Source organism: Ceratotherium simum, chromosome 1 (genome assembly GCF_057802395.1).
Source record: "Ceratotherium simum simum isolate JZ-2026a chromosome 1, ASM5780239v1, whole genome shotgun sequence".
Taxonomy (NCBI): Eukaryota; Metazoa; Chordata; class Mammalia; order Perissodactyla; family Rhinocerotidae; genus Ceratotherium; species Ceratotherium simum.
In genome coordinates, this window is record NC_141900.1 from 75,932,392 (window position 1) to 76,155,190 (window position 222,799).

The window sequence follows — 222,799 nt, forward strand, 5'->3', positions numbered from 1 at the left end:
GGAGCGGTGGGGGTGCGGAGGGGGTGGAGAAAGCCGCTAGAGCAAATTTAGGGCCGGACCAGGCAGCGCCGGCTTTTAACCTGGGCAGTGGGGGCGGGGGAAGGAGCAAGAGGAAACGGGAGGTGTGTGGGGTAGGGTGGGTTGGGGAGTTGGAAGCAAATGACATCACAGCAGGTCAAAGAAAAAGGGGCGAGCAGCAGGCACCGAGGAGAGTAGGGCGTTTGGCATTAGGAGCGCAAGCCCAGCCTGCCCCGGAGGGATCCCGGCGCCCCCAGAGACCATGCAGAGGTCGCCTCTGGAAAAGGCCAGCGTCATCTCCAAACTTTTTTTCAGGTGAGAGGGTGTCCAGCCGAGCTTCGGAAGGACACGTGCCCGTGAAAGAGGAGGGCGTGTATAGGCTGGGTTTTGGGGAAAGAGGAATAGTTTTTAAAAAGATGCGCTATCATTCGTTGTTGTGGAAGAGAACGTGGATTTTGTGGAATAAAATAGAAAACATTAAGAAGAGATAAAAGAATAAACTGAAGCCCATTGTTTGGGTAGAGAGCCTTAGCTTAATATTGAAGTCTTAACTACTTGCAATTGAAAGTCAGGCTCTCAAGACCCAAGTGTGCTACTGTGCATTGTCGTCTTAGATTTTTCTAAGAAATTTATGAATTATAAACTTGTTAATAGCAAATACTTAAGTTTGGTTACTTGTTTTCCCCCTTCCTGCCTTGGAAACTCAGATGTCTTCTTGGCACACAGACAACAATGCCATGCCTGCCTGTAGTAGGTGCTCAGGAAACACTTGTTGACTGAATTTTGAACTTTTTTAGGGGAGAGGGGTGAAGCGAGTAATATGTGCTTAAGTAAAGTTTTTATTGTTATGATACTCAGTAAATCGAACAAGCATTTGCCGCAATTCCATTATTCTTCCTTTTAAGAATGAAAGCAAATGTTTTGAAATATCTATCTTAAAAAAAAGACAATTTACGAGCTATAAATTTTAAAAGAGGGGTCAGAATTATCATGGAAATGTGAAGCCATGGGAATAGACTCAAGTTATATCCAATTGACATTTAATAAATTGTACTCATCCTATTTTGCATGCGATGAGCCATAAAAGCTTGCAAACTTCATCTAATGAGATTTTTAAAAATAGAGTCTAAGTTCAGAGTCTTAGGCAAAGTGTAATTAGATGTAGCATTTCGTATTTGAAGTCTTCTTTGGATACTGTATCTGCTTTGTTCCTGTTAAACTTGTATGAATGAATGAATAGGTATAGGTCTCCCATGGGATATTGCTTGACTCATAATTATCCAATGAATCAGCATACTTAGGTATCAGAAAAGCCAAATATATTATAAATATGCCCATATGTGTGTGTTGAGAAGGTACTCGGCTTTCACATCTTTCTATGTTTTATTCCCTGCATGAGCAATAAGCCTGGGACTTAGGTGCTAAGGAGAGGCCATTGACTGTTGAAGGAGAGCTCCTCCCTGTGGATGAGAGAGAAGGACTTTACTCTTTGGAATTAATCTTTTGTGTTGATGTTTTCAGCACCTTTTGTTACTCCATCTATAAAAATTGGATTATCTCTTGATCTATTTTCCTACTACTTACCAAATCAGAATGCTAACTGGCATAAATTGTAGACTTTTTAGTAGAGCACTTTGAGGAACCTAAATGCCAGTCAGTGTAAAAATGCAGTTTTCAGAAGAATGAATATCCCATGGCTACTTCTAAGTACTAAGTACTAAGGAACTTTCAATGAGCTCATTGTTGATTTAAATTAGATCATTGTTGATCTATTAAAGTTTTTTTTTAAACAGATCCCCTTATAAATTTTAGTATAGTTTAAAAAATGCTCTCAGGTTGATTTGTAAAAAAAAAAAAAAAAAAAAAAAGTATTGTAGTGGCTACTAGATTTGTTAAGAGCATACTCATTCCTCTTCTCCAAACTATTTCGTAACAAGTTGCTCTAAGAATAGGTATATTTAAAAAAGTTAAGTTCCTACTATTTATAGGAACTGACAATGACCTAAAGTATCAGTGATTATAAACTTCCTTCTGGGTTGCAATTCTGAAAGGATAAGAAATTTATTTTCTGGGTTGAATTAGACAGTACTGCTTAGGGATCAAGGGTGTTAGATTTTGGATTTGGATTCTTTTGATTCAAATCCCAGATCTGCTACTTAGTAGCTGTGTGACCTGAGGCAAGTCCCTTAACATTTCTGTGTTTGTGTGACTTGACCTTTAAAACTTGGAGACTAATAGGATCTATGTCATAGGGGTTAATCTGTTGAGAATAATGCATGTAAAGTGTTTGGCCCAGTAAATGTTGGCTGTTATTATTATTATTATTATTAATGACCATACTTTTACATTCTTTACAATACCACATACCTTGTTTATATAAGATAATCAGTTCATCTTTGTTGAATATAATTCGTGACTTTCAGTCTGTATATGCAATGAATGGGCCTGGTTGAGAATTTAGTTTAGGTAAAATCTCATCTAACATGGCCTTACTAGATATATAGGAAAAAAGTCGTATGCTTATATCATGTGTTGTTAAATGCCTTAGAATTTAACATTCTGAATATGATCCCTTCAGTCTCAGAGTCATAAAAAAATAAAGCTATTATGGTCTGGGTTATGGATTATATTAAATATCTCTTTCATTATATAGGTTTTGTTATTGGAAAAGTTAATAAAATTTGGGAAAAATTTAAGTACTTTCTTAATTTTGCATGAGTTTCACATCAAGTACAAAATCTGAAGTGTCATAATGCTTATATATGTATTTTAATAAACATAATCTAAAAAAGAATTTTAACACAAAATTTAAAATAGTTTATGAATATCATAGAAAACAAGTAGATTAACTTAAAGCTTTTATGAAATAGGAAGATGTTTTTGAACTAGAGGTGATATATTTGCATAGAATTTATGATTCATATACAGTGACAGTGATTTATAAATGTTTACCAACAGAGATGATGTTTTTCATTTTTGAGCAATTTTCCAAGTTTACATTTTCTTTTCTTTTTTTTTTTTTGGTGAGGAAGATTGTCCCTGAGCTAACATCTGTGCCCATCTTCCTCTAATTTGTATGTGGGACACTGCCACAGCACGGCTTGATGAGCGATGTAAGTCCATGCCCGGGATCTGAACCTGTGAACCCCGGGCTGCCAAAGTGGAGTGCACAAACTTAACCACTATGCACCCAGGCCAGCCCCCCAAAGTTTACATTTTCTGATAACTTTTAAGATAGTTATTCAGTTTGTTTTCTCTCTTTTCTCTCATGCCCTGAATTTTCCATATTCTGTTTAGTTAGATTGTGTATCAAACCATGCATCACATGACACAGCTTGAATTTTGGTCATGGTATCCATAACAGAAGTCTAGATCTATACTTGAGAAATTGTCAGAGCCCCACAGAATCCAAGGGTACAGTGCCACAGATCTCTTATAAGACTGGATATAGGAGCTCTCAACCAATCTACAGATAAGTCCCAAGTAAGACCAAAGAGTAAATAATGTTAGGATCTGAGATGGAAATTCAGCAAAGAATTGCATATTGTAAGTCTCAGGTTAATAATAAGATAATTTAACATACTTTTGTAATTATTAAAAACAAAGTAATGAGAGATTTTTAAATAAATTTGCCAGATTTTATATATCAGAATGGGTGTGGTGGATCAAAATAGCTACCAATGAAAACCAAACTCTTATTCTAAACATTCTGCCTTTGATCAAAATATTTTTGAATTCTTGTTATGGAATTATCTTTAAAAACAGTATATAAATTTCTTCTCATAAATATATAGTAGCTTCAGTACTTTATAGCCATTATTTTATAGTTATAGCTTGCTTTAGATTAAAGGTCATATTACCCAGACTGATCAGTTGGACTTGCTTCTAAATGAGTTTTGACTATATCTCAAAATCAAATCCACCCTGAAAGCGTAAAGATTTTTCATCATAATTTACTTTGTTAACAGCCAAATACTACTTAAGATTTAGGTATTATCATTCAAAAAAATGTATTGCAAACTTTAAAGTTTATTGCACATTAAACTTTATTGCACATTTCCTAAGGAAGAGAAACATAAGTGCTTTGAGTAACAGAAGCATGATTACAATAAGTATATAATGAAAGACCTGTAAAGGTGACAATTTTGGAGAGGGCCACGCTTATTTGGTTGTATAAATTATGGCATATTGTAAAAAAATCCATCAAAATGATTTTATATTTACATTTTATTTACATGTTTGCAAAGCATGAGGAAATCTAAAATTATGGCAGAGTCATAAATAGTCTTGCAGTTCGTTGGAGATGTTCATAGAAATGTTGCCAAGGGAGACCAGTTGACTATTCAAACAAGGGTCTAGTCCCGTCTTGATCAATACCCATGCATTATCTCAGATTTGTCTCTCAGACAAGGCTTAGACTATCCAAAGCAAAAGAAATAGATGCATAAAACAAATGGTGAATATGAGATGCACATTTCATACTGAGATGTACAGCTGCCGAGGGTTCCTGAATACCATGAGTCCATTTAGTCAGTCAATGGGCAGATGAGGACAGTGAGGACAGCTCAGGATTTCCATGCTCTCTCTTGGCTTTGTCTCCTGTAGGAATTGGAGGAGGCCTCTTTTGGGACAGGGACCCATCTCTTGGACAGTGTTGCCTGAATACCGACAAATGTTGACTCCCTACACCAGTCCCTTAATATTCCTTTCTATCCATCTGCCTTTTGCTGATCATGTTTTGTTATGATACTGTTCAGATTTTTCAACTTGGGATATGTGTCAATTTTGATTGGTTTAACTTTCAGAGTTCTAGAAGTACCTCCTTTGCACAATATGACTCAAATTGTAATTATAACTATTTTAATATATAAAATATATGTATATATAATTAAGTTTATTTTAGTTAATTTTGCAAGTTTAAAAAATTCCTCCTTGGGGGGCCAGCCAGGTGGCATAGTGGTTAAGTTCGCACGCTCTGCTTTGGTGGCCCAGGGTTCACAGGTTTGGATCCCAGGTGCGGACCTAGGCACTGCTCATCAAGCCATGCTGTGGAGGCATCCCACAGAGAAAAGAGGGGAAGATAGGCACAGATTTTAGGTCAGGGCCAATCTTCCTCAGCAAAAAGAGGACAATTGGCAACAGATGTTAGCTCAGGGCCAGTCTTCCTCACACATACACAAAAATTTCTCCTTGGATTTGAAGTGTATTCCAATAGTTTTTATATACTAGTTCAAATTATTATCACTTGAATCTCTAGGAGTATTCTTATATACTTATAACACATAGCATATGGTATAGCTTTAATATGCTATTCCTTGCTAAGGAGAGAAGTGGAATCTATTTTTCTTAATTGCTTCATCAATATTTTATGTTTGATATGAAAATCAAAATATCCCTCAGAGCCAACTGATACACTAGGGAAATCATGGTTTTCCATTTATGTTTTGTGGGCGGAAGTAAGACTTAGTATTATAATATTCAATGCATAAATGTTGAAACTTGTTTAAAAGGCCCCTAAATGAGCACCGTTATAAAATGTATTATTGTTAGTGTTTCACGGGAGCGTGTAATTTCAGTGTGATAGAGCTACAGTATAAGCATAGGATTGCAAAACCATCTGGGGAGGGTGTTAACCATTTAGCATGCAGCTGTATGTTGTTTGTCAAAACTTTAAAAACATGTCTGACTCAGCAGCAATTTTGGCAGTTTTGATTCCACTGATTCCTGACACATCTGTGTAGGACACTTCCCCGGAGCAAAATCCCTGCCGTGCAATGAGGTCAAGAGGACAACAGATCGTGATAGAGATCTGGTTGTTTGGGGACCCTGACTGAAGGTTTAATTTGTAAATATGTTAAGTGCATTATCCCAGAGCAGATCATTACTATTTCAGGTGCATCTCTTCAGTTCCTAAGAATTTACTTTATGGTTGTTTGAGAATGAAATTAGCATTACAAAGTGGCTTTACTATTGAGCTTTGTGTCAGCAAAGAGCTTAGGCTTCTTTGAGCAAGAAACCTGTAAAAATTCAGATTGCTTGTGCAGAGAATGAATATATTCTTATGGAGCTCGGATCTGATTTTCACAGCTGTATGCAAGTCACAAGGCTTTTCAAGTTGGCTATTCTCTGTGCTGCTCCATTAGCTTATTACTGTCTTTTAACATCGACTATTGCGAATTGTAAGGCCCTGGATGTCAGGGCCTTTAGTTTTATGACTTGTTTAGTATAGTATTCAGACCATTTCAAGACTCCTGCACATAATGGTTTAATAAATATTTCTTCGTGATGATGATGATTCCATGGCAGTCAACCCTAGAGACTTATGGATATTGTAGATTGATGACATTCAACAGTCCTGTAATGCAGCATCGTCCTAATAAAAAGGGGTCAAAGCAAGCAGGACTACAGACAGATTTTTAATACTTAGAACAATTATTCCATCAGAGTTTTCGTGTGTCCCTTAATGGCCAGGCCATAGCCTTTGAGGGAAAGCCTGCTTGCTAATTCCTTCCTCACGGAGTAAACAAATGATTTGAAGATTTCTGCTAAGTCCTTATCGTTAGGATTCTCACCAGTGGAACTGGGCTTTACTCTGATGTAATCAGAGAATTCTTGCATAGGTTGCTTCGAGGAGCTGAGTCAGAGCAGTACTTCCTTTGTAGGTCATAATTCAGAGCAGCTTGGAGGATGTCCTAACTCATTTATTCACCACCGTCTGTATTCCATGGAAGGTGTTAAGAAGATTGAGGTGGACAAGAAAGAAATTGTTGCTGCCTTCATGGAATGAATTCTTTGAAACCCAGAGTCTCGAGGGTTTATAGAAACACTCCACGGGGCGTCGAATCCAATCTAAGGCTGGTTAAGGAAGGCTTGCTAGAGGGGTGACTCTTGAGTTGACACCTAAAGGAGAATATCCAGACAAACAGGGTGGGGATGAGTTAGGAAAAATTTAAACACAGGAGCGGCACACTGTTTGTAAGGACTGGTAGCAAGAGTGAGCATGGCACCTTCAAAGAATTCAGAGAAGTTCCCTGTGACTGGAGCATAAGATGTGTGACAGAGATTTGTGGGAGATGGGTCTGAAACTCTAGCAAAGGCCAGATTGTAAGGGGCTTGGTGAGCTTTGTTTGGGCTTTATCGTATTGGAAGCCATGGATTTCAAGCAGGGGAGTGACATGACCAGTTCAAAGCTGTTGCAGTTTCACAAAAGAAATGATGAACTGAGTGGCAGTAGTGATAGAGTGAAAGAGATGGATTTGAAACATTTAGGAGGTAAAATCAGCAGGTTTGGTAACTGAGTAGATGTGGAAGGTGAAGGAGAGAGAAGCATCAAGGACAGTGTCTAGATTTGCTGACTTGGGTAACAGGGTGGATGACAGTGAAGCTTGCCGAGTGAGGAGATTCAACTGGAGAAGAAGGCTTGGGGTGGGGGTGGAGGCCTATGCAGACCCTTTGCTTCCCTTTAAAATAAAAAAGAAAATCATTCATATGGCTCAAGGCCAGGTAATATGGTTACTTGAAAATATATTAAAGTGATTTAGAGCTTTAGGTAAGAGATATCAAGATGTCTGAGGTGATAGTCAGAATTATGAATACTTCTCTCACACTGTGCAGTCACGTCCAGGGTGGTATCTAGGAAGAATTTCAAGTGCCCACTTGTTTGGCTTCATTGTGGTACAGTCACCTGAGATTCTGTCAGGAACAAGCAGCTATATTCTAGGGACAGCACTGGTTAAATTCTACTTAGAACCCTCCCACTACCCTCTTCCCCAAACCCATCAACTGGTCTGAAGTGCCCCCACCCCACTATAACTTCACTCCTTTAAATAGTGGTTTTTACACATCTGATTTTTATGATCATAGACATTCAAGGAGGTATGAAAACCTGCTGGGGCTTCAGGTTTTGTCTGCAGTGATTGAGTAGATAAGAACACAGCTCCTTAGTATCATGAAATATTTTTGTGTGTGTTAAAAAAGGATTCTCATTATTCTTGAAAGGATTCTCATTATTCTTGAAAAGATTATGTATCATTGTTTTATGTTAAAACAGAGAGCTTTCCTTCTTAGTACCACCTGCCGAGGTGCAGCCACCTTCTACCCAACTTCACACCCACCTAGTGAAGTTCTTAGCTTCAAAACGGGACCCAAGAGTTTCATCTGGTACCAGTCAGACCAATAAGTGAAAATTAAACTTAATAGGCAGAATCCTAGAGACACTGGCCGCTGTGTTTATGGGCGATTCAAGGGCCAGACCTTGGAGCCCAGTATTGGTTATGGGAGCAACAAGGAAACAAAGCCCTGGGATTAGCTTCTAAAGCCTGGGATCTGCTGGCTGGGATTAGCAATCCTAGTTCTAGACGCAGCATATTGGAGAAACTATATAGGAAGCTCTCTTTGAACATTTTATTTATTTTAAATGTTTCTATGAACTTCAGAAAATAAAGCAACTACAACAAAGCTTTACTTTTTCAACCAAAATCCATTGCTATACTTTAGGTCAGGGGTTGGCAAACTTTTTCTGTAAAGGGCCAGGTAGTAGATATTTTCCACATTGTGGGCCATGTGGTCTCTGTCATTGTCCGAAAGCAGCCATAGACAATATGCAAACAAATGGGCATGGCTGTGTTCCAATAAAACTTTATTTATGGGCACTGAAATTTGAATTTCATATAATTTTCACGTCACAAAATAGTCTTCTTTTTTAAATATTTTATTGCAATAAGCTTGAAAATATACAGCTTTAAAATTACTTAGTTTAAAATAAAGATCTAGAAAAAAATTTCAAGGCTCCTATGTAATTAACATTATTGTATTTAGTAATTGAGTAATTTTAAAAGGCAGTGAAACACTTAGACATGCAAAATGGACATTTCAGAAGAAGTGGAAAATAGTAGCTTAACAGATATTAGATAATTTCTCAGAATACTTTTGTCTTATAGGAATTTATTGACTATTTCTTCTTTACTTCTTTTTTGCATATGCATCTTTTGATGCGTCCTTCGGGGCAGAGGCTCTATCTTATCCATCTTTTGGTATCCAGCACCTGTCTGACTCCTGGGTGCATAGTAGGCCCTTCAAATATGCTTGATGACTTGAATAAAACTTGACTATTTCAGTTTATGGCTATGCTTTTAAAATTTAATTTTTGATGGCAATGTAAACATTTACTTATAAATAAGGAATTTTAAAAACTTTCCATTTGGTGTTCTGAAGATAAACTGTCTAATTTTGAATAAAAATATTAGTTGTTTTACCAAATCCATGTGTTCCAAAGTATAACATAAAATAGGAAAATCTGTTTCTTTTGCTTTCTTGTATAGTTCATGGAACTTTCTAGGAAAATTCCAGCTTAAGTTAGTACACTATTATTTGTCTTCAGAAGATCAATGATAGCCAACTTTACAATAGATAGCCTTTTCCCCCTGAAATATATTTCTCTTCAATCTCATGTGAGTATTCAGGGTACCTGACAGTTTAATTTTAAACCAGATTATCAAAATGATTATTCCCAAATTTTCTTTGTAAACATATGTACCACAATTTAGTCTTTCAAAAAAAAGGACCTTTAATTCATTTTAGTCTTGGACCTCTGAATACATTTTTTTCAACAAAATAATAAGAAGGCTGACCAAATACTTATTACCAAAAGAACTTCTACCGTTCAGCTCAAAGATAGGGTTGGCTTCTAAAAACTCATATTAGCCTCTTTTCTACCCGTTTTTACTTGATACCTATTAAGGTTACTCTCTTCTATCCATAAAAGTCAATGTATAGCTTGTATATATGCACTGTGAACAGAAGTGCACAAAGCAAATAAATCCTTCATGGATTAATTTGACTGTGTAGTGAACTTGGACCAGCATCATTAACACAGTTAGACATTAGGTATTTACCTAAATCAGTTAATTCAGAGCATAAAATATATAATTACAACGAGATCCAAAATTTTATTCACTATAAGAGTTTATAAAACTGATGAAATTAAAGCTTAACAGTAGCCATTCCAGTAACATCAGAGCTAAGTTTTTATGCATTGTAATCTTATTAGCTGGAAAGACAATCACTATAAAATGAACTCATTAATGTAAAAGTAGTAATTTTGAAATACAAATGTAATTTTTATTCATTCATTCATGCACACATGCATGTGTTTATTCAGCATAAATATTGAGTCCCTGATATGTCCCAGGGATATAGTAGTTTGAAGACTTGGAACACATATCAAAACTTATTATACATTCTAATTATTCTTCTTTTACGTAATATTTTTAGTGATACAATTTTTCTCTTTGGAGCACAAAGGCCATCATAAACTTCTATAGATTTTTCTCTTACTCTGTTTAATGAAGGGGACCTAAATTTTTTATTGATTTACAAAATTGACTGAATAAAGGTCATCTCACATAATAAAATAAACTTTTCTAAAGTCAACAATATAATTCCTTGACAGCAAAAATTGCTTGATGTATTTTTAAAAAGTTTAAAAATACTTCCCATTAAATGTAAGCATAAGATCATTACATTTAGAAATGTATATTGGATTTAGTCCTTGAAGACAGCCTTTGGATCCACTGAGGTGTTAACTTGGGAACTTGGCAGCCTTTTTGAACTCATACAAGGTTTTGTCAATTCGATTGTTTCTGCTGCTGCCAAAGATAGCAACACAACTCTTGTCTCTCCTGAGTTATATTCAGTCACTCCAGCCACTGTTACTGCAGAGTAGAGTCAGATTCTGGGATTAGTAGACATGTATAAATTATTATTAAAAAAATAAATTATTATTAAAAAAATAATGAGCCACCAAATCTGCTGTTAATGAAAATTTGATCAAAGTTTAGTTACTCTATTGAAAGGGAAATCTAGCTAGAAACAGGGTAGAGAAATTCATTAGGTAAACACTTATGCTCTTAAAATTAGGAGCTCTTACTTCATAATTAACAGTATTTTCTATAGCTTTAGAGAAGTGCTTCTCAAATTGTGGTCTACCAACAACCTTCTGTAAATATACTTCTATCTATCTTAATTATTAAATTAAAATGATTTATATATTTTAAACATGTAAATATATATTTAATATACTTTTTAAATATATATATTACCTGCTCTAAATATATATATATATATATATATATATATATCACATTAAATACTCAGATTCCTAGATCCTGCTCCATACCTACTAAATCAGAATCTCTGGGAGAGGGCAACTACAATCTTTTTTTTTTTTTTTTTTTACATTCCAAGTGATTCTTCTTGCTTACTTAAATCTGAGAACCGTTAGGTCAATCTCCAGAAAATGGGTTTAAATGGCCCAATTAGTGCTTATTAACCTTAATAAAAGATTGGAAGACTACAGATTTGAGGACAGAAAACAAGATTTTACTACATAATCTAAAATGTGGAATATGGAGGTGATCCCATCTTCTCCCAGCTCTATTAATCTTCTGTCTTCTAACATCCTTTCTTTTCAACCTTAAGCTCCAAGGAAGGGAATTTTGAAAGTTCACCATTTTTCAGTAAATTAACAATAGTTATAAAGGTATAGTTCAACTTGCCACAGAATTCAAAATTTCCTAAGTAGTTCTTGAAATCTGCAGTTTTGTCTTCCACCACCACCTAACATTTACTAAGCACTTTCCATGTACCAGGAATTATACATATTATCTCAGTGAATTATTCAAACAATTTTGGATAGATTCTGCATGTAAGAAATTTGTGGTTTAGAAAGTTTAAAGACTTTATACAAAGTCACCTAGCTAATTACTGTGAAGTCAAGATGTGAACTTTGATCTAAATCCAGAACGCCACTCTTAACTAGTACATCATACTATCCAAAAACCTAGAATGGAATTGGTGAATTATGTTATTTCACTTAATTTTGTATATAGATTTTCTTAATTTTCTTCTCTCTGAAATTTATTATTTTTTGATACACACATTATAAATAATGTTATTTAAATAAGGCATTAGACTCAGTTCTTCTTGGAAGTGCCAGAAACACCCTCCCGTTGTTGTTTTGCATAGGTCCATGTGACAAGCTACGTCGTGGGGAGGGATGAAGTGGAGAGGATGGAGAGAGGGGAGGGGCATTGTCTTAGGTTAATGAGGTCTTTAAAATTCTAAATGTCTAGTTGAAGAGTGAAAGATGTGGTCAGCCAGAGCAGGCCAGTAGCCAAACATTGTCACATAGAAACAGCTCAGTCACACAAAACTTGACTCAGACTGCACTTCTTATCCTGATTTGTTCTATCCAGGTACTGGTCATCACCCTTCACTTCTTACATTTTCCAAATCCAGCTTCTTGTCATTTTCCACCTCCTGAAACCTACTGAGCCAGGCTTTCTGTTGACTTTTTGCATGCTCTCTTCTTATCTTACTGACTTCACACCCTCAGCTGCGTTCCAGGTCCAATCACTTCTGTGTTTCTCTTACCACTGCCCACCCTCTTTGGTGTCCCACCCTCTTTGGTGTCCCACTGTGATCACCAGTCCCTAGATGTTCATCATGTGTGTCATCTGTTTCTCTATGTTTACTCTTATTCTGTTTCTTGGGGCTGAAGGAAGAGGCAGTCACCTGGCAGATGGTTCTTCGACTTGATGTTTAACACTTCGTATATATGTATATATATCTTGGATCTTCCTAGTGCATTGATTTTTACAAATTTTTAAAAACAATACTTTTATCAGTGAATCCCAATTTCCCAATGAAATCTACCATGGAACTGCAATATATACAAATAAAAGTGATAATAAAAGACAATAACTCTTCCATAAATACAAAGGTACAGTTAACCTGCTGCCCCAAAATAAGGGCTGAAATGATTATATAACATTTATGTGCAATTTTCTTGGCCCTACCTTCTTGCAGTCTTCACAATGTTAGGTTTCTGAAATGGAGATGCCTCTTATAATTGATGTCAAAAGAAACTTGTCAGTCATCAGGCCCAGGAATAAACTGTAATATGGGAAATTAATGATACATAGGAGGTATGTATTCCTGTGACCTCAGTTGAGTTTGCATTCGTTGCACCCCACAAGGTTGACTTTTAACTTAAATTTAGTTTCTTGCTTGAAATTTCTTGAGGAAGATTACTCTGTGATCTAGTTTTGAAAGAAACAGTTAATATCTAGTCTGGTTTGTCTGGCATACCAAGCACTGTAATTAAAGTAGAAGTTGACCAAGCTCAGCACTTCACTATGCTTTGAAATTATACTGCATGTCCTACAGGTGAAGGTGTTATGAATGCATCTTGTCACTGTAACCTTATTCCTAGCTGCGATTGATATTCATATCACTCAATAGCTAAGAGTGATTCAGGAGAATATTTTTGATCTGAATGTGAAGAAGGCTTAGAAGAAAATTTTAATTATGATACTGAAGAAGAAAGTGGTAGATAATGGTGTGAATAAGAATATAATATTGAACATTTCTTTAAAAAACTGTGTCTATTTAATGCAGCATTTCTTTTCGGAAAGACTGTTATTAAATTGATGGTGTCTTATAATCGATGTCACCTTATTGTTGAGTAAGCATGGTAAAGTATTGTAAAACCATGATAATATCGTAGGTGGCTTGTTATTTCCTGGGAATTACACAACTCTGTTATGCTGGGATGATACTTTGTCCGAGCAGGTATGCCAGAGAAATGGTGGGCTGTTAACTGAGCTTGGTTCACATGTGTCTGTAGTGATGTACCCACTTGTGCAGTATGGAAATAACCAATGGCAGATTGTAATATGTTTATGTGCAAAAAGATGTCAGGGGAAGCTTTCTCACATAGTGGACACTAAATGAATTAGCCTGGCAATCCAGGATAATATTTGGATGAATCCAGTGTGCTAAAATTTTCATATAACACGTTTGAGAATGTGTGATGTTTTTTATTCCTATTTTTAAAGTAGTAAAACATCCTTAAAAATATTGACATTTCAAATCAAAAATTGATGAACTCCCTGAATTATCTCTGGGGAACAGTAGGTGTTGGGGCCCAAAGTTTCAAAACTGTTGAACTAGTTTTTCCCGCATGTTGCTTGTTCTTCAACTTCCCTTGAGTTCCTTATTTCGCCCATTCTACACTCTTAGAAAATGATCTCACATTCTAAATCTTTGTCTCTATCCTTATTGTCAACTCTTAGGTAGCAATATATAGTGGAGGAAGGATGTACTTTGGAATCAGAGTCATAAGTACCTCTATGACTTATTAACAGTATGATCTTGGGCAATTTACTTAACCTCTGATGATGATGTTATGCTGATCAGTACAATGAGTTATCCTCATCTTAACACGGGTCAGCATTATGATGATATCTAACATTCATTGAGTGCTTAATCTGTTAATTATTTAGGGTTCTTCAGAGAAACAGAACCAATAGGAGATCTATATCTATGTCTATCTCTCTATCTCTATGTCTGTGTCTATGGGTTTATTATAAGGAATTGGTTCATGTGATTATGAAGGCTGGCAAGTCCAAAATCCACAGGGTAAGCTGGCAGACTGGAGACTCAAGAGAGCCAATGTTCCAGTTTGATTCTGAAGGCAGTCTACTGGAGAATTCTCTCTTGCTTGGGGAGGCCAGCCTTTTGGTTCTGTTCAGGTCTTCAACTGATTGTATAAGGTCCACCCACATCTGCTGTAGAGCAATCTGCTATAACCAAAGCTCACCAATTTAAATGTAAATCTCATCCAAAAACACCCTCTAAGATAACACGTAAAATTAACCATTATACTCTATATAGGCACTTTGCAAGCATTAAGTGACAGCAAACAATGTCAGACAGAGTAGCTCTTTAATAAATGGTAAACACTATCATCAGCATGATTATTATAATTAATGCTTTTTCATCTTTACCCCCAGGGTCCAAGAAAGTGCATCTCCTCTCTAAATTTAAGCCTCCCCTTCTGTGGACTCGATCCAGTGCCTTCTCTGAATTATGGAGATCACATTATCACAAATGCCTCTGCCCAATTCCACATGCAGCCTTTGCTTTGCCATAGGTTTTCATCTCCAACTTTTAAACTTAAATACTCAGAGTATCACCTTTGTTCATTTGCCGCTCTCTGTGCATTGTCCTAACATGGAATTTCCCTGTTGCTTAGGGCCAGTCTATTAGTTTGCTGGAGCAGCTATGACAAAGTACCAAAAACTGAGTGGCTTAAACAACAGAAATTTATTGTCTCACAGTTCTGAAGCCTAGAAATCCAAGATCAACATGTTGGCCAGTTTGGTTTCTTCTGAGGCTGTGAGGGAGAATCTTTTCCATGCCTCTTCCCCAGCTTCCGGTGATTTGCTGGCACTCTTTGGCATCCTTTGACTTGCAGAGGCCTGACCTTGATCTCTACCTTCATCTTCATATGGCATTCTTCCTGTTTCTGTGCCTATATTTCTTTCTTTTTTTTTATAAGGACACCAGTCCTATTGGGCTAGAGCCCACTCTAGTGAACTCATTTTAACTTGATCACCTCTGTAAAGATCCTATCACAAATAAGGTCACATTCTGAGGTAGTGGGAGTTAGGATTCAAACATATCTTCTTTTGGGAGACTACAATTCAACTCTTAATAGTAACAGTGTTCAGGAGCAGAGTGAGTTATAGAAGAAATTTGAAACTGTAAAGTATAATACATGTAAGAGATTACACTAATTTATGAAACCTTTTAAAAGCTATGTACTTCATCTATAGTGTACATAAATAACATGGAGACAATGCAGAGGATGTCAAGTGATATGATAGGGGAATTGTCAAGGAGGATCAAAATAAAAGGGACCTTTTATTTTGCTCTTGAGTAGACTGAAGAATGACTTTCCATTTATGAAATTTTGGTACATCTCCACTAAGAGTAAATAAAACAAAGGTCAGACAGTGGGAAGAATGTTTTGGTAATGAAGGGTGTTAAATATGAAAACATTTTATTGAGGAGAATTTAATAATCTTGGCTGGAAGTTTTAGAATTATCGACTTTAGGTTATGACTCAGAAAAGGAGCAGAAATGTTGTTAAAGAATGGTCTCTGAACAAGTGTAGACACTCTCGCATTTGCATTGCATTTACCATAGACTTGAAAAAATGTTTTGATTTTGTTTTTAGCTTTTAATACATTTGACCGGGACTACTAGCTGAACAACACCTATTTGCAATCATATCAGTGTCCTCACATGGGCTATAAACATACCGTGTTTGAGTAATTAATTAGTTAACACATTAATTTGTTAAGTTTTTATAGTATCCCAGGCTCTGGACAAGACAATGGAGACGTAAAGATTTATATTACACCTACATTGTCCTCAAGGAGTTAGTCTTATGAGGGAAATAAACCAGCAAACAATGGATAATGTGATAATATTAATTTAACAATTTTAAAAATAATTGAGTGACAATTATGTGCCATGCTCTATGGTAGGTGCAGGGGATACAGCAGTGAAAAAAAAAGATCCATAAGATGTTTGCTGCGGTGGAACTTGCAGTCTCGTGTGCTTGGAGACATGGGGGATTGGCAGACAAATAAACAGACAATACATGGTCATGGCTCTGGTGAAAGAAGCGCAGGAGAGAATGGAGTACACGGGAGGGAAATTAAACCTAGAATGCAGAGAGGCTCACACATACATAATTTATATGAAACTCTTTCAGTGCATTTGACGTTTCCTGGAATTAGAGGTCAGGTTTTATTTCAAGGAAGTTATTAATTTTTCTTCAGTGTGACCTGGCACTTAGTTGATATTGATACAAAACAAAAAAATGCAGTGCCAGGTGATAGGAATAGGAGAATCCTTTTAAAAATTAAGAGCCACCTTATTAGCAATGGTTTCATCCAGTGGGAGCTCCTGCAGAGTTCAAAAGGAAGACAATCTGGCTCGATGTTGCCTTTAAAGTTCATTTTCCTAAAGTGCATATGGAAGCAAGAGATCATGACATTTTCAGGTCACAATAATTCTTAAATGCCCATAAAAATGATTTTCACTAAACTATCACGATTTGTCTTATGATTTCTGTTTTTAATGACCTGATTGCAAAGATGACTATTTTGAACTCAAATTGCTTATTAGGATCAGTTAATGATTCAATCATCCATTATTGTGTGTTTTGCTATTGGGGGGAAAAAGCAACTTAGGGTATTTTGTGGAACTTTATTTACCTATATGTTGCTTATATGAAAAAAAAATGTGAAGATTAAGTGAAGGGGATTTAAAGTAAGGCTCTTGCAGTAGTCTTATTTCCTTGGTAGATGTTGAACCAATGGCTGTCTCCATTCTCTGCCTTGTCATGCTCCTTTTTTTTTCTGGGATTCCCAGTGGGTGTGAATGAGAGTTCAGTCACTCTGGCTCTCCTCCCCTGTGTCTCTCAGGAGATTTACTGTCAGTGTCCCTCCCAGTAATATCAAGGCATCAAGGAAATGAAAAATAGCACTAGTATTGCTCTATAACCTCAGGAACAGGATCTGAAACTTAAATCCTGAGTCATACAAGATATCTACATACACCCTCCCTCACCAAAGGGGGCAGAGATAAAGAAGATGCTAAATTTATATTTAAATGCTGTAGTTTGTGATTTATTTTCTAGAGGGCGGAATAATAACAATGGAAGATAAAAAAAAAAGGTTGAAATGCCACCAATAACCAAATTCCATACATAGTTTGAAGATGGGAAACCATCTGCAGTTGAGAAGTCTCAATCCAATGCCTTGCTGCTCTTTGAATCCTTCTGAGAAATAATCATGAGTAACAGTAGAGTAACAATGTAACAGAGCAGATAGGGTAAACAAATTATAGCGAAGAGAAGGATAAGATAAACTACAAAAATTCTAGAGTTTGACTGATCATTTATCTAGTTAGATGATTCGAAGCAGAACCCTTGAGACCAACTTCATCACCACTGGATTTAAAAGAATCTTCAACTTTGTTTCCTGGTGCATCATGTTAGAGAGTTACTCTTGGAGTATTAGTTTTTATTCATCTTCATCTTAAAACATTTCCAAGGTCGCCTCCAACCTCCATTTTACCATTCCATCTATCAAGCAAAATAAACGAATAAGTAAACATCCTCAAATAAACTGTGTTGGGTGAAATTACACTGCTTTTTTTTTTTTAATTTTTGGAAAGGTTGCTTCGAGGCAGTAACTGGTAAGCAGGTGTCAGAGAGGATTTAATAAGTAGTGATATTTTTAAGCAAGTAGTGATATGTGAAGTACGCATAGTGAGAGTCATTACGTCATTTGGATGTTGAAGGTCATGAGAATCTAGCATGTGCTTTGCCTATGGTGGCTCATACCAAGCAGGTCCCTGACTCCGCAGCCCAGAGCTTCTCAGAGGATTTCTGTTCCCAAGAGAGGAGCGTCTTCTCCACACTGCGAGAACCACTTTAGCGGAGAAAAATCAAATAGCTTTGATTCCAGATGTTGAGTTAATTCCAGAATGAAAACCACAGCTCAGAAAGAACATGGGCGTTTCATTTATGAATGATGGAGAAGCCCATTAGAGAATGTTTACTTTGGGTCCTAGTGATGGTGTCTGAACAAATGAGGTGAACAAAGAGCTTCAATAAGGGATTCGGAATTCTAGAAAAAGGGAGAGAATGTCAAATAAATGGGATAATTATGGAAACAAATACCAGCAAAGTTAAATCAATATGTCATGTGGGAGTTATCCTTGTATCACTCATGTGACATATGTTTTGTTCCTACTTTAGAGAGAAGAGGCACAACTTGTTTTCCTTCTTTCCCTCTCAACTCCTACTGGGCATACTTGAAATTGCCTCTCTGCTCTGTTCTCGAGAATGCGATTGTCTAAAATAACAGTAATTGTTGTGAGGTTCTGACAGTCACACAAGTTTCTCTCTGTGAGCTTTTACAAATGCCAGCCAGTAACCCTGTGGCATTTCTGCCGTAAGATCTGAAGGCCAATCCATTTCCCCTTTTCCTTATTTTCTTGGTCTCAAATATATTTCTTATTGCCAATGGAAATAAAAATCAGAAATTAGAGAGCAGTGATATCACTTGTCTATCTTTGTTAGTAAAGAGCTCCTAAAACTCATATAGGATGCAGCAATTTTATGGGGCAGTTAATCATCCCATCTTTCTAGCCAATTTGTTCCAGCTACAGTCAGTTTAGTGGGTTTTATTAGTGGCCTCATGCCCAGATAGAATGAAAATTGAACTAAAACCATGGAGCCACACTCCAAGGCTCCTTTTCTAAAGTACGTGGGCCCTTGCTATAAATCACAATGCTTTGTTTCTTCTCTGTTACCTTTCAGGATGGGTGGGAGGTTTTTGTATGTTACTCGTTGTTTCTCAATTGCTTGAGTCTATGAAATCCAAGTCACGTGAATGGATTAGGTATAGCTGTTAGAAGTGGTCTTTCCATGCCAATGGTACGCATTCCTCAGGTTCTTTACAATACTATTGCCGTTATTGCTTTTTCTGTATTCATAGTAGTTCCAGCAATTAAGTGCCTTGCTTCTGGGGACCAGAAAATAAACAATTTACATGACTCATGTTGCATGTCACCGATCCTTAGATCCTCTCATGGGCTATAGACAGAGTCTTAATCACTTGCGGTAGCCACCAGGCGCTAACATATTTGAAAGGACTTAGAGTGTCCAAGTCACTGTAATGAGAATTTGTATTTCACCAGTTTTGGGGGTGAAAAATATAACATTTGGGAAAACTTTCCAAAATTGACACTGATGGTTGATTTCTGTATACTGTTTGTCTTAATACTAGCTTTATTGAGATATAATTCACATACCAATTTTCGCATTTAAAGTATACAATTCAATGGTTTTTGAAGACGTGTAGCTATCACTACAATTTTAGAACACTTTCATCACCTCCAGAAGAAGCTCCAGACCCATAAGTAGTCATTCCCCATTCCTTCCCCGTCCCCTGCCCTAGGCAACTACTCATCTACCTTCTGTCTCTATAGATTTGCCTATTCTGGACATTTCATCTCAGTGGAGCAATGTGGTCTTTTGTGACTGACTTCCTTCATTTAGTGTAATGTTTTCAGTTTTCATCCATGTTGTAGCATGTATCAGTACATCATTCTTTTTTGTTGCTGAATAATACTCTGTAGAAATATAAATTTATTCATTCAGCAGTTAGTAGATATTTGGGTTGTTTTTCCTGTTTTGCTTATTATAAAAACGCTACTATGAACATTTGTGTACAGATTTTTGTGTGGACATACATTTTCACTTCTCTTGGGCATACACCAGGGAGTGGAATTGCTGAGTCATATGGTAACTTTATGTTGAATATTTTGAGGATCTTTCTGACTGTTTTCCAAAGCAGCTGCATCATTTTACATCCCCATCAGCAGGGCAGGAGAGTTCCAATTTCTCCACATCTTTGTCAATGCTTATTATTACCTGTCTTTTGATTATAGCCATCCTAGTGAGTGTGAAATGGTATCTCACTGTGGGTTTGATTTGCATTTCCCTAGTGGCTATAGATGTTGAGCATCCTTGCACGTGCTTTTGGGTGTTTGTATATGTTCTTTGGAGAAATGTCTATTCAGATCCTTTGCCCATTTCTAAATTGGGTTGTCTCTTTATTATTGAGTTATAAAAGTCCCTTATATAGTCTAGATACAAGTTCCTTATCAGATACATGATTTGCAAAAATTTTCTCCCATTCTTTGGGTTATTTTTCCACTTTCTTGATGGTGTTCTTTGAAGCATAAAAGTTTTTAATTTTGATGATGTCCAATTTATTTTTTCTATTGTTGCTTGTGCTTTTGGTGTTATATCTAAGTGTATGGTGCTTTTTAAAAAAATTAGTCCTAATATGGAAAATTTGATACAAATTTAGGCTCTGGTATCACAGTCCTATTTTTAAATTCTAACTCTGCCCTCGACAAATTATTTAAGCTCTCTCAGCCCCAGTTACTCATTGCAAGATGGAGATAATAGTAGGACTTATCTCTTGAATTGTTGTGGGGTCAGATGAAATAATGTCTGTGAAATACTTAGAATTTTTCAGGGCTGTGGCAATGCTCTATTAATGTTAGCTGTTACTATTTTTATAATCCCAATAATAATAAAGTCTAGCACTCTGAAAATTAAACTGAAACCAAGTAGTTTATGTGAAGAAGTATGTAATAATGTACAGTTGTAATCTTTTATAGCCAACACTGAATTTGGCCCCATGAAAATCAGGTCAAGTTGTCATGGTAGTTATTATTTCCAGGAGTTGCTGCATCTGAAAGATCTTAAGAAGAGCCTTTTTACAGGTCACGTGACTGGGAATTGCTAGAGACAGGGTTAAAACCTAGAGTTGTGTTTTCTTCTTAAAATCACTAATTCAGTTTTTTCAGTAATAGATTTGTAGTAGGAGTCAGATGACTGGAGTTTTGTAGTCTTCATAATGAAGTATTACCTCAGCCAGCCATATAAGGAAAGGAAAAAAGCGACTTTATGGGAAATTAATATTGATAGCGAGCATTGTGTGAGAATCATGGAGGTAGAACATATTTGACTAGACAGCTTATGTTCATAGATAGCCATAGCAAGTAATGACTTATAATTATACATACTTTCTTCTTTAATTAAAAAGAACTTCCTTCTTATTTCCAAAGTGATACATGCTCATGGTTAAACATTAATATAGATAAGCAAAAAAGAAAATATCTTTCCAGACATTTTCTTGATAAGCTTACATTCCTGATATGTTTATATGTAGAAGCATCTCATAAAATGGGCAGGTAGATTTTCTATTTAATGTTTGGATTCATTAGGCGTGAAGTTAAATTAATTTACATTAGGATACCTGTATGGTTCTAAATTCTGGCCCACCAGAATGGGTTTGTGGTCTTTTGTTGAGCAGCAAGTAATTATCTTTCCAGATCTTCTGAAATTCATTGACTGCATTTACTTTACTGTTTACTTATCTTGAGAAAGAAAAAGAACTTCTACAGTTCTCTTGGTAAAATTAGAGCCTGATGAGTAATTAACTCTCAAACACAAAAATGGCTGATCTCTAGTAAACAAGGACTTCCTAAAGGTGATCGAGCTGAGTAAAGTGGTTATTGCTTCTAAAGTCACCATTTTATGGATAAGCAGCAAACACTGTTTAAATACCTTGTGTTATCAGAGGACAGGGACTCTCCGACCTGACCCTCACCCCAGGGGTGCATTCTTGAAGCCTACAAGTTTTACACAGGGCTTTTGAGTGCTAGATACCACTACCTTTTCAAGTTTTATTTTCACTAAAATTCATTGAGAAAAATACATCTGACTAGAAGATAACATCGAATCTGAGTTGATGAAACAACTGTGACATTTGAAGTGTTATTTATATATGTTTTTAATTTTTTTTATTGAGGTAATGTTGGTTTGTAACATTATATAAATTGTAGGTGTACATCATTGTATTTTAATTTCTGTGTAGACTACATCATGTTCACCACCCAAAGACTACTTACCATCTGTCACCATACACATGTGCCCTTTTACCCCATTCACCCTCCCTCCATCCCCCTTCCCCTCTGGTAACCAACAATCTGTTTTTATCTGTGTTTTTTTTTTTTTAAAGATTTTATTTATTTATTTATTTTCCCCCCAAAGCCCCAGTAGATAGTTGTATGTCACAGCTGCACATCCTTCTAGTTGCTGTATGTGGGACGCGGCCTCAGCATGGCCGGAGACGTGGGATCCGAACCCGGGTCGCCAGCAGCGGAGCGCGCACACTTAACCGCTAAGCCACGGGACCGGCCCCTTATCTGTGTGTTTGTTTGTTGTAGTTGTTTTTACTTTCCACATATGAGTGAAATCATATGGTATTTGACTTTCTCCATCTGACTTATTTCACTTAGCATAATGTCCTCAAGGTCCATCCACGTTGTTGCAAATGGCAAGATTTTGTCTTTATTTTATGGCTGAGTAGTATTCCATTGTATATGTATACCACATCTTCTTTATCCTGCCTATCTGTTGATGGGCGCTTTGATTGTTTCCAAGTCTTGGCTATTGTGAATAATGTTGCAATGAACATAGAAGTTCATATATCTTTTCAAATTAGTGTTTTTGTGTTCTTTGGATGAATACCCAGGAGTGGAATAGCTGGATCATATGGTAGTTCTATTCTTAATTTTTTGAGGAATCTCCATACTGTTTTCCATAGTGGCTGCACCAGTTTACGTTCCCACCAGCAGTATATGAGGGGTCCCTTTTCTTCACATCCTTTCCAACACTTGTTATTTCTTGTCTTTTTAATAATAGCTATTCTGACAGATGTGAGGTGATATCTCATTGTAGTTTTGATTTGCACTTCCCTAATAATTAGTGATGTTGAACATCTTTTCATGTGCCTGTAGCCATCTGTATGTCTTCTTTGGAAAAATGTCTGTTCAGATCGTCTGCCCATTTGTTAATTGGGTTGTTTTGTTTTTTTTTGTTGAGTTGTATGAGTTCTTTATATATTTTGGATATTAACCCCTTATCAAATATATGAATTGCAAACATCTTCTTCCAGTTGTTAGGTTGTCTTTTTGTTTTGTTGATGATTTCCTTTGCTGTGCAGAAGCTTTTTAGTTTGTTGTAGCCCCATCTGTTTATTTTTTCTTTTGTTTCTCTTGCCTGGAGAGGCATGATATTCAAAAAGATACTGCTAAGACTGATGTTGAAGAGCATTCTGCCTAAGTTTTCTTCTAGGAGTTTTATGGTTTCAGGTCATACATTCAAGTCATTAATCCATTTTGAGTTAATTTTTGTGTATGGTGTAAGATAATGATATACTTTCATTTTTTTTTGCATGTGGCTGTCCAGTTTTCCCAACACCATTTATTGAAGAAACTTTCCTTTCTCCATTGTGTGTTCTTGACTCCTTTGTTGAAAATTAGCTGTTCATAGATGTGTGGGTTTATTTCTGGGCTCTCAATTCTGTTCCATGGATCTGTGTGTCTGTTTTTCTGCCAGAAACATGCAGTTTTTATTACAACAGCTTTGTAGTATATTTTGAAATCAGAGAGTGTGATATTTCCAGCTTTCTTCTTTTTTATCAAGATTGCTTTGGCTATTTGTGGTCTTTTGTTGTTCCCTATAAGTTTTAGAATTCTTTGTTCTATTTCTGTGAAAAGTGTCATTGGGACTTTGATAGGGATTGCATTGAATCTGTAGATTGCTTTAGGAAGTATGGACATTTTAACTACGTTAAATATTCCAATTCATGAGCACAGACTATCTTTCCATTTCTTTGTGTCTTCTTTGATTTCTTTCAACAATGTTTTATAGTTTTCAGTGTACACGCCTTCCACCTTTTTGATTAAATTTATTCCTATGTATTTTATTCTTTTTGTTGAATTGTAAATGGGATTGTATTCTTAATTTCTCTTTCTACTATTTCAGTGTTAGTGTATAGAAATGCAACTGATTTTTGTATGTTGATTTTGTACCCTGCAAGTTTACTGTATTCATTTATAATTTCTAATAATTTTTTGGTGGATTCTTTAGGATTTTCTATATATAAAATCATGTCATCTGCAAATAGTGACAGTTTTACTTCCTCCTTTCCAATTTAGATCCCTTTTATTTCTTTTTCTTGCCTAATTGCTCTGGCAAGGACTTCAAATACTATGTTAAATAAGAATGGTGAAAGGGGGCATCCTTCTCTTGTCCTGTTCTTAGAGGGATAGCTTTCAGTTTTTCACCATTGAGTATGATGTTAGGTGTGGTTTTGTCATATATGGCCTTTATTATCTTGAGATACTTTCCTTCTGTACCCATTTTTTTCAGAGTTTTTATCATAAATGGATGCTGTATCTTGTCAAATGCTTTCTCTGCATCTATTGAGATAATCATGTGATTTTTATTCTTCATTTTGTTAATGTGGGTGTATCATGTTGATTAATTTGTGGGTATTGAACCATCCCTACATGCCTGGAATAAATCCCACTTGATCATGGTGTATGATCCTTTTAATGTATTGTTGTATTTGATTTGCTAATATTTTGTTGAGGATTTTTGCATCTAAATTTATCAGTTATATTGGCCTGTAATTTTCTTTTTTTGTGTTGTCCTTGTCTGGTTTTATTTGAAGATATTGTTGGCCTCATACAATGAGTTAGGAAGCATCCCCTCCTTTTCAGTTTTTTGGAAGACTTTGAGAAGGATAGGTCTTAAGTCTTCTTTGAATGTTTGGCAGAATTCACCAGGGAAACTGTATGGTCCTGGACTTTTGTTTTTTTATTCCTCATGTGATCTCCTTACTCGTGATTGGTCTATTCAAATTCTCTAACTCTTCTTAATTCAGCTTTGGAAGGTTGTATAATTCTAAGAATTTATCCATTTCTTCTAGATTATCCAATTTGTTGGTGGATAGCTTTTTGTTGTATTCACTTATAATCCTTTGTATTTCTGTGGTATCTGTTGTAATTTCTCCTTTTTCATTTTTGATTTTATTTGAAGCTTTTCTGTCTTTTTCTTGGTGAGTTGAGCTAAAAGTTTGTCAATTTTTTAAATATTTCCAAAGAATCAGTTCTTATTTTCATTGATCCTTTGTATTGTCTTTTTAGTCTCTATTTCCTTTATTTCTGCTTTGATTTTTATTATTTCCTTATTTATTTGCAATTTTAGTTGGTTTTTGAGGTAGGCCTGTATTGCTATAAACGTCCCTCTTAATAAAGTTTTTGCTGTGTCTTAGAGGTTTTGGTATGTCATATTTTCATTTTCATTTGTTTCTAGGTAGTTTTTGATTTCTTCGTTGACCCAGGAGTTGTTCAGTAGCATTTTGTTTAATTGCCATATTTTTGTGACTTTTCCAGTTTTCTTCTTATAGTTGATTTCTAGTTTCATACTGTTTTGGTCAGAAAAGATGCTTCATATTATTTCAGTCTTCTTAAATTTATTGAGACTTGTTTTATGGGTTAATATGTGATCTATCCCAGAGAATGTTCTTTGTACATTTGAAAAGAATGTGTATTCTGCAGTTTTTGGATGGAATGTTCTGTATATATCTATCAAGTCCATCTGGTCTAATGTATCATTTAAGGCCAATGTTTGCTTATTGAATCTTCTGTCTGGATGATCTATCCATTGATGTAATTAGAGTGTTAAAGTCCCCTACTATTATTGTGTTACTGTCAGTTTATCCTTTTATGTCTGTTAATATTTGCTTTATGTATTTAGGTGCTCCTTATAGAAGTGAGATGACTTTTGGTCTCAAATAATCTTTCCCATCATAACATTTTTCAAAAAAACTAAAGCAAAGCGGAAGAGTTATGCTGCAGGAAATTGAGATTTATTATCACAGTGTGTTCAAATGGTTGCCCCTCTGTCCTCTGCCTGAATTTCAGCATATTCTTTATTCAGGACTATCCTGATTATTTGGGCTTTTTCAAACTCATGGTAAATATACTAGATGATAAGAAAACCTCTAGTTTATTTAAATTTGTCTACACAAAGTAGTTTAGAGTAGTTTCTACTTAGTTCCTCAAGTGTTGATTATTTCATGCAAAAATGAAAAAAGTTATTAGTCTGTGAGTGTATCAATTTTTCAGTATTTAGGAGAAGTGTCGTGCAACCAGTCATTTAAATTTGCCATTTTATTTCATTTTATTTTATTTTGCTAGTTAAATAAAAAGTAATGTTATATACTGTGGAAACATGATTGTTTTATCCAACCAAAATCATTTTGAACTAAAAAGATCTGATACCTGACCTTCATCTCAAATTCTAGCAGATGAAATTGTCAGATGTCTCTGTTGTATTAATAAAGTCAAATGTCAAATGGAAAAATGATTATAAGCTTTAATTATGTGGTTTTGGAGGATGGGTTTCATGAAAATCAAGGCTTTCTTAGTGGCTATAATTGGAAAATTCTTTTCATTATAAGGAATTACAAATCCTTGTAAACTTGGAAGTTTTGTCCTACGAAATGAAACTAATTAGTTTCACTAATTAGTTTATTAGTTAAGTGAACAGAACAGTGTTTCTTGGGTACCAGACTTTTTTTCAAAGTTAGTTTAAAAATTCTAAGTTATAAAGTAATGTATACCTTAGGGATATCTGTCTGCTACCCCATAATTAATGATTAGCTAGTTTCTGTTAGAAATAGCCAGAACTTTGGAAACTGTCACAATTTCTAAGTAGACCAATTTTAAGTCCATTCTCAGTATGTAGTGACTGCTTATGAATGGAGGAGAAGGATAAGATCAATTAGAGGTGAGAGGAAGAGATGGTGGGGGCAAATGGGAGGAGGAGGAGGAATAGGGTTTATTGCTTTTGGTTATTCCAGTAGTACCTCCTTTGCTTCATGAAATACTTGGGGGATCATTGATTTCTAGTGGAAGAAATACTGAATTAAGAATCCTGGCCGGGGATTCCTAAATTCTATCCAAGTATGTTTAACCCACTCATGATTATTTAAAAGGAGTGGTGGCTGGAGTTTTTACAGTAATTAATATTTCATAAAGTATCTAAGTGTAGATATATGGGGAGTTTTTAGTTTGTTTGTTTTGTTTTCATTTTTGTATTTCTAAAACTGGCTTGACATAGGCATGGAGAGCTTCTTGATGGGACAGAAATTTCATTCAGTTTTATTGGTTTAACCTCACAGAATAAACTCTTTCTCTAAGATAACTGTGGTAATTACCAGGCAGCCTAAGCTTAATTGATTTTAGTTCTCATAATTTACCTTAAGCCAAGTCTCTATTTCAGGATACAAATATAGGTTTACTATGGTGAACCTGTCAGGGAATACTAAATTATATTAATAATTATAAATGGCTAACTTGAGTCTTAATACTGCTGAATATGTTTTGTTTGGTGATGCTGGGCTATGGAACTCTTCATAATCAGAACTATAGTCCTGGTGTAACATACATATGAAAATGGACACGGGTAACACAGGAAACTTTTTATAAAAACAGCCCACAAATTGTGTGACTTTAAAATGAGCTGGAAACTCATTTATGGGAATGGTCATCAGATCTTAGATATGAACTAAAAGATGTATGTTTATATATTTTTTAAAAGAGATATAAAGATTTATTTTTTAATTTCCTGCAAATGTATTTTTGATATTGTATTTATAGATAGTGAAATTCTATTTATTTGTAAAATTAGCGTCATATTTTAATAATTTTAAACCTACTGACAATGCAAGATTTATTAGTAGATGGGGTATATTTTCTTTTTTACTAAATCTTCTATAGGCCCCTTCCTTTGTGTCCTCAATGCCATTACCTTGTTTCAAGTCTTTCAACCGTGTGGCAGTCAGTGATCTGCTGCAGTGGGCCCCTTCTGGCTGAGCTGATTGTTAAATTTTCAGGAAATTTGTGAGCTGGTTGTTAGGCACAACTAGTATTAAAAATTAAATTATTTAAACTTACAGTTAAATAAATTATGTTAAAACAAAGGTAATAAAAACTGAAGTTATCACCTCATTACTTTACATTTTACTATTATCTATGCTATTGAGGTTATTTATGTTCATTTTATCTGAATGGTAAACATACTCTATTATGATATGCAACTGTATATTTCTTCCCAACTCTCTGTTCAATGGCTTCACATCTGGTAGCTTGAAATTGGTCATGGTGGGAGTACTTAAACCACAGAAATTGACAAATGCCATAAGTCATTTTTGTTTTTTGTGGGTTTTTTTTTGCTGGAGAAGGGACGGTTAAAGATTTACCAGCACACCACACCACTGCCTGCAGTCTGCCAACTTTTGGTCTCCCTGCTTCTAAGCTCTCCTCCTAGCTGTCTGTCTAGAACAACCCACCATGCTTAGTTTTCCTAAATAGGGAAAGCTGAGCACGGTAAAGGAAGGAATGAAGTCAGAAGACTCTGGCAAAAATCTATAGTTTTTGCCTTTAGTAACAGACAAGTTTAGCATCTCTGAGCCTCCATTTCTTTATCCTTAAAATAGGGCAATGATCCTTTTTTGTTCTACCTACCTAAAAAGATTTTCAAATTAAAATCACAATGTGCTAATGTTTGTGGAAGCTCTTTGGACAGTGCTATATATACTTTTATTTTTTTAGTAGCAAACACTTAATTCACCTTTTTGCTTCTTGGTTCAAGTTTACAAAGGCTCATAACCAACAGGATGGAGTTTATATCCTAAAATGCTGTCCCTGATTTTTCACAGCCTCCTATGTTGCCACCTATGTTTCTAACTGCATTTCCAGTGCTTATGTTGGATACTGGGATGGCACCAGGTGGGTGTGACATCACTTTCTTAGATGATGCCCATTGCAGATGCTGCATGATCGTGGCAATTCTTTAACTGCTGTGCTCAGACTGTCTCCGAGTATTTTCACTCTTATTCCCCAGGAAAAATTACCAATGGATCAGACTGGGCAATAAAGATGAAACCTGACTATCACCCTTTGTTGTGGTTTGAAGGCTCTTGTTAAGAGGCAAATATTGCAAGTTAATGGAAAAAAGTGACATATTAAACCAGTGTCACTCGATATCTTAGCAAGAAATGATTGATGAAATCACTTAGCCTTCGAGCTGGTCCCTAATTCAGTTAAGTTTTAAGGAAAGACAAGTTTTAGAGATATCAGGAACATAGGGCAGGGCTGACTGAAGAAGCTGGAGACCAAGAAAGTGTAAAGAAGAATCTGGACCCTTTTGAATTTTGGTGACTAATGTGCATTTTGACACATTAGTGAAGTCTCAATGACATCAAATTTGATATATTTGAAAAAAAGAAAGATGCTAAGGGAAAAAACATATGTTTGGGGATCACTAATTCCAAGTTCAATTCCATTTTTCAATAAATAAATGAAATTTCACCCAAGAAAGATCTGATTTGCTCAAATTTATTTAGAATTTTCTCTTTGTACATGATTTCGTTGTTTGTTTTGTAATTCTTCCCCTCCCCCTCTTTCCCTCCTTCCTTTTTCTTCTGCTTTGTCTTCTTTTTAGATTTTCTTATCTCTGTGAAGATTATTCTGCCTTATCCAAAATAGTTAGAAACAATGTACTTCAAAATAACTGGAGTATCCTGCCTGATTATTTACCACACCAGCTTCCCTAGCTTCCGTCATAAATTGTTATTTATTAGATGTGTAGAGAGTAGATGTGCGTAACTGCTGTCGAGTGAGGAGACAAAACATAAGAAAGTTATGATCCTCACCCTCAAGTAATGATTCAGAGGTGATAATTAAGTCAACAAATTGATACAAACTACTCATTAACCCTCCAGCTACAGTCAGTTCATTCAACAAATAGCTCATTGCTGAGTACCGTGTGTTACAGTAACAAAATTACATAAGGGGGTTGATTGAGAATCTATCTTCCTATCACTCACATATCATTTTATATTTGAAGTGGTAGAGACTGGACTTCAGCAATTTGCTATAAACTCCTAGTATCTGGTTATTTTGGGGCAGTTTTTTTTTTTTTTAAGAATGCTTTTAATATAGAAGGTTTAGCAGTTTTTTTCCTCTGGGAAAGATTCTACCATCATTGCCAATCCTTTTTGACAAAGCTACATCATATTAGTTCAGAGGTGTTGGTCTTTTTTACAGATGTGTCCTGTAAGATATGAAGCCCTGGTATTTATATAAGTTGACTTATTTTATTCTCATATTTATGCACCCACCATTTTCCACATGCCAGAAGATTTGAAAAGGTATCAGATTCCAAATCTATATTGGAGACCAAATCAAGTTAATATTTATATCTGTCCCTCCTCTATTTGTTTTAGCTGGACCAGACCAATTTTGAGGAAAGGGTACAGACAGCGCCTGGAATTGTCAGACATATACCAAATCCCTTCTGCTGATTCTGCTGACAATCTATCTGAAAAATTGGAAAGGTATGTTCATGCACATTGTTTATTAGTTGAAGAGAGAAATTAATATTATTAATTATTTAGAGAATATAGAACTGACATATTGGAGGGCTTAATTCTTAAAATGGCATATTTAAAATAGGAACATCTTATGTTCTTGCTGAAATCTTAACCAATTAAGAATTAAACAATGAAAGGATAAAAGAAATATAACCATTTTCCTGAGCAATGACTTTTTTTTTCAAAAATACATATTTGACTTCTAAGAAGTTACCTGTCTTTAAAGAACATTAAGTGGATTTTGTGAAGATGGAAATAACAACTTTATAAAGCAAATTGTGTGTATTTGCCTCCAAAATCTTAATATGTGAATACAAATGTACATACTTGGAAATCTTAAGGTAATGGCTATTGGATATCAAAGAAATGTAAAAATTTTGTATTTTTGAGTGCATATTGAATGCCAGGTATAGTATCTCCTCTCAGCCACTCTGGGAGGAAAGCGTCATTATCTCCATCTTGCAGAAGAACAAACAGGCTCAGAGCGATGCCGTAATTTGCCAGCTAATCACTGATGGAGCCCATGATTCTAAACCAGGTCTGCACTCTTGGCCTCCCCAGGAGCAGTGTTACTCATTGTAAAGAAATACTCAGAGTTCCCTTTTCTAAGAGTATTGATTAGAACCTTTTTGATTGCCAGTGACAGAAACCCAGCTAACTAGCTTAAGTAAATAGAAAGAGGGAATTTATTGGCTCATGTAGTCTACCTGTGTGAAGGCCTAGGTAGAGAACTAGCCTTAGGGACTCAATGGGACCAGTAACTCAAATGCCACCTGGTGGCATTTGCCTTGTGCTGCTTTTACTCTCCCAGACCAGCTGCCTCTGTGCAGTGGGTCCTCAGAAGTCTTTGCTCGTATCTTTACAGACCACAGAAGAAAAAGCCTTTTCTCCTTGGCCAAATGTGAAAAACCTGAGACTCTTGAGTCACGTGTGCTTTCCATAGACCAACACAGTTTATGAATAAGCTAGACCAGGTCTTGCACCAGCAGCACAAGGTCTGATACCTGATGAAAGGGAGAGGGAAGAGGGAGTTAGCAAAAAAGAAAAAAAGTAGCTACTAAATTATTGCATCAAAATAAAAAGTTGAATAGACTTGCAATTTGTTGACCTTATTTTCATTAAACTCAGTTCTTTTTTTTGGACATTTTCAAGGCAAAGTAAGGTATTCAACATTATTTTCCTTGATTTTATTCAGAGAATTAGGCTAGTGGGAGTAGTAGATTCACATTTCCAAGATCAAGGACCGACTCCTATTACTGAGCACTGAGTGTGTGTAAGTGCCAAGAAGACAAGGGTATTTTCTTTTTTGTTTTGTTTGGTTGGTCTATTTGTGATGTATTCCCCAAGTGCCTAGAATAGGGTCTGGCATATAGTAGGTGCTCAATAAATACTTGTTGAATGACTGCATGATGATTGAATGTGAAATGGCTCGCTTTATGTAAAAACCTGTAACATTGCTGCAGAGATAAACTATATAAACATAATACATTGTAGGTATATTAGCAACTTCAAAATAATGTAGTAGATGTTGAATATCTAAGTTCTGAATAGATGCTGAGGGAAAGATTAATTAGAGTAGGGCTAGGTTAATCAAAAACTGTGTACTCCAGGTGTATTTTTTTTTTTTGTGGCCAAATAAAGGACATATACCTGAATTTGTAGGATTATCTGGCCTAATATTTTTTTCTCCTCTGTTTTCATTGTGTCCCCCATATCAATTCAGTTTAAAAAATATACCTATTTTGTTTCAATTCAACAACTCTGTGCCACCCTAAGTTCATAAATTCTATCTTTGTTTTTATTTTTGTATCTCTTTTTCACCCTGTTATTTATTTCTTTTTTAATAAAATTGTTATTTAGAATTTATTGAAACGTTTTTGAGGCATGAAATACCATTTATAGTACTTTATACCTCTACACCCTTGGGAAGTGACCCTGGCCTTACATTTCATAACTGCCTTGTGGCAAAGGCCCTTAGGTGGTTCCCATGTGGTTGAGGTACATTGGCCTGTCTGGCTCAGTTTGTGGCCCTGGGGTTGAACCCTCTCATGACTCCTGTGTGCAAACCACACATTCATTTCATGATTGTAGCTAGGCTACAATCTTGCTAAGTATAAAGCTTCTTCCCTTGTGATTCAACTCTTGGTGTTTGGAATGCTCATTGGGTCTGTTGTGGTGCTACTGGAACTATACTGCCTACTCTCGCTGGTAACTCCTCTCAGGCTACAAATTGTTCAAGTATCACTCATTAGAAAAAAATTCCCCACCTTGCCTTCCCCTCAGGTCACTACCCCATTGTTTTTTTTTTTCCTTTCATAGCTAACATTTCTCTGCTCTCCTGGTCTCTCCACTTTTTCACCTTTCCTTCACATCTCAGCTCCCTGAAACATCTACCATGTCTACCATGTTGCTAAATGACATTGACCAGGGTCACCAGAGGTCTCTTAATGTCAAATATAATGACATCTTCCTACATGACTTCAGTGTTGATCACTTCTTCCCACCTTGAAGCCATTTCTTTGGTATGTGTACCATCTTTCTTTCCTGGCTTTCTCATCTGACTTATTCTTTTGAAAGAGAGGCAGAATCTGCCTCCATATTTAGCTTCTTACCCAATTGTGAGTCACTGAATGATATGGATGGGAGGTAAGTCCCATGTGTCTGAGTGAAAGAGTAGGAAAGAATGTGGAAGGTAGATAGATAGGATAGGGTAATTAGGTATTATAGATAGTGAGCTTCTCAGGGAAGCCAATATCCATGCACAGAGAGTGCCAAGCTTTCTCTCAAATCTCAATTGTGTGTTCTTCCTTTGGAGTAACTTAGAACCACCTCTCATAATGGTAGATGGGCAGTCATGGGAATAGCTGTTGGTGAAATGCAAAGCCTTTATCTAGTTCTTGCCTGTGAAACTTTTCATCTCTGTACAGTTTAAAAATGAAGATGAGGGTAACATTTAGAGTTATATTTTATCCACTTGGGAAGAGAAAGAGGGCTTTTATTGACAGAAAGCAGTGGCAAAACTTAAATATAATCAGCTGATGAACCTATAGTACTTAAAAGAAAACAAAATATTAGCTTGATACCAACCATTTTTTGACTCTTTAATTTCTGTTCCTACCAGAAAATATAGAATTTGATTCTGTTCTAATTTTCCAAAGACTTTTACTGTAATAAATGACTTTAGTAGTTGAAAATGAAGTTTGATCATATTTGTTTCATACCCTTATATTTAAAAATGATGTCTAAATAACAAGTTTTTCTAATGTTAAATCACAGAAAAGTTGACCTGACTTTTTACGTTGTTTTTGGTTTGACAGTTAAATTTTGTAAAATCTACTCCAATCTAAACAAGTAAAGATCAAGAAGTGAAGGGAAAAAAATTAAATATTTGTTTATTTTTCACCTTGTTTCAAGGACAGCAATGTGTATTCATAAGAGACATACTTTATTTGTCCATGTCTTGCATTGCTTTTAAGAAGCCCAGAACCCTTCTTTAAAACATATAATGTGGCCTTTTCATGAAGTCAACTCCCTGAAAATTGATATATGGTGGAGCATCGAATTCTGCCAAATAGCTGGCTAAGGGTTGATGTTGGAAGGTCTCCACAAGGTTTCGTCTCTTTAGTCACTTGGGTTAATCTCCTTGGATGTACTTGTGTGAATAAAACTATGTTAAGGGAAATAGAACAACTCAAATATTTGCACATGCAACTTATTGGTCCCACTTTTTTATTCTTTTGCAGAGAATGGGACAGAGAGCTGGCGTCAAAGAAAAATCCCAAACTCATTAATGCCCTTCGGCGATGCTTTTTCTGGAGATTTATGTTCTATGGAATCATATTATATTTAGGGGTAAGGATCTTATTTGTCAATTCATTATGGATAAAATAATTATGTTCATTTTTACGATTACAGAAGGACTAGGGTAAGCTGGTGTGCAGATAAAAGGACTAATCAACTCCAAATACAAAGAAACCACTAAAACTCTAGTAAAAATGCTTTGGAACTAAGATGTCCTGGAACACAAGTGGCAATTTACAATTTAAAATGGGTTCAGTAAAATAAATTTCTTTTAAAAAATTTATTTTCTGTTATGATCCCAAATCACATTATCTTACTAGTACATGAAGTTGCTGGTGCCTTTACTTTCCTGTATTCAACCTGAGAACATCAGGAGACAATGTCAGTAGAGAATTAGATCAAATTCATCCAATTACATATATAGGTTTGTAATCTTTTGAAATCATATCCACAAGCTAAATTGTTTCAAGAAAAAAATAGCAAAATTTTAAAATTTGGGAGCGAAGTACTCTTGCAGTATGTTTTCCCAGTCTCCTACATCTTGGTCAGTGTGAGGAGAGCACTATGCCTGAAAACCCCAGGCTTTGTGGTGTTTAAGTGCAGTCTGAGATAGTCCCAGCTGCTGTCAAATGTGACTCTGATTTATTATTTTTTTACGTCACCAGAGCATCAGTTTGAATCCTTGGTTGTAACCTATAAAAGGTGATGGCAAGTTGAAAACTTATTTAGTCTTCAAGTAAGGGCTGTGCACAGTATTTGCTTTGGGATGTTAAGTACCATCTGGATGCACTAGTGTTGTGTTCATATTGGTCTTCATGCCTTTGAGAGTTAGCAGTGCCGTGGTGTCTCCCAAAGAGATGCTATACAAGTTGCATTGTTTTAAGAATTTGTAGTTCATACACACCAAGAAAAATACATTAAAAAACTTATCTTGAGCCAACCCTGATGGCCTAATGGTTAAAGTTTGGCGCTATCACCCCTTCGGTGGCCTGGGATTGGTTCCCAGTTGCAGAACCACACCATTCGTCTGTCAGTTGCCCTGCTGTAGCAGCAGCTCACAAAGAACTAGAAGGACTTACAACTATGATATACAACCATGCACTGAGGCTTTGGGAAGGTAAAAAAAAAGAGGAAGATTGGCAACAGATGTTAGCTCAGGGTGAGTCTTTCCTTAAAAAAAAAGTTATCTCTACAAAACTGACCATGTTTAGGTCCAAAATGTTCTTGATAACCTCCTGGAGAAACTCTTCTGGCTTTTGAAATCTATCTATCTATCTATCTATCTATCTATCTATCTATCTATCTATCTATCTATCTATCTATCATCTTTCTATCTTTCTATTCCTATTGAAATTTGCAACAGTTTGGGGGTGAAAATATTTTGTTCAGGAATATGAATAAGGTAGCTGAAGAATTAATTATCTTTCAAGATGTCTTTGAGGTGATTTTTCTCAATGGGAGCACTCAGAGCTTTGGGAAACAATTTTATCCATAGCCTTTGGCTCTATTTGACTTAGTTTTTAAAAATATGTTTTGCCAGTTGCTTTAATGACTACATTCTATACATTTGAATCAGTGCATAGAAGTACAATTCACTCTGTTCATATAAGAGTGTAACATTATCAAGAAGTTATTGTTGGATTGAAGTGAATGATTCTTCAAACAATCCTTATATCATGATGAAGATTGTGGTGAAACTCAAAATTTTCACTAGTCCTGATCTCCATCACACACGTCCATTGATTAACATGAGCACTACTGAGTAGAAGCTGGAAGAGAAGCCTAATGATCAAGCCCCTTTTATGCTCTGCCTGGCTTGTGAAATCTTTTGTCCACAAGTATAGAAGTTTCATGTGTATAAAAGTGCTCATGTAAACATGAAAGTTAGGTGATACATGAACATATTTATCAAATTTATCTTTTGATCTATGTGCACAGACCAAAAAATAAACATGATATAGTTTAATATTTATTGAGTTTATACTTATTGTACCTAATCTGTTCCAGGTTCAGCATTAAGCCATTTATGCAGATTATTTTATTTAATTCTCCTAGTAACTCCATGGGGCAGTTGTTATTATCTCTAATATACAGAAAAGGAAATTGAGATGCAAGGAAATTAAAGAATTTTCCCAAAGTCACACATCTCGTAAATTTGAGTGATAGCCAGGTCTCTTTAGCCCCAAAGCCTATGGCCCTTCATTATATTAAATTATAATTGTTATATAATTATATGTATAATGATTGTATTTAGATACCCAACGGAATGGTGACTCTAGTAACCAGTCTTGGGTCTGTTGAGTTTCTTTGCATCTTTTCAGGAGACACACATTAACAGAAGATTGAGGATTTTTCCAGGGTCACCTCAGGGAAATCTAAAGAAAGTTCACAGCAGGAAGCAGGATAAGGGAATCAACTAGAATCTTCTCACTTACTTGTACTCCGGAAGGAGCTGTGTGAAATCTACCCAAGAGCCAGTAGTGCTAAGTGTCAAACGTAAAACAAAATTAATGGGTAGAAGAATGGAGTGGGTGTGGGAAAGGACTAAGTTATCTTTAAACTTCTCAAGCTTAAAAATATCCCAACAAAAGAAATCTTAAAGCCTTTCATGGTGTATTAATTACCCATGTGTGGGAGTGAGGGGAGAGGTACTCTTGAGCTAACCTGAGCCCTGGGCTATAGGTCTGGAACCGGCAGCGTGTTTGAAGGGCAAAGTTTATTTCCACCAGCTCAACTTCTACGAATAACCAACAGAATATTGGTGAGGAAACAAATGGATGGGAAAAGCATCTGAAATGTATATTGTGAGAAAGTTCCATTTACATTGGCAATGACACAGTGTGGTGAGGCAGTAGGTTTCCCACCCTTGTCACAGAGGAAAGGCCTCACCTGTAAATTTTAAAGAATTTAGATAACCATTGTGGTCATTAAGATGAGTGCAGCTTTTCAGGGCATCTGATCTCTTGACTTGATTTTTGTCGCTTATAGAAGAAAAGAAGTGGAGAAAATTTAGTCATTATAATTAAGACCTCTATCTTTTTAAACAACTATACTAATGCCTTAGTATTTTTGATATTCTTTCTGGGCATTCCTTCTTTCCTCTGTGTGTGTCATCTTGGTAATTTTTAAAGTCCATTAAATGATTAAGGATTCTTGAAGTTGCTATAACACTACTCTCGGTAAAAGGTGGACATACTTAGTCTTTCTAAATGAGGATAATTGTGGTATAAAGAATATTTGGTTGGTTTCAGGACTGATAGAAAAAATACTATAAAATTTTCTTTTGCCAGTGAAAGGTTAAGAAAAAAGGAAATGCCACCCTGAAGGAGCTTGTCTCTGCAATACTGATGTAATTTTAAATCATATTAGCTATGGCCTCTATTAACTATGTACTTGTTTTTTCTCCATCTGACTTAGCAGCCAGATACAATATTGTCTTTAACATTTAAGACTCCCAGCATAGAAAAGAAACTGGCTGTTGAAAAACTGACTGTGCGAGTCAATTAAGGATAGTCAGAGGGAAGCCAAGTGGAGGAGCTCTGTAAGCGGATTACTGAGAGAATATGGTTATCACAAAACATTTATTATGATAAGAAGTTCATAAGTGTTCACTCAAAAATATTCTTGATTCCTAAGCAGCTCTGGACATATTTCCATCATCAAATTGGGGTACGTTTCAGAGCATCTTGGGTCAAATTGCTTTTATTATTAAACCCCAAGAAGTTTAAGTGCAAAAGAAGTCCTGGTACTCATGTTGCTAGAGTTCTCAAGTCCCACAGTCTACGTTGCAAAGGAAGATCTTTGTCCCTTATGTTTTGATGAAGACATTGGGTAGGCATTTGGTGAATTCAAGCGTACTGCTAAAGAAGGGAGAGTGCTTTCTTTTGGGAATTCTGCACACATAGACTCTGGTTTAGGCACTTTGACTTATTTATGTCCCTTTCACCTAAGGACAAGCTACTTCTAGCAAATCTTCTTCTAGATGTCTGTTGTGTAGGATTCCTTTCTTAGCTTCCTCTCCTGTCCCCCGATATCCTGAATATTTCTACCCCCTACTAGAACCCCCATCTTTAACACACATGCTGTACTTCCTTATGTTGCCTACAGCATTCTGCCTCTTCCCCCAGTTCCTGTGACAAGAAGATTTGGAAATTCATGGGGTTTGGATTTCTTTGAAAGATAAGGAATTTTTACTTCAATCTTTAGAGTAACCAGTAGCCCCACTCCAGATAATGTGAGTTAATTGGTCTGGGTTGGGCCCTGGGATAATAAATAGTGTTCTTGAAAAGTTCCCCGGGTGCTGTGATTCAGGTAGACAAGCACCAACATTATCACTGAATACATCTGACTTTTGCTGGAATCTGAAATGAGAGGATCGGGGGATGGTACGCAGAGAGAGAACTCTTTAGTTTGATTTTTTTCTTAATGATAAAACTGAGAAATTTTAAATGATAAAAATGAATATTAACTCTTTTATGACAGAACGGCAATATTTCTCAAACTTTTATATGTATACCAACCTTCCCCTCCTCCCTATTGACTAGATAAAATGCAGAATCTGATTCAGAAGGTTTCCAGTGGGACCCTGAGATTCTGCATTTCTAAAAGCTCACAGGTGAAGATGCAGTTTGCCTTATAACACCGTGTTTTGAGTAACAAGGCCTTACAGGGTCATGGAAGAAGAGAAAGCTTAGTTAGAAGGAGTAGTTGTGAAAAAATAAGTAGGCAGACTTCATGGCCAAGGGGCCCCTGAGTAAGTAACAGCAATCCCATTGAGACTCAAAAGTGGCTAAGGGTTTATCAGAAAGTCCCAACGTTAACTATTAACTTTCTGTGTCTTCCTCCAGCACTCCCTCTCAAGACTCCACTGGAGAGTAGTATATGACAGGGTGCATGGAGAGGGCAAAGGTTCGCTGAGACTCTGTCTTCCAAGACTGCAGCAGTGGGGGGTGTTACATCTCTTCCTGTAGAAACATTGCTATACAGGTTGGTTAGGTTTTTACGGTACTATTTGAACAGAAAGGTGCTCCAAGAGCATTTAGCGTTATATGTGCTTTTGAAGGCTAACCTAGGAATCCAACACCACATTCAGAAGAACGTTGTGTCCAAGGCAAAATGCATCTGCTGTTCTTACATGTGAAATTTTAGAACAATATCAATTTGGAAATTAGGAATTGTGTGTGATCATATACCGACAACTTAAAGTGGATATGAGGAGGCCCAGTTCTTTCATTCCTGGTAGGAACATGGTGCATCTTTAGTTCTTATAGCTAACCAGTATCCAACAGTGACTAATGAATGTGAGTGGTGAAATAAAGTAAAACATATATGATGCACTCAAGTTCGTATTTTTTCCAAAGGTGGAACATTTTTTTCTTAACTCTCCTGTGGTATGATCATGCCCTGATGCCACAGTCTGTTTTATGATCTTTGGGCAAATCAAACAACTTGTCTGGACCTCGGTTTCCTTAAGTATACAATGAAAGGGGCTACAGTGAAGTGTACAGTCTCTATGATCCCTTCTACCTTCTAAATTATGTGTCTATGATATGGACCCTAGAGAAATGGTATTTATGTTAAATTACAGTGATATTAACTTATAACTTGATATGCTAGGTTGATGTTGAACTAATCACAATGCTTGAATTCACGATCAACTGAGAGAGAACCAGGTCATGTTATAACATTTTATTTCGATTTAGGGTTATGAATGAGGGGGGCTTTGGAGTCCAACTGTCTGGGAAAAAATTTCCAGTTTACTGTTTACTAGCTGTGTGACACTGGGCAAGTTATTCAAACTCTCTTTGTCTCAGTTTCTTTAATTGTAAAGTGGAGATAATAATAGCACATTTCATAGCGTTATTGTGAGAATTAAATGAGTTAAGCACATAAAATAGGTCCTGGTACATAGCAAGTGCTTCAGAAATGTTAGCTATTACTATATCTTTAAATAGAATCTCTACCTACTTGCACTAATACTCTATATTATTTGCATTTGTATATTTCTCTATATATGCTATATACAAGTCTTAAAATACCAATTTGATTTTTTATAGAACACAGGAAAATATTTTGCTGATTTTTAAATATGATATCTAGATTCTAAGCATTACTTCAGAAATTAAAATTAATATTTTAACTCATCTTCCATTATTGCATTTTCTGGATTAAATCTACTATTGCTGCTATATCAGCAAATCCAGGAACTTTTTCTTGTAAAACATGAAGTACATAGCTTAGATTTCTAGCGAAGGCATTGTTGGTAATAGTTAATGAATCAATAAACACTAAAAGGAAAATACCAAAAGCAAAACATTTTGAATTAGACATGAAATCTAAAAACATAATTCAAAAGTAGACAGATATTATAATAACATTTTTGAGATTCTATTCTTGGTGTGCTGTATATACATTTTTGTGAAAACTACAAACAGTTTTGGCAATGAATAGGGTTTATTTTCTATGCTGACTATGGGAAATTCTTCCTCTGGCAATTAGTATAAAGCGAAAAATTACCATCAGACTCTAGTGTATCAAGATAGACAGAAATTTGACACTCCTGTTTACTCTGTCAAAAACAGAATCTTAAGCCGTTGCTTTGGTATATAACTCAATACTCTTTGCATCTTATGATAAATTCTGTGTGTGTTTTTACTTTCTTCCATTTTTTTGTATGTGTGTTTTTATCATTTATTAATTCTCATGTTATATGCAATTTTATATTCAAAATTTTATTCTTTTAAGTATTTTTTATAATTATTATTTAAAAATATTTATTTAAGGGCTGGCCCCGTAACTTAGCGGTTAGGTGCGTGCGCTCCGCTACTGGCGGCCCGGGTTCGGATCCCGGGCGCTCACCGACGCACCGCTTCTCCGGCCACGCTGAGGCCACGTCCCACATACAGCATCTAGAAGGATGTGCAACTATGATATACCACTATCTACTACTTTGGGGAAAAAAAGGAGGAGGAATGGCAATACATGTTAGCTCAGAGCCAGTCTTCTTCGGCAAAAAGAGGAGGATTGGCATGGATGTTAGCTCAGGGCTGATATTCCTGACAAAAAAAAAAAAAAAATTTAAGACAATATGTGGACAGTGTGGTGCTAAACACTGATGATGCTTATATAAAGAGACAAAGGTGGGTGGAGAAGGAGACTTATAAACTTACAATTTAAAAAATAAAGAAAATAATCAGATCATTACTGAAAAATTTGATGTTTATCCCTCCAGTTTTTTTCCCATGGGAATATATACTTAATGAACAGGTTGGGTCATTACTTTACATAATGTATTATAAATCTCTGCTTCTCCTCTTAAAGTATTGTGAATGGCTTTTCATTTCATTAGCTGTTTTTCTGCCTAATCATTTTCATGTTTAATGAATCATGTGGCTGTACCATTATTTTATCAGTTCCTCGTCATTGAATATTTAGATTGCCTCCAATTTTTCACTGTTGTAAACAGTTCTTCAATGCCTATCCCTTTAAAAGCTAAATTTTAGCAGATTTTCAAATTGCCTTCCAGAAAAGATGTACTAATTTACTTTCTTGATACTAAAGTATGAAAATTCAGTCCTCAATAACAATGGGTATTATCATTTAAGAAATGTTTCCAAATTGCTAAGTGAAAAAGAGTATATTATCATTTTTACTTGTATATCATCATTGCTTTTGGTTCCTAGTGAGTTTAAATCGTTTTTATTTGTGAATTCTACATTTGTATTTCTTTTTTTGGGTGTGAATTGCCTTTTCATGTTGTCTATTTTTATTTTGGTGTATTTGACTTTTTCTTATTGGTATATGAGAGACCGTTTTCCCCAGCCTGTCATTTGTTTCTAGTGAGTTTTTGTTTATTTTTTATTTATTTAATATTCAGAAGTTTTAATTTTTAAAAATTTCCTGCCAAATCTATGCACCTTTTTCTTTGTTTTCTGCTTTTGACATCATTTTTAAAAACCCTCCCTATCCAAATATTGTATAAGCACATATCTATGTTTTTATTCCATCTTTTACATGTAAGTATCTAATCCACTTGGAATATATTTTGTTGTATGTATGAGATAGAGATCTAATTTAAAAAATGAGTATCCAGTTTCTCCATCATTTATTGCATAATCTATACTGTCTCCACTGACTTAAAATGCCATATTTTATTATATATTGTTATGACATGTACTTGGACCTTTTCCTGGCCTTTGCAGATAAATCAGTCTATTTCTTTGTCATACCACATATTATTATAGCTGTATAATATGATTTAACATCCAGTAATGTAAACCCTCTGACATATTATTCTTATTCTTCAAATGTTTTTGATTAGTCTCTCGTTTTTTTCCAGATGAAATTTAGAATCATTTTACCATTGATTCAACAAATATTTGCTGAGTGGATATTCTGGGTTAGGTATCGTGTGTGGTGTTGGGATTGTCGCAAAAACTAACACAGGAAGTCCTTGCTCTAATGGCCCTAGAAGTTCACTTCCAAAAAATCCATGTGGAATTCTTATGAAAATTTCATTGATCTTGTAAAATAACTTGGAGGAGAATGTAATCTTTACAATATTCAGTTTTTCTTTTTAGAAAGTTAAGTCTCTCCATTTATTTAAGACTTTAAAAATGTTTTAGCAAAGTAAGTAAAGAAAATGTTTTGTAAAATATATTTTAATATATATATGTTAATTATTGGTATTTACAATATATCTTTTGTTGTATTGTTACTATAAATGGGATACTTATATAATTGGTTATTATGCTTGGTGTATGGGAATCTGTTTTCTTAGTATAATTATTTTTTAAACCTCTACCTCTTAAACTCTTGTCTCACTTAAATTTATTATATAGACAGTCATATTCTATGCTGATACTGATATTTTCGCTTCTCCTTGCCGATATTCATAGTTGTTTTTCTTGTTGCGTTGTATTAGCTAAAAGTTCCAGAAAAATGTTAAATTGTACTAATAGCCTGTATTCCTATTGTTTGTGTTTTTCTGACTCGAAAGGTAATGTTTCTAGAGTTTTATTAATTATGGTGCTGATTGTTGTTTTGGGGGAGAATTTTTTTTCTCAGGTTAATGAAATATCTTTGTATTTGAGTTTATTTAGAACATTTATCAGAAGCAGATATTAAAGTTTTATCATATTCCTTCACAGTTGTTATTGAGATAATCATAGGTTCTTCTGCCGTCTATTGGTATTCTGTTATTAATTTTTCAATATTGAGAAATCTTAAATTGTCAATACTTCTCAAATAATCTCCTATTATTCCTGAGATAAAGACATATAAAATATATTAAAATGACTTGAGATGATGATGATGATGATGTTAATTTTATGGACTACATACAATAGGAAAAAAATATAACCTTAGAAGTTCTTCAACTAATCATCTACTTGTATTAGAAGCAATTATGCTTTGGGTTTGGAATTGTAATTTTTAAAGTAAAGTTATCTTGGGATAATTCACTTAATGTAATTGCAAGCCTGAACCAAGTTTTCTATTTTCATCTGAACTTTCTTTCATAGTCTGAATATCCAGTAGACTTCCCTGTCTCTAGAAACATCTGGCCCTGTCCTAGGTAGAACAGAATGGCTAAAGGATTTAGACTTATCCACAGTGACTTTGAGCTCTGGTCTGGAGGATCTGCTGAGAGACCAGATATATCTCCCAGGAGGTATTTTCAGGCTTCCTAATTTTTCTCTGGGGGCCTGATCTAAATTGAGACTCAAGATTATTCCCACCAAGAATGCAGTCACTTGCGCTGTTCTCTAACCTGACACCCTCTGCCAAGATAGTCTTTTGAACTCACACTGTTCAGACCTGCATCCCTCTGAATAGAAAATACCCATAGCAGTGGCAGGAATGGGCCAGGAAAATTGCCCAAGGAGTCCTCAGCCTCTGCCATGGTACTCCCCAGACTCAGATCATATAATCAGAGATATTAGCACTGGAGGCGACCTTCAAGATCAGCTTGCTCCACTACTTAGTTTATCAGTGAGGAAACTGTCCAGAGAAGGGAAGTAACTAAGATGGCACAGAGAATGTAGGTAACATGCTGGGATATGAACTTGGGTTTCATGACTTTGAATTCAGTCTTCATTTCACTGTCATGCTGGCTTAAAAATTAGTATCAGGCTTCTTCTATTGTCTAAGTGAACCAATAAGTGAATTCCATCTTGATTTGTGTCTGATAAAAAGTAATAAAATATTTTATCAAATTCTCAAATAAATTTACATTCCTCTTCATTGCATTCAAGCCTCAGTCTGCTTGCACTATTTTATGTGGTGGCAAATTGGGAAATTTCTTGTGTCTCCGAAAATAATCTGAGCAACAGGGTACACACAGCTTTCACATACCAAGAATAAAGGACTATGTTTCTCCCAGTCATTACAGGAATGATTTTTGTAAAGGACTCCACTTGATAGATTAAGCTAGGTATCAGTTACCATTGTTGTCCCTTCCAAATAAAAAAATCAGGTGATATCTGTAAATGGTTCCATTGTAAATATTAGAGAACATGCCGCTTAATACAGAGGAGGGAAAACTATAGAAGAAGGGGTTTGAAGTGCTGATTTTGTCTTTGAATGTTAACAGTTCCATGTTGTGGTGAGGTTTATGTTGGTTTGCTGTTGGCAGATGGTCCTATTATTGGAATTTTCTCTACCAAAAAGAAACTGCATTGTTTTCTATGAACATGTCCCCTCCCAGAGGAATACACTAGTGTCTTTGTGGAATAGCCGTTGTTGTTCAGAGGATGAGTATGTTCTCTTTTGGTTGAGGCAAGATGACAACTAAGTAGTTCAGTAATGACATTATGTAGAATAGATGTCTGAATCAGATTAACACATATTTTATTTATTTTGTTATAAATTGCAGCTGAATAGGAATTCAGCAAATGGTTCAATTGTGATAGAGATGACAGGTTATGAAAAAATATAATGGAAATACAATGGCAGGGAGTTCAGTTCAAATTATGCAATAGGAAAAAAAACTTACATAAGCCTATACATTTCTTACTCTAAATATTCTGTGTACAACTCAATTGCTAAAATATTTCCCCTTTTTCCTCAGAATGCTGTTTTCAGCATTTGGTAGATAGGAGTTACTCCTTAAAAGTATGTAATGTGGTGTTTATCTGTGGTTCTATATTCTTGGATATGTTATCTATTAGGAGAATATACATGGGTTCCGGAAAAGGGAGAAAGGTGTTTATTTACTAATCATGATACAAGCAATTGAATTCATGAGCAGCAGTCATAGTTCCTACTCTTCCAGTTCTTGTCTTACAATGAACAAGAAATGCTGTTTTATCTGGTATGCATGGTAAACATCACAGCCCCTTGTCCTCTGCTTCGTGGCCACACACAGAATTCTTCCAACAAGGGTGGCATATACAAATCCAACACCCTTGACTGCAACTCGAGAGAGCATTTTAGCCAAGTGCAAACCCACTATTAATGGAAAAGTAAATCAAAGTAGATGTGGTATTGGCATTTGTATATGAAGAACAACATAATGTAGAAAAATTCTAAGATAAAATATTGATCTAAAAATAATTTTGAACATGAAATATTGCCACTGCAAGCACACTATGAAAATTTATATTTGTAATGCAGATATATTTATACATATAATTTCAAGTCCAAGATTTATCTTAACTGCACATTTTCCTAGTTTAAGGAGTTATTTTGAAGTAAAATTATCTACTCTAGAAAAAGTCTGACATGGATCCATGGAACTTAATAAAAACAGCCAGGGCAGCACTTGCACAGACTGTAATAGTCTAAGAATGGAAACAACCCAACTGTCCCAACATAGGACAATGGGGCAAATAACCTGATTTAGTCACAGGATGTCATGTTGAACGGCACTTAGAATAAATGAGGTAGATATACAAGTATCAATGGAGAAAAATGTCAAAAACAGAATGTTAAGTAAAAAAAAGTTGCAAAAAGCACAGTATGATGCCATTTATGTAAAGTTTAAAACCTCAAAAATGATTATATATATATATTCTAAAGATGGATACCTGTGTAATAAAAGTACAAAGCATATATCAAATGATACACACCAACAAGCTGTAATGTCTGCACTTATTTGTTTTTTAAAAAACAAGTGCTCTTCAGCAGATGTGGCAAACTATTAACATGTTATATCTGGGTAGGAGGCTAGGAGTTTTCAGCACCTGTCTGCTATAATTCAAACATATTTAAAATATGGCTGAGATGAGAGAACTCTAATATTCCATATTTGTGATTAGTTTGGAAACTTTTGTAAGGTTTGAATCTTTTCTTACATTCAGAGCTTTGGTCTACGCAGTTAATTTAAGATAAAGTACTGAGTATAAAGTATAGAATGAGCAGCTACACAAATCCAATGGTCAATCAATGATCGCTTTATACAGGTTAGGATTCCTTGTGGGGATGAAGTTGGTATAGAAAAACATTTTCATCTATTGAGAATGAGAGGGCCGGTGGTATTGGGCACTCAGGTTTAGAAAAGACATTGTAGAAAATGGAGAAAAAACAAATTAAGGGCTAAGGGACAGTATACTGAACAATACTGGGGAGGTAGTCTGGCTTGAAAATATACATTTGAAATGGAATCAATTATCATAACATCATTTCCCTATAAGGGTTGGTCTCAGATCCCCATTTCACCAGGCCATCATAAAATAAAATGGGGGATTATGTGTCTTTCCCTTTTGAAGGCAATTTAGCCAGAGGGGTTAGAGTTAGACCTCCTAGGTTCAAATCCTTGGGTTCAAATCTATTCCTATATATAATCGTCCCTTAGTATCCATGAGAGGTTGGTTCCAGAACCCTCCCATACCAAAATCTGCGGATGCTCAAGTCCCTTATATAAAATGGCATAGTATTTGCATATAACCTATGCACATCCTCCTGTGTACTTTAAATCATATCTAGGTTATGTATAATATCTAATACAATGTAAATGCTATGTAAATAGTTGTTATACTGTATTGTTTAGGGAATAATGGCAAGAAAAAAAATTCTGTACTTGTTCAGTACAGAAGCACCTATCGTAGGCCTTTCGATCTGCAGTTGGTTGAATCCGTGGATGCAGAACCCGTGGATAAGGGAAGCCGATTGTATTCAGGAGAAGTGGTAATGCATTTGATGGACAATTTGATTTAGTCGTTGATTGAGGATCTGATGAAGTAGATTTGGAAAACACAACTTTGGTCCTCCCTTATTAACTCATAGGTCTTTGAAGAGTTGATGAATCATTGGAAATTGACCTGAGGTTGAAGTCTGCTGGCACACTCCTTCCCTGAAGTCCATACCTATGCCAGACTGAAGGACATGGCATCAGAAATGGCTGGCTTTAAATAACACCAGTGCCTGCATGCTCCTCTCTCCTGTTGCCAGCTCCCCTTTGTGTGGTTCCCTTGAGAAACTATGTGCATTCTGGAAATAATGCCATTGCTCAATATGCTTTTAAAAAGTTCTATTTTGAAATCACATCAGGTCACTTGGGCTCTTTGGCCTCAGTTTCTTCATCTGGAAAGTGAAAATATTAATGCCTACTCTGACTCGTAAAGTTGTCATGAAAATCAAATGAATAATATTTTATAAACTGTTAAGTGCTGTGTAGATGTTGCTAATCAACACACCACTTCAGAAACTACACCTGTACTTTAGGGCCACTATTCACTTTTTAGTAAAAAATACCTTATACATGTAAACTTGTCTCCAAATGACTTTTGCTATAACCAAAAATCAAATCTTAATTCAAAGAATAAAGATATTAAAAATAACATCAAGAATTTCATGTATGGTGTGGCCCTCTGTGTAAGCCCATGTTAAGTCCTCTAAGAATGAAACTTCTTGCTTTGAAATTGTGAGCGCATTTTAGGAAAGGGAAATAAAATTTCATCTCTCTGTTTTTCCTCTTCTGCAGGAAGTCACCAAAGCAGTCCAGCCTCTCTTACTGGGAAGAATCATAGCTTCCTATGATCCAGATAACAAGGCGGAACGCTCCATTGCGATTTACCTAGGCATAGGCTTATGTCTTCTCTTTATCGTGAGGACGCTGCTTCTGCATCCAGCCATTTTTGGCCTTCATCACATTGGAATGCAGATGAGAATAGCTATGTTTAGTTTGATTTATAAGAAGGTAATACTTGCACAGTCTCCATACTACATGCGGTGGCATCATGTTTTAAATGCCATGCTGGTACAAGTAAAGGATAAATGCTGAAATCAGTTTCGTATGCCTGTGAAATACATGGCAGCAGTAATTAATGTTTCTAATTTTCCTTGGTAATTCAATTTACTACAACTAATAATTATTAAGCACCTTCTATAAGTTGCCTATATTATAGATTTCATTTTTGTTTTTTTCACTAGTCATGTCATCATTTTTTGGACTCTGTGGTTCCCCATTAAATGTTTCTTACTGTCTGCATAGAAGTAATTGACAAAATATCATTTTATGGTAAAATGCCATGTATCTTTATGTTGAATAACAAGAGCAGAGTATACAATTGTTAATGATAATCCAAGCAATGAAAGTTTCCATTTTAACTAGTTGTGACACAGTGATGGAATCCACTGCCTTATTTTGAGTTAGATTTTTGTCATCCCATGAATCCTGCAAATTTAAAATTTTTGGAACAGCACATGCGTGGCAACCAGAAGAACCTTCTCTGCTTTTCTGTGTGCATTGTCCAGATGTTGCTGAAGCATGATTTAGGTGAATTCAGATGAAAATTTGCCTACCTTACAAATACAATTTAAGGTCATTTCAATGACAAGTGCTGTCACCAACCTGATGCAAGACCATATGTGACTGCTTGGATCTACCAAGTCATTATAGAAAGGTGTTTGAGTTGAATCATTTGGATATTGCTTTATCCTTCCCTTTTTTGTTCCCCCAATGTTAAAACTTTATATACTTGGCTTATAAGGGACATGGATCTGAAATTCCGTCTAGCAAATAACCCATAACACTTCCGTAATACACATGCAAGGTCAATTGTGTTGTAAAACCTTGATAGCCACACTTTATTGTTCAAAAAAACCTTTTATGGCTGGGTCTACAGTTTAATCAAATCATCTCAGCTGCAATCTCATCAGTTCACAAGTACCAGGAAAGCATGGATGATAAATCCATAACAATTTTATTTTGCTCCAGAAATCTCACATAAGTGAAGAAATTATTAGGTATTATTTGGAAGGTAGAATCTACACAGCATGCATATCAAAGAAAGTTGAATCCAGTTGCAAAATATTTATAAAAAGTGCTTATTATCATAATGATACCTAATAGCAAAGGATGCATGACGAAATTCTGAGTGATGTAGGTATACTCTCTCATTTGGTCCTCCCCCAAACTCTATATGGTAGGAACTATTATCCCTACTTTATCGATAAAATATTTTTAGAAGCTAAGACCTAAAAAGTATAGAACATTGTGCAAAAGCTTCTTTAAAATTTCTGAAATGGGTAAAGTCACAATCCTTGAAGTGGAGAGTCTTCCAACTATTAGGGAAAATAAAATAAGTAATGAAATAACGTAGCAAGGCCAACTATGTTACACAGGAGGAAAGAGGCATGAAGGCCTCTGGGCCAAAGGAGGGGGGAGATCAAAGAAGGAGCAGGTTAGTTTGTAAATAAGTCAGTATATAACATTTACTACAAATACAGCAATACATGTGCTTTCAGACCTGGAAGGCATTAATGAAAAGGTAGAAGGGGTATCTGTCCTTTCTCAGCGGTGAATATCTGTGTTCTTACCCCGTTCACTTTACCCCTCCAGGCACACTTATTGGCCAGCGTTGGATTGGCATCATCACCAAATAATGCAATTGCATCTCTACATAGCTCTGGTTTGGTCCCGAAAGCAAGCTTAAAATAAACTGGTGACATATCTGACCAGTTTCATCCATGTGGCAGGCAACCACTAATTCTTTCTACAATATTCCAAATTTTGTAATAGAGCACCGTGTTGCTGTGTTCCAAAATCTGCAACAGTGATACATTCACATTATGTATATAATGTGATTAAATAATGAATCTAAGTGCAAACTAAATTGAGCTTTGCCTTTGAATTTCAAGAAGATAGAGATAACTAAAATGAACAAATATTCACTGAGTGCTTACTGTGCACACAGCTCTGTGTTAAGCTCTGTGGAGAACTCAAGTCACCTGAGATGGAGTCTGTTACTAAGTCATGTGTAATCCAACTAGATGGGATTTTCCCTCTCATATTGCTCTAATAATATTTTAGAATTAACTGCCTTGCTTCCTTCTTCATTTGTACTTATCTAAACGCTATTCATTATTCCACACTCATCTTAAATTCTACCTCCTCAATAAAATATTTCCAGATTTTTCTAACCAGATATGTGAACTTTCTCTTAATCACTCTATTATATTCTATTCCCTTTAACTAACTTATCATATCATATTCAGTTATAAATGTACTAGGTGGCCTTGAGGCAAGAATTATGTTTTAGTAAATCTTAATAATAATCCCTGGAGCCTTGAATACAGTGATTTGCATCTACGAAGTGCTTAGTACATATGTGAGGGATTCAGTTGAAACAAATATTATTTGGGTGCTCTCAAGTTGAAGCCATCTAATGGCAAATCAATTCATATTAAATTTTACAGGCAAAGTATGACTTATCTTTCATAATCATAATTTATCTACTTAACAATTCTATTTTGTGCATACGGATATATTTTTCTTTGTAAAATTTAAGGATTTTGTATTGTTAATATAATCTTTCACAAAATTATTAATGATTTAATTATTCATAATATACTTCTATTGACTTAAATAGTAATTTTATTCAATAGAGTTACTATCAGACTGCATAAAAAATTTAAGGCTAAGGTTTTAATTTCAAATTTCACTGCCTTTGTTTCCATCTTTTATAAAAACGAAGCAAAAGCAAAAAAACCCCACAAAACTTCCACACTATGTAAATGGATATTTAAGTACAATATCATTCACATTTTGTAAGAGAAAAAGTAGTTATTACTCTCTAGATTCTGGAAAATAAAATAACTAGAGGCATGCCAGTATAATATTTGTTGTGAAGAGAAATATTTATAAATCTGAGAAGATACCAAGCTAGATGAACATAAAATAATTTTCATTACCTTTACTTAATTACATGCATAGTAACCTAATTCCTCAGCTGTATTATAATGTTACTCATAAGTATATTTGTCTTCTGTTTGTTGACATCATCTAACTTCCCATTTTCCTTTTAGACTTTAAAGCTGTCAAGCCGTGTTCTAGATAAAATAAGTATTGGACAACTTGTTAGTCTCCTTTCCAACAACCTGAACAAATTTGATGAGGTATGTACCTACTGATTTAATCTTTTATGCATTATTGTTTTAAATCGTACAACCCTGAAGGTTTTCCTGGATCAGATAACAGTAATTAGTAGTTAAGTCATATGCATCCCTATCTTCCCTATTTCTGAAAATTGAGAAAGCTAAGTTGTGTACCAGAGTGCCATTCTGGGGTCTCATGGAACCACCCAACTCAAAGGTACCTCAGCTTGCTGTGTGTTTAATGAGTTTTTTCAAAATTCAATCCTTATCAGATCTTGTTTCCTTTTAATACTTTAAATCTGTTATTTATTTTGGCTGAACATGATACTCTGAGCAATTCTTGTTCAGTGCTGTCTTGTGTCATAAATAAATGCAAGGTCCTTGAGGACAGAGAATGTGTTTTATTTATCTTTGCATCTCCAGTATTTAACACAGTATTGAACTTTTAGCAGGTGCTAAATAAATTACTGTTGAATTGAGCATGCATTTATTCTGAGTATATTGTCAGATGATAGAGCTGTGCAGTTGTGTAGATTGAGCTTCTGGAGAGTGTTGTTCTCTCATGTGCTATACCATGGCTCTTGCTTTATCCAAATACAAGTATTTAAAATAAATTCTTGACATGATACTTAAGATATCCAATGTCAATTGCACTGAAAAAAACACACTTAAAAATGCAGTGACTTGAAATTTGTTCCTTGGGAAATCCTAACCTAGGTGTAGAATGTTTAAGCATGTTGCTCGTGCTCCAAGTAACGAATACCTAGATTTTAGTGTGTTCAGAACCATGGAGTGTTTGATTGTATAAGCTCACTTAGCTCTATTTCTTTTATCTGTGCTTGTTTTATTGTTTGCTTTTTGGGGTAGAGGATAAAATGTCACTAGTTTTCGCTGTGATTTTATTTTCCAGGGACTTGCACTGGCACATTTCGTGTGGATTGCTCCTTTACAAGTGACGCTCCTGATGGGGCTCCTCTGGGAGTTGTTACAGGCCTCTGCCTTCTGTGGACTTGCTTTCCTCATAATCCTCGCCCTTTATCAAGCTGGGTTAGGGAGAATGATGATGAAGTACAGGTAACAACATAGCTTGAAAAGGTTTTAAATTAGGTTTTCAAAAAGCCCACTCTAGTAAAACCAGGACTGCTCTATGCACTGAACCATGATCTACATACTGGGTGTCACTAAAAATGAATTATTTTAATGGTGTCAATAACACGTTCTGTATAAATGGGACATTTTTTTGCTTGTCAGTCTATAAAATTTCTTTATAAATATGTTACCATCCAGTTCACTTTTGTAGATCATTAGATTTAGGTACAATACATAAAACATTTATGTGAATGGGAGAGAATGCATAAATTGTGGATAGAATTTATAGGCTTTTCCTACTCACATTCATCACATGAGAGCCTTAGTTACTTTTTTTTTGTGAGGAATATCAGCCCTGAGCTAACATCCGATGCCAATCCTCCTCTTTTTGCTGAGGAAGATTGGCCCTGGGCTAACATCTATGCCCATCTTCCTCTACTTTATATGGGACGCCACCACAGCATGGCTTGATGAGCCATGTGTAGGTCCGTGCCCGGGATCTGAACCTGCGAACCCCAGGCCACTGAAGTGGAGTGTGCGAACTTCACCACTATGCCACCGGGCTGGCCCCCTTAGTTACTTTTTATTACCGAATGAATCAGTGATACCAGTCACTGCTTATAAAAAAGGACTTTTAGAGTTTGTTGGCTAGAGTGTGATAGAAAGTGTACATTTTGGAGTCAGATAGCTCTTGGCTTGAATCCCAGAGTGCTTGCTTACTAGTAATGTGACCTGAGTCATGCTCCTTCATTCCACGGGGTCTCTGGTTCTTTCATCTTTAACATGAAGGTGACCATCTCTCCTAGGCTGTCATAACAATTAGGGGTAATGTATGTAATGCGTCTAATATAGCGTCTGGCACGTTGGAGACATTTACTAGATGGTAGTTATTGTTTTTGTTACTATCTATTTGATAATAAAATAAATGTCCAACTGTTTAATAAAAGAAATATGGCTTTTCTTAAAAGCTTGAGCAGTTCTTAGTAGATAATTTCACTTGTTTTTACTAAGTATTTGATTGATGGATGGATTGATTTACAGAGATCAGAGAGCTGGAAAGATCAATGAAAGACTCGTGATCACCTCAGAAATGATTGAAAATATCCAGTCTGTTAAGGCATACTGCTGGGAGGAAGCAATGGAAAAAATGATTGAAAACCTAAGACAGTAAGTCATTCTGATAATTGCAATATTGTCAGCTGGTTAATGTTTAATATTTTAAAAATGGGTATGTCACAGTGGACTTCCAACTCATATTTGAAGTTTCTGACAATCAAACAATTGTATTAAGTTTCTGACAATCAGACAATTGTATGAAGTTATATCAATATTCGTGCGTTAGTGGCATAAAGTCATTTTCATGGGCTGTAGTTTTTACATGGTTGATCAAGTGTGTTATTTTGCACTACGAGGATATTTATACCTTATGAAAGAATTGGCTATGTGTGTTTATAGCTGCTCAATATAGTTATTTGACTAAAATAATGATCATGATGCTGGAGGCTGATCGAAACCTTGAATGGAACTGCTAGAGTAATAAGTAGACAGTTCTGAACCAAATAAATGATTCTCGATTATTGCATTTTCCTTAATTTATGTGTTATGGCCCATGAAAAATGGGGAAAAAAAAACACCTCTATTTGGTTAAAATATGTTTGTTTTTCCTAACTTAAGAATAATAATGCAGGGTAATATCTATAAATTGTGTTTCTATAAACCCTTCACTTCAAGTAATAAAGCCACCACCTGAGATAGAATCAGTACTTGGGACCTATCTCCAGTCTTATTTCACTGCAGATAACCTTTGTTTCACTGATTAGTGAAGATTATATCCAGAAAAACAGTACAGCACAGACTGAGATATGATTACTGAGATAATTTTGGGCAAAATATAAACTAGGGCATTTCTGTGGCCACGAGACCATTTTTCTTTAGTCACATTCCACATTCTACAAACAGCAATCAACAAAAGGTTCTAGGAGACTCAGTGGGGATAGATATTCTGTTAAAGGACAAATAATTTCAGGACGTATAGCACATGAGAGTTTCACAGGGAAAAATATACTGAAAAGAAAAGTACCCTTTGGGATGGTGTGAATATGGGTTATCAGGGATTCAGGCTGCTGAGTCCAGTAGACAATGGTAAGCAAGCTGCAGGTGTGTGATTGGAATAACAAAAGAAATGCTGAAATGTTAAGTCCTTTGCCATGTAAATAGAAAGAGTAAAAGAGTATTTATTGCCCAAACATTACTGGTCACCTGTTTTTATTATGCCTTTCAAGATAAATCCAGGAAAGGAATTATATTTTCTTTCCAGAAACATCCTTAAAGATTGTGGGGAATTGTTTAGTTGGTAGAAGTTGTTTTTCTCCTTAACAAGTGAGTTCTCCGTCACACTTGTCCCCTAGGTCACTCTTACACCTATAAGCATAGGCATAGCAAGAATGATGAGGAGGTTATCAGAGAATCCAGTTTTCTCAGGCCTCAAGATAAACTCCTGGTTAGGTCATTCTAGGTGCTGACTTTTCTTGACTTGGGTTTTTATTTTCCCTCTTCCTCAAAAGATGAAATCTATCCTTCCTACTGTGTATTTCTGTTTTACCAATTCTAGTAGCAAATGTTTGGTTGTAACTTGTATAATCCAGTTCCTTAATCTGACATGAAATTGTTACCTGAAAAGGCTGAAAATGCTGGCATAAGTATGGGAAAGCAAGAATTGCTTTTACTCAGAAGAGCAAATATAATGTTCTGGAAGAAACTGGCAGGATGTGCTTCAAAGGGGTGATTACCTCGGCCAGGGCCACTGCTGAACTGGGGAGAAGGCTGTGCAAAGCTCCCTGAAAATCTACTCCTTTATTGCTCTTTGGTAATAAAGTCACTTTCAGATTTTTTTTATAAGGAACTGATAAAATATTTTTATGAGTCATAAAGTGTTAGTGATTTTCTTATGACGAGTACTGCTTTCTGGGTGAGTCTTATAGACGTTCTTGAATCCATTATTCTTTTGTTGTAGTACCACTTCTTCCATTTTCCCCAACGGTTTCTAATACATTTCAACAGTAATTTTGACCAATTTGTTCACATTTTTGTAAACAGTGTTTTCTAGCATTTTATTAATATCCTAGCCAATAGTATTCTTTTTTCTGTTGAAGATTAAGAACACAAGGTAGAATCTAAGTGCCAGGCCCTCTGCTGTGCTGTCATTTATCTTGGCAACAACTCCAGAAGGGAGATGTTATGTTTCCCTTCTCCAGATGTGGATTCTATAGGATCAGAGGGAATAGCAGCTTGCTTCAGGTGGCAGAGCCAGGAGTCAAACTCCGGTGAGATTCCAAAATCTTAATCTGCCTTCAATGCCAAATAACTGAAATAGGTAAGCATTAGACCGCATTAGACTGAATCATGATCTAGGCTGGGCACATTGAATTTCATTTTCTTCATCAGAGTGCTCAGGATTACATTTTTTTTCAGACTTAAAAAATATATATTTCCTCTGAATTCTACCATTTGAGAATGAGAACTTTTCTGAGTTCTACAAGCATGTGGAACTAGCACCCCAACGCCAGGTACAGCTATTGCTCCCTCCCACCAGAGCCCTCTGTTTGTATCATTGCTCCTCTTCCCCTTATGAGAGCTGAATAGAAGGATCACAAGTGACTCTAATTTTTATGGTCCTGGAAGAGGGGGATGGAGGTTGAAGGCAGCATTGTCCTCTGTTCTCACCAGCCACTGCACGCCCCGTTTTCTGCCTGTTGGAGCATTTAAATCTCTTCTATATGTGTTTAAAAAATTGCTCACATTTGCAGTTTGGACTAGAAGATCAGAAGTATAAAATGATTGCAAATAATTATACTAAGATGAGAGAGACAGAGAGGATGCAGTTAGCTACTGTCTCATGATTTTTCAAGAACCACCTGTAACAGAATCACTTGGGTTCTTTTTTGTTTATTTTATTTTTATTTGTTGGCATTGCTACTGATGTAATTTTGGGGGTGGGGGGGGAGATTCGCGCTAAGCTAACATCTGTTGTCAATCTTCCTCTTTTTTATTTTTTTCTTCCTTTCCCCCCGCAAAGCCCCAGTACATAGTTGTGTATAGTTGTAAGTTCTTCTGGTTCTGTGTGAGCTGCCACCACAGCATGGCTACTGACAGATGAGTGGTGTGGTTCTGCACCTGGGAACCAAACATGGGCCGCCAAAGCAGAGTGCGTTGAACTTGAACTGCTAGGCCATCAGGGCTGGCTCAGGTTCTTTTTTAAAAACACAGATTCTAGAAGCCTGCTGCAGACTCACTCAATCAGTATCTCTGAGTGGTGGGCCTTGGACTCTGCATTTTAACAAGTCTCTCAGGTGATTTTTACCCATGCTAAGGTTTGAGAACCACTCCTCTGTGGCTTATATGTTATTTTCAGTGTTCTCCAAACACAAGCTAGAATTTCTAAAATGTTAAGAATCTCGTAGGGAATCACAGAATTGTCTTTTTCCTTTATAAATCTTGCAACATTGTCCTCATTTCCACACTTAATTACTTAAAACACCAACCAAACAACAAACAAAAAATTATCAAAGTCTCACTAATCTTACAAATTAAGGGTGAAGTGAATAAATATATAAAAATAATATAATAATAATAATGGTAATAATAATTGAGATTATTAATTATAATTTAAAAAGAATATTTACAAGTATTATGTACAAGATACTGGTACTTTAATTTTTCTCTCTCTTTCAGATAAGGTAACTGAGGCCCGGAGAGGTTAGATAACTTTCCCAAGATCACACCGCTCATATAGGGTGAAGCCAGGATCAGCACACAGGCAGAAAGCCTTGAGACCCTCTGTTCAGATTTTATATTTCAAGATGCCTGATATTTGAAAAGTAAATAAGTATCCAAAATCTTATTTATTTTTTTATAGAACTGAACTGAAACTGACCCGGAAGGCAGCCTATGTGAGATACTTCAATAGTTCAGCCTTCTTCTTTTCAGGATTCTTTGTGGTGTTTTTATCTGTGCTTCCCTATGCACTGATCAAGGGAATCATCCTGCGAAAAATATTCACAACCATCTCCTTCTGCATCGTCCTGCGCATGGCAGTCACTCGGCAATTCCCCTGGGCTGTACAGACATGGTATGACTCTCTTGGAGCAATAAACAAAATACAGGTAATGTACTATAACTGGGCATATTATATAATGATTTTAGAACATTTTAGAACTTTCCTAGTGGGCAGACTCTCTAGAGGTGAATTCATGCGTAGGATTTCCTCTCTTGATGTCTGTATATGGTCTAATGAGCCCTTGTAATGAAAGCCTAGTGAAATAAAATGAAGGCCTGTGAGATTCTCTCAATATTTTCAAAGAAATTGAAAATATTGTTTCTGTGTTTTGGAGAATATTATTTAAGTAATCAATCAGTAGGTCGGTTCTAATGAACTTGGTAAATGTGCAAAAAGATGGTGGCAGATTCACCAGGAAGTTATAAAACTTTCCAGCTAACACTAGGAACGTTCACCTTTACTTTTCCAAGCATTTCCCTGGACAGTATGATGGATGAGAATGGCATTTTATGCTACATCAGTTACCTTAAAATCCCAGCAATGCTGATGTAGCTGGTAGCTTTGAAGAGAAATTCTAAAGATCTCAGGTGATGAGACTCAATTTATACAAAGCTAATTGAATCACCACCATGAACTTGTGTGTGGTTATAATTTTTATAATAAACATGCAGATCAAAATGTACTTTAGAACACTGTTAAAAATTATTAAGAAATAATTTCTAGGGGCCGGCCCCGTGGCACAATGGTTAAGTTCGCACGTTCTGCTTTGGCAGCCGGGGTTTGCTGGTTTGGATCCTGGGCATGGACTTATTCACCATTCATCAAGCCACGCTGAGGCGGCGTCCCGCATAGAGCAACTAGAAGGATGTACAACTATGACATACAACTGTGTACTGGGGCTTTGAGGAGGGGAAAAAAAAAGGGAAAAAGGAGGAAGATTGGCAACAGATGTTAGCTCAGGGTGAATCTTCCTAAAAAAAAAAAGAATTTCTAATGTAATTCATAAAATCCAAATACAAGATACAGAACTATTAAAGCATAAGATAGATGTAATAATGCATTAATGCTATTCTGGTTCTACAATATGTTTTTGCCTTCTTTTATAAACAGGATTTCTTACAAAAACAAGAGTATAAGACATTGGAATACAACTTAACAACTACAGAAGTAATGATGGAGAATGTAACAGCCTTCTGGGAGGAGGTCAGAATTTTTGTAAAAAATTGTTTGCTCTAAATTCTTAAGCATTTTCTCCTTTGTTAATCTGGTTTTCATCCTAATGGGCAATAAAGTTAGAATGATGATAGAACTAGTAGAACTGGGAGAGGAACCACTCTACCTATTTTACAGATTAGGAAGGAGAGGCCCAGGAATATTAAATAAAGTTTCACATAACATTAGGAAGTAATACAACTCTTATAGGTTTTGGAGCCAGATAGAGCTCTCCGTGTAACCTAGATCAGGTTGTTTTGTGCAGTCTTTGGTTCTCGATCTGTACAATGGGAATATTAATATTTACCTTGCAAATTTGGTGTGACTGAGATAACTTATGTCAAGTGTTCAGCCGAGTACCATGCACATAATAGTTCCTCGATAAATACTGCCTTCTCTGATCTCAAGTTCCAGTCAACATAAAGATGTATGAGAGATATACCGATGTATTGTTTTCTATTTTTACTTATTTTCATTCATTATTAAAAATTCTCTCATATTTATCAGTCAGAAAAAATATTATCAATGATTTTCAGCCTCTTAAGAAGCAATCTTTGATTATTGAGAGCACCTGTTGAGTTCTTATTTCCTTATGACTTGTATCTGTTGAGTAAATGTAGGAGTTACGAAACCAATGTTCTCTTTCTACACATTTCACAATATCTTAAATTGGTTTTTATTTATGTAAGTAACTTGACTACCAGGGCTTCACTTTACTTCATTTTTAAAGATATGAGTAAGAGAATAATTCTTTATCTGCCTAACAAAATTGTTTGTGGAAAAGTGTGTGGATCAGACTGATTTTATTTTGTTTTTAGGAATTGCAAATGCCCTTCTAGGAATGAAGGAAAAATAAGAAGTTTGACTTTTTCACTACTACTTTCAGACAATTGTTTTCCTCCCCTGGTGCAAAAATCCTCTATTTCACTCTCCTTCCAGCTAATAAAATAGATAGCATGTTTGACCCCTTTGTATAGATTGTCTCATTTAATTCTCATAACCTTCCTATAACCTAAGTAATAATATTTCCATTTTACTGATAAGGAAATGGAGGCTTAGAAAGGTTAAGAGACCTGGCTCAGTTTACACAGTTGGCAAGGGCTGAAGCTGGATTTTGGACCCAAATGTCACAATCTACAACCCTTTCACTGCATATTGCCTCCTGTCTTGCTGTATCCTCATCCTCCAGCCTTTGACTGTCACCTGTCAAACTCGGACACTCCTTGATGGTGTTTGCTCGGAATAGTGGTGCTTGTTAAACATCTGCCATCATGTCTGAGACTTCAGCATCCATATGAACAGTCCTTCCAAGACTGTTCTTCGAAGTTATATTTTACAGCGACTTCTTCAGAAGCTTCCTCTCACGGTCATACCCTGAGCTTTGTGAGCACCTAGACTTACTCCACTTTGGAAATATCACACTCTGAAATCTCGTTCTCAGCCCGGAATTTCCTAACCCTTCAGCTCTCTCGTCTCTTAATTGCTATCTCCATCACCTTTATTGCCTTTCAATTTCATCAAGATTTCTAGTCTCTTGAATTCTCCCTTTTGGACCCCTTCTGGTTACCCTCCGCTTATTCCAAGACCAATCATTTCAGTTCTTCTCCTAGCAGTACTCGCAATTCCATTTCCCTTGTACTAAATCCCTTGCTGCAAAACATCCACTTTATCAGCTTTGGCTGAGGAGGTGCTATCTGGGAAAATCATACACTCTAGTCAATTGTAAGTTTTATAGCTAGTGTTTCAACCTCAATTGGGCCTGTAAATCCTCTTGGGAAATCTTTTCCTTTGTCTTTAGTTAATTTCCTTTACCATTTCCCTAAAAGCTATTCCAGATTTTTACCACTTTCCTGAAACCCCCAACCTCTCCCTGGATCTGCTTGCTACCATCAGCTCACCCCTAAATGGCCTGGCCTTCTACAATACATAGAGAAAATAGAAGCCAGCATCATGTATGAATGCTTTCAACTTCTCTCTTCACTCTTGGAATTATCTTTTCATCTTTCCTTCTTGTCAACGAGAAAGATGTATGCTTCTTCCTGCCCTTAATTAAACTGTTAATGTCTTACTTTGTTTTCTCAGAATAGGGGGCCAGCATTTTTTCTCTATCTAGAAGCTTCAACATCCCTTTCAACTGACTTCTTCTCACATTTAAATATTTTCAAGTTAAAAAATCTTCTTCCCTGACTTGTGCCCACCCATCCCCCCCCCCACCCATCCTTCAAGCCTCATCACTGTCCTTCCCTTTGCTGTCAAATGTGTTCTCACTTCACCTTTCATGGATGTCTCTCCAATGCAATCTGGATTCTGCCCTCACCAATACATTAAAACTCTTCTTCTTGAATTTATCACTTAACCTAGTTTTAGTGAACCACTCTTTTCATATTATTTTATCCTCAGATCATGACTTCTAAGTCTCCTCTGCCTGCCACTTCAATGGTGATGGGCCACTGGGTCCCCAGATAGGTCTCCCTCTAGCATTTCATGCTCTCTGTTTTTGACCTCACCCAGACTCAACTGACGTCACTGTGCTGATGACTCTCAAATGCAGATCTCTGGCCCCGCTTTCTTTCCTGAACTCCGTACGTGTATTCCAAATTTCCTGCATGCTCCTCAAGCACTTCATGTTCATCGCTTCCCAAGCTTCATCAACTTGCTCCTTCCAGTGCATTCTTCAGTGTATATCTTATTTGATGTCCAGCCAGTTACCTAAGAGGCAAGTCCTTGATGACTTATGTATGACTCCTCCCTCACTCCAAACATGTCAGTAGGTAAAATTTATATTTATGTAGTAGGGAGCTGAGACTTAGAGAGTTTGAGTAACTAGAACAGGCTTATGCAATTAGTTAAGGCAGAGTTAAAAGGTCAGCCTACGTTTCTCTGATTCCAAAGCCCTTTTCCACTCACGATACTGCCTCTTATTAACAAAAAAAGGGTGACTACTACTTTACTGTATACAAAGTTATTTCATATAGCTTACACCATTTAATACACCCAACAGCTCAGGAGACTGAAGCTCAGGATGTTATAATGACTTGTCAATTCATTGTCCAACTAGTTGAGAAGATGAGACAAAGACTGAAATAAAGACAAAGGATATCATAACCATTCCACTCACAACTACAGGGGACTCATAAACATGGAAAATGTTCACCCTTACTAGGTAGCAAGTAAATAAAAATAACATCAATAGTGAGATTCCATTTTCACCTATAAAACTGTAACGAAAGAGACAAAACAAAATAAATCCCAAACCAACAAGCAACAGGGTTGATAAGAGTTCCTGAAAACCAGGTCTCTCAGACATTAATGGAGGAAAATTTGAAACTACTTTTCAAAAGACTTGGAATTTTACATACCTTTTGCTCTGGAAATTCTATTTGTGGGAATTTATACTAAAAAAAAAAAAAGATTTACTCTAAGATTACAGAATTATTGATTAAATTAAAAAAGGGAAACCATAAATGTTGAAAATAGAGAACAGTTTGTAGTTCATCTATGCTCTTGGATACTATCTTGCAATTAAAAATTATATTAAAAAGATTGTTTAATGGTATGTGAAAATATTTATGATTGAATATATGTCAGAAAAAGCAGATCACAAAACTTATATATGATTTTTCCTTAATATTTCAAAAATCATGTACATGATTTTACATATTTATAAATATTTATATTTATATATGTAAAAGAGTGGAGAGATATCATTGAAATAGTAAACATAGTTTCTTTTCAGTGGTAGGACTACTGGTGATATCTGTTTTTTTCTTTCTGCTTTCCTATGTTTTCCAAATTTTCGAAGTGTTTTACTTCTGTAATCAGACATAAAGGCTTTTAGTAAAAACAACCTCCCGTTAGTCCAAGTACTTATTGGATAAAAGTCCAACTTTAAGCATGGCACACAAGTCCCTTAACAGCTTGCACTGCCCACCTTACCAAGGGCACCCTTTATCATCTTGCCATATACATCTGACCCAGCCACTTACTATTCCTGAGACATATTTTGTTATTTTAAGCCTAAATCATTGTGCATGCGGATCCATCTTTCTGATACACCTACCATTTCCCGGTCTTGTGAAATCCCACTTACATCTTTCATAGCCCAGCATGTATGTTGTTTATTTGGTCAAGATCCAGGATGAGTCGGTTGCTCTCTCTAATGTACTCCCACAGGACTTAGTGTAATTTTTAGTTATAGCACTAAGCACATTGCAATATTAATACCTATTTGTATGTTGTTCTCCTATGTAGGATTTTTGAAGTGGTCTTTAATATAGAAGACCACTTGCTCGATAAATATCTATTAGATAAATAAATGAATAAAGGAATAATAAATGCCTTTGTCTCATTTTTTAAGACTTTTCATTGCCTGCTTCTAAAAGTTTTGCTTTTAGATGTCTGATGACTGAGGAGGACATTAGCTATCCATGTCGTAAGAATTCAAAGCAGTGGTCTTCAAGCTTAATTGCTATGTATGCCTTAAAAGAATTTTGAAAAGCTATATACCTCTAACACATTTTTAAGTTGACATAAATTTTTCAACATAGGTTTAAGTGGTGGCAAAAGATGTAATTCCTGTTTACTGTGTATTGTCTGTGTATCTGAAATGGATTTTTGTCAAAACCTGGGAGCTGCAGTTTCAATGCTTTCAATTTTACGGAAAGTAAATGAATTTATGAAGTCAGTTCTCATTGTCAAGCCAATCAGCTAAATAAGACTTGCTTTATGTCAGAAAAGAATAACTTTACTTTAAAATACAGATAATCACTTGCATTAATTAATTTATTAAATTATTAAAAATTAAATAATTAAGCAAATAATTAGTTAATTAAAATGCCATACCCCTCAACTCATTGCTGAAATCTGACTCTGAGATAGATAAGACACATAGACCGCCTTCGGTGTGAAACCTGGGTGAAATAAGATGTTACCTCCGTCAGTATTTCTGGCTTTGCAATTGTGGGATCCTCTTCTAGGAGAAAACCATCACTTATGGTCCACTTGTTTGTGTCCTAGAACTTTTCACACTCTGTAAAGTGCAACGTAGTGAAACTTAGGACTGGTGAGAAGGCTGCTGCTTCTGTATAAAGTGAGGGGAGGACAATTGCGTGAGGGGACATGGGAAAGAAGAAATGACAAACAGCAGGCAAATTCTCAGGCAGATTAATTTTAGAGAGAAGTACATTTGGATGTTGAAGATATGAGACTAGATTCCCTTGAAACTTTGTGCAACGGCTTCCTCCTAAGCAGTCTTTAGGGCTGTTTACTTTGGTTTAAAGACCGCTACCCTAAAGCTTCCCATGGGAAAACAGAGAAGCAGGGAACTTTCAAAAGAGAATTTTTTTCTTCCCAGCTACTCTTGTATAAGTAGAATTCATTCCAATCATCTGGCACTCGCACCACATTTATATGTAATTATAACTACGTAAAGAAATTCTTCCAGCTTCTCAGAGGAAGATACTACCAGCATGATAGAGTAGAAGTCAGATCTGGGTTGTAATTCCACTCTGGCCTACTAGTTATGTGACTTTAGTCATTAACCTCCGTGAGTCACAGTCTACAGCTTTGAAAGAGAGGGATTATGAAATCTGTCTTGTATATTATTATTATGCTGAAGATTAAATAATGTTTATGTACCCAGCCTATAGGAGAAGGTGTATATATGTGTATATATAGACATATATACATATATAGATAGATATAGATATATGGCTTTATATATATATAAAATCTTTAATTTAGATTAAATTCATGGTGAGCAACAATCTGAGAAATTCAGATTATGTTTTCATTAAAAGCTATAATTTTCAAATGTTTTGGATCATGTGCTGTAGAAATCATGTGCTATATAATTATGTGCTACAAAGTATGGATCATGTGCCATGTGCTTTTCAAACTAATCATACATAAAACAAATATCTGTTGAAAACATCTGAAAAACTTACCTTTTTATTTTCTATGTTTTTTTTAACAGGGATTTGGGGAATTATTTCAGAAAGCAAAACAAAACCATGACAATAGAAAAATTTCCAATGGTGATAACAGCCTCTTCTTCAGTAACTTCTCACTTCTTGGCACTCCTGTCCTGAAAGACATCAATTTCAAGATAGAAAGAGGACAGTTGTTGGCGGTTGCTGGATCTACCGGAGCAGGCAAGGTAGTCTCTTTTATTCTTTGTCGTTAAGAGCTTAATTTGGCATGCATTTCTCCTTTCTTTTTCTAGTTTGTCTGTCGTGTAAGAAGATATTTTGGAGAAATTCTTACCTTGGTATTAGGAGAATGCTTGGATATAATATCCCTTATAATATAAATTATTCCACTGATAATACCCTCTGGCCATTTTTCTTTTCATATTATTTTCAGTGACTTTTTCTTCTACATCTTTGTATTTTGCGCAGCACTCGGCACAGTATCTTGCACATGGTGAGCATTCACTAACTTTATTGAACAAAGAAATCATTCATTTTTACCAGTCTGTGGCACAGGCATTTTTTCACAGCTGGTCCAGGAAAACTGTGGCTTAGAGTTTACTTCAGTGACCAAATAAGCAAAAGGTCCCCATTTTGTTGATGTTAGAATTGTGGAGAATAGATTCAGACTTGCTTATGATTTATTATGAGGAAAAAATATTAAGTGAGATAGTTTTTTGAAGGAAATAGATAGGAATTTTTGAAGGAAATACATAGGAATTAATTTATTCAGTGCTCGTCAGCCTCCCGGAGCCCCCACCCCACCCCAATTTATTATAAACCAGGAATGTTTGGAGATACATCTGATAAAAATTCATGGGTTGGAAAGTGAAAACAGCTCAAGGGTCAAACTTTGTTGTCAGGAAAAGAGAAGACTTTATAGTGATCTTCAAGGATATGAGGTGTCCATCAGATAATGTTAAAATTCTTGTTTTCTTTATCTAGGAAGTAAATATAAAGGGCATGAAAGAATCAAACCAGAGATAAGAAAGGGCCTCCTGGCTTTGGAATGAGTTACTAAGGCAACAGGCATTTGCTTTGGAAGTCTATAAAAAAAGAAGTCCTTGTTCTCACTTGACTGTAATTTTAGCTGTGGTACTTTCTAGAAATATAAGAAAAGGTTTAGTATCTTCTTAAAACCTTTCAAAATACTCTATAGAATTAAACTCAAGGATGAAAGAAAAGAAAGAGAGGAAAGAAGGGAGGAAGGAAGAAAGGAGAAGGAAGCAAGGAAGTAAGGAAGGAAAGAAGGATGGATGGATAGAAGGAAGAACAGAAGGAAGGAGAAATTAGTGGTGCTGTAAGAAAAAATGTAAATAAAAATAGAAATTAAGAAACACTCCTGAAAGGCAATTATTTATTAATATCTAATATAGGAAGAGCCATATTTTGAAGAATTTAGTCTGAGACATGGGAAATAAAATGCCACAGAAAATTTCTAGTCATTGAGTTTGATGTCCACAGTGCTAGTAATACAATTTGTTTATTTCTCTCTTCAGTTATTTTTCCTACATGTGAAACAGGCCTTTTAAATAACGTAGCTGTAGTGCATTTTCTTCTTAGAAAAACATGTTCCTCATTTTTTCTTTCTATTTCTTGGATAATATTACTAGCAATTTTCACTATGAAAAGAAAATGATACCATAGGAGGAGTTGTTAATAAACAAGTTACAGGTGATCTAAACAAGAATGTTTGCTTGCGAGAGGATGATACTTATGTTTCATAGAATTTTTGAAATCTATTTATGTGTTTAAAATTACTTCTATGAAAGGTGTACAAAAATAGCTTTGGAATTACAAATTACAAGACTTACCAGCCATTGAATTTCAGGCAATTCTATTAAGAATTGATGAGCAAATAATTGCTAGCTGAAGTTGCAATTGCGTCTTCCGGGAAGTAGCTATGAAGACAGAGTCAGATGAAGGGAGTGGCTTCTTAGGAATAATTAAACCCTCCTGAGAAATAGGGTTTGGCAACTCAATCTAGGAGGACACCTTTTCATAGTATTAGGAATGGAGCATCTTTTAGGATCTTACTGGACAACAGATCTAGCTAAAATATAAAATTGAATAATTGAATATTATCATTTTGAGTTAAATCCCACCCTACTCGATTTGGTAACTTGTATATCAAAAGCCTTAAAAATAACCAAATAATTCTTCTGCTTGTATGACTTAACCTAGTATGTTGGCAGAGATTTTATATGAAGATATTCACCACAATGTTGTTTCAATAGCCAGAAATTAGGGGGACCCCTAAATGTCTCATAATAGGGGATTGATTAGGTAAATTTTGGTGTAGTTATATAATGGCCTGTTATTCAGTCAGTAAAACATACTTTAAAAAATGACTCTGAAGGGTATGTATGATATAATGTTAAATGAAGATTTTTTTTTTTTGTTCTAATCTACGTTGTGTCTTGCACTCATGAAATTTCCTTAAATTATTTTAATTAAGCAATATTGGTATAAGAGTCTGCGCCACTGGGTGCCTTGACTGAAGGCTGGCTTGTGGTATCGCCCCCAGGGTGTGGGGATTTTCAGTCTGTCTGTTGTCCCCACCACAACTGAAGCAGTTCTGTGGCCGTGCTGACAACCCCTGATTCCACATAGTCTCTGTCATCGTCCTGGCCTCACTCTTGTGCTGTTTTAGCTTGGTCCTATGATAACTGAGCGTCAGATGTGTAGAATAAGCTATTAGCTCCCGCTTTTGCTTGCTTTTTAAATAAAATACGAATGCAAAGTTTTATCAATGTTTTGGTATGTTTATATATATAGCTATTACATTCAATGATGTTTTCATTTAACTTGTATCTCTCAAAATACCAATATATATTGGGGCCGGCCCGGTGGCACAAGTGGTTAAGTGTGTGTGCTCCACTCCAGCGGTGTGGGGTTTGCCGGTTCGGATCCCGGGTGCGCACCAATGCACCGCTTGTGAGGCCATGCTGTGGCGGCATCCCATATAAAGTGGAGGAAGATGGGCATGGATGTTAGCCCAGAGCCAGTCTTCCTGCCAAAAAGAGGAAGATTGGCAGATGTTAGCTCAGGGCCGATCTTCTTTACAAAAAAAAAAAAAAAACCAGTATGTATATGTATTTATATATATATAAAATCAGATCCGTTCCATTGTTTGGGTTTATAAAGCTGTTATATATGAAAATATCACTTCTGGTTTTAATTTTTATATGAAAGGATTTTACACAGAAAAAAAGATATTTCAGATATTTTCCCCATACAATAAGACATAAAATTTAATGAAATATGTATCACAAAAATATCTGTTACTTGAACCTCTTTTCTTCTTAATTTATTTTAGGTAATATTATTTATTAAAATTTAATTAAAAATTAAAAATTTTAGAAAATTAAAATATATAAAAAGTTGAAAAATTTACCCCTCACTTCTGTCTCTTTTCTGCTTATTTTCGGCTTTCTACCATTTCCTCCCCCGACCCAGGCAGCTACTGTTGTTAATTTTTTGAATAAATATATTATTATATATAATATTCCATTGTGTGGATGGATGCTCTCTAATGTCATGAGTCACCTATTGACTGACATTTGAGTTGTTTCCAGTATTTTGCTAACACAGAGGATGATGCTATGAATAATTTGCACACATGCCATTTAGCATGTCTGCAAGTATATCAGTAGGATAGCTTCCTAGGAATGGTAAAGCATTTGTGTGTGTGTCAAACTTCCCTCCCTGGTTGCATCAATGTGTGCTTTTGTCATACTGTTCTATATAAGAGTGCAGATTTCGCCACAGCATCACCAACAGATGATATTATCTAATTTTTGAATTTTTTCCTGTCTCAGTGGGGGAGGTGGTGTGTCAGTGTATTTTTAATTTGCATTTCTCTTATTATGAATAAAGTACAGTATCTTTTCATATGTTTAAAGGACACTCCATTTTTGGTGAAATATCTGTTCATATACTTTGTGTACATTTTTCCAGTGGGTTGTTTGTATTTTTCCTTTTGATTTTAGGATCACTTTATTTAGAGCAAAATTATTCCTTTGTGTGATATAGTTTGCAAATATTTACTTCAATTTGACATTTTTTCCTTTTGTTTTCCGTTCAAAAGTTTTGTTTTTTTTTTTTAAATGTAGTTTATTTTATCCTTTATGGCTTCTGGATTTTGAGTCATAGAAAGGCTTTCTTACTCCTTAGTTGTTTTGTTTTGTTTTTTATCTTTAGGCATCTTCCAGTGTTTTCTTTAAGTATTTTATAGTCTTATTTTGGTACTTACTCTTTGACCTATTTGGAATTCACCATGCATATGGTGTGAGATGTGGTCACAATTTTTTTATTTCTCCTTCAGATGGCTGTCCAGTTGTCCAACACCATTTATTGAATATTCCATCTTTACTCACTGATTTTAGATGCCACCTTTATCAAATACTAATTTCTTTATGCATTTGGATCTATTTTTGTAGGTTTTTAAAAAAATTTTTTGGTGAGGCATATTGGTCCTAAGCTAACATCTGTCACCAATCTTCTTCTTTTTGTTTGAGGAAGATTGTCCCTGAGCTAACATCTGTGCCAGTCTTCCTCTATTTTGTATGTGGGATGCTGCCACAGCATGGCTTGATGAGTGGTGTGTAGGTCCACGCCTGGGATCCAAACCCATGAACCTTGGGCTGCCGAAGCACCCGAACTTAGTAAGTGCACGAACTTAACCACTACACCACTAGGCCAGCCTCTATTTTTGTAGTTTTAATTCTGTTCCCTTGGTTTTTCTTTTTATTTATGTGCCAGTAATTCACTTTTTAATGTTATTGAGCCCTTATAATTTAATATAATATCTCATAATATCATTAATTATTGTAGCATTTAACAAATTTATTGAGCGGCAACTTTGTGCTAGGCACTATTCTAGGCCCTGAGGATATAGTAGTGAACAAAAGCCACGACATATCCTCATCCCCATTCCAAGGAGCCCACATTCTAGTGGGAGATGAAAAAAAAACTGTATATATAGGATATGATATATGGTGAAACCTATGAAGATAAAGCAGAGAAGGAAGATTGGTGACAGGGGTACAATTTTAAATAGGGGGCATAGGGAAGGCCTCATTGAAAGGTAACATTTAAGCAAAAACTTGAAGGAGGTGAGGGATTAGGTCATGTGGATATCTGGGGAAGAGTCTTCCAGGTAGAGGGTGGGGCAAAGCCTTGAAATGGGACTGTACCTATCTAGTTCAAAGAACAGGAAGGAGATGAATGGGGTTGGCACAGAGTGAGCCATTGAGGGTAGAGCTGTCAAAGAAGTAATGGGGGGCCCAGACCATTACTTGGAGTCTTGTAAAAGAGCCTCAAGTGCCTTACAAAGGGCTTTGTAAAGAGTTATGCTTTTATTTCTGGGGAGTTTAGAGGCCACTGGAGAGTTTTAAGCAGAAAAATAACATAATCTGACTTACATTTTGACAGGGCCACTTGGAGAATAGATTGTAGGGAGACAAGGGCAGAAGCAAAGAGATGAGTTAGGAGGCTGTTGTGCTAATCCAGGCAAGACATGACGTTGGCTGAATCCAGGTAGTAATGGAAGCAGTAGTCAGATCCAGAACATGTTTCCAAAGTACAACAGAATTATATTGAACATGGCATATGAGAAAAATGGAGGAGTCAGGGATGAGTCCAAGGTTTTTGGACTGAGTAACTGGAAGGATGAAGGTACCGTTTACTGAGAAGACTATGGGATAAACAGGTTTTGGGTAGAGCTTGATTTTGGAATGTTAAGTGTAAAATGCCTATTAGACAACCAAGTAGAGATGTTAGTTGAGTATGCAAGTCTGGTTTCAAGGGAACGGGGCTGGCATTGAAGAGACATGGGGCTAGATGAGATTCCAAAGGAGAGAGTGTTGATAAGAAGAGAAAGGGGCCAAGGTGTGAGTCCAGGGACATTCCAAGTTTTAGAGGTTGGGGAGATGTTTTTGTTCTAGTGGTTATGTTTATAATAATAACTTTACGTTAAATCTTTGGTCTTCTATTTCTTTAGTTCGCTAATATGAGCTCTGATAAAATCGATGTTTTTTCTTCCTCTGCTGCCTCCTTTTCTTCTACTCAATTTTAGTCTGTAGTATTATCTTTTTTAATGTTTTATCTTTGTGTGGTTAAATATGCTTTTGCGTCTGTTACTTGATTTGCTACCTTCAAATGACAGCCTTTGACTTCCAGCTTTTCTTGATAAGGCAATCAGCAAATTTCCTCTACATCTCATTTTCTTTTTTTCGTTTGTTTTTTTACTTAGAACTTTTCTTATTGTCAGGGCATATACCATATTTAAATTCTGTTCTTCAACTCTAAATCCCATGTTAGTTTAAATTTTAGTTCACAGTATATAAAGTCTTTGCTCACTGATAGTCCTTTTGGTGAAGTTTCTTCGGTCACCTCTTAGATGATTTTATACTAGTTTCTTCAAGAAGGGCTCATGGAAACCATATTACCAGATTATACCTCTTTTTAACTAATCTCTCCTTTATAAGATGAAGATAATATTGAATCTACCTTGTAGGGTTATTGTGAGGATTAAGTAAATGAATACAGTTAAATCACATAGAACAACACCCAGCATAGAGTGAGCACTCAACAAATGTTAGCTGTTACTAATCTTTCCTGGCCTCCTCCAGACCCATCCCAACAATGTGAATTAGGTGCTCCGTTTCTGTGAACCTCTATCATAGCACTTACACACTCTGTTGTAATTGTCTCTTTTATTCCCCTTTGTATCTTTTGTGCATAGCAGCATACCCAGAACAAGAACTGCTTAACAAATTTTGAATCAAATGAATTAATATAGAATCTTTTGAAATCAGAATAGATACCTCTGCTTAGGATGACAGTTGGAGGCAAGTGCATCCTGAGAGTGAATTGATCAGATAATTTAACTTAATAACAATGGTTTCATTTCCAGACTTCACTTCTGATGATGATTATGGGAGAACTGGAGGCTTCAGAGGGTAAAATTAAGCACAGTGGAAGAATTTCATTCTGCTCTCAGTTTTCCTGGATCATGCCTGGCACCATTAAAGAAAATATCATCTTTGGTGTTTCCTATGATGAGTATAGGTATAGGAGTGTCATCAAAGCATGCCAACTAGAAGAGGTAAGTAATGATGTGAAAAATTTCTGATTATGCATATGAAGCCTTCAAACTACCTAACTTATATATTTAGCTCCGTATTCAATCAGTCAGTCTACATTTATTAATCAAGTTTGCACTGTGGGTAAACGACTGTGAGTAAATCAATTAATAAAAAATATATGATCCCTACTTTAAGAAGCTCGCAAAAACAAAAACAAAGGTACAATTTATTTTTAAAATGATGGGCTGGTTTTGTTACAATAAAAACTCTTGATGAAATGATGAGAATTTTGTTCACTCATTAGTGAGACACATGTCCTCAATGGACACTCATATGGCATACATTTTTAAAAAAATACTTCAAAATTACATAGAGGATTTTAATAATTTTAATAACACCATAGCCTAATGGAAACAAGCATTGACCTACCAGTGGAGACTCAGAGATAAAATTGTGATTAGATCTTATCCTTTGGCCTTGAACTTATAGCTATATAACCTCTGTATATAAGTGACTGTAATTCTCTGAAACAGAGGCAAAATGAAGATAATGCTATTGACTCGTTTCATAACAATATTAGGGAATGGGCTAATTGTCTGGAAATACACAAAGTATTCCTAGTGAAGCTAGTATGTGGATCTTGTGCTATTCAGTACATAAATTGTATGATGGAGGGTTCAATAATTATTGATGTAAATGTTGGGGCGGGGAATATGTTATTATGAGATGTATCAGCAGTATTGCCTGAACAGTGATCTTGATTCAAAATCACTATCTTTGATAGATGGCATTTGACACAAGTGGATCCCTTTAAATCACCTTTTATGAAAAAAATTGCAGTGGGTGTAAAATGAAGCTTAAAATAAAGTACATGTAAAATAGAAAAAGGCTGATTATGGATTAGATAGAAACTGCAATTCTTACAAAAGAGGGCTACGTGTTTGTACAAATGGGTATCTATGTAAATATTGACTCATGCAACAGTAGGTTTTTAAATCTCTATTCTCTTATTTTCCGTAAACCTTGAAAGCATAGAGAAAATAAAAGCTATCCTGAAAAAGTATTGGATTTACCTTGAAGAAGATATTTTTCATTCTTCAAAAGCCCTTCTTTCAGGAATACTACTTCACAACTTGGAGGTTGGAACACTCAGTAGGTTTGTTATAAAAAAATCTGAATGTTTCTGGAGAACACACATATTTGTCTATGGGGGGACTAGGATGCAGGAGTGGTAGTGCCTTGCAAGATAAATCATGAGCTTTATTTATTTATTAATGGAAAGGTGTCGGAAGGTTTCTGGTAGGCTTTATTTTTTGCTTTGAATATACCTTTTCCCGTAGAAATACTTTTATAAATGGTTGTTTGATTCCCCCAATAAACCTATAAAAATATATAACCCAAATATAGAATAACTATATTGCTAGTAATAAATTCAGAGCTATGGGCTCCTCACTCAAGGAGTGAGCATTTACTAACTTCTGAATGCTGTACTAGGTCCTGGAATGGATCTAGTTGGATAAGACATAGTCCATTTCATAGTATAGTGACCTGTGTTTTAATGAATGGTTGTATGGTATGTGAATTATATCTCAATAAAGCTATCAAAATAATGAAGGAAAGACAAAGAAGATATGATTCCTTTTTTCTGATTCCATGGCCAGCCTTAAAATTATTTTTAAAATGTATAATTCAGTGTTTTCTAGAATATTCGCAGGGTTATACAGCCATCACCACATTTTAAGCTCCTCTAAAAGGAACCCTGTTAGCAATCAATTTCCATTCTCTTATACCTAACTCCCCTACCCAGCCCTAAGCAACCTTGTGTCTCTAAAATTTTCCTAGTCTAGATATTTCACATAAGTGGAATCATACAATATACGGTCTTTTGTGCCTAAATAAACTTTGAAACTAGAAGAAGGTAAGGAGTCTTCATTTTGAAAACATTTATTGAGACTTGCTGTATTTTATGAAAATATGAATAGAACAAGATTCATATACTTCAGAGGTTCATGGACCAGTAGGAGAAAGAAACATATCAATAAAGAATGTAATGGTTTCTCTAACAGAAAAACAAAGAGGCATTTCTATAGGAGTGAAAGGAGGAAGCAAGAGAATCGATCTGGGTCTGCCTAATGTAAGGAATAACCTCCAGAGGAGGCATAAGGCTAATGTCCGACAATGGAAAGATTGACTGTGAAATTCCAACAGTGTCGGAAGTGAAACTTATGGTCTCAGAGGAATTTTATGATTAAGAACATTAGAGCTGCCAATAAAGTAGAGAGAAGGTTAGATGTGAAGAAGTGGGAAACTGATGAGTAACTGGTCACTGCATTGTCAAAAAAATTAAATGAGATAAATATAAGGTGCCTACCGTAGCATCTGGTGCAAATTAGCCATTCAGTAAAGATTAGCTCCTTTCTACTTCCTTTTGAGGTGGGGGATACTGCTAGAGAGCATGACATACGATAAATGTGTCTGAGATTCCATTCTTGTTAGTGAGTGATTACTATGGAAACGAGATGGAGGTTGGTGTAATTAAGGAGGAGAATCATGAAGCCAAAGAATCATAAAAAATCATCAATATGAATTTTGATGTTGATAAAAGTAGTTATAAGAGAAAATTATAAAAGTGGTCATCCATAAATATGATAGTTGGTCTGTGTGACCCAATCAAGTTGAAGTATTCTGTGGAAGAAAACAGATGATTTAAGATCCTAAAGATTTGGAGTATAGGCACATTGGTTCTATGCTTCAGAAATGGCAATGGGTTTGGGAGGTGACTCCAATTTCTATGCCCCTTTCAGACCCCAAAACATTACTTATGTGATTACCTTATGCCAGACACTGTGCACTGTGGTGGGAGCAGGGTGGGTACAAAATTAAAACTTTATTATCCCTTCCTTCAAAGAACTTATAGGCTGGTTGGGGGAAAAAAGTATAAAGAGACCATTTCAATATCATACAGCAAGTGTTGAGATAGAGGTTCTCAAAGCACCACAGAAGCCCAGTTGAGGGCTTTTAGCCTGCCTGGACAGTTCAGGGAGGCTTTCTCTAAAAACAGACACCATGAAGCATGAGTAAAAATGGAAAAAGTATTCTGGACAGAGGAAACTGTAAGAGCAGAAAATGGGACATGAAACCATGTTAGTGCAGGGAACCACAAGGATCTTGATTGAACCTGAGTGTAATTAGGGGACAGTGAGTGGGGAGTAATGAGGCCATGTCTTGCGAGCCTCATGTACCAGTCTCAGGAATTTGGTCTTGGAGAGCTTTAATCAGGGGAATGATGTAATCAGCTTTGCATTTTAGATATATCACTTTGGCTGTGATATGAGGAGCAGAATTAAGGTGGACACGATTCAAGTCTTTGTGGGATAACAAAAAGAACATAGATTTTGAAATCTAGCAGAGTTGGGTTACTAAAGAAATTTACTTAACCTTGCTGTATACCGAGTTTTATCCTCTGCAATATGGGGATAAGATTACCTGTTTTTCAGAGTTTTGTGGATTCATTTGGCACACAGAAAGTACTTGATAAATAAAACAGCTATTATTATTATTATTATTATTATTATTATTATTGGGTGGAGTAGTTGCTATTCTGACTAGAAGGCGGGAGACTAATAGGAAGCTATTTCAATAATCCAGATAACGTTTGTGATGGACAATAAGAGACAAAAGTTAAGCAGAGGAATTGTGAGAAGATAAGGAATGTCATGTTTATATCCTATTTGCATCCATAGGAAAGGGCTTTAGGAAAAATGGGCCTTGAGGAAAGAGTGAATTTTTTTCTTCAAGAAATTAGAAGAGAAGAGAAATTGGTTTAGGATTAAAGATTCCTTGCACTACAGGAATTGGAAAGAGGAACAGACAGAAATGCTGTGGGTTTAGGAAGGAAAGACGTGGAGGTAAATTACATAGAACTGACACATCTGATCAAGGCAGAGGGATCACAGGTCTTGCCAAGAAAGTACCAGTAGAGGACACCACCAGGTGGGCTTTAATAAATAATTGTTAATAATGATGATGACCTCTGATTTTTTTTTTTTTTTGAGGAAGATTAGCCCTGAGCTAACATCTGTTGCCAATCCTCCTCTTTTTGCTGAGGAAGATTGGCCCTGGGCTAACCCATCTTCCCCTACTTTATATGGGAGGCCACCACAGCATGGCTTGATAAGTGGTGCGTACGTCCGCACCTGGGATCTGAACCCGCGAATCCCGGGCCGCCAAAGCGGTGCGCATGAACTTAACCGCTATGCCACCGGGCCAGCCTACTCCATTTTGTTTTTTTTTTAATGTACAATTCTCTCTTCTTTCTCTTTGCCTTAAAATGTCAAATAAAACACTTAGCTTTTTATTTCTAACAATCACTGAGTACTTGCTCCTTTCCATCCTGCTGACCTTTGCAACTGATTTAGGCCTTCCTAGTTCCTTATGATAGGCAAAAACATCCAGCATTTCCTAGATTCCTGGTACTTTAAACTGGCAAATGTAGTGAGTACAATGAGTACATTAGCATATGCTTTGCTCTTCTCTTTGCTGAACGATTCCTATATGTTGTTATCTATTCAACTACATGGTAAATTCCTTGAGAACAGCAATTTTAAAAAGCTTATTTTGGTATACTCCACCTAGCACATTGATAGGCAGAGGGTAAATTCTTATTGGATGACTGTTTCAGAAAGGGAGGAGGGTGAAAGGGATAATTAGGCACATATGTGTGGTGATGGGTTGTAATTAGTATTTGGGTGGTGAACATGAGAACATGATGTAATCCATGCAGGAATAGAAGTATAGTGATGTACACCTGAAATTTATACAATGTTATAAACCAATGTTACCACAATAAACCAAAAAGAAAAAAAAAAGAAATATTTTGAAGTAGGCATGTCAGTTGCAATACTTTTGCTCAGAAAATATTCTTCTCTGAGCCTCACAGTCTCATAGTTTGAGGAGACAATTACATGACAGCACATTATTGTTGGAAGTAACGAGTAAAAGTAATTCAAAGTGCTAGACTGTCTTGACAGTCAAAATGAAAAGTTGCCCCTATTTTCAGTGACTTCAGAGTTTCCAATTTTTTGTCGGTGTTGTTAAACAAGTGTTTGCACCTTTGAAAAAGACCAGTGAGAACTTTCCAAAATGAAGATTTTATTTTTTAAGTGCAGAGGAGTTTGGAGCCTAGGTACACAAAATACCTACAGAATCTTTGAGGGTTAAGCAGCTGATACCAGGAAAGAATCTCGCAATATATTCTCTGTGTGGCTCCTATCACCAAATACAAACATTCATGATTCAATATGTTTTCATTTTGACTGCCAAAGTCGATCTGTTTCTTACTGTACTACATCTAGACTTGGAACTGGAGGTGAGAAGGGAGTATTTTCTTCCTCATTTTTGTGTTTTTGTTCAGCTCTAATATCTACAAAGCACTTGCGTATGTAATGGTGCTTGGTGTCAAGAGAGTAGGCAGGTAGGTGTAAATTTGCTTGGATAGGAAAAAGCATGCACAACATATTTCACATAGTTTTCTGATTTCAATTTGTGTTTGAAAACTATTCACTCAGTGCGATAGTTGAAAGACTTTATCAGCGAGAAGGGCACGGAGAGTGTTTTATGCTGATAGAATCCTTGTAATTTGCAGACACGAGTGAGGAAACCATATTCAGATTCTTCACCATCAGGCTTCCTCTTTTAGAAACATCTCCATGTCTTGCTTTATATATCCTACTTTGGATCTAGATTATAATAGAATGGATTCCTAGGCAAATTGATAGTTTTTTTTTTTTTTTCTTTTTTTTTGTGAGGAGGATCAGCCCTGAGCTAATATCCATGCTCATCCTCCTCTTTTTGCTGAGGAAGACCAGCTCTGAGCTAACATCTATTGCCAATCCTCCCCTTTCCCCCACCCCACCGCCCAAAGCCCCAGTTGATAGTTGTACGTCATAGTTGCACGTCCTTCTAGTTGCTGTATGTGGGACACGGCCTCAGCATGGCTGGAGAAGTGGTGCCTCGGTGCGCGCCAGGGATCCGAACCTGGGCCGCCAGTAGCGGAGCATGCACACTTAACCTCTAAGCCACGGGGCCAGCCCAATAGTTATTTTTTAAATACCATTTTGTATCCTTGTGCCCATTAACTTATCCTCCCACTTTTTTCTTTCCATATACCCAAACTACCCTTAGAGTCCTGCTAAATATTTGTAACTTTTATAACCAGCACTGGAGACTTTGCTAGCTTAAAAAGAGGAATCTACGTAATTGGGCCCTTGTTAACTTACTTAGCCCTTAAAGAGATTATAATTATATTTCACTATTGAAAGAGTGACAGACTTCACTGTTCTCTTGCCTTTTTTAATTTCCAGAATATCACTTCTTTTGCACTTCACCAATACCTTATCCTACCACACAGCCCCACAGCTGACAGCGAGAGAATTCTAGGCAGACCAGTGTTTAGATAACGAGTAATTGGACTGTCTTTGTTCACTGACTCACTCTCTTGTAGAAGTACCTGGATTTGGAGAAATAATTGTGAGAGATGGGGTTGGGGATGTGAGAAGAGGTCAGGGGCTTAGGATATGGATTGGTTTCCACTAAGTTGTTGTGATCTTTTTGCAATCACGAAATAGTCTTAAGTATTTGTCATTACAACCATTACATATGCATCGCAATAAAAATATTTACTGTGTAAGTTGAAGAAGTAAAATCTGTTTGTTTTCTATTCCACCACTGCTTGGTAGTTTTCATATTTAAGTCACTAGAAAAAAAAAAAATTGAGAGGGAAGTTGGCAAGAAGTTACTAGAAGAAAAAAAAAAAACTTGGGAGGGAAATTGGCAAGAAGTATGAAAAACTTAGGAGGGAAGTAAGCAAAGAAATGAATTTACGTCTATTCTGGAAAATAAATTCCATCATGCAGATACCACAAGACTAATTAAATTTGAATTTGGCCTCTGGATCTCCATGGTTAGCCAAAACTAACCTGCATTGAACAGAAGCTTAACTTTTGGATGGTCAGTCCACCATTGTAGGAGAATTCAGGAATGTTCACTTGGGAGATCTGTAAATGAAAAGGTGTGGTAGGAATTAACATTTGCATCCAATAGTAGCCAAGACATAATGGACATCTAAAACAGATATTTGAAACGCATTGAACTATGTCCCCTAAACCAGAATAAACTGCACTGAGTGACTGTACTTTGAACCACCTGTAATTTTTTACTGATAGGTAATTAAGTTGGAAAGCACGGCCATTTATTTACTGTAATATGAAGCAAGTACATTTATTTCATAAAACCATTGAACAAGAACCAAACAGGAATCCTGTAGTGTTTCCTGAACTAAACCGTTATTTCACTTCATTTGAGCCCTGGAACTTAAAAATAAATACTAGCTAACATCTATTGAGAGAGCACGTCAGCCTTGCTGTGCTAAGTACATTGGTCCATTGAATTCTCACTTTCTGGTTATCTGGTAACAACTTTGCCTAGAGTTTGCAGTCAAAATGAAAATGTGCTGAATTCGAAAAGTGTGAACTAGGTTTTAGGAATTAAAAGATTACAATTCTGGAGCTAATTATTAGTTTAACAAATGAGAGTTCCTACGTTTCTAAAACCAAAATAGCCCTAGACTGCCCCTCTTAGTAAGATTTGGGCAAGTCAACAGAATGGTTGTATAAAACTTTAGTTATAAGTGTCTGAGACCAAGCTATCTCTTGAATACATAATGAAATTAAGATGTTTAAGCCAGGCCTTCATATTAAAAAAATAAAAAATCATGGTTTTCCAAAGGTAAAATCCATGCTTTATCATTATGTATATGCCTGATATTTCATCTCTCTTGAAGAACTAGGATTCTGGACCCTGCACTGATGGAGTTTTCCATTTTGTAGCAGTGGCTAATTAAATGAGATCAAGAGGATTTTACACTTAATTTGAATAGAATCTTAGAACTTAGTAATGTTCATAAAGACCTTTCTAGAAAGGGAAACTTGGTTTTTCTAAAAATTCTAGGTATAAGTGTTTGGTAGACAAAACAGCCCTTGAAATGGCAATTTTATTACCATTAATATCTTTCACAGCCAAATCTAAAATACCTAATTTTCACTTAGAAGGTTTAGTTACCTTTGATTGAAATTTAATAAATTAAAAAATTGATTTCAACGAATATTTGTTGAATTCCTACTATGGACTCAGTATTATGTTAGGCACTCTGGATCTCTGGGCGCTGCTTGCAAGTATAACAAGGATCCCTGTCTGCAATGAATTTTTGACTTACAGATATTTTTGGGGAAAAGATACACAGACATACACACCTATTGATTTAGTAAATATTTGTATTTATTAAACAGTGTAAACATTGAACTAGAGACTGCACCAAACTCTGGGAATTATTGATGAACAAGACACAATCCCTGTCCTCAAGGATTCATGTCTGTCTCATTATAGTGGAGATGAACAAGTAAAAACCAGTGCAATTTTGACAAGTTCTATGATATTGGTTAACATAGAGTCCTTATATGAATACAGAGATGCAGCACTTAATCTGGTCTTAGAAGGTTAGGTGAGATATCCCTAGAGGAAGTGACATCTAAGATGAGAGATGATGGATGTGTAGGAGTGATTTGAGTGAAGAAGAAAAGAGAGAACACTTCAGAAAGAGAAAAGAATGTATAAGGCCTAGAGCCAAGGGAGAACACTGTACGTTTGAGAAGCTATAGTCAGTTCCACATGGCTGTGGAGTAGAATGAAATGGGCCTGGAGCCAAGAGAGAGCACTGCACTTTTGGGGGAGTTCTAGGGAGTGCAGCAAGGCTTGGGTCTGGAAAGGAAGGAGTATATGGTGGAGCTGAACTAGGAGAGGACAGTCAGATCATGGTTTCTGTCTCCCCACTTGCCCACAATGAAAAAAATAGCCAAAAGAGGCAGAAAGACAAAATCCTCCACTTCACTTTCATATTTCACATAACTGGTGAAATCCAGTTCTCACATAGCACTCTAGCTGCAGAGAAGTCTGGGAAATGTGGTGCTTAGTGGGAGCACAGGCAAGTTCCCTGGGAGGAGAGCAAATGGGTCCACACTATCCTCCACAGTTGCTTTTCCTTATTGGGGGAAGTGCCATAATAAAAACAATATTTTAGGAAGATTCATCTAGTGTAATATGCAAACTCAAGGGGGATAATGGAGATGTTGTGGTTAGAAGTTTATGAAATATTGTTATTTACATTTTAAACCATAAGACGTGAAAGTTTAAGAGACTTGTTGAAGATCACATGGCTCATAACTGATGAGAACAGCAAGAGAATGCAAATCTTCTACTTGTTATCTTTTTTGCTGTACTCTATTAGGGTTGTTGCCTATTAGAAAAGAAACTCTATCTTAGACTCTAGTGATTTATCCACTGAACATGCTCTTTAAGTTATAGCTTCAGGCTAGTTAATCTCACTATGATTGTGAACAGTATTATTAACCTGTCAAGATTATAACTCTACCGTTTGTAAAGGAGAAGATTATGATAACAAAGACTTGTGAACTAATAGCATTGAGAATCCCATGACATAGTTTTGAAAAGTACTTGCAGGATATTTATTTTCCTGTAGATGATATGTCAAGCTACCATAATCCTAAATAAGTGTATCTTGAGAAAACCACCTATACTAACATACTTGAAATTTAAATAAGTCAGGAAATTTCTTCCCAGATCTGCTCCCAAATTATCTTCTGCTTTTCCTCTCACCTTGGGGCAGAATATTTTCTTCATGCCTCCTAACCTCAAATTTCAAATAAGAAAGTACAAGTAGGCAAGTGGTCAGCACAGGGGAGGAGGCCTGCTCAGGGCAAGTTGAGCAGTTAGTGTTCCCAAGTCTACTCTTGAGAGAATAAGGCTTATGGTAGGATCACTTCAGAGATAATGGATGAGTGAATATTGAAGCCCAACTGCTAAGGAGCTACAAAACAGGAGTCTTAGCTACTAGAGACCTGAGAGACATGTTTGTTGCTCCAGAGCGGGATCAACTGCAAGATAATGTAGTAATGTGCCAAAGAAGTACTGAGAGAGGAGTGCTTTCTCACAGATTGGACTTGTCCCAGCATCTTGGGTGGGTAAACCTAGAAGAGATAGTTAAGGAATTAGTAACTTCCTAGATGCCAATTCTTAGACCAGCTGAATTGAAATCATCTAGAAAGCTTTTAAAAACTAGATTTTTAAGGGTCATTTCAGAGATTCTGAAATCTGGAGTCCAGAAATCTGTAGTTAAATGAGTCTAATGTAGAGCCAGAATAAGATAAATAAGATTCTTTATTTGTTCCAAGTATCTTTTCTAACTTTACTTCCTTGGGAACACTTACCCAATGACACCTTAAATCACAGCATTTTACAGCTCTTCTTTAAAAATGCTTAAGTTATTAGTTTTCAAATACAAATACAGACCTACACACATACAGAAATAAACACAAAAGAGGCATAGAGATATCAACAGAATTACATATATACTCACAAGTTCCTATATAAAATCATACATGTGTGTATACATACATATATGTGTACATCTGAATATTAAATAAGTTTGATATTGGTGACAAAAAAGACTGTAACATCCATTATAATAGTGCTTTTTGTACTTTTGTTGTCTCCAATAAAAATTATATTGGAATTTGAGTTTATTGCTATAAATTTGGTCAGTACCAAAGCTCAGTGAGGGAAGAGCTTTTATTTTTCAAGTTGACAAAAGATTCTTACTTCTTATGCTTTCTAGCGAGGATCAATCTTTACCCAATATTTCTATGTACAGCTGTTTGTAATCAAGTCTGACTCAAGTCAACAAATTATCTTCCCTAAAAAACAGAACTCCAATTTTTAATTTATGAATTCATTCATGTATATTTCCTGCTATAGGAGTTAACTTCTGTTGATATACATCGTACAGAGCTACACAGCACTCTGAAGATAACACGTCCACATTTACAACAGCTATGTGCAGAAATTGTTAATTCATTCTTTCTCTCTTTCCAGTACTCTCTTGGCTTTCTTACATTATCTTCTTCTCTTCTTCTTACCTCTTCTCTCTGTTCCCACAACACTTCTTTTCTCCTCCCTCCTTCGTGCTCATTTTCCTTGTGCATAAAGCACGATACAAGTATTGAGTAATTATTAAACATTAATAGCAATAGCACTCACGGTCCAATGATTCACTGTTAAAGACTGCATTATTGAATGGCATTGCCTCTAAAGTTCATGTTCCCTCAACCCAAGCTTCTCACCCTCCTCCCTTACCACAGGCAGCTATATTGTCAAGGTTGTTCTAAAGAGTGATTAGGCAGCCATAAAACAGGGTTTATGGTATTGTCCTATCTACGAAGTCATAGGAAGCTCAAATGTACTCAACAAATATTGAAAAATTACACAGGATCATTAAATGTAAGACTCCACCCTGTCTTTAAAGTTCTGTCTCTCTCTCTCAATGTAATAACACCTTATACTATTCCTCTGTTATATGTTCAAGTCGAAGTTAATGAGCTTTATATTAGCAATCCCTCTTTAACAACTTCTGGCTTGTCTGGCTCAGTTGAATAATATTAGGGTGATGACGTTTAGGTGCATTTTTACAAAGTAAAATGGTAAACATTTGTGTGAAATGTGCATATATCACATTGGGTATATTACACACTTCTTAATAATAAAATAAGTTAATCTTTATTGCATACTTATTATAACATTACTTTGATCCTCTCTAGTATTCTTTATCTAAGTATGCTTGCCTTACAATCTCAAATAGACTAAATGTATTATATGCACAGAATCCTTTGAAGTTATTTGCCTTTCTGACCAGCATGTTATAAAGGAAGTTAGCCAAAAGAACAAGTATCTATTTGACTAGACATAACAATCATAGGTTAAAATGCAGATTCCTGGGCTCTGCCCTAATTCTTCTAAGAATAGGTACAGCATTTTTTAGCAAGTTCCTCAGGTGATTCTGAAATATTTGGTCCAGGCACCACACTATGAGAACCAATGATTCAGATGTTTGATTTTATCTGTAGATAAACTATGCTGAGAAAATTATTAAAAATTGAAATGGTTGTGTAGGATGGCTTCAAAGAAAGGTTTTTTCAAGGTGTCCTTCAACAAGAAAATTAATCAATCACAATTTTTATTTTTATTTTTATGAGGAAGATTGGCCCTAAGCTAACATCTGTTGCCAATCTTCCTATTTTGCTTGAGGAAGATTGTCCCTGAGCTAACGTCTGTGCCAATCTTCCTCTACTTTGTATATGGGACGCTGCCACAGCATAGCTTGATGAGCGGTGTGTAGGTCTGTGCCTGGGATCTGAATCCACAAACTTAACTACTACGCCACCGGGATGGCCCCTTGATCACAATTTTTAAAGGTTTATATTTGATTTATTTTAAGACTTGGGTTTTTAAAAAAAACTCAGTAGTTCATTTTTATATAAGAAATCAAATCATGCCCAGCATCTTAATTCCAGTGAATGATTTTCTCCAACAATTTTTGTGAATAGCTCCAAGGGCACTCAAGAGAAGTTGCAGTGCAAGAAAAAAGGGATTTGTCTCTGTGAGCAAGGCTTCTTTAAACAGCACGTGCTCTCATGCTGCTTTTTAAACTCATGATAGCACCAAGTGGTATAATTTTTTTTAGATTATAATTTTCACAGAAGGGAAAATCTGCTGTGAAGGCTGAAAACCAACACCCTTAAGATAAATATATTACTAGATTTGAGTGCCCTTAGTAATCAACAAAGATAAATGTTTAACAGTGCATATGAAACAAAGTGTTTTATGTTAAATCAAATAGAAAAAGCCAAACACTAATAAAAAAATCCGTAAATGAGCAATAAACTAGGTAATCAGAACAAGTACTCACATTTAACAGCAGGATATTGGTATTACTAATGTATTTGATCTTAAAATAATGGGCTTATTCACAGTTCTCTTCCACCTACCTCATTATTTTGTTTCATTTCAATCTCGACAGCTTCCTATTAATTACGATCTCTGAGATACTTGTTAAATTATCCAAATTCACACATGTCTCTTCATAAATGATTTCAGTCCAGAAAAGGGAGCCAAATACATTGACTTAGAACATCGAATCTATTCAGATGCAGGAATCTTTTATTTTCATGCTTTTTAAATGTCATCTGTATCACTAGCGTCTATTCTAGATAGAAAACATTCATGTGACAACATCCCTGTTTTCTTAACTGCATTGTTAGAGCCCTAGACAAATTCTAAGTAGAATTTTCACCAAATCCTTCTCACCATCGTTCTTCCATAAACCCAAAGCTTCCGGCAATCACTATTATGAATGTGGTATGTACTTTTCCAATCCAGTTAAGTGAATTTATACCCATATATACATATATGTCTCTATAAACAATATTTAATAGTTTTGTTTGTGTGGCTTCGAAACTTACATAAATGATATGATTTGTATACATCATTGTTCAACTTGCTTTCTTTGCTCCTATTATCTTTTTGAGGTCTAGCTATGCTACTTATATGTGGAAGTTTTTTTCATTCTTAACTGCTGTATTGTACTCATATGTCACACTTGATTTACTCATTCTGCTATTGATGAATATTTAGATTGTTTCAAGATTTTACTCAGCACTGCACTGAAAATCTTTGAATATTTCTCTTTGCACATACGCATGAGTTTCGCTGGCGTAGATATTTAGCAGATGAATTGTGGTATCATGGTATACACTGCACGTTTCCGATTTCACTAGATCCTGCCAAATTACACTTTAAAGTAGCCGTACCAGTTTACACTACCACCAGCCATTTATGAGAGTTTCCATTGACTCACATCTTTGAAAGCTCTTGTTATTGACAGACTTTAATTTTTGCCATTTTAATTTATAAAAAGTCATATCTCTTTATTGTCCTAATTTGCAATTTCCTGATTGCTTGTGAGATTATACATATTTGCATGTTTGTTAGCCATTCTGACTTCATATCCTTTGCCAATTTTTTTTGGTAAAATATTGTAGTGGCTATGAGATGTGCCTTACAGACCACTGTTGTAGGGGGCGTAATTGAATGGGGACCAAGTTGCTATGTGTAATAGTTGGGGTGATGTGAGGAAAAGGATACTTTTAAATCTTGGTGTTGGAAATATAACTTTTTAAAAGCTGTTTTGTAAAGAATTCTGTCAATATATTTTAAAAATAAAGAAAACACATGCATTTGACCTAGCTATCCCATTTGTGAGAATATATCTCATAGAAGTAAAATCACAAAAGCCTAATGGTTTATGTACAATGATATTATCAGTCGACTTTTTTTTTTTGGTAGCAAATGCCAAGGAAGATCACATAGCCTCTGATGGAGCTGTATGTGAAATACAAAGATCTTACACTTCCAGTCCAGTCTAGTCCAGACTGCAAATAAATGTGAGCAAATGAATTCAAGCACAGAATTGCTGACAGCAGCTTGCATCAATCTACTTTTTTATTATAGTATTCTGATGTTGATTATCAAGAAGGTTCCTGTGGTGTTGATTACTAAAATATTTATGTGTCTAATTAGATGTTTTCCATTCAGTAGTATGTTAGTCAATTAGCAGAAAGTGTGGGGATTTAAAAATAGTCTTCTTGTTTGTTTTTACTGCTGAAATATACTCTAGTGGAAATTTCAAATTAAATACTACATAGTTATCCCCAAAACAAGAAAAAGTGTCTCAGAAAAAAAGAAGGTTAAGAACTGGCATCCCCCCCTACTTGATTCTTTTATAATGAGAAGATAATAAGATCAATAAAAGCATTAACATTTGGCATGGCTAAAATGTCAAATAAAATTAACCAGCCATTTCTGGAGTGGTGGTATTTGAAGATGGGGAAGAAACTCTAGATCTTGCCTGGGAATATTGTATTACCCTTAAGAACCTTGACTTTTAGTTTTAAAGCACATGACCACATAAATAGCAATTTCAACAGAAATACATCTGGTAAGGACATGCAAACTCAAGACTTGAATGCAGGGCTTCTGATTAAGTCCAGTGCTTTTTCAATACTTTATCCCTTGTACATTTCTTACAATCATATGCTAATAAAAACTCTGTGATCAGGCCTTCATAAGCATCTGCTTTTCCTCTAACAGGAGAGTGGGGCATAGTATCACAATAGGTAAGCATTCTACTCAAGGCCAAATGGGAATGAATGCCATAGACAGATCGTTGGTAAATATCTCATTATATAATTGCCAGTCGCCAATGTTTGAGTGTACATTATGGACCAACCTCTTTATATTAAGTTACTTCAAATTTTTATAACTGTTAAAGAAAGGTACTATTATCCCTGTTTTAAAGATGGAGAATTAAAGCCCAGAAGAGACTTGTCCAAAGCTACTTATCCAATTGGTAGTGGAGACAGGGCTAGAAAGCAGATTGTTGTCCTCTCTGGCCGATGTTGGCACTCATGTTTTCTATTTTGTTTAAGTTTTATTTTAGAATTAAAAATATTCCACTTGGATGGTCACATTTTGTTTCATTGTTTTTATATTTATTGAATAGCTTTGTAAATGTCATTTCCTTAATTCTCATACTTGGCACCCTTTATGAAAGATGAACTATGGTTCCACCCATGTTATGATTAGGGAAATTGAGTCGTAGAGCTGTTACATAGCTGAGATTTCACAATAAGCTTTCAGACCAAGGTTCAAATCTTGTGCCTCTTGCCATCCAGTTCAGTATTCCAGCTTTGTTACTTGCTGAGCAACCACTGCAAGCACAGTTTCCATGACATCCAACAGCTCTCAACATGGGCACCACAAACATAATTCAGATTCCAGCTCATCAGTGGCTCACAAGCAAGGACACTTGGATGCAGTTCTTCGTGGCATTTTCTCAGGGAGCACCCAACCTGGAGGTTCTCTTCTCTCTTCCTGGAGGGAAGTTTTCACACTGAGAAATCCTATTCCCTCTAACCTGGGCTAAAGACGACCTGTCCCTCACTAGGCATCATCATCCCAGGGAGGCCTGGGGCCCTCCGGAGATGCAGCCGTGGCTGACTGACAGAGGGTGCTGAAAAGACCAGGCACTGGGGCAGAGTACATTGTCATAGGAGCTCAAAGCTAATACTGTTTTGAAAATAAAAAGGAAACAGAGTAGCTTGTGGTTATAATGGAAACAGATGGAGTAACACGAAACTGGTACCAAGAAACCATCTAGCAATTCCTTCCTTGAATCTCTCATTTTCTCCTTTCCCTGGACCAGTTTCAGGTTAGGATCTGAGGAGTGCTAAGACTAAAGGTAGTGCTATTTCTGGTTCTTTCTGGAGGAATTTGCTGGTGTTCCATTTGATCTCAACATGTCAAGCCTGAGTTCACCTGAGGATCTTCTGATTTCTTTCTCTAATATTTTGTTTTACCCTATTCACATGAGAAAAGAGGAAGAGGATTTTTATTTCCTCCTCCCTCCTTCTATTTTCTTGGCTTGTTTAAAGTATAAATATTACAGGCTCCTATGAGATAAATTTGGCTGAAACAGCCTCTTATTTATTCTGTCTTAAGAAAAGAATATTAATGTAATAAAATTGCATTTGTACTCTGGACATTTAAATTCATTAGGGGTATTTACTAAAGTGTAGACGAGAGTTCATTTTCTTCTATTGTTTCTTATCTGCCCCTTCGCTTTTCTTGTCTCTTTTATTCTGCCAATGTCTTGTTTTTTTTCCTACAAATATCTACTTCTCCTTCTGACATTCATTCCTTTCCCCATTTTCTTTCATTCTCTATGCTGTACACCTTTCTTCACTTCCATTTCTTATACGTACCCCTTTCTTTATAGCTTAATGTTTGATTACTCTCCCTTTCTCCATTTTCCCTTCCTTTCTTCCTTCATTCCACAAGTCTTTGTTAAATTCTTGCACTGGGCTAGGATTCTGCACCCTCTAAATCCATAATCCATTCCCTAAGTGTAACTGTGTCATAATTGTACTATAAAGATAGCTACTGATATTTCTAAATTTAAAAATATTTAAAAATTTTAACTCATTTAACTAGCATGATATTGAATTCAAATTTGAAAAAAAACAAAAGGAAAATTCTAATACTTCCAGCAACCTCTGGTTTTTAAGATTGTGTTCGAAAATTTGCCTCCTTTACAAAAGCCTGCACTCAATATATTCATATAAGGCAAATTATTCTTTTTTTTCTCTAAAACGTTTAATTTTTTAAAAGAGAATGAGAGGTTGGGAAGGAAAATATGGTGCAGAAGAGAAGAACTACACATGTGAGCCGTCGTGCTAATTACTTGAAACAAGTGCATAGGATGTGCTGTATAAAATAGTTCAGTAAAGGCTTAAAGACCGAGATTTTCCTGGAAGTGCTTCTTTAGCAAGGCTGAAGATTTCAGACTCTGGGATGTGGAATTTAGTTGTAGTCCTTGTTATTTGAATGGAATCCTATGTATGTGGCCTAGTCCATGACTTGAACAAAAGAATTTTAGTCCAGTAGGAAGAAATGAAGCACCTGGTTTCACATGTCTCATAACCGTGGAAGGTCCTCCTCATCTGCGGTACAGGTGGTCACTGGATCTCAGTGACCTTTCTGTGTTATATTCCTCCAATGCCTGAGTAGCCAGCTCTACTGGGTCCTGCTGCATCTCCTCCAACATGTCAGCATTTTTGATCACAGGGCTTTGGTCACCTAAGGTCTGGAGTGTTGTGATAGCAACAGTTTCTCGGGGCAGTGGTTAGCATGGTTCCAGTTTACAGGAGCTGCCAAATAGTTCTTAATATAAATAATCACTTACCTGCTTTGTGAGTTGAGAGTTTTGTGTATGAAGTTCTATTTAACTTTCATATGAGAAATAACAGAAAAAAATGAATAGCAAAAGTAACCATTTTGACAATTTAAATATAGATAATGTTGGTGGTAGATCAAGGAGAGATGGTGGATTGCCTCTGGAGTGTGAAAGAAAAAAAAAGATAGTATGGAATAGTATTTTTAGTAGAGGGGGACAGAAGACAGTGGTAACAAAAGAAAAGAGCAGATGTACGAGAATGCGAAGAGAAAAGTTCAACTTTTTTTGAACTAAACAGAAAGTACTATTTATTTAACTCTTCTCATTTTGTAAGTCTCAGGCCAAATCCCGTCTCTTACAGAAAGCCTTCTAGTATTTTCTGTCTGTTGTATGGACACTTCTATTATCCATGTTTGCCAATTAATCTATTATTAAATGTATTATTTGCCAAATAATTGTGTACTGTTTTATAACCTATATTAAAATGGTTAATTAAATCTTCTGGGTGTTATTTAGCATTCTCCAAGGTTATGGCTTATCCTCCAAGTTAGACTTATAATGACTGGGAATCAAGGACTATATCTTATAAATTCTAATCTTCTTTTACAATGCCTAGCATGGTTGTTGCCACAGAGAAGTTCATTAACTGGAGGAAAGATGACAGGACACGTGTGTCAGGGAGGTGACGGGAGAGGGAGAGTGAAGGGAGAGAGAACATAGGACTGAGGTGCAAGGATGGATGAGGAGGAAGGCTGTGTTGGTTGGGTGGGGGGGTGGGGGGGTGAGAGAAGTATGGAAAGGAGTTGCCTTGTACTCATGGTGCCCACTGAATATTTTTAGATCCTGCAGAGGGATGCGAATGGTATTCTTTTAGTTTCTTTGTTTAGGAGGTTTATTCATTTTTGGAGATTTTCTTTTAAAGGAGTGAATTTAACTTGGAAGGAAGTGCACCTTAGCGTGTTAGTAGCACTTGGGTTTGGCCTATGGATGATATACACACATATTTACATACCTATAAATATACTTTGCTTTTTGATGTTTTCCAATTCTTATTTAATGATCATAAATGACATTTTAAAAATTAAGGGAAAATTTATTTATGAAATTTAAACAACGGTTTGACCAATTTAAGTGGATTTGAAATAACTGAGATACAGTGTTCGAAATTTCTGCTGTGGTTAAAACAATAGTCTGATATATGATTGCATTTGGAGGAAAATGTACCTTTCAAATTCAGATCCAACATACTGACAAGTCCTCTCTAATTTTCTGTTTTTGGTAACAGGACATCTCCAAGTTTCCTGAGAAAGACAATATAGTTCTTGGAGAAGGTGGAATCACACTGAGTGGAGGTCAGCGAGCAAGGATTTCTTTAGCAAGGTGAATAACTGATTATTGGTTCAACGAGCATATTTTTTAGTAAAATAAGGGCCGGCCCCGTGGCTTAGCGGTTAAGTGCGTGCGCTCCGCTACTGGCGGCCTGGGTTCGGATCCCAGGCGCGCACCAACGCACGGCTTCTCTGGGCATGCTGAGGCCGCGTCCCACATACAGCAACTAGAAGGATGTGTAACTATGACATACAACTATCTACTGGGGCTTTGGGCGGGGGGCGAAGGAGGAGGATTGGCAATAGATGTTAGCTCAGAGCCAGTCTTCCTCAGCAAAAAGAGGAAGATTAGCACGGATGTTAGCTCAGGGCTGATCTTCCTCACAAAAAAAAAAAAAAAAAGTAAAATAAAATGGGTATACATTTTTATTGTGAATTCTTCATCCTTCAGTTGTTTGGAATTCTTATGAATATGATACAGAGACTGAGACTATAAGAAGCAAAATGCAATATCAATTATACAGCCACAATGGACAGCACAGTGCTGCTCTCCATTTGTTGGTAGCAGTCAACACTGAGAAACATTTAAAAAAAAAGATTTCCGATAAGTGCTGCAATTTAGATGCTGTCTCTGACATTTTACAGGATTGAAACAGTCTGTTTTCTTCTTTGTTTACCCACCAAGATGCAAGATCTTTGAAGGCAGGGACTGTATAATTTTTACCATCTTATTCCCAGCTCATAGCATGGTGATTGGCTCTAAGTAGATACTATTGTTAAAAGGTTTTCTTTCTTTTCTTTTTTTTTTTAAGGTAATATTTTAAATTGTATGGTATGGTGTGATTCAGTTTGTAACTTTTCTAGTTTATGCCACTTACAATTAGCAAAACCACTTCAGTGGTTCTTGGAGTGTTGTGAAAAGCCATAAAAATCATCTGTGACTTATCTTTTTGTTCCTCATTTGAAATTATCTACACTAGATGACATAGGAAATATTGAAGAAATCTAATTGAATTTCCATTTTCCTTTTAGAGCAGTATACAAAGATGCTGATTTGTACCTATTAGACTCTCCTTTTGGATACCTAGATGTTTTAACAGAAAAAGAAATATTTGAAAGGTATGTTCTTTGAATAACTTATAATGCTCATGCTAAGAGATAAGAAAGAATGACTATACCATCATAGACTACGTATTACCCCTTGAGAAATATGTCCACTATTGTGACTCTGTGTGACATAGCACTTAAATCTGATCTTCCCTTCAAGGTCAAGATTCAAGATCACTTCCATTAAAACCTTTTCTGACTACTTCCTGCGAAACCAATTTCTTCCATTCCTACAGTTATAACAGTCACTATCTACGTAGTTTTTACAGTATTATTGCCTTGTGACTTATCTTATATTGTTTTATTGGTTATTATACTCAAAATTTTTATTTGCTTTTTTTTGTCTTAGTATTTTATTCCATCTCCTCCTTAGATAGTAAACTTCTTAAGGAACTAAACAAGCTGAATGTTTTAATGTAAGTGAATGCTCCCACTATTCATCTATCTCAATGCCTCCTTCAGAACCTCTTCCTCAGTCACACAGAACTCAGGATTTACATTTTGTTGGAGCTCCCGTTAGGGCTCAATGTATGTGAAGTTCCTAAGAGGAACAATTAGTTATAGGACTTCATTTCAAAGTGTCAAAGTGATTTCATGGACTATCAAGTAGTTTGTTAGGAGAATTGTCATGATGCTCTTCTAGAAGTAAACATTTTAAGCAATAAAGATGTAGACATGTTGTGTATATAAAATGGCTGTTTTATTCCTAGAATCACTTTTCCCAGAATTTAGTTAAATTTAATACCTAAGATGCTATTTTTACATCTTGTGATTGTGATAAGTAACTTCTTACCGAGATAAACTTTGCTAGCTATGTTAGTATGTTAGAGTACAATTTAAAATGATTTCCCTTTCTATACAGTATATAATGGTTTAATGCCTAAAAGAAATTGATTTCTCTTAGGTGATTCTAGTCAAGATATACTTCTAAACTTTTAATTTTATTAGAGGAGGGTCAAATTTATTATCCAATTCTCAGGCTTGTTGTTTTTTAACAAATTAGATTAGAATTAATATAAGCTCTTGAGAACTAAATTGGTGGTCAGCTCAAAATGTGAAAGGAAATGAATAGGAAATTTATAGAATGAGAGAGCTCTGACATTTTAGAAGACACATAGAAATATAGACCACCAGAAATCTTAAGGGTCATCTAACAATTCCTTCATTTTCTAGATGAATAAAACAAGACCCAGGGGGTAACCAATTTGCTCATCAAACATTTATTTAATATCAGATAATTAATTTCTTTCTAAGTTTGTTAACGCTCAACTTTACAATGTAGCATACTATAATAATTCAATAATACAATATTTTATGCTATGATAATTCAAGAGGCACCAAATTCCTTACTGAGTATTTACTTTTAGAATTAAGTATATGAATAGCATTGTATGATAGAGGTTTTATATGAGAATACATTAATAAAATGTTAAAATGCAATACATATACTATTGTAATAAAGTGTTTACAAATTTGATCTTATTTATATCTTTTTTTATTCTTAAAGCTGTGTCTGTAAATTGATGGCCAACAAAACTAGGATTTTGGTCACTTCTAAAATGGAACATTTAAAGAAAGCTGACAAGATATTAATTTTACATGAAGGTAGCAGCTATTTTTATGGGACATTTTCTGAATTACAAAATCTACGGCCTGACTTCAGCTCAAAGCTCATGGGGTATGATTCTTTCGACCAGTTTAATGCGGAAAGAAGAAATTCAATCCTAACTGAGACTTTGCGGCGTTTCTCATTAGAAGGAGATGCTGCCGTCTCCTGGAACGAAACAAAAAAACAATCTTTTAAACAGACTGGAGAGTTTGGTGAAAACAGAAAGAACTCTATTCTCAATTCAATCAACTCTATAAGAAAATTTTCAATTGTACAAAAGACTTCATTACAAATGAATGGCATTGAAGAAGATTCTGATGAGCCTTTAGAGAGAAGGCTGTCCTTAGTTCCAGATTCCGAGCAGGGAGAGGCCATCCTGCCTCGAAGCAACGTGATCAACACTGGCCCCACATTTCAGAGACGAAGGAGGCAGTCTGTTCTGAACCTGATGACGCACTCTTCAGGGAACCAAGGTCAAAGCACGCACCGAAAAACAGCAGCATCCACACGAAAGATGTCATTTGCACCTCAGGCGAACTTAACTGAAATGGATATATATTCAAGACGATTATCTCAAGACAGTGGCTTGGAAATAAGTGAAGAAATTAGTGAAGAAGATTTAAAGGTGTGTATAAATTATTAGTGATTTTTTTCCCGTAGAGTGCAACGCAATATATAGTATGTAACAAAACTTCCTCAAATTATGGGTTTAGGATGAGGTTTATCTTAAAGGCTACTGTTGGGTGGGTCTTTCCTAGGTCTTGTGATAATCATTATAAATTAGAAAAAGTATAAATTATTATAAATCTGCTTTATTACCAACTTAAAACCTCTGTGGGAAGAGGTGGAGTATAAATAAATATATAAACAAATAGTAGCTTCAGTTATTTAGGGACCAAGAAATATTTCTGTAGAGAGGTAGCCTATATAAAGTATATAAGCATCTAGTCTCTAGCCAGGATTAATTTACATTCTGGTTTATACATTAGTCTCACCTGAATTTGGTTACTGTGGGCTTTTTTATCTTTTAAATTTGCTTTATACATTGGATTTCTGGACAAGTTTCTTTAAAGAAGGTATAGTGAAACTCAACATATACTAGCACCAACCGTCAGGTAGAAAGTCTTTTACATTATTTTAAAGAATAAAATGCTTTTGTTCTTAAAATAGGAAAGAATATAAAAGAGGAGGGGTTTTGTTTGTTTGCTACTAGAAAAATGCCTTGAGTGCCTTGGATGAAACAGGCAGGGTTGTAATAAATTGATCTGTTTAATAGCACAGATCAGTTAAGAGTAGTGTGAACTTTGGCAAGTCACAAGTCATTCAACATCTCTGGACAAAAATTTCCTCCTTGGTAAAACGAGGGAACAGAATAGATGATTAAAATATATACTTTCAGTGTTTCTATAATTTTAAAAAGGTTTTGTAAAGGATAATTTATCTATATGGTTTTAATAGCAATCTGAATAAATATCTCAAATCTGAACCTATAAATTTAGTTGAAAAGAATGATCTCTTTGACTGATAATAGTTACTATTTGTTGATTGCTTCTAGTGCCAGGCAGCATAGACTTATTCCCACCACTGTCCCAGAAGTTACCTATCATTATCCTCATTTACAGATAAGGAAACTAAAGTTGAGAGAACTTCAGCTGCCCAGATTCAAGCAGCTCTTAGGAAGTCAATGGTGGAGTCCAGAATCAAACCCAGTTTTACCTGCCTTCAAAAATCTTTATATCTAACCAGTGTGCTATATTCTGCTTTTGTAGAACCCTGTCTTTGAGGTTCTAGTGCTTCTTCTATGAATTTTGTTGACTTCGTGAGAAACAAAACTATCTTTTCCCTTTGGAATATCTGGAATTGCTCTTTTTCAAATTTTGGAAATGTGTCTATTAAAGGACAAATCAAGACTTCTAGGGGAATATACTGAGGATTAGAATTATGGAACTTAAGTCACAGCTGGAAAGAGAGATAATCTGAGCTACTAAGGAATATGCACACGTCAGTCGGACTTCAGGTCTATTGGAAGACCTCTGTAGCTAGCGAAATTCCAAACTCTACTTGTACAGGGAGCCCTGAAGAAATAAGTTAAATCAAGGACAGTTCTGGGAAGCCTCAATTTGATGGTACCATTTATTTGAGAGAAGATGTGACACTGTTAAGTATTAAAATGGTAAAATTGTTCAAAAACAGTACAGTTATATAATCAGTGATATACTTTCAGAATTTTGAAGAAGTGCAGTGTTTATCATTTTTCAAAAAGCTGTATTGCTCTATTGGACATTATAATGGCTGTGGAGTGACATCACGCATGTCCTTCGTAATGGTTTATATTTGCTGAAATTCACTTAGCTTCAAACAGTAGTATTCCTTTGCATACACATATTCATAATAAAACCGCAATAGTGGTGTGCAACTGTGTTGTCTCGCTGTAATAACTGTGATTCTTTTTTCAGGAGTGCTTTTTTGACGATGTTGAGAGCACACCAGCAGTGACTACGTGGAACACGTACCTTCGATATGTTACTGTCCACAAGAGCTTAATTTTTGTGTTAATTTGGTGCTTAGTTGTTTTTCTGGCTGAGGTAAGAATTTTCTGTTGTAAAATATTACTGTGATTTAAAGTTAAATTAAGAATAGTTTGGAACGATATATACATATATATGCACACATATATAAATGTATGTGTACACGTAAATATAAGTGCATATGTATATACGTAATTTTACCTTGTATAATGCTATGTATAGTTTCGTAGAGTTCTTCTATTGATATTTTATTATTTCATACATAGAGTATAAAATATACTTAAACACATATCTTCCATAAGAAAATTTTTAGTAGAAAGATTCAAAACCTCAAAGTAGAATGCATTTACATGGATTGAAATTAAACACTGAAAATCATTCTGTACTAAATTTTAAATTCATTTGACTCTAGATATTGCATTATTAAATACGCAAGTGATGAATCACCACATTTAAATGACTATTTCTTCATAAAATGAAATAAATATATACTAGTGGCTTAGTAATCATTTGAAACAATCCTTTCAGAGATTCGCATCACCTTCTTGCTTACAGAACTTTTTTGTCTTCAATGCTGCCATCATAGTTTCTTTGCTGTGCCCCTGCTGTCCTTCATGTCACCAGGTTAAAAAAAGGGGGAGGTGCAAACAGCACAGTAGGCCGCATCAATGTAAGAGGTTCCTGAAGCTGGGTGGCGGATGAGGCTTTTTCTAGATCAGGAGCAGCCACCTAAATACCCAAAGGGACCTGGCAGAGAATGTCTGCAGGTGAAGTGGCTTGAGGCTGAATGGAGAGCATTTGCCCTCCAGTTGTCTAAAGGGGACAACTGTAGCTCGGTACCAACCAAGGACTTGCCATGAGGGAATGTGCGATCAGTTTTGGTAATTCTTCTTCTTTGTCAGGATAAGATGGAAATCCAGATTTTTCTGTAAAATTTTCCCATGGTAGTTGATTAAATAGAAACAAACAAACGGACACTACAGGGGCACCACAAACCACATCTGTGGATTAGATTCAGCCTGTGAATGACTGCTTACTCTAGATATTTATTGCAGAGGACACTACTGGATGTGTCCTAACGCGCAACCTAAATAACATGAAGGCCCATGCTACCTTCAGGGAAGAAATGACCCAGGTGAAGAACTGCCTCTCCTGAGACAATATAAATGTATACATTAACAAAATTCAAACTTATGACTTATGTTTTTCCTATTGTTAGGCTGTTTCTAACTTCAATTAAGAAGTCTACATAAAATATCATCACTCTTCCTTTACCAAGTAAGATAGTGTTAAATATCTAAAGGTATGTACCAAAAAGTTGTACATACAACTTCAGCTGTAAACCATCAGTTTCCACTTGATCTTTGAGTTCTGGTGATATCTCTTCTTTTGCCCACTACTATTTTAAATTAATAAACCAAATGGAGGCTTCATGCGAGATGCAGTATGGTACAGCACCAACTGTGGAATCAGACTGACCTGGCTGTGACCCAACTTTGTCTTGTTAACGCTATGAAACTGAGCAAGTTATTTAACCTCTCTGATCTTCAATTTCCTCATCTATAAAATGGAGACTGTGAATAGTACCAGCTTCCTAGGTAGTTTTTGTGGGCTAGGAGACATCATGATTATAAAGCACTTAATGTAGGGCTTGGCACACAGCGAGTGATGCTAGTTGCTGTTCTCATGAATATTCCTAATGTCATATCATCATTATAAAGCTCAAGATAGTTTGAGATGAATGAGTTTATAACAGATATAATAAAAGTTTCAATAATCTCTTTTACATTTTAACAAAAATATGGGATTGGGTAATTTGACATTCTTACATTAACATGATTAACATGAGTAGTAAAAATTGCATTGAAATGTATTTCAAATTTGCCTCATTAATCTCTGCCAGTCATGCCAAATGACTAACATTAATGTGAATAAAACCCAGTCCTGTGTGACATTTAATCTCAAACCAGCCCTTATTAATTGTTAAAGATTTGGACTTCTGCATTGAGAGATCACATTACCTGATTGTTTTTAATTTATAGAGTTATATAAGAAAAAAGGGGCCTGGCTGAATGTGGTGGTGATTTATGTTTATTTACAGGACCTTTGTGTCATGCAGCTCCATAGAGTTGAATTTAGGCACCTTTCAAAATGATGTATGATTAATTAATTAATTAATTAGTAATTGAGCATTGAGCTGCTACACATGTGTACAATATTATTAGGTCACTTAATCAAGAAGACAGTGGTCCTTTGTCTTTGGGTTAGAAACTAAATTACAACAGAGATGTAAATGCTGTATAGCTACCCATTATTAGCTGAGCTCTCACAATTATTGCAAAAAATTGTCTTTTTAATGGACAAAGCAATTGACAATGCCATTTTGTAGGCAAGAAATAACGTAATAGGTGATGAGCCTTTTTGGCCGATATCTTGGAGGCATTGCCAATTAACTGACTCTCAAAATTTTGATTAACAAAAACTTGGTGATGGTAGACACATGGGAATTGTTTTAATTATGTGCATAGTTATATAGCTAAAAAATCATTCACTAATGTTCACAATTTTGTCACTTTCTTTGAATCAAAATTTACATAGTTTTTCTTCTTCTTCTTCTTCTTTTTTTTTTTTTTTGGTGAGGAAGATTGGCCCTGAGCTAACATCTGTTGCCAATCTTCCTGTTTTTGCTTAAGGAAGATTGTCACTGAGCTAACACCTGTGCCAGTCTTCCTCCATTTTGTATGTGGGATGCCACCACAACATGGCTCGATGAGCGGTGTGTAGGTCTGTGCCCAGGATCCGAACCTGAGAACCCCAGGCCGCCGAAGTGGAGCACGTGAACTTAACCACTATACTACCGGGCCAGCCCCTAGTTTTCCTTTTAGACTAAGGTCCTTTCTTAATACCAGTGTGCCCCTTCCTCATTACCATTGAATATCTCATTGGTTCTTTGTATCATGGTACAGGTGCTAATCCAGGAAGACAGTTTAGTTCTTTTAAACTTGTTTACAGCTTCATGCTCATCATGATCAGAGAACCTAAAGAAAGGTTCAGATACGTTTCTTCCTTGATGAAAGTGATTTATCCATTTTTAGTTTTCATAGGGGTATTACTTCAGTTTAGATTTTATGATTTTATAGAATAGGTTTAATATGCTTCCCTTTTACAATACAAAATACTTAACCTTTTTTATTTCTTCAAACTGCTAAACCAAAAAAACTGGTTTGGTCTATTCAGTTTGTTGCCACTTATCATTAGTGTGTAAGTTTGATAAGGGAGTCAGTCTACTGTTGTATCTTTGTACTGTTTTCCCTACTATGGGGCAATGTCTTTGGTAAGTTCTTACATATTAGCACGAAGGATATAGGCTATAAAATTTCTATTACGTTGGTCTTTCTAACGCTCCTGCTTGGCAGTGCGTCATTGACTAGAGAGAGAAGAAATGCAAATAACAGATTAGGAGGGAGTTTCCTGATTCCTTTTACAACAACCAGAGGGTATTACTGTTGACTGGAGTATCTAAAGATTCTGTTCAGTGCTTTTATTCTGTGATTTTTAAGAAATGTGTCAGAGAACTGCTTTGTCCTATTCCTATATGATTTTCCTTCTGTTTGTTAATGAGGAATCCCTGGGTAGCTTGCCATTATTAGGAGATTTCCATTGATAGCAATGCTTTTAAGGCAGCTTTACTTAATGTGGGTCTATGTTTTAGAGCATGATTTGACCTGTGAAGCCTTGAGTACATCATGACAAGGTGTCACTTTCCTACTACTACCTGACATTCATTCAGCTATTTATTCATTCAACACATATTTTTCGAGTTCCTTCAATATGCCAGGCACGACTCTATGTGCTGTGTATACAGTGGAGAACGTATAGATGGAATACACAATGTGCTTACGTTTATAATGTTAACAGAACGTTTATTATGCTGTGCTCCTTTGGTAAAAACTCAAAATGCCAATAGTATTTTAATAGGTATTCATTTATACACAGATCTCATTTTGTGACTTGGGAGGTAGTTCTGAATTCTGTATATGTGCAAAGCTTGTAGAAAGAATTGGTTTTGGTTTTGTCTTTACCCTATGTAACATAACATGCCACCTGCTTTTTCAAATGAGTTTTCCACATGATCATTACATAGTTTTCTCTCTGATGACGTTTGTAAGTGTGTTTTTATTTCAGTATCCTCTTATCTATCCATTCCTTTATTTATTAGATACAGATTTACTTAATGCCCACTGTTTACCAGGTATTTTACTAGGCACAGAGGATACAATGGGAAAGAGGACAAAAATGGCTCTTCCCTGGTCTTTTGAAGCACATTCTGAGGGAGGAGATAGATGATAAATACATTTTGATGGAAATAATTATAGAATGTGATAAGCACTGAAGGAAATAAATAGTGCACTAAGATAAAGGTGGGAAAAGGAGGATGGACAGGGAGGCCTTTCTGAGGGAATGACATTTAGCTGACACTTAGCTGCAAAGACTGGGGCAAACGCAAAGGTCTTGGAAGGTTTTGGTGAATTATGGAAACTGAGAGGAGGAGCATAATTGGGTTGGGGGTAGGTTGGAGAGAGAAGTGAGTGGCATGTGGTGATGTTAGAAAAGTAGGCAAGAACCAGACTCGCAGGACCATTGGCTGTGGTAAAGAGCTTGAGTTTTATTTTGCATGCGGTAGGGAGCCTTTGACACGCTTCAGCCAGGATATGATATGATCTTTTTCATGTTTTAAAAAGATCACTCTGTCTGCTATAAAATGAAAATGGATTGGATGGGGCCATGAGGGGAAGTAGGGACATCTGTTATGACCAGAAGGGATTGCTCTTATAAACTAGGCTCAACATCCGGCGCACTGAGAACCTTAAGTCATGTTTAAAGTCCTCTGCAGATAATCCGCAGTGAAATATTCAGGAGTGTCTTCTCTGTAGCCTATTAAGGTTTTTTCGTGATAGGATGTTGGACCACTATACCTTGTTTGCTCAGATTCACATTTTTGAGCCTTTTTTATATGTGGCCTTATTACATTGCCCTTGGCAGTTTTCTTCTCTTTCAGGCCTATTTTCTTCAGCTGTGAATGTCAGACTTGTGTCTGACCAGGTTATGTTATGAGAGGGTTCCTCATAGGTCCTGAATATATTCTTGCTCTAGTTCTACATCACATCTTATTTCTGAAGCCATACTGTTGGCGTTAGTTACTACATATATGATCACCTTTCATCTATCACATCTCTTAAGATGTGTACTAGTTCATTTAGCAAATAAGTCTTTCAAATATAGACACTTGGCTTCTCTTTCCATATGTATATACTATGATATTCTACCCCTTCACTCCATTTCTTTCTTTTTTTTTTTTTCTGAGGAAGATTGGCCCTGAGCTAACATCTGTTGCAATCTTCCTCTTTTTGCTTGAGGAAGATTCACCCTGAGCTAACATCTGTGCCAATCTTCCTCTATTTTGTATGCGGGTCGCTGCCACAGCATGGCTGCCAATGAGTGGTATAGGTCTGCACCTGGGAACTGAACTCAAGCCGCCAAAGCAGAGCACACTGAACTTAACCACTAGGCCATGGGGCTGGCCCCTCCTTTTTTTAAGTCATGTAAACAAATTATCTACATAATTTTTATTCTGACTTAGCTTATAAATACTGGATGCTTCTTCTTTTGCACCTTAGGGCCATTTGCAAAGTTTATGAATCATCATCTTGGCCATTCATGGATCTATCTTTAGAGAATGCCATCATCAGATTCGTGATGCCTAACATGGATATATAATAAATTCTCTGTCTACAACCCTACACAACTAATAGTTATTATAATCTATGCATGTACTGTCTGATACAGTAACCACCAGCCACATATGACCATATGAATTAAATGAAATTAATTAAAATGAAATAAAATTTAAAATTCATTTCCCAAGTCGTATACACTAGCCACATTTCAAGTGATCAAGTGGCACATGATAAGTGGCAATAATATTGAACAGCACAGATATAGAACATTTCGTTATTGTAGAAATTTCTATTGGACAGTGCTGATCTAGACTGTACTGTTTTCTATGTGATATGGAATGATGTTTAAAACGCTAAAAAGACTGCAGATAAAGACCTTTTTGCTTTTCTTCTTTAATCTTCCAAGACTGTCACTCTGTCATAAACTGCATGAACTTTATAACCTTAAAACATTTTGGAGAGGAAATGATACAACTTGCCTACTCAATTGTTTCTATATGCCCCAGATATTTTTATTAAAGACGTTGTGTCAAGTCCTTGGAAATGTCTTTGTTCCAGTCAATAGAAGCAGTTTGGACTCGTGATTCCATGTGTCTATCCACAGTGGTCTCTATCCACAAAAGCCAGGAAATAACTTTTTGTAACATTGACTAGACCAGGTCTTTGGAAAACTGCTTTGGTTATTGTTCATAGTAAATATTATAAAATATGTATTCCTGGAACGTGCTCACATCCAGAGAATGTTGGCAATGCCAGTATTATTAATGCTTCCTTAATTGGAACAAAGGGGCACAATAATAATTGAAAAGTGACTCAGAAATATACCCTTATCTAGGTTCTTGAGAAATTTGATTAGTCTTAGGAAATAGGAAAGCAATTGTACTGGAACAGAGACTCTTGAAATAGTTAGATTATTGTCGATTTTCTTGTCATTTTGAATTTCAAGGAAGCAAGAATAGTTTTTTTTAATTAATACAGTGCATGGAGGCTGTGTATACAATGAAAAAAAGTCAGAAAGTGAGAATGATGCCTTTAGATTTTTCATCATTATACTCCTATATGATATGTGAATTTAACTAAAACTTAATAATGTAATTTCTTCATTAATGCTAAGTGGTCTCAGTAAATTTTTTATGTAGTACTATTAAATATTTAAGATAAATTTGAGTATGAAATAAGACATAGATTTCTTATACCAAGCGTGTTTGTTTCTCCCCTATTTATTTTTATGCTGTGTTCATTTTCAAAATTATTTTACCCAAGTTTTCTTGTCTTTATCTATTTGATTCTTTGGTAAAGTTATTATTGGGCTAATTATATAATTTCAGAGTCATTTCTAGTATCATAATTGTGATGGCATCAACATAAGATTGTTTCTCACAGAGTATGTAGGAGAATAGAATGCCAAATTGAAATAGAACAGAGTACAGATCATTTAAATATCAGAGGAACTACAAAAATCACAGTCATTAAAAAAATTTTTTTTGGTCTAGTTATGATATAGAACATTTGTCTCTCAGTTAAGTGTTTCTACTTTGAGAAAGCCCAAAATAATTTTAGTATCAATCCTGTCTGTTTTAACCTGAATGCACCTTATCTTTATCCATAAACTGTGAATTTTTACATGGTTGAAACTTTTAACTGATTTTCATAAATATTAATCTCATCTTTTCCCATAATTAATTGGTTTCATAGGTATTAGTCCTTCATAATCATTGCATGACAAATGAAATTATAAATTATCTGCCAGCAGGCTGAGATTAGTTTCTTTATAAGAAACAAAGTTTATTTAAAACTATAAACTTAGCTTTTCTGTGAGATTCAATGAATAGTTCCTGTGGAATGAAGGAGGGAAATGGCAAAGTATTTAATTTGGCAAAATTTAAATGCTGTTAACTTAAGATGTTCTCACCGCAAATAATGGTTCTTTGAACAATTGTTGCAGCTGCTGGACCCAGGAAAGCAAATCAAAGGAAGATGAAATTGTGTGTATTTTGATGTTGGTCATGGTGGAATGAGAGGTGGGTGTGGGAGGAATAGGTAAAGATGTTGGAAAAAATCAACTGTGTATTGTTCTATTCCAGGTGGCTATTTCTTTGGTTGTATTGTGGCTACTTAAAAAGTGAGTATTCTGTATCCTATTGTGGGTTGTATTTTGTTTCTAATGATTATTTGGGTCTTATTAAATATTGTAATATCCACTGTGCTTCATTTCCCCACAGGGTAATAGTAGTGGAAAATTGAGTTCTTTAGTTTAAAATTGTGAGTATGTGTAGTTCTGACAGCTCTTTGTCAATTTCTAAAGGAATTAGTTGTGTTTACTTTCCAGAAGATGCAATAAAAATATTTAAAACAACATTATACATTTAGTATTATCTCTATTTAATATTTAATAAAGTATTTAATAAAGAGTCATTTTTATCATTATTTTTTATTTTTATCATTTATTTTATTATTATTATTTTATCATTATTTTATCATTAATAAAGATCAATTTTATCTATTTCAATGGTGAAAAAACTTAATCTACTTTCTTGCGATAGTAAATCCTTGAGATTAAAGGCACAAACTGTGCTAATCTTTAGATTCAAATTCAGTTTCATTTACATGTATCGGAAATTCAATAGGAAAGTTTCGTTGCCAAATAACAATTTTCCTTTTGCTTTCCAGAGCACCTCCTCAAGACAGAGGGAATAGTACAAAGGGTACAAATAACAGCTATGCAGTGATCATCACCAGCACCAGCTCATATTATGTTTTTTACATTTACGTGGGAGTAGCCGACACTTTGCTTGCTCTGGGATTCTTCAGAGGTTTACCACTGGTGCATACTCTAATCACAGCGTCGAAAATTTTACACCGCAAAATGTTACATTCTGTTCTTCAAGCACCTATGTCAACACTTAACACGTTGAAAGCAGGTACTTGACTAGGTATACAAAAAATGAAACTGCTGATCCACCCTCAAAAGGGCCTGTGATTTAGCTGGTTTTCTAGTAGTAGCATTGGCTTTTGCACAGAGGCATCTGCTCTTTGTTGAGTTTCCTTATGACTGGCATGTACATTTCTCAGATATTATAGGCCTTCAGAGATGGTTGCTCCTCATATTTCTGTATCAGCTAATTAGAGTAGCTAGGTTGTTAGAACATGATGCTGATGGGACTGTGGCAGTAGAAGTAGGCCATTCTGGGTCACTTGTCCTTCTCTCCTCAGATATTTGGTCTAGTCCGTTTCCAGGCATCTTGTTGCCAATGTATAGTATTGTTTAAAAGAGGAGAAGATTTGAAGTGATCGAGGAAAAATATAAAATTCTTTTACTGATAAAGTCTTTTGGTGGAGTAGAATTAACTAGTTTCATGTAACTGTTCAAAGATGATCACATAAATTCATTTCAGGTTTTATTTTTCTTTTTTGGGGAGGGTTGGGGAATCCAAAATGTGTTTTAAAAGCATTTTTGACACCATTGTAGAGGTTGGTAAAAGGGTACAAGCTTTCAATTATAAGATAAATAAGGTCTGAGGATCTAATGTATAACATGGTGACTATAGTTGATAACACTGTATTGTATAATTGCAATTTGCTAAGAGAGTAAAACTTAAATGTTCTCACCAAAAAAGGTAAATGTGAGAGGTGGTGGATGTGTTAATGAATGACGAGAGGAATTTTTTTACAATGTATATGTACAAATCATCATGTTGTACACTTTAAATGTCTTATAATTTTGTCAATTATACCTCAAAAATAAAGTCACAGAAGAGTAGTGATGCAAAGAGACCAAAGATTTAAAAAACTAAGGACAATAAGGTACTTGAAAGTAATCAATTTCCATCGATTCCCCTTTAGACAAATTCATATTTAGAGAATCTGAGGTTAATAAGGAATCCACCAGGTTTTATTCTTCCGGCAACCTGTTGAGCACTTACTTTGTGTGGTACTAAGCCAGGGGCTGGTATGAAAAGACGAAGAAGGCACAGTTCTTTCCCTGTAAGAACGCACAGACTAGGGAGAGGAGGTAGACACACAAACATTTGATTATAAAGCAAAGAATAAGTTCCAAGATTGAGATTTTTAAAGTGATTTATATCTAAAAATCTCAAGGTAACAAATATCCATCATTTTTTTCTGAGTGACAAAATTTCAGTGTTAGTATTCAGGAAAGTCTTCTTTATATTTATTCTGAAGCCCTGTGTGTCACTAAAGCTTTGCCTTATTTGCATATACTCATCACCATCCTCTGTTTCGGAGCTAAGAAATTTTAGACCTAAAAGGGAATGTCAAAGTACCTTGATCCAATGATTTCATTTTTTATGGGAAAACAGATCGAGAGGAGGTAGGTGATTTGCTCAAGTTTCCAGCAGTCAGAAATGGGCAATGAGATATAATGAAAGAGCACAGGCATTGTCTGAGGCCTGGCTTGGTCCCCTAAGAGTGATGATCATGGGCAAATTACTCTTTTGAGTGTTGCTTCCTCATCCGTAAAATAGGGAAAGGAATACTTATCTCAGAGGATCGTTGTGAGAGTGAAACAAGGCAATCTACTTGCTTGTCACATAGTCAAAACGAAATAAACGTTAGTTCCCCATTGTTCTTCCGTTCTGTGGGGCCTTGTTCCCATAGGGGGTGCACTTTCCATCCCACCTCTTCACTTTTCAGAGCTCCTTGTTCCCTTAAACACTGCTCACAGTGGGTTCTGAAGCTTCTCTATTTCATAGTTAAATACTTACCATTCATCTCGTTTTCTCATTCGTCTTACTTTCCAAACTTTAATCCACTTTGCAATATGATTCTTAAACATCTCTGTTTTTGCATTCCTCCTTTTTTATGCTCCTGAGAACTGAAATAGCAAGATGATCTTACATCTATATGTCCTTTTCCCACCCTACCCGCACCCCTAATTTCCGTATGCATAAAGATTCTGCTTTCTTTTAAAAACTGTTGCTATTACTGATTTATGGTTCCTTTTTTCTCATGTTGCCTAGATATTCTCTGCTGTACTTGGTAGCAACCAATGCTTCCTTGCCTTCTATGTGCCCTTCAATTTCTTCCAGGTCTGCCTTTTTGCAATTGTATATTGACCTTGACTTTCTCTGACTCCTTGCCCGATTTTCCTATGTCACTATTTAAATGACCTTAAGACACACAGACACATAGTAGGTGCTCAGTAGAGTGTGTTGAATGGATGAAAGTGTGAATGCCTAGTTTGACAGAACTCTACCATTTGAAATATAATAAGCACCAGAATATTTTTTTCACCAAAGCGAACTTTCATTTTCTGAACAATATTTATAAAAACCATAGGCTAATTCTTTTCAATTTTTCATTTATTTATGGAAAGATATACAAATATGCTTTATTAAATATGCTAAAGAACATATTATTGATAAAGCCTAATGACAGTGTCTTAAATCAATAAATATGTATTGAACAATTCCTACATGTAAGATTTTTTTGCTGAGGGCTGTGAGTGATACAAAATAAATGTGGCATGGTCCCATTGACTTCTAGCAATTTATAGTCTAGAAAAAGAGATAAGGCATATAAACAAGTGACTAGGATTTAAGACAAGGATATAGTCATTATAGCACAGAAGTGCTGACAAGATGTATTCAAGGTAGTAAGTGAGTCCAGAGGAGGAAGGGATTAATTCCAGCTGGTACAAACATTGAAGTTTCCCTCCAGGAGGGGCATTTGAGTTGGGCCAGGAAGATGATGTCGATTTTGACAAGTAGAGATGAGGGGAAAGGCTTTTCAGGCAGAAGGAACCACTTGGAAAAAGCAGGAAGGTAGGAGACTGTAGAATGTGTTTAAGAATAGACCAATTTGGCTGAAACAGAATGTTTGAGGAAGCTTCTACCAGCTCGGTGGTTTAAGGTCAAGTTATGGAAGGCATTAAATATTAAACTAAGAATTTTGGACTTTATCCTACGGTTAATGGGGAGGTGAATGATAAGATTCAATATCACTTTGTACAGTATTATGTTATATTTTATCTAATTGTATGTTTAACTCTCCCCCTAGACAATAAATTCCTCAGGGGCAAGCAGCACACTTATTCATCTCTGTTATCTCAGTGCCTAACATTGTGCCTGGCACATGGTAGACACTTTGTGTGTAACTTTTTTCCATTGAAGGAAAAAATTATCAGACTTATAAATGTGAGTCTGGAATTTAGAAGACAGGCTGAGGAGGCTTAGATTGCCGGTGAGGAGGGTAGAAAGAGAGAACATGGCCAAGGAGGTTCACATAGTGGGCAGAGAGGGACTGAGAGCAGCCATGGGTTCTGCAGAGGTATCAGAAAGGTGTGCAAGTCAGAGGAGAGGGAGAGCTGTATGTTACGGAATACAGATGTAAGGGAATGATGATAGCGAATCTAGTAAGTTATTAAACTCAGGCTTCCAAGTGTGAGATCGTAGTAGTAGGATGAGTGCCCATTCCTGACAACATTTGTAATAAGGGCTCTATTAAAGACTGGTTTTTGCCTGAATCTTATAGCAATCTATATTTTATAAAGGTTTAAAAGCGGGAGACAATAACTTCAACACATGGTTACTTAGAATCTTTGTACAATACTAAAATTTTCTAAGTCCTTATTTATCTGATTACATGCTAATTCTTATTTGAGTTCTGAATGCTTCTACTATGATCCAAATTTTTAAAATATTGATATGTCTTTTTAAGATTACTGGTTTTTGAGGAATTTATCTTCCTTTATATTATAGGTGGGATTCTAAATAGATTCTCCAAAGATATAGCAATTTTGGATGATCTTCTGCCTCTTACCATATTTGACTTCATCCAGGTTTGTAAAAATAAGTGTTATTAAGTGTCTTTGCATTTGTCATGATTTTTTAATAATTGGGAAAAGAAGTTAAAGAGTTTTTGCTTATTTTTCGATTGATTGAGTTGAAGTCCTGTCTATTGTATGAATTTTGTCAACATTAAAAGTCTTCAAATAGGCATAAATTTAGTAAATTCAGTGATAAGTCAGACTATTTACCTGACCCAGACACAAGGCAATTGTGCATTTGGATATAATAACTGTCTAACTGGGAGTGATTTTAGATTCATAAAAGACCACCTTCCCCCAAATCACTGTCCACGAAGTATGACATTTTTGACATTGGCATTACTATTTGATGGAAGTCTACCTACCTCCAAAGGGCCCATGTTAAAATGAAGATTGATTCCCCTGTGGGCTGCAGTAAAGCAGTCTCACCCATGAACACTTAGGCACAGATTAACTAGCCAGCAGCCTCACAGTAAGGACCATAATGCAGGGACAGAAGGACAGATAGATTTTCAAGCAGGTGAGAGGGGAAAGAAGAAGTCAGGACTAGTGAGGGCTATCCCTGGGTGACAGATCTGAGAGGCCTCCAGAGCAGCCTGGCTCTGAGCATGCATCCCTGTGGTGGGGTGATTGACTGCTGGTGAGAATAGAGAAGGAAAGGAGGGGATGGAGATGAAGGTGACCTAGAGGATACCACATTAGGACGCCATAAGTGACAGATCTTAAGGAGTGTTGTGAGTTAATGACTTGGCTGTTGGACCAGGTTTGGAAACAGCTTCCTGTCCGGCTTAGGTCAGGCTTCAGAGAGCAAATGCCACAGTGTTAATGATATCCTTGGAAAGACAGTTAAAACAGGATGCTGCCCATCTTAGGATGAGTCATTCTCTCCTCCCACCCCATTTTACTCCCCCCACCCCAATAATAATACTTTATTTGAGAGAACCTGTGAAACAAAATAAGGGCTACTACATTTGTGTGTATGCACAACCAACATTGGCAGGTGCAGAAAAACCAGATTGTCAGTTTACCTCATCTGAAATGATTGGCACAATCAAACGCATGAACTGTTCCCAGTGAACTTGAGCATTTGGGATTTCCTTCAATTGCTCTGTTTAGGGATATAACTCAGCAGCAGCTGCTGGAATTCTTTAACTGATGCTTTGACTTCACGCATTTGAAGGAGTGTTTCCCATGTCTTTCCTTAAGCGCTGGACATTTGTTCCTCATTCTAGGAGTGTAAATGACTGGTTCCAAATATAATATTAAGTCAGGCACAAACTGGACCATGGGCATTTTGACATGATTGCAAAAGGATTCACAAATGGTGGCCCTTGATAAGTTTGTTTTCTACCTTTATAGTCTACTGAGTATTTTCTCAATCAGCGTATGGCTCACTTCAGGTATCCTCTGGGAGGGCTAGTTTTTAAATATTTATTTTATAAATGAACACTTTTAACGTATGTGATGGCTCTCAAATCCTTTCTCTTACGGCAATTTGAATAGTTTCTGCTCAACTTCTAATGTTGTTGGGTTCATTAGTTGTTGCTTCACAAGTGATTGGGCAGAGTGCTTTTATTTTTATTTCCCTATTTTATTTATGAGGGTCTCACATTAAGGAAGCATAATATATGACAATCAAATACAGTAAAAATCTGATTAATTTTGATTTTAGTAAAAAATTCATCACAGGGGTCCTTTAAATTGTGAGCTCCTGTGGGTATACTTAATTATGTTCAGATTAATGAAATTTCATTCTAGTCACAACATTTCAGGAACAGATCTTTTATGCAGAATAAGGCACACCTGTAAATTTCCTTTTTTAAAAAACTTAATTTCTAACATTTGATAATGTTCTGGCAAATTTGCTTTCTGGATTGGAACATTGTATAATGGAAATGGAAGATCTGGGTTCTATTCTGCTGATTCCACTATTTATTTTACCTTGAGCAAGACAATCTCAAAGGGTCTCAAATTTCTAACACGGAAAACGGGAAGATAAATCTGATAATGGTCCCTTTCAGTTCTAAAGTTATATGCTTCAGATTGGCACACGGGAAGTGGACCATGCAGGAGAAATTTTAACTTGAAGTCAAAGAGAAAAAAACCATATCCTAGCATCCTACTTATCTCTATGTCTGGATAAATAATTTCTTTCATGAACCAAAGGCCTACATATTTTAAAATATCGAAATCTTCTATTCTCTGCCTCAAAACCTTTAAGTTTTTTTTTTTATTTCTTCTCTCTTATCCTAATATACGATTACACACTGAGTTCTGCTACTTTGATCTCTGCTGTGTCTTTCACGTCTTTTTTTCCCCTGTTCATTCTATTAATCTCATTAATCCCTTGCTTAAAAATTCTCAAGGACTCACTATCATTTATGAATTAAATTCCAAATCTGGTGTTCATTGCATGGTTTTGAAAAGGTATTTTGAGCTGCTTTGGTGGGCAAAAATGTGCTGCTCACTTCCTAGGAACATGGATGAACGGTGCCTGCAGGTTTTTATAGCCTGTTGATTTTTATTTTTTCCAGGGAAGTTTAGGATTTGGGTGAAGATAAATGGGAATTAGAAATTTGTGCTCACATTTTCATCTTGTCCTGAAGTCCTTCTATTTATTTATTTGTTTTGTTGTCCTCTCACTAAAACACCTGGTTTGAAATGACTTGTTTCTAATCCATTGTGAATTAAAAACTAGGACAACACTTAAGATTTCTTTGTGTAATTAGAATATCAAATATGTTAAACTAGTGCCTTTAATTTTGTATATGGTACTAAATTATTAGGTTCTGACCTCAGTGCCCAAGGATGGCCTCTTATGGAGCAAATGAAATTATTTTCCTCAATGGTTAGACTTATTTTTCACTTATTTTTCAGTTTGGGCTATATTCTGGATGATTATAATTGTTGGAAATCTATCTTGTAAATGTTTCATCACTTCCAAATGTCTCCACTTTCTCCATTCTTCTCGAACTCAGTGTGACGTCTTGATCAGTTGACTACCCAATTCCACCTATTCTATCCTAATACGGTTATAGTTTCTTTCCAAGGGTCTCCACCATATTGGCAATCATTAGATAAAAATTTGGGGCATATAGGGCTTTCTCATTGTACTGGTGGCACTTATAGGGCAAGAATGGAATAGAGATGACTTTCCTGAGATTATTGGGTCATCTTATTACTTAGTCCAGTGCCTGGCACAGTAAAGATGCATCTGAGTATTTGTTGAATGAGTGAGGGGCTAGTATTACAGAATTTGATGGTTGGAGACATAGAGACATTTTCCCTTGGAAAAGTATCACTGAGATATTATCATCTGAAGTTTTAGATGAAAATAACAACCCATTCAAAGAAGATTTACGCAGACCTTAGCCACACACCCATCCCCACTGCCATCTACCAAAATGCTCTGCGTTTCACTGCATCAGCTGGAAAATGCACGTGTCACCCAGGGAAACTGGTAGAGAGCTGGCTCACTGATTATCATATGGATGTTATAATAGGTTTATTTTTTAGCCATTGTTTCTGACAGTTACTTATACTTTATTCAAATGGGTTATTGTGGAACAAATGTTAGCATACTTTTTTTCAATTTTTAAAATGTATGGATTTAGTGTCATGTAGAAATATAGAATTTAAGCCTTTAATTTGCTCCTGAAGTATATCAATATGGTTAGCTTGTTTCTGAGACTGCCAACAGGACTCTGGTTTTTTTGATGGATAGTATGAAGAGATATCTGTAATGGATAGGCTTGACTGAAACACAAAATTCATTTTGGCAACATATGAGATAGAAAAATTATCTAATTTCAAATTAAATCAGCCATTTCCAAAAAAATTTTTTGAGCCTCTAGGTTATCTTCAGTTATTTTAAGGAACACCAACAGGATTGTTGGGAAGGGAAGTAAAATTTATTAAGTATAATTTTTTTCAATCTTAAACATGAGAAAACTAGGTTTAGGGAAGTTGAGTTAGGTAGCTTGCCTAAATGACCAAGTCTGCATGTAAACCAGATCATTCTGACTCAAAAGGCTCCAAGATGATGCCCAATTTTCAGAAATTGTCTAAACAAAATAAGTCCTAAAATTTTGTATTCCTACTAAAACTATCTCAAAATAAAAAGTGTACTTTAAAAGAGGGCCAGGCTAGAAAGAAATCATATTCATTTAAAACTTATTTATCATACAACACTTTAAAGTGTGTGGAGACTGAGAATATCCTGAGATCCGAGATCATCATGTTTTCAAAACTTCAAAATGTTATTATGAGCAACCTAAACAATTTTTTGAATATTCATAGAACTTAGGAAAAAAGTGCTTTAAGGTGGCTGCCTTCCTACTAAGAAGATACCCGCCCCTTATTAAGAATGAAGCAGACAGTGAAGAGCTTATTTAGAAGTATATCACTGACGTACCTTGTCCACTTTGAGTCGTGAAAATGTTTCCTCACCAACGTGTTTTCTTTGATCCTACAGTTGTTGTTAATTGTGATTGGAGCTGTGGCAGTGGTCTCGGTTTTACAACCCTACATCTTCCTAGCAACAGTGCCAGTGATAGCCGCCTTTATCATGTTGAGGGCCTACTTCCTCCGCACTTCACAGCAACTCAAACAACTGGAATCTGAAGGTATGACACTGAATGGGCAACGCTTGCCTGGGAAAACATCCGCAAGAGCTATTTGTGATTCTCTATTATTAATCTACTTTTCGAAAAATTTTTTTCCTGCTTTTAAACTCTTGCACTGTATAACAATGACTTTTAAAAACGTATGCATATAAAAGGAAACAGTAAATTACAAAGAACACATAGATTATTTTTGTTAATTTATGACCATTTGACTTCATTGGTTTTAAAGCAAGTGTATAGACTCTTACCAGTGTATCCGATATTCATTTACAATTTACTTATATAAGTTAAATTTAAATATGATAGTGCTACTATTACTCAGGTTTGTCTGGGTTCCCAAACAATGCTGGACAAAATTCTTCCCTCTGGCTTGTTTTCAGACACTTGTACTTTCTCTCCTGGGATCTGCCTTTTTGTGTGCTCCCAAACACGGCTTGAGCCATGTGGGAAGCACATTCTTCAGTAACAGCCTTTGGTGTGGGTGCATTTTCAGGGGATAAATTTCCAGTGCATTTCTGCATTGTAGGTTATTTGCTAAATTAAGTTACATAAACTTTTTAAATTAAGGCCTTGAATAAATTGTCTTAAAAGAAAAACATTTTCTCTCAGCAGTGATTAATTTAGGATTAACCAGAAAAATGATGCCCAGTGGTAGCCAAGGAATATGAATAAATAATAGCAGTGATTTTATAATAAGTTCTCATTCATGGTAGCCAAGTCACAAAGGAGGGTAACTCATTTAAAAAATAGTAAATTGCGTCTATTCAAAGTATGGCACCAGAATGAAGAACCTCTCTAACAAATGACATTTGTTGTTTGATTACTCTTTACACTAATCTTTTTCAGGTACATGGTAGTAAGAATTTGCATTATATATTTACGTGATTTGCATTATTTTCCATGGGAATATTTCACAGGCAGGAGTCCAATTTTCGCTCATCTTGTTACAAGCTTAAGAGGACTATGGACACTTCGTGCGTTTGGCCGTCAGCCTTACTTTGAAACTCTGTTCCACAAAGCTCTGAATTTACACACTGCCAACTGGTTCTTGTACCTATCAACACTGCGCTGGTTCCAAATGAGAATAGAAATGATTTTTGTCATCTTCTTCATTGCCGTTACCTTCATTTCTATTTTAACAACAGGTACTATGAACTCATTAACTATTTAGCTAAGCCTTTAATTTAAAACTTTGTCAACCAATAAAACGCTACATTCTTATAGGTTACAAATTTAGATATCTTTAAACAGATTTTTTGGGAGCTTATTAATCACAAAATTTATTGGTTTATTGTTTAACAAATGATTTCCTTGAATTTCTATCGTTTTATTGTTGAACAAGTAATTTCTTTGAATTAGAGCTGTCTGTAGTATTATCCCTGCTGTACAGTTTAAAAAACTGAAACACAGAGAATGTCAGATAACAAATTTGTGATTAAAAGAAAAAAAACATCTCTTGACTCTCATATTGGTAAAGGATCTTGGCTTCAAAAATAACAGATCTCTTTATTAAAGAACTCTCTGCATAGGGGAGAAGAAACATCTACATTTACACAGATATACACACAAAATCCCCCTCCCTGGTAAGTTCTCTTCTTTTAACCAGCAGTTGGTGCAATCCTGGTATACCGGGGCTGTGCCACATGGACTTCATATGGTTTCTTTATTCAGCCCCTTGAATTAACAGCAGGGTTCCTCTGTCCGGTTACAAAGTCTTGGAGAGAATAGAAAATAGGCTCATGTGGCTCAGGGGTCCACCTGTGGTCCACGCAGCTGCTGTGAGGGTCATAGGTTCCCCACATCTGCTGTTCTCTCAGCTAGCGCAGAGGGAAATGACTCTATGAGAGGAATCTAAGTGGGCAGGCAAATGAACTAAATCCTTAGCAGTACAGTAATTTGGGGCAACTTTAAAAAAATATAAAGTTCCTCCTTAAGTTCAGAATTAAAAAATTTTTCCTTTAAGTTATTTAAAACAGGATCACAGAGTGCTGAATGAACAAAGATTTATTAACAATGAATTCAAACCAATATATCATAACGATTAAGGATCAGATGATTTACCGGGGCGGAGGGGTGATAGTCAAAGCATTTAACTCAGGTCCTATCAATCAGATGCCCAGCCAGAGTGAATGTTAGCCATACAGCTAATATTGACCCTGCCCCTGCTGGTCTTCAGCTGTGTTAACTTGTACACATTAATTAACTTCTCGAAGGCCCTCATTTTCCTCATGTGTAAATAGACATAATAATAGTACCTATCCCATAGATTTGTGGTGACTATTAAATGTGCTAATTTGTGCAAAACACTTAGTATAGTGCCTGTCCAGAGTAAATACCCATATCTTATATTATTTATTATTGTTATTGTTATTAAAATTTTATCTTACTCTCATCTTAACCTTCAGAATGAGTAAGATATTGGGACCCTGGATAAATCTTACCTATTTAGAATAAGTGATTTAGTACTAAAGGCACATACCTGCTGTCTATGGTTTGTCTTCCGTTAGAGGAATAGTGGAAGCAAAAATGTGTGGAAGCGCATCTAAGCATCTTCTAGATGCTGCTCAGATGCACCTTTCTCCCGCTTTTGACTTCTCTGTAGAGGAATTCATCCGGACACTGGACTTTTTTGCCATTGTCCATTGTAGTCTTTGAAGGTATTATTACCTACAGAGCAATAGTAGAAGAGATAAACATGGTGTTTACTCAATACCAACAGCCCCTTCAATATCTGAAGCATTTTTAAAAAGGGCAATTCTTTTCCTAATATTCAGTCACTCTTTGGTTTAAAGCATTGGTTGAATACTTACTATATGCCAGGCATTATTACTAGTGGTAGAGGCTGTGGTGAACTGAGAGGACAGATGGTTAAAATCGGCACAAAATTGAAATGTAACTTTAATATAATGTATGCCCTGGGAGAGGTATAAATAAAGTGGTTCACAGAAAAGAGAAATAACGTAAAGTTTGTTTATATCTTTTTTTCCACTTATAGGTGAAGGAGAAGGAACAGTTGGTATTATTCTAACTTTAGCCATGAATATCATGAGTACATTGCAGTGGGCTGTAAACTCCAGCATAGATGTGGATAGCTTGGTAAGTTTTTTTTTAACTTTTATGAAAAAACTCAGGCAAACCAAAATGTATAGTTAATAACATAAGGGACAACCATATACCCAACATCCAGTTTAAGAAAGAAAACATTATGGTTAAATTGAAGGCAACTATGTATCTCTCATTAAACCCATATCTCTTCTTTCCTCCACGTAGGTAGCCCCAGTCAAGCTGTAGTGTTGCAGTGAACATTATTGCACAGTCTCCTTGCCCAGGATTTTTCTAGGACAGATACCCAAGAGTGGCATTGCTGGGTCATAGAATTCACCCATATTCAGCTTTACTAGATGGTGCCAAATTGCTCTGAAATCCTTTGTATCAATTTATACTCCCATCAAGAGAGTATAAGAATTCTCGTAGGTCCATAGCTTCAGCAACAGTTGATATTGTCAGACTTTTTTATTTTGGCAATCTGATGGATGTGAGGTGACTACTAAGGAGACAGGGCAGCTTAATACATTTTTATTGGCCATTTTCGTTTCCTCTTCTTTTAATTGCTTGTTCATGTTGATTGGCCATTTTTCAAGTTATCTGGGTTTTTCTTAATTGGTTTGTAGAAGTTTGTAAATTGTGGATCAGTTGTCAGTTCTGCACATTTAAAACTTGGTCGTCCAATCAGTGGCTTGGCTTATAGTGTCTTTTGATGAAAATAAGCTTTTAAGTTTAATGAGGTTAAATTTATTAATCTTTTCCTTTATGTTCTGTGTTTTTGGTATCTTGTTTAAGAAATCATTCCCTATCTTGGTTTTTCAAATCTATCAGCCTTACATTTCTCACAGTATTTTTTTCTTATTTTTTAAATTTCCAGTCTTTAGTGATAGCTTCTTTCTCATTTCTAGAGTGTTTATCATCGCCTTCCTCGCTTTTTGCTTGACCACTATTGCCACACATTTGTGTACTTTATTGGTGTGTACAGAGACCACATTTTGGTTTTGTTGTTTCTCTTCTCTTGGTTCACCAGAATGCAGAACCTGCAGTAATACATATGAACTCACACTGTTTCAGGGGCTCAAATCCCATGGCAGCAAGAGTGAGAGATACAAGGAAGCAAGGCAGACGTCCCACTTTTATTTAAAAAAACAAATACATAATTTTCAATCAGACTGTATAGTTGGTCTGGATAGCTTCATCATAAACTTCTATTAGTCTATCTGGAGTACTGTATTTAAAATCAGTCATCCACTATGGCATTTGTGGAGAGTCTAGAAACCCAAGTTGAAAAGACTGTATAACACTATTTTCACACTTTTTGCTTAAATTCTTTTGCCATTCTGAGACAGTTCACGTGTTCTCAAAATGCCCACTTTCATTCAGTTGTAAAATTTGTATAATCAATTTTTGTCAGAACACATATCATTATAAAAAATATCTCTAGGAAAAAACGAAAACTTTTAATGCCCTGTTGCCCATGTGTCTTAATATTTTATTTAATCAAAGCATTTTAATAATTCATCAAAACGTAATTTAACCTTAACATGATTTATAGTAGTATAGTACATTCTCTCTTTTCCTTTAACATTGCTTTCTGAGTTTGACCAGCTCAAACTCAAATAGAGTTTTAGTGACTCCATTCATCTCCTCACTTAGCTCTTATGCTTTTGGGGTTGAGTCTCATAAATGTACCTACTTACAAATGTTTCTGTCAGAAAATAGCAGGAGAACAGTAAATAAATATTGTGCTTGCATTTATTTAATTCTTGGTTCACACTTGCTACAATTTTGACTTTACAATTAAAATCCTCATGTACTTCGTCTCTTTCTTGATCTAAAAACATCTCTTCACCTTGTATATACATAATTTCTTTCTCTTTGACATGTTAATTTTACTGTTTATGTAACAGCCTCTACACATTGATGTCAAAACCTTTGTTTGGTGCATTTTCTCTTCTGCATGTCCAATCTCCATTAAAGTTTCTTTAAGGTAGTTTTACTTCTCTAGTTTTTCATGTGGGCATCCTGGGCTTTGTGACCTGTGCTTTGACATTGTGTCTTTCATCTTGGTATAAAAAGATCCTTGCAAAGAACTATTATGTTATAATACAGTCTATGAAAAGTATCAATATTTGCATTTGATCTCATTTTAAAAAGTCATGTTCTTTTGTTTGAATATCAAAGTGATCATGTTAGTTTTCATTTCCCTGCCAGATAGCACAAGTGGTCTTTCCTGGGCCTTCGTGGCCATTTATCTAGTTATTAATTCCCATCACACTGCTTTCACCCAGGCAATGCTAAAGTTATACAGTAATCTCTTTATTTTCACCTGGCATCTGTTGAGACCAGGAGAGGAATAGCTATGCCCTCAAATTTCACATTTATATGTTGTTAACTCTAAAGGTGCCTGTGATCTCTAAAGTAAAAATTCAATGTGTTCTCATTTTACTTTACTGAATTGTTAACTGAATTTAGATCCGAGTTTAAAATAAGAGGGTGTTTTGTTTGACACACAGTTTTAGTTTTTCAGTGCAGGGCTACTCAGAAAAAAAATCTTTAGACTTGGAAAGAATATTTCATTTACTCACCTGGCCTAATTTTGCACAGAGTCAAACATTAACAGAACTGTGAAGTTGTAAAAATGGCAATGATTTTTCTTTTACCGCTCATCCATTGCTTACACCCAGGTGCATAGCTTTCATTAGCTTTCAACCAGTAAAGGTAATATTTGGATGATAACACTTCCTCATCACTACCTCAAGTTGCTTTGTATTTATGACTGACTCATATCTCAAATATCGGCATTCAAACTGACCAACAACCCTTTTATTACATTTTCTGAATAAATTCTTTATTCTCTAAGATAGTTCTTTCCCACCTTCTTGTGTCTTCTCGGGTGCTCCAATAATTCCACCCCCTGCACTCTCAGCCAATGATCTTGCTACATACTTCATAGAAAAAAATAGATGCAACCAGAAAGAATTCCCTCATTTCTCTTCACCAGTTGCACCACACTACTGCACCTCTACTCATATGCTTCACCTTCCCTCTGTGTCTTTACTCCTATATAAAGGCCAGTAATCTGCAATTAACCCCTCTCTCTGGGACCTTTCTCCCTCATTATGGGACATTTCTCCCTAGCATAAAACTACCTTCCCTGGATCTCCAGTTAACACCCCATTTCTTTGGCTTTTTTATAGAAAAACGTCTTGAAAGAGTGCCTGTCTCCATTTCCTCCTCCTCATTCTTTCCACAACCTACTTCGTTTCATTTCCATGACTCATGACCAATATCTTGCCAGCACCAATGTCCCTCTCTCCCTCAACCTCTCAGTGATATTTATGCCATGGACACATCCTTCTTTTTGCGATACCTTCTTCTCTCACTTCCGTGATGCTACTCCCACCTGGTTTTCATGTCACCTTTCTGGTTCCACCTTAGTCCTCTTTGCTGGCTCCTCCTCTTCTTACAGATCTCTAAACATTAGCTATATTCCAGCCCTCTTCTGTCTACATTCTCTCTAGCTGTTGTTAAACTCCATGCTTCCATCCCTCAGTGAATCACACATTCATATCTGTAGTTTAGACTACTCCCCTGCTTTCTAAACATATATCCAACTACCAACTGGACACCTCCATGTGTTCATAAAACACAGTGATGGAATGTCTTCCAGTAGACTTGACATTTTAGGGCATAAGTTCTTGTCCAGAATCTCCTCAAAATACACATGGGGTATTAAGAGAACATTAAAAAGGAACAAAGCTTCTATTCTACCTACTAATTTGTCTAGCTTTATATAGCAGGTCAGAAAAAAAATCACCTGAACATTGTCACCTTATGAACAATATTCAGTTTAATAGGTTGTGAATCACCCCAGAAATTTAAAAAATAATAAAATTATCATAGAGTCTACTTTGATAATAGTTCCCCCTAGGAACCCCTATGTTAGGGGATTTCCAGTTATTTCAATTGATATCACAATGTTTTAAAAACTGTTATTTCTAATTCACTCTTCATTTTAACATGAATTGTGTATATGTCTCTCTATTCATTTCAATTGTATATCTCATACCATTCTGTAGATGGGATGAAAAGAGAAGTGTTAGTTCCTTTTAACTCCATACCTCAAGTACTATATGGATTATAGTTGTTATTACTAAAGCCATTATCTTAAATTTTTTGCATTCTTCATTAAAGAAGCTGTGTACTGATTTATTTTCTTTGGATTCACAAGATGCCTGCCATTTTTAGCACCATAAAGCTTCTCTTTCTCCTATTCTTAACTGCATAAGCATTACGTATCTTAAATAGGCAATGCATACCTAGATCTACCTCCATGAATGAATGAAGATTGAATAAATAAATAAGAGCTAAAGGGTGCAAAGATGATGTTTCAGACATAGCGATATCAAGCCATTTGGTGTGACTGATTAAATTGCCCACACTCATAATCTCATTGTTAGAATGAGGCAGTTGATAATTCCTATCTTTGTAGGGCTGTGTACCACAGAGTGAACACAACTAAAAGATCTGAGCGTGTAAATATTACCTGCTTCCTTAAATCTCCAACTGCAGCAGCAGATAAACCATCACTTTTGCACTGTGTGTACCTAATAACGCAAGACGAAGGAAGCCCCTAGGATGAGCAGGGAAGACTGCATCTGCAGGGCTCACATTTAGATTCCAGTTAATGAGGCTCCAGAAAGTTCTTGCAGGATTGATGCAATCTGAGAAGAGTTTTCTGTCAATAGAAACTCCTTGTGTTTCTCCTTTGTCCTTTTATTGCCCGTGTTTATTTTGAGTTCCAGTAAAGATCAAGTGACTGCTTGTACAATGACCAACAAGAAACCTGATGGGAGGAGAAAAGGGGAACTTGGCTTTTCTTCATTTCTCCTGATGCCTAATTCTCCTGTATTGAAAGTAGTTTCTGCTATAAAAATCTGAGGGGAGGATTCATTTCTCTGATATTTTTTGCCTCCTTTTAATGGTCTCTTGATCATGTCTTTGTTTTCCTGTTCTCATGAGTTTTTGTGGAATATTTTCCACCCATGACCTCTGCCCCAAGACTTCTTTCCATCCCACCTTTCTCTTTCCATCTTGCAGAGTGGCTTTCCATTCTGCATTCCACTCTGGCCTTACCACCAAGAGGTTGTGTGGCCTTAGCCAAGTCATAACCCCCTTGAGGACTTCACTTTTCTCGTTTGTAAAATGAAACAGTTTGCTTAGAAGTTTTGTAAGGTTCCTATCAGCTCTGATATTCTCTCTTCTGAACCCTTCCGATATGAAAGATTTTGACTCCTTTTTGTTTAACAGTTTTATTTATTTATTTATTTATTTTGTGAGGAAGATCAGCCCTGAGCTAACACCTATTGCCAATCCTCCTCCTTTTTTTTTTTCCCCCAAAGCCCCAGTAGATAGTTGTATGTCATAGTTGCACATCCTGCTAGTTGCTGTATGTGGGACGCAGCCTCAGCATGGCCGGAGAAGCGGTGCGTCGGTGCGCGCCCGGGATCTGAACCTGGGCCGCCAGCAGTGGAGCGCGCGCACTTAACCGCTAAGCCACGGGGCCGGCCCCTGAAAGATTTTGACTCTTGACCGGCGTGTATGCAGGCATTATTCCAGATGCTCACAGGAATCACACATATCTGCCACTCTCCCTAAATGCTAAAGTCAATGATTACATTATTTGCCACTGCAGTTGTCAGAGCTGATCAAAGAACTCTGAACTAGTGTGTTAGTAGAACCAACAAAGAGAAAGAAAGTGCCATTAAGATGTTCTTGAGTCTTGAATTAGTAGGAGAGGCTTATGAGAACCCTAATAGACAAGTGGAATGTTGGAAAGTTTTTTGAGCTTTATGCCTGTCACTTTAACTTCCTGGGTTTAGATTTTCTCATTTGTACCAAGAAGGGATGGATTACATCAGAGGTTCTCAACCTGGCAGCACATGAAGAATCTTTATAAAAATATAAATTACTCAGGGTCCTCTCAGACCAATTAAATCAGTTCTCTTGGTCAGGAACAGGGTGACTGGGCATGATGTCTATATTTTTAAAAGCATTCCAGGTGATTCTAATCTGTATCCAGACTTGTGAATCTCTGGATTAAATGACCTCTAAGATTCATTTTAGCTCTAATTTTCTGTGAGTCATGGCAGGGGGTCAGCAAACTTTTTCTCCGAAGAGTCAGATAGTAACATTTTCAGCTTTGCAGGCTATATGGTCTTTAGGGCAACTATTCAACTCAGCCTTTGTAGGGCAAAGCAAATGTAAACAAATAAGTGTGGCTGGATTTGGCCATTGAGCAGTAGTTTTACTGACCTGCGGTCTGTGGGAGAGAATTTACTTTGGAATTGATGGACCATCAACAAATCATTTTTGCCCATCTATAAACCAATTATATATATAAATCTCTACAAGACCTATAAAGGGTGATGTTTAATGACAGAGTACATTTAGGGAAGCCACAATATTTCAAAATTAAGATGCTTAGAGAAAATCTCATTAAAATAGTAAAAACCTTGAGAAAATATTTTGATTTGTTGTTTTAGACTCCTCTTCTTGAGATTTCCTTTGAAATATTTTTAATAGATACCACATAGACCCAATTGCATTCACCAAGCACTTGCTGATAGCCTGTCATATGCTTTTAAAAAATAATAACACCAGACAGAGTGTCAGTTTGTTCAAGTTTGAGTACTAGATTCAATGAGTGATGTCAGACCTTTCACATAGAAGGATAAATTTGAGAGTCTTCCTTTGCCTGTTGGCACACTTAGTACTATGATTACTAAAGCCTTTTGTTGAAAATAGTCACCAACATATTTCATACCTCCGTGTTTATTTAGGATAAGTCTTTTGTCATTAGTTGTAAGGATTTTCTTTGTCTTATGTCAAGAACACTTTCTCTATTACTTCTTGCAGTCAGAAAAAGTGACGTTGATTTGCCACAATTTGTCACAAGTTACGGTATGTAAACAATTTGTGTAGATAGCAAGCTATAATAATTTACAAAGGGTTAGAGTTTATAGTATACTGTAAGTAATTCATTTATGCTGTTAATAATTTACAGCAATACGGTACTTGACTGACTTTTTACATGCTCTAGGAGCATAGTAATAGATGTAGAAAGATAGACCAGAGTTCCAAGAATATGTTTTGAGCAGAGTCTGTTTGCATGATAACCATTATCTCTTAAGTCTACGTGCATGGCCTAAAGATTATGCTAATGCTCTAACATGGCCTTGGGTTTCAGGTCTGTGTTAGCAAGTTCTGATAAGCATTTAGTTTGGGTCTACCAGGAAGGATCTATAATTTAAACACTTGAATCTCCCTTTTATGTACTTCACATGTTGAAAATTTCTCTTGTAAAGTGTGTGATGTTTTTCACATCATGTCAGTTTTCCAGATGATTCTCTTAACATTTATTTCTTACAATCTTCCTGTAACAACCAGTTATGAAGTCTCTTTACACTGTTGCCAGCCAGATCTCAGGCTTCTGAAATATATTTTCTATTATCATGGCTTTGGGGGTATTATGACATGTAGTTTGGGTGTTAATGCATAATTTGGGTGCTCTGGTTTCTAAACAACCAAAAGGATAAAAAGAAATAGAGTAAATAGTTTTGTGAGGGAGAGGAACCTGGCTTCCTGACTCACTCAAGAAAAGATCTTTAAGTCTTCCTCTCCCTCTTTGGCAAAGAAACTGAAAAGGAAAATCAGGAATCATTTTCTTTTTTACTAAACACATCCCTTATAAAGGTAAGGTTGAATTGAGGCTGTGAAGCTGTCTTTTTGTTAAGACCATCACACTCCCGAAAGACTGTTCTCCTGATGCTTAGATTAGTAATTTAGACATTATTATAAAGATAAAGAGATTCAGGGTGTTTTTTGAGGACGATTAGCCCTGAGCTAACATCTGTGCCAGTCTTCCTCTATTTTGTATGTGGGTCACCACCACAACACGGCTTGATCAGTTGTGTAGGTCTGTGCCCAGGATCTGAACCTGCGAACCCAGGCTGCCAAAGCGGAGCGTGCAGAACTTTAACCACTCGGCCACAGGGCTAGCCCCATCAGAGATTCAGCTTTAAAGATTGACTCAGGAGAATACTTGGATCATAATAAATTTAATTAATGAAACCAAAAATTTAAAGCTTGTTATTCTCAAGCAAAAATCCTACCTCATTTTGGCTAAACTCCAACTTTATAGAAGTTTGTACAAATTATATCAAGTTTTCCTCTTCACATAAAGAGTACATTCGGTGTCTCAGTGCCCGAGTCTCATCATTTACCTCTCAAAATCTGAGACAAGTGCTCCCACCTAAGCTGGTGATGACTACAATGAGACTTTCCTGTCAGTGCTGGCCAGACAGAGCTGGCCCCTCATTCTTACTCGGGCAACCCTTTTCTATGCACAGGAAGCAGCAGCTTAAGGTTAAGGAGTTTACTAGTCTCTACAGTTACACTGATAATTGCCAAATCTGAATTTCCATCCAGTTCTATCCTGACAGCTGGACAATGGCACAGAAATTTTTACATATCCCCTGAAAATGTTTGGTAGACATTCTAAAATAGAGAAAGGATTGTTAGGTGAAAAAGCTCAAGGAAAGCAAATAGATGTGACTAAAAATAGTTTGATATGTTGCAACTTCCTTCTAATCCAAATAGCAACATATATTTTCAGGCTGAGAAGCTGAGGGGTACAATTGCAGCCTGGATTACCTGCTGAGATACTCAGCACTGTTATTCTCCCTGCACAGACACTGCTTTGTACATATGAGGTAGAACAATAAATTTATTCATTATTCACAGTGATTTATTAAGGAACTGCACGACACTAAGCACTAGTTGGGGAGGATACAGAAAGGAGTGCTTTGAATAAGGTTACTGTAAAAATAGGCACGGTGGGTTAACATGAAGCCCATGAAACATAAGCTACGGGTCCTCTTGCTTGCGTGGACCCCTTCAAAGGCCCATACTTAATTATATATGCAGAATTTTGATTCTTTTTCTTAAGAAGGGTCCCCCACATTACTTCGGTTTTAGGTTCCACAAAACCTGGATCCATCCCTGGTCAGAGCTATGAATCTTTGGTTATGAAATCGAGTGTACAAGAAATATGACTTTGCTTTTGCTATAGTCGAATTTATTTTCTATTTGAACATGAGTTCCACTGAGTGGAAGGAATAATCTCAGCAAATTCAGAGCTCTTGCTGGAAATGAATCTAAGTTCTGGGTGGAGTTTCCCTGTATTTCCAGAGTGGAGTTTCCAGAATGCCAAGACACTGGGGAGAGGGAGCATCTGGCCTCGGGTTGTCACTTGTCTATGCTCACTGTTTCTGAGGCATTGATGTTCTTATCTGACCTAGAGGTGTACAGTTCAGGTAGATTGAGTTTTTGTCCTTCTGGTCCTGACTGTGAGCTCCCCCTTCATAGCTCTCTCTCAGCTCATCCCTCAGGGATCAAAGAATTGGAATTATTTGGCTTTCTTTCTGCCCTGCTCTGGAAATACAGGGAAATCTGAAGCTACATCAGGTTATCTGTGTCTAGACATGCCCAGCAACCGTTTCTACTCTACTGCTCCCATGCCATGCCAGGCACTGGAAGCTTCTCTAAGACTTGCCTCTTTCCTGGGCTCCACCTTGGAATTGAGGCACAGGCCACCTGTGTTCTAAAAACCCCCAAATCTACTTGAGGATAGAACTAGAGTTCGGGTTGCAAGGCAAGACCCCTTTTAAGAGAAACTGGTATCCACACCCTCTTGTTACCCTCATTCATGACTCAGACTGTGGGGTGAGGAGAGGAGTTATTTCTCATCCATCAGAAGTTCATCCATGGCTACCATTTTTGTGTAAACACTGTGCTTTGAGTCTTTCAAGTTTTGGCTTTTGAAGCTTCAAGCCAACATTCATCTGATTCAAAATTTTCAAACTATTAATCTCTGACTCCGAACGCCAGTTTTTGAAACTTGAAAGACCAGACTTGATTTTCTGTGCTCTGGTTCTGTTGTGGTGTCTCCTTCAAGAGGCAGTGGAGGTAGAATGTGCAAATTGGAAGGCCTGTGAGGTACAACGAATTAGTAATTCATAATATTATCTGGCCACATCATCTATTTAGTAGTGGCATTTCAGTGGCTGCAAACTGACCATAATGCAGATAATGCAAGTGTCTGCACTATCCACCTTTTCTTTGTCTTACCGTCAGAAAAATGTTCTAGCCAAAAAAAAAAAAAGAAAATGTTCTAACCCATTGAACTGAGTGAATGTCTGCTCATATGCTGTGGATGAGTGCCCATTGTTAAGATAAACTTGTTCTCGGTCAGGCCAATTTGACCATGCTGTGGGTAACTGTAATAGCATGTCTGGGGTCACTTTAAACAACTAGACTGTAAGAAAGATAATGAGTTGAAATTTTCATTTTCTAAATTTGATATGTACATTCCATTTACCACATCTGACCTTAGAAGTTCGGGATTCACCCTCAGTGGTGAGCCTCACTAATGGAGAATGTAATTTGCAGTGCTCAAACTCAAATCTTCACCAAAAAAATTGTATACTACATTTCAGAGCTGCCAAAATAGTGGTTTTGAATGTCCTTATTTTCTGATAACACTACATATAATTTTGAGTAGTTTAGATAGCAATATTTAAATGTTTTATTGATTGTGTGGAAATATTAATCTATGAAGGATTTTTGTTATACAGTGTCTTTCTTGACACCCTAAAGCACTTAACAAAGACTAGGTTAGCACTCTTCACAGCTTTGACATACAGAAATGTCAATAGTCTCAATTTTATTTTATAAAGTTAAGCTACACTTCTACATTTATTTCAATCATTTCAAGAGAGTGATGTTATTCTTATGCAGGAATACAATAAGACGTTTTAAATGCATTTGAGGTTTTTCTCGGGCAGTTCCATCTCAGTGATAGTTACAATTCTAATTTATCTTCCAGACATTATATAGACTAGCGGCTCTCCATGAAAATTAATGACAGTGAAATGCAGGAGTATACTTTAACTCAAAGTTAATAAAAAATAACTGAATCAGGATTTAACAACCCCTGAAAATCATCCATAATTTGGAATTTAAAATATTAAATGTAGGCGCAGTAGCCTTTTACTTCCTCTAGAGTTATTTATGATGGATGTGGGTTTGGATACTTTTTACTTCCATTAACAGTGGGTTTGGCTTAAAAGGATTCTCTTCTTAAATCTTGAATAATTATTGAAGATAATTCGAAGATATTTTCAAGATTAAGGCAATCGAAGCACAAAACTACTAGATAGAGGAAAGAACTTCCCAAACAGCAGGCTTGATCAGTGGCATGTGAAAAAAGGCAATACAACTGGATTTGCTAAGATGGAGCTTGTAGTGTTCCAGTGAGGATCAATATCTAAACTCTGATTCCTCTCCCATACTAAAGATGAAGAATTCTTCCCATTTCACCTTTTAGTAATGAAAAATAGAAATAGAAATGCCCCAAATGCATTTCTCCCCACCCTTGTGTTTTTGTAAAAAGAATGATTTCTAATAATCTAAGCTTAAACTATAAATAAGATGATAATAAATTAACATTGTAAAGGAAAAGGTTAAATTCTTGACTGAATGAACCCAGAATCAACAATTACTTTTTTGTGTGTGTGAGGAAGAATAGCCCTGAGCTAATACCTGTTGTCAATTCTCCTCTTTTTTGCTGAGGAAGATTGGCCCTAGGCTAACATCCATGCCCATCTTCCTCTAGTTTATGTGGGATGCCTGCCACAGCGTGGCTTGATGAGCGGTGCATTGTTCCGTGCCCGGGATCCGAACCTGCGAACCCCAGGCTGCCAGAAGCAGAGCTCGCGAACTTAAGCAGTATGCCACTGGGCCGGCCCCCAACAATTACTTTTAAGACACAAAAAGCAGTACATTTCTGGGCCGGCCCCATGGCTTAGCGGTTAAGTGCGCGCGCTCCGCTGCTGGCGGCCCAGGTTCGGATCCCGGGCGCGCACCGACGCACCGCTTGTCTGGCCATGCTGAGGCCACATCCCACATACAGCAACTAGAAGGATGTGCATCTATGACGTACAACTATCTACTGGGGCTTTGGGGGAAAAAAATAAATAAATAAAATTAAAAAAAAAAAACCCAACAGGAATTAAAAAAAAAAAAAAAAGGGGCCGGCCCCGTGGCGTAGCGGTTAAGTGTGCGCGCTCCGCTACTGGCAGCCCAGGTTCAAATCCCGGCCGTGCACCGACGTACCACTTCTCTGGCCATGCTGAGGCCGTGTCCCACATACAGCAACTAGAAGGATATGCATCTATGACATACAACTATCTACTGGGGCTTTGGGGGAAAAAAATAAATAAATAAAATTAAAAAAAAAAAAGCAGTACATTTCTGTCCAGTAGGCTGTTAACACCTGGAAAGGGCTGAACCACAGGATCAAGGATGATATCTTTTTTTTTTTTTTTTTTTTTGTGAGGAAGATCAGCCCTGAGCTAACATCTGCCAATCCTCCTCTTTTTGCTAAGGAAGGCTGGCCCTGGGCTAACATCCATGCCCATCTTCCTCCACTTTATATGGGACGCCGCCACAGCACAGCTTGCCAAGCAGTGCGTCAGTGCGCGCCCCGGGTTGAACTGGCAAACCCTGGGCTGGCGCAGCAGAGCGCGTGCACTTAACCACTTGCGCCACCGGGCCGGCCCCGGATGATACCTTTTAAAAATGGAAATTGAATGAATTCAAAGTCTTCAACTCTTTCTTCTTATTCATTTGTTTATTCATATATATTTAATCATTCACATATTCAATCCTTTATTCATTTATTAATTTTTCAAATATTTATTGGGTATTTATTATATACCAGCCTATTTTTAAAATCATATTCCAAGTTCTAATAAATCGTAATTATTCAGAGAAATATATTCTTGTTAAAGAATTTAACTAAACACCTTTAAAAAATAGTTGAGCTCTTTTATTTCTGTGTACATTAAAGATATACTTTACTAAATGTTACATGAATAGGTTAATAAAGCAGTTGCATATTTAATTTCAAATACAATCCTTATATGAAGTCACATTTTGCTCAGCAGTGGAAATTGACCTTAAACTAATTTAGATTAAAATGATTAAATTATTATAAAATTATAAATTATTATTATATGATTAAAATTATTTAACTACAGATATAAGCCAATGACTTAAATTTATTTGAAGATTATTGTGAAGTTATTCAAAATTTTCTAAGCATCAAGAGTCCACTTACCACCCAGCTGACATTTGGGTTTTGGATAGTTATTAAGGCAGTTCAAGAGAAAGGTGAGAATCTTCCATAGTAGTTTGAGGTGTGGAACATTTTATTATAATACACCAGCTGTATGACATTGTACAGTGCTGCTCATAGTAGAAAAAAATTTTCCTCTTGACATCATCTGTTCCCTTGAGTATAGTTTGGCTATTTATGTGTGGCTTGCATAACTGAGAATTAAGTGATCACAAAAATAAACAGGTCTATACAGAGCCCATTTGTATAAATCCTGGTTAACTTTCTTTGGTTCAGCTTTTAATTATATCCAATTATTTCCTGTTAGTTCATTGAAAAACCTTCTGACAAATAACCAAATGACGACTAGCTAGCGTCACATCTTACAAGTTATTTTTTAGGAGACATCAAACTAATTATGACATTGCCTGCAGCTCTTAAAAAAACAAAAATAAAATCTTGTTATTTTCATTTCAGATGCGATCTGTGAGCCGAGTCTTTAAGTTTATTGACATGCCAACAGAAGAAACTAAACCTACCAAGTCAATCAAACCATCTAAGAATGGCCAGCTCTCGAAAGTTATGATTATCGAGAATCAATATGTGAAGAAAGATGACATCTGGCCCTCAGGGGGCCAAATGACAGTCAAAGACCTAACAGCAAAATATATAGATGGTGGGAATGCTATATTAGAGAACATTTCCTTCTCAATAAGTCCTGGCCAGAGGGTGAGATTTACACATTGCTTGCTTTGTTAAATCTGTGTTCAGTTAAGTGAATCTCAGTAGCCTAGAGCAATGTGTTAGTAGAATCCATTTGTAACACTATGACTGTAGACTAGGACCAATATTGAACACATACATTTCAAGTTATTATTATATGGAGTCATTATTTTTTCATACGAAGTTTTCTTTGCAGAGTCCTGAATCTATATAATAGGTTCATTTTAATGTGATTCTATTTGCAAATTATCTAATTGCTTACTAGGTTACTAACTAAAGAAGCCATTAAATAAACCAAAATTATAGCATGTTTTAGATTTTGCATCTTAAAACGCTCTTCCATTTAAGGTAAGAGAAATACTTTGTTGCTGACTCCATTTAATGTCTTCTTAAATTTTACCTAATACACACTCGGTCAAACAAGTGGTGCTTTTTTTCTTAGCTTTTTTCAGTTTGTTCTTTTAGTTGGCATTTTCCTCAAGGTATGGATGGTTTAATTTTTTCCTAGTAATTTTCTAAGCAAGAATTATTTAATAAGCAATAATTTTATTATTTAATAAGCAAAAATAGCCACACATTATTTTGAAGTATTCCTTATGGATCCCTGCACTGGGCTGAACACATAGAAGGTACTAAATATACTCATTCTAGAATTGATTCTTGGATAAGAAGATGGTCATTTTCCTTATACTTGATGTTCTGTAGTGTGGTTTTATATTGTCTTCAAATCGCTTAATCTGGGCTGCTCTATAAGTCTACACAGGAGTATTATGTCGTTTTGATTGGGTTTTTTTGTTTTTTGTTTTTTTAGTGAGATGGAATACAAGCGAGCCAGTTCTTATGAAAACTGAATTGAAAAATTTTATCTCTTTGTGATTTAATTTCAAATAGAGATTTTTTTTTTTAACTATTGACATAGTCAGTAAAGTTTGTTAGACCACCGTCACTATCACTAACATAGGAATAGACTATTATCACTTGCTTTTGCTCATGAGTTTAGGAATATTGGATAATTTAACGCATTGGATAGAGTTCTATTTAAAAAAAAAAAAAAGGATGAACAAAACGTCCCTGCATACTGTGCTAAATGGCTTAAAAGGGCACACTGGAAGTTTTGACTCACCTCTTTATCTTATAGTTAAGATACGTAAATTCACATACCACTAAAATTAGCTCCCTATTCTATTTCTGGTCAAGAACGGGATTTTTTTTTTCTTTTTTTGAAAGAAAACAGTTTTAAATGTGCATAAATGTAAAGACTAGGTTTTAGATAGAATTTGCTCCTAGTATTAGAATGAGGTTGTTCATGAGCATTTGGGTTACCTCAGAGCACTGATGAAATCTCTGAAATTTTTGACATTTTTGCTTCTTTATTGAACTTGGAGAAATGTTAAAGTTATGCTTTGGAACTATGTAAAATTAATGATTGGCCTTCGCTCCTCCCTTGCATTGGGAAAAGCATAATTAATTACTCTCTTTTTGCTTTACACATCAGTGAATGCCATAGGCAGTGAGAGTATTCCTGGAGTCACCAGCATGGGTGTCAAAAGCACTGACATCAAGTTACAAACAATAGCAACAAATAGGTTGATATAAACCAGGGTGGAAAGCCTTGGTAATGGATTTGCTTTCCCTCCTCTGACATCCTCCCATCCCTTTGCTTTACCGACAGTCACTTGCCGACTCAATTAAATTCAACCAGGTCCTAGTAGAGTGACAGACTTTGCAGAGTCCTTATTTCTGTAGGTTGTTTCCTTGATGTGAGAGTAGTAATCAGAGATGCTGTAAAATGAGGAAGAAGCAATATGTTTTCATTTCGTTTTCTCTGAACCTATATATATAGAAAATAGGCCATGTGTGTTCAGTAATTATTCTTGCAAGGACTCTCTAGGTGCCTTAAGGGAATTGGAAACTATTCACATAAGGGTATGGATCTTGCCATTCAGTGAGGGAAACTAATGTTTATTGAGTGCCTATCATGTCCTAAGCACCATTTAAAGGCTTTTATTTGCTATCACATTGATCTTATTATAACTCCAAAGGCAGATATTATTATTCTTTTTGTGCACAATGTAAGAAACTGATTCAGTTAAGTGAGTGAGGTAGCAGGCATATTAACCCCAGGTTAATATGGGGTTACGAAGTCAGTCTGTCTGACTTCAAAGTCCTTTTTCACCTGCTTATCTTAAAAGAAGAAAAAGAAGGAGCAGAAGAAAGAAGAGAAAGAAAGAGAGAGAGATACACAGAGAGAGAGAGAGAGAGAAGGAGATCTGTCCCAGAAGATGACAATGTAAAAGGGGAAATGCAAGATCCAGTAAGAGCTGAGGTAGATTTATTGTGAAGCTAACAAAGCTTAAGTCTTAGAGAACTTCGCTTGCCTGGGCTCCTTCCAAGGTACCTAATTTTGTATTTATTATTTTGAAATCTTTATTATTGAAAGGAGCTCCCCCTCCAAATTGTATAAGCTTCAGTCTCCAAAAAACCTTGTTATAACCTTGAATAAGAGATATACAGGTAAAATGCTAAGGTAATTCAGAGGAGGGACAGTTAATATCAGTTGGCTGGGAGTTGGGATTTTCAGGGAAGGTTTTCCATAGGAAGTGGCATTTGGAATGAGACTTTGAGACTTGAACTGCGTATTTGAACAAGCAAAGGTATATAAAGAAGGGTGCTGTAGACAGAGGGAATAACATGAGGCATGTACAGAAAGCAATTACTGCTTCAGTCAGATTGGGGGATGTATAAATGCAATGGGGGACAAGATTGGAGCAAGATGATGGAGATTATGGATCTTGAGAGCCAAAGCAATAAAGGAAGTTGAAGACTCAGAAAATCCTAATCAATTTTGCTACTATGGGGTTTTTGGTCATCTTCAGAGAACATCTTCAGTGGTTCTCAAAGTGTAGTTACCTAGACGAGCATCATCTGCATCACTTGAGAACTTGTGAGAAATGCATATTCTTGAGCCCTACCCAGCCTCACCTCTAGGGTGAGGACAGTGGTCTGTGTTATATCACACCCTCCAGGTGGTGCTAATGTATGCCCATCAAAGTGTGAAAATCCCAATTTAAGGGAGCCATTAGGTGTAGAGTAGTGAGGGTAAAAGTCCAACTGCAAAGGGTTAGGGAATGGGTGAGTACTGAAATGAGAAGTTATGTAGAATACCAACATTGATGGTGGGAAAGAGAAAGCAAGAATACATATCTAAGAGGATGGCTGTTTGGAGGGATTTGCCTTTGCACTGTAGAGGAGTATTTTTTTTTTTTTTTTTTTTGGAGACAGAAGGAAAAGAAATAAGAGGAATAAAAGAACAGTGGAGTTAAGGAGAACCATTGAGCAAAGAGTTGGGAAACTGAAGATGTTCATATTATACAGCCTCAATCTTTTAAGTCAACTATAAGCCAAAGTCAAAGAAGTCAAGGCGTGTCAGTCGTCTAACTTTGTTCTTCTCCTTCAATATTGTGATGGCTCTTCAGAGTATTTTGCATCTCCATATAAACTTTTGACTTAGTTTGTCAGATCCACAAAATAACATTCTGGAATTTTGGTTGGGATTGCATTGAATCTATAGATCACATTGGGAAGAACCAACATCTTGACAATATTGAATCTTCCTATCCATGAACATGGAATGTCTCTCCATTTATTTAATTTTTCTTTGATTTTGTTTATCAGAGTTTTATAGTTTTCTTCATCTAGATCTTGCATATTTATATTTTTAGATTTATACCTAAGTATTTCTTTGGGGGAGGGTAAGGTAAATGGTAATGTATTTTTAACTTCACATTTTACTTGTTGATTGCTGGTGTGTAGGAAAGCAATTAACTTTTGTATATTAACCTTGTATCCTGCAACTTTGCTATAATCACTTATTAGTTCCAGGAGTTTTACTCTTGGTTCTTTTGGATTCTCTACACAGGCGACAATGTCATCTGTGAACAAAGACAGTTTTATTTCTCCCTTCCCAATCTGTATACCTTTTCTTTTCTTATCTTATTGCATTAGCTAGGCCTTCCAGTATAATGGAAAAGGAGTGATGAGAAGGGGTATTCTTGCTTTGTTCCTGATCTTAGCAAGAAATCTTTGAGTTTCTCACCCTTAATTATGATGTTAGCTATAGGGTTTTTGTAGATATCTTTATCAAGCTGAGAAAGTTCCCTTCCATTCCTAGTTTCCTGAGAGTTTTTATCAGCAATTGGCATTGAGTTTTCTCAAGTGACTTTCTGTATCTATTGATATGATCGTGTGGTTTTTCTTATTGAGCCCATTGCTGTGATGGATTAGATTAATTGATTTTCAAATTTTGAACCAACTTTGCATATCTGGGATAAATCCCACTTTGTTGTGGTGTATAATTCTCTTTATACATTGTTGGATTCAATTTGCTAATACATATATATTTTTTTTTTGGTGAGGAAGATTAGTCCTGAGCTCACATCTGTTGCCAGTTCTCCTCCTTTTGCTGAGGAATATTGGCCCTGGGCTAAGATTTGTGCCCATCTTCCTCTACTTTATATGTGGGATGTCTGCCACAGCATGGCTTGATAGGTGGTGTGCAGGTCTGCGCCTGGGATCTGAACCTGTGAACTCTGGGCCGCCAAAGCGGAGCATGCGAACCCAACCACTACACCATCAGGCCGGCCCTCAATGTGCTAATATTTTATTGAAGATTTTTGAATCTATATTCATGAGAAATATTGGTCTGTAATGTTTCTGACTGGTTTTGGTATCATGTCAATGCTGGCCTCATAGAATGAGGAAGTATTCCCTCTGCTTCCATCTTATGGAAGAGATTGTAGAGAATTGGTAGAATTTCTACTTTAAATGTTTGCTAGAATTGACTAGTGAATCTATCTGGGCCTGGTGCTTTCTCATTTGGAAGGTTATTAATTGTTGATTCAATTTCTTTAAAAGATATATGCCTATTCAGATTGTCTAATTCTTCTTTTGGGATATTGTGTCTTTTAAGGAATTGGTCCATTTCATCTAGATTATCAAATTAGAGGGAGAAAAGTTGTTCATAGTATTCCTTTATTATCCTCTTAACCATGGGATATGTAGTGATGTCCCATCTTTCATTTCTGATATTAGTAATTTGTGTCATCTCTCTTATTTTCTTGATTAGCCTGGCTAGAAGCTTACCAATTCTATTGATCTTTTCAAAGAACCAGCTTTTGGTTTCATCGATTTTCTTTTTTTAATTCAATTAGTTAATTGTGTTCTAATTTTTATTATTTCCCTTTTGTTTCCTTTGGATTTAATTTGCTCTTCTTTCTCTAGTTTCCTAAGATGGAAGCTTAGATTAATGATTTTATATGTTTCTTGTTTTCTAATATATGCATTTAATGCTCTAACTTTCCCTCTGTACTGCTTTCACTCCATGCTGCAAATTTTGTTAAATTATATTTTCAGGGGCCGGCTCCGTGGCTTAGCCGTTAAGTGTGCGCGCTCCGCTGCTGGCAGCCCGGGTTCGGATCCCGGGCGCGCACTGACGCACCGCTTCTCTGGCCATGCTAAGGCCGCGTCCCACATACAGCAACTAGAAGGCTGTTCAACTATGACATACAACTATCTACTGGGGCTTTGGGGGAAAAAATAAATAAATAAATAAATAAAAATTTATTTAAAAAAATCATTATTAAAAAAAATTATATTTTCATTTGTTTGAAATATTTTTTAATTTCTCTTGAGTTTTCTTCTTTGACCCATGTGTTGTTTAATCTCCAAGTGTTTGGGATTTTCCAGCTATCTTTCTATTATTGATTTTTAATTTAATTCCATTGTGGTCTGAGAGCATACATTGTATGATTTCTACTCTTTTAAACTTGTTAAGGTGTGTTTTATGGCCTATAATGTGATCTATTTTGGTGAATGTTCCGTGTGAGCTTGAGAAGAAGGTGTATTTTGCTGTCATTGGATGAAGTAGTCTAGAGATGTCAATTATATCCAATTGACTGATGGTTCTGTGGAGTTCGACTGTGTCCTTGCAGATTTTCTGACTGCTGGATCTGTCCACTGTTGATGGAGGAGTATTGAAGTCTCCAACTGTAATAGCAGATTCATCGATTTCTCTTTGCAGTTCTGTCAGTTTTTGCCTCATTTATTTTGACAGTCTGTTCTTAGGCACATACACTAAGGGTTATTATGTCTTCTTAGAGTCTGGACTCCTTTTTCATTATGTAATGCTCCTCTTTATCCCTGATAATTTTCCTTGCTCTGATGTCTGCTCTGTGTGAAATTTGTTTAGCTACTCTAGCTTTCTTTGATTAGTGTTAGCATGGTATATCTTTCTCCATCCCTAACTTTTAATCTCTATGTGTCTTTATATTTAAGGTGGGTTTCTTGTGGACAACATATAGTTGGGTCTTGTTTTTTGATCCACTCTGACAATGTCTGTCTTTTAATTGGTGAATTTAGACCATTGAAAATTAAAGTGATTGTTGATATGGTTCACTTAATATCTGTCATATCTATTATATTTGTCACTGTTTCCTATTTGTTGTCCTTGTTCTTTGTTCCTATTTTTGTCTTCCACACTTTTCCTCCCTGTTGTGGCTTTGAGTGTTTTATATGATTCCATTTTCTCTCCTTTCTTAGAATATCAATTATACTTAAAAAAAATTTTTTTTTTGTGGATGTCCTAGAGTTTGAAATATTTTGAGCTATTTCAAGTCACCTTTAAATAACACTATAGTGCTTCACAGGTAGTGCAAGTATGTTATCATAAGAAAATATTCCTGGGCCGGCCCCATGGCTTAGCGGTTAAGTGCGCGCACTCCGCTGCTGGCAGCCCGGGTTCGGATCCTGGGCACACACCGACGGGCGGCTTGTCCGGCCATGCTGAGGCCGCATCCCACATACAGCAACTAGAAGGATGTGCAGCTATGACATACAACTATCTACTGGGGCTTTGGAGGAAAATAAATAAATAAATAAAATTATAAAAAAAGAAAATATTCCCAATTTCTCCCTCTTGTCCCTTGTATTGTTACTGCCATTCATATACAAAGCGTGTATTTGAACATGCATAATTGAATACATTGTCATATTCAATATCAAATATTATTATCTGAACAAACTGTTGTTTGTTAGATCAATTAAGAATAAGAAAAATAAATTTTTAAATTTTACCTTCACTTATTCATTCTCTGATGCTTTTCCTTTCTTTATGTAGATCTGAGTTTCTGACATATCATTTTCCTTCTCTCTGAAGAACTTTTAACATTTCTTGCAAAGCCAGTCTAAGTTCTGGCATCAAATTCCCTCTATATTTATTTGAGAAAGTTTTTGTTTCTCCTTTACTTCTGAAGGATAATTTCACAGGGTACAGATTTCTCGGTTGGTGGCGTTTTTTCCATCAACACTTCAAATATTTCATTCCCCTCTCTTTTTGCTTGCGTTTCTTCTCAAGAGTAGCTGGATTTAATTCTTATCTTTGTTCCTCTATGGGTAAGGTGCCTTTTTCCTCTGCTTCTTTCAAGATTTTTTTCTTTGTCTTTGATTTTCTGTAGTTTGAATATAATTTGCCTACATATAGTTTTTTTTGGCACTTATCCTGCTTGGTGTTCTCTGAGCTTCCTGGATCTGTGGTTTAGTTTTTCACATTAATTTGGTTAAGTTCTCAGTCATTATTGCTTCAAATATTTCTTTCTGTCATTCTTTTGCTTCTGGTATTGCCATTACAGGTATGTTACACCTTGGTAGTTGTTCTACAGTTCTTGGATATTCTGTTATTTATTTTCAGTCTTTTTTCTCTGTGCTTTTCAGTTTAGGAGGTTTCTATTGTCATATCCTCAAGCTCAGAAATTCTTTCCTTAACCATGTTCAGTGGGCTACTTTGAGCCCATCAAAGGCATTCTTCATTTCTGTTACAGTGGTGTTTTCCTTTTTTTTATCTCTAGCATTTCTTTTCAATTCTTTATTAGAATTTCCATCTCTCTGCTTATGTATCCATCTGTTCTTGCATATTTTCTACTTTTTCCATTAGAGCCCTTAGCATATTATTCATAGTTGTTTTAAATTCCTGGGCTGATAATTCCAACATTTCTGGCATATCTGAGTCTGATTTGATGTTTGCTCAGTCTCTTCGAACTATGGTTTTGCCTTTTAGTATGCCTTGTAATTTTTTGTTGAAAAGGTGGACACAATGTACTGGATAAAAGGAGCTCTGATAATTAGGGCTTTAGTGATGTAAGGTTTGAAGGAAAGGGAAATGTTCTGTAGTTCTATGATTAGGTCTCAGTCATTTTAGTGAGCCTTTTCCCTTGAGTGGTGAACCTCACAAGTGCTTCTCAGATTTTTCTCTCCCTTAGGTGCAACAGGATGGCTAGTGTGGGCTGGAGATGGGTGTTTTCCTTCCATAGATCAGTTCAGTTCTAATAAAAACCTCAGGAGGTTAAGGTCTGGTAAAATAGTTTCTTTTGAGGGAAGCCTTGTTAAGAACAGAATTCTCTGGTATATTTCAAAATTGTTGCTTTCCCCCTCCTCCTGCTAGATGCACCAGGGGATTTTTCTCTGTTCTTTCATTGTGAGATGGTGAACCTGGTTGGGATCCTGGAGGTAATACTCACAAAAGTGTGGGGTCTCGCTGAATGGCCTCCCCTTGAGTTTTTACTCTCAGACTTGTGCACACTGAGCCTCCAGCAACTTGTCAGTTATAGTTTAGGTTTTCCCACCTGGCACTGGTTCCCACAGCAGTTTCTGATCATGGTTTCTGCTCTGGTAAGTTGTGAGTCTCTATATCTGCCTGTCTGTCTCTTCATTTTTTGAGGCAGCGGTTTGCCCTGTGACTTCACTTCTCTGACAGATCTAAGAAGAGTTTGACTTTTCAGTTTGCTCAGCTTTTTACTTGTTGTTAGGACAGAGTGATGACATCCAAGTTCCTTATGTGCTGGACCAGAAGCCAGAAGTCCTATTGTTCATCTTTTTATCTTTTTTAAATGTGTGAATGGAAGAATGGCTTATACCTACTTTTAGGTCGTATGCTTCCTTAGAGTAGAAATTGATTCTTGAAATGTTATTCTGAGCAACTCTCTTAAGAATGTCATTTCTACTGCCTTGCCCTTAGAACCTATAACAGCATCTTGAAATTATTACAACATGCCCCAAACATACTTCTTGCATGCTGACTTAAGAAATAGATTCAAATGCAGTATACTATTTCAACTATCTAAAAACACTGCCAGCTTAACTGTCATCTAAGTCATCTTCTTAGAAAAAAAGAAAAAACATTTGAAAAGGGCTTAAGTAGGCATTTTTTGTTTAATGTTTAATGGATTTCAGTGTTCTTGGTTATATGGTGTGTCTGAGTTCATTCAGACTGCTATACAAAACATCATTGGTTGGGTGGCTTATAAACAACAGAAATTTATTTCTACCAGTTCTAGAGGCTGGGAAGTCCGAGATCACAGCACTGGCAGATTTGGTGTCTGATGAGGTCCTTCTTCCTTGTAGATGGCTGTTTTCTCATTGTAGCCTCACATGGTGGAAGGAGGGAGGGACTTCTCTGGGACCGTTTTATAAGGGCACTAATCCCATTCCTGAGGGCTCTGCCCTCATGACCTATCATCCACTAAGGCCCCACCTCCTAATACCATCACATTGGGGATTAGGATTTCAATATATGAATTTGGTAGAGACACAAATATTCAGCCCATAGCATGGTGAAAAGATGAGAAAAATCAATATTTTGTGCAGAAAAATTATCCAGTCTTCATATTGAAACACTTTGTCCATAGCAATTAAATGGGGAAGAGATGTTCTATTACTTTCTTTGCTCTTAATTTTGACCTTTACTTCCCATAACCTGTACTTTAAATTTTATTTTCAATGAATGAGAAAGCAAATATTTCCTAATTCTTACTTTAAAAAACCTATTTTTATTATTTTGCCTAAATTTTAGTATCCAGATCACCTTCCCCCAACTAGAATATCTCTTCCTTTTTCAAACTTTTTCTTTTTCCTCTCAAAATTCAGGCTGGGATTTTAATTTGGAGCCAGGTTCTTCATGATAAAATGCCTAGACTTATCAAAAAGCCTCAGATGGCATATTGTATATAACACAGTGGTGGACAGTCTTCTGATTAAATAAATATTTAACAGTACTTCAAGATCTATTCTTTTGAATGAGCTTACCTGCCTTCTCCATTTGTAGTATCTTCAAAATACTGAGATGCCAGAAACAGTTCAAACAATATCAAGTGTTCAGATCATAGCAGCACAAGCACCTAAATGCCTATTTGATTTGTTAAACACATACGACATTCTGTCTTGATAGAAATTGATGTGAAGTACCTGAATCATTCAGTAACTTATAATACTGGGTTTATGAGGAGCATATTCTCAAGAACTTATTATGTTAAGAGTTATGGTTTACAAATAATAAATAAAGAGATATCAACATATAAAAGGTACAGTTATTATCACTTTGCAGAATCTAAATTTCATTTGTTTTGGCATCTTGATTTCTGGAGACCACAAAGAGATGAAAAATAATTACAACAGTTGCAGTATTAAAATGGTGAATAAGACACTCTGAAAAGAATGTTCTGAGACTGTTCTATTCTTGGTACAATGCAATTACAGCCAGCACCAAACTCGACACTGTTTAACTCTCCACATAATATTTTGATTTATCTTGATCCAAAATTCTCAGAGAGGAGGTGCATTTAAGTTACCAGAAAACACTAACTTGGAATTAGGATATATCTTAAAAGCTTATTTGCAGGAAGTACTCTGGCCTTTTTCAGTAGATCACAGAAGCTTGGAAAAACAAATCCCGGAAAAGAATTATATGTGCCAATTATATAAACAACAAAAAGACTTTGTTAGGTATGAACCAATAAGATTCCTGGCTTTTGAAAACTGTGTCAGACATAATGCAATACCAGCAGTTTAATAATATAAGGAAATCAGAGCAATAGCTAGAAAATTTAAAGCTAAACAAAAGATTTACAAATTTCCTCTCAATCCAGTCTTATCCCAACATAAAAACTGAGTTCTCTAAAAATTTCAGTATTTGCTTCTTAAAGAAAGGGAACATGAGCATTTATCCTAGTCATTAGAACCCCAGCTAATGATATAGGGGTTTGGACCCTAAGGCACTTTTTATTAAAAATTCTTCATATGACTTTAGGGCAAATCACTTCCTCCTATTGAACTTTCCTTCTCTTCCCCCATTCCTCACCTACACAGGGCATACACAGATTGCTTATACAAAGCTTTACTGTTGTGTTTGAAAAATCATGACATATGGTGAATGAGTTTGTACAACATGGGCTGATTTGAAATGGAAGTGTGCATTTAACTCCACAAGATTTTTAAATTGAGTTCATCTGGTAACTGACCAAATTGACTAAATCCATTTGTTTATTAGATCAACTAAATAAATTTGTTCATTCATCTGCCCTTCCTCCCTTCCTTCCTTCTTTCCTTCCTTCCTTCCTCCCTCCCTCCCTTGTGCTCGCTCTCTCTTGCTTGCTTTTCCTTCCTTCCTTCCTTCCTCCCTTCCTTCCTTCCTTCCTTCTTTCTTTCTTTCCTTCCTCCCTTCCTCCCTTCCTTCTGTCCACCTACCCACCCATCCGTCTGTCCAGCCATTCATTCATCCTTCTGTCTGACTGTCCAAACAAGTATTTATTGAGTAGTTTATATGATCCAACCACTATGCCAGGTGCTAAGAATTCAATGGAAAACAAGATAGATTCCCCTGCCCTTGTTGAACTTATATTCTTGGGGTGAACACAAGCAATAATAAAGAAAAGAATAAATAAAATAATTCCCAATTGTGATTTGTAGTATGAAGAACTTCAACATGGTGTTGTGTTTAACGTTTGGTTTATCTGATTTTCTCAGTTGTCTCAGAGAACAAACATTTGTGAAATTCCCATTATAGAGCTCTTATGATGCATAGAAAGACAGTTGTGTTATCATTGTTTACCAGCTTATCCCAAAGGCCTATTTTATTACCAGGTTCCTAACAAGTGTTCAATAAGTTATTATTATTATGAGTTGCTATCTGCTCTAAAGCATTTACTGTGGTACATGGACTGGTTCTGGCTTACAAACTGTTACTGGTCTGTGATGGCATAACTATGGAAGTTGAGAGTAGCATTTAGAAATTTGTTTTTATTATCTATTTTTTAAAGTAATGATTTGCAATGGATTGGAAATTAAAACATAAAACAAAACAAAACTGTCTTTTACCACAGATAGTATGAAAAGATCTACTAAAAAACCATTTGCTCAGCTCTCCTGTAAAGAAAGCTAAATGATAAAAAAGAAATAGGAATAATGTAAGGGGAAGGAAATGAACGTTTATTCAGTGTCACCAGATGTCAGGCAGTTTATTCAGCATTTAATTAATGACTTTAGCAATGTTCTGTCTCACTCACAGCACCTTCCTCCAAGTGCTGGATCTGAGCTGACATCAGAACACAGAGATGGGGCTCCCTGTGGCCCTCCTGGGGCACCCGATCTCCCCTTGCAATGCATGGTGTTCTCACTTCCATGCTATGCTCTTAAGATCTCTAGTTAACATGAATAGTTTTTTTCCTTCCCTTAATATTCTTTTTGCTCTCCAAAATTCTCTTCCTGCCAATCAGGGTGGATATCAGAGTTTGATTTGACAACTGTGCAAGTGCTTATCCACTGAGGAGGGGCAAGGCCCAACCTACCTTCTCTGGGAATATATAGCTCACTGAACTTATTCTTGTTCATTGTCAGGCCTGCACTTGACACTTGCTTAATTTATTAAGGTCAGCATCTAAATATTAGAACTATTTCAAGTTCATTAACTTTCAAGCTCGTCTTTACGTTTGGAACTAGATCAAGCTCTAGGTCCCTGCTTCTGACTTGAGCCCACCCTTGGAAATGATGTGCATGAAGACACTGTATCTTTGCTTTTCCTTGATGCAAAATGGGCATTTTCAACCTTTTGCCATTAGTAAAGGTCAGTGATAAATGAAGCCAGCATCAGGGGTTCAATTCCTTATGGCCAGTTTCTGTATTCTGTTCCAGGGTTGCTCTGCTCCGGATCAATATGGATCAGAATTGGGAGCATGCAAAAAGGTTCAAATGAATAAGTGAAAATCTTCCCCTGGTGATGACAAAAAAAGCAGTTCCAATGTTTTTTATTAAGTATAGTACCAGATTACATTATGGTATGATATTTGTATGTTACAGAAGTAATTCTGTCGTTCTTATATTCTAGGTGGGCCTCTTGGGAAGAACTGGATCAGGGAAGAGTACTTTGTTATCAGCTTTTCTGAGACTGCTGAACACAGAAGGAGAAATCCAAATAGATGGTGTGTCTTGGGATTCAATAACTTTGCAACAGTGGAGGAAAGCCTTTGGAGTGATACCACAGGTAAGCTGGAAAGACTTAGCTGGGGAAAAAAGTGACTGAATACATTCTCACGATTATTTGACGCTTGCACTCAAGAATTCACATTTCCCTGCAAAATATCTTTGTTATGTATTGCTGTCATTTTTTTTTGGCAATGCAGTCTTTTCATAGGAAGAAAAACTATTTCTAAAAGTTTGGAATTCTCTGATGTACAGTTGTTGAAATATTAATAGTTTTGATAGCCTTTCCCAGAAGACATAATCTGCAGGAGGAGTATGGGGCTTTTGTTTTTATCAGCTTTTTTTTCCTGCTTCAGTGGTCTGAGCTCCAAGTTAGCAATCACAGCAGGTTGAGAAATGCTTTGCAAGATATAAAAGATGCTGCTGAAATAACAAACACTTGGAAGCATGAGGTAGGGTGGAATTGAAAATAGAAAGTGTAATGATTGTTTTTTGTTCTTCGAATAGAATGAATCATGTCAGATTAATCTGTAGCTATTTTTTTTAAATGTCACTCTTTGATTTGGGTCACAAAGGATCTTTAGCCTCACTGGCTTAGTGTCATTCTATCTGTGTTATTGTGCAAGAGGACTTCTTACATATGAGAGAAACGGCAACAGCTCCATTTTCAAATGATCTAAATGGAAACCAAGGAATGTCTTTCCTGGGACCAAATCTGAAAGGCATGTGCTGTATACCTACCACCGGTATGATAGTCCCCAGAGTACATATACATCTCTATAGGTATATTCACTGTTTTAATGATCCTTTTGCTCCCTTTATACTAATGGGCGCTGAATCCATTTGACTACCATGGTTCTAATTCTCTACTTTCAACACAAAATTAAAATGCCAGCAGCATCTTTTATTTATAGTTAATCTATAAATCTAGCCTGAGAAAAAAGCTTGTATTTCTTGATAGATTGCATTTGGGGAACATTTGCTCCTTTCAACTAATGAGGCACTAAACACTGTAACTTCTAGACTGATGCTTTTAATTCGTTTGTCTAGACTTTGCCATGGTGCCAAAAGCTTAATCCTGGTTGAACTTTTGAAAAACAATATTGTTTCTTCAGAAAGAAAAAAGGGATTGTCAGATGGTCTAAAGATAAAGAAACACTGGGAATACAAGTATCCCGAGGTGATAGCATCAAGCAAGATAACAATGTTCAGAACACAGAATAGAATCTGGTTGTCTGAGAGGCACGGCTGTTCGGCTGACTCTAAGTCGTCTGGTCTCATTTTTAACTACAATAATGAAGCTTTTGGTTTTTTGTTGTTCTTGTTCACACAAATCTGCCCATTAGAATAAGAAAATCTCTAAAATTAATTCAGTTTCACTGGGAGTTCTTTAGTGTATCTGCCATGTGAGAGGGAGGTGTGTGTTTGTTTTTATTGTGTGTTCTATTTAGGAAGCTAAATATGCAAGACCTGGAGGAAACCCGAGTGGGCCAGAGTTATGAAAATTCTTTATCTTGCCTTTATGCCAAAGTGAATCTTCCAAACTTGCCTTTATTTCATTTTTCTCTCTTCTATGGCTTCAAGCTTTTTATAAAATAAACACGAAATACTTTGAGATATGCCTTTAAAAATGTTAGATCTTGCTAATGTAAATGCTTCTCATTATACATGTTTGTGACCCTGGTTTCTGGGACTGTCTCCAAGTATCAGAAGGATGTCTATAGACAGAATGTACTATTTCTTCCGCAGTGACATCTTGAGAACATTAAGTGAATGCCCTAGAAAGAGAGAAAGAGGGCAAACTCCTCATATCTTTTTAACATCCAAACCAAGAGATGCTTTTTATTTTCCTAACTTTTCTTTGAAAGGTCAAGTTAAGTGATTTTTTTCTTTCCTGGAGTTTGATCTTTAAAAAGAAAAGAAGGAAGAAGGAATTAAAAATTCAAGAAGAACTAAATTTTGTTTGCTTTTCTATCTTTTTCTTCCTTCCATTTTGCTAACCTTGCAAGGGCATAGTCCCCCAAGATCTCTGATGTTGAGACATCAGAGATCTTTGGTTCAATTAGTCACTTGTTTTCAGATGCATGAAACAGGGACTTTGAACAAGAAACTTTCCCTCTCCCTCAGTGATCCTGAGACATCAGCTGTAGAATCACAAGATGTCATTATTCTTGCAGTTTTTTTTTTTTTCGGTCCTGTTCTTACCTCCTGTCACTAGAAAGCAATCTTGGAGAATGCACCAGCCTGGAAAACAGGGTATTGTGCACATTTCAGGTAGAACCTTCTTTAATTTGTTCTGCTTTACCTGTGAGCTCTGAGGGCATGGGGAGGAGACAACGGGGCCTATGGTCAGAGTCCCATTGGCTCGGACAATTTGAACACCAAGACTTAAAACCATTTATTAGCCTTGAACCTTGTTAAGCACTTAATTCATGAAAAACAGAAAAAATAATTTTTAAGTGTATTTTTAAAGCTTCAATGACAAGCTTGAAAGGCTGCAAGCTATTCTGAGGGAATGACTAGGCCTATTCTTGCAATGAGACTTTATGATCCAAAAATAATCCATGCCCACGTATGACTTCCACCACAGAGTTGGAACATCTTTTGCTGTGAGAGATATCAGATAGGCCAAAACATGTATCTGTAGATCCAAACAATGAAATTGGGAGTGCAGCAGTTCTCATTCAGTTTAACAATAATTAACAATTTAATAATTAGTTAGTAAACTCTTTCTATGTGCTTAAAACTATAAGCACTATAGATTCTATAGTTATGTAAAAGATATTGAGGTCCCAGTCTAACCTATGAGCTTCCAATGAGAAGCTCAAAATAGTTGGGTCAAGGTACAGACTCATCAGGGTGTGCTGTGGGTAGTTAGGAGAGAACATCCAGCCCCAAGCCCTGTTGTCACTACTTCCACCATGTCACTGTATCCTTCCTTCTTTTCTACTCCCACTGCTGTGCTTCTCTCCTCATCTTCTTCACATCTCTCCATTATATGTTGCACACAAGTTAAACTTTTGAGGCAACATTCTGATTTTGTGATTTGCCAAGTCAAAAAGCTTTTAGGAAAACCTTTCTTCACTGAATAAAGTCCAGATTCTTCAATTTGTGGTTTAGGTCCCTGACAATCAGGTCCCAGCCCAACCTTTCCAGTCAGATCCACCACTCTTTATATCTGGGCAGCTTTAGGTTTCAGTTAAGCTGGACTTCCTGTTCCATGAAAGATACCTCAAATTTTTCTCTCATTTCCTCTGTTCATGCCCTTCTTCAGTCTGAGATGATCTTCCTTCACCATAGTCCCTTTGCCATCTCAAATGTTAAACTCTGCCAGGTGGCCTTTCTGACTCCCTCCCTTCTCCCATTAATCCTGACTCGAACTTCAGGTTTCCACTCCCACATCCCAGTCCCAGATGGGATCTAGAACTTTGTTTATAAATCTCTGCTGGCACTTCTCCATGAATTTTATTAGAATTATCTGTGTATTTGTTTAATTTCCACTCAGTATTATAAATACTTTGCAGACATTCTAGTTAAAAAAGCAAGATTTAAACACAAAATCATCAACAATCAAAGAAGACTAGCAAAAAGAATATAATAGAAATGCTAACTAAAACATAGATTTTTTTTCCTTACTAATTTTTCTCTCTCTTATATAGCACATAACACAGTAGGTTGCATGGTAGAAAATCAATATACATTGTTTTATGCTGAGGCCCTAAATGCTTGATATCTTTTACAAGAGACTGTGGTTCTACCAGTATCTGGATTTTACTAGCTGTGTAATCTTAGGCAAGTTATTTAAATTCTCTGAGTTTCAATTTCGTTGTCTGTAAAATGGATATAATGGTAGCAACTACTTCATTGGGTTTTTGTGAGGATTAAATGAGTCAAGTAACAAGTAGAAGTACTTAGACTACTCCTTGGCACGTAGTAAGTACAATACACTGTGCTACGGTGGTAGTTACTATTATTTATAGTTCCTTGAGGACAGGGGATCATGTCTCCTTCATCTTTGTGTTGGATTGGAAATATGCTTTAGGAATGAACAGATAAGTATGGACAATTTCACAAAGAAGGTGATAATTAAGGTGGGCCATAAAGAGTCATAAAGTTTGTAGGTTTTAGAAAAGTTCAGGGCTGGGAGTTATGGAGAGAATATTTCAGGATCCAAGACAGGGATATTATGAACAAGTACAGAGACGGGAACTTGAAAGAGTTGGAGGCAAAGGGCAGAGGTGGTCACATGTTAGGGAGTATTAGGAGAGAGAGGGAAAGACTTGACTAGTCCTGAAATGGCCCCGTGAGGAATGGCTTGACTCTTCTTGAGCTAGGAAGAGGATGGTGAAAGGGTACAAGACTGTGCTGCTGCTGGCAGCGTGTGGAGAGTGGACTTCAGGTAGGCAGAATGAGAAGCGGGGAGATGGGCTAAGAAACTCTCCAGCTGTGATGTGATAAGAGCCTGGACTACAATGAGGAGGACAGTGTGGCTGGAGTGCCGAATTCAAGGAAGAAGAGAGAACTAACTAGTGTGGATATTAGTGCAACACAATCTTACTATTTCTGAGACTAAAAATTGGAAATTTTTGATAGTTTGGTCAGAACTGGAAATCATTTTTTTAATGCTATCTCTGAAAAAGTGAATACTAAAAAGTTGTAGTATAAGAGGTTGTGAAATATTAAATGTTGCAGGAAACAATAATTTGAACATCTTACATGCAATTATTTACATACAAATAAATGATATGTACATTAACATAAAGTTATTATCTGTTTCTTATAAACCTTAAACATTTTTGATGAATAAGTACTTTATTTACCTTGTTCTCATTAATTGCTATTCTTAGAAGCAAAGAAATACTTTTTTTTTTAGACATTCTATAATGCAACCTTACGATCTTGATTTGTTCAAATTGGATGGATTTTCATTGTACAGATTCAACTTATAATAAAATTTTGCAGACATTGCCAAAAGGTGAGATCATAGCCACTGTGATGCTTATAAGCATTTGTGCCACATTTTAATAGAACTATACGTGGTATATATATATCCCATCTCAGTCAAAACAATACAGCACTATATACATAAGGATGAGTCATTCCTCCCACTTATTTAATTTATGCTACATTCAATCACCACAGAAGCCAAATTCCTGTTTTGTTTTTCATTTGACGTCCATGGCTAATGCATAATACCTGTTGCAGTGGTATATGACCAGCTCTGCGCTCGGCTATCTCCACTGTGTTGAGGAGTCAGCTTCAGGAAAGAGATTAGGCAGGCAGTGAACAATAGGGCACTCTGTTCTTCCTTGAGGCCTAAGAATTGCCCTTTATACTATACATACATGACATTAAATAAATATCAAATATTTGCACATCCTAATTTTCCTATTGAAGAACAGTTTCTTAAAAGAGAGAGAGAGTATCATTGTGATTTATAGTTTCAAATGTGTTTTTTGCTGCACTATCGGACTGACTGTGCCACCTTGGCCAAGTCATGTAACTTCTCAGGGCCTTGGCTGTTTCATTTGTAAACCAGGAAAAACGATGTAGGTGACCTCCAAGGACCTCTCAGCTTTAGAGATGAGTTTGTGGAAACTTCAAACAGTTTGGAAAACGGAACTAAGAGACCTACTGCAACCCGTGGAAGCAAGAGAGTGCCAGATACTATTTTTAAGTCAAGAATGGAATGTTTGATTAATTGTATGAAATTGAATTCTCACTGAACCAGTTCATTCACTTATTTTTTTTTAATTAAAATTAAAGTATTACTTTAATGCTAGACAATAAACTGTAAACAAAAGGCCTACAGAATTTCTGAATGATATCAAATCCACTATATCTAAAACTTGTGGATGTCTCACTTCAAAAAATAGCTTTCTTCCTTCATAATTTTGAATATATATCTATTTTAAACAAAATTTATTAATATATAATATATTGTCATACATTTGATAAATATTATATGTAAACTATAGGCTATTATGAGAAAAAGTTAGGCATACCATTTCTCAAGCAGTTGTAAAGAAAGATCAAAGTTTTAATGGGTGGTTAGTATTATTCCTTAAAAGACTGTGGGTTGTAGTAGCTGTTCTTCCAGAAGGAAGAAAAATAATATGTACTGAACTCTGACAATGATGTTTTTATATTTTTACTTCTTATCTTCACCTCAGCCCGTTTATTCATTCAGGGAGCATTTATTGAACATATACTCTATACAAAGTCCATGAGCTAATGACAAGGTACACAGCAAAATTATGGTCTAGGAGAAGAGATGGACATGAAAAACAAAATGCTTACGAATGCATATATAATTTTAATACTCCCTATAGGCTATGAAAGTAAAGTATAGATATTATGATATCATATATTGGGGGACTTTATTTGGTTTTGAGGATCAGGAAAAATGCCTGAGGAAGTGACATTTAATTTGAGACCTGAAGGATTTAGTTGGCCGTGGGAAGAAGGTAGGGGATGAGATTTCCAGGCAGGGAGAATAGTGTGTGAAGAAACTGAGGCAGTGAAAGAGAGCCATGTGGCTGGAGTGAAAAAGGGAAGGGAGTAGATAAGGACCCTAACTGAGCCAGAAGTGGAAGGGGCTGAATCATGTAGGTCTGTAGGCTGTCTTGAGGATTTTACATTTTGCCCTAAGTGTAATGGAAAGCCACTGGAGGTTTTTTAAAAGATTAATGGCATGATCCAATACTTGAACAGCAGTCCTCCCCTTATCCATGGGGGGTACGTTCCAGACCCTCATCGGATGCCTGAAACCACAGATAATACCGAGCCCTATATATATGATGTTTTTTACTATGCATTCACACCTATAATAAAGTTTAATTTATACATTAGAAACAGTAAGAGATTAACAACGATAATGAATAATAAAATAGAACAATTATAACAATATACTGTAATAAAAGTTATGTAAATATGTTCTCTCTCTCTCTCAAAATGTCTTATTGTACTGTACTCACCTTTCTTCTTCTTGTGATGATGTGAGATGATAAAATGCTTACCTGATTAGAAGAATTGAGGTGAATGACCTAGGCATTGTGACGTAGTATTAGGCTACTATTGACCTGACAATACATCAGAGGGAGGATCGTCTGCTTCTGGACCACGATTGACCGCGGGTAACTGAAACCATGGAAAGAGAAACTGTGGATAAGAGGAGACTACTGTAGTGATTGCTTTGGTTGCTAAATGAGAATGGACTGGAAGGGAGGCAAGAGTGAAAGGAAAGAAATCAATTAGGAGGTTCTTGCAGTGTTCCAGAGAGAGAGATTGGTGGCTTGAATTATGTGGTGGCAGTAGAGATAGAGAAATAAACGGATTTGAGATACATTTGAGAAAACAATCCACAGGACTGATGATTGATTCCATTTGGGAGGATCACGGAGAAAGATAAGTCATGGATGACTCCAAAGTTTCTGGATTGAGGAAATGAAAGTGCCATATATCAAACTGGGAAAGCCTAGAGGTAGAGTAGGTTTGAGAAGAAGGGTGGCATTTCTCCATTTTACAGTGAGAGCACTGAGGCTCAAAGAGGTTGGGTTTCTGTTTGTAGATAAACCTCCCAGGCCAGAGCTGCATCACTACTGCATCTTTGCAAACCACGTTGCCTTTAATAACTTCTGTGTCTGCTTTGATGTTGTGACACCTTTGGCCTCCACCTATAGTCCTCCAGAATAATGGCATTATTCCATTTGGCCAAAGTAAAATTTCTTATTGTGCTGTCCCATTCAATGTGTAAGTGTCCTTGAAAATTACAAAGACACGGTAGCCCGTATAAAACCCTTCAACTCAGGTCCTGCATAGGAGGAATAAGCTAGCCTTTCAATTCACAGTGCAGGAACTGAGCCTGTGGCCAGAGGGATGGATAGCAGTGCTTAAATAAAGACTATGCTGCTGAGCACTGATGGGCCCTTTATGGACCCATCAGGCTGCTCCTGCCTAACTTTTAATCTTTCCTGAGCTCCAGATCAGCAATAAAAACTGGCCTGCACAGGACTTGAGGCATTTTTCTGTGGTGATGAGGAACATAGGTTTGGAGAAAAACATCTTTGGGTTTGAATTCCAGCTCTACTGTCTACTAGTGAAGTGACCTTGGGCAATTCACTTAACTTCTCCCAGCTGTGATTTCTTCCTGTGGAATAATAGGATCTATTTCATTAGTTGATATGAAGCTGAAAAGAGATAATGCATATAAAGAGCCTTACCTGGCACGTGGTGAGCCAGCCATAAACTGGAGCTCTGGATTCTAACCACTTAGTTCCCAGTGGAGATAACTTTTCTGAAGCACATAATATGTTGTCTGATACATGGTAAACCTTCACAGTTGTCACTTGCTGTCTTTCTCAATGATGCTAGAAACCTTTTATATAAAGAACCACAGTATTAAAAGAAAAAGTGTTAAAAAAGGAAATGGCAAAATTCCGTTGGCAAACCTTTGAACTTTAGATACTAAATAAACCCAATTGCTTAAATAATGAATTGACTCGAGTTCTCAAAGCCACTTCTTGTTTAATTCTCTAGTTGATCAGAAATCCCCGATAATGCCTTTTGTCTGCTCTCTTAGCTTATTTGGAGATTACTTGCATTTACTGGAATGAAAATGGAAGCTTGGAGGAGGATGCATAAATACATCCATCATATCTTATGATCTTATGAGTCATATATTCATCTCATATGTACTTCTGTAAAGTAGGCACCCCTTAGCAATATGATTTTGATGCAAGTTAAGAAATACCAGCATTAGCCTTCTTGTTGCCCACTCCAGCAGGTTCCTGAGATATTTGGCAACAACTTTATTCTTTAAGCCATAAATTATGCCCCAAAGAATGAGGTCTCTAAGGTGGCCCTCCTTGAACTTGCCAGCTGTGGTGAGGCACAGACATCATTAATCTGGAGTAGACTTGGTTTGTGCAGTTCCTTACAGATCTGATGGGCTCTGAGCATTCTCTCTCAGTCTAAGGAAATTTGTGAAAACTAAAACTTCAAGAAATTTAGTTCTCTTGAAAACACCAATTTGCAAAGGTACATGCACCCCTGTGTTCATTGCAGCCTTATTCACGATAGCCAAGACTTGGAAGCAACCTAAGTGCCCATCAAGGGACGAATGGATAAAGAAGCTGTGGTATATATACACAATGGAATACTACTCAGCCATAAGAAACGATGAAATCCAGGCATTTGTGACAACATGGATGGACATTGAGGGTATAATGCAAAGTGAAATAAGTCAGAGGGAGAAGGTCAAATACCGTATGATTTCCTTCATTAAGTAGTAGATAATAACAACAATAAACAAACACATAGGGACAGAGATTGGATTGGTGGTTACCAGAGGGGAAGGGGGGAGGGAGGAGGGTGAAAGGGATAATTCGGTACATGTGTGTGGTGATGGGTTGTAATTAGTATTTTGGTGGTGAACATGATGTAGTCCATGCAGAAATAGAAGTACAATGATGTACACCTGAAATTTTTACAATGTTATAAACCAATGTTACTGCAATAAACAAAAAATTAAAAAAAAAAAAAAAAAGAAATTTAGTTCTTGGGGCCGGCCGGCCCCGTGGTGTAGTGGTTAAGTCCAGTGCACTCCACTTTGGCAGCCCAGGTTCGTGGGTTCGGATCCTGGGCACAGACCTTCACCACTCATCAAGCCATGTTGCAGTGGCGACCACATACAAAATAGAGGAAGACTGGCACAGATGTTAGCTCAGGGCTAATCTTCCTCAAGCAAAAAAGAAAAAAAAAATTAGTTCTTAATTCTATTTACTGGATGTTATTACCCAAAGGCAAAAGAAAAAAAACAAAGAAAGAATTATTATGAATGTTAACATCAAAAATATTTTTCAGTTCACCCATATGCACAAAGAGAGAACTAAATATTATCATTATTGCATCAGCATTTCCCAGTGAGACAGCTATTTTTTAATAAAACTTTTTTTAGTCATATAGGCAGATCTAAGTAGACAGTAATGTGGCAAGCGGAGTGTCTTAGGGTGATAGTTGCGCAGTGCTTCTTGCGGGGAATTAGATTGTCATTTTGTCACTTCGCAGGATCAATCTCATCTGCCTCCCTTCCCTTCTGTAACGTGAATTCGGTTAGACAAATATTTGATTTCTGCTCTTTCACTGATTTCTAAGTTGTGGCCTTCTCCTGTGCCTGTCTGGTTGTGTAAGTAGAAGTGTTCCTTGGTTTATAGACCAGATGAACATGTGTGGTGTTTAAATAAGTGTCTGTAAATTAAAACAGTTTCAAAACCCCCTAGGAAGCTGGGTTTAGAAAAGAAATCCAAGGAAAAGATGGTAACAAAATAGGAATTTGCTCTAACAAGTTAATTATAACTCATAAATGTATAATTTTCTGTTTAATTTTATATTTGCTTATAATAAGGAATATTGCTAGGAATAAAAAAATTTAATTTCCTACAACTTACAGTGACCTTAATTTCTTTATCCTAAGGACATTGGAATTAGACAAGTGTTCACAGGGGGCTTCAAATGTAGTTGTAATATTTTATTTCTTAAAAAAAGATACAAAGCAAATATGATAAAATTTTAAAATTTAAGAAAACTGGATGGTAAGTACATGGGTGTTTGTTATGTTATTTTATTTTATTTTATTTATTTATTTTTTTTTTATAAGAGAATATTTATTGATAAATGGTTTCTTGCTTATTTCAACATTCTGAGTATATTTGTTTCACCAACAGTCTTTTTTTTTTTTTTTTAATTTTTTGTTTATTGCAGTAACATTGGTTTATAACATTGTAAAAATTTCAGGTGTACATCATTGTACTTCTATTTCTGCATAGATTACATCATGTTCACCACCAAAATACTAATTACAACCCATCACCACACACATGTACCCAATTATCCCTTTCACCCTCCTCCCTACCCCTTCCCTCTGGTAACCACCAATCCAATCTCTGTCCCTATGTGTTTGTTTATTGTTGTTATTATCTACTACTTAATGAAGGAAATCATACGGTATTTGACCTTCTCCCTCTGACTTATTTCACTTTGCATCATGCCCTCAATGTCCATCCATGTTGTCACAAATGGCTGGATTTCATCGTTTCTTATGGCTGAGTAGTATTCCATTGTGTATATATACCACAGCTTTTTATCCATTCGTCCCTTGATGGGCACTTAGGTTGCTTCCAAGTCTTGGCTATCGTGAATAAGGCTGCAATGAACACAGGGGTGCATGTACCTTTGCAAATTGGTGTTTTCAAGTTCTTTGGATAAATACCCAACAGTGGAATAGCTGGATCATATGGTAGTTCTATCCTTGATTTTTTGAGGAATCTCCATACTGTTTTCCATAGTGGCTGCACCAGTTTGCACTCCCACCAGCAGTGTATGAGAGTTCCCTTCTCTCCACAACCTCTCCAACACATGTTGTTCCCTGTCTTGTTAATTATAGCCATTCTGACGGGCGTGAGGTGATATCTCATTGTAGTTTTGATTTGCATTTCCCTGATAGTTAGTGATTTTGAACATCTTTTCATGTGTCTGTTGGCCATCTGTATATCTTCTTTGGAGAAATGTCTGTTCAGGTCTTTTGCCCATTTTTTAATTGGGTTGGTAGTTTTTTTGTTGTTGAGATGCATGAGTTCTTTATATATTTTGGAGATTAAGCCCTTATCAGATGTATGGTTTGCAAATATCTTCTCCCAATTGTTAGGTTGTCTTTTGTTTTGTTGATGGTTTCCTTTGCTGTGCAGAAGCTTTTTAGTTTGATGTAGTCCCATTTGTTTATTTTTTCTATTGTTTCTCTTGCCCGGTCAGATGTGGTGTTTGAAAAGATGTTGCTAAGACTGATGTCGAAGAGCGTACTGCCTATGTTTTCTTCTAGAACTTTCACAGTTTCAGGTCTTACATTCAAGTCTTTAATCCATTTGGAGTTAATTTTTGTGTATGGTGTAAGGTAAGGGTCTACTTTCATTTTTTTGCATATGGCTATCCAGTTTTCCCAACACCATTTGTTGAAGAGACTTTCTTTTCCCCATTGTATGTTCTTGGCTCCTTTGTCAAAGATTAGCTGTCCATAGATGTGTGGGTTTATTTCTGGGCTTTCGATTCTATTCCATTGATCTGTGTGTCTGTTTTTGTGCCAGTACCATGCTGTTTTGGTTACTATAGCTTTGTAGTATATTTTGAAATCAGGGAGTGTGATACCTCCAGCTTTGTTCTTTTTTCTCAGGATTCCTTTAGCTATTCGGGGTCTTTTGTTGTTCCATATAAATTTTAGGATTCTTTGTTCTATTTCTGTGAAAAATGTTGTTGGAACTTTGATAGGGATTGCATTGAATCTATAGATGGCTTTAGGAAGTATGGACATCTTAACTATGTTAATTCTTCCAATCCAAGAGCATGGAATATCTTTCCATTTCTTTGTGTCTTCTTCAATTTCTTTCAGAAATGTTTTATAGTTTTCGGTGTACAGATCTTTCACCTCTTTGGTTAAGTTTATTCCTAGGTATTTTATTCTTTTGTTGCAATTGTAAATGGGATGGTATTCTTGATTTCTCTTTCTGCTACTTCGTTGTTAGTGTACAGAAATGCAACTGATTTTTGTATGTTGATTTTGTATCCTGCAACTTTCCCATATTCGTTTATTACTTCTAAAAGTTTTCTGGTGGATTCTTTAGGGTTTTCTATATATAAAATCATGTCATCTGCAAATAGTGACAGTTTCACTTCTTCCTTTCCCATTTGGATCCCTTTTATTTCTTTCTCTTGCCTGATTGCTCTGGCTAGGACTTCCAATACTATGTTAAATAGGAGTGGTGACAGTGGGCATCCTTGTCTGGTTCCTGTTCTTAGAGGGATAGCTTTCAGTTTTTCACCATTGAGGATGATATTAGCTGTGGGTTTCTCATATATGGTCTTTATTATGTTGAGGTACTTTCCTTCTATCCCCATTTTATTCAGAGTTTTTATCATAAATGGATGCTGGATCTTGTCAAATGCTTTCTCTGCATCTATTGAGATGATCATGTGATTTTTGTTCTTCATTTTATTAATGTGGTGTATTACGTTGATTGATTTGCGAATGTTAAACCATCCCTGCATACCTGGAATAAATCCCACTTGATCATGGTGTATAATCTTTTTAACGTATTGTTGTATGCGATTTGCTAGTATTTTGTTGAGGATTTTCGCATCGATGTTCATCAGTGATATTGGCCTGTAATTTTCTTTTTTTGTGTTGTCCTTGTCTGGTTTTGGTATCAGGTACCTTAATTTCTTTATCCTAAGGACATTGGAATTAGACAAGTGTTCACAGGGGGCTTCAAATGTAGTTGTAATATTTTATTTCTTAAAAAAAGATACAAAGCAAATATGATAAAATTTTAAAATTTAAGAAAACTGGATGGTAAGTACATGGGTGTTTGTTATGTTATTTTAAAATATTTTTTTCTGCTTGAAATATTTCACAATAAAATAAGGGAAAAATACAAAGATGTTTAGGTTATTCATACTTTCCTCATTTTTTCTTTGTTGCTATAGAAAGTATTCATCTTTTCTGGAACATTTAGAAAAAACTTGGATCCCTACGGACAGTGGAATGATCAAGAAATATGGAAAGTTGCAGATGAGGTAAGGATGTTAACTGAAATAATTTGGAAAAGGTAGCTCATACACACGAGTGATTGTCATCGCTGAGATAATTTTACATGCTTACCTTTGTGCTTGTGTGTGTGTGGAACTTTAAAATGGAGCACTTTAATATACCTGGAGCACCCAGTACTTTGGATTGGATCTACCCCTCTCCTCAGTGGTAAGTCTCCAACTGCCAGGCCCCAGAGATAGCATTACTTAGTACTTCTTTCCTACCGATGTGCATCAATGACACCTGAACTAGGAGAGACCCAGGTCCCTCTGGCACACCAGGATTATTCCTGACACAAAGGATCATCTCTCCACACCTTATCTACTCCCTGTCTGGGTCCTGAAGCTTTCCCATCACAAGGAAGAAGCTTTGGTTGACACGATATACTTCTCTGGGAAGCATGGGTTTAGCACAGAAGGATGATGATCGTTCTAGAGCATTTGCAGATGACTGGAGTCTTCTGTGGAAGTCACCAGGAGTCAACTGCCTTCAGGGGATATGGCTGTGAGCACTTCCAGGCAAAATGCCACATGACCTAGATGTGGCATACTCCATCCCTTGCGGTCATTAGGATACTGTGTAGGAAATATACGGATTAAGATGGAATCAAAATTTCTAAACAACACCTTGTATTTACCCAACTGGTGGTTCATTATAATTGAAGGCATTATATGGAGAATTTAGGGTTGGGGGAGAGCTAGAATGAAATTCTTGGCTCCCTTAACAGAACACCCTAGCTGTAAACTGATAATTCTTGGCATACAAGTATTCTATTAAAGAAAAGGGGAACATACATTGTTATCTTTCATTAAATTTGAGGTTTAAGTCCAAAGCTCTAGATGATGGCAGACAACGATTACGGGACCAAAGAATGTTGGGATTCAAAGTTCTTCTTAGAGCACAACTTTATTCCACTGTTTCCCACATTTTTGATCCTTATTTTAACCCAATTCTTTTTATCCCAAATGTTCTTTTCTTTTCTGCCTCCCTTCAGAGTGGATTTTGCCAGGAATTTTGAAATACTTGTGAGTGTTAAACACTCACTCATTGAGTGCCCAACCTTAACGTGCCCCTAATAAAATACAGTTAGATTAACCGTTTTCATTATCAAAGTTTCCTTATTACCCAACAAACAGGGGTTTTAAAGAAAATATTAACCAAATTGCAAGTGACACATTTTAAGATCTTTTATGTGACTTCAGAGAATGAACTATAGGAACACAGTGTGGTGGGAGAGAAACTTGGGAAGGAAGACATCAGACTTTATAAAACCTGCAAGTATTGCCAAGTCGGAATAAAATTTACAGGAAATCAGGATCATAAAGTAATCTGAAATTTTAAAAGACATGGTTAAGATTTTAAGTACCAATGTAAGGCAAAAAATTTACTTGTTTAGATTTTTATTTGATCTCCTCATATTTAGGTATATCTTTTTAGTGATCCTCTTTTTAATAATTTGTCATGCATGAACAGAGATGCTGCTGCTGTCCTTACATTCACGTCATGTGCTTTGAGTTAGTAGGGATAAGTTTTTGTTGAGGAGGCCTGAGAATAGCATACAAACAAATAAGCAACAGCTCAGAGAATCAGAAAAGGCCTTGGTTTAAAAGTTACAGGGTCTGGGCTTTAGTTCCAAATCGTTAATCGTATAACTTATCTAAACAGGAACATTTAGAGGTGTGTCGACCTCAAATCTGGATAGGATACTGGGAAAGAAGGTGTAAATCAGGATGGTCTGGGGCAAACCAGGATGTATGTCATCTCACCTAGTCCTCTCTGTGACCTTGGTGTGACTCGTGTCTCTAGAAGGAAATGAACTGAGTAACAGCAGATAGCCAAATACCTGAATCTTATCCCAACGGCACCTCCTACCTAATTCCCGTTTCCATCAAATGAAAATCAGAAGCACATGCAACGACAGTGCCAGGCCAAGCAACACTTTATTCCTAGCTTGGATTTGGACCCACACTCCAGTGTGAAACCTCATCCTTGCTAATCTGGACTAGATTGTGTGAAGCCATGAGGATCGTGCCTAGTTATTAGCTCTAAGGCTTAGAAGCAAAGCTGGCCCAGACAGCTTCCTTTCCCTTTGTGCCCTAGGCCCACACCTTCATCTTGGCCTTCTGTGCCTTATCATTCTGTGGATGAATTTAAAGCAAGTCCAAGGGAGGGAAAGAGTTTCTATCTAAGACCTACAATTGAGATGGTCTAATTTCCCCATCCCAAAATGACTCAGGGCCAGATAGCTTCTCCCCAGGAGCACTGACTTTACCAGCTGTGTAGACCAAAGTGAATCTCAAAAGAGACTGAATCCCAAGGCGGGAGGGGGAGGAAGACCCCTAGCATTGTGGTCCAATAAACTGGCAGGGTTGTTGTAACTTTTCAGGCTTATGCATATAATAAGCCCAGCCCAATGCCTGGCAATAGTAGGTACAGAGTAAATGTTAACTATTTAATCATATTTCCATCCGGTCTTCACCTGGCCATCTCTTAAACATTGTTGTTTGACAGAATCCTAATTCTTGTCTTATTTTACTTATTTTTCCTGGGAAATTTCATGCATGCTTTTGTCTCTAACTAATACTTCAATGCTGGTGACTCCTAAATCTGCCTGTTCCCAGAGCTTCCAATGTGACATCTCAGCTTGGGCAAGCTCCTTGTGTCCATATAAGTGAGTGTCTTTTCTTCCCCACCCACACAACTGTCCTGTGTTCCTAATCCAGCAAATGGCATCACCACCCACCACCCACCCAGAGCTAAGACCTGGGACTCATCTGTGACTCCTGATTTTTCCACCTGTCTCCACATATCAAGTCCTGTCAAGGATCTCTTCTGCAGATATCTAGAATGTATTCACTTTTCTCCATCCCCACCTGACACCACTACTAATTCTTGTGTAGTTTTTTTTTTTTTGCTGAGGAAGATTCACCCTGCGCTAACATCTATTGCCAATCTTCCTCTCTTTTTGCTTGAGGAAGATTAGCCCTGAGCTAACATCTGTGGCAATCTTCCTACATTTTGCATGAGGGTCACCACCACAGCATGGCTGGTGAGTGATATAGGTCCGTGCCTGGGATCTGAACCTGTGAACTCGGGCTGTTGAAGTGGAGCACACAGAACTCTAACCACTCAGTTATGAGGCCAGCTGCTTATGTGGATTTTTGAAATAGGCTCCTGGCTGGTTTCCCTCTGATTGGCTCCCTGCAGTTCATTCTGCTCTTTGCAGCTCTGGTGATCTTTCTAAACCCTGCATCTGATCACTTGTTTCTCCCCTCCTTATGGCTCCTTATTGCCCTTTGGAAAAAGTCCACCCTACTTAAGGTGACTTATAAGGTCCTTCATGATTTTGTCTTTGCCTGCCTCTCTAAACTCACTCCCCAATCTCCCCCACTTACCATGATCCAGGTATACTGAATTTCTTTGGTTTCTCTAAGGCACCATGTACTCGCTGTTCTCCAGAGGGTTTTTCACATGCTCTGTACCTGGGAACCCCTGCCAGCCCTTCACTGCCTGCTCCTACTCATCATTCAGGCCTCTCTTTACATATCACTTCTTCCCAGAAACCTGCCCTGATGCTCCAGGTCTGAGGGAGGAGCCCTCATAGGTGTATCCTATACCCCCACCCCTTTCACAGCTTTCTTCACACGGGATAGAGATTTACCTCTTAACTTGTCCATGTCCCTCACTGGATTGTAAGTTCCCTGAGGGCAGGGATGATGTCCTATTCACTGTGGTATTTCCTGTGCTTAGAGTAGTGTTGGGCACATGGATGGTCTTCAACAAATATTGATTGATTGAATGATTTGATTCATTTATTTAAATGAATAAATAAATGATGCATGTGTAATAGCCTTGTGATTGATATACAACTGGTGTTACCATTAGCACTGAGGGTACTGAGCCTTGAGAAGACTGAGGGACTTGGCTGACATTGATGGTGGATGAGGAACAGCTGCATCCCTTGACTTCGGGTTCACAGGCTCTTTCACAACAGCGAGCCGTCTCAGTGCCTAAGTAGCATGTCTGTTGGTTTCAGAATGAGGGCTTTTTTGGTAATTGTTTGCTTTTTAGATTACTTAGAAAATAGTTTCCTTCCTTACACGTTGATAGTCAGGTAAGTTATTTTAGAGAGCAACATAAATAGCAGAAATAGTGGCCTTTAAGTTTAGAATTTGCCCTGGAAAACCTGCAGAGTAGCAAAAGGAGTGTCTAAAGGAGTTGACAGTGTCTATTTTTATAACTGCTGACTAATGGACTGTTCACAATTCACTTTTCTGATTTTTTTCATGTTTCCTTGTCACAAGAGCAAACTCTTGCTCCATAATGACATTTCAGAGTGCAGCAACAGCAAAAGTCAACATTTTGAAGAAAATGCCTGGTCCTTTGCAGACTGTAATACATTTTTTTAGTTTGATATTCCACAAAACAAAATTTCTTCTTTGTAAATAGCAGTTTGGAAGTAGATGTGATTTATTAGCTCAACCACATAAATCTGGCAAATTTTCTTGTCCTCAAGTTCTTTATATCCATAAACCATTGATGCTTTTATAGTAAAAATAATATTATATTGGGAGTATATATGTATGTGTGTATATATATGTGCATGTATTTATACTTAAAGGATTCTGCTGCTAAAGATCACTAAATTAGATGATCTCTATAGCACTTTCTCTTTCAGTTCTTTTTTTTCCCTGGTAGCCCCCACTTATCTCTTTAAACTGTAATTTCCCACTTATTATTTTTCTCCCCATCTGTACCATGAATTCCTTCAAGGCAGAGCCTAGTGTTGTTCATCTTTCATCTTTGAATCCCCAGGTCTGCTGTGGAGCCTGGAATTTAATAAATTCTCATTAAGAGTCTGTTAAGGAATCCATGACTAAGCAGTCATTTACATCCAAACAATTAGGAGGCTAATTTAAACCATTTATATCAGCACATAGAGTTGGTAACAATAACTTTGTATCTTTTAAAAAACTATTACCAGGGGCCAGCCTGGTGGCGTAGTGGTTAAGTTCAGTGTGCTCCACTTCGGCAGCCTGGGTTTGCGGGTTTGGATCCCAGGTGCGGACCGACACTGCTCATCAAGCAATGCTGTGGTGGCGACCCACGTACAAAATAGAGGAAAATTGGCACAGATGTTAGCTCAGGGCCAATCTTCCTCAAGCAAAAAGAGGAATATTGGCAATGGATGTTAGTTCACCACCAATCTTCCTCACCAAAAAATAAATAAATAAATAAAATTAAAAAATAAAAATAAAAAACAATTACTAGTCTATCTTGCTTCCCAGTTTCTCGCCAAAGGCTATCATAATATCTGGCAGAAAATAGGTAATTAATAAATTTGTTAAATGTTCACTGACTTCAAAATTTAAAGGTTTACTAACTTTTATTGACCTATCTCTAGTGAATATGATTTTAAAAGATTTTTACTGTACTTGACAGTGAGTAAAACAGAGAGACAGGAATGTTGCAAAATACACCCTAGATTGATCAGTCTCACTGTCATTCCTTTTTTACAGTTTGTTCTCTAAATATTGACAGTGATATATATTTATGTGCTTAATTATTTACTTGTAGTAAAGCAATAGTTTCATTTGGGTAAAAACACACACTTTGCACAGCTGTTTATCACAGGGAAGTGCAAAGTATAACAGTAAAGTAGCTTTCTTTTGGTAAGGCCTTAGGAAATTGGTGTATGATTGGTGTGAGTCTAAAGGGAGAATACATGCTACAACATTCTTACCAAAATCTCAACCTTGTTACTAGGATATGATGTAAATTAATAGTATTGCAGTACTTCCTGCTACCTTACTTCCCAAGGCGATGTGTGAAGGGAAAGTCTTACAAATCTTATTGTCATACCAAGGTAGTGTTTCAGTGAGCAGGCCCGTGTCCTTGGAATTTCCCAGGCTCCAACAATGTTAACAGTTACCGTGGATTAGGTGCTTATCCTGTGCCACATTCTGTGACATCATCTTTCCACAAATTATCTCATTTAATCCTCATTATAGGCTTTTAAAGTCTATACAATTATTTTCCCCATTTTTTTCAGGTGAGGTACGTGAGACTTAAGTAACACACCTGACATCATCAGCGAATGAGTGGTGGCGTGCAGATTCAAAGCCACTTCTGTTTGACTCAGAGCTCTGATCTTTAATCTGTACTTTTCTTGATATTTAATTTGACTTAAAAAAAATCTTCAAATGTTACTGATTGATCTGAAATAAAATACCGACATCTCTATCAGTGTTAAGGAACTTCTAATTTTATAATTTGATTTTTAAGGAGTTTTAGAGAGTCTTAATGATGAGAAAACAGAGGAACACAGGCAGGCCAAGTGACTTGTTCTAGATCACACACTATGTTGCGGAGCTAGAACCCAGCACTCATTCACTTATCATTTGTCATTCTTTCTTAAGTTTGGATTCATTTATCGTTCATCAAAACTGTGTTTGTTTTATTTGGCCAGCATTCTAGAAACTCAGTACATATTTGAATTGTTGAATGAATGAATGACTGTGTTGAATGAATTCATTGTTGAATGAATGAATGACTGTGTTGAGGCTGACAATGCTCCCAGTATTGGCACTGGGGACCCAGAGCTAAGGAGCACATGTCTTTACCCTCAAGAAGCTGACAGTCTAACGGGGGAAACTGCACAAACACTACCATGATTAGGGGCCTGACTGCCCTAAAGGATGATCAGAGATATCCGGAAGGGTACTCCAGGCTAAGCAATGGCACAAACCTGAGAAGGTCAAGGTTATAGGGAAACTACAGGCTGGAAGTAAAAGTGGAGGGGGCTTGATTCTGGATGCCTTGTATGCCATGTGAGGGAGCTCAGTTTTATTCTTTCAGGAAGAGAACTACCATAGGATTTAAACAGAGAAATGATATGGTCAAACCTGTATTTTAGAAGGATCCCTGGAGTATTTGTGTGGTGAATTAACAAATCGACCACTTAGGATTTACAGTATGAAGCTTAAGAGATAATGATGGCTTGGACTAGGGTCGCTAGGGTTAGCAAAGAGGAGAAGGATTTAACAAGTATTTGGAAGATGTCTGGGGCTGGAGATAAAGATTTGAAAAATCATTAACTTTTTGGTGGTAGGTGATACCCTAAGAATGAATGAGATCTCAGAAGGAGAGTTTGGAGAGTTGGGTAGGAGGAAGAGTAATATTCAAGGGGCAGGAAGAGGGAGAGTTGCCCACACATGATAAGAAGAAGAAATGGTCATAGAGTGTGTGGTTTCTCATAAGTCAAGGAATAGATGTTTGAAGAAGGAAGAACATGTTCTGTGGGATGAGGCAGTGGAGACAACAGATGCACACGAATTTTTTGAGATTTCTAGGTAACAAAGGGAGTAGATATTAATAGCTAGAGGAGAATCTGGAGGCAAGTGAAGGGTTTTGGTTTTGTTTTAAGAAGGGAGAGAATGTAGCAGGTTCACAGGCTGAAGCCAATAAAAAGCAAAAATTTGAAGACAAAGAAAGAACACAGGTCCTCCAACTCCTCACCCAATGTCCTTTTATTCACATTCTCAGCTACCTGGATCCGAAAGTAGTTTTATGTTTGCCTTCTGGGATCCATCGGAGTAGTCCACCTTGTCTAATTAAGAGGTTTACATTCCCTACCATCTCAGAAACTCTTATCAAACATTAATGAATGCTGACAAAGTGAGATTGCTTTAATGAGAAACCCAGTCAAGAAAAGGAGTATCGTCTGCAATACATCTCATGGGCATGTAGTTAATATTTGCTGAACAGACACGGTGATGAGGGCCATCTCTGAATTCATCACTGAGCTCATGAGAGTGTTTCTTAAGGCCCTTATCTCATTCTGCGAATATTACAGCTGGGTGGGAGCACATCTTATCTCCCGATACTAAGTCTCAGACTTCCCAAGGGCAGGAGACAACCATCTATGTATCTCCTTAGCCCTCAAACACTCAGCAATACTTGGCAAAAAACAAACATTAATGCACATTTATCTGAGTAAGAGATACAAGCCAAGACTTCGTTTTTGTCTTATTTTGAAAGAATGGGTTTCTATATCTCATTTGCATTTTCACCCTATTTTTTCCTGTCTAGCTTAAAAAAGTAAGCCATTAATGCTAACACGACTCTCATATTCCACCCCAATATTTAAGCACCTTTAAATCTCCAGTAATAGACCACTATTTAACTCCAATTTTTTACTTCATAGTTTCCTCAATTTCTTAAAATCAGTTTTTGAAGAGATGAGTAGTGAGTTACCTTATGTCGTTTTATAAAAAGCTCCTCAGGTGATTCTTGTAAGCAAGCTTCCATGCTGTTATGATAGAGAATGGAAGGTAGTGTAAAAGAATCTGTCATGATAGAGTAAGTAACTGCATTCTATACAGATTGTCTTTTCTAGCATGTATACAGTTGTGCTGTAATTACTTGTGTCTGTCGTTATAAACCCTGAGCCTTGCAGGGGTCATGCACCATGTATCATTTCTTCCATATCTATTAGAGTACCTGGCACATAAGCACTCATTGACAATCTCCTGAAAGAATGAAGCACAGCACTGAAACAACTCATAGACTGATGCTTTAGAGCTGCCAAGATTATACATAGACTTTTGTTCAATCAAATCCAAATAGCAAGAGTGGCGGGGAGTTGACATGAAACTTACACTTTCAGAACTCCTGTGTGTCTTTTTAGATTGTTAGCCTCTTGAGTGTTTTTAACCTTGTGGTATCTGAACTACCCTTTCCAAGCACAGTGTTTTCCCTCTTTCTTTTCTGCAGGTTGGACTCAGATCCGTGATAGAGCAATTTCCTGGGAAGCTTGACTTTGTCCTTGTGGATGGGGGTTGTGTCCTAAGCCACGGCCACAAGCAGTTGATGTGCTTGGCCAGATCTGTTCTCAGTAAGGCAAAGATCCTGCTTCTGGATGAACCCAGTGCTCATTTGGATCCGATGTGAGTTTCAGAATTCTTGCGGTCTAATAACATGGTGGGAGCAGAAACATTGAAGCGTGCTTCCTATTGACACAGATTTCCATTAGGCTGTCATGTCTGCAAGTGGAGAACCGTCCTCTAAATACGAAATAATTCGCCAGTGGAAAAGTCATTATTTGACATGAGCACAAGTGCTTATTTCCTAGTATAAGAGCCGTGTGTTCTCTTCTGAGTGTAATTTTGGAATTTCATACAAACTCTTCTCCCTTATCAACGCGTGATGAAATATTTAGTTACGTAGGCATAATCAGATCCTTGTGATTTTCCTTACTATCCCATTCATACCATAGGAAATATTTATAGCACAAAATAAAGAACTACTAGTGATTCTACACAATGAAAAATAAACTTATTTGTGAAATTTTCTTCAAAACATGTGCCCTATTTATTCATGAAAACATAGACTCTACCCCGTGGTAGGAAAGCTGATTGTGGCTGACACTATATCAACATTGTGTTAAAAGTATTTAAAGAAAGATAAGTAATTTAAAGAACTAAATTGATAGGACGATAACTATGTTATCAAGGATAAAGGCAGATTATTAATGTTCTGTGATGTTATATGTGGTATTTTCTTTCTTTTCTAGAACATACCAAATCATTCGAAGAACCCTAAAACAAGCATTTGCTGATTGCACAGTAATCCTCTCTGAACACAGGATAGAAGCAATGTTGGAATGTCAACGATTTTTGGTGAGCGTTTATAATGTACTCGGGATCTCATTTCTCCTTTAATTCTTGATAACAATCGCATATGTGATTGTTCCTGCAAATTACAGCAATGTACAAGTTCTTCCTTAAACATTATGTCATGCAGCTATCCAGCCTTACTCAAAACAGCTGCACAATAGTTGATCTGAGCTATCAGGTGAAGTTGGAATTCAGTAAATCTAAAATAGTGTATTATTAACTTACATTAATAATTGGAACATCTATATTTTTTTGAGCCCTTTATTTGGGGATCAAGTCATAGGAAAGACTTAAGTCCTGATGCTTTCAATAACTGAATCTCCCTTGGATGGAGTCCAGAACAGGCCTGGATTTTCTTGCCATCTGATGTTGGTTTTAATGCAGTAGTTGAAAGGCTCATTTCATTTTTCTCGTCATTATTTGGAGCTCAGATTAGTGCCTCTCTCAACCACCTTCTCATTATACTTTCAAAACTGTTGCCGATTCTTTCAAGTGATGTTTACAAATTCTCTCAGGTTTAGTCACAAGGAAGTTCTGAGGATGATGCATCACGTCATTTCTGTTAAGGCTTTTGAGGCTCCTGGAGGTAAATGCTTTCCTTACTGAAAGATTGTTATTACCATTATTATTACTAGGTTTCAAGTGACAGATTAGGGGGCAGACTCAGAACCTCTTGCCCTGCTGTGGTCAGGTTCAGGAAAGTGGGTAAAGCCCTTCCATCCTCTGCCCTTGGGTTTGCTCAACTTGAACGTGTGAAGGAGGCATAGTAAACTCAGGTACATCCTGACCAATTTGGAATTGTTAAGCTTCAAATCCACTGTTGAAGAAGTTCAACTCGTTTTTGTGCTGTGGACCGACATTCCTTTTTAAGGTAATATATAAGAGCTCTGACATGAATTATGCTTCTTTTCAAAGCACGCTAGTGCCTCTAAAGTTCTCTGGAGAAGCACATCGCTCAGTATTAGTATAGCTCATTGCTATACTAATTAAAAAAAAAAATCTTTCAGCTGTAAGTAGAAAATTGCGGCTCATTTCACAAATGGTAGAAGCTGTGTAAAGCAAGAGGACTCAGCAGTTAAATGAGATATCTCTGTTCAGACTGCAAACCTCCAGGCACTGCTTTTCTTTTTGGCGTTTTTCTTCCTCTGAGCCTATGGCATTTTCTGTCCTTGCTCTGGTCCGCCCTGCCTTCTGTCCGAGATCTCACTAACAGCCGCTTCCCTAGGTCATAGAGGAGAACAAGGTGCGGCAATACGATTCCATTCAGAAGCTGCTGAGCGAGAAGAGCGTCTTCCGGCAGGCGATCAGCTCCTCCGACCGGTTGAAGCTCTTCCCCCACCGGAACTCGAGCACGCACAAGTCTCGATCCAAAATCGCTGCTCTGAAGGAGGAGACGGAAGAAGAGGTGCAAGAAACAAGGCTTTAGAGGGCAGTGCAGATGTTTGCGTGGGACATTCACTCTTGGAGTTGGAGGAGAAAACGGTTTCTGTCTCAAATCAAGGATGAATAATGGTTATTTTCTTTTAAAGGAAAAATTATGGTAAGAGGAATTAAGGACGTTCATATGGATCTGGATAAATGGCTTCCGGGTAATGGTCAAATTATGTGAAAGGTACTTCAAATCCTTGAAGATTTATCACTTGTATTTGCAAGCCAGATTTACCCCAAAACTCTTTTCCTTTGGTAATAATTGGAAAGGTGGCTATAAATGTCAGCCAGGTTAATTGCTCAACTTATTGTTAGTGAAACTTGTTAATTTGTATTATTGAAGAAGAACCATAATCAACTACTTAGAGATATGATTAAGTAATGATAACTGGAAACTTTAGTGGTTTATATAAATCTATATCCCTTTTTCTCCTCTCTCTCCAAGATACTAAAAAACACAACTATATGGTCTCTTAAGCATTTGGATGGTCCTATTTCCAAGCAAGTATTAGAATACTGTGAGAGTCACAAGACAGCCCATCAAAATATGCACCATGTAACATCTAGGTGATAGGAGAGAGAAATTCCTGATCCTCGAAATCAGAGTGAGTTAGTATCATTTAGCTCTGCCAAGAATCCAAATAATTCAGATAATCAGAATACATCCCTTACCTGGGAAAAGGGTTGTTCTAGTCCCATGTGGGGAACAGGATATCTCCCTGATGCGGAAGTTGACATACCTTTCCCGAGCTTCCAGAAAGAAACAAGCTCATAAGACCTCTGAACTGAAGGATGATTGGAAAATGCTTCTTTAAATGCTTTAAAAACCCCTCTTACCACAGAAGCTCCAGGTAGAGATTGCGCAAGCAGAAAGGCCATGGGCACTGCAGGTAAATGTACGTGAAATCAGAAAATCTAGGTATATATAGGGTGAGGTTGTGTGTTTTCAGGCTAGCTATATGCACTTCATTCATACTGTATATACTGAGTAGGAGAGATATTGGGAGACACACTGAAGAAGAGTCAATCATGAATTGGTTTTATATGCTTCTGTTTTATAATTTTGTGATGCAAATGAAATTTTCTCTAGGAAATATTATTTATTTTAATAATGTTTCAAACTCATAAATGGCTGTATTTTAAGAATGATTATATTATGAATTATATTTGTATAAAAGAATTTTTATATTTGAAATATAGACTTTTTATGGCACTATTTTTATGATATATTATGTTAAAACTGGGGGGAAAAATACCTAGGGTGATACTGGCCAGGGGCTATGAATTACCTTGATGGTATGGAGAGAGGCATAAGGGCTGACACAGATGTTGCACACACCTGTATGATTCCCATCTGGCACACAGGTTCCCTCTGAGATGCAGTTCTAAAGAAATTGGTACCACAAAATCCGATGGCTCCTATCAGACACACTGCCTTCCCAAGTCCAAACTAACCCTTAAGATTCCATTCTATTTATTACTGTAAGAAAATATCATTTGTCAATAAAATTCATATATTTGTGTGAAACTTAGCTGTTTTCAGATGTGTTCATTAATCGTGTCTCATTTATCTCTTACTTCAGTCTCTAAGGTTCATGGAACACAAAACATGAATCTCTCCTTTAGATATAGCTTCTTGAGAATCCCACATGAATTAAGACATTCGTAAAAAATTATTTCTTTTTTTAGATTGTGGTAAAATATACGTAACTTAAAACTTACGGTTTTAACTATTTTTAAGTGTACAATTCATAGCCTTAAGTACATTCACATTGTTGTGCAATCATCACCACCATCCATCCACAGAACATTTTTCATCTTGCAAAACAGAAACTCTATAGCCGTTAAACAAAAACTCTCTATTCCTCCCTTCCCCTTCTACCTTCTGGCAACCACCATTCTACCTTCTGTCTCTGTGAGTTTGACTACTCTAAGAACCTCATATGAATGGAATCATATAGTATTTGTCCTTTTGTGACTGGCTTATTTTGCTTAGCATAATGTCTTTAAGGTTCATCCATGTTGTAGCATACGTTGGAATTTTCTTCCTTTTTAAGACTGAATAATATTCGGTTGTATGTATATACCACATTTTGTTTATCCATTTGTCAATGGACACTTAGGTTGCTTCTACCTTTTGACTATGTTGAATAATGCTTTCATGAATATTCTGAAAGCTCTTGATAAGTGAGCCAATCTCATCAAGGGAAATAGTAGTTCTACACTAGAACCTAGACGGCTTTTCTTTGTCCAAATCCCTGTTTTTAATTGGTGAGGCTTCCTTGGTCCCCTTTTTTTCCTTGCAGAGTTTCTTCTTGAAAGATGCAGGTGTTGGTGTGTGGTAGATGGACAGCAGGTCTCTCCTCAATGCCAAGTACTCCAACCCTGTTTTTCTTATTTGGAGAGAAGTGTTTTCACGTGTGACCCCAAGAGGGCAGTCTCAGAGCCTGCTCTATTCTAGTTATTCTAGTTCATTTTTTGTTAATTAATAAACTTTATTTTTTAGGACATTTTTAAGTTCACAGCAAAATTAAGCAGAAAGTACAGAGAGTTCCCATATACCCTCTGCTTCCACACGTATACAGCCTCCCCACTGCTAACATCCCCCAGCAGAGTGATACATTTGTTACAATCAACACATTATTATCACCTAAAGACAATGGTTTACACAAAGTTTCACTCTTGGTGAATCCTATTCATCCCTTTTTCCCTCCTAACCCTGGCAACCGTGGGTCTTTTTATTGTCTCTGTAGTTTGGCCTTTTCTAGTATGTCACATGGTTGGAATCTTACAGTATATAGCCTTTTCAGATTGGCTTCTTTTACTTCGTAGTATGCATTTAAGGTTCCTCTTTAAGACATGAAATCCATGGCTTGATATCTCATTTCTTTTCAGCTCAGAATTATATTCCATTGTCTGGATGTACCACAGTTTATTCATCCATTCACCTACAGAGGAACATCTTGGTTGCTTCTAAGTTTTGGCAGTTATGAATAAAGCTGCTATAAGCATCCATGTGCAGGTTTTTGTGTAGACATAAGTTTTCAACTCCTTTGGGTAAATACCAAGGAGCATGATTGCTGGATCTCATGGTAAGAGTATGTTTAGATTTGTAAGAAACCACCAAACTGTCTTCCAAAGTGGCTGTACCATTTTACATTCCCACCAGCAATAAATGAGAGTTCCTGTTTCTCTGCATTCTCGCCAGCATTTGGTGTTGTCAGTGTTTGGAAATTTGGCCATTCTACTAGATGTGTAGTGATATCTCATTGTTATTTTAATTTGCATTTCCCTGATCACCTATGATGTTGAACGTCTTTTCATATACTTATTTTCCATCTGTATATCTTCTTTGGTGAGGTGTCTGTTCAGGTCTTTTGCACATTTTTTCATTGGGTTGTTCATTTTCTTATTGGTGAGTTTTAAGAATACTTTGTAGGGCCGGCCCCGTGGCTTGGTGGTTAAGTGCGCGCGCTCCACTGCTGGTGACCCGGGTTCGGATCCCGGGCTCCCACCGACGCGCTGCTTCTCCGGCCATGCTGAGGCGGCGTCCCACATGCAGCAACTAGAAGGACGTGCAGCTATGACAGACAACTATCTACTGGGGCTTTGGGGGGAAAAAATAAATGAATAAAATCTTTAAAAAAAAAAAAAAAAAGAATACTTTGTATATTTTGGATAACAGTTCTTTTTCAGATGTGTCTTTTGCAAATATTTCCTCCTAGTCTGTGGCTTGTCTTCTCATTCTCTTGACATCGTCTTTTGCAGAGCAGAAGCTTTTAATTTTAATGAAGTCCAGTTTATCAATTTTTCTTTCACGGATCATGCCTTTGGTGTTGTATCTAAAAAGTCATCACCGTATCCAAGGTCATCTAGGTTTTCTACTATGTTATCTTCTACAATTTTATAGTTTTGCTTTTTACATTTAGGTCTATGATCCATTTTGAGTTAATTTTTGTGAGGGATGTAAGATCTGTGTCTAGATTCATTTCTGGCATGAGTATGTCCAGGTGTTCCAGTACCATTTGTTGAAAAGGCTATCTTTTCTCCATTGTATTTTCTTTCTTCCTTTGTCACAGATCAGTTGACTATTTATGATGTGGGTCTACTTCTGGACTCTCTATTCTTTTTCCAATAATACATTCTCTTGGTTACTGTAGCTTTATAGAAAATTTGGAAGTTGAGTAGTGTCAATTCTTGGACTTTGTTCTTCTCCCTCCATATTGAGTTGGGTATTCTGGGTCATTATTCTCTCTGTATAAACTTTAGAATCAGTTTGTTGATATCCACAAAATAACTTGCTGGGATTTTTGATTGGGATTTTGCTGAATCATAGATCAAGTTGGGAAGCATCAACATCTTGACAATATTGAGTCTTCCTACCCACGAACAAGGAATATCTCTATATATTTAGTTCTTTTTTGATTTCGTTCATCAGAGTTTTGTAGTTTTCCTTGTGTAGATCTTGTATATATTTTTGTTAGATGTATACCTAAGTATTTAATTTGGGGGGGGGCTGCTAAAGCAATGTGTTTTTAATTTCAAATTCCAATTGTTCATTGCTAGAAATAGGAAAGTGATTGATTTTTGTTTATTAACCTTGTATCCTGCATCCTTGCTATAATCACTTATTAGTTTCAGGAGGAGTTTCTTTGTTGATCTTTTGGATTTTCTACATAAATGATCATGTCATCTGTGAACAAAGACAGTTTTATTTCTTCCTTCTCAATCTGTATACCTTATATTTCCCTTTCTTGTCTTATTGAATTAGCCAGGACTTCCAGTAGGATGCTGAAAGAGTAGTTAAAGGGGACACTCTTGCTTTGTTCTTGATCTTAGTGGCAAAGCTTCAAGTTTCTCACCATTAAGTGTGTTAGCTGAAGAGTTTTTGTAACTTTTCATCAAGTTGAGGAATTTTCCCTCTATTCTTACTTTGGTGAGAGTTTTTATTAGAAATTGGTGGTGGGTTTTGTCAAATGCTTTTCTGCTTCTGTTGATATGATCATGTGGTTTTACTATATGATGGATTCATTAACTGATTTTCAAATGCTGAACCAGCCTTGTATACCTAGAATAAATCCCACTTGGTCGTGATGTATAATCCTTTTTATGCATTGCTGGATTTGACTTGCTAATATTTTGTTGGGCATTTTACATCTATGTTCATGAGAGGTATTGTCTGTAGTTTTCTTTTCTTGTAATGCTTTTGTCAGTTTTAGTATTAGGGTAATGCTGCCTTCAAAGAATGAGTTAGAAAGTATCTCCTCTGCTTCTATCTTCTGAAAGAGATTGTAGAGAATTGGTAGAATTTCTTCCTTAAATATTTGGTAGAATTTACCAGTGAACCCATCTGAGCTTGGTGCTTTCTGTTTCAGAAGGTTATTAATTATTTCTTCAATTTCTTTAATAGGCACAGGCCTATTCAGATTGTCTATTTCTTCTTCTTGTGTGAGTTTTAGCAGATTATGTCTTTCAAGGAATTGGTCCATTTCATCTAGGTTATCAAATTTATGGGCATAGAATTTTTCATAGTATTCCTTTATTATCCTTTTAATGTCCATAGGATCACTAATGATTTCCCCTTTCATTTCTGGTATTAGTAATTTATGTCCTCTCTCTTGTTTTCTTAGCCTGGCTAGAGGCTTATCTATTTTATTGATCTTTTTTCAAAGAACCAGCTTTTTGTTTTTCTCTATTGATTTCCTGTTTTCAATTTCATTGATTTCTGCTTTAATTTTTATTTCTTTTCTTCTGCCTAATTTGGATTTAATTTATGCTTCTTTTTCTAGTTTTCTGAGTTAGAAGCTTAGATGATTAAGTTTAAATCTTTTTTTTTTTTTAATATATTCATTCAATGCTATAAATTTCCATCTAAGCACTTCTTTTGCTGTATACCACAAATTTTGATAAGTTGTATTTTTATGTTCATTTAGTTCAAAATATTTTTTATTTATATTAAGATTTCTTCTTTGACATATATGTTATTTTAAAATGTAATGTTTAATCTCTGTGTGTTCTGGGGTTTTCCAGCTATCTTTCTGTTATTGATTTGTGGTTTAATTCCATTGTGGTCTGAGAGCAGACATTATGTGATTTCTATTTAAATTTGTTAAGGTATTATATCACCCAGAATGTGATCTCTCTTGGTGAATGTTCCATGTGAGGTTGAGAGAATGTGTATTCTCCTGTTATTTGGTGAAGTAATCTATAGATGTCAATTATATCCAATTGTTTAATGGTGCTGTTGAGTTCAACTATGTTCTTACTGATTTTCTACCTACTGAATCTGTCCATTTATGATAGAGGGGTATTAAAGTCTCCAACTCGAAGAGTAGATTTATCTATTGCAGTTTCTCCTTGCAGTTCTGTCGGTTTTTGCCTTATGTATTTTGTGTGTGCATGCGCCTCTGTTATTAGGTGCATACACATTAAGAACTGTGTGTCTTCTTGGAGTATTGATCACTTTATAATTGTGTAGTGCCCTTCTTTATCCCTAATAACTTTCCTTGCTCTGAAGTCAGCTCTGTCTGAAATTAATCGCACTTTCTTTTGATTAATGTTAGCATGGTATAATTTTCTGCATACTTTTACTTTTAATCTGTATGTATCTCTATATTTAAAATGGGTTTCTTGTAGACACATATGGTTCGGTCTTGTTCTTTGATCCACTCTGAAAATCTCTGTCTTTTAATTGATGTTTATACCATTGAAATTTGAAGTGATTACTTATATAGTTCAATTAATATCTATCATATTTTCTACTGTTTTCTATTTGTTGCCCTTGTTCTTTGTTCCTATTTTTGTCTTCCACACATTTTTCTCCCTGTTGTGGCTTTAATTGAGCATTTTATATGATTCCATTTTTTTCTCCTTTCTTAGTGTATCAATTATACTTTTTTTTTTTTTTTTTACTTTTTTAGTGGTTGCCCTAGAGTTTGCAGTATACATTTACAACTAATCCAAGGCCCCTTAAATAATGCTGTACCACTGCATGGTGGTGTCAGTATCTTATAACAAAAAAATATTTCTAATTCCTCCCTGTTGTTCCTTGTATCATTGCTGTCATTCATTTCATTTATACCTAAGCATAGGTAAGCATATTTATATACATAGTATACATAATCAAATATATTGTTATTATTTTTTGAACAAGCTGTAATCTATTAGATCAAATAAGAATAAGAAAAATAAAAGTTTTTCTTTGACCTTCACTTATTCTTTCTCTGATGCTCTTCCTTTCTTTATGTAGATCTGAGTTTCTAACATATTTTTCTTCTCTCTGAAAAACTTTTTTTAACATTTCTTGCAAGGTAGGTCTACTGGCAACAAATTCTTTCAGTACTTGTTTGAGACAGTCTTTATTTCTCTTTTACTTTTGCAGGATGACTTTGCAGGGTACTGAATTCTGGGTTGGTGGTCTTTTTCTCTCAACAGTTTAAATATTTCACTCTGTACATCTTGCCTGTGTAGTTTCTGAGTAGTCAGATGTAATTCTTATCTTTTTTCCTCAATTGGTAAGGTGTTTTTTCCTTCTGGCTTCTTTCAAGTTTTTTTCTTTATCTTCAATTTTCTGCAGTTTGAATATTAAATGCCTAGGTAAATTTCTTTCTTTTTTTTGCATTTATCCTGCTTGGTTCTCTGAGCTTCCTGGATCTGTGGTGTGGTGTCTGACATTAATTTGAGGGAACTTCGCATTCATTATTGCCTCAAATATTTCTTTTGTTTCTTTCTTTCTTCTTCTTCTGGTATTCCTATTACAGATATATTACACTTTTTGTAGTTGTCCCACGATTCTTAGATATTCTGTTTTGGTTTTTTTCCCTCAATCCTTTTCTACTTGCTTTTCAGTTTTGGAGGTTTCTATTGTCATATCCTCAAACTCAGAGATTCTTTCCTTAACCATGTTCAGTCTACTAATGAACCCATCAAAGGCATTCTTCATTTCTGTTGCAGTGTTTTTGATCTCTAACTTTTCTTTTTGATTTTTTATTATAATTTCCATGTCTCTGCTTCCATCATTTATCTGTGCTTGCATCGTGTCTACTTTTTCCATTAGAGTTCTTAGGATATTGATCATAGTTTTTGTACATTCCTGGTTTGATAATTCCAACTTTCCTGGCATATCTGACTCTGGTTCTGATGTTTGTTCAGTCCTTCAAACTGTTTTATTGCCTTTTAGTATGCCTTGAAATTTTTTTGTTACCTTTTACAATATGTACTGTGTAAAAGGAACTGTGCTTTATAGGCCTTTATGTAACTGTAATGTTTGGGGGAAGGCAAGTATTCTGTAGTCCTCTGATGAGGCCTCAGTCTTCTGGTGAACCTGTGCCCCTGGACTGTGACTGTCACCAGTGCTTCTCAGCACCCTCCCTGCCTTAGATGGAACAGGATGGCTGAAGTGAGCTTGAGTTGAGTGTTTCCCTTTCTACAGGCAGGTTAGGCTCTGGTAAAATAGTTTCTCCTGAGGGTAGGCCTTGGTAAGAAGAACAGAATACTCTGATGTATTTCAAAATAGTTACTCTTCCTCTCCCTCTGCTGGAAGTATGAGGGAATTTTCACCGATCTTTACTGGGAGTACCTGTTAGAGCTCCTGGAGGTAAAACTCATGAAAGTATGGGCCCGCCATCCCTGATGACTGGGGTCCCTGGAGTTTTCATCTCTTAGGCTTGTCTACACTGAGCCTCTAGCAACTCATCAGTTATAGTTCAGATTTTCCTATCCCAACACTGGTTCCTAAGGAGGTTTCTGCTTGGTGGTTTCTACTCAGGTAAGTTGTGATACTTTGTGTCCACCTGTCTGTCTCTCCAATTTTGGGGGCAGCAGTTTGCCCTGTGACCTTACTTCCCTGGCAGATCTAAGAAAAATTGTCGGTTTTTCAGTTGGCTCAACTTTTTACTTATTGTTATGTTGGAGTGGTGACTTCTAAGCTCCTTACATGCCAGATCAGAAACTGGAAGTATTTCTAGTTCATTTTGAGTCAAAAAAAAGAACTTTGCAAAAGTGGAAGAAGTCAAATACAAAGTAATTGTGACAAAAGAAGCCCTAATTCTGAAAACCCACTTTAAGAAGAAAAACCCTGAAACGAGAATGGAAAAATCAATGTTGGTCACCCAGGCTTCATTGCTCATGTTAACACTTAACTTTTCCTCGTATCAGGTCTTCTTGCCTCTTCTTTTCCATTTTTTACAATAAACTACTTTTCCCACAGACTTTCCATTTCTATTTGTTTTCTATATGCAACTCTTGAGTTTTGGGGTTTTACTTGTCTCAGTCTATGCCCACTCCCATCTGACACACAGTTTCTTCATTTATTTCTCAGACTTTTCACGATGTTCTTCCTCATTATGAGAAAAAAAGCTAAAACTTGAAACAATTACATTTCCTTCCAGTAACCAGGGACCTTCCAGGGTTGGGAAATTGCTACGTATTAGAGTGAAAGGCTAACAAAACCCCCAATGTAAATATTTTAGTAGTTGGCTAAAGAAAGAACCTCAAATACTATGTGGAAGACAATTTAGAATGAGGTTTAAAGAACTCAATATAAAAACCTGTTCAACCTGTTAAAACAGGTGTGGACAATCACAATTCCCTATTAAAAGATACAAGGAAAAAAATCTATAAATTCAAGACAAATACACTGGGGCATGAGAACTCCAAATCAACAGGTTGGGAATTATAAGCTGCTCCCATTGTCTAGAGCCAAAGAGACCTGAGCCACTATCAGTTGACAGGGAACTGGAGAATCAGTATCTGTGTACTTTCTCAGAAGAGGGAGAATTCTTGGCAGAAGCTTGGGGTTTATCCTTAATTTGTTATAGTGGAAACACTAACTTGCTTTTTAATAACTCAGTTTCTCTAGTTGTAAAATGATATAGCGCACTGGAAAAAGTGGTCAAAAATTTTTATTTACAAGAATATGCTAATGCTGGCCTTTAATTTCATGTGGCAAAATGAATTAATGCAGCAATCATGCTAAATAGTTACTTGGATGAAAAGTTAAGACACAATTTGCAATACATCTTCCATTCATCAAAGTACAAAATCTGTACAGAAAGTACAGACTGACCTTCAAGAACAGCCCCCTTGTGGAAATTTTGTTCTGTTATTAGGATAACCCATGTCCCAAAAGAACACATATGCAAACCACCAAAATGAGCACAGAGCCTCACACACCAACTTACTTAAATGACTCTCCAAGATATTTTCTCTTTAAGCCATTGTGAATATTGGAAATTAAGCCTGGAATAGTTTTGGAGTATAAACAACTCTTCAGCTATGTTTTTTTCCCATTTACCTTTGACACTGATAGAATAATAGAAGAAACGGTCTTTAACTGTCAGCAATGACAGACGTGCTGATAAATGGAACTAAAACTGAATTATATTCTGATTGTCAAGTATTGGCACAAATGCAAAAAAACAAACAAAAAACGACCAGAAATCTACCTTGCAATTACCTCCTATGAAAATAAAGTTGTAATCTACCAAAAATTGTAATATAAAAAAATGTTTTCTCTGTTTTATTAAAAAGAAAAAGATCAATACAGAGAGTAGAATGGTGGTTCCCCAGGGGCTTGGGGTGGGGAAAATGAGAGGATGTCAGTCAAAGGGTACAAACTTCCAGTTATAAGACAAATAAGTTCTGGGGATCTAATGTCCAGCATGCTGATGATACTTAACAATACGGTGTCATATACTTGAAAGTTGCTAAGAGGATAGATCTTATATGTTCTCACCACAAAAAAAGAAATGGTGATTATGTGACATGATGGAGGTGTTAGCTAACACTATTGTGGTAATCATTTTTGCAATATATGTGTATTAAATCAACATGTTGTACACCTTAAAATTATACAATGTTATATGTCAATTATATCTCGATAAAGCTGGAAAATAAATTACATGGTAAAAAAAAATCCTTTTCTTTGGCCACAGTTGATTGATTGGTCATCGTTTTTGTTCGAGTTCTATAAGCCAATGATAGCAATACAGTTTTTAAAACAAACGTCTCTCTTCCCCTCTACCTCTTCACTGGCAGCAGATACCAGGGGCTTATTAATATTCTAAAGGAAAAGTTGTGTAAACAAATTTGTAATCATAGACAATCCTTTTGTAAGAAGAAATTTTTTATTTTTATTTCCTCTTATCTCCCACTTAGGTTGGATGCTCCAGTGTCCTCGAGGAGGCAAAGCAGGAACCAGAATGTCCTTGCACAAACATAGCTTCCTTCCTCCCTGGGAGCCCACACCAGGCACTTGTTCTTTCTCATGCCAGTTTCAAAATAATAGAACAACACAACACCAACACTACAATTACTGAAAAATACTTAATTTCCTTTTTTCTATTTTCCTTCACAGTTCTTTTCATCTGTAGGGTATACTCCACCAGAGAGATGTAGGCAAATTACTGTGCTTTAAAGTCTTTTGGAATAATTCTTCTCTGCATGATTAAGCTACCAACTGGAGACATATTTAGATTTACTTGTTCTGTTTTATTTTTTCTTGGCTGTCTTTTTCCCTGGTTCTCTCTGGTGAACTAGTTGGCCCAGTGGTTTAGCTTGTTGTTTTTATGGCTACCTGCCTACTGTCAATTGCTTACCACCTACATCTCCATTGTTTCTGAGAGTGCCTTCAGGCTTGAGTTTCCCTCACTCTGTTCCAAATAAAGTCACTTCCTTTGGGGAGAGTTTTCTGTCCTTATGGTGTGCCTCTCCACCCAGGGAAAAATCTCTGAGTCACTGCTCCAGAGCTGGGGGCAAGCACAGTCTCCCGCTTCTCTTGAAGTGACACCCCTGCTTTATAGCAAGGTTTTGGATGGGGGTAGTAGACTCTGGTCTTCTAATCTTGTCTCCCCTGGCAAAGAACTTCCATCCTATGAATGAGCTAGGTGAGGGTGATTGGGGCCCCAGAATTCTTGGCCTGCCACCCCTGGGATAAGCTTCTGCCCTACAATGCAGACTGAGTGCAGGAAGGGAACCCCTGACCTCTCCATTGCACTTATCTGGAATTTAGCATCTGTAACATAGAGCTGCCGGGTGGGGGAATGAGAAGGGCTGTTGGCCTGCACCCCCAGGGAGGTACTGTAACCCTAGACTGGGAACTGGGGGAAAGGGAACCCCGCCTTCTTGGCCACAACATCCCAGAGTAGAGCTTCTCTCACACCGAGCTAGGGGAGGGGAGAGGGAGCAAGGTTGTGGCTGAAGTACTATGGACTTTTGCTGTTCTCACTCAGATTTACTATATTTTCTTGAATAAATGTTTCTTCATTTGCTGTATGCTGTTACGACAATTTCCAGACAGTTTAAATGATTATTTGATAATTTTTACCAGTAATGGTTGCTTCATTGGAGAGTGCATCCACAGAGCTCCTTGCCTCATTGTTCTGGAAGTTGTTCTCCAGCTTAATTAATATTAATTCCTGTGGTTTTCAGTTTTTCTGATCTTTCACTTCCAGGGTGACTCTTTGAATCAACCTTTCTCTTTTTCTCCTCACTATGTGCCAGGCACTTTCTATATATAATTCTCATTTTGTTCCTCACACAGTCTTTCGGAAGGAGGTTCTAAGAACTGTGAGGCTCAGAGAAGTTACAGGTCTTTCCAGAAATCACATCTCGCTCCTGGATTTTGAACCAGTGGAAAGTTTAGACTAATTTCTAATCAGAGGGAAGTCACCTGACGGTTGACCACTGACCTAGACTATCCTTTTGAGGTCGAAGTGATTGCTATGGACTGAATATTTGTGTTCCCTCAAAATTCATATGTTAAAACCCTGAGTCCATTGTGATGGTATTAGGAGGTGGAAACTTTGGAAGGTGATTAGGTCATGAGGGTGGAGATTCATGGAATTAGTGCCCTTATGAAAGAGATCCCAGGGGGCCGTCCCCGTGGCTTAGCACTTAAGTGCACGCACTCCGCTGCTGGCGGCCCGGGGTTCGGATCCCGGGCGCGCACCAACGCACCGCTTGTCCGGCCATGCTGAGGCCGCGTCCCACATACAGCAACTAGCAGGATGTGCAACTACAACATACAACTATCTACTGGGGCTTTGGGGGAAAAAAGGGAAAAAAAGGAGGAAGATTGGCAATAGATGTTAGCTCAGGGCCGGTCTTCCCCAGCAAAAAGAGGAGGATTGGCATGGATGTTAGCTCAGGGCTGATCTTCCTCACAAAAAGCAAAAACAAAACAAAGAATAAAAGAGATCCCAGAATGCTCTCTGGTCCTTTTTCCATGAGGATGCAATGAGAAGACGGCCATGTATGAACCAGGAAGCCAGCTCTTGCCAGACAGCAGATCTGCTGGCACTTTAATTTTAGACTTCTCAGCCTCCAGAAATATGAGAAATAAATTTCTATTGTTTAAGCCACCCAGGCAGTGGCATTGTGTTGTAGCAGCCTGAACTAAGATAATGATAATCTTCAGAGCTGTGGTTGTGAAACCTAGATGAACACTAGGAAAATCTGGGAACTTGAGAAAATACTGAAACAAGGCCCCATCGCAAATTAATTCAAGAAGAATCTTGGGATAATGAAGTTAGGTTATCAATAGCTTAAAAGGCTCAGTGTGTGAGTCTACTGCGCAGTCAGCTGAGAACAATTGATCTTATAGATTGAGCTTTCAAGGTGCGTTGAAAGAGCTGTGAAACCAGTGGAGCACAGCGGCAGTGTGACCAGGGAGATTGAAGCATGTCAACCGAGAACAAGAGCAGTTGGGTGGTGCCTGGCACCTGCGGGTACTTTAGAGGCACTTACGAAAAAAGGGGTGGTGACATCAAGTGAGAATTCTTAACCAGACGTTCAACAGATTATTGAGCACTGTCTATGTGTTCTAGGTGCTAAGGATACAGCAGCCTCAGTCTCACGGGGTTTACATTCTGGTGGTGGGGACAGAAAATAAATAAATGGTTAAACTATGTAATATAACAGATGATAATTAAGGAGAAAAGTAAAGCAGAGATTTAGAGGAATTATTTTACATAGCATAGTCAGGAAAGTCCTCATTAGTAAGGTGATATTTGAGCAGAGACCTGAATGAAGTGAGGAAGTAAGTCACGTGGGTATCTTCAAGAAGAGTATTTGAAGAAAACGGAGGAGCAAAAGCAAAGGCACAATCCTGCTTGGCATGTTTGAGGAACAGCAAGGAGGTGCTGTGTCCAGATTAGAGAGGGAAATAGAATCGTAAGGGTATGGGGCGCTGGGCCGGGGCGGTTGGGCAGATGATATGGGCTTCTGTAAGACCCCTGGCTTTTACTCCAAGTGATAAGAGAAATTACTGGAGTGTTTTGAGTGAGGAGTGAAGTAATTGGTTATATTCTGGCAGGGTCATTCTGCTGCTGTGTTGAGACTAGACTGAAAAGCGTAGAGTGTAAAAAGAGTGAGACCAGTTAGGAGACTGTTGTAGTAGTCCTAGTGAGGGACCATGGCAGCTTGGACCAAGGTGGCAACAATGGTGTAGCTGAGAGGTGGTTGGATTCTGCATGTATCTTGAAGATAGGAGCAATAGAATTTGATGATGAATTTGATATAGGGTGGAAAAGAAGGAGAAGACTCAAAGATGATGCTCAAGTTTTTGGTCTGAGAAGTTTTAAGGGTGAAATTGTTATTTGTTGAGATTGGGAAGACTGAAGGAGAAACTGGTTGAGGTGGGGCAGGATTCAAGACGTGTCTTAGACATGTTAAGTTTGAGACATCCAAGTGGAATGGCAAATAAGTGGTTGAATATAATGGGTCTGAAGTTCAGGAGAAAGGTCCAGAGTGGTCCAGAAACATAAAAGTCATCAAATGTAGATTGTGTTTCATGCTGAGAGTGAACTAAATCCTTGCTACTTGAAGCACCAATATCACCTTGGAGCTTGTTAGAAATGCAGAATCTCGGACCCTACCCCAGAACTATTGAATCAGTATTGGCATTTTATCATAATCCCCAAGTGATCTGTAGGCACTTTTAAAGTTTGAGGATGCTTTCAGATTAGATAACCTAGGGTCTGAATGAATACAGAAAAGAAGGACTGAGGGCCTGAGACAATCTAACTTCGGAGGCCATGGAAAAGAGATGGAGACAGAGATGATATGGGGGATGAGAATTTGGAGAGAATAGTGTTCAAATCCAAGTTAAGAATGTGTTTCAAGAAGGAGGGAGTGATCTATTTCGTCAAATGTTATAAGTCAGTTAAGATGAGGAATGAGAATTGACCACTGGATTTAGCATTATGAACGCCATTGGTGTCTTCTTTAAGAGCATTTTAGTGGGATCCAAGAGACTGGGAAGAGAGGGCCATAATTAACTAAGGGGAGGGGGATTTGATGGAGCTGGGAGTGGAGTTGAGGGTTGTGCCAGGATACCTTGAGTAGGTGAGAAGAAAGGGATCTAGGGTGCAAGAGGAGGGATCACCTTTAGTGAGGAGGGCATACATTACTCATAGGACAGGAGAAAAAGTAAGTTGATAGATGTGGGGGTGGGAAATGATGAAAGTTTTCTTTTGTTGACTCAATTTTTATCACTTAAATAGGAAGAAAGCCATAAGTTGAACATGAGGACGGGAAAGGAACTATTGGGAACTATTGGGGATTTAAGGAGAAGAAAGTATGGACTGTTATCTAAGACAGTTTCTCCAATATTTTAAAGTCATGGCACACATAAAAAAATGAGCATATTTGGAAGGTACACTTAGGTAATTAAGAAGGCATTTGGAGCCCTGGACAAGATTATTGGAGTGGGAGACAACTGGCTCGGGGGTTCTGATTGCAACAGGTCCTGCCTAGATACCCAGAAGAAAGTAATATCTTCTGGCATCCTGGTTCCGGTTGGCACATGGCTTTGGAGTGAGATGTGAGAATAAATGGACCAGAGAATATAAAAAAGATAGCTAGGTATCATGAAAGGATCCATGGGCAGTGGAGTACATGAATTTGAAGAGAGGTTAATCAGGATGGTTGTGTGTTTTTTAACCATCTTCAGCTAAACAAGTATAGCCATATAGGTGATTGCAATAGGTGTAGAACTGGATTTAACTAGGTTTGGGGTTATGTCAAGGGAGTACAACAGAAAGACAGAGGAGATGAAAGAGTTGAGAGATGCAAAGGAATGACTGGGTATTACTGGTTTATGGAGTGGGTAACATAAACTAGGTGAGGAGAGAAATTAGGACCCAGAATGGGTAAGAAATACTGAAAAGGTGGGTGGTCCAATGGCCTGGGAATTTTGTGGGGTCTCAATGTTTTTGGAGTTGGAAGGAGATGATCAGAGAATAGGATACTGCAAATTGAGATCATGGGTGGGATGCAGATATTGGTAATGACAAAGCCAGGGAACTACATGGGAGTGGCTAGCTGAAGTAGGGTGGAGGAAAAGAGGTTGATGAACCGAGAGGTCAGGGTATTGGAGGAATTACTTATGTTGATATTAAAATCACCAGAAAAGATGCCAGATGAGGGTAACAGTGAATCTGGAGATAAAATCTTCAACAAATGAGAGTGAGTAACCCCAAAGAAGGTACATGACTATAAGAAGAAGGGCTTATGTAGTTGATGGCAGAGGCTGATGTTAGAACTTTCAAGAAAGGCATTTGTGGATGAAGGAGATACAACGTGTGAATAGGACAATGAGAGTCAAGAGGACATCATTCTCCACCTCCAGGCCTGGTGGTACAAGATGTGTGGGAAAGAAAACAGCCTTCCTGAGAGGCTCCAGGAAAAACAGTGTACTCAGAGGGAGCCATGTTTTCATTGGAAAAATGTGGTGAAGGAAACAGTTGGCCAAGTGTTTGAAGATGCAGGAGATTTTACTGAGAGGGCTGTGATTCCAGAGGGTACAGTGGGAGGATTTGAGCGAGTTTGGGAGTTCAGGAGGTCTGAGAGAGGGGATCAGATTGTGGGATATGCAGAGTCATAGAAGATGAGCATTCAGGTGATGAAGTAGTGAGCTTCTTGTTACTATTACTGCTGCTTTTCTGGTTACTGGTGAGCAACAACTCCAGATAGTTCAGTTTTCTACCTAAGCAGCTGTGGGTTATCTAACATCACCTTTCAGAGAACATATTTTGTTTTTTTGAAGACAAAATATATTCTCATAATCTAGCTGAGAAAACTGCTTGGCCTCCCCTTAACCTTTTCTTGAAATTTCCTCAAAATTATCAGTTCCAGAAATGAGAAATGAGAGAATCTTGTCTAATCCCCTGCCTTAAGATAATTTATTCTAGAAAAGTGATTATTCATTTTCTTCAAGACTTTCTCTATAAAGCCTCTTTATTGAGTCTCCTTTCTGATTTGAACATTGATCCAAATCTTAAGCAGCCCTCATTCCATCTTAATCTTGCATATCAGGACATGAGACTTTGCTATGGATATGAAGGTGTGTGTGTGTGCTGGTGTATGGGAATATGTATGTGTGTGTTGACGGCGTAGGAGTGGTAGTGTCCTGTTTGCTCTTTAGACCTGATCTTTAAGGATCTCTGTGGTATTTCTATTTCTTGTGACCTGTATGACTGGTTGTGACTCATCTTGACTAATATTCTTTCCAAAAACACCGTGCAGTGAAGGAGAGCTAGAAACAGGAGTCTGTTCAAATTCTAATTGAGATGCAAATTCCCTGCCCTCGCAGCCTTTTATTGGGCAAGCTTCATTAGCACTTGTTTTCCAGGTTACCAGATTACTTATTTCAGAGTTTAACTACCCAGAAACTACCTACTTCCATGCCCACAATAAGAGGCATACAAGAGGTGTCTGCAATAAAGACAATCCGTAGCTAGGCTAAGGGCTGGCATGTAGGGTGGTCCCATCTTTGCTGTGAAGCTACAGGGAAGAGATAGGGAGGAGAGAAGCCAACATTCCAGCAGGCAGTTGAGTAACCTGGGTGGGACATCCCATCCCACATCTTAACAGTTGTATTAGTCGGGCTTTTCAAGGTCACAAGAAGGAGTCCTATACACATCACCTTCAGTGACGGGATTTTATTGTCAGAATATGTGGAAACTTGGGGTCAGATGGGAAATTACCTCATCAGCTGCATAATTCCTCCTGGTCCCAGGGCCTCAGAGCTGGGATGATGATGCACAATAGACTTCTTACCTACAGTCAAAGGGCAGAGATGTAATGTATCTTCTCTTTGCTCCCTTCACACAGTGGAGAGTGTTTGATTGAGTCAGCTTTTGGCTTCTCACTGTGGGGTTCCCCAACTAGAGATGGTTCCCAACAATTCACCTCTTTGATGGTCAGCTTCTCTAGCATCAAAAATTTTTGACCTGAGGATTTGGGGATCCATGACCCCTGCCCCATAGAATTGTATGCCTGAATGAGGGTCTGTCCATATGTGCATTGTCTTAAGAGAGGATATGATCTCATTTCCAAAGGGGCATCAATCTTTGCTTCAATTAACTGTGGCTAGTGTAACAGGTTTGAGTTTTACTCATGGCCCATGACAATGTAGGCAGGAATGAGTCCGTTCAAATCACTATCCTCAAAAGGAGTCCATGTCATGGCAGCAACTGGAGGCCTTGGGGATTCCTCCCGCAGCTGGTCACATATCAAAATGTTGTGTGAGGTAATTCCCTCACATCCCCACACTGATTGCTGATACCTCCTTCTAGTCCTTCCATTAGTCACCAAAAGTCCCCTATCTGTCTAAAAGTGTTCATACACCACTGCTTCACTCAGTGAGAGAGTGTAGAAAGTTTTTCTTATGTGGTTCTATGGCCAAGTACGTTCCTTTCATGCTGTTCAAATAGACTCTGCATAATGACCTTAACAATGGGTTCCGTAGTGCTGCACTCGGTTCTATTTTTCTCCTAAGTGGTCAAGATGAATAAGTGAAAGGTATTCCAGGATTTTCACTTCTTAGAAAGCAGACAGTTTAGATAACAATCTCCTACACTTTAGTAGCAAAGAATCTATAACTGCATGTACAAACTAAGAATTCCAGGCAATCTCAAAGGTTTTTCTGGCTCATGCCTCTGTGCAGAGGTAAATTTTTAATATCTGCAACAGGATTTTCAGTATTTCCAGGGTTGCCTCAGACCCTATCAACAGCAGTATCAAAACAAATAGACAGCAAGTCTAAGAAGAAAGTTTAAATGCTGTTCTTCAATCACAAAGATGACACAGGTGACAAGAACTTGTGTGGCTTTTTTAGTCAGTTAATCTAAATCAAATCCACTTATCTGTTAATGTAATCAGTCACTTTCATAGCCAGGGGCTGCCTGGCTTTCCGGGTGCTGAGTTAGAGAAAATGGAAAGGAGGTTTGGGTGCTTTTGGCTGTGGAGCAACGCAACATACGGTTCAAATTCAACCTGATATCATTAACACTGTAAGTGGATTAACCAGCAGCACCTAGCAAAGCTAACCAAAGCCAGGAAATGAAATTTATTTCACCAAAGTTTTCAGTTCACTGATGTTGAAAGGTTAGAGACTTGATAATGTGAATCTATCATCATAAGAGTCTTACAATTTTTTAAGACAAATCTATCAAGAACAGGGATAGTCATGATTCTATTCAATTCCATTGGCATCAAGGATCATTTCTAATTTTTTTTTAGAACCTTTCTCATGTGAAGATCAATGTAATTTATAAGAAATACACTTACTTTTCATCCTTTGAGAAAGCTGAACTCTTTTTAAAAAGAGAATGAAAATTCATTTCAATCAAAAGCGCTTTTAGGGCTTTCATTTGTACTTTCTGCATTTGTTTTGGAGGATTTTTTAATGTTTATCAATTCCAGGGCTTTTATTACAGTATTCTATCCTTTAAGGTAAAAAAAAGAAAGTCAATATTTCCATAACATGCTCTATACAAACCTTGAATAATGTTCCCGTATAAATACATAATACGTAAACTCCAGGAAAAGCATATAAAGCAGGGCAATTACATTTTACTTTGCTCTTTGGAGTTGGAAGGGGCTGGAACAATGCTTAAGTTAAAACAAGAGAGAAAAACCCTATGAAGGAAGACAGGTCAACACAACCAGCTGGCATTATATTTATCTTCTCAGCATTTTTTTAAAAAACTTTTTTGGCTCTGCTTTGACCTTGGCTTTTATATTGTTGGTCATTTGGTTTTCAGAGGGCTTGGTTCTTTTTATTTTATTTAAACACACATCCTATTTGTTGGAAGAACTTCCATTAAATTATCATGTCAGCTTGCACCAAACTTTCTTTTCACGGCTCTTGCTGTCTAGGTTATAAGATCCCATGGCAAACCCTAGAGGCCTGGAAGGAATGTGTGCTGGATCTTCTGGAAACGTTATTGCTCTAAATTGTGAGATCTTTGCTTCCAGGAAAGCAGCAGGGAGAAGGTAGGCTGCCTGTGTAGTAGAGTCTCTCATAATGGATGGGTTTTTCTTGAGAGCAGCCATGTAAAACAATGGTGCCTCAGGGACTAACTGATACCAAGTGAGGGTTTAGCAGAATGTTATTAATAAATGTGAAATAAGCAATTCTCCTGCAGGTCATTCTTGGATGGTATTTATCCTTATGATTTCCATCTGGTGCTGTTCAGTGCATTCTCTCAGAGCCTAGGAAGTTGCCTCGGTTCTCCCCCAGGACAAATGGGTTATTGCTTTCAAGCTTTTTTGCTATGAAGACAAAAATAATAAAAACAGCTCTGTTCACTACCTCTTATTTTGGTGACCAGTTTTATTTCCTCTAATGGATAGTTATGGCCAGCGTGATTGTAAATAATTACATTAGGTTAGCATTGCTAACAGTGTGTATGAGGCAATCAACTCTTCCTAGGCAGGCTGTCTCTCTTTGGAGTGCAGCCCCAGGTGGACGGGGACACCTCTTCAGACTTGCTTTAGTTGGAGAAGATCTTGGAGAGAATAAAGAATTTATTTTCTTGTGCTTTTAAAACAGAAAGAGTTGTTTTAATTAAAATATACAGTAAACTAGTAATTTTTTTGTGTGTGAGGAAGATCAGCCCTGAGCTAACATCCATGCCAATCCTCCTCTTTTTTTTGCTGAGGAAGACCGGCCCTGAGCTAACATCTATTGCCAATCCTTCTCCTTTTTTTTTTCTATTTTTCTCCCCAAAGCCCCAGTAGATAGTTGTATGTCATAGCTGCACATCCTTCTAGTTACTGTATGTGGGACGCTGCCTCAGCATGGCCTGACAAGTGGTGCATCGGTGCACACACGGGATCCGAACCCGGGCCGCCAGTAGTGGAGTGCACGCACTTAACCGCTAAGCCAGAGGTCCGGCCCCTAAACTGGTAATTTTTATTTAAAACAAAGTGATACACAAATTAGAGGAGAAAATATAAAGAAATGCCATCTTCTAGGTTTGATCCTTGTTCCTAAAATTAAGGATTACTGAGCTCTGCTAATGTGGCATGGAAAGGTAAAAGAGTTAAAACCCCAGGGTCTGCATCAGGGCACTTATTTAATAGTATTATGCACATTGGGAAAATCCTCACTTTGGACCAATGTGGAAGTTACTCCTCCCACAAAAAGGAGTAGAGAAGAAAGGCACCTCCCCAAAATGTCCAGGCAGAACGCATTAAGTCGAACCATATAAAATTGCTGATATTGACCATTTTTGCCTGGCAAAAAGAATTTCATACTATTCAACATGAGAGAATAAAGCAACTCCTTCTCTAAGAGAAACTGTGGCCTTTTCCACTTTTTCCTTTCTCATATGCTTGAGCAGAAATTCCCAGTAAGGAGTAAAATTTGCTCTGCCTCTAGAGCAGACAAGGCATTGTTTTCTCTTTCCCTATCCTTCTGCAGTATCACAAAACATCTTGGAGTATCCCATGAGACTTCAACATTGTGCCTGCTCTCTCCTGGGACCCAGCCTTCTCCATCCAACTGACATCAACTTCCTTTTCTAATTAAGCTTCATATGTTTACTGGGGCAGAGGGAGGGTATGGGCAGAAGTGGGAGTGTTTTTCTCTACGTGTATAAAGTTATTTTTCCATAGAGTAGGTTTAGTTTTCTCAATTCTTGTTGTTTCCTAATGTCTTGGGTTAAGGATCTGGTTCAGTTATTGTTAGTGATATATATCTATAACCTCAACTGATTCTTTCAGTTAGGATTATACTACCCAATGAGTGTATGCCAAGTAATCATCATTCCTTACATAATGGTGCTGTTTAATGAGTGTATTCCTGTCTAGGTGTGTTACAAGTTGCATAACTTTCGGCTTTCCTAGAGGCTGTTTCAGCCTATATCCATATGACTCAACTACTCTGTCTTCTTGGCTTTTTGTCAGTAAAGGTAGGAGCAATGTGTGCTTGCTCATCTCACCAGCTGTTAAACTGAACACTTATACTCTGGCATGGGGAAGTAACTTCTAATGTCTTCAGGCAAATGTCCAAGAGGCCAGGCCAGTTCATGGTTAGTTCCTCACATTCAACAATCTTATCTTTTATAGAATCTCCAACATTCATAATGAAGGAACTTACAGATCACTATCAAACTCTTTTCAACATTTTTTTTTATATTGACAGCATTGTATCCTTTGATTAACAGCATTTTTTTTTTTTAAAGAGAGGTGGCGTATTATAAGATTCCTAGGGAAGTTGTGACAAAGTAACACAAACTAGGTGGATTAAAACAACAGAAGGTTATTATCTCACAGTTCTGGAAGTTCTAGAAGTCCAAAATCAAGGCGTTGGCAGGGCCACACTCTCTCTGAAGGCTCTAGGGAAGGATCCTTCCTTGCTTCTTCCTAGCTTCTCAATCAATCTTTGGCATTCCTTGGTTTGTAAATGCATCACTCCAATCTCTGCCTCCATCATCACATGGCATTCTCCTTCTGTGTCTCTGTATGTTAGATTTCCTCTCCTCTGAAAAGGACAACACTCACTAGATTAAGGCCCACCTTTGTCTTCAACTTAATGAGATCACATCTGCAAAGACCCCAATCCCAAATAAGGTGACATTCACAAGTTCAAGTAGACATGAATTTTTGGGGTGACACTATTCAATTCAGTACAGATAGTCTTAAAAAATATTCTTCTAAATAGTCTAAATCTCTTTGAACAAAACTAAATACAGTTCAAACAAATACCTATACATAAATAAATGATTGCCACCATATCCCAAGCTTCATCAGTGCCCCATTTACATTCATTTAACAAATACTTATCGAGAGTCTATCATCGCCATGAACAGTGCTGGTCACTAGGGAGACAATAGTGAACCAGAGAGATGAAGCCCCTGTTTTCAAGGAGCTTACATTCTTTTGGGAGAGAGATATATGTGTATATATAATTTCATTTGTGCTCTAAAGCAATATTGAGAACTGACCATGGTCTGGTCACTGAGGATGAAGAAAGGGAAGAAAGAGTGAAGTCCATGTCTTCGTAGAACTTACATCTATTAGTAGAGGGACAATACATACATAAGTAAATAGATAAGTAAACAAAATAATTTTAGCTAGTGATAAATGCTATGAAGAAATAAAAGGCAGTGCAAAGCGGTACAGGGTCGGGGGCCATATATCTTTTGATCTGAGTCCCGAAGGAAGCCAGGGTTTGAGTCTTGTGAATGTCTTAAGTCAGTGTTCTAGTGGGAGGAACTGTAGGTACAAAGGCCCTGAGGACAGCAAGCTCCAGGTATATTTAGGAACAGCAGGAGGCCCATGTGGTCTCTGGGGGTAAACCAGGAAAGAAAGGGATTGAGCAGTAGCCTGGGGCTTGGGCAAAGCCTAGTAAACCATGATAACAGCTATTACTCTAAGTGCTCTGGAAAGCAACCTGAGGGTTTTGAGCAGGAGAGTAACTTGAATTTACTTGGATTTTATAGGGAACTCCCCCTGGCTGTTGTGTGAGTAATGGACTGTAGGGGACAATGGGTAGAAAAGGGGTCAAGTTTGGGGGGAATTTTGACTCCAGAGCCAATAGGATTGACAAGAGAATCTCATGTATTGAGATATATGGGTTAACTATTCGGGTTCAAAACTGATTCAGCTTGAACTAAAGAAGCCTGACTTATGGCCTATCAAACATACATTGTACATCTGTTTAACCATTAAAGTAAAGAATGCACTCTCTTAAGATAAGAATACATACTTCCCCTCCTGTACCCTATTGGTAACGCCTTACTGGTAATGCCCTATTGGTAACGCCCGGATTAGTCCCTTTCCTGACATCACGGTCATGTTGACCTGCTAATTTGCAACTAAAAACCTTTGAGGTTTTGATGAAAGATGTGTTTAATGTAAGTTCTTTGTTCTAAAAAGATATAAGACTGCACTGAAAACCATGCTTCCCTGGAACGCTTTCTAAGGCCGGGTTATAATCCTCACTCTGGCTCCGGTAAACTCACCTTATTTCTCTTATATATAGAGTGGTTATTGGTTATTTTGTGTTGACAGGATACAGATAGCGAGAAATGCTGTGAGGTAAACATGGCATGATGGAGAGGAAGGATATGAAGGAAGGTAATTTCGTTGGGTAACTGGTAGCCAGGGAAGGCTTCCCTGAGAAGGTGACGTTTTATCTCATACAAGAATGACCAGAAATGGACAGCCTTATAAAGTCTTGAGGGAACAGAAGTTGGAAAGCCTAAGTCCGGTGGCTGAAAGAAAGAAAGAAAGATAGCTGGAACCTAGAAGATCCCAGTCTAGAAAGCCAAAAGATACACTGTAGGGAACGAGGGAAAAGAGCAGGCAAGGCAGCATCAGGTGGGTGCCCATGGGTGCTGTTTTAGTTCTCTTTGCTTCCTCAGAGTATTAGAAGGAACAGAGGCTCTGCGGCTGCTTACAAGGAACAGAAAACTCGACCTGTGCCCCTGGAGTCACTGTTTGTGGCATGTGGCTCCCATTGCATTGTAAGGTACAACATTCCTTCATGTAAGAGGAGGAAGTGACCACTTTCTGAGATACATTCAGTTAGAGGATGTCCCTTTGCAAAGTGTTACAGCTCATAATTGAAAAATGCCTATGCTTTTTCACACAGCAAAACCATTGCTAGGAATCTATCCTACAGAAACAAAATTACCAGTACATAAATGTAAAGATTTTGTGTAGCATTGATTATAATAGCAAAAACAATATTCAAAAAACTGAAATGATCTCCCTCATTGTTTTCTTGATGATTGATATTTTTTTAATTAAAAGTTTAAAAATTTGGACATTTGGACTGACTATGCATTCTAATTTCATTCTTCTAATTGTATTGTCCTGATTAATATTTTCACATACCTAGTTTTGTCAAAAGTGAGTTGAAATATAGAAGAATTTGGATAAGCCTTATGCCAGATATGAAAAAACTTCATTAAAGTATAAATGAAAAGAATTGAAGGTGTATAGTGGCTTCTTACTGTGGTTCAATGTATCATGACCCACTTTGATGGAAAAATGACCAATATTTCACAAAATTGTCAATTTTCTCAGTGCACATAGCTCACAAGTTACAAACCTATTCTGATTGCTGGTAATGTTATGGACTGGAGGATTAAAAGAACATTTGAATGGTGATACTTTTCTCGTATGCAACCCAAGAAAGAAAGCAGGGGGAAAATATACCCACGACTCAAACCCTAAGTTTCTTTTAAAGAAAAAGGGGTAACGTGGTACCAATGATTTTGGTACAAACAGCAGGAGATAAAATACAGGATTTAATAGGAGGAAAAAAACACAGAAACAATCTGAACAAAGCCTATCAATACGGAAATGGGTGAATAAATTATGGTACGTATATAAAGATGGACTTTTTTTATTGCGGTAACATTGGTTTATAACATTGTATAAATTTCAGGTGTACATCATTATACTTCTATTTCTGCATAGATTACATCATGTTCACCACCCAAATACTAATTACAACCCATCACCACACACATGTACCTAATCATCCCTTTTGCCCTCCTCCTTCCCCCTTTCCCCTCTGGTAACCACCAATCCAGTCTCTGTCTCTATGTCTTTGTTTGTTGTCGTTTTTATCTTCTCCTTATGAGTGAGATCATATGGTATTTGATCTTCTCCTTCTGACTTATTTCACTTAGCATAATACCCTCAATGTCCATCTATATTGTCACAAATGGCTGGATTTCATCGTTTCTTATGGCTGAGTAGTATTCCATTGTGTATCTATACCACATCTTCTTCATCCATTCGTCCCTTGATGGGCACTTAGGTTGCTTCCAAGTCTTGGCTATTGTGAATAACGCTGCAATGAACACAGGGGTGCATGTATCTTTACGCATGTGTGTTTTCATGTTCTTTGGATAAATACCCAGCAGTGGAATAGCTGGATCATATGGTAGTTCTATCCTTATTTTTTTGAGGAATCTCCATACTGTTTTCCATAGTGGCTGCACCAGTTTGCACTCCCACCAGCAGTGTATGAGAGTTCCCTTCTCTGCACATCCTCTCCAACGCTTGTTTCCTGTATTGTTAATTATAGCCATTCTGGCAGATACGAGGTGTTTTTTTTTTTTTTTTTTTTTTGTGAGGAAATCAGCCCTGAGCTAACATCTGTCGCCAATCCTCCTCTTTTGACTGAGGAAGACTGGTTCTGGGCTGACATCTGTGCCCATCTTCCTCCACTTTGTATGGGACACCGCCACAGCCTGGTTTGACAAGTGGTGCATAGGTGTGCTCCTGGTATCCAAACCTGCGAACCCTGGGCCGCTGCAGTGGAGCGCATGCACTTAACTGCTAAGCCATCCGGCTGGCCCTTAAAGATGGACTTCTGTGCAGCTACTAAAAGAATATGTTGGATCTGTCGACTTAGAAAACTGTCCACAATACATTAGTTTGAGTAGTAGACTGGCCTACACAAATATATGTAAATAGAAAGTGTAATAATATGTAAAATATAAAATGATTTAAAATCCACTGTGTGATGATGGAAATGTTTTATACATTAATTGCAGTGGTTGTTCCATGGGTGTATACAACTGTCAAAACTCACTGCGTGAAAAAAAAAACTTTGAATGCAGTTCATTTTATGTAAATTATTTCTGAAAGTTGAAAAAAAACGTTCCATTCCTAAAAGAATCTGTTTGTCTATATTTGAGTAGGTTTGTATAAGCAAAGGAAGAAAACATAGAAAGATACAGTGGTTACATTGGGATGAATTTAGAGAGGATGATACCTAATTCTATAATCCTATAGTGTCCTTAGCCCCAAGCCCCTATCTAGCCAAAACGTCTAAATGTGAAGATGCATATTTGTCTACAGACCAGAGCTAGGTAATTATTTGGGCTGGCCAAGTAGGGAAAGTAGTTGCCTTGTCGCTTCTGCACTTTTTGTGCATGTGTGAGTAAGTGAGGGGTGAACAGGCCTTCTACCACAACATAGTGGTGGTCAGCCACAGATTGGCTCCTCATCAGCAAAAGGATCATTATCGTTTTACAGCCTATCTTGGAACATAGGGGAAGAGCAAGATCTTTGAGGTTAGAAATACCTGAATTGTAATTCCAGCCTTGCCTCTTCCTGGTATATTAAGTTCTGGTGTATTAAGGCTTTGGAAAATGAATTAAATCTGCATGGTTGTCATTTTCCTCAAATGCAACAAAGTAAGAACCCCCCTAGGATCGTAATTAAAGATTAAGTCAGATGAAATGTTCACAGGGCCTTCTATGCTGGAGAATGTCAGTACATGATACTATTATTAACTGCGTGAAAAAAAAAAGATTGGAAAGTCCTTTTTCTAAGGATTGGTGAATTTGGTGTGCTTAGTTGCATGGCTCACCAAAACGTTGTTCTTTAAAAAGTCCTAATCTAGACTCTACTAGAAGCCCACTTGCAATATTATTGTGATTTGATAAACTTTTAAAAATTGAATTTGTAATAACTTCAGCGTGCTCTCCAATATCTCAGTGAAATCATTATCATGTTTGGTCAGGCAGTGTGTGATTCTCTGAGATTTTTGTGTCAAGTTTAGAGCAGCCAGAATTCCCTCCACCATGATTTCCTTGCAGCCAATAAAAATTGCTCTGGTGAAATGATGTTCACAGATGTTCACAGATTTTAGGAGAATGACTCCCCCAAATAGCTTCTCAGACTTGGCGGTAGTGGGGTGGGTTATCATCTGGGGAGATAACACTGGTTTCTTTCAGGTGACAAGCAGAGAAGAGTAAGTTGCTCTTTGATATGTTTATACAGAAGCTACACTGTCTGCCGAATGGTGTTTGAGATTAAGCCCTGTGCTCAGAGATGCATGGAGTGAGGAGAGGGAGTTCTCTCTCTGAAAGATGTCCCTAGTCCCATTATTGTGGGGCAGCCTCCTGTCACCCACTAGTGCGCTCAGGAACTCAAGGGTGGGTTAGGAAGAATTTAACTGTTTTTATGTTAAGGAGACACAACCAGTAACCACCCTGAAGCTAACCAAGCCTCTCTACAAGAGCTAGGCCCATGACTATGCCTTAATTTTAATACCAAGATCTCTTCAGGAGGAGATGGAGCCTCATTACCATAATCTGCAGTGTATGTGGAAGCATGTTCTCCAACTGAGCCCGTGCAAGTGAATACCCTCCTTTCCCTTTTGAATACTCATTTCCCAACAGAAATATAAGTTCCTGCATCCCTTTGTTCTGGGAGGCCATGGCTTTGGAAATGATTCTTCATGGCCTCCTATTTGCTGCAAATACACTTTACTTTGTGAGAGAACTTCCACTGGTGTAGAGTCTTGTATAACTCACCGGGAGGTGAGCCCACTTAGTTCATCAGGTATCACTCTGATGAAAGACCTGGCCTCCCTTACATTGACTCTCTGTCACCCTTTAGCCACCATCTTGAAGCACAAGGTGCACTGCATTAATAAACCAGGATCCCAGATCTTAGTTTCCCTTTTACAACAGACTTGCTAGGCAACCTTGAGTTAATCACTCTGGTTCTAAGCCATTAATCTGTAAGTTGGGGATAAGGCACTATTTCCACATCTGTCTACAGGCAGAGAAGTGAACAGAGAGTCTTTCCAATTTTAAGTTTTATTAAACCCAGCTTTATTTTTCTGCTCTTCTCTTGTCATCTTCTTTCTGATTTTCCTATCTTTTATATACAAGACACTCTAGATATCCCATTATCATCTGAAATTGAGATGTAGAGAACTGAGCTCAGCATTTTATGCTAGAAACTACCATCCGTGCAATTTCCAACTAGAGAGACGAAATAGGGGTGACTCACAGGTTTTATGTCTTTACGCTCCTGACGACTGAGATAAGGAACCAAGGATAAGAGCTCATGAAAGTAAAGGAGAAGGAGTAGGTTCAGGTGTGGACATGTCAACTTTGAGGCAATTGTCTGAAATCCATTTCATCCAGTCAATTAGAGCTAAGTATTTACAACCCACCGTAGACATATATATTTTTGGTAAACATCAGCATATAGGTTGTTAAAACGAAGGGAGTGGATGAGATTCTTCAGGAAAAGTGCAGTGAGTAGAAAAGCAAATGCAAAGGCAGGTAGTTCTTGGACTTTGAGGTGAATGATAAAGAGGTTCCAGTAGAGGAAACTGAGAAGCAACCACCACAGATTAAAAAGAAGACAGAAAGAGCTTGGTGTCCTGGGGGCCATGGGAGGAGAAAGGCTTCGTGGTGGTGGTTGGTAGGAGGGGGAGACACGATCAACAGCGTCAAAGACAGCATGGAAATGTAGCTATTTAAGGCTTAAAAACTGCCCATTGCTTCTGGGAATTAGAAGGTCACTGGTGATTTTAGGAATAGAAGTTTCACAAATAGAGTGAACACAGAGCACATTTTAGTTGATTAAAGAATGAAGAAGGGGAGGGAAAGGCTGGATGAGAAGACGTGGAAAGAGATGCCAGTTGCTTGAAGGTGGTCCTTTTTTTGTTTAATAGCAGCTTTTGGAGCCCACATGTGGGCTTAAGGGAAAGAACTACAGCGAGGGAGGATAAAGGAGACCAAGTAGGTCACTGAAGGAGGTTAGTCCTGGGGTAATTGTACGAGTGAGAGGGAAAACCTCCTCTTGTGATAAGAAGTATCTTAGTTTGGGTTCTCCAGGAAGCAGACACCAAGATGTTTAGATGCATAAGAGATTTATTGGGGAAAACACTTGTGAAGGATAAGGAGGAGGGAGCAAGAGAAAGGGGGGAGACCCTTCAGACCTCCATGGAGGTCTGACACCTGTGAAGGAAGGGGGAAGAAAGCAAGATTAGGCAGGACGGGAAGTGTCTCAGTGCCAACACAGTTCCAAGGAAGTTTTGGCCAGGCCTATGGAGTGCCAAAGTCTCTGGTTAAAGACATCCTGCATGTCACAGGAACTGGCCTGTCAGTATCCCATCCATGCTCAGCCGCTGGCTGGGGGCAGCATGTGGGAAGCCCGGCCTCAAAACAAATGCAAGGAGGGGCCCCTAGGGCAGCAGCTGGAGTCATTAGCAATTATGCTTGCTGCATCAGGAAATCTGGACAGTGTATTTTCACGGTAAAACATTGATACAACTGTGGTTGTATTTGGATGTCAAGAAATGAGGAGAACAGAAATGCAAGAGAATTTCTGGCTGGTGACCTCATTTATCTTTGAAGTAAGAAGCATTGTGGTTTAGGCTGGTTAGAATGAAAAAAACGGGATAGAACAGAATTGGGGAACAGACTTGTATGATAACGTTTGGAATAGCAGAAACTAGAAGAAGATAAATGATTTTGTGTCACACAAGGTCTCATTGAGAATGGAAACTGTAATGAACTGTGATGTGTAGTGACACTAACATGGCATAATTGTGTTTTCCTCTAGAGGGATGTAGTAAAAACAGAGAAAGCTGGGGCTGACCTGGTGGCGGCATAGTGGTTGAGTTCATGCACTCTGCTTCAGCTGCCCAGGGTCCGTGGGTTTGGTTCCCTGCGTGGACCTACATACCACTCATCAAGCCATGCTGTGGTGGTGTCCCACATACAAAATAGAGAAAGATTGGTGCAGATGTTCACTTAGGGACAATCTCCCTCGAGCAAAAAGAGGAAGATTAGCAACAGATGTTAGCTCAGGGCCAATCTTCCTCATACACACAAACAAAAGAGAGAAAGTAGATTTTACGACTGATCCCTTTACTGTTAATGCCACCTCTGGTTCCAAGGCTGCCTCAAGTTTAGACTTCTTAAGTTATTAGTAAGTTATCCTTCATTTAATTAAATGCAAACATATACGTTTATTGAGCACTTGCTATGTATAAAGCAAAGAGGAATATATATACAGATGGGTTTCTGCCGTCAAGGAATGTGTAACAGTAACAGCAATACCTATGATGAAAGGGAAACTATGATAGGTGGTATAAGAGAGACACAAATACAGTCTACGGGACTTCGGAAGAGGTATAGAGCCACCTGAGCAGGAGATGGGGATGGGGGTAGATCAAGAAAGCCTTTGTGGCGGTGGCTTTGGGTTGGGACTCAAGGAGTGGGCACAATTGTGACAGGTTTGTTATCTTCAATGTCTAATATAGTACCAGGCACCGGCCCTCCTCCACTTTTTTGGTCTTCCTTTTCAGGACCTTGATCTGAGCTGAGTGGTGACCACCTCCTGCCTAGATTGTTTTTATTTATTTATTTATTTATTTATTTATTTATTTATTTATTTATTTCCCCCCAAAGCCCCAGTAGATAGTTGTATGTCACAGCTGCACATCCTTCTAGTTGCTGTATGTGGGACGCGGCCTCAGCATAGCCGGAGAAGCGGTGCATCGGTGCGCGCCCGGGATCCGAACCCGGGCTGCCAGCAGCGGAGCGCGAGCACTTAACCGCTAAGCCACGGGGCCGGCCCACCTGCCTAGATTGTTAATCAACTGCTCAGTCACTCTTTAAATCTTTTGTCTCAAAATCTCAATTTCAAACCAATTAGGTAAATTATATTGTTTATATAGTCTAGAAGTTTTTGGGAACCTCTCCCCTATTTCTCATGCATAACTAATGCTACTGCATTTCACACTTTTTGCATATTTTCAAAGTTTGCACATTTGCACAATGCCTTGTTACACTGAGATATTTCCCTCCACTAGACAGTGATAACTTTGTGGGCAGGAAACGGCACATACTTGGTACATAGTAGTGTTGGTGCAAGGTCATGGTTAGTTTTTTTACCTGCCAGTGAGTCTGTAAATCATAGTCAAGGTCTGGGTTTGGAGAGGGAGGGCGGTAACCCTGCCATGTTATCTAATCCACCTTAACCAGTAAACGAGCTAATCCTGAATATTGATTCTTGTCTTAGTCTGTTTGGGCTGCTATAAGAAAAATACTATAGACTGGGTGGTTTATAAACAGCAGAGATTTATTTCTCACAGTTCTGGAGGCTGGGAAGTCCAAGATCAAGTCACTGGCAGAATCAGTGTCTGAAGCAGGTGAGGGCCTGCTTCCTAGTTCATAGACAGCTGTCTTTTCCCTGTGTCCTCACAAGGCAGAAGGGACAAGGGAGCACTCTGGGGTCTCTTTTATATGGGCACTAATCCCATTCAGGGGGCCTACACCCTCATGACCTAATCATCTCTCAAAAGCCCTACTCCCTAATACCAGCACATTGGGGATAAGGTTTCAACATACAAATTTTGGCGGAGTGCAGAAACAGTCTATAACATTTCTTCAATTGGATCCTGTGTTGGTTTCCAAAAGGTTGAGACTCCAACTGTTCATAATATGTGGAATTATTCAAATGAAGTTTTCACCCCTCAGTGATAAACCTATACTGAGTTCCTCTTCTGCCTTTCAAGTAACTTGGAATAAAAACTACTGGAAGGTACAAGAAGTGTAACATCGTATAGTCAGGGCCTCCATCTTATAAAGTAAAAATGATTTCCCACTTGTTCTGGGAAATGTACTTATTGTACAGTACAAAGATTATTCAATGCTATTGCTCAGTTCTTCAGATGAAGCTTAATACAATCCATTAACTAGCTATGCCTAACCTCATTGTTAATGCTACACAGTGGACTCGGGTCAAGAAAATATGTTCAAGACCCTTCACACTTGACTGATTCACTCCAGGCTTCACAATGTCATACAGAGGTATCAGTAAATAGTTGTGAATGAATTAAAGTCATAAAACCCTTGTGCAACATGATAAGCCCCTCCAAGCGACTTTTCTGATGAAATTTACTCACATAACAAGTGCTTAGATGTTTTGTAAGTAGTGATTTTGCATTCTTTTTGAAGGTTAGTATTTTGTTCTCCATTTAGAGGTAAACTCAGAGGACAGAGATTTCAGCTCCAATTTCTGCCTGTTATGTAGCTCCCATTGGTCTATCAAGGTTCCTTTTCTTCAGAGAAAAAGACACCTTTTAGGAGACTTTGTCAAGGTCCACAGAACATAGAGTGGATTTATTTTAATAATTCTTTTGTATTAACAGTATTTACTTTTAGGATTGAGATGTATTTTTCCTGTCAGGAAGCAAGCTGGGTTGTTGCCACTTGAAAAACAAAAGGCGGGAGTGTGCTGGCATTGGAGAAAAGGCTGGAAGCTTAACGTCATAAGGAAAAGGAAGATGCAAATGGGTAGTACCTTAGAGCAGATAACAAAAGGCCTCTGAGTGAGATTTACACTTCTCTCTCAGATGTGGTAGAAACTTCCATGTGAGATTCTTCTCCAGCCCATACGAAAATTCTTTTTTCATTCTCCATAGGTCTTACTCTCAGCTTTTTCTTTGCACTTTATTTTATTCTTTGAGAGTTAGGGAGGTGAGCTTCCCCTCCTTTGATTTAGGGTTCTCACTTTTTTTAGCTTACAATTCTCAGAGTCTCTGGCTGTCTAGGTCTGCACACAGAGGCCATTCAGAGCTCCATTTCAACAAGTGATTGCATCTTTGTTCCAATAATCCTCTAGAACCAAGATTTGGCAATCCATCTCAAAATATTTTCCAAATAGTGCTTACAACCATCCTCTTCGTTAGGTAAGTGCCAGGTTGATAAACAAGGCCAAACACTTTCCATACTGCCTTGGCAAGGAAACATGCAAGACACAGATAGTTGATTGATCCATGGTTGTAGGAAGTTCACATTAATATTCAACCACCTCTCAAGTTTGCTTGTGACTGGTAGGTTGCTTGCGACATTGGGCTGACATCTTACCTTTAAGCTTCATTGTTCTCACCCGTAAAATGTGATAAAGGAATTATTTTATTGATGTCTCAAAATGACGAGTTTATGGACCACTGAAGCACATTTGCTGATCACGTCCAAGTTCAGCCCTGAACTTCCTCATAACACAAGCCTTGATAGCTGTATCCTTTTCCTCTCCCCTTCTTCTCTGACTCACTTTTAAAGAGTTTTGTAATTAATTTAGATAGATGGCCAGTTCTCAAACCTAGGGTTAGGAATCTGCCAAAGGAATTTACCATGAAGCTAATGAAGCTTGAGTTCATGGACATCCTCTTCTACTGACCCATTCCAAACCTCAAACATTCTCCTCAGCGGTTCCAGCATAATATAGTAGCCACAGCATGTGCTAGAGATATAGGGCACTTCCCCAGAAGCCTTGATAGCTCCACACCAACCCCACCTCTACACCTCTAAAACTTGACCCTGGTAGACCTCATCTAGGATCAAATCCTATCTTTTGTCTCAAGGAGAAGAATCTGAATGAGTCACTGCTTTTCTCTTTGATCCAGACCACCATGACTTAGCTTACATAGCCATCTAGCCCAGCCTGCCCACAGCCAGAAGCCCCATTTGAGGAAAAAATTTGCAGAAGTGGCATTACCAATGAAGCTAAAAAAAAAAAAATTTTTTGTCTATGCTTTCAATAATCAAAATAAATTTTGAACTGCTCTGCTAGAGTCAAGACTGAATTATCTTTCTATTCTATAAAAAATCTTACAATATCATTGCCATAAGAAAAGGAAAATAATTGTGTACGGTCCATGGAAGAGTACAATCCTTGCAACTTTTTGTTATTATTTTTTTTTTGGTAACAACTTTACTGAGATACAATTCATATATAGGTAGGATGTCATACAACTCTTCCAATTAGAACCGTTACAATGCAATGATTTTCAGTATATTCACAGAGTTGTGCAACCATCACCACAATCAATTTGAGACATTTTTATCATCAAAAAGAAACTCCACACCCTTTAGCTATCACCTCCCTCAATCCCTCCATCTCCCACAGTCCTAAGCAACTGCTAATCTACTTTCTGTCTCTATATAGTCATTGGTTTTTAGAAAGAAATTTAGAGTGTTCTGTGGGAAGATTTAAAAAATGGTTTCTTATTATATTCTCTGGCTTGGATTTTCCCGTTTCAATTCCTTAGTGTGGATAAACAGACACTGGGTCCTGTTCTCTGCACTCCTGTTGACCTAGCACCCATAACTAAACCTACCATTTACTTCAAAATTAAGGCAGAACAAAGTATAATTTTCTAAGACTTTATATCATTATATCAGAGCATACCACTGAAAAGGAAAAGATATCTGCATTATGATTAGAGAATGTCTTTGACTGGTTTTAGGTGGGCTTGCTTTTCTTTTTATAAAAATTGATCATATATGGTGTGGTATAGTAGAAAGTTATGTTACTAAGGACTTCCATTCACAAGAGACAGAAACCTGACTCACAATAACTTAAGCAAAAAGGGGAATTTATTGGCTCATGTGAGCCCAGGGTTCCTTAAGTACTGCCAAATCTAGGTACTCAAACCCTATTATCAAGGCTCAGTCTTGTTCTCTCTATCTGTTTTTCTTTGTGTTGACTCCATTCTAAGGCAAGCTTCCTCCATGAGGTGGCAAGGTGGCTGCCAGCAGCTCCAGACTTACAGTCTATCCTCTCAACAACCTTGGTAGTGGAGAGAATGTCTCTATTTGAATCTGAAACATAGTCCTGGAATTGAGTTTCTTTGGCTCTGACTGGCCTGGACTGGGTTGCGTGTCAACTCTTGGAGCTGGTGGGAGAGTAAGCTCCGCCTGGTGCACTTGACAGAGAAGGGAAGGAGTTGTTTCCCAAGGAAAATCAGGTGTTACCAGAAGTGGTTAAAGGGATGAATTTGGAGCAGGTAAAAGCCAATGATCACGATTAATGAGTGCTGTAGTATGAGTCACAAAATCTGGTCTTTAGTCTAATTTGCCACTAAGTAGTTTTATTACTTGAATCAAATCACTTAATCTCTGTAGGCCTTGGTTCTCAATTCTGAAAAATTACAGACTTGCATAAGAAGTCCTCAAAGGTCTCTGTTAGTCTGAAATTCTAATTCAGTGATGAATTGGCTATATATTTTGGTATGAAATAGGCATTGATGTTTTCTTTCTTTATGTTTACATCAACCCTTGTGGTGTTACTTAGAGAACGAAAGAATTCTTGGAAGTAGCAGAGATCAATTAGAAAAAATGAGAGAGAATCAAGTTGCTAGCATAATTGACCCTTCTGATATGCTTAAGAAAAAAAGAAAGACTGATCATCACAAGTTAGGAACTACAGAATTCAGCTGGAGAAGAGTGAGCCCAAAAGAAAGGTCTTAAGATATTTGATTAGTGCCATGACTGGTAGTCAATGTAGGCAGCGGGGCTAGCTCATGGAGTGACTGAGAGGAGCTGGGAAAGACCTTGGTGGGAAGGGGAAAAATTCTTTACATTTGGGTGTGACACACAAATTTTCTCAACTAAAGCTTTTCGCTTTGGTCATTAAAAGTCTTTTATTTTTATAAGTTTTCAATAGAAATGCAAATACCTGAGGGCCCTATAGATTGTTGAGACTTAGATATCAATTAAAAGTCCAGAATTATGACTGTTTTAGAAGTTCCATCAAAACTTGCATGCTTTATCTTTCTGTGATATTGGCAATGTACATCTTGGCTTTTGGCTTGGTATAGATGAGTCACACATCTGGGGTTTCCAAGCAACACATCTTTAATTAAGGGCAGGCTCTTTCTCAGCTTGGACAAGAATGGCAGGCACTCTGGGCAGGTGGACATTTTTCACAATCCAAGGGAGACACCATTCACGTGAAATTCAGTATAAATGGTGTCCCCTGAAGCATGAGTCTGTTGATGTCTCTTTAAAGAGACATCAGCCCTATGGCCTAGTGCTTAAGCTTAGCATGCTCCTTTTAGTGGCCCACGTTCGTGGGTTCAGACCCCGAGTATGGACCTACACCACTTGTTGGTCATGCTGTGTCAGTGACCCACGTATAAAAAAAATAGAGGAAGATTGGCACAGATGTTAGCTCAGGGTTAATCTTCCTCAAACAAAAAAAGGAGGAAGATTGGCAACAGATGTTAGCTCAGGGCTAATCTTCCTCAGCAAAAAAATAAAAAAATAAAGACACTATAGTGGTTAGACTCTACAGTATACAAGTTGGCTATTCCCAAAGGGAAATGTGGCTTGATTTGAAATTGAAAAGCAAACATTCAATCTCAGGTCTACTCCCAAAGTATTGTATGCTGCCGTGAATCTGGACCTCATTTTTGTGAAGTCTAAAGTGGTTATGAAGTAGATCTGTCAAGGAAGGTGTGAGAAAGAACAAAATAAGGATCCGTTTTGGCAATCCAATGAATGGGGAAGTTAGTAGATGTGAACTTAACAGGATGTCGGCTTATACTGAAATAAATACATAAATGAATACCACAAGACTTTCATGACTGACATGACTGCCCAGTCATGAACATTGTATAAAGGATGAATTAGAACAGTAATGCTCTTCAAGTAAATTGGAATACTAGATTTAAAGGTAAAGGTAATTAATGTAGATGTATTTACAGGATTAAGTGAGGTATAAATTAATATTTAGCACCTCAAAAGAAGGGAAAAAAGATGGTGTTGTGGTCACCCCACAGAAGAAGTTGGAACCCTCCACCCAAACTTTGGCTCAGATATTGAAAGTGACATGCACAACACACACCAAGAAGGTATGAAAAGGTTTATTACTCGTATGAGGTCTTCTGGGGAAAGCAGGTTGGGATCCCAAACAAGTCCAAAAATGGAATGAGAGAGCAGGGAGGGCCAACTGACTTGGTGTTTTATGGTGTTAGATAGTGGGGCTGGGTGAGGGTTCCTTTAAGTGGGTGGGGCTTGCATAATTTGAAGTTCTCACTTCCAAGGAGGGAACATCCAAGCTTCCTTATCAGGTTGCCCAGATGTGGGTAAGGGGAAAGGAGAGGGGTGCAGCTTGAAAGCTGCCAGCAGTCAAATTCAATGGTTAGTGTTTTTTATATCCTAAGAAATCTGTGCCTAATCTAAAGTTAAGTTTCTTTTCCTGTGGTTTCTTTTAGAAGTTGTATACTTTCGGCTCTCATATTTAGGTCTATAATCCATTTGAGTTCATTTTTATATACATTGAGGTAAGGGTTGAAGTTTTTGTTTTTTGTGTATTGATATACAATTGTTTCATCACTGTTTATTGTAAAGATTATCCTTTGCCCATTGAATTACTTTTCAAAATCGGTTTGGCTATTATATGTTCTTTATATTTCCATATAAATTTTAGATTCAGCTTGTCAATTTCTAAAAAAAAAATTGCATGTATTTTGAGGGGGATTGCTTTGAATCTATGGGTCATTTTAGGGAGAATGGATATCTGAAAAATACCAATTCTTCCCATCCATTGACACGGTATATCTCTCCATTTATCTGACTCCTCTTTATTTTTTTCACATTTTTTGCCGTTGTCAGTGTGCATGTTTTGCATATGATGGGGCTAAGGGCAGTCTGCCCCAAGATGTGCCACTCTGGTATGCCGATTATTTTGAGCTGAAGACAATAAAGGCTCAGAAGACTCAGAAAGAAAATTTGCCCTTCCCCCAAACTGCCTAAGAATATTTAAGATAGAAGGCCTGTCCAGGAAGGAGCTAATACCGTGAGACAACTATAGTATGATATAAAACAGGTGTGGTAAGAAAGGCACCAACAAGCCCATTTTATCGAAATTCTGTCTCTCGGGCCACATCCTCTATAGGTGGCCCAGTAAACAGTTGTCTAACAAACATTTGCTTTTCCATCTCCATATGAGTTGCCTTCCCCCCCCTGAAGTCCCAAACCACTACCGCCAACATCCTCCTTTGCCTGTACCTGAAGATAGTATTTAAGATGAGAACATCTGTCATTTTGTCGAGTTACTCAGTTATTCCTGGGTCTCTCTCATGTATACATGTTATAAAGCTCTGTTTGATTTTCTCCTGTTATTCTGTGTCATGTCAGTTTCATTCGTAGCCCAGCCAGAGAGGACCCAGAGTGGGTAGAAAATAGGTCTTCCTCTCCTACACATATATATTTTTTTAAAGGTATTCCTAACTTTTTCTTAATTTTGATGATAGTATAAAGAGTATATCTTTTTTTTTCCATTTTTAAAAAAATTTTTTGTTTATTGCAGTAACATTGGTTTATAACATTGTATAAATTTCAGGTGTACATCTTTATACTTCTATTTCTGCATAGATTACATCGTGTTCACCACCCAAATACCAATTACAACCCATCACCACACACATGTGCCGAATTATCACTTTCACCCTCCTCCCTCCCCCTTCCCCTCTGGTAACCACCAATCCAATCTCTGTCTCTATGTGTTTGTTTACTGTTGTTATCTTTTAAAATTTCCATTTGCTACTATATAGATTTCCTATTGATTTTTTCTTTTTTTTAAAATTGAGATATAATTGACATATAACGTTTTACTAGTTTTAGATGTATAACATAATGATTTGATATATGTATATATTGCAAACTGATTACCACAATAAGTTTAGTTAACATTCATCACCACACATCATTACACATTTTTTTCTTGTGATGAGAACTTTTAAGATCTACTCTCTTAGCAACTTTCAAATATATAATACAGTATTGGTAACTATAGTCACCATGCTCTACGTTACAACCCCAGGACTGACTTATTTTATAAACTGGAAGTTTGTACCTTCTAACCACCTTCACCCATTTCACCCCGCCTACCTACCTCTGACAACCATCAATCTGTTTGCTGTATCCGTTAGATTTTTTTTTTTTTGCAATTTCACACTTAAGCGAGATCAAACAAAACAGTATTTGTCTTTCTGTTTGACTTATTTTATTTAGCATAATCCTCTGAAGGTCCATCCATGTTATCACAAATGGCAGATTTCCTTATTTTTTATGGCTGAATAATATTCCATTGTGTATGTATACCACATTTTCTTTATCCACTTGTCCATTGATAGACACTTAGGTTATTTCCGTGTCTTGGCTATGCAAATAATGCTGCAATGAGCATGGAGGTGCAGATATCTTTTCAAGATGATGGTCTCTTTTCCTTCAGATAAGTACCCAGAAGTGGAATTGCTGGATCATATGGTAGTTCTATTTTTAATTTTTTGAGGAAACACCATATTGCTTTCCATAGTGGCTGCACCAATTTACATTCCTACCAACAGTGCACAGGGTTACCTTTTCTCCATATCATTACAAATACTTGTTGTTTCTTGTCTTTTTGATATTAGTCATTCTAACAGGTGTGAGGTGATATCTCATTGTGGTTTTCATTTGCATTTCCCTGATGAATAGCAGTTTTGAGTATCTTTTTATGTACCTGTTGACATAATGTCTTTTTGGAAAAAATGTCTTGTATGTCTTTTTTGGAAAAATGTCTATTCAGATCCTCTGCCCATTTTTAAATCAGATTGTTTTTTTGCTATTGAGTTGTATGAGTTCTTTATATCTTTTAGATATTAACCCCTTATCAGATATACGATTTGCAAATATTTTTTTCCCATTTCATAGGTTGCCTTTTCATTTTGTTGATGGTTTCTTTTACTGTGCAGAACTTTTTTGGTTTGATGTAGTCCTACTTGTTGATTTTTGCTTTTGTTGCCTTTGCTTTTGGAGTCATATGCAAAACTTTATTGCCAAGACTGATGTCAAGGAGCTTACTGCCTGTGTTTTCTCCTAGGAGTTTTATGGTTTCAGGTCTTACATTTAAGTCTTTAATCCAATTTGAATTGATTTTTGTGTATGGTGTAAGATAGTGGTCCAGTTTCATTCTTTTGTAGGTGGCTGTCCAGTTTTCCCAACACCATTTAATGAAGAGAATTCCCTTTCCTCATTATATATTCTTGGCTCCTTTATCATAAATTAATTGACCCTGTAATGTGTGGGTTTACTTCTGGGCGCTCTATTCTGTTCCACTGATCTGTGTGTCTGTTTTTATGCCAATACCATATATCTTGATTACTACAGCTTTTTGATGTAGTTTGAAATCAGGAAATGTGATGCCTCCAGATTTGCTCTTTCTCAAGATTGCTTAGGTTTTTTGGGTCTTTTGTAGTTCCATACAAATTTTAGGATTGTGTGTTCTATTTTTGTGAAAAATGCCATCGGAATTTTGATAGGGATTGCATTGCATCTGTAGCTTGCTTTGGGTAGCATGGTCATTTTAAAAATATTAATTCTTCCAATTCATAAGCACAGAATATCATTCCAGGTATTTGTGTCTTTTTCAGTTTCTTTCACCAACATCCTACAGTTTTCCATGTTCAGGTCTTTTCCCTCCTTGGTTAAATTTATTCCTAGTTATTTTATTTTTTGATGCAATTGTAAATGGGATTATTTTCTTAATTTCTCTTTTCGATAGTTTGTTATTAATGTCTAGAAATACAACTGATTTTTGTATGTTGATTTTGTATCCTGCATATTTACTGAATTTGTTGATTAGTTCTAACAATTATTTGGTGGCGTTCTTAGGGTTTTCTATGTATAATATCACATCATCTGCAAATAAAGACAATTTTACTTCTTCCATTCTGATTTGGATGTCTTCTATTTCTTGCCTAATTTCTCTGCCTAGGACTTCCAGTACTATGTTGAATAAAAGTGGCAAGAGTGTCATCCCTGTCTTATTTCTGCTCTTAGAGAAAAAGCTTTCAGTTTTTCACCATTGAGCATGAAGTTAGCTGTAGGTTTGTCATATATGGTCTTTATTACATTGAGGTGTGTTCCCTCTATATCCACTTTGTTGAGAGTTTTTATCATGAATGGATGTTGAATTTTGTCAAATACTTTTTTTGCATCTATTGAGAGGATCGTATGATTTTTATCCTTCATTTTGTTAATGTGGTGTATCACATTGATTGATTTGCGGATGTTGAATCATCCTTGCATAAATTCCACTTGATTATGCTGTGTGATCCTTTTAATGTACTATTGAATTTGGTTTGCTAATATTTTGTTGAGGATTTTGCATCTATGTTCATCAGAGATATTGGCAGGTATGCTGGCCTCATAAAATGAGTTTAGAAGTGTTCCCTCCTCTTCTATTTTTTGGAAGAGTTTGAAAAGGATTGGTGCTAATTCTTTTCTAAATGTTTGATAGAATTCCCTAGTGAAGCCGTCTGATCCTGGACTTTTGTTTGTTGGGAGGTTTTTGATTACTGATTCAATCTCTTTACTAGTAATTGGTCTGTTCAGCTTTTCTATTTCTTCATGATTCAGTCTTGGCAGGTTGTATGTTTCTAGAAACTTATCCTTTTTTTTCTAGGTTATTTAATTTGTTGGTATAAAATTGTTCATAGTAGGCTCTTATGAGTCTATATACTGTTGTGGTATCAACAGTGGTGTTCTGATGTCTCCTCTTTCATTTCTGATTTTATTTAATTGAGTCTTTTCTCTTCTTCTTCTTTTTCTTCTTCTTTTTTTTTTTGCTGAGGAAGATTCACCCTGAGATAACATCCATGCCAATCTTCCTCTGTTTTTTTAGCATGTGGGCTGCCAGCACAGCATGGGCACTAACAGAGCAACGTAGGTCCACACCTGGGAACCGAACCCGGGCTGCCGAAGTGGGGTGTGCTGAACTTAACCACTAGGCCACCATGGCTGGCCCTCTCTCTGTCTTCTTTTCTTTGTGAGTCTGGTGAAATGTTTGTTTATTTTGTTTATCTTTTCAAAAAACCAGCTCTTAAAAGTAAAACTGTCTCTATTTTCTGTTGTCTTTTTAGTCACCTTTTCATTTCTTTCCTTTCTGGTCTTTATTTCCCTTCCTTTTCCTAACTTTGGGCTTAGTTTGTTCTTCTTTTTATAGTTCCTTGAGGTGTAAAGTTAGGTGGTTTATTTGAGATCATTTTTGTTTCTTAATGTAGGAACTTATCACTGTGAACTTCCCTCTTAGAACTGCTTTTGCTGCCTCCCATACGTTTTGGTATGTTGTATTTCCATTGTCATTTGTCTCAAGATATTTTTAAATTTCTCTTTTGATTTCTTCTTTGACCCAATGGTTGTTCAATAGCATGTTGTTTAACCTCCACATATTTGTGGCTTCTCCAATTTTCTTCTCCTAGTTGATTTCTAATTTCATACCATTGTGGTCAGAAAAAATGCTTAATATTATTTCAATCTTAAATTATTAAGATTTATTTTGTGGTCTAATATATGATCTGTTCTGGAGAATGTTCCATATGCACCTGAGAAGAATGTGTATTCTGCTGCTTTTGGATGAAATGTTTTGTAAATGTCTGTTAAGTCCATCTGGTCTAAATGGGGTTTAAATCTAGCATTTCCTGATTGATTTCTGCCTGGATGATCTATCCATTGTTGAAAGTGGGGTATTGAGGTTCCATACTATAATTGTATTGCTGTCTATTTCTCCCTTCAGGTCTGTTAATATTTGCTTTATATATTTACATGATCCTGTGTGTGCATAAATATTAATAAATGTTATATCATCTAGTTGGATTGTCCCCTTTATCATTATATAATGACTTTCTTTGTCTCTTATTATAGTCTTTGTCTTAAAGTCTATTTTTTCTGATATAAGTATAGCTATCCCTGCTGTCTTTTGGTTTCCAGTTGCATAGAATATCTTTTTCCATCCCTTCATATTCAGTCTGTGTGTGTCCTTAAAGCTGAAGTGAATCTCATAGGTAACATGAAGTTGAGTCTTGTTTCTTTATCCATTCACCCACTGTATGTCTTTTGATTTGGATAATTTAATCCATTTACATTTAGAGTAATTATTGATAGGTATGGGCTTATTGCCATTTTGTTAATTGTTTTCTGGCTTTTTTGTATAAATCCTTTGCTCCTTTCTTCTTCTCTTGCTCCCCTCCATTGTGATTTGATGATTTTCTGTGGTGTTATGCTTAGATTCCTTTCTCTTTAGTCTTGACAGAGTGGTCTTGTATAGGAGATGAACCTCATCAGTCAGCCTGGCCTGTGCTCTTTGTTGTCTCTCAAACTTTTGTGATTGTTCAAGCTGCCATTTCTGTTCTTAAGAACATTAATGTTAAATGTTCTTAAGAACATTTCTGTTCTTAATGGCTCCCAGTAGTTGAGGATGTGCCAAGACCCATCAGTGTCCCAAAGGGGAGGATTACAGTCAGCACCTAGATGCAGGCTAATTGGAAGCCAGGCCCTCAGGCAGCATCTGGGAAAGTATGTAGTTAGGCCCCTTCCAGGGAGTAATTGGAAGCTGAGTATTTTTGCCTGCTTCCTCTGTGCTAGGCCCAGATGTATAGCTGCAGGGGGTGGGGTGATCCTGACTCAGTAAGAATTTCTCCTTTGTTTCCTGCAGTTCTGTGGACCTCCTGAATGGAAGCCTCATTAGCTATCAGAGCCACACAGTCTGGGCACCTGTCCCTTAGGCAGCAGCTGCAAAAGCTGGGGTACAGATGTGTGTACAAGCTCCCCCCAAGGACATACTGGAGATGGCTGTGGTGGTGTCTGCCAGCTTCCCTGGTCTCTGGGAAGGATTACAGTCAGCCACTAGATGTGTACTAGATTAGAAGCTTGACTCTCAGGCAGCAGCTTTTAAAGTATGCACATAGATTCCATTCAGGGAAAGATTGGGGGATGGGCATTTTTTACCTGCTCCTTCTGAGCTGAGCCCTGGGGTGATAGCTGCAGTGAGTGCTCATGCCTGTTAATAACTGCTTCTTTGTTTGCTAATCTTACAGGTCTCATGGACTCAAGCCCTGTTGGTTTTAGAGGTAGGTGTTTTGAGGGCCCATCCCTTGGATGGGAGTCTTAAAAGTTGGGGTGCTATATGTGGGGTCTAAACCCTTTGCTCTTCAGGGAGAAGCTGGGAGTTGGAGGTTCACTCCCAATGGTATGTCACTGTGCTGAGGTGGGGTTTATGGCAAGAATGTGTCTCAGCCTTGCCTACTCGTTTCAATGTGGGTTTTTTCTCATTACCTGATGTGTAGGAGTCGCTCAGCTGGTTTCTGGATTTCTTTCAGAGGAAATTGTTCCATGTGTAGCTATTCATTGTATGCATCCATGGGAGGAAGGGAGTTCAAGAGCCTCCTATGTCACCCATTTTTAAAGGCCGCCTCCATGTTTTTTTGTTTTGTTTTTTGTAGATGCCCTTTCTCAGGTTAAGTCTTTTCTCTTCCATGTCAGCTGAGTTTTATCATGAATGGGTATTGACTTTTGTCTAAATTTTTTTTGCTTGTAGTGAAATGATTATGTTTTTTCTCCTGTGTTCCATTTTTATTTTCTGAAGATATTTTTCACTGGGTATAGAAATCTTAGATTGATGGTGTTTTTCTTTAAGCACTTTAGAAATATCATTTGATTTTCCTCTGGCTTGTACAGTTTCTGATAAGTCTTGGAGGTTCTTATCTTTGTCTGTAATGAGTATTTTTTTCCTCTGGCTGCTTTTATGATTTTTTTTTTATTACTTGGTACTCCCTAGTTCAGGCAGTTATCATAATCAGAAACCCACACCCCAGGGGTAATCTGCTAGCATTCTAAAGAGAAAGCTTAGGCAACAGAGGCAGATACTACAAGCACTTGTCTAACTTTATCATTGATCAACATTAGAACTTTAGCTAATTAGTGTAATAAATGTCAGGAATAAGTTTTCATTGATGAAATTAGTGACTTATCAATCAGCTTAATAAATGTCAGAGACATGATCTTGTTGGTTAAATAAGTATTGAAGTTGTACAGCCTGGCTAAAATATTTTGGAGACACTCTTGACAGAGAATAAAGTATAAGCTTCTTGGGAACCCTAGCACCTCACAGATGGTGCTTGATCTCTCAAGTGGTCCCAGGTCCAGCCATTGGTTAAGAGGATTTCTGGTTGACCAATTCTGACTATGAAGTAAATCAATCTGCCTTTAGAATATTGTTATATCTGCCTGAAGTGAACTTTTCATGCAAGATGTTGTTAGATTGTTTAAAAGAATAGAGAGTTAAGACTTCATCAAACTTCTAAAACAAAGTTATTGAACTGTTTGGTGTCTGCTTTCTAATGAAGGTTTTTTTAAAACAAATATTTGAGTGTGAGGCAAAATTTGATTTAAGACTCTTGCTTTCATAATAACCTGTTGGAGGGGTTGAGTGAAAGTGGTTATCCCTTACCCACCTTTAATCATGGATGGCTATCGGTATTTACCAAAAAGAACCTAAGAGTTGTGCATGGCCGGTTTATAACAGACCCCAAAGTAGTTAAAGGTCCTTACCAAAGTGATTATTAAAATGTACTAGATGTACAAATAGAAAATGAGATTGAAAAATATGAAGTCACCACAATAGCTGTTTTTCTGTCCACAATATCCATCTTCTAGGACATCAAAAAACTTAAATCACAACTTTGATTCACAGAGTTAGGTAGGTCAGGGTTGGGAGGAACCTTCAAGGTCTCCTAGTATAGTCCTTTCATTTTTCAATATCCTTCCCTAGAGACTTGACTAGTTGTTCAAAGAATTAATCAAGGTCTTCCATGAAATCTCTCTCAGGTTCTGATGAATCCCCTGTGATTTTCCATTGAGCTTTTAAGTTTAATAATTTAAAATTTTATCTGTTTAACTAAAATTTTACCTGTTTGACCAAAGACTTTTGTTTGCTTACCCGCATTTGTCTAGATTTTAGAGACCACACTTTCTAATGTGTTGACCATGTAATAGGTTCTTAGTGGTACTTATCTTTTCATTAATTCATTTATCTTTATAAAAACCCTATGAAGTATTACTAATATTATCTCCATTATTCAGATAAGGAACTGAGAGTTAGAGATGTAGCTAATTTCCCCACAGTCACTCTCAGCTAGTAAATGGAACAGCTGTTAACGCAAACCCAAGTCTGTCTACAGAGCCAAAATTCTTAACACTGTATGATACTGTTTCTCACTATATTAAGTAGGATAATGCATGAAACAACACTTAACACAGTGCCTGGCGTAAATATATTTAGATCAATAAACATTATCTACTTTAGTAGATAGCTAATCTTTTCTTTTTTTCTTCTCCATTTTAGATGGATACTTTTTTAACTTTGGAAGTTTAAACTAATTGGCCATGAAAGTTCTGTGAAATAAACTAAGAACGTCTCTTCTGCCAGGGAAAAGAACTTGGGTGGGCAGGAAATGATGAAAGTAGGAAAGAAAAACCAAAACAGGGTTTAGGGAACCCCAAAGTCCAAAAGACTGAGGGATCATTAGGAAACATGCTTTGAATGAGGAGCCATTGTGTGGGTGCTGGCCAGTGGCCAGAGAGAAGAGCTGCAAGAGGCCCTTTTCGGGTGTCGGGAACCTGGATGGACAGCGTGTTTGCATGCTGATTGCACATACTTTCCACCTGTCAGGTGTTTTTCTTTGGTTTTTGCTCTATTAGCAATGTACTCCATACAGTGACTCCAGGAGTTCTAAAACCCTAAATGAAAGACATGTAGATACATACGGTGGTGGTGGTGGTTGTCATGGTGAGGGCGAGAAGCTCTTACAGCTTTTCTAGAGAGGAGCTTGAACTGAGCGGGGTTCCTAGTTAGTTTAGGACACTACCATCATATCACCATCATATTTTTATCAGTTCTTGTCAAACATTTATGTACCTATTACAGTACTATGTAGTAGTACTAGGTATTGAGGTAGAAAGAAATGAGTAAGGCATGAATGGCCTTTGCCTTCAAGTAGCTAATAGAGTACCTTCTGTTTGGTTGATATTAAATATTTGGCACAACATTTTTTTTTTTTTTGCTTGAGGAAGATTCACCTGGGCTGACATCCATGCCAGTCTTTCTCTATTTTGTATGTGGGTCGCCGCAACAACATGGCTGCTGACAAGTGGTGTAGGTTCATGCCTGGGAACTGAACCCAGGCCACCGAAGTGGAACATGCCAAACTTAACCACTAGGCCACAGGGCCAGCCGCACAACATTTTATTTTCCCTCAAGGTTCCTGGACTCTGTTGGGATTAGCTGGATGAAATGTCTCCTCACCAAACTCCAGTCTTCAGTCTTTGTTTCTTTTTTGTCTCATCCACTTTTCTAGCTGTTGATCTGTTTTCCCCTTGGCTTTGTTGCTCCCCACTCACTTCCTATTCCAGCATGTTGCCTTTCACTGTTCCCTTCTATACCTGGGGCATCACCTGATGTTGAGGGAGTGGTCCTTTATCATATCTGACGACTTCCTTCTAACTAAATGTAGGGGTTCTGATTCTATCCCTCAGAGTTCAGATGAGATGGGGAAAAATAAAGGCTAATCTGAGACTATTTGAGGTACTTGATGAATTATAGAAACAAAGATTTCTGGAGTTAGAAGGTACTTTTGTTCCAAATCAAAAACATAGGCCCGGGAAAGTTAAGTGTCACAAGGTCAATGACAGATCACTCAAGGGCAAAACAGGGAATTTCATTACTTCAGTTCCTGTGCTCTATTTGTCATAGCACAAAATACCACAAAATCTATCACATTTTAATAAGACTGTTCAGAAACGATGAAGAAGAAGAGAGCGGAGCAGGAACATTTCACCTCATCTCTTGAATGATGCCTCACAGGTGCCATGTACTACACTAGTTCCTGTTTCATTACTCACAAGGCCAGTCTTGAAAATTCCAGGGTAAAGTAAATTAATTGTCAGAAAGGTCTGAATAACAAACTGGTTTGACAAAATCAACTCATGCTGCTTTTGCTTTTAAAAAATATTTTAGTGAAAATATTATTGTATTTGGACTTAGACACCTCTTGAAAGACATATCAGGAAGAAAACAGAACATTGATTGTTTAGGCACCTTGGCACAGTGGCCCAGAAACCAAATGAATTTGTTTTCCCTTCTTGAAGAGAAGAAAATGGTCCAAATCCATGGGTGGTCATCATAGAAGGAATTCAGCTCTAAGCCAGAGTGACCTGAATATCTGTGTGCTGTTTCCAGTTCAGAGGGCCAAGCAGATTCACCAGAACTTTCTGGATTAAAAGGAAGTCATGTGTTTAAAGGAGCTTATCAATTTCTGAAAAACAAAAAATCCTGCTGGGAATTTTGTTAGGATTGCTTTAAATCTGTAGATTTGGGACAAACTGACTCAATATTAAGTCTTTCTAGCCACTGACATGCTGTGTTTCTACATGTATTTAGGTCTTGTTTAATTTGTCAGCAATCTTTTGTATTATTCAGTGTATAAGTTTTACACTTGTTTTGTTATATTTATTCCTAAATATTTCATATACTTGATGTTATGGTAAATGACATTGTTTTCCAATTGTTTATTGGTAGAATATAAAAATACAATTGGTTTTTGTATACTGACCTTATATCCTAGACCTTACCAAATTCACTTATTAGTTCTAGTAGCTCTTTTGTAGACTCCTTAGGATTTTCTAGGTATATGATCATGTGATATGCAAATAATGGCAGTTTAACTTTTTCCATCCCAATATGTAGACCTTTATTGTTTTGTGTGTGCCTATTTTTAGTAAAAGTGGTGAGAGTATGTAGCCTAGCTTTCTCCTAATTTTAGGGGAATGCATGAAGTCTTTCACCATTAAATACGACGTTGGCTGTAGGTTTTTCCTGGATGTCCTTTATCAGGTTGAGGTAGTTCCCTTCTGTTCCTTGTCTCCTGAGAGTTTTTGTCATGAATGGGCATTAAATTTTATCAAATGCTTTTCTAAATGTATTGAGATAATCCTATGGTTTTTCTTCCATATTTGGTAAATATGTCAAATTGATTGATTTTTTTCCAGCATTATTGAGATATAATTGACATATAACATTGTATAAGTTTAAGGTGTACAATACAATGATTTGATATGTTTATATTGTGAAACAATTACGGACAATAAGTTTAGTTAACACATGCATCACCTGACATAGTTACATTTTGTGTGTGTGATGAGAACACTTAAGATCTACTTTCTTAGCAACTTTCAAATATACAATAAAGTATTTTTTTTGTTCTCTCTTTTTTTTTTTTTTGTGAGGAAGATCAGCCCTGAGCTAACATCCATGCTAATCCTCCTCTTTTTGCTGAGGAAGACCGGCTCTGAGCTAACATTTATTGCCAATTCTCCTCCCCTTTTTCCCCAAAGCCCCAGTAGATAGTTGTATGTAATAGTTGCACATCCTTCCAGTTGCTGTATGTGGGACACGGCCTTCAGCATGGCTGGAGAAGCAGTGCGTTGGTGCGCGCCTGGGATCCAAACCCGGGCTGCCAGTAGCAGAGCCCGCACACTTAACCGCTGAGCCACGGGGCCAGCCCTAGAGTATTGTTAACTATAGTCACCATGCTGTACATTACATCCCCAGGACTTATTTATCTTGTAACTAGAAGTTTGTACCTTTTGACCCCCTGCATCCATTTCCCCCAGCCTCCACCCCCCACTTCTGGCAACCACTAATCTGTTCTCTGTTTCCATGAGTTTGCTTTTTTAGATTCCACATAACAGTGAGATCATACAATATTTGTCTTTCCCTGTCTGACTTATTGCACTCAGCATAATGCCTTCAAGGTTCACCAATGTTGTCAGAAATGGCAGAATTTCCTTCTTTTATAAGGCTGAATAATATTCTATTGTATATATACACCACGTTTTCTTTAGCCATTCATCCATCTGTGGGTACTTAGGTTGTTTCCATGTCTTGGCTATTGTAAATAATGTTGCAATGAATATGGTGTGCAGATTTCTCTTTGAGATAGTAATTTCATTTCCTCAGACATATACCCAAAAGTGAGATTGCTGGATCATGTTGTCATTCTATTTTTAATTTTTTGAGGAACCTGGATACTGTTTTCCATAGTGGCTGTACCAATTTACATTCCCACCAACAGTGCACAAGGGTTCCCTTTTCTCCACATCCTTGCCGAAATTTGTCATGTCTTGTCTTTTTGATGACAGCCATTCTAACCGATGTGAGGTGATATCTCTTTGTGGTTTCGATTTGCATTTCACTGATGACTGGAGATGTTAAGCATCTTTTCAAGTACCTGCTGGCTCTTCGAATATCTCTTTTGGAAAAATGTCTATTCAATTCTTCTGCCCATCTTTTAATTGGATTGTTTGGGGTTTTTTTGCTATTGAGTTGTATGAATTCCTTGTATATTTTGAATATTAATCCTTTATCAGCTATATAATTTGCAAATATTTTCTCTCATTCCATTCGTTGCCTTTTTATTTGTTGATTTAAATTTTATTTCATTTTTTCTTTTGCTATGCAGAAGATTTTCAGTTTGATGTAGTCCTATTTGTTTATTTTTGCTTTTACTGCTTCTGCTATAGATGTCATATCCAAAAAATCATTGCCAAAACCAATGTCAAGGAGCCTTTTCCTTATGTTTTCTTCTAGGAGTTTTATAGTTTCAGGTCTTACATTTAAGTCTTTAATCTATTTTGAGGTAATTTTTGTGTGTAATGTAAGATACAGGTCTAGTTTCCTTCTTTTGAATGTGAATATCCAATTTTCCCAGCACCATTTGTTGAAGAGACTTTCTTTTCTTCATTGAGTATTCTTGGCTCCCTTGTCAAGTACTAGTTGATTGTATATGTATCAGGTTATTTCTGGGCTCTCAATTCTGTTCCATTGGCCTATGTGTCTGTTTTTATGCTGGTCTCATACTCTTTGATTACTATAGCTTTGTAATATAGATTGAAATCAAGAAGTGTGATGCCTCCAGCTTTTTCTTTCTCCAGAAGAAATTCAGGGTTTTTGGCTCTTCAGGATCTTTGTTCACCATCTTCAGGTTCCAGACACTTCTTCCATCCTCTCCCATCCCTTGTGCTATTATTGTCATACGTTTTACTTCTATTTATGTCATAAACTCCATCCATTGATTGTTACCCTTTTTTTTCTTTTAAACAATCATCTTTTAGCTAATTTAAAAATAAAAGTTTATTTACTCACATATGTATCATGTCTGGCATTGTTCAATTTGGGGGTAAGGTCCAAGTTTTAATCAGGAATCAATCATGTCATCTGAAGAAATTCCTTTGATATTTCTTGTAGTGAAGATCTGCTGATGACAGCAAACTTTTGTTCATCTAAAAATATTATTTTATTTTCATTTTTGCTGTAAAACAGTGTGATTTTAAAGATGGTATGAAAAATAATTTAAGACATCTCAATACTTTTTTATATTACCTTTCAAAATGATAATATTTGGATATACTGGGTTAGATAAAATATATTGTTATAACTAATTTCACCTGTTTCTTTTTCCTTTTTAAAGTGTGGCTACTAGAAAATTTAAAAAATATATAGGTGGCTCACATTCATGGCTAATATTACATTTCTTTTGGGCAGCACTGATCTAAGCAGTCTTTTTGAAAATATAAATGAATGCCTACAGTTGCTTAAAACCCTCCAGGGACTTCTCATTGTGCTGTAGCATCTTACCAGAGCCTACACCAGAACCGGAGTTCTGCCAAACCGTCTGCCTTCATCTCTTTTAGTTCTTCGCCGGGGTGAATGTGCTCCAAGCCCACAGGCCACCTTCCTGTTACTTCTTTAGGACAGTAGCCAGTGCTATTTCCCCCTGGCTCCAAATACCTTGATCCCTTTCATCCTTCAGTTATCAGAGTAAATGTTAGGTTCTTGGAGACCTTTCCTTGAACTATTCTGCCCTAAAGTCATCCTTCCTACATGACCTTTACCAAGTGCTCTCTTTTGCATCACTCTACTGATTTCCTTTGTAGAACATTCAGAATCCGAAGTTATCTTGCTTTGTTTATTCATTGACTCACTGTCTCACTCCACTAGGCTGTAAGCTCCAAGGTGGAAGGCACCTGGTATGTCTTAATGCTTTATCCCCAGCCCCTAGCACAGTATTACTTTAATGAATGAATAAGATCTGAAGTCACTCTCAACAGACATGAACTTTTAAACTAAGAGGAAAATTTTTTTTTTCAAAACAACAGCTTTATTTCTGAATAAATTCTTATTTGAGAGAAAGTTAATTGTACGATTAAATTACAATTTATCGTACAATTAACTATCCTTTTTCTGGAATAATGAACAATTTAGTATATCCCATACTGTAATCTTTTTTTGAGATATAATTGACATATTATATTAGTTTTAGATGTACAACATAATGATTCAATATTTGAATGTATTGCAAAATGATCATCACAATAAGTCTACATAGCATAACATCCATCATCATACATAAGGTTTTTTTCTTGCAGTTAGAAATACCATATCATTTTTATAATATAGTTTGAAATCAGGACGTGTGATGCCTTCAGCTTTTTTTTTTTTTTTGGTGAGGAAGATTAGCTCTGAGCTAACATCCATTGCCAATCCTCCTCTTTTTGCTGAGGAGGATGGCCCTGGGCTAAAATCCCTGCCCATCTTCCTCTACTTTATATGTCGGACGCCCGCTACTGCATGGCTTGATAAGCAGTGTGTAAGTCCATGCCCGGGATCCAAACCTGCGAACCCTAGGCCGCCAAAGTGGAGACAGTGAACTTAACCACTACGCCACCAGGCGGCCCCCTAGCTTTCTTGTTTCTCAAGATGGCTTTGTCTTTTGTGGTTCCATGCAAATTTTAGGATTGTTTGTTCTATTTCTGTGAAAAACGCCATTGGAATTTTGATAGAGATTACATTGAATCTGTGGATTGCTTTTAGTAGTATGGACATTTAACAATATTAACTCTTCTAATTCATGAGCATGGAATAGCTTTCCATTTATTTGTGTCTTCAATTTCTTTCATCAATGTCTTATAGTTTTCAGTGTACAGGTCTTTCCCCTCCTTGGTTAAATTTATTCCTAGGTATTTTATTCTTTTTGATGCAATTGTAAGTGGGATTGTTTTCTTAATTTCTCTTTCTGATATATTAATTTCCTTAACATATAGCCAAAATAGCTTTTATGGTATGTTTAGCTGATACTCTTATTAAGGTATCAGAATGTATAGGAACAACTAT

At 36.9% G+C, this 222,799-nt stretch overlaps 1 protein-coding gene across 1 annotated transcript; it reads left to right on the plus strand.

Moving 5' to 3' along the window:
• Window positions 1–224: 224 nt before the first annotated feature.
• CFTR (CF transmembrane conductance regulator) lies at window positions 225–170,407 on the plus strand. The gene is made up of 27 exons (XM_004418769.3): window positions 225–333; window positions 30,672–30,782; window positions 34,562–34,670; window positions 48,541–48,756; window positions 51,867–51,956; window positions 52,846–53,009; window positions 54,066–54,191; window positions 57,940–58,186; window positions 59,191–59,283; window positions 65,267–65,449; window positions 72,181–72,372; window positions 91,396–91,490; window positions 92,471–92,557; window positions 94,053–94,779; window positions 96,611–96,739; window positions 104,505–104,542; window positions 105,091–105,341; window positions 109,140–109,219; window positions 113,682–113,832; window positions 114,750–114,977; window positions 116,828–116,928; window positions 130,598–130,849; window positions 144,051–144,206; window positions 157,679–157,768; window positions 166,557–166,729; window positions 167,356–167,461; window positions 168,684–170,407. Exons 1-27 carry the CDS (start codon window positions 281–283, stop codon window positions 168,882–168,884), a joined length of 4,449 nt encoding a protein of 1,482 aa, XP_004418826.2. The 5' UTR covers window positions 225–280; the 3' UTR covers window positions 168,885–170,407.
• The last annotated feature ends 52,392 nt before the right edge of the window (window positions 170,408–222,799 follow it).

Bases quoted from the DNA above. Each gene is read 5' to 3' on its own strand.
- CFTR (XM_004418769.3), top strand. From the start codon at position 281: ATGCAGAGGTCGCCTCTGGAAAAGGCCAGCGTCATCTCCAAACTTTTT. The intron at 105,342-109,139 runs GTACTTGACTAG...TTTATATTATAG, and splicing joins ACTTAACACGTTGAAAGCAG to GTGGGATTCTAAATAGATTC. The intron at 109,220-113,681 runs GTTTGTAAAAAT...TTGATCCTACAG, and splicing joins CCATATTTGACTTCATCCAG to TTGTTGTTAATTGTGATTGG.